This window comes from Desmodus rotundus, chromosome X (assembly GCF_022682495.2).
Source record: "Desmodus rotundus isolate HL8 chromosome X, HLdesRot8A.1, whole genome shotgun sequence".
Classification (NCBI taxonomy): Eukaryota; Metazoa; Chordata; class Mammalia; order Chiroptera; family Phyllostomidae; genus Desmodus; species Desmodus rotundus.
Window position 1 is genome coordinate 7684583 of NC_071400.1, and position 288358 is coordinate 7972940.

General features: G+C 42.9%; 5 protein-coding genes, 1 non-coding gene and 2 pseudogenes across 11 annotated transcripts; 5 read left to right on the plus strand and 3 right to left on the minus strand.

Annotated features, from left to right (window-relative positions):
* The first annotated feature begins 595 nt into the window (after positions 1–595).
* GDPD2 (glycerophosphodiester phosphodiesterase domain containing 2) lies at positions 596–13308 on the plus strand. Of its 3 annotated transcripts, XM_053917102.2 has the most exons (17): positions 596–1164; positions 1774–1905; positions 2656–2769; positions 3005–3108; positions 3422–3515; positions 3691–3750; positions 4221–4319; positions 4491–4584; positions 4721–4866; positions 4979–5061; positions 5171–5321; positions 9541–9762; positions 9971–10119; positions 11930–12077; positions 12205–12287; positions 12537–12565; positions 12651–13308. In XM_053917102.2, exons 2-17 carry the CDS (start codon positions 1867–1869, stop codon positions 12701–12703), a joined length of 1668 nt encoding a protein of 555 aa, XP_053773077.1. In that variant the 5' UTR covers positions 596–1164; positions 1774–1866; the 3' UTR covers positions 12704–13308. The 3 variants fall into 3 exon arrangements, with proteins under 3 accessions (XP_053773077.1, XP_053773078.1, XP_053773079.1); XM_053917103.2 differs by lacking the exon at positions 1774–1905 and having other exon boundaries at positions 596–1166; positions 2624–2769; XM_053917104.2 differs by lacking the exon at positions 1774–1905.
* An 11305-nt stretch (positions 13309–24613) lies between these two features.
* On the plus strand, positions 24614–79278 carry DLG3 (discs large MAGUK scaffold protein 3). 4 transcript variants are annotated; one of them, XM_053917108.2, is made up of 20 exons: positions 24614–24970; positions 28248–28298; positions 28720–28844; positions 29055–29224; positions 29533–29669; positions 29998–30142; positions 30729–30888; positions 32499–32655; positions 33082–33184; positions 52830–52944; positions 66912–67088; positions 67377–67452; positions 68275–68374; positions 71897–71938; positions 73227–73277; positions 73858–73959; positions 74518–74690; positions 75027–75136; positions 75439–75530; positions 76494–79278. In XM_053917108.2, the coding sequence occupies exons 1-20, from the start codon at positions 24614–24616 to the stop codon at positions 76598–76600; spliced, it is 2550 nt and encodes an 849-aa protein (XP_053773083.1). In that variant the 3' UTR covers positions 76601–79278. The 4 variants fall into 4 exon arrangements, with proteins under 4 accessions (XP_053773083.1, XP_024411080.3, XP_071076434.1 ...); XM_024555312.3 differs by lacking the exons at positions 24614–24970; positions 28248–28298; positions 28720–28844; ... (2 more) ...; positions 29998–30142; positions 30729–30888 and adding an exon at positions 31134–31587 and having other exon boundaries at positions 76494–78792; XM_071220333.1 differs by lacking the exons at positions 24614–24970; positions 28248–28298; positions 28720–28844; ... (3 more) ...; positions 30729–30888; positions 71897–71938 and adding an exon at positions 31374–31587 and having other exon boundaries at positions 76494–78793.
* Positions 79279–98000: 18722 nt separating this feature from the next.
* TEX11 (testis expressed 11) lies at positions 98001–222791 on the minus strand. Its single transcript, XM_053917416.1, has 33 exons — positions 222762–222791; positions 221342–221564; positions 220395–220456; positions 219459–219683; positions 216860–217082; positions 201251–201372; positions 196302–196386; positions 192076–192155; positions 190147–190227; positions 189935–190054; positions 182866–182946; positions 174152–174237; positions 160731–160785; positions 159256–159351; positions 154491–154572; positions 152531–152609; positions 145122–145273; positions 143004–143089; positions 139488–139625; positions 133759–133861; positions 130517–130641; positions 127729–127814; positions 125021–125080; positions 121574–121614; positions 120335–120421; positions 118731–118801; positions 117198–117319; positions 112190–112257; positions 107504–107653; positions 106168–106276; positions 105096–105216; positions 98944–99108; positions 98001–98078 (listed from the first exon to the last, which is right to left on the minus strand). Exons 1-33 carry the CDS (start codon positions 222789–222791, stop codon positions 98001–98003), a joined length of 3492 nt encoding a protein of 1163 aa, XP_053773391.1.
* LOC128780021 (cytochrome c-like) lies at positions 150536–151558 on the minus strand. The gene has a single exon (XM_053917605.2). It carries the CDS (start codon positions 151454–151456, stop codon positions 151139–151141), a length of 318 nt encoding a protein of 105 aa, XP_053773580.1. The 5' UTR covers positions 151457–151558; the 3' UTR covers positions 150536–151138.
* Positions 181236–181342, plus strand: LOC112300131 (U6 spliceosomal RNA). Its single transcript, XR_002974355.1, has one exon. It is a non-coding gene; the product is annotated as a U6 spliceosomal RNA (small nuclear RNA).
* Positions 207778–207890, plus strand: LOC112300140 (U6 spliceosomal RNA; annotated as a pseudogene).
* A 7834-nt stretch (positions 222792–230625) lies between the features above and the next one.
* Positions 230626–235972, minus strand: SLC7A3 (solute carrier family 7 member 3). Its single transcript, XM_024555261.3, has 12 exons — positions 235888–235972; positions 234492–234891; positions 234022–234180; positions 233654–233831; positions 233363–233475; positions 233007–233229; positions 232696–232835; positions 232492–232594; positions 232079–232245; positions 231710–231876; positions 231021–231129; positions 230626–230884 (listed from the first exon to the last, which is right to left on the minus strand). The coding sequence occupies exons 2-12, from the start codon at positions 234859–234861 to the stop codon at positions 230769–230771; spliced, it is 1845 nt and encodes a 614-aa protein (XP_024411029.1). The 5' UTR covers positions 234862–234891; positions 235888–235972; the 3' UTR covers positions 230626–230768.
* A 15624-nt stretch (positions 235973–251596) lies between these two features.
* LOC112300025 (small ribosomal subunit protein eS17-like) lies at positions 251597–260133 on the plus strand (annotated as a pseudogene).
* The last annotated feature ends 28225 nt before the right edge of the window (positions 260134–288358 follow it).

Below are 288358 nucleotides of genomic sequence, written 5' to 3' on the forward strand. Positions count from 1 at the left end.
GCTGTAAATGTTAGTTGTTTACTATCCTGTGGCCACCGACGTAAAAGGAATATGTGCCTCTGTTTTACTTTTTCTCTAACCTCAGCTATATCCCAGTTGGCTTTCTCCTTACCCCTTAAGCTACCACTGACGGAGTTCATGTAACCCTCCTTCCGTCTCTTCCTTTGATTTTCGTGTATAAAGTAGGCTGTAAAACTGCCGTTCTCCGGAGCATTTTCTCAATCCCTCGAGATCTTGCTTCCCAGCAATTGTCAGTTTGGCTCAAAGAAACTAATAAAAATTCTCTATAGGTTGGAATGTTTGTTATGTCAACAATGTGTTCATCTTTCAAAAGCCTGTGACCCTAACACCCTACATACACTCCTCAAATATTCTTGGAAGAAGACGTGAGATACTTTGGAGATAAGGCAGCTGAAATCCTGAGTGAGCATATCCGGGCTGGGGTGATGGAGGGGAAGAGGAGGATCCACAAGGTCCATGGGGACCCCTGGCCTAGAGACAGGGTGACCTGCTTATCCAGATTTCAGGAAGTAACTTGCATTTTTCTCTTCGCCATGTACTTTGCAGAAGTAGAAGTGGGCTCCCAAGAGGGAAGGGAGGCTGGTGAACCAAGGCTGTCCTCCCATGAAGCTTGACATCAAATGCTGGACTCCCTCACACACATGCACACCCCTTCCTAGGGGGCTGGCTGGGCCCCTTGTCCTCTGCCAAGCTGCAGAGTTGTGTGGTCACCTCCCCCAGCTTCCCTCCCTCCTGCCAGTGTGCCCTCAGCCCTCTCCTCCCTGAGCCAGGACAAAGCCCCGGCAGTGACTGAGTGGAGCAGGAGGAGGGACAGAGGGATGGGGAAGGCTGCACAAAGGAATTCCTCACCCCAAAGCCCCCTGACCGGCAGCAGCAGCGAGTAAAGAAGCAGATCTTCTCTCCCTCCTCCCTCCTCCCTCCCATCTTCCCACCCGGACTGGGCACAGGCCAGAGAGCAGCTGCAGGCCCTCAGAGGCCCACAGAGAGGTGGCACTGTCTGCCTCCTATAGGTGGCAACAGTAGCACCTGTTTGAGCGGCGGGGCTCAGCCAAGGACTGACAGTCGGAGGAGGCAGAGAACTCAGACAACTCGGAGAGGAGCCGGGAAGCCGTGCAGAGCAGAGAGCAGAGCTGCCGCTGAGAGGTGTGAGGGCCCCGGGGAGGCTGGGGGCCAAGGCGGGAGCAACGGGCGGGCGGACGGAGGCCGGCCCCAGCCCGCAGGGATTGGACAGCATCCTTGCTCAGCCCCTCTGACTGGGGTTCACAGGCTGCTCAGAACTGACCCCATCCTCCAGACAGCTCCTGGAAGCCAGTGACACTCCCACAGGCAGTGTCTGGGGTACAGGGGCAGGACCTGAGGGGAGACAGGACGTGCAGACGGAGCCCAGGGCAAGGCTACCACAGCCCAGCCCCAGGGTGGGCAGAGGCAGGGCCACCCTTTCGGGTACCGTTTTCCTGGGAGGGGGCTCAGGGAGCACACAGGTCTCCTTCCACAGGCCCAGGCCCCCTCCCATCCATGCCCTACCCGAACCTCCTTTCCCAAGGCAAGCATAGGGTAAGGAGGGCAGTTTTGGGAGCAGCCACACCCTCCGTCCTTTCAGGAGCCCAGTCATGGTGCACCCGCTAAGACTCCACAGCCTCAGGAGAGCCCCAATGACAAGGGGTGGTGTCGCATAGAACGCACACATTTGGGGTGTATTCAGGAGCTCATTTACACACCCAGAGTCATCAGCAAAGTCGTTTGTACTGCCAGCCACTAGTGCACATGCAGATACAACTGGTGACACAAATCACAGCCCCTCTTCTGGATGGTCAGCATCGCGCACCCAGCCTAGTTTGGGGATGAATGAGCCCGGTCAGTCTCAGCCTGACTCAAAAGCACAAGGTACAGGGATCGCCTGTCCTCAGGCAACCACACCACTCATACCTTTGCCCTGTATTTGTTGCACTTTCACCTTAGGGACCTCAGAGTGTGGGAAACCCTGAAAGGGGGGGCAGGTAGAGACTGGGTTCCTGGCTGGGGTGGAGGGATAGCTGGTCAGGAAGCAATGGGACTGGGGAAGAGGGCTCGGACTTGGCCACGTGTGTGCAGAGAGGAAAAGAACTGGAGTGACCCAGGCTGCCTGTTCCCCTATCTTCCTGTTATTGGCTGTGCCCCCTGCCTCCTGGAAGGTGGAGACCGAAGGTGGAGATCTTTCAGTCAGGGCTTTGTGAGGGGTGCAATCTGTATCCATGGCAACTGGCCAACTAGCTAGGCCTCCTCTTCGCCCCAGGTTGGAATGGTAACTCCTGCTTCAAGTTACTCTTGATCCCTGGGGTGGAAGCTTGGCCAGATGTGACTCAACTTGCTGAACTGAGTTTGCCCCACCCCAGGCAGTTTCTCCCAAGTCTCCACCCTGGGCGGGCAAGCCCTATATCCCCAGAGCTGAGATGCTGTTAATTAGCAGCAACTGGGTGTTCAGCCTACCGGCAAACAGGCTGGACTTCCCAGGTGTCCCACTGACTGAGCAGGTATCCAGATTAAAAGAAAGAAAGACTCTAGACAGTGTCTCCCAGGCTCCGCACGTACACTGGGAAGGAGGTTACAATCTGCCTTCTACCAGGGTCCCGGATGGTGGAGTATCCCCTCCCACAGGTCTGCACCATGGCCGAGTCCCCCGGCTGCTGCTCCACATGGACCCACTGCCTCCGCTGCCTGTATAGCTGCCACTGGAGGAAGTGTCCCAAAGAGAGGAGGAAGAGCAGCCAGGTGGAGTAGGGATGGGGAGGGTGGAAGTCAGAGGCTGGGGCCACTTAGAGGGGAGGTGTGCTCAGAAGCAGCTGGGGGCGGGGAAGGGGCTTTCTCTCCCCAGGAAGAAAACTCTCTGAAATATGGGAACAGAGTGTCCCCAGTGCCTGGCAGGAAGTCCCCTTGAGTTGCCATCTGTTGGGGACTGAGCTGGAAGTGGCAATCTGCTGTAAGCTTCTCTCTTGCCCCTTTACAGTGTGAATTTTTTTGGTTTGGTCTGCTCTTCCTTACCTTCCTCGTCTCCCTGGGCTGGCTGTACGTCGGGCTCATCCTCCTCAATGACCTGCACAACTTCAACGAGTGTGTCATGGATGCCACACCCCTGCCCCGCCCCCTCCCTCCCCCGCCCCTGCCTCAGCATACTTGTGAACCTACTCCCCACCCTGGGACCCCTGGGTGCTCAGGCACCCCCAGCCCTGCCCAGCTCTCCTGCTACTTAACCTCCTTAGACGACTCCTTCATGAAATTCCCCCCAGTCCTGCAGCTCCTGGCCCTGTGAAGCGCTGCCCCTTACTCCCTTCCCGTCCTCCATCTGGGTCCGCCCACCCCGACTCCCCTCAGACCACTGCGAACACCCCTTCCTGCACCCAGAGCCCTCTCTCCCCTCCCACAGATTCCTGTTTCGCCACTGGGGACACTGGATAGACTGGTCCCTGGCATTTATGCTTTTCGTCTCTCTACTGGTCACATATGCATCTCTGCTATTGGTGGGTTGGGGGTTGGGGGGTTGCTGGCCTAACCATCACCTCAGCTGTTCCTCCCTGCTCAGCTCTACCCTGTCCCACTGTGGGGAGGGGAGGAGGGAGGTGTTAGCCTGAGAAGCCTGCCTCAGTGACCCACCTCTCTTGGTGCCTCATTGCTCCCACCCCCCTGTGCCCCCAGCTCCTGGCTGTGTTGCTGTGGCTCTGTGGCCAGCCCCTCCATCTGCACTGTGTGCACAAGGTAGAGTGGGAATGGGAGCGAGCGGAAGAGGGGGCCCCTGGGCCCAGCACTTGGCTGGCTATTTGCCAAAGACCTCACCATTCTATCCCTGGTCTCGAACTCAGGATCTGAAGCCCATTAAATATTTGCTAAGTGACAGAAGGGCCCTGGCTTGTGTGGCTCAGCGGATTGAGTGACAGCCTGAGAATGGAAGGGTCTCCAGTTCGATTCCCAGTCAGGGCACATGCCCGGGTTGCAGGCCAGGTCCCCAGTAGAGGGCGCATGAGAGGCAACCACACATTGATGTTTCTCTCCCTCTCTTTCTCCCTCCCTTCCCCTCTCTAAAAATATAAATAAAACTTTAAAGAGAAGGACGGAAAGTGGAGGAGTCAGGGGACGGGAATGGCCCTGTTCTCATAGAGTGCAGGGCAGCCCAGGTGGCCATGAGCCGGGGATTGACACAGAAGGCCCCTTCATCCTGGGTCCCCCAGGTGCTGCTGCTCTTCATTATACTTCTCGTGGCTGCCGGCTTTGCAGTACTGGGTGTCCAATGGCAGGAGGAGTTGCTTAGCTTACATCTGTCACTACAGGTGAGTAGCCAGCTGATCTCCAGTGCCTGGGTGGGAGCCGTGGCCTGGGGTCAATCCCAGGACCTATCTGGCTCCCTGGTTCCCCAGGACTGCAAGTAGCTCTAAATTCCAAGAGTCAGGTCCTCCAAGGAGAAAGGAAGAAGAGCCCTCCTCACCAACTCTCACCCACAGGCCACAGCCCCATTCCTTCACATTGGAGCTGTTGCTTGCATTACCATCCTGGCCTGGCCTGTGGCGCATGCCTTCTACCGTATCCACCAAAGAGGTGCCAACTGCGCTCCCCTACACGCCCTCGCTGGCCACCCTCGCTTTGCCTTCCTGCTGCCCAATTTCCTGTGACTGCCCTCTGCTCTCGGCACCCCCCCAAACTACCTCCATAGCGTGTCCCCCATTCCCCACAGGTCACAAGATTGTGCTACTGTTCCTGTTTTTTGGAGTTGTCCTGGCCATTTACCTGTCCCCCCTGTGCATCTCCTCACCCTGTATCATGGAATCCAGACACTTATTGCCCAAGCCTGAGCTAATGGGGCACCGAGGGGCCCCCATGGTGAGTGTGGGGCAGAATGCTGGCAAGGCAGGGAGGGTCTGCAGCAGCCAGGCCTGTGGATTCCCAGTCCCCCACCCTTCCCAGAGTCCTCCTCAGCCATTCCCTTCCCCAGCTGGCCCCCGAGAACACCCTGATGTCCCTGAGGAAGACAGCTGAATGTGGAGCTACTGTGTTCGAGACCGATGTCATGGTCAGGTGAGGGGAGTTGAGGTGGGGGGTGGGGTTGCGGACAGGCACAGCAGGGGAGCTCCAGAAATGGGAGCAGCCCTAGAGCTTGGCCCGCTGACACCCCTTGTGCCCTCAGCTCTGATGGGGTCCCCTTCCTCATGCACGATGAGCGCCTGAGCAGAACCACAGACGTGGCGTCTGTGTTTCCAACCCGTGTCACAGCGCACAGCAGCGACTTCTCCTGGGCGGAACTGAAGAGACTCAATGCCGGAGCCTGGTTCCTGGAGGTGAGGACAGTATCTGTCCCGTCCGGGAACAGACAGCCACCTGCAGGGCCACTCAGGGCAGAGTTCCTTCATTGATAAGCACTTGCTGAGCCCTGTGCTGGGCAATAGGTATGCAGTCACCCCTCTGAGGCCACTCCCTTCTAGTAAATAAAAACGAGAGCTAGGGCAACAGGTTATCAGAGTATGAAACCCAGAGCGACGACAGTGTTGTTACTGCATAGAGACGTCACTGTTTGGCATGGTGGCTGTGGGCGACGGTCAAGTGAAGTTTCGCAGGAGAGGATGCCTAGGCGGCTTTTAAGACCGGACAAGGCAGGAGATGAGAATTCTGGTCAGAGGCAAGAGCGCGGCTGAAGCCCAGAAGGATGAAGAAGCATTTTCCAGGGGACACAAAAGTGGCTTGGCAGCACCCGGAGATAAAACTCAGGGGAGCAGGGGGAGGGGATCAGGGGGAGGGGAGCGGAGGCTTGGTCTTGGAAGGCGTCGAATGTCAGGCCCAGAAACGTGGACTTCAGTCCTGCAGGTGATGGAGTCCGTTACAAAGGGTACTTTATTTTGTCACTTCCTTTTGTCCTTGTGAAAACAGAAATCAGAGAAATAACCTAGAAATGGAAAAGTCTCTCAAATTCAACCCCCCCAATAGTCACTGTTAACAGTTGGCTTCATATTCCATATGTACATATGTTTACATACATACAGATATATGCACACACATGCATACTTTTCATTTTGCACAGATAGGAAGGACCACTTCACATATTCTTTTGCAAGTTTCTTTTTTTCTTTTTTATTGTACTTTTCCATTACCATTTATTCTCCGTATACCCCCTCCCCCCTGCAATCGCCACACTGCTGTCCATGTCCATGAGTCCTTTTTCCTTTCTGCTTGATCCCTCCACCCCCTGAGCCCCCCACTAGCTGTCATCTGCTCTCCATCTATGAGTGTGTCTCTATTTTTCTTGTTAGTTCAGTTTGTTCATTAGGTTCCACATATAAGTGAATCATATGGTATTTGTCTTTCTCTGACGGGCTTATTTCACTTAGCATAATGCTCTCCAGGTCCATTCACACTGTTGCAAAGGATAAGATTTACTACTTTTTTATGGCAAGTAGTATTTCATTGTGTAAATGGACCACAGCTTTTTTATCCACTCATCGACTGATGGGCACTGGGGCTGTTCCAGATATTGGCTACTGTAAATAACACTGCATTGAACATACAGGTGCATATATTCTTTCAAATTAATGTTTCAGGTTTCTCCACAGAAACTCCCAGAAGTGGACTCACTAAGTCATAAGGCAGTTCCATTTTTAATTTTCTGAGGTATCTCCATACTGCTTTCCACAGTGGCTGCACCAGTCTGCATTCCCACCAACAGTGCACAAGGGTTCCCCTTTTATTCACATCCTCACCAGCACTGATTGATTTGTTGTTTGTTGATTTATTGGTGTTAGCCATTCTAACAGGTATGAGGTGACATCTCATTGTGGTTTTAATTTGCATTTCTCTGATGATCAGTGACATTGAGCATCTTTTCACGTCTATTGGGCATCTGTATGTCCTCTTTGGAGAAGTGTCTATTCAGGCCCTTTGCCCATTTTTTAATTGGATTGGTTTTTCTTTGGTGTTGGGTTGTATAAGTCCTTTATAAATTTTGGATATTAAACCCTTATCAGATGTATCACTGGCAGATATGCCCTTCCACTCAGTGGGTTGGCTTTTCATTTTGTCGATGGTCTCCTTTGCTGTGTGAAAACTTTTTAGTTTGATGTAGTCCCATTTGTTTATTTTTCCCTTTATTTCCCTTGCCCAAAGTCACATATCAGAAAAAAATATTGCTATGAGAAATGTCCGAGATTTTACTGCCTGTGTTTTCTTCTAGGATTTTTATTGTTTTGAGTCTAATATTTATGTCTTTAATCCATTTTGAGTTTCTTCTTGCATAAGGTGTGAGAAGGTGGTCTCATTTCATTTTTTTTGCACGTATCTGTCCAATTTTCCCAGCACCATTCATTGACCATTTCCACCATTGTATGTTCTTGCCTCCTTTGTCCAATATTAATTGATCATAAAGGCATGGGTTTATTTCTGGGCTTTTTATTCTGTTCCATTGATCTGTATGTCTGTGTTTATGCCAGCACCAAGCTGTTTGGATTACTATGGGCTTATAGTACAGTTCGATTTCAGGTAGCGTGATTCCCCCAACTTTGTTCTTTCTCAAGATTGCTGTGGCTATTTGGGGTCTTTTTGGTTCCATATAAATTTTGTGAGTTTTTCTAAGTCTGTAAAACACACCATTGGAATCTTCATGGGAATTGCACTGGGTCTATAGACGGCTGTGGGTGGTATGGCCATTTTAGTGATGTTAATTCTTCCTGTCCGTCAGCACAGTATGTGCTTCCACTTGTTTTATCTTCTTCAGTTTCTTTCTTCAGTGTCTTACAATTTTCCAAGTATAGGTCTTTTACATTCTTGTTACTTATATACTTATATACTTATTCCTAGGTATTTTTATGCAATTGTAGATGAGAACGTTTGCTTAGTTTTCCTTTCTGGTAGTTCATTGTGGGTGTATTAAAATGCAATTAATTTCTGGATATTTATTTTGTACTCTGCTACCTTACTGAATTCATTGATCAGTTCTAATAGTTTTTGATGGAATCTTTAGGGTTCTCTATATACAGTATCATGTCATCTGCAAATAATGACAGTTTTAATCCCTCCTTTCCAATTTGGATGCCTTCTACTTCTTCTTCTTGTCTGATTGCTGTGGCTAGGACTTCCAGTACTATGTTGAATAAGGCAGGTGAAAGCAGACATCCCTGTCTTGTTCCTGATCTTAAGGGAAATGCATATAGTTTTTGCCCATTGAGTATGATGTTGGCTGTAGGTTTTTTATATATGGCCTTTATTAGGTTCTGGTATGTTCCCACTGTTTCCACTTTGCTGAGAGTTTTTGTAATAAATGGTTGCTGGATTTTATCAAATGTTCTTTCTGCATCTATTGATATGATCATGTGATTTTTATCCACATTTTTATGAGATGTATCATATTTATTGATATGTGGATATTGTACCAACCTTGAATCCCTGGAATAAATCCCACCTGATCAGGATGTATGATCTTTTTAATGCATTGCTGGATCCGGTTTGCTAATATTTTGTTGAGGATTTTAGCATCTCTGTTCATCAGGGATATTGGCCTCTAATTTTCTTTCTTTGTAGTGTCTTTATCTGGTTTTGGAATTAAGATAATGCTTGCCTCCTACAATGAGCTCAGGTCATTTTGAAAGATATTTTCACTGGATATTAAATTCAGTGTTGAGATTTTTTCCCCATAACTTTAGCATACGTTATACTCAAGCAGTCATACATAATTTTGACATGGAGGGGGGGGCGGGCAGGCAGTGCTCTTGTTGCTTCTCTGAAGAAATAGCTACTTGGAAGTCCTTTCTGTGACATTCCAGAGCGCTTCTTGTCCATGTCATCTCGCATCAGTCAGAGAGGAAATTTTCACCTGCCTTCCAGACAGGTCCTGTTATGTACAGTACTTCTAACACTACCCGGTACACAGTAAATACTTAATAAGTGTTAGATAGTTCACTCTTTCTAGGTCAGTGACTCTGAGGTAAGGTCATTTGTTGATTACAAGGGGAGGAGAGGAGAGTGGCCCAGGTTGGCATTGCCTCTAGAAGAAATGGGGGAGGGAGCAAATCAAGGACAAGTAAAAGGATGGTGAAGTGGCACTAGAGCGAAAAACAGGACTGCAGTGCCAGCAGTCCTCGTGGTGTGCTCTGCTGCCCCGCCCGGGGTGCAGGAGGCAGGCCATTGTAGAATTATATCAGAGTCTGGGATCTGCAGGACACGTAAAGTTGTTGAAGGTGCTGTGGGAGAGGAGTTCAGGCTGCGGAGGCGCCATGGGTAGGGGATGCAGGTGCAGCCAGAAAGCTCCTGATGGATTGGGAGGAAACCAAGGGATCAAGATCCCAGAGGACTCCGTGAGACTAAAGAGAAAGTGTAGTGGAAGAGAAGAAGTTAAGAAACTGGGCGGGTAGGAGGGTGGGGTCACAGATGAAGGTGTAGTTTGAGGAAAGAAAGACCCTGGCTCAGAGGCGGGCAGAAGCTGGACACCAAATTGGGGAATGAGTAAGATGGTGAGGATGGAGGAACGGCCTACAGGCTTCTTCTGGTCTTGAAATCATTTTCCTGCTCTTATAGAGGCCGCCCTTCTGGGCGGCCAAGAAGCTGTCGGGCCCTGATCGGAAAGAGGCTGAGAATCAGAGAGTACCAACATTGAAAGAGCTGTTGAAGGAAGTGGAAGCCCTCAATCTCTCCATTATGTTTGACTTGCGCCGCCCCCCACGGAACCACACATACTACGACACTTTTGTGAACCAGACATTGGAGACTGTGCTGGATTCAAGGGTGTCTCAAGCCATGGTGATGTTGCCAGGATCCCATGTGCCCTTCACCATCGCCTCCACCCGCCCCCTTCCCTAGGCCACAGTGGTAACCTTGAGCTGCCCCTGCCCCAGGGCCCTGCCCCAGTTTATGTACCCCATCCTGTGGTCAAACCTGTATGCTCTGCCCCTGGCCCTGGAATCCCCAGGCCTTCCCCAGCTTTATGCTCATCCTCCCTGAACCACAGGTCCTGTGGCTGCCGGATGAAGATCGGGCTATTGTCCAACAACGGGCACCCGGAATGCGCCAGGTATATGGACAGCAGGGAGTCAACACAACCAAGAGGCCCCTGTTTCTCAACCTCCCCTATCAAGACCTGCCACAGTTGGATATGAAGTGAGTACCAGAGGCAAGGAGCCATGGAGATCACATGTGGCTAATGGTGGGGAAGAGCGAATGCAGGGAGGGCAAAGACCATTCACTCATTCAGTCATACAGCATGTATTTATCACACACTTGCTATGCATCGGGCACTATTTATTGCAGGCTTTGGACATACAAGTAAAAGAGAAAGACCATAAACCACTGAACAAAATATACGCATACCGGGCACCGATAAGATGTCCAATGACATCTTGATGTGAAGATAAGATGTGGGGAGATGCAAATAGAGCAATTGGGGTTGGGGGTCAGGGGCTAGGGAGGGATCATATTAATAATAATGGTTAAAGAGGTGGTGTCTGAGCTGAGACCTGATGGGTCACGGGAGCAAATGACGAGAAGAGCTGCAGAAGGGCAGGAACAGCAGCCTGATGAGCATGGGGGAAGCGAGACTGGAAAGGTAGGCAGGGGCCAAATTGGGTAGGACCTTGTAGGCCATTTACCTTTCATGCTACACCAAAGAGATAGGTACAAGAGAGGACGGATGCAGGGGAGAGAGGTGAGAGTGTTGCAGATGTGACCTGGGCCCCAAAAGCTGACCCAGCCAGTAAATATGATGAACCTCAAAACATTCCACTGCCAAGATCTCTTCTGATGTTCTTGTGTTCAGACAGAAAAAAGTGTGGACCGAATGATAGCCCAGTTATCATAAGTATGTCAAGGACCTTTCCCCCATGTTGTCACCAAGGAGGGAGACATGACATTGGGTTTGGCCCTCACTTTAGTATTGTCCTGGTCAGCATTGACTGCTGATAACATTTTTATTTTTTTAAAGATTTTATATATTTATTTTTAGAGAGAGGGGAAGGGAAGGAGAAAGAGAGGGAGAGAAACATCAATGTGTGGTTGCCTCTCACACGCCCCCTACTGTCGCCCTGGCGCATAACACAGGCATGTGCCCTGACTGGGAATCAAATGGGCAACCTTTTGGTTTGCAGGCCGGTGCTCAGTCCACTGAGCCACACCAGCCAGGGCTGATCACGTTTTTAAAATATCTGAATTGATGAAACACTGATGACGAAATGAAGGCCCCAAGAGGTCTAAGCACTCTGAGATGACAGGCCAAATGTACTGAGACAAAATGCAACAGGGATAGATGTAAAGACCTATATTTGGGGTCCAAAAGAAGCTCAGTTGCACGAAGACAAGAGAAGAGACACTGGCATCAGCAGGAATGTGTGAAAAGACCAGGGCTTTGACTGAACAGTGTGTATAACGAGTCATCAGTGGCACATCACATTGCTGAAACTAACCTGGCCTGGGCTGCCTTCACCCAGGCCTGAAGGCACGAAGAGTTTGGCTCTCCTCAAAGCTTGGGCATGCCACCCAGATATCATGTGGAGCTGCAGACCCCGTACTTTGAAAGGAACATTGATAAACTGGAGGAAGATCAGATGAAAAGAGTTTATGTGGTGAAGGAAATGATAAGCCAGGTTCCAAGCCCCAAGCGAAGGAACCATGGCTGTTGGGCCTACAAAAGAGAAGACTCAGGGGGACATAGCCACGGATCCTCAGACTTCTGAAGGGCTGTCAGGGGACAAAGAGGAGAGACACATTTGGGTGGCCCGAGACAGCGAAGCTAAGAATCTCCCAAAAGACAGAGTTCAGCTCTGCAAAGAAAATCACCTTTGGTCAGGGGCTGCCAAGCAAAGGTGGAACGGAAAGCTCCTTGGCAGTGACACTGTACACTCGAGCCAGACAGGGGCTGCCTCCCACGCCTTGTGCTCCACGAGTCTGCATGTTCCCTGCTTCTTTTTCACCTTAGGGCGCTGCATGAGGATAATGTCTCGGTGAACCTATTTGTAGTGAACAAGCCCTGGCTCTTCTCCCTCCTCTGGTGTGCAGGGGTGAATTCGGTCACCACCAACGACTGCCAGCTGCTGCAGCAGATGCGTTACCCCATCTGGCTTATTGTAAGGGCTCTGAGAGTGTCACCCTTCCCTGCTTCCCCCTAACCCTGTCCCTCTCTTCATTACTTTTCCCCCATATACTACCTTTGGGGCTCTGGCCACTGACAGGGGCCTATTCTTGTTCCCATAGGCCCCTCAAACCTACCTAATGGTGTGGGTCCTCACCGATTGCATCTCCGCCCTGCTGATTTTGTGTCACTTCATCTTCTGTGGGTAAGTGCTTTGGGCCTCAGCTTTCTGGATCTTTATGCTCCCCAGGGGCCTGGTGATAGGACTGATTCAGACTCATATATGCTGCCTGGGGTTTGGGGTCAGCTGTGTTTGGTTCCTTTGAGATTCTTAGACTCTTCCTTGGACATCAAATTGGCTTGAAGCTGGGAAAAGCATTTTGGGGAAACTCAGGGTCAAAAAGTTGTGCCTGAACCTGGCTGAACTCACAATGGGAAGCTTCTCTCCCTGTAGGAGATGTGCGGAGAAGAGAGAGCGAACTGGTAAGAACTTTCTTCCCTCACCTCCTTCTTCTTGTCTGCTAGCCTTCCCCTTACTCATCCCCGCCATGCCCCCTCCCCTGTCCAGGCTTAGAAACAGCTGTGCTGCTCACCAAGATCAACAATGTCAGAAGGGAGTGAATGCCCTGCCCTATGCCCCCACCAGCTGTTTACATCTGCCACCAGCAAGGAAGGAAGCATGGCTGAGGTGGAGTGTTGGTAGTGTTGGGGAGAGGTGAACTTTGCCAACGGGAGGTTTTGAAGTATGGGCGCCCTCTGCCCAGATGGTGGACTTGCCCATGGAATATGCTCCCCTTCAGAATTTGACCTGAGGTGGTGGTGGAAGACAGTGAGTCATGAAAAATTTCTCCCAAAGTAAAATGTTGTAGAACAGAGGAGATTGCCAACATCATGTTTCAGACTTGTGTGCACGTGTTCATGTGTAGAAGGCACAGGGTGTGTCAAGGATGGGATAGCTTGGAACAGCGACTGAAGGAGAGGACGGAACGGCCTTCTCAGAGAACTGTGACATGATGAAGACACAGATCCCACTCCATTCACCAGCTCCCTCGACGCCTGCAATGCAGCAGCTTTGCTACCTAAAGGCTGGAGGCTAAAGAGCCCATCTAGCCATGTAGTTCTGTGTCTACAGGTGGCTTTTTTGCTGCGCACAGCCTTTCTCTTCAAGACTCGTTGGTTCCTGTTTCTTCTCAACCCCGTCTCTGAATAAATTTTATTTCCATTTGGCCACAGTCTCATCTTTTCAGCACTGGGACTGGGCGGAGGATGCATCCTCCACCTGGGGTTGTATGTGATGTGACAGTGAGGGGTCGACGTAGGGAAATACAAAGGTTGCAGGTGGGAGTAGGAACACCTGAGGCAACGAAGAGCTGTAAAAGGGAAGCTGGAGAGCCTTTGCCCAGGTTGCCCCAGGGCGCGCTGTGCAGAGTTGCTTTCTAGCTCCACCTTGTGGTCACCTGCCCCAAGAGGAGGGCCGCGTCGGTCATCCCCTTGACGTTTGCTGAATGACACCTGTTTCCCCTGCCAATTGGGAACCTGTGTCCTTGACTCCGGACACCGATGGCACGATCCAGTTTCCACAAGTTTTTGCTTCTCTGGGCTGCGCGCAGCGTCTGGTTCCCCGGCCTGCCTTTCCCTGGAGGAGCAAGTTTCCCAGTGTGGTCGCTACTCATGAGTGCCTGCGTTAAACAGTTCAGGCGACTAGCGCGGAGCTGGCGTAGAATAAGGAGTCTCGTAGAAGGGGGTGGGACGAAGGCAAAAAGGAGAACCGGAGGGGGATCGGAGGCTGACTTTTCACAATTGTTGTGCAGTCCCCCACTGCATAACATTCACCCAATTTCGTGTCTCCACACGAAGGCAAATCGAATTAAGGCTCTGGAGAGTTCAGGAAGTTCAGTTCCCCTTTCCTCCTCTCTCGCCAGACTGGGACCTGGGGCGGCACTAGCACGTGGGAACAAGCCCCTACTCGGTCGCAGGAAAGCCCCGGGAACTACAATTCCCAGGATGCCCTGGCCACTTCCGGTCTCTTGATTGAGATCGATGGAGGCGAGTTTGAATTTGTGTTCCCGCCCCCCTCCTGGGGGATCCCGCCCCTTCCCCCTCACCGCTCCGCCTCCCGGCACACACTTGCACATGCACCCGCGCACATGCACACACAGGCAGTCGTCCGTGCCAACATACCTGGCCTGCAGCTGGCGCGGTGGGCGGGGCTGGGCACGGCGTGCGGCGCGCCGACGGGCAGAGGCGTTCCGGAAGCGCGCCGGGGCTGTTGCGGGTCGGGTCTTCCCAGGGTCCACGCCTCCTGCTACCCGGCAGGTCTCTTTCACACGCTACCTTTCCGGACTGTATATTCTTAGTTTTGCGTGTTCCCGATCCTGCCCCACAGTCGGGCCGACTCACGGCCTCAGCTCTGGGGCGTCCAGGTACTGCCGGCTCTCACCTCTGAGCATGTACCTCCTCTCCCCATCCCGACTTTTCTGTCCCCTTCCAGTCGTCCAGCCTCACCGCCCTGCAGCCTCTTCTTCCCCTCGCCTTCTGATCTAACCCTGACTACCTCCAGGTCTCCAGCCTCCTCAACCGCCAGCTCCCAAGCTCTCAGCTGTATTCCTCCTACCCCAGCTTCTACAACCCCGACAGAATGCAGGACCCAGCTCCAACCCCTGACCCCTAGCCCCTAGCCTTGGGTACTCATCCCCGAGCCTGCCACTGCAAATCCTTACTATCTTCCTAGGAGGACTGGATAGCACACTTACGCTCTGTGAGACCCTGGACTGGAGACTGAAACGGACAAAAACTTGAGGGCAGAGAGACAGGGGGAGCAGCTCACTGGTGTTCAGGTTTAGTTGCTCTCAGTTATTTTTAGCTGCTGACTCACAACTTCTGGCATCTGGATTTGGGGCAACCAGACTGGACTAGGGGGCTATTAAGAGAGCTGAGGCACAGTCCCTACCCAGTTCAGTTTGGAAGCACACGGAGCCAGGAGCCTCCCCCTGCCATCATGCCCCGTGCAGGTGTAGTTGACTGGGGCAGTGGCTGGACCAGTACCTCTCTGGGTGCCAGTTTCTTAGCGTGATATCTCTACCTTGCAGCTCTTGAGGGAAAGCTCACCATGACACTCCTGGGCACAGCTCTCCACTAAACTTGCATGGTTTGGGCTCTACTGCAATGATGCTTCTGTTTTACCAGGTGAGAGTGAAGAAACGAGGCCGAGCGCGGCCTTGGCCTGCCTAGACCTACTCCTGAGCCAGATTGCTAGGTTGCTAGGAGAAAAAGCTCTGGATTTCAGAGGCTTTCTGGTCCTCAGAGGCTCTCACGAGGATAGGGTGTGCAGCATGGTCAGAACAGAGAGGGAGGGCACGGAGCCAGGAATTTGCTAGCGCCAAACCAGACACAGCAGTAGGAAGCCACCTAATTCTTTGTTGACCACCCTCGCATTCTTTTTGTTTTGTCCCTCTCTTATTAGGCTCTGTACCTGCTCACAGGGGTCAACAGGTCTCAGGATCTCTCTCTACTCTATAGAGAAAATGAATTCAGGAAAGCTAGTGAGAAACTTGTCTCCACCAAGGTGGGAATGATCCTTTATACAGGGTCCGGCAGAAGTAAGGCCTGCTTGAGTGTGGTTGGGAGGGTAATACTATGGGTGTAATAATTTATAGTTTTATTTTGAACATTTCACCTAAAATGTCCTATGATGTGCTTGAGTGTGATACTGTCATGTGACAGAATGACATGCTTATGATTTTGTAATCAAAGAGTTTGTAATAAAAAGGGGTGTTATTCATGCCAGACCCTGTATATTGGCATTCCTATGAGGCCTTTTTATTTTAATGAGCTACAGTAGCAGTTCCCTAATTTCTATATTGGGAATAGTGGGGAAATCTTGATACCTTACTGGACTAATCACCCCAATTTTTCCCACCTATGCTCAATTTGCTAGAATTCCCATAGACCAAGGATGCACACCCACAGCAATGCACCCTCCTTGCAAACCAGAAACTTCTGCATTCCGCACCCCCGGACTCTGGCTCCCAGGTGAAACCAGATGGCTTTGGGGCAAAGGTGATTGTTTCTGCACATACAAGGACTGCTGCCACCCAATGCAGAAATTCTTCACTCTACTTTGAAGGATAAGCCCAGGTATTCCGATGGCAGTGGGCTGTGCTGCCCCAACTCCATTAATATACTCAGGGCGCCAGAGAGACGGTGGATGGGATGAGAAATGGTCTCCCTCCTCCTCCCCAATCCCTTCCCGTACTCATCCATTGCCTCAGTCTGAGCAAGCCTTCCGGTTGCCTAGCAACCACAGTGCTTGCCAGGGCACGGACTTTCTTTCCACCTGTAGGGGGCGCCTGTCTTCCTGGGGCCTCAGGCTCAGCAATTGGGAAGGATTTTCAAGTGTCAAAGCATTTCAGGCCTCCCAATCCAGTCCAGTCTGAGTCTCAGAGCCTGGGGAGTGGGGAGAAGCTCACTATGAATCTCAAGGGATTTTACTCAGATTCATAAAAATAAAAAGATGAGAGAGAGAAAGAGAGAGAACCAGTCAATAGGGGTCGGAGGTGGGGAGGATAGTTTGACCCTCTCCATTCACTCCAAGCTCAGGAATGCTTATTGCTCAATCAGAGCAGTTCAGAGGGCCCAGGCTATATATAGGGGTTTTTTTCCTCTCCCCTGAACCATTTTTAGTCAGTAGAAAAAGAATCTAACAGTCTATATTGACAAACTGCTGAACGTAAAAAAGACTTTCAGTTCCAGGCTTACCAGTTTAGCCTAGACTTGGTCATGAAGGAAGATACTTATTCATTTGTTCATCCGACAGTAATAATTAACCCTAACCCACTGTGTACCGGGTGGTGTGTTAAGTGTTTTACATTTAATCCTTACAAAACCCTTATGATTATTTCCACTTCACAGATAAAGAAACTAGAGCTCAGAGAAGTACAGTAACATCCAAAGTCACACAACTGGTGACTAGGTTGGGACTCACTGAGACTATAGAAAACAAGACACCCTCTCTTTTCTTTGGCTAATGAACACCTCTTCGCCCTTCAGGGTCAAACTACAATATCGTGTCTTTTGCAAAATTTCCCTTACATCTTCCCCCCCACAAGTAGAGTTGATAAGTTGCTTTTCTGTACACCCCTCTGAGATAGCACTTTTCACGGGTATTGAAACAATTGGCTTCCATATTTCTTTTCTTTTTATAAGAGTTTATTTATTTATTTTTAGAGGGGAGGAGAGGGATAAAGAGAGGGAGAGAAACATCCATGTGTGGTCGCCTCTCACACGCCCCCTACTGGGGACCTGGCCAGCAACCCAGGCACATGCCCTGACTGGGAATCAAACTGCTACCCCTTGCTTCACAGGCCCTCAGTCAATCCACTGAGCCACACCAGCCAGGGCAGCCTCCGTATTTCTATTTCTCTAACTTTGAGCACCTCGGCAGCAGGGCCTGTTTACTATTCATCTTCACTTGGATGTCTAATAGACATCTCAAAATCAACATATCTAACTCTGAATACCTGCTCTTTTCTCCCAAAATGATCCCTCCTAAAGCTGTCCTCCTCTCAGTTGATGGTAATTTAATCTTTCCAGTTGCTCTGATGAAAAACCTTGGAGCCACACCTCATGTCCAATTCATCAGCAAATTCTGTTGACTCTCCCTTCAAAATACATCTAAAACTTGCCCTGCCCAGGTGGTTCAGTTGGTTGGAGCATAATCCTATGCACCAAAGGGTTGCGGGTTTGATCCCCTGTTGGGGCACATATGGGAAGCAACCAATCATTGTTTCTCTCTCATATTGATGTCTCTCTCTCTCTCTCTCTCAAATCAATTTTAAAAAGCATATCCTCAGGTGAAGATTAAATATATACAAGGTTTTTCCAGAAGGTATCCATCCATGTAATGTGAATAATTGAGACATTTATTGGAGAAGATACAAGAAACATTGTATAGAGGACAATGATGCCTCAGTCCCCTTCAAAGTAGGCACCTTGGGACCTCACACAGTTCTCCCAATCGCCATCACCTTCCTTGTATTTCCCTGAATCTCATCAACTGTCTGAAATCTCTTCCTTTTCAAAGGTGATTTTAGTTTTGAAAAAAGCCAGGGTGCCAAATCTGGGCTGTAGGGGGGCTGAGTCACCTGGGTGATTTGATGTTTTGCCAAAAAAGTGCACGAGACGTGATGCATGAGTGGGCGCGTTGTCGTGATGAAGCTGCCAATCACCACTTGCTCATAACTGCGGTCTTCTGAATCATCTGAATAGTTTCTGCGGAGGAATGTTCAAGCTTAACGCAAAACTTGATGCAGATTCATCGGTCTACTCAGTCACTTTGAATGCGACGGCCACACAGTACACATGCTCACTCAATGGCGTCTACCGCTCCCCCTAACTAGTACAGTGAAGTTGTCACTGTTCACACTTGTGCATTCCAGTCCACTCTCCTTGGCTGCCGGGTTACATCAATGTTGTGCAAGCCATTCTCATTATATTAACTATGGCTGGACTTTTTCTGCACAGACCTTGTGTGTATGTGTGTGTGCATGTACATATGCACACACACATGTGCAAAATGCACCCAGAATTCAACCACTTCTCATCACTCCCAGTGCTACCGTCATGATCCAAACCACCATCACCCATCGTCTGGATCACTGCAGTCGTCTCCCGACCGGTCTCACTGTTTCTGTCCTTGTCTGCTCTGGCCTATTATCCACAGAGAAGCCAGAGCAGTCCTGCTAAACCCAAGTCATACCACATCAGTTCTCTGCACAAAACCCTTCTGTGGCTCCCCATCCCTTTTAGAGTAAAGCCAAAATCCTTCCAATGACCCGCAGGCCCTACACAGTCTGGTCCCCTACTAAACCTCTGATCTCAGCTCCCAGTGCTCTCCCCCTCCCTCACTCTGTTCCAGCCACTTGGTCCTCCTTGCTGTTCCTTGGACAAGCCAGGTGCATTCCTTTCCCAGGACCTTTGCACTGGCTGTTCCCTGGCTAGGTTTACTCTTCAGCATGGCTCACTTCCTCATCTCCCTCAAGTCTTTGCTCAAATGTCACCTTGTCCGTGAGCCCTACTTTGATCAACCTATTTGAGATCACCTCTCTTCTAATTTCTACTTTACAGTAAGTACAGGGTATAGAGGAACAAGATAAATGACACCATGGCAGGGGGCGGGGAATAAAAAACCAATCCAGAATGTGGGATATTCTACAAAACAACTGATTTGTACCCTACAAAAAGTCAATGTCATTAATTAAAAGAAAAAATATGAGACTTCCAGTTCTGGACCCAGCTGGAGTAGACACACTTTTCCCTATCCCTCCTGCTAAAACCCGGCACACGACATGTGAAATAAGCATAAGTCTTTGAAAGAAGGAGAAAAGGGCAGACTGACTAGGAACTCCAGTGACCTGAACTCACAGTGGTCAGTTCCCTGGATTTTCTCGTTGCTTCATATATCTCATATATGCCAGAGAAGTGAGCAGCCTGGAAATGCCAGTGGGCACAGACCAAAAAAAAAAAAAAAAAAAAAAGCCTCAACAGCCTTGGCTGGTGTGGCTCAGTGGATTGTGCACCAGTCTCCAAACCAAAGGGCTGCTGATTCGATTCCTAGTCAATCACATGCCTGGGTTGCAGGCCAGGTTCCCCAGTACAGGGTGTGCAAGAGGCAACCACACACTGACATTTCTCTCCCTTTCTTTCTCCCTCCCCTCCCTTCTCTCTAAAAATAAATAAATAAATAAAATGTATATTTTTAAAAAGCTTCAACAAAAGCCTGCTCTCTCTAGCCTAAAGACCAGGAAATGGGCAGCATAGCTAGGCAATAACCATTCTACTGCAACCAAACATCAGAGAGAGAAAAAAAAAAACCCCTGCAGCCCCACCCACACCAGGAAAGGCCAAGTAGAAACCCAGACTTTTACTCTCATCAGGCTCCCCCACACACTCAGTGGGGTGGTGCCAGAGAAGGCTGAGTAGGGAGCCTGGGCTTCCACCCCCACAAGGTACAAGCATTCCCCTCCCCACCAGGTGGTGTCAGAGTGCCAGAGGAGGCCTAGTAGAGCAGAGTTCTTTTGTTCCTGCCTATCCCTTTTCCCCTCCCCACCCCACACCTCCACCACCCTCACCCCCACCCCCACCATGGTCAGTGGAAGTCCCCTGGAGATCGGGGAGGAGCCACTTCAACCTCTTCTGGACAGGGAGGTGTCAGTGGAGAGCTACACCTCCCTGCCCAGGAGGAAGGAGGAGCCTCCACTTGGAGTATCAACTGGTGCCAAGGGGGAAACATGAACTCTATGCCTACTGGGCAGTAACCAGGCAATGGCCCCTTCCACTGATGGCAACAGAGTGAGAAGCCTATCAGAAAACAAATGTTTAAAAAAGTTCCAGAGTCCCATAACATAATATCCAGAATTGTCTAGAATGCAATAAAAAAAATCACTTGTCATAACAGGAGCCAGTAGACTCTCAACTTGGATGAGAAATAATCAGCAGATGGCAACACTAAGATGATGGAGAGCTTTAAATGATCTGACAAGGATTCTCAAGCGGCCAACATTTAAAAAATGCTTCAAAAATTTTTTAAATGCTTCAATGAACAGTTACAAACAAGGTTGAAACAAGTGAAGAAAAAAATAGAAACTCTCAGCAAAGACACAAGAGATGTAATGAAAAATCAGATAGAAAGTTTAGAACAGAAGAATACAATAACCAAACTAAAAATTTCATTGGGTGGGCTCATCAGCAAGATGGACCAGGACAAAGGAAAGAATCAGTGAACTTGAAAATCGAACCTTAGAAATTACCCATTCTGAGCAACATCGGGAAAGCGGACTAAAACCAAAAATGAACAGAGCCTCAGGGACACGTGGGGCTTTCAGAAAAGACCTGGCATGTGTGTCGTCGGAATCCCAGGAGAAGAGAAAGCAGAAAAAGTTCTCAAGAAATAATGACTGAACATTTCCCAAATTTGGCAAAAGACAGAAGCCTACAGGTTCAAGAAGCTGAACAAATCCCAATCTGGATGAACTCAAAGAAGCCCATGCCAAGACACACTACAATCAAACAATTGAAAACAAGACAAAGAGAAAATCTCTAAAGCAGCAAGAAAGCCAAAACACCTTACGTACGGGGAAAAACAATTCCATGTCAGTGGATTTGTCACCAGAAACCATGGAAGCCAGAAGGAACTGGCACAACTTAGTTCAAGTGTTGAAAGAAAAGAGCTGCCGACCTTGAATGCTAGGGCCGGTGACCATATCCTTCAGAAATGAGAGGGAGATCAAGATACCGTGAGACAAAGGAAAGCTAAGAGAAGGTGTCGCCAGCAGACCTGCCCTAAGAAATAGTTAAAGGCAGTTCTCAAAACAGAAAGGAAATGATAAAAGAAGAAATCTTGGACCTTCAGGAAGGAAGAACTAATAGAATGAGGAAAGAGGTAAGTACGTAGACTGTTTCTCCTGTGGAGTTGTCTAACTTCTGTTTGATGGTGGAGGCACTGAGTATGACATCATCTGACGTGGAATTCACTGTATGTAGAAGAAACGTAACGGGACAGGGGCAGGGGACTTGAAGGGAGGCAAGGTTTCTATACTTCCCTCAACCTGATGAAGTGATGACATCACTACATCTTTGTGGTGACAAAACAGTCCTGTATCTTGACTGCAGTGATTGGTACAGGCATCTCCACACGTGGTAAAATGGCACAGGACCGAATGCTCGTTGTATCAGTGTCAATTTCCTGGTTTCCATACTGTACTCTAATTATGTACGATGTAATCATTGAGGGAAGCTGCATGAAGGGTACGCAGGCCCTCTCTGTACTACCTATTATTACGCAACTTCCTTGTAAATCTATCATTCTTTAAAAATAAAAAGGTTTAAAAAAAAAAGATTGGGGCTGTTCTAGATTAAAAGTGGCTAAAGACACAAATGCAGTGTGAGAACCGTGATTAGATTCTTGATGTTAAAAAATATAAAAGGCAGCCCTGGCTGGTGTGGCTCAGTGGACTGAGTGCCAGCCTGCAAACTGAGAGGTCGATGTTTCTATTCCCAGTTAGGGCACATGCTTGGGTTGCCGTTTTGGTCCCCAGTTGGGGGCGTGCGAGAGGCAACTGATGGATGTCTCTCTCACATATCAGATGTTTCTGTCCCTCTCTTTCTCCCTCCCTTCCCCTCTCTCTAAAAATAAAGAAATAAAATCTTTTAAAAAATGTATAAAAGGCAAATGGGGGAAAATTTGAATCCAGAACTGGTGGTATTAGGTGATATTAAATGGTACGAAATACTGTTAATTTTCTTTGGTTGTATAATAATTGTGGTTGTGTAGGAGGAGGTCTTCATTCCTACAAGATGTCTGCTGGAGTATTTAGAGAAGTGAAATGAAATCGGCAACTTCCATTTGCATGGTTCAGAAGAAAGTGGAGGTTGATTGATAGACCTAATATCACAAGACACTACCCGTTGTTGAGTCCATGAGGAAGATACATAGGTGCTCATTGTACTGCTCTTTCCACACATCTGTATGTTTGCAATTTTTCATTTTTAAAAAACATTGGAGAGGACATGGGGAGGATAGAGATGTGATTAAGCAAGTGTGGTAAAATGTTAATAGGAATCTAAGAGGCAATTGGGTGTTTGTCTCCTGTAAAATTCTTTCTGTTTTGCCGTATATTTGAACATTTTCATATTAAAAACACGTAAAAAAAAAACTCGAAGAAAAATGGTCCCAACCCACTGTCTCTCTAGCACTCCCAAATCTCCCTTTCTCTGCTCTACTTTTTCTTTTCTTTTTTCACAGCACTTATCATCATATGTAGCATGTAACTCATTTAGTTACTGTGCTAATTTTTGTCTGTGTCCTCTCACTAGAATGTAAGCTCCCCAAGGACAGGGATTTTTTGTGTGTGATTTTGTTTTGTTCTGTTTTCTGCTTTATCCCCATATCCTAGAACTGTGCCTGGCACATAGGAAGTGCTCAACAATCGTTTGCTGAATTAAGAATGAACTTCCGTATCTCTAGGACCTAGGTCAAGGTCACGCCCAGAGCAAGTGTGCAATGAATATCTGTTGAACTGAGAGCTAAGTTCTGCAGAACTTACAATAGGCCTGTTGTGCTAGAGCGGTTCAGAGCATGCACTCTGGAGGCAAATGGCCAGATCTTGCATCCTGATTCTGTCACTTTCAACTATGGGCCCCTAGCTATATTAACACCCCTGAGCCTCAATTTGTCATTGGTCAAATTAAGATAATCATAGCACCTCAGTAGGGTTTTTGTTTGCATGTGAAGGACTTAGGACTTTGTAAAGACTCACTAATTGGTAGCTAATGACAAAACAAAAAGATAGAGTCTTTCGGCCACGTCATCCTGCCTCCCTTCCCCAGCAGGCTGAGCCACGAGAGGCTAAGGAGATTCCCAAGTCCTTCAGACCCCCTCCCCTGGAATGCTTTCTCTGACTTCAGATCTCTTCTCGCTTTTCCTCCCGCCCTCGACTCGCTTTCCTCTTGGTGCCCTGAAGCTCTTTCCCCCATCAGAACTATGCAGAAGTTGGGTGGAGGAGACAGGCGTCTGAGAGCCAGGGACAAGAACTTTGAGCTTTCTTTTCCTCCTGTTCTAGGAGTAAGTCGCTCACCGGTAATGGAAGCAGATCTAGTGGGAGGTTGCGGGCATTTCAAGGCCTAGAGGTTGAGAGAACAATAGTCCCGAGGAGGAGGCACTGACAGGAGAGTGACCTCATAAGCTACCCTCTGCCCGGATCCCTGTTAGGAGACAGCACTTCCCCCAGCGTCCCTTCAGTCCGTTCTGCTCTGCCTCAAGTCTTTACTCCTGGTGGCCCCAGCTGTGAGCAAGCCCGGGGACCCATTGAGCATCTTCCTGCAACTCCCTCTTGGAAGTGGGGTGGGGTGGAGTGGGCGGAGGATGCGCTGAAATTGGGGATATTAGGACACGAGATCGGGGACTGAGCTCACCCGTGGCCCAAGTGCTCTGCCCCCGCCCTAGGGTTGGCGGCGCCCCGGATATGTGGGGAGCTGGGGCTGCGCCGGGGGGCGCCAATGCCTCTGTTCCTTTAAGGAGCCGCTGTTTAGCATTCCTGCCGCTGCCGCTGCCGCTGCCTGACTCTGCACGCTGATTGGCTGGAATCAACTGAGAAGAGAGCCAGGGAGAGATGCTCTCGACTCCACTCAGATCCATCCTGGGGACCAGTGCAGGAGCGGTCCTCGCAGCACCCAACCTCTACCCAGACTCCCGCTTCTTCTTTGCCGCTGGGCCTAGGCCCAGGAGCCACGACGGGCGACACGGAGCCGCCAGTACTGGAGGGGGAGCCGTGGGTGCGGGGCAGCGTGGGGGCAGAGGCCCCGGGACGCCCGCCCGGCCCCAGGCCCCGCTCCGCCCGGGCGCCCCCACGGGTGCCCCCCCCTTCCTGGTCCGAGCAGTGTGAGTGTGCCCGGGAGCCGGGCGGTGGCGGCGGCGGCGGTGGCGGCGTGGAAACCGGCGTCGGCTGGGGGGTCCGGGCCGCGGGGGGCAGTGCCATGCACAAGCACCAGCACTGCTGTAAGTGCCCCGAGTGCTACGAGGTGACCCGCCTGGCCGCCCTGCGGCGCCTCGAGCCTCCGGGCTACGGGGACTGGCAGGTGCCCGACCCCTACGGGCCAGGTGGGGGCAATGGAGCCAGCACGGCTTATGGGGGCTACAGCTCGCAGACCCTGCCTTCGCAGGCGGGGGCCACCCCAACCCCCCGCACCAAGGCCAAGCTCATCCCCACCGGCCGGGATGTGGGGCCAGTGCCCCCTAAGCCAGTCCCGGGGAAGAGCACCCCCAAACTCAACGGCAGCGGCCCCAACTGGTGGCCTGAGTGTACCTGTACCAACCGGGACTGGTATGAACAGGTATGGACCGGTGAGGGGGGGGGGGCGGTGGGGCAACCCGGAGTGATGCGGTGGCTGGGGAGTGGGGGCCTAGAGGCCTGGAGTGCAGCAGGGATTCCTGGGGTTCCAAGCCAGTGGACCCTAAGCTAAGCCCTAGCATTGCAGCTGGGCTGGGGAGACGGTGGGAAATGTGTGCTTCTCTGTGTGTGTCTGTTTGGGGGTCTCCATTTGGAGGGGATTGGGAGGAGCTGTGTGTGTCAGGAGTGGAGGTATGGCGGAGGGGCACATTTTCCTGCGTGGGGGAATCGGGTTTGTCTCGGTGCTAAGGTTTAGCAGTGTCTCTGTGTCTGGCAGGGGGCGGGAGGCTCTGCGGGGGCTGTATGTGGTGTGTGTCTCCACAGGAGGGGAGGAGGGGGCATGGTGCTCTGCGTAGGGGGGACATGTGTGTGTGTATGTATGTTGAGGTGTGTGGAGGAAGGCAGTGGAGCTCCCGTGAATCTGTGTAGAGCCCATGTGCCCAGCTCGCTGAGCCTCATCCCTCGATGCCGAGTCCCTCTCCGTCCCAGTCCCTTTGTGTGTGAATGTGCACATGGACGTGTGAGAACGTCTCTCTGAACGTGGAGGTGTTTCTGTAGATGAGACTGCAGGGATGGCTGTGTTCATCGGTGTGTGTGGCTATGTGTCTATGCGTGTGAGCATGTGGCTGCAAGTGTGTGCACACATGTGCCTGGGCGAGTGTGTGGTGTCCCTGCTGAGAGGTGCTTGACAGGCAAGGGAGGGGAGGGGGGGGAGGAAAGGGACACGTCCCAAGCAAGGCTGAGAGGCTGCTGAGAAGGATGGGCTCTTTTGTCCAAGCAGCTCTAAAGTGTGTGTGTGCTGGGGGTGGGAGGGTGGGGGGGACTGAAGCGAGCTTCCTCGCCCCAGAACAAGCATGGTGCCTGGAGCCAGGCAAGGGGCAGCTGCCCTGGTGCCAGGACTAGCCCTAGTGGGGCATGTCCCCTTGGGGACCCCCGGATGTGGGAGAACTTGGCCCCCCAGGCCTGACTTGGCACAGCTTGGGAACCCCTGGGTGCCGGGCACAACTCCGGCTTCCACTCCCAGCCTAAACTGCCAGCTTAGAAAATGGAAGGAGCATCTGTGGGAGAAGCAGCAAAATGGAGGCTGGGACGGCAGAGCCAGGTCCCTGGCACGCATGGCGGAGGGCCTGCCTGCTTATTTGGCTCTGCAGCCCCCAGGGTAGGGAGAGAGGAGGAGGTTTTGCTCTCGAGAGCAGGTGCTCACTGCCCCAAGCTAGTGACCATTCTGGCCGCCTCTGTCCTCCTCTGGGGATAGGAGGTACTCTCACTCAGAAGCAAAGGTGGGGACTTCCTGAGGAGAGAAGTCCTCGGTTCTGGCCTTCTGTCTGTTCACACTTACTCTTTCCTGTGTCCCTTGCCTTCTCCAGTGAGTCCACCTCTCTCCTTTTCCTCCAATCCTGGGGCCCTACCCTTGCAAACACTCTCTCGTGCTCATCTTGCTCACCTGGGAGATGGGTGACAATTGCAAGGCTGGGCCAGTTGGCCAAGGTTCCTTTGACGGGGGTGATCGCTGGGTGGCTCCTGGTGCTGGGAGCAGGGCCCCTGAGGGGGGCAGTGAAAGGGTGGACCAGTGGGAGCCGGAGCCTCTGGATCTCACTGGAGCGGGGCTTGAAGCAACGGCTTGTCACATGTCAGCACGCATGGCACCCCAGATGCATGCAAGAGCTAGCTGCACGGGTGTCCTTTTCCCTGTGTTTCTGTCGCATGGTACTTGAGGCAGCTGTGTTGGTTTGGGGACTCTAAAGAGCCACTGGTTCCTCCTGGGATCAGGGACCAGAGAGGGGCTGCAGCTGGAGTCCTCCCACCAACTGTCAGGGCTACAGGGCATGAAGTCCCGGGGCCAGGCCCAGAAAAGGTGAGGGCATGACTCGCCAGCCCTCTCCCCCTGTCCTCCTCTCTGCTTCTCAAAGCCAACGCTGTAGGGGGTGAAGGTGGGAGAGGGGAGCGGGGCAGGGCATGAGGAGGAGCTCCCAGCCTGGGTTCCCAGCTCCCCTCTTCAGAGGAGGAGACCAGGGCAAGGAAGGAATCAACACAGCCAGAGAAAGGTGGGGGAGGGGTGCCGGGTTACCTGCAGAGAAAGGCGAGAGGGCTCCGGTGTTTGGGGGGATGATGAGAGTGGGGGCCAGGAAGTAGGTGGTACTTGGCTGTCCAGAATGACATTTTCACTTGATGATGGCCACAAGTATGTCCTGTCTGGGAGGCCCCCTCTGTGGGCTGCTCAGATCAACCCTGTGTCTCTGTCCCCTGTCCTTGCGTCTCCTCCCATGGCTACTGCATGTTGGAGGCTGGGGATTCTGCTGCCAATCAGCCCATGGTCATCGGCTTCTCCCTCATGGGGAATCTTGTCCATTCTGCTTCTGACTCCTGGCCAGATTCTTCCCTGGCTCTTTCTGCCGGGAAACACAAAGGGTTCAGGATTAAACACCCCTTGGTAGAAAGTGCATTAGGACTTGGACTCCTGCTTATGCGAGGAATTGGGCTCCTGGGGACACAGGAGATGTAAGGTGTGGGTTCATGAGGTCCTCTGAAGGGGCAACTCTCCTTTTTCCCATGAGCTCCGCTGGGGAAGGGGGTGAGCGGCCAAAACATCAGTGGCCTTGGCAGCTTGCTTTAATCCAGAGTACCTGGAGATCCAGGTTCTAGCCCCTGCTCCGCCACTAACTCCCAGTGCACCCTTAAGCACAACCCGTGTCCTCTCTGGGCCTCAGTGTCACCGTCTGTCACATGAGGGAGGTTGGACAAGATGGTATCTGCTGTCTTTCTACCTCTTTCTTGGTGGGAGCCTGTGATCCCCACTATAGAGAGCTGTGGTTCAGAAGGGGAGCAGGTCCCTGTCCAGGTCCTAAGTGCCCCCACAGATGCTGGGTGTGATGTGCTTTATCTGACATCTTCAATTTCTGCCACCCCCTGCACCCCTCCTAGTGAACCACAAGGCCCCGGAGCCCAGCCTCTTGTTGTGTGCGCCACCGGCTGGCTCAGTCCCAAACCATTGATCTGGGCTTCATGAGCAGTTGGGTTTAGCCCTGATGTACCTGGAAGTGGGGAGGGGGGGCGGGGGGCACTTCTCAGGGTCAGCCTGTCCCCATCTGTGGCCAATAGGTGTCCTGGGGTCCATTTGGGCTCTCCTGGTCTGTGGGGGGTGGGGAGGAGCAGGTTGACTGGGGGCAGATGGCTGGGTGGGGGCAGGACGCACTGAAGGAATGGCCTGTGTCTTCCCCTAGGTGAATGGCAGTGATGGCATGTTCAAGTACGAGGAGATAGTACTTGAGCGGGTGAGTCTGCCAGCGGGGTGGAATGAAGGGGGAGGGGTGGGAGTGAGCCAGGAGAGGGGAGGGCCTTGAACCTCACTTTTAACAGTCAGAGGGGGACTCGCGTGGAGAGGATGGGGAGACAGTGGCCCTCAGAGGCTGCATCACTGCATCAATCAATCAACCACCTAACAAATATTAATTGACCTTGCTCACTGAAGCCTGGGGAATTGGGGAGGGGATGGCTTGGCTGAGGCTTCTACACCAAAATGATGAGCACAGGCTGGGAAGCCACCAGATTTCTGATGAATGTGCCCTGGTCTGTGCTGGTCTCTTCTGAGGCCTGGAGCATCTGCTCTAGGTGGTTGGGGGAGGTGGGGGCCAGGAGTCCTCCTTTGGGCTCTCTGAGTGAGCAGACTGTGCCCCTCTCCACTCCTTTCTGCAGGGCAATTCTGGCCTGGGCTTCAGCATCGCAGGTGGCATTGACAACCCCCATGTCCCCGATGACCCTGGCATCTTCATTACGAAGATCATCCCTGGTGGAGCAGCTGCCATGGATGGGAGGCTGGGGTGAGGTGGCCTGGAAGCAGGGCTGGGGGCGGCAGGGGCAGGATGGAGATGAGTGGAGGAGGGCCGCCCTGCAGGATGACCCTTCCATTCAATCTGAGAGGATGGGGGGGGAGAGGAGGAAGGGAGGGCTGGGGAGGGGAGCAGGAGGAAGCAGGGGAGGGGGTGGAGAGACGGTGGCGTGGTGTCATGCCTCTTGGGCTTCCCCCACAGGGTGAATGACTGTGTGCTGCGGGTGAATGAGGTGGACGTGTCGGAGGTGGTGCACAGCCGGGCTGTGGAGGCGCTGAAGGAGGCGGGCCCTGTGGTGCGGTTGGTGGTGCGGAGGCGACAGCCCCCACCGGAGACCATCATGGAGGTCAACCTGCTCAAAGGGCCCAAAGGTGCGGCCCTGTGGGTTCCTGTGCTCTGGCCAGAGGTCTCTGGTGTGCCCTGTAGGAGAGGGGAGGGAAGAGCCTTACTCCTTGCCTGACTCTCCATTCCAACTCACAGCCTTCTTTCTCCACCTCATGTCTCACCCTCACTGGCCCCTGGGATGGCAGTGTCATGTTTGTGATCCCTGGGGCGGGGGGTGGGGGGCGCTCCCTCCGGGCGAGTGTGTTGGCTGGGAGCGGGGGTGGGATTTGGGACTAACTGAGCACTCTAACTTCTCCTGTGGCCCTCTCCCCACTGCCTGCTGGCTCCCGCCCAGGCCTGGGTTTCAGCATTGCCGGGGGCATTGGCAACCAGCACATCCCAGGAGACAACAGCATCTACATCACCAAGATCATCGAGGGGGGTGCTGCTCAGAAGGATGGCCGCCTACAGATCGGGGACCGGCTGCTGGCGGTGAGACAGCCTTCACGGGGATGCCCAAACGGTTGCGTGGGGAGGAGGAGCTCCAGCAGCCTCTCACTACACCTGAACCTCACTTGGGAACTAGGCACTGTGGAGAAGGTTAAGAGTATCCTTGGAATTGGGTGTACCAGATGCCAGGGTCCTGGTTTTGTTCATGGCTGTGTGTCCCTCATGTGCCCTTCCCCTATCTCAGGCTTCTGTGCTCCTCACAGCACTATACTTGGGTCTCTGGGAGAGCGCCATTGAACTTCACTCTCAGGGGTCCCAGAGAGGCCCTGCCTTCTCCCAAGTGTTAGCCCGAAGGCCTCTCCTCTCCTAGGTGAACAACACCAATCTGCAGGATGTGAGGCACGAGGAAGCTGTGGCCTCACTGAAGAACACGTCTGATATGGTTTATCTGAAGGTGGCCAAGCCAGGCAGCCTTCACCTCAACGACATGTACGCACCCCCTGACTACGCCAGCAGTACGTACCCACATGCCCTGGGCCGAAGCCCCTGCCCCCTGGTTTCTGGAGGGGAAGAAGTTCACACCCCTTGTTCAGAGACAGAAAGAGCAGAGGACCAGTGCTCAGGAGAACTGACTGCAAACACAGCTCTGTCCCCTTATAGCTGGTGCCCTTGGACAAGTCCCTTTCACCTGTCTTTAGTTTCCTCTTTGGCAAAAAGGAGCTAATGCTGTATGCGCTGCCTTCCTCATAGGCCTGCTGCAAGGATCAAATGAGACCGGGGACGAGAAAGCCCTTGGAAAACTGTATTAGGCTACAGAGATGTGAGGGATTATTATTAGTCACACCTCCAGTCATGCCTTTCTTTGTAGACTGCCTAGACTTTAGCTCTTTCTAAGACTCACAGGAGTGAGCCCAGGATTCAGAAAGGGGCTGTGGAGGAGGCACCCTGGGGGGTGCGGTGGGGAGGAGAGGTCTGAGGAACCAGCACCCCTTGGTGCCGAGGTGCATCGAGGGGAAGGGGCCGTGGGCAGTCCTTGGGGAAGGGAGGAGGGTACCTACGTGGAGCTGTGTCTAAAACGTTCTCTCCCTTTCTCGATTTCAGCTTTTACTGCCTTGGCTGACAACCACATAAGCCATAATTCCAGCCTGGGTTATCTCGGGACTGTGGAGAGCAAGGTCAGCTACCCTGCTCCTCCTCAGGTTCCCCCAGCCCGCTACTCTCCTATTCCCAGGCACATGCTGGTTGAGGAGGACTTCACCAGGTGAGACCCCCACCCCCTATCTAGGGGTAGGGACGGGAGGGATCCGTTTCTGGCCGCCCCCAGGCTTGGTGTTGTATGGCAAAGAAGAGGAGAAGGCCCTCATCGCTCCCATTTTGGGGAGTCTGAGGCCCTCCGTCAGCCCTTGGGGCCCTCGGGAGAGAGAGAAGTGGCTGCAGGGACGAGTTCTACCATCAGGGGGAGTGCCAAGTGTGTGGCCCCGTTCCCAAGTGCCGAGAAAGGGTGGGGTGAAGTGTTTGGGGGGCTGAGGAGGTGGAGGCTGCGGGGGTCCTGCCCCGAGACAGTTGCCGCCCCCTCTGCCGCAATCATCCCGAATTACAGACGAAAGCCGTGCAGCCAGTGGGGTTGGCGGGACGGGGGGAGGCTGGCGGGCCGGGTGGCTTCGTAGGGACCGGCCCCGCCCCACTCTGGCGGCGGCTGCGGTGGAACTGGTCCGGCCTGCCGGGTTCCGGGGGACAGGTTTGCCGCGGGGTGGGGCCTGGTAGGCTGCTGGGCTAGCTGCAGAGGGGCCGGAAGGATAGGCGGGCGGGTTAGAGCCGCGGGAGCCATGGAGAGGGCACGCAAATTCTCCGGCTCCGGCTTGGCCCAGGGCTTCGGCTCGGCCTCGGCCTCGGCCTGGAGGAGGGCTTCGCAGAGGTGGGCCTGGCCGCTCCGCTCCCTACGACCTGGAGGGGATGCCAGGTAGGAGAGGAGGGCTTCCGGCAAGAGCATCTGGGGCCCAGGGAGGAAGTCTCAGGCCTAGACCCAGAGCAAGAAAGGAGGACGCTTGGACTTGGGGCTCTCTGATAAAAAGATGCTTAAAGTGAAGGCGGTGGGCCGCGAGAGTGTGCCGGGGGTCCTGGGGGAATGGATATACCTGAGTGGCTGTTGCCCTCACCTGCTGCCACTGTGACCATTTACTGAGGCATTTCTTACGCATGGTTAGTTGTAGTCCTGGTTCTCACGTTTGTTCCCTCCCTTCAGTTAGGCTCCTAAGCCTCTTTGGGGGACCCGAGAGTTATTTATCTCTGTCTCCCATATCACCTAGCAAGGGTGCATAGTAGTAGCTGGTGACCACATTTGTTGTTGGGGAAGGTAGGATGGGTCATAACAGGGGGGAGGGGGGAATTTTCAGACAGCAGAGGCGCAAGTGGAAAGTAACTGTGAACGTTTTGTGGATGCAGGGTACAGTCAACCCCAGGGTGATTCCGCTGCCCCTAACTAGTTCCCCTTTTGTGGCCCAGGCTCCATCACACCGGTTGGCAGGAGAGGAGAATCTGGGGAGGAAGAAGAGCAGTGAGTGGGCTCTGAGCTATGGCGTCCAGAGTGCAGGCTAGGGCTTTGCCGACCTGAGAGACTAGAGGACTATTCACTGGGAAGCTGACTCCAAGCTCTCAGGAATCCGGGAGGGAAGAGGAACTGAAACTTGGCACCTGGCAGAAAACAGCAGCCAAGCAGGTTCCAGGAGAGAAAGGGAGGAACAGGGTGTCATGCATAGGGACCTAAGTCCTTCTTCAGTGATATGGGAGGGACTTGTTCCAGGCTGGTCCTCATAGGGACGCCAGTTAGTATCCATTTTGTCCTGCCTGACCCTTTCACCGCTTTCCCACCAGAGAGCCCCGCAAGATCATCCTGCACAAAGGCTCCACAGGCCTGGGCTTCAACATCGTGGGAGGAGAGGATGGAGAAGGCATTTTTGTCTCCTTCATCCTGGCAGGAGGCCCAGCTGACCTGAGTGGGGAGCTGCGAAGGGGAGACCGGATTTTATCGGTGAGGAGACAAAGGCAAGGTGGGAGGATGGGAGTTGTGCCAGTCTAAAGGGAGGAGGGGAGAGGGACCCTGCTTTCTCCCAGGCCTGCTTCTTGAGACGGGGGAAGGGCTAACAGCTGGGGAAAACTTCTATTTTCTTTATGGGTGTCCTTAGTGAGGGACAGGGACCAAGATGAGACTTATCCTTAAGGAAGAAATGAATGTATCTTGGATCTTAATCCTGGTTGGCATTTGACCCTATTAAGATAATTATGCCACTAGAGATGCCATATCCTTTAGGTCCCCTCTTAGGGACAAGGATAGGATATTGAGAAAAGCGTCTGAGTGGGCTTAGGGATGGGGTATGCGTCTCTCTTTCCCAACTGCTAGGACAGAGGACTCCCTTTCTTGTTTTTGGGATGGCTCATAGCCCCTCTGTTTCAACAGGTGAATGGCGTCAACCTGAGGAATGCAACTCATGAGCAGGCTGCAGCTGCTCTGAAACGGGCTGGCCAGTCAGTCACCATTGTGGCCCAGTACAGACCTGAAGGTAGGAGAAGGTGGGGCGAAATGAGTTGAGTAGAGACTTATGCTAAGTGTTGGCTTTTGGCATCATAGGTAACAAAGCTACTTGACGGGGTCCCTTCTAGCCTAGTGCGGTAACCTCTTACTCTCTCAGTTTCCTTCTGGACAGGGGTAGGTTTGGGCAAGTACGGAGCATCTATTAAGACTGTATTCAGAGCCTGCTGATCAGGGTTGCAGTGCAGCAGAAGGCCAGTAGTGGGCAGCAGCCTACGGGAAGAAGCCCAGAGATTGGGGCAGCTGGAAAAAGGGGAGGGGGTTGGAAGAGGGGCGCAGAGGACTCAAAGGCGAAGACAAGGAACTGTGCGCCCTGGCAGAGGAGGATAGCTTGGTTAGAAGGATCTCAGAGAGACAAGATCCGACCTCTTAAAAGACATCTTGGGCCAAAGCTCTGTGACCCTCCACTTCCCTCCCTATATCAGGGTGACTATGAAAGTCCAACAAACGCGCCGAAAAGGTGATGCCAAGCCCTCGTGGTAAGGAATTGGGAGTGGATCCTCCTCCCCCTACAAGGGGCCTTCTTTGTGTTCTCAGGGAGCAGTCCCCAGGCAGGGGCGGGTGGGCGGGGCCGGTTATGCAAATAAAGGCATTTGATTGGCTGGGACCAGCAGAGGCCCAGGTGCCGAGGTGAGCAGCGGGCTAGCGCGCCCCAGTCAGCCGGCCGGCGGGGTGGCCATTGGCTGGCCGAGCGCGGCCTCCAACCGCACGCCCCGCCCCCTGACCCAGGCGGCGCCCGTCCTTTTTTTCCCCCCCTCGAGCGCCTCAGGCGTCTCCTCCTCCTCCCTGCTGTGTCCCTCCCCCCTCCTCGAGCGCGCCCCGCTTTGTGTCCGTGGTCTCCCGCGCTGGACGGAGGGGCGGCTGGAGGATCTGGCGCTTTCTCAGCAGTAGACCTGGACTCGGACCCAGCGCCAGGTGAGGTGGGGCGGACGGGGGGGGGGGGTCACATGCCCTCCCTGTCCGCCCGAGCCTCTCTGCGGTTCTGTTCTCAGACTAGACTCTCTTTCCCAACAGTGCGCCCCCCATTCTGCACTCTTCCCCAGCCCTTGCGGGCGCAGCCTGGAACCCCTCTTGGGGGTCCCTCCCGGACCCAGGGAGCGCCCCCCTCACCCGTTCCTGAGCACTGTCTGCGGCATCTCTTTGCCATCACCTCTCCTAGCCCACCAGCTCTGCCCCTTTCTCGCTCCAGGGCCTCGGGCCTCCCGCAGCAGCTCCCTAATCCCGAAGCTCAGAGGAATTTTCTAAAGCGCTCCTCCCCCAACACTCCTGAATCCACCAAACCTGGCTGCCTCTGGGAACACCCGAGACGGGCTTGGCCTCAACAGGGCCCCCCACTCCTGCTTTTGTTTGCTCCGACTTCTTTTGCCTCCCCCTCCTCTTTGTTAGCCCGCCCTTTGTCCCTTAGGGCTGCAAAGCCCGGGCTCTTCGGACACCTAGGCCCCGTGGGCCGGTTACTGTGGTGGAGGACGGGACCTCTCCCGGGCAGGTGCGCTGGTTCCGTGATGAGAAAAGGAGAGGCTGGGAGCCGTGAGGGATCTAAAGCGCCTACCTTTGTCCTTTCCGCCCTCCCCCCACTCTGGTTCAGTACCTCCATCCTAGAGCCTTGAAGGGAAAGAAGAGAGGGACTGACCCCCTCCTACACTAACCTTTCTGTCCGGGCAGAAGTGTGTGTGTGGGGGGGTAACTAATAGGAGAACTGGCTGGTTTGAGGTAATGGGACAGAGAGATGCAGGACACTCTGAGTCATTTCTCTCCTTGTTTGGTGTTCAGCTTAAAGACAAGAAACACACCTTAGGGTTATTGTTTTTATGATCCTTGCGTTTGCTGTTGGCTTCTTAAAGTAGAGCTAACCATCTGATTTTTATTAGCAACCAGTATTTATCCACTTTCATGCCCACAACTTTGATAATGCAGTTTCTGCAAAGAAAATGGTTTCTCTTGCATATTTGTGTGTGTGTGTGTAGGAGAATTTGATGTGTTTCGGTTTTGCTCTCTGATGTTGGGCACATGGAAACAATACTGTGAATTTCTCTGGTGGTAGGATGCTGGAAACTGGTGACTACATGTTTTGGTGAGTTTTATTGGGGGAATGCAACTGGTTTCCATACAAAGCTGCAAGTTGCCCAGGGTAAAAGGATTCCTGCAGTGTTGATTGCTCTCTGAGACTATTTTTGAGAAGTGGTTACTGTATGCTGAGGTGCTCTCTACCACTTGCTACACAAAGCCTTTCTTCTCTTATCATTTAGTTGGTGCTGTTAAAGCTCTGTCACCCCAATCTTTCTTCTTTCTTTGCTTTGATAAATCCAACAGGGTCCCAATGTGCAAAAGTTGGTTTTTTTCTTAATCTCATTGGAAAAACGGACCCTTGGAGACAGGTCCAGAGGGACTCAAGCATTGTGTGTAGGGCTCTGATAAACTGATAGTTTTTAAAAATATTGACTCCACGTTCATCATTTTATAAGGACATTAAATACTGTTCTTTGGAAGGTTGCATCACGTGGCCATTTACAAAATGAATAATGCAAATATATGTCTGTTGGCTAAAATGGCAGACACCGCCTGTTATTGCCTAAGTAAGTGTTCACTCTGTATTTTTTTTTTCACATGGAATGTGGGAACTGGAAGGGATTACGTGGTCCCACTCACTGTGCAAACTGGAACAGCAGCAGGAGAACAAGGACGTGACTTGCCTAAGGTCATGAAGGGAAGGTTGCCAAGGGTCAGCGATCGGTCTATTCCTGAGGTCCACCAGTTGGGACCAGTTGTGCTTGGGAATACCTGAGAGACCTAAGACCTAGTTAGACCAAAGGAACAAAGTGGGAAGGCACTGGGGAAGAGAGACTAGGCAAAGAGAGTGAGGGAAAGGAAGACATACGTGCAGGGAACGAGTAGTGTGGTCTCCGTGGTGTCCACTGAGGCACCATTGCCAAATCAGTGCAGTTTTTAGCTACATACCCTTTAGGGTGAGCGCTTTGAAAAATAGCTTTGACTGATGAGAAGAGTAAGAACAATCCTTCTCCCTTTTTATACAGCTTAATTGAGATATAATTCTTCCACCCTAAAATTCACCCATTTAGATGTACAACTCAGTGGCTTTGAGTGCATTCACAGAGTCGTGCATCCATGGTCACAGTCAATTTTAGAACATTTTCATTACTGCTCTCCTTTCAAGATGTAGAGACGGTGCACTTAGGGGCTGGCTGGCAGCTGGGTGGGAATGAATGCTCTAACCTATTTTGCTTCGTGTGGGTCAAACCCATAATGAAGATAGAAAATTGTGCCTGTCTATTTGAACTCTGTACTGTTCCTAGCATGGTACAAGTATTTTTATGATGAAGCTTTGGAAAACATTAAAGTAGAAGTACTAAGTGATAAACAGCGAGAGATACTGTTTAATAGTTTCACTCCTGATTGCTCCAAATTGTTGTGGACACAGCAATCTTACCTATTAGCTAAAAATAGCATGATGTTCTTGGGCATGTATAATCCTGCTTAAAATTCAAATTGAAAATTTAAACAAGTGGCTCTTGGCAAAGGCTCTCTCCCAATCTATTCGGAAATGAAAACTATTTTTCTGTGACTTGTGGAATTGCTCCTCCAAAGGGAAGGATGGGCTTTGTGTTAAAACTAGATCCTACATTTTCTCCTCTAGTTACTTCATGTCAGCCTCTGTTTCTAAACTGAGCTAGTGTTTTTCTGGAAAGCCCTTTTGTTTATAGGGTAGAACCTGAACCCCAAATCAGGAGGTGAGCCAGAAAATGGTCACAGAGGTAGCTAAACTTGGAATTGATCCTTTGTGACCAGTCTTTTCAACTGGAATGTAAACCCAGACAACCTGAGGGTACAGGGAGTGAGAGAGAATGCAAGTTTTCCATACTTACTTCTTTAAAGTGCCGAGTAGGCACACCTTCACCATGGAAACATCTTCAGGTAAGGCCTGGGAGTTAAAGATCAGTGTTCATAATAGCTTGAAAGCATAACAGGGATATTTTCCCCATAACATTTAAGTAACCTTTCCATGGAAGGTTTAACATGGAAGGGTGTAAACATAGCTGCTAACCTATCAGTGAGATCTTGGGAGCACAGAGGTGAAATTGATCAAGGTCAAGAGTCAAAGTCCTGAAGTGTCTGTTGCCATCCTAAGACAAGGCTAATGTAGGGAAGGAAGAAAATGAATTCCTGTTAACAGTGTTTCTGTTCGGAACAATTTGATGGAAGCTAGTATTGTATTTATCTTTGTGCCCCCAGCACGTAGTCCACAGCATGGCACGTGCTTGGTTGAATTGAAATACGGAGTAGCTCTAAGTTCCATGCAGCTTTCCAAGCATCTTCAGGATATCCCTGTGGGACAGGCTGCATTATCCCCATTTGAAAAAATATATATTTATTGATTTTGAGAGAGAGACAGAAATATGCATTCATTGGTTGAGTCCTGTATGTGCCCTGTCCGGGGATCGAACCCACAACCTTGGTGTATTGGGACTGCGCTCTAACCAACTGAGCTACCCCATCCAGGGCCCATTTTACAGGTGAGGATAATGAAGCTTGGAGAGGTCAAGAGACTTGCTCAAGGTCACACAATCAATAAGGGACAGAATCAAAATCTGAAGTCAGATTTCCTGAGAACTTCGGGTCCAGGGCTTTGGTCACTAAGTCACAACCACCGCTCACCACAGCAGAGGAGCTGTGAGCGTCCCCCTCTCCCCACGCAGACAGACCTGGGCACAGCAAAACATACTGCTCTGAGTCTCCTCAGGTGCCAGCAGCTGTTAGCCAATGGAGTAAATCAAGTCCCAAATGTCAGCTTTTTAGTCTGGATGGCCACAAACTCCTGCAACCAAAGGAGGAAGTAACGTGAGGAAAAGGGGCTGCTGGAAGTTCAAGGGAGACCCACCTCCCTCTCCTGCAAAAGAAAAGTGAATTTAGGAAGACTGCCACGGGATAATATTGTGGGAGGAACCCCAGAAGGAGCCAAAAATGGGAGTTGGTTGGCCTGACTTAATGGCAAATATGTGCAGGCTTAAGAATATTAATGCAGTAAGTAGGCATTTCGAATTTCTTCAAGTGAAATGGAGGTGTATTTGTCATTCTTTTTTTTATGACCTTACAATTCACTCATTAAAGGGGCAATTCAGTGGTGTTTAGGATGTTCACAGAACTGTGTGAGCACCCCTGCAATCAATTGTAGAACATTTTCACCAGCCCAGAAAGAAAGTCTGCACCATGTCACCGTCACCCACCCCCACCTCTCTCAGCACTAAGCAACCACTAATCTACTTCCTGTCTCTGTGGATTTGCCTATTCTGGGCATTTCATGTAATATACCGTGGTCTTCATGATAGGCTACTTTTACTTAACATAATGTTTTCAAGGTTCTTCCATGTTGTAGCACATATTAATACTTCATTTCTTTTTATACCTGAGTAATATTCTAGTATATGGATGCACCACACGTTGTCTATCCATCATCTGTCAGTTGATGGGCATTTGCCTTGTCTGTACTTTTTGGCTATTCTGTGTAATGCTCTTTATGAACATCTGTATGCAAGTTTCTACATGGACATTTGTTTTCATTTCTCCTGTGTGTGTGTGTGTGCGTGTGTGTGTGTATACTTGGATCATATGCCAAGGCCGTATTTAACTTTTTGAGAAATGCCCAGGCTGTTTTACATAGAAGCTGCACCATTTCACATTCCCACCAGCAGTGTGACGGTTCTGATTTGCCCGCATCCTCACCAGCCCTTGTTAGTGCCAACCTCTTTGATTGTAGCCCTCCTGCTGGGTGTGAAGTGATGCTGTGGTTTTCACTTGCATTTCCCTGATGTGTAAGATGTTGAGCACCTTTTATGTGCTTATTGTTATTGTTTTGCTTTGGTTGATCTCCTGATTGGATTCTCACGGTTTCCACATTGACTTGAGACCAGAGCGAGCCAACTATGTTATTACTCAGATGATTCGAGGGAACCAAGAGGGTAAGGGACCACGTTTCGCTGTTATCACTGTGCGGGAGGGGTTTAAGGGTTGGGTGTAGATAACTTCAGCCAGGAATGCTTACCTGATAAAAATGGGGTCACCACTTTTTAAATTTTTATTTAAAATTTTTTTGAAGATTTTATTATTTATGTTTAGAGAAAGGGGAAGGGAGAGAAACATCAATGTGTGGTTGCCTCTCACACACCCCCAACTGGGGACCTGGCCAGCAACCCAGGCACGTGCCCTGACTGGGAATTGAACTGGCGACGCTTTGCTTCACGGGCCAGCACTCAATCCACTGAACCACACCAGCCAGGGCACTACAATCAAATTTAGAACAGTTTTCTCACCCTAAAAAGAAGCCCTGTACCATTAGCAGTCACTCCCCATTTCCCCCCAACTCCTCCCCTGCCCTAGCCCCGGGCAACCACTAATCTTTCTGTTTCTATAAAGTTATCTTTTCTGGCTAGTTCATATAATGTGGTCTTTTGTGCCTGGCTTCTTAAGTTTAGCATAATATTTTTAAGATTCACCCATGTTGTAGCATGTGGCAGTACTTCTTTCCTTTTTAAGGCTGAATGATACTCCATGGTAGGGATGCACCACGTTTTGTTTAGTCATTCATCTGTTGATGGACCTGAGGGGTTTTTCCACCTTTTGACTAGTGTCGGTGGGAACATTCATGGGCAAGTTTTTGTGTGGTCCTATGTTTTCAATTCGTTTGGGTGTTATACCTAGGAGTGGAATTGCTGTAACTTAACAGTTTCAAGGAACTGCCAGGCTTTTTCCCAAAGTGGCTGTACCTTTTAGGCCCACCCTGTTTTGTAAACTTAGAAGAGAAAAAAATGTTAACCTTCTTAACATTTTTGCCTCCTGGGGCTGAACTTTGGCCTTTTCTGTCCTCCCTGTAGCCCAAGGCCATGGTAGCTGGAGTTGACAAAGCATTCTGAACCTAGCTTGTCAGGTGCTTTCTTTTCCTTGTTAGATGTTGCATGCTTTGAGGCAAAATCCTAGCAGCTCTTTTAATTTTAAAGATTTCCTGTATTTATTATCAGAGAGAGGGGAATAGAAGGAGAAAGACAGGGAGAGAAACATGGATGTGTGAGAGAAACATCAAACAGTTGCCTCTTGCACGGCACCCTGACCCGGGCAGGGCTTGCAACCCAGGCATGTACCCTGACCGGATATTGACTCGGTGACCTTTTACTTTGTGGGATGATGCCCAACCAGCTGAGCCACACCACTCAGGGCATTTTCTAGGAGCTTTGGTGTGTGCAAAACGTTGGTTCTCCTGATGCAGTAGAATGATTAGAATAATATATGGCAATGAGAACGAATTATTTCTTATGTAGTTATAGCTTTTTAGGATTTCTTTTTTCTTGACTATGTTGCTTGTTGAAATCTTTACCCTGATATTTACACCATTGCCTTGTTTAAAGCTCTAGACTTCTGTTCCACAATTTTGTGTTAGATAAGTAGAAGTGAGTTGTGAATACCGTTTATAAATTCCTGTTTGTACCTAGACTGTTATTGAATCACACAATCTTGAGCTAATAACAGTCTTGCTGTAATAGGGACTTTGTCCTCTCCTTTCCTGTGATAAGACTTTCTTCCTCTTGAAATGGACCTGTTTACTTTTCACTGAAATTGGGTATCTTAAAAAACCAAAGGTCCTAGATAGAGATTTGGGGATTTTTCCACTTGATGCAATTAAGTCACAAAAATTTTAATTTTATGTTAATCCTAGAAGAAGATTAACATAATTTGTATAAATGTGTCTGTTGGAGGTCTGGATATATTACATGTCCTTCACATTTTCAAAAAGGATACAGAGAATATTTGCAAATCCAGACTAGATTATTAAGAGTTGTTTTTACCCACTGATAAAAAGAAGTGGTAAGCACAGGAACCAGCATTGGTTCACCAAGGTCAAACAGGTCATGTGAGACTGGCCGGATTGCTTGATGGATGGGGTTACTGGACTGGTAGATCAGGGAAATATAGTAGATGTGGTACCCTTAGATTCCATTAAGGCCCTGCAAGGCTTCTTTGGTCTGCCCTTGGATCAGATGAGCAGGTGACAATAATGATAATACACTTAAGTGGATTGGTCTGTAACTGGTTGAAGGCTCAGTCCCGCGTGAAAATGCTGGATGAGCCAGGAGCAGTGTGGAGGGGAATTTCTAGGGTATGTGTACATTGGCCTTGTCCTTGGACCTGTCTTGTTCATTTTGCCTCCCCCCAGTTCTCTCAAATTGTTTATTTTTCCCTGGATACAAAAGTGTTACATTTAGATTTGTAGAAAATTGGAAAATACGGGAAAATGCAAAGTAAACAAAATTTCAAATCACCTGTAATCACCTCCAGAAATAAGTGCTGTGTGTGTGTATTTTCCTCCAAACTGTTGCAGCAGGTCGTATGCTGTATAATGTATCTCTTTCGAGACTGGGATCACTGTATTTAAAACAGTTTTATATCTTTTTTTAACTTAACATATGTCATGATTAAAGTGGGTTTTAATAATGAACTAACATTGCATCGTGTAACTATTCCTTTATTGGTAGACATTTAGGTATTCCCAAGTTTTGGTATCTTATAAATAACTCTTTGATGGATATTCTTATATGAGGCTTTTTGAGATTCGGGTTGTTTCCCCCGAATGAATCACTTGGAGTGGAATTATTGGGCCAAAGGGTATGACCGTGTCTAAGACTTTGGTATATTTTGTTAAATTGGTCTCCACCTCCCCCAACAGTGTATTTTAAGACCCTTGCTAACATACAGTATTATTTTTTTAAATCTTTGCATTTTTATGCGTAAAAGTGTTATTTAACTTATATTTCTCTTATTAATAATTGAATTGAACGTGTGTATATGTGTCATTCATTGGTCATTATGTCGTGAATTGCCTGATCGTGCCCTTTCCCCATTTCCCTGTTGAAGTGTGGTCATCAGTTCTAATTGATGTGTAAAAGCTTCCATGTAGTAGAATATTAATTCTGGATTACATATGTTGCAAAGATGTTTCCCAGTTTGTAGTTTGCTTTTTTTACTTTATGATTTTATGTTGTCAAATCTCCCAGTGTTTTCTTTGATGCATTTTGCCCCCACCCATAGGTTTGGAAGGGCCTGCCTTACCCTGGGAGCATATAAATATCCACCTTAGTTTTATTCTAGTTATTTATTTTTAATTTAATTTAATTTAATTTATTTATGTTTAGAGAGCGGGGAAGGGAAGGAGAAAGAAAGGGAGAGAAACATCCATGTGCGGTTGCCTCTCACACGCCCCCTACTGGGGACCCAGCCCGCAACCCAGGCATGTGCCCTGACTGGGAATCGAACCAGAGACCCTTTGGTTCACAGGCCAGTGCTCAATCCACTGAGCCACACCAGCCAGGGCTCTAGTTATTTAATGTTTTAGTTTTGCATTTAAAACTTTTACCTGCCTGGAGTTTATGATATAAGGTAGGATACGACTATACCTTAGTTTTGCTCCAAATGTTTAATGAATCACCTCAGTACTATTTATTAAATAATTCATTTCCCTACTGTTTCAAAGTGCCACCTTTATAACGCACACAGTGTGGATTCTATATTTCTTATTCTGGTCTGTAATATTTTACTCTGGGGTTATCAGTTACTGAAAAATGACTACAGATGTTTGGACAAATGACAAGGAGAGTTTCTCTAGGTCCCATTTCTAGGTCTCTAGGGGTTCCTTCCACAGAAACTTGACTCAAAAGAGATTCAATTGATACCCCAGTAATGAGTGTCAGAGAATGGGTGAGCCTGTTGGGGTGACTACTGGGAGTCTGGCCTTTCCTTTGATTTGATAAAATATAGACATTAGGTGCATTAACTCAAGTTAGCAAGCTTAGTCATAAGATGTTGTGTTTCAGTCACTATATTGCAGCACCTCCTTTTGGTGGAAGAGGTTGTTATGAACAACAGTACCCACTACGTTGAGAGCAGGGAAAGGTATAGTTCTGTCTTCATTCTCGTGTTAGTCTTAGGGTGGTTCTTAACATATACTTTGGCTTATGGGTTAAAGGAACTAAAGGCTTTGTGAGTCTTGCATGTGAATATGCTGAATGAAATTCCTTTGATATGGAGAAAAGGCCCTATTTGAGGCATTTACCCTGACCTGCTGGGTGATTCGGAATAGGTGAGAAGGACAACTTCTTCTTAGCTTGATATGAGATCAAAGCATTTTTCATTCTACTCAGTTCACAGCAGGTGGCTGAGTGTTCTGAAAGCTTTATATACAGGGTCCAGCACAAATAACACCCCCTTTTTATTACAAAACCTTTTATTACGAAATCATAAGCCTGGAATTCTATAACATAACAATATCACCCTCAAGCACACCGTATGACATTTTAGGTGAAATGTTCACATTAAAACTATAAATTATTACACCCATATATATTATTACCCTACCAACCACACTCACGCAGGCGTTAATTCTGCCGGACCCTGTACTATAGTCCTTCCACCCGGTAGTTCTTCCTACATGCTCACTAAGCTCTTAAAGAGACAGAAACATCCAGTCAACAGGAATAAACTGGAATCTCTTCTGACGTGCTAATCTGCCATGTCTTGTTTTCTGCTTCATTCTCAGTATTGGGGCGCTGTCCAGAATGCAGGCTGTGTATGGCTGAGGAAGCACGCTGTGACAGTGCAGGGACCAGAACAGTGACAGCCAGGTTTCTGTTCTGGGGTAGCTATAGCCCTAAACCCATTGTTCTAAAAATAGAGCTGAGATTATGTTTCTTCAAGCACTATTTGCTGCCCATATTCAGCCCTGCTTGTCACTTTTCTGCCCTCCCTTCGTCTAACTGTGTTAATGATTAAGGAAGTAGCAATATGTAGCTTTCAGATTTTTTGTTTGTTTGTTTTTGCCATTTATGCCCATTGATTGGGTACTTTTTGGGCCCAAAGAGTTTAGGATTATTTACAGATATGAAAATTTCCCTCTTCTAGATGATATTAAAAACTTAACCCAGTCCTAGGTTTGATACCCTATGGACCTCCTTGATCTGGTCATAAAATCATAATTACAGCAAAATTAGAAGGGGCCACAGAGATTGTCAGTTTTAGAGGTGTCAGTGTTTTTAAATAGTGGGCCCCATAATTGGAAACTAACCCAAGAGGGACGCTTCATATTGGGTTTTTTAAAAAGATTTTATTTATTTATTTTTGGAGAGAAGGGAAGGGAAAGACAAAGAGAGGGAGAGAAACATCAGTGTGTGGTTGCCTCTCACACGCCGCCTATTGGGGACCTGCCCCACAATCCAGGCATGTGCCCTGACTGGGAATCAAACCGGCAACCCTTTGCTTCGCAGGCAGCACTGAATCCACTGAACTACACCAGCCAGGGCCATATTGTTTTCATGGAGACAAGTTTGTGACTCCTAGAAATGGTGTGCTATCTGCTGTTTATATACATACCCATTTTTCTTTCATCTGCAACCATTTCTTTTGAAAACATGGGCTGTACTGTTGGGACAGATGCTTGTCATTCAGATGCATCCTGAGGGTTTGCACTCCAAAAACAGCGATGGAAACGTAAAACACAATTCATACTCATCAAAATCTGGGACTCTCTCACAAGGCTGTTGCTTCATTTGCTCCAGACTTCTGTGCATTGTCACAGTGGGTGATTGCTTTGAGCTCAGGGCAGCTCCGCAATGCCACATGAGGGCTACATGAGTCAGGGATTGGAATACCTGTACTTCTGTGAGAACAAACGAGCTTTTGGGCGGCTATTGACTTCTTTTGAGTTCATAAGCCAACCAAGACATGTGCTATTATTATTCAGGCCTGTCTTCCCTACTCAGTATTTATGTGGGGACTCAAGGTCTGGAAGTTACATTTCTCTTTTTTCCTTTAATTGCGTCTTCCCATTGTTCCTACCTGTCACAGTCTGTGTGTGAAGTCTGTCATCCAGTTGTCTCCCCAGCTTCGTTGTCATTTCCAAATTTATAGGCATGACTTTTATTTTGTAGCGTTTCCCTTTTATATCTTCATCCAAATCATTGCTAATCTATACTGCATACAGAATAAGTACTGTTTGTTGCTATCATTGGTGTCTTGTCTCTATAACATTTTCCTACCCATAATTCAATAGGGCCAAGTAAACTTTCTGCGCGTTGAGAACCTGAATCCCTTTCAGCTTTTCCAAATTAATGACACATGTCACATTTAGTTCTGAGGAGTCCATTTCTCTGCCATTAGGAAGGTACATGGATTTGAGAGCAAAGTCTTACAGGGGAAATGGATTTGGAGGGCTTGCATGAGTACCTAGTATTTATTAGTGAACATTGTAGTTTCAGGCCTGCTTGCTACTGTATTACGCTATGAAGTAGATCTTGAAACCTCTGACATGTCAGTGTTTTGCAGAAGCGGGTTGTGGTTTTTTTGTTGTTGTCGTTGGCCAGTTTTTAGCATTTTGGGGGTGGGTAGAAGGAGAAAGTTTTGGACTCTTTTTTTTCCTGACATTAGTTCCCGAGGAGCCAGAACTTGAGAATCACAGTGGCCAGGTTTGTCCTGCAGGATCTTTATGGCAATTACCAATTCAACAAAAGTTTATTGACTCAAGAGGGGTGCAGGTTGCCATGCTAAATTTTGAGAAGGAACCAAAAACCACATCAAGGAGCTTATAGTTTTGTGAAGGAAATGACATCACCACAAAGGCTGGGCACTAGATGTCAACATGGAGAGGCAGTGGACGGTCTGGAAACTATGTTAGACGAAGCATGATTAAGGAAGTAGCAATATTTAGCCTGTGGAAGAGAGAACTTATTTCGAGGACCGGATGGCCACTCTCTATTAGCCTGATACTATCCAGCCTTTTCCTGGTCTTCTAGGAAAAACCTCAGAAGTTGCTTTTGGTCCTTTCTCACCCTACATCCAATCAGATATAAAATTTTGTCTGTTTCTAGGTGCGACATATTTCTTGATTCTTGTCTCTTGTTTCTATTTTCAGTTGCCCCCCATACTATGTCAGGCATTTGAAGTCACTTTCTATAGCAGAATAGGCTCCTGGTCTCTGTTATCTTTACGTCTGCCCTCCATTCTCTGTAACATCCTCAGAATGATCTCCTCCCAAACCTAGTTCTAATTGTATCACTTTCCTGTTTAAACACTTCAGTGGTTCCCCTAGCTTGGTAAGAAAAGTTCTGTATCAAAGTCTTATAATCTGGCCCCCAACCTTCCATCACCTCCCTTCGCCCTGTTCACAGTTCACCTTCTGGTCAGTCTTATTCAGTAGTCTAGGAACCTGCTGCAGGCTTTCCTAGCTCTTTGACCTTCTTTAAACTGTTCCTTCATACTATTATGAAGCAGAGAACCCATTGTGTTTTATGCTGTTTTAGATACCAACATGAGGATCAAGTGGCAAAAGAGATGGCCCTCGACCCAAGAATTTTCTCGTGGTACCATTGTGTTGTCTAATAATTACAGAAGAGAGCTTCCCAACATCAGAAATACTGAGCAGAGGCTAGGGGGCTAGCTGGTTTGGATGCTGTAAAAGCAGGGGCTACTTATACTGGGGGCTGTAGGGCCTAGAGAAAAAGAGAGCCCTGACTGGTCTGGGTGGCTCATTATGTTGGGCATCATTCCCACAGACCAAAAGGTCGCCTGTTCGATTCCCAGTCAGGGCACATGCCTGGGTTGTGGGCCAGGTCCCAGTTTGGGGGCTGTGTGAGGGGCAACTCATCCAGGTTTCTCTCCCTCTCTTTCACGCTCCCTTCCCTTCTCTATAGAAATGGATAAATAAAATCTTTAAAAAAGAGAAAGCATGGTTCTCTGCAGTTAACAAATTGCTTCATAGCAATTGTCACAATTATAATTAAAACTGTAGTTAAAGAGTTGTTTGTTTCATGATTGTAATTTCTAAGAACTGTTTTGATTACCATCACACATCTAGCAGCCCTCACAGCACCTGGCACACAGTGAACTTCAGTAAATATTTGAGTAAATAAAGGAACGAATCAAACTTCCAGGAGGAAGAAAGAAAAGATGGTGAAGGACATAAAGGATGTTCAGTGTCAGGCAGGGGAGAACATTCCAGGAGAAGGAAATAACAGGTAAGAGCGAACAAGTTGTGTCCAAGGGTTCCGGCCACACTTGCTCCCAAGAGGATCTGAGTGACAGGACGACGGTTGTAGCAGTCTTTGAAAAATTTGCTAGAGATGTTAACCTAAATACATTAGTTGCTATTGAGTTATTATAGATACTTGGACAAGGGGGCTACAAGTTGAAGTTTTAGGAAGGCTTTTCAAATAAGAAGCTAGCCGTGGCAGGTGTGCCTCAGTGGATTGAGCGCCAGCCTGTGAATCAAAGGGTCGCTGGTTCGATTCCCAGTCAGGGCACTTGCCTGGGTTGCAGGCCAGGCCCCCAGTAGGGGGCGTGCAAGAGGCAACCAATTGATGTATCTCTCACACATTGATGTTTCTCTCCCTGTCTTTCTCCCCTAAATAAAATCTTTTAAAAAGAGAATCGAGGCTGTAGTGGAGTTTGCAGAGCCTGGAGGCAGACAACTCAAGCGATATAGCAGTGGTCCTGAGCAGAGATGACACAGTGTGACCTAGATCAGGGCAAGAGAGAAAATGAAGAGGCGAGATGAACAGTGAGGCAAGGAGATGAAAGTTAGAAATTGATGCACTGAGGAAGCAATTAGGATGAACTAGTGGTTGTACTCTGGGGAAAGTGGGGGTGGGAGGGGAGGTGTCCTTTACAGTAACAGGGAGGTTATCAAGTAGGGGGAGGCAGAGGGGTCAAGTGCAGAGGTAGCTATTTCTAGAGGAAAATGGAGTGTCACATAGGTGTTAGGATGAGACCTTTGAGCCTGCAGCTCCACCCACAGAAGGACCACCTTTTCTGCGATTCTGATTATACAGAGAGAACATTTGAGGCTCCTCTTTGTCTTTGTCTGTTCCAGAATACAATCTTGATTTTACTTTGGCACAACCAAAGGCTCATTGAAGTGTTTTTTCCCCCAAACAAAAGATCAATCTGTCCTCAAAGGCAAATTCCGCCTCCACTTCTTCAGAAACAGAAAAGCTACTTGAAACTTTAAAAGAGCACTTTATCCTCATTTCGAGTCATAAAAGTTTCAGGATGTTGGGGTTCAGTGTGGTACTGCCAATCAAAATTTTTCACACGAATGTAATTTCACCCTGCACTTTCACTTCTAGGAATCCATGCTACAGTAATACTCGGAAATAAATAGTGCAGCATTGATGGTAATATTGAAAAATTGTAAACAATTTAAATGTAAATCAGTCAGGATATGACTGAATAAATTATGGTCTATCCATAATATGGTATTCCATGCAGCTATTAAAAAGAATACCCCGGATAGTGTGGCTCAGTGGATTGAGCATGGGCCTGTGAACCAAAGGGTCACTGGTTCGATTCCCAGTGAGGGCACACGCCTGGGTTGTGGGCCAGGTCCCCAGTAGGGGTCACGTGAGAGGCAACCACACATTGATGTTTCTCTCCGTGTCTTTCTCCCTCCCTTCCCCTCTCTAAAAATAAATAAATAAAATATTTTTAAAAAAACAAAGAATGAGGTAGATCTCTATGTACTGACATGGATGGGTTTCCATGACATACCCATAGAGAATAGAAAAAAGGAGATGCATGTGACTGTGTAAGTCGTGAGTGTATGTATATAAACAATATATATGATTGACCCTTGAACAATGGATGGGTTAGGGATGCTTGACCCCAGGCTCTCAAATATCCACGTATAACTTGACTCTTGCCAAACTTAACTAATAGCCTGCTGTTGACTGGAGGCCTTCCTGATAACATAAACAGTCAATGAACACATATTTTGTGTGTCGTATGTATTATATACTGTTTTTTCAGTAAAGTAAACTAAAGAAAAGATTACAAAGAAATCATAAGGAAGAGAAAACGTTTACAGGATTTATTGAAAAACTATCTGTGCGTAAGTGGACCTGTGCAGTTCAAACCTATGTTGTTCAAGGGTCAGCTGCACCTGGAAAGATACATACTAAAAATCCTAACTGATGACTTGTGGGTGGTGGGATGGGGAAATGATACGGGACTGTCTAAAGAAAAAAGCTAAGGATTTGTAAAAATCACATGCTACTTTTATCATTTAAAAAACTGTAAACTCATCAGCTTTCTTTGCAGGCACATTGGACAGCAGCCTTTAGCACTTTCCTGTGGGATTTGCAATTGTATTGTCAATTTTTTCCTGTTCTTTTTCCTCTTTTTTTTTTGTTTTTTTCTTTTTGAATTATTTTTTTTGGGGGGGGGAGAGGGTATGCTACCCTCCTTTTGCTGTACTCTGCACACAATACTTATCTTTTCCCTGAACAAAACAAAACTCAATTTTTCTAAGCCAAGAAAAGCAGTTTCCAACCCTATTGGGCGTCAGAGTCACCGTATTTAATACAATGAAAGAAAACAGAACCACCTTGACGTTTGCTAAAAATGCAGATTCCTGAGCCTGCTCAGTGGGCCGTGAGTCAGTGTCTGGGGTGCAGTCCAAGATCTTTCAGAGGCACCCTCGGGGGTCAGTGAGAAACTGTGTGTTGGGGAAATGTTGACTGATCGCGCCCCCTCTTACTCTCAGTGTTTAGCAAAGGGAACAATGGCTGCGGTGACTCATCGTGGACATCTCTGTGGGTCACAAGTGGTTGCGTTCATCTGAATGGGAAAAATGAATAAAACACAGTGTAAGTAGAGTTGAGATTTTAGCAATGAGTGTTTCTTTGAAGTAGCATATTTGAAGTGGGCCCTTTGGGTTAGAGGCTAGTCTGGTGGGCTTTCTAAGCAATGACTTCCGAATAGTTGCATCACGGTCCCTTACAAGTGGGTGGGGGGAGGGACCTTGGCAAATTGGGAGGCCTTAGAATTCAGAAGCATTTTAACTGAAGCTTCTGTTCTTGGGTAATAGTTAGTGCCTGTAATATTAAGCTGAGGTACTATCTACCTTGAGACTATTCTAAACACTTTTTGTCTTAGAATTAGTTTTTTTTTTCTTTGTTATAAACAAAGTCTGTTAATCAGATGCCCACTGTGGGTTATTAACATCTCAAAAGGGTGTTTGAAAGACATATCCCAATTGCTCCCAGCAATTAACCTTGGTAAGAAAGTAAATGGGAATACTTCTTAACTACCTTTCCAAGTCTTCAGTGAAGCTGGCAGCCATCAGTTAAATAAACCATTGGGTTTATGAGTTTTGAGAAGTGTCGGCTTGGGCGCACTTTTGTAATTTGCTCCTCGTTTACCCAACAGCCATTTATTCAGAGGCTACTCTGTGCCTGGTGGGTGTTAGATAACTCTACAAAATAAAAGCCAGAGACCCGATGAGCATCTGGAACTCTAAGGGAACCATCTGAATGGGGAAAAATGAATAAAGTACAATTTAATGCACTCAAAAGCTTAGTAGCACTTAGAAAAACAGAAAGTGGATTCCTTAAAGCCCTATCCTTGTTCTCTTTCTGAGGTCTATTTTAAGTGGGCCCTCTGGCCCAGCATTATCAAGCTTGGATTAGGAGCTTTGAGGAAATGGTGGTTTGCTGGTTGTTTTTTTAAAGGTTTTTTAAGAAACGTAGTTACTAAGCAACTGCCATGACCTGCTGCTAAGTTGGAGTTCAGCAGCAACTCAGTTCCAAAGAAGGGAAATATATAAACAAGTTGTGAGAGGGGGAAAACCGGCTTAAGGACAGATTGGGTGTATTTTTTTTCTCTGGGTTCAATGCATATTTCTGCCTTTTCCTTATCTTCCCCAAGAAAGGGCTGCCTGGTCAGAAATCTCTTTGTCTCACCCGGCTCTTCCCTTAGCCCGTGAGTGCAAAGGAGGGCCAGAAAGGAGCAGACTAGAGAAGGCTGGGGTGGAGGGCCAAGTCCTGGGGTGGGGCCAGCGCCCAGGCCGGCTCTAGAGGTAGACAGCCCTGCTGCTGCGCTCTTGGACAGCGCAGGGCTTCTATGACAGATGGGTCACCACCTTCCCTTCCTTTAGATTTGGGACGCCTCGCTGATATCAATGTGTTGCCCTGTAACCCTCAGAACAGGGACATTGTCCAGCTGCTGTCTCGCTTTCCCCCCCTCAACATTTATTTAATGGGTGAGTCAGTGACTTAACTACTTCCTGTAGGATTTCAGGGCGGGGAGAAGGTCACGAGGACAAACCCCCATAACTCCAGTGCAGGATGAACTGAAGAGCACATGAATTGAACCAGTTCGCTTCCTTGGGACAGGAGTGAACAAAAAGAAACTTTGTTGAGAAGAGGTTCTTTCCATGCGTTAGAACCCCATTCCCTCCCCTGTCCGCTCTGTAGCATTTCCCTTCATACCCAGCTGAAGGTCAGGTTGCTTTGCTCAGGGAAGGGGAGTGTCAGGTGTTGGAACAGGTGTTTTGTTTTCTGCCGTAGACTCACACAAACTACATGGGGATGCTTCTTGCCAGCCCTCTATGGTGCGTGAAAATGCTTTTGTAGAATTCTTTTTCCCTGGAAATGTGTCTGTTTTTTTTTTTTTAAAAAGCACTTCCCCAACCTTCTATCCCCAGAATAAATCTTGGCTTCCTTTAACATCAGCTGGTCATAATGAAATAGGCCTGTTTTCTCCCATTTCCACAGCCTTTGCCTTAGATATATCCATTTAATGCGGCAATTATAGACCTGCAAAATGTTGTGTAATTGTGTGTGTGTCTGTGTTAAATGGGAATATTGTATTTTAAATGCACTAGGAGAATGTCACAGCAAAAGCAGCCCTATAAAAAGCCTTTTATAATAAAGTTATAATGGCTAGAGTCAATTTTCCTGTATCAGGTTTTCTTACATTTGGCGTACACCTACATTCCCCTTTACAGAGCGATAAGGTGGGTCAGGCTGCTGTGATGACATCACTGATCCTCAGAGCTGGGCAAGGATCCACGGTCCCACGGACCAGGTGATTTGGGAGGGGGCAGCTATTAGCAGATTTTGAGGTTTGACAGATTTATGTGTTAATGTATAATTGTTACTGCAGCCAAAGACCGTGTCTGTTCAGAGGGAAATCACTCAGGAGAGCTTTGTGATGTTCCTATCTGATTGTGAGGTTGGTTTGTTTTTTACCTTGGTCCAGGGTTCCAACCAAGGATCCCCGCTCCAAGAAGTCATCTAGAAACAAGTTGTCTTTCTTGCCCAACAGTAATATAATGGCCTCGGGTCCTTTCCAGCCTCCCCCACCCTGCGTCTCAAGGCCATCTGTTCTCTGCAATCCACTCTTTGGGAAATTCTCCTTTCCCATCTGCTCTCCTTGGGCCTTAGTGCCTGCTCTGAAGATTTATGAAGGCTGCACTGCAACCTCTTTCCACTTGTTACTTTTTTTCTTTCAGGATCAGTGACATTTCAAGGCAGGTAAAAGTCATTCCTATTTGATATGTCCAAATGTGACTCCTTTTTCAGGTGTGTTCTCTCCTTTTATGATGGTGGGGGGTGGAGGGAAGTCAGCCTGTCTCTGCTTGGAGGAGGGACTCTGCCTATCCAAGCAAAGATCAGCTCGGGCTGCTTTGAAGCCAGGTGTCCTCTGGCCCTTGGGCCACTGGCATGCAGGCTCAGTGCGGCTCCTTCGGCTTCATTCTTTCCCCGCCCTTTCCCTTGTCTTCCTGACAGAGTACAGTCGCTTTGAGTCGAAGATACATGACTTGCGAGAACAAATGATGAACAGCAGCATGAGCTCTGGGTCTGGGTCCCTCCGGACAAGCGAGAAGAGGTCCTTGTATGTCAGGTGAGTCCCGCTTCTGAGCCGTAGGTCCCACGCTGCCCAAGGGGAGCCCCGCGCCAGCCCAGCCCTTGTTTGTGTAGTGGGGTAGGGAGTGTGTACCGCCGGCACCACCGCAACACTGCACACGGCATGCTCGGGTTGTGTACTTTCTGGTCAGTAGCACCTCCTCCCTGTCGGGAGCTGGCTTCTTCCTTTCTGCTCATGAATGACTCAGTACGGGAACATTACATTTCGGTTTGCTCTAATCGGAAGAGACTGCTGGGTGATTGTTGCTAGTCAGCATTGAAATAGCACTTGAATGTTCAAAGTACATTGCTTGCAATGTATGATTTGAGGGGACAAGTTGGTACCCCTCTTTCGCATATGAATAATACACACCAGGCTTTGTATCCAAGCATATCAACTACCACTGTGTTCCGGTACAGGGTCTCTTTTAAGAGACCAAAGAATTGGCAGGTGGTTGCACATTTTGTAAAACATTGTGTTTGCTCCCTGCTGCCCTGGGCTGCTGTATCCGAATCATGGGACACGGGACAAGATGGTGGACGGTCCCCACCCAGGAAGCGTGGGTGGAGGGAATGGATATGTAGTTTTATGCGTGTACTCTTGCTGTGGAAAACTCTTCCAAGATATCCAAGGTCGAGCCTCTGACCCTTGAGGTGCATTATCATACTTTGTCAGGTCAAAGTACAAACCTCCTGGGGAGCTAAATGAACAGTATGGCCTCCCGGGAGAATTATAGTTTCCTTCTTCCCGCCTGGGCTTCTTGGAAAAACTCCAGTAATCGGCGTGAGCACGTTGTATCTCTGCAAGGTTAAAACCCTTAGAGAAACAGGTGGTGGGGTGACACCCCTGAGCTTGCTGCCTCCCTCCCTGTGTGTTTAATGCTTACTTGTGGGGTTGTATCAAACTCCCGGGTTACCCCTGGCCAGGTGGCTTGGTTGGAGCGCTGCCCTGTGCACCAGAAAGCTTGCAGGTTTGATTCCTGGTCAGGGCACATACCTGGGCCACGAGTTGGATCCCCAGTTCGGGTGCATATGGGAGGCAAACAATGAGTGTTTCTCTCTCACAATGATGTCTCTTTCTCTGTCTCTGTCTGTCTCCCTTCCCCTCTCTCCCTCTCTCTCCCGCCCTCCCGCCCTTCCTCTCTCCATATCCTTGGGAGAGGATTTAAAAAAAAAGAAAACTCTTGGGCTGAACTTTTCCTAGTGGCTGGGGGGTTAGGAGGGGACGTTGCATATGCTCGTTGCCTGGAAACATGACAACTGCTCTGTCCTTGGGGCTCGAAATGAAGATAGCCGACTGACAGAAAGGCTAATTGCAGCTCTTCTCGGGGCACTTGATTTGTTTTTCTGTAGTCGGTTGTCCCTGACCCTTCTGCCGGGAGTGGGGCTGAGGGATCCCAGCTTTACGCCCGAAGCCCGCTAAGCCCTTCATGGTCCTTTTCTAAAATAACCCCTCCACTCGAGTCCTGATGTTTTGGGAGCAGCTTTCTGTACATGTGTTGTACTCACTTCTTGCTCTGGTTTCTGTCACTAAAGCCTTAGACACTGGGACGCTGATGGGGAGAGTCAGCAATGTGCTGTGGCCTCAGGCTACAGGGTAATACTTCTGTGACTTGGTCGGGACTGTTCCGTTCCCGTGCTTCCGAGTCCCCGCAGACGTGGCACTCCAGTGCGCGTGGGAAGCTACTCTTTAGGCAAGACAGTTTCCTCGGAGAGCTTTATTTTTAGATTTCCCCTCTCCTCTCCGCCTCTCCTGGGCTAGAGCTCTCCCTGCCTGGGCAGGGGCACTGGGGTGTTAGCTCCCGACCTGGAAGACTTGGAACCCCCTTCTGTGGCCCCAGCCAGGAAAACATTTCCTTCAACTCTGGGGAGGAGGGTGGAGACGCATAATCTACCCTCACCCTTATCTCAGTCACATCTGTATCCTCTGCGCGAAGTAAATATGGTTTAGAATAGTGACCATTTGTGACTTAATTTAAAAAAATAACGTTTCCTGGCTGAAGGGGTGATCTGAGGTCCTTTGCTAAGCTAGCCCCTCTGCCAGAGCCTGGCTAGCTAGCTCTGTTTCCTCCTTGCGTGCCTATTTGGGGGACTTTCACTCTGCACTTGGTTCCCTTTCTTCCATGTGTAAACATATTCAACTTTCTTCCATTCTTAAAATGAAAAGAAAGACATTCCTTTCATACCAGTAGCCCCTCAAACTATCGTCTCGTCTCTCTTCTTCTGGCTCTCCACATTTGCCCAATTCGGTGCTAGGGAATACTAGTTCCTCGAGAGGTAGACAGTATTCAGTGAAAAAGCTCAGAAAGTTGGGCAATTGTAGGATTAAACAGGAAAATGGGGTTCTTCCCTGTGATTAATCTCCAGGATGGACTTCCTAGGCAGTATTTCCCCAAAAGATAGGAAGGAGCATAGGGGCCTTATTTGGAGAATCCCGTCTTAACGTGCAGGTTGGGCAATGTTGGAATCATCTGTACTTGCTGTTGCTATTTCGTCCAATCAGCTCTCTTTCAGCATCCGCCCTTGAGCTTGGTGCTGGTGGCTCCAAGCAGCTCCGGAGGAGCAGAGGCCTGAGTCTGCCAGGGAGCAGCGGTGACCTCTGAGTCGTCCAATTCAAGGTCTGGTTCACTGACTCTTTCCCATTGGTCTGACTTCTTCACCACATTTGTTTCCATGGATTACCTGCTTTTTTCATTCTTTTTTTTTTAAAAAAGATTGTATTTATTTATTTTTAGAGAGGGGAAGGGAGGGAGAAAGAGAAGGGACAAACATCAATGTGTGGTTGCCTGTTCTGTGCCCCCTACTGGGCACCTGGCCCACAACCCAGGCATGTGCCCGGACTGGGAATCAAACCAGTGACCCTTTGTTTTGCAGGCCTGAGCTCAATCCACTGAGCCACACCAGCCAGGCCTACCTGCTTTTTTTCTTTAAAGGCTACCTTCCTACCTCACTGACCATTCCTTAGCACATTTCATTAGCTCTGGTCCCTAAATGGCAACGTCAGTTATTTTCACAACTTCGAGTCCTGTCATTGTGTAAATGAGTCCCCTGATCTGTTTACTGGACTCCAGACCTGCAGCGCAGCGACTTGTGGGCCATGGGCCTGAAGCTGCCCTCCCAGTACAGTGTGTTCAAAACGGACCCCCCATACCGACTCTTCCTCACTTCCCTTACCTAAGTTAATTGCATCGCCTGATTATGCGGACAAGGGATTAGATTTATTCTGTCACCCAAGGCAGATCTCAGCTCCACAAGAGGAAGAAATTGCCAATGATTAAAGCTGTCTCAAAGTGGAATGGCCTGCTTCCGGAGATAGTACATTTTATCTTTTGTCACAGGAGGTGTGACAGAAGAGGCTGGGCGACCATCTGTCTAGGTGTCACAGACAGGGGTGAAGGTAAAGCAACAGTGTGGACGTGATCTGCCTGGAAGCTTTCAGTAGTTCCCCAGTGTCTTCCGGATGAAGGGCATGAACCTTTAGGGAAAATCAACTAGGCATCCGGACCGTTGTCATTCTCTTGAAATTGCTTTTTAAAATCCTCTCAATAAGGTTCCCAGGTAGACATGATTACTCTCATTTTGCAGATGAGAAAACCGAGACTCCAGTTAGAAAACCAAGAAGTTCCCAAATTGGAACTTGACCCTGGTCGGTCAGAGTCTGGGGCGAGGGGAGGGGGGGTTGTCTCAGCATTTCCCAAACCTGTGGATAGGACGTAGCTGTCATGCCAGTGAAAGGACACATCCCCGGGCCCCTCTGCTCGCCTCAGATTCACCAGGTTGGGCAGTGTGTGTTTTGAACAAGCTCCTCAGGACTGATCACCTGTGCGTCACCATAGACACATATTCATTTCACTTGAACTACTGAACATTACACTTGCTTCAGCTCCTCCTGTGCGGAAAGTTAAAGCCCAGCGCTACGAACGCGGCCAGGCTGTTGCGGGGCTGGGGCAGGTTCTGGGAGGCGGCAGCCGTGCTTTCTGCCCGCCAGCCTGCTTGCCATCTACACGGAAGACACTGAGCTGCAGCTGGTTAAAGTAAAGGAACCCTTTCCAGGTGGGGTTTTACCTCATTCTTTTTGCTGTTCTTTCCCTTTCTGACATTTTCCTTCCGCCTTCCCTTCCCCCGAGTCTCTGTCTTCCTCTGGTGTGCATGAGGTTGCAAAGCTGTTCTGAAGCAAACAACACCCTCTCACAGCTGCACCGAGGCTATAGCAGGTGAAGCCCTAGGGAGCTGCGCTGTACGAACCCCAGGGGAGACAGGATTTGGGGAGCAGGGAGCAGGAGGAAGAAGGAGAGATAACAGTGTTCACAAAAGGAACCTGGATATTCAAGTCACTACTGAGTTAATGGAAAGGCCTTCCCCACCCTCTTCCGTACTAGGATCATCCCTTAAATCGTATACGTGGTGGGGAGCAGAGCCCCTCTTTCTGCCAGTGTAGGGCTTTTGCTGTGCATGTCAGTTGGCCTTCCACATTGAAAAAGTCCACAGAAATATAGCTCTCTTGCCCTAGCCGGCGTGGTTCAGTGGATTGAGCACCAGCCTGCAAACCAGAGGGTTGCTGGTTCGATTCCCAGTCAAGGCACATGCCTGAGTTGCGGGCCAGGTCCCCAGTGGGTGGTACTCAAGAGGCAACCACACATTGGTGTTTCTCTCCCTCTCTTTCTCCCTCCCTTCCCTTCTATCTAAAAGTAAAGAAAAAAATCTTAAAAAAAAAAAAGAAATATAGCTCTCTTGAGCCTCTTGCTCGGCGTCAGGGTGGCTGGATGTTTAACTCGGGCCGTACTGATGTATGAGTAGTACAAGGACACAGGGTCGGTTAGGCTTCCAGGGACTTCTAAATTCTATACTCGTGTTTTATTTAATTTATCTATCAAATGAGTAAATGAAAGACCTTGTCCTCCAAAAGTTGCCAAGAGGCTGGGTAGTACAATTGTAGAAATAGCTTTTGAAGATCTGTTCTGGCCAGTCTGCCTGCATTCTTTGCAACCACAGGACAGCATCAGGCATTTGGGGAATCCTGGCGTCCCCGCTGGCCATCTGCCATCCCAGTCTTCTTCCCACTCTAGAAAGGAAATCATGTTGGGGCATCTGTAGTCTCGAGTCAAGAAACAATGTCAGAAATACTGGCTTGATCATCAAAGGCAGCTGGAGAATGCTGCTTCTTGTCAACAAGCAGACATGACTTGTGCAACCAGCCTGTGCTGAGCCCAGGGTGGTGCTCGGGGCGGGGGACCCTGACTCGGTGTTACTCATTAATGAGTTTCCATAGCGGATGAAAATGCCCACGAGGTAACATTGGCCGGCTTCACTATCTGATAGGATTTGGGGGTGACGGTGATATGCATCTGAAAAAACCCCAATTTGTAGAGTGTTCAGGGCTACCAGAGAATGGGGCAAGGTTTCCAGTATCAGTGATTCTGGAACTGCCTGTTGCCGGATCATTACCCCAAACGCCGGTCCTGGACCTGTGTTCCCAATCCCCTCAGCAGATGCAACAGGTAGGTGAACCTCAAATGGTCACACACAGTGGGGTATTTGGTCCTTGCATGCCTCTCTCACTGCAGAATTGCCCTCTGAGGCCGGAGACTTTGAGTAGACTAAGGGGAACAGTGTGTTTCCATGCTGTCTGTCTCCCCTCCCTCAGGGTGTGCCCAGGAGACGTGGTGTGCTTGCTGCCAGCTGCCCTTAGACCCCTTGTGAAGATCCACCATCTTGCATCTACCTGAGCAGTCAAGTGTGGACCTTTGGGTTGTTCTTCAGAAGCCACTGGAAACTTTTTACTCTCACACTGACATCAGGGGTTGATGAGTGATTGCCTACTTTATAGCTCTCTGCAGGCATTATATGGAGCAGGCAAGAGAGGAGCTGAACTTTCAAATAATATGTGCCCTTCATCTGTTGCTTTCTGTGTCAGGTTGCTCAGGCTGCTTTAACAAAATACTGGGTTGACCAAAAAGTCCATCATGGTTTTTCCGTAAAAGACTACATTTTTCGCTTTTACCAATAACTTGATTGATTTGGATATTTTGAGTATGTTGGCTATCTCCTGCTATTGGCTTCTAGTGGGTAGAGGCCAGGGGTTCTGCTAAACATCTTCCAATGCATAAGACAGCCCCACAGCAAAGAATTAATTGGCCAAAATGTCAATAGTACCAAGGAACTTTGCAAACCACTTTTGACACGTTCGATCAGTCACAGCACCTTCCCCATACGCTGCCCAAATCTTTTTTTGTGTTTCAGTTACGTTTTTACCTTTCTTGAAATAACAAAACATAATATGCTGAACATGTTGTGTATCTTCTTCCACCATCAATGTTAAAATGGCTGCACAAGAATACACCAATTTTGACAAGTATTTTTTAAACTGCACGCTGATATGACAGCTGTCACAATACAATCTAACAAAATTGTTTCAAATGAAGTTAAAGACAACTAAACGCTACTAGAGCTATCCTGCGGAAAAACATGTAAATGGATTTTTGACCAACCCAATACCACAAACTGAGTGGCTTAAACAACAGACATTTATTTCTCATGGTTTTGGAGGCTGGGAAGTCGAAAATCTAGGTGCTGGCAGATTCGGTGTTAGGTGAGGCCCCCACTTCCTGGCTTGTAGAAGGCCACCTTCCTGCTGTGTCTTCATCTGACCTTTACTGGATGTGTGTGTGTGAGCAGAGAGGCGGGTGGTGAGGGAGGCAAGAAGGGAGAAAAGGGGAGGGAGAGAGAAAGGAAAAGGGAGAAGAGAAGGAGAGAGAAGCTCTTATGTCTCTTCCTTTTCTCATCAGGAAATTAATCTCATCATGCTCCCTCCTGAGCTCATCTAAACCTAATCACCTCCAAAGGCCTCACCTGCTAATGTCATCCCGTTAAGGATTGGGGCTTCAGCATATGAATTTGGGGGGAACACAAATGTTCAGCCCATAACACTGACCAGAGGAAGAAAGCAATGTTTTCGCCCTGGCCTCATTCGCCATGTGGGAACATTCCACGTGGCCTCGGTCCTCAAAGGGCTTGCCCTTTGGCGATAAAATAGCAAAGATTTTAAAACTGCAAGAGCTAACTTGCAATAAATGTGAACTATAAAGGAAGGTCACTGCAAAATATGTAGTAGGAATTTGGAAGAAGGACATTTGGAGAGGGCAGGGTCGCAGAGAGAGGTGGGATTTGGTTTGGACCTCAGAGGGGCCTCTGAGGGCCTGAGGGGACAAGCGGAACCTCCCAGGCCAGACAGATGGCTGTCACAGGCAGAGAGCTGAGCACTGTACTGCTTGAGTGCAGCAGAAGCGGCCACTTGGCTTTCAAGGCTGAAGTGCTCTTGTTTACTTTGCTGAGAGAAACCTGCCCAACCAGTTTCTTGAGTAGTTGCCATTTGCTTGGTGTTCCTGCTCACTGAGACACCAGGCTGTGCCAGCTACTTGTGATTTCTCTGCATCTGGCATATCCACCCCTCACAATTCAGGATGGGAACTGCAGACACTTGGGCCTGGTACTCTGTTTACTTTCAGCCCATGATATTCCTGCTTTCCCATCGGGCAGTGAGGTCCCAGTTAAGAGGAAGATAAGGCTGGGGGTCCCTGAGCATGTGCATCATCCCCGTGAGTGTGCACACAGCTTGTAGGGGGTGCTGTTTGAAGGTCATCACTCAAAACATCTTGCAAGACCTTTGGCAACACTCCTTCAGAAGACAGGCGGCGGTATTTACAGCTGCCGTGCTGATCTTAGCTCAGGGCCTCCGACCTGCAGACCCTGGTGAGAGAAGTTAGCGTTTTTCTGGCCTAGCCACCATGTGTGAGAAGTGGCAGGAAAACTGAGGATGTGGCTCTCCCTGGCTTCATGGAGTTGCTTGGCCATATCCGGGGAGGAAGGTACTCAGGGTTGGAGGATAGTCTTTCACTTGGACCACTTACTATGATCTTAGGCTGTGCATGGTAATGATTCCTTAAGCTTTTTTTCTTTTTAAAGATTGTATTTAATTATTTTTAGAGAGAGGGGAAGGGAGGGAGAAAGAGGGGGAGACAAACATCCATGTGTGGTGCCTCTAGAACACCCCCACTGGGGACCTGGCCCACAACCCAGGCATGTGCCCTGACTGGGAATTGAACCGGTGACCCTTTGGTTTGCAGGCCGGTGCTCAATCCACTGAGCCACAACAGCCAGGGCTATTTCCATAGCTTTGTTCTCTCCAGACACAGGGTTCCCTCTGACCTAACCAGTCCTTAAGTTGGAGGTCCCCATGACACTCTTTTTATCTAGACTCAGCATAAGAGACTTCTGAGGCTTCTGGTCTCCCAACACCAGTGTGTCAAAAGGTCACACACGTGGGGTGGGGCCTCGGTAACAGGAGAACATTATCTTTAGGTGTCTAGAGACAAGTAGGTGCTGCCTCCTTCTCTTTTCCTGCTTACTCTCTTTTTGAGTCACAGGTTGAAAAGCTTGCTTGCTGTGTCATCTGGGCCTCATATGTAGGATTTCGGTTCCAGCGCAGTGATTGATTTAAAAGGAGCAGCAACTGTGGTATCTGCCTTGACTTTCTCTACTGCCTGCGCTCAGGATAAAAAGGGGTGGGCAGGAGGGTGTGTCCAAGTTGTGGAGAAAGGTGCTCCCTTATCCTCTCACCAGGCCTAACCTGAGGCATTTGTAGCCAGGTGCCAATTCCCTTCACTTCCTCAGGTTTCCAGGCTCTTCCTAAGAGACTCACTGCCAGGCAGCCACAGTTGAGCATGCTTCTTCAAGATCTTGTGTAGGTAGTCAATATTGTTTTCAAAATTTATTAAAGCTCAGTGTACTTTTCTGGGTTACATGAAATATGTGCCATTCAAAAGGTGGTTGGAGCCCTGGCTAGTGTGGCTCAGCGGGTTGAGCACCAGGCGGCAAACCAAAAGGTCACCAGTTCGATTCCTGGTCGGACCACATGCCTGGGTTGCACACCAGATCCCCACTTAGGGACATGTGACAGGCAATCAATTGATGTTTCCTCTCCCTCTTTCTCCCTCGCTTGCTCTCTAAAAAATAAATTGAATCTTTTTAAAAAGTTGGTTTGACTTTACTACCAGGCCTGTGCTCTTTTACTGGGTTACTTTCAATGTGAAAGTTTAGCCTGGCAATGATAAACAAAAGCTGACGCAATGAAGTCAGTCAAATGGGGCCCACTAAATGAATACCAGACTTCCTAGGGGCCGCAGGCTGGCCATCGGCAGGTTGTCCATAGGTGGCCCAGCTCGATACTCTCCCTAGTGCCCTGTGGCGCGGCCAGGTGCAGGCGTGGTTTGCCCTGGCCGCTTGTCCCTGCTCACGCTGTTTCCCTCTAGCCGGAAGGGCCTCTCCCCATCTCTGTCCTTTTGAGCCCTGAACCTTCACTGAGCCCCAATTCAAAAGTCAGCACCTCCTTACAGCGTCCCAAGGCTAGATAGATGTGCTTGATCTATGCTCCTGAATGCTTTTAGGCCTTGGTTTGTCCTGCCTTTGTGCCTCTCGCTACATGCTCAGTCAGATAGCACGCTCCACAAGGCTGGGAGTCTTTGCTCTGGCATCCATTGAACACAGTGCCCCATGCACAGTGGACTCAGTGAGCATTGAAATAATGGAAGATCCCTGGCTGGTGTGGCTCAGTGGATTGAGCGCTGGCCTTCGAACCAAAGAGTCGCTGGTTCAATTCCCAGTCAGGGCACATGCCTGGGTTGATTGCCAGGTCCCCAGTAGGGGCTGTACAAGAGGCAACCACACATGGATGTTTCTCTACCTCTCTGTCTCCCTCCTCCTCTGTCTAAGAATAAATAAATAATCTTTTTTAAAAAAAAATAATGGAAGAAAGGTATTTTCTACACATAGCCACGTGGAGCATTGGCTGTGTGTGTGTGTGTGTGTGTGTGTGTGTGTGTGATTATGACTGAGACCTCATGACATTTTTCTCAGATTTAAGAGCCCAGGTCTGAAAGTCATCTACCATCCAATTCTAGATGAGGCCCTGTGCACCTCTGTACCTGCTCTTCCTCATCTGTGAGGAAGTTTTCTAGCTTGTCAAACATTTCAGCAGGAAAAGAGACCAAGTGGATTTAGAGAGAATCCACATCACGGTTTAGGAAAAAAATCAAAATCGTGACAATGGAAGGGCTGCTGAGGGAATCGAGCACGCTTACCCTGAGAGAGAAGAGCTAGGGAAGACTCAGAGACATTGAATGCTAGAGCTGGAAAGAAACTTAAAAGAAGATCGAAGGATTTCCTTTACTAGGTAGGAAGTGGAACCAGGTGACCTCTGAGGCTCCGCTGCTCTGCGGAGCTCTGTTCCCACTTGCAGTTCTGATTGACAGAAAAGGAAACTCGTGTTAATTCATCTTTCATGTTCTTGACTAAGAATGATCTTATAGTTCGGTATTTTAAATAAAAATATCATACTGCTACCTCTTTACAGAATCACAGTGTAAAAAGCATTGTCAATTCTGTTGCTCAGGATTTTCCATTCACAAATTCGTCAGATAAAATCCAGGCACACTTGCGTACCACTTTTTATTGGCAAATTGCCTTTTTTGCCTTGTTTAGCAGGGAACTTCGAGCCACACTTGTTCCTCAACTGAAGCAAATGCTGCAAACCAGGGGCTTGGTATATCGATTTCCCCACTTTTTAAAAAGTGCCTAGAAGAATGCCTGGTCATATTGGATGCGCATAAATATTTGTTTAATTAATGAAGATCCTGAAGAGTAGAATACTGTATCACTGAACAGTGTGGTGACTGCCAGGGGAGGTGGGGGCAGGTGGAGGAGGGTCTTGGGGGGTAAATGGTGATGGAAGGAGACATGACTTGGGGTGGTGAACACACAGAACAGTGCACAGATGATGCGTTATAGCAGGGGTGTCAAACTCATTTTCACCGGGGGCCACATCAGCCTCCTAGTTGCCTTCAAAGGGCCGGATGTAACTTTAGGACTGTGTACATGTAACTACTCCTGAACAGTTAAGCGAGAGCTCGGCGCTGCCAGTGGGTAGAAATAAGGTGGAGGGCCGGATTATATAGAATTGTAAACATGAAACCTATGTAATCTTATTAACCAATGTCACCTCAGTAAATTCAATGAAAATTAATAAATTCAATGAAAAATAAAAAGATTTTTAAAATATTCTATAATGAGCTATTATTTAAATTTAACCTTTAGTGAAATTAATGCATATGAAGAGTTTAAAATCTCAAAAACTATAATAGCATACACACAAATATTAATCCCTTGCCTGTTCTACCCTTTTCTTTCTACACAAAGGTAACTGCTTTCAGATATTTTTTGCTGTAACAGAAAGAAATAGTAAATGACAATAGCCCTTTATGTGTTAAATAATGGAATTACAAAATAATAGGGACATAGAAATATAATAAAATAAAATTTAGGCATTTATTTTCACCAGGAAAGAAATAAAAAAAGCTTATAGGAAAGGAAAGGCAGCCATCTCTCGACACGATTTATATAATAATGTAAAATTAAGTATTCTCTCACCAAATAATGTGATACAACTAAAGTGGGAATACCAGGGACAAAGGGTGGGCGAGTGCTATAGAAAACCAACGTATAATGTCTAAGATGTAAAAAAAAAAAAAAAAAAAGGAATAGCAAGAAGAAATAGTTATTTAGAAATGTGTTAGAAAAGAAAAACAGCTACCAAATTGGAAAGCAGTTTCTTTTTGAATTTTCTTACATTTTTTTGAAAGTTGTAAAAGGAACACACACGCCTATGGTTAAAAACCAATCAAACAGCATCGTTCGCCATGGCATTCTTGTGGACTTGGATCGGCACTGATTTTTTTTTACTTAGCTCACATTATATATGTTTTAATATTGTGAGGTATCTAAAATTCATCTCGGACGTCAACTGGCATATTAGTTTTAATAAGAATTGCATTCCTAACATCTAGAAAATATGTCTCCATCGACTTTATGTTGTAAAGGTCAAAGGTCAAGTGTGGTTCTGCAGGGCGCTAAAATATACGGGGGTGCGGCAGAAGGAAGGCCTACGTGAGTGTGATTGGTAGGGTAATAATATGGGTGTAATAATTTAACTGGGATATTTCACCTAAAATGCCATATGGTGTGTTTGAGTGTAGTATTGCTGTGTTACAGAATTACATGCTTAAGATTTTATAATAAAGGATGTTCTCATAAAGAAGGGGGCGTTATTTGTGCCGCACCCTGTATATCGATTGCTCCCGTTGTCTTTTAAACTTGCAACCGGTAAAGTCTCCCTTCTAATCTCCTACAACCTCATCCCAATGTCTCCTAGTCATTTTCCCATCTTCCTTCTGTCCCCGCCCATGCTAACTTGTGCTTCAGCCCTGTTCTGTTCTTTTTCTCACTACCTTTTGTTTTAACCTTTGAAGCCCGTGATGTCGTTTAGTGTTTCTCGTTGTCACTTAGAATAAGTTGTTCACCAGGCTCCTCTTGGTGGAAACAACAAGCAGAACGCCTTCCTTGCTTCCAGGAACGCGGTCTCAAGTGCGGTGCCATTGTATCACACAGACCTGAGAGCGGGCCTCTCTCCTTCCTGCCTTGAGTAGGCACCTTGACAAGGGGGATGAAGGGCTTTTTTCAGAGTTTGGGTATTTTCATTTTTAAATAATCTTGCACTGGTTTCTTAAGGATCTGGTTTCAAGAAGTTTTAAAAGTCAATGGGTGTTTCACTCTGCACAGTTTTGCTACCTTTTCAAAATCTTATCTGGGCCTGCACAGGGGGAAATAGATTGTTTTCCTTGGCAGCTTCCAGCTGAGCCCCAGAGCGCCGTATTGCAGGTAGATGTCTTGGACTAGTTCTGGGAAATCTGCCTACTGTGCGTGCAAAGAAGACAGAGCCTGGGCTGCAAGTAGAAAAACACAAACTTCTCACTGAGCTCGCCCCTTTGTGGGGACCGCCTGTGAGGAGAGGTCTAGTGGGTGAGAAAAGTAGACACTCTCCTGCGGCCGCGTGAGTCCTCTGAGTGGGAGCTCGGGTTTAAAGACCCCACTTCAGAGCCGAAGTCAGTGGTGCATCATGAAGGATTGAGCTTGTAGCTTCACTTTAAATTTGCCTTCACATCCATACCCTCCCCTGCCGTCCCAGTACATGTGAGGTCAGATTCATGTTCCCAGGTCTTTATTGATGTACTGCTCCCCTACTCTCAGGTCTTCAGGGGCCTCCCCAGATTTGTCCGGGACCTTTATTTCCAACCTCATTTCCTGTGACTCCTGCTGCAACCAAGCTGATCACCTTTTTCTGAAGCCTGCATGATGTACCTCCCTCCCCACCTTCTCCCACCGTCCCCTTGGGCTCTGTCCTCTACATGTCTGATCATAGGACCCAGGTTCTGTCCCATGTGAGTTAGCCATGTTACATACATCAGATGACTCTTCCTCTGTGAGCCTGTTTCCGTGTATGTATGTACGAGACAGAGTGACAGACAGACTGAACTAGGAGACTTCTTCATGGGGTCTCGTCCAACGATATCATCATCATCATGCAGGTCACATCCAGCCTTTACTTTGTCCTTGGCTGCCCTGGGACACAGGGCCCTGTCTCTTTGATGTCACTACAGCATTGAATACGATGCTAGACCATTCATTGTTTGGGATTGTAGTTAACGTTTTTTGCATCCCGTCTTCAGCTGCTTTTTAGGGGATATGTTTGTAAACTGAGAAAGCCCCTTGGTAGAGCTCCTTTCTTTGCCTAGGATGTGGGTGAGGGAGAGGAATGTTGAGCACATTCTACTGCCCAGAAGCTGGGAAGAGATGGGAGTTGAGAAAGCTTCTCCCTTACACCCCTCAATGGCAGGATGAAATGTCTGTTTGCAAACAGGGTGTGTACTCGCATCGGCACTGACAAGAAAATTCCTTCTGGGCTGCTAGGAGGCCACTGCGCCTACGCTGACTCTTGGGTTGGCCATCCATTCAGCATGCCGATCTCCTGCCATTTAGGTTTGGGACCATCCCTTCATCTGTCACTGTGCGTTTCAGGGCCCTGTTTGATTATGACCGGACTCGCGACAGCTGCCTGCCAAGCCAGGGGCTCAGCTTCTCCTATGGCGACATTCTGCATGTCATCAATGCCTCTGATGATGAGTGGTGGCAGGCAAGGCTGGTGACCCCACATGGAGAAAGCGAGCAAATCGGTGTGATCCCCAGTAAGAAGAGGTGAGTTGCCATGATCACAAGAAAGGCCTTCCTCACCCTCTCCTTGGCACTGATTTCTTTTGTTCTTTTCCTTTCTTTTCTTTTCTTTTTTTTTTTTTTTGGTACCAATTATCCTGTAAAGTTGCTAGAGAGCAGGAGATATGCTTTATTGTTCATTTTTGGTGGAGAGTTGGGGCTCAGGACATGGTTATGACTCAATGAGCCAAAAAGTGGCTGCTGTGCCCACTGCAACCCACCACTGGGACTGTGCACGGGCAGTAATAGGACTTGTTTCTGACCCCAAAACAGGGTGGAAAAGAAAGAGCGAGCTCGATTGAAAACCGTGAAGTTCCACGCCAGGACGGGGATGATTGAGTCTAACAGGGTAAGTGGGGATCCCCAAGGAAGTCAGCCAGTCTGCGAAGAGGAGTCAGAAGCACGGAGTCTGTCTGGTGGATAAGAACTGGGGACCACAAAAGAATTCCTCTCTCTCTCAGAGGACTGGCCCTGGCCAGTCAGCACGCTGACTGTTTTTCTGAGGGCAGAGACAGGGCACTGAGCCTCTCTGACCAGTCAGTACTCCTGCCCACTGGGTAAACTGGCTGTTGAAGGTGTGGTGGTGTCGGACTGTCTGAAAGACTGACTGGCTCCAGGCACACGAAACCACAGTGGGTGTCTCCCTGGCCACAGACTCTGTCGGAGCTATAGGGACCCAGAACCGAATCTGGCCTTGCCATCTAGCCAGGGACGCCAGCCCCAGAGCTCGGACTGGCTGCCCTTCAGACCAAACGAGGCACGAAGTCTCTTGCCATTCACCCCTGTTCTCCCGTGAGCTTCACAGGCCGAAGAAGTTCTCCGGTGCAGTAGAGGGAAGAGAGACACGGAGTAGGTGACTCAGTGTCGATCAGTGGCACCTTAGGGCATGTGTCCAGGACGCTACAGTGACCCTTGTGCTTTAGGAAGTACCAGTGAGTGCTGTGAGTCCACATTAGGTAGAACCCTCTAACATCCCCACGACATTTTCCTATAAACATAATTTTCCTCTCACGTCAACTTTCATTTAATCTCATAGACTCCATTTGTGAAAAACGGTCTTTTATTTAGCTCACCATTGTCTCCATTTTAGTTTTTCTTGCATGCTTTAAAATCCATTGTTCTGTTTTTTTTTTCTTCTGTCCTTCCCCTCCATCTTCATGTTCTTTCACAGTCGATCAAAACGAAACGTAAAAAGAGTTTCCGCCTCTCTCGAAAGTTTCCATTTTACAAGAGCAAAGAAAACATGGCCCAGGAGAGCAGCATACAGGAACGTAAGTAGCAGCAGGGCACAGAGAGCAGACGGTGCACAGCCCCGCCCTCTTCCTCGTGGGCACCTCCCCTCAGGAGGAGCCTGGGCAAGCGCGCGTGCTGGTGCGTCTGTGTGTGCATGCGCGTGCTCGTCCTTGCTTGTTAGCAGATTCAGGGTAGAAATGGGTCTGCACACGGAGACGCCAGGCTTTTTGGCCAGCTCCTCACTCTGAAAGGACATTGGAGGCTCTGAGTGGAACGGGGTCCCGGGCCAGCCTGCCAGGAAGTCTTTGGCACTGGTGTCGGGAGTGCCAGGCTGAGCTCTGCTGTGCTGGTGACGAGCTGTTCTCGGCCATAGGGTCAAGGTTTGGAAAACTGGATTTAGAAGAGAACCAAGTCTAGGGACTCAGGGTTGCTCTCCTGGCTTCCTCCTCTTGTATTTTCTTTCCCTTAACTTCACTCATCTGTGTCAAGAAAAAAGCCCTTTCTTTGCGGGATGCCTGGAGTTCGGGCCCACTTCTCGAATCACGCTCACGTGCCTCTGCACACAGAATGTACACGTGGCTCTCATAGGTCCCACTTTCAGGATAAAATCCTTCCTCCTGACAGACTTGACACAGAACAGGAATTGCTCAGCATTGTCCAAATAAAGATACATTGGGAAATACAAAGCTACTTTGGCAGTAGAGGCCATATTGCTTTGAACCAGTTGAATCCTGGGAAGTAGTCACATGCTTCTGATGTTTATCGCTCTGACCTAACCTTAAACACCAGGTCAGGCTGGTGAAATAGTTCTCACGTGGCTCATGGTAAATGTCAACCTATTTTCTGCCTCACAAGGAGGGGTCTCAGGGTCCTGGGCTATTGGGACTGGCTGGAGACTGGCTGGTTCTGATAGGGAATGTTCTTTTTCCAGGCCAGCCTGACTCATGGGCATGGTACGTGTAGGTCATTGCCATCTGGGGTGCTCGCTAGTGGACACGAGAATGCCCCCACCCAGATGCACTTACGGCTCACCATCCTGGGCAGCGCAGTCAGGAGCACTAGGCGTAGCTAGTTCTCCTTGTGAGCAGCAGGAGACAGTCGCCACTGTTCACCAAATGAGTCCCAGAACCTCTGCGCTAAGCCCAGAAGGCTGCACTGCCAGGTGGCCCAGCCAGCAGGAGGAGGTTTGCCTGTTGGGCAAGAGCGGAAGCTGCCTAGTGCTTATCCTCTGGAAGCTGAGCTTGTCCCCTGTGGTCCACACAAGTCAGTCAGCCCCGCCTCAGGCTGCATGAAGCTCCCCCCCCCCCCCAAGGCTTTGGACAGAGCAGAGCAGTGTCGGGGAAAAGCTCCCTGGGGTGTTGACAGTTCTGCCTTCCTCCCTGCCTCACATGGGGCTTTATCCTTCCATGCACCCACGGAGGGAAATGGTGATTTCAGGGGCAAAACACAGACCTGTGCTCTGTAACTGCAAATTCAGTCAAAGCACGTGCTCCACGCCTTGCGAAGTCACCTGCCCTGTCCCCCCGTAGGCTGTACACCACCTCAGAAAGGCTGTATACTCAAGGCCCTCTGGAAGCCAGTTGGGCTGCATGAAGTCCACGTATCTGACCTGGGACGTTCTTTCTGTAGCGAAGTTCTTAACCTCACTGTAGCTGTAGGTCTTCATAGTATTTCATACTTCTGTCACTAATGCTCACCTGGCTCTGTATTCTTCCTTCCCCTGTCTTTTTTCTCTCTTTTTTCTGTTGTCCCCAACTCCCTCCCTCCCCTACCCCTCCCTCCCTCCCTCCCTCCTCCTTTGTCCTTGCTGTCTGTGAAATCAGGACTTCCCTGGGTTAAGTGACGATTATTATGGAGCAAAGAACCTGAGTAAGTCAAACTTACACACCATTAACTGTGTTTTTGGCATGAGTGGAAATGCTGGGGTTGGGGGTGTATGGGGCGTGGATGAGGGCAAAGGGGGCGGGGAGGGCTGTGTTTGTGGGAACTCTGATACCACAGCAGGAGGAAGTACGAGTGGCTACGAATGTCGTACTTTGGCTCTGGATCCCTGGTACCCTAATAAAAGCCTCTCATTGATGTCTGTGTTTTCCTTCTGTACCTTGACATGGTGGCTAGTCCGCCACGTGGCATCCCGCCTTATAAGCGAGGTGGGCAGAAAGTACTCCTCCAGGGTGACCGCTCAGCTCATCTCTAGATTATTGAGGTGAGGGGCACCCACTGGTTGGAGTCTTCTCCCAGTGACCCAACACTCAAGAATCGGGCTTCAGAATGACCTCTTTCAGTCTCGAACTAGGGGCAGGAGTACTGGGCAGCGCTTTACCCAGCATGCATCTGGGGTCTCCCCGCAGGTCTAGGGACCTCAGCAGACAAACACAGGCTCGTTTTCCACAGAGCACCTTGAAGGGGCTGTGCTTCAGCAGCATTTGTGGACCATTCTATGCAGGGCTTTAGCTTGGGAAAACCCAGGCTGACCTCTCCTCTCTGACAATCATCCCAGAGTGGAAAATGACGGGACCTAGATGATGGGGCCTTAGCGACCCCACTGCGCACAGAGGCACACACACACGTGGCTGCGCCAGGAAGCTTCTGTCAGCCCACGCTCCCCTTCAATAAGTACTAGAGGCATGAAGGTGAAGCCACTTCCTCGGGGGGGTTGCTCAGGAACCAGCCATGGGTGGTAACTCAGCCAGTCTTTCCTGGGGGGCCACAGCATATCACGGTCTGCAACGATGTCATCTTGGCTGAAACGAGCAGTGTGTCGCTCCATAGTCTGCTGTGTTCATGTTTCATCTTCATTCGCCTGTTGTCTGGGGAGTACTGGGTTCTGTTTGGGCCACACGGTGCCTGGTGCCTCCAGCCAGTGTGACTGCTCCGCCCAAGCCGAGGTGTGGGTGGGCTCCAAGGGTCTGAGACAGGTGGGGCTCTCCTGTCCTCCAAGTGTTGTTTGTTGTCTGTTCTGTGACACGTCAGTGTTCTGGTGGATGCGGGAGCACCCCCCTCACTGACGAGGCCACGTGGTCCTTCTACGTAGTGGAGGCAGCAGGAGGGCCGTGGGTCCCACCATTGTTGCCTAGTGACTGCTCAGCCTAGCCAGTGCTCAGCCTCATAGTTGCAGAGCACCCTGCCATTCTGTACTTCAGGGCCTCTGTCTGGGAGGGAAATTCAAGAGCAGCCCGGTCCCTGGACTTTTCTTTGCTACTGTCTCTGCTTTGCCTTTGCTATTGGTAGCCTTGGGAGATGCATTTTGAGAGGATTTGGAAGCCATCCAGTGTCAGTTTGGATTCAGATGAAGAGGAAGCTGGCCAAGAGTGGGAGGCTTGTAGTGTATAGAGAGGGACTTGGCGGACCAACAGGGCTCTGGGGACTAGGATGAGGTAGCCACCGGCTCAACAGTGGAGCTGTGCCTCCCGCATGGTGGCCTGGATGTGGCAGGTGTCCTGTGGCCTAATGTGGTGGACAGCTCAGTGTCTCGCTCCTGGAGCATCTTGAGTTTTGTGCCGCGTGTGACCTCTCAGTGGTGTGTTCTGAATTGGAGTTTCTTTCTTGTTGGCTTGCAGAGGGAGTGACATCCAACACCAGTGACAGCGAAAGCAGTTCCAGTAAGTGTGTGTCATTCTCCCCCATGTCATGTCGCTCCACCACGTGTCCCAGCCACCCTCATTCCAGCGTTGCACGGCTGCCGTCTCTGTGCGGAGGCTGGTGCTTCTTTCAGCCATGCACACGTTCAGAGCCTGGACATGCTGTGGCCATGGTCCTTCTGGGGTGCGGCTTAGGCTGTGGACTAAAGGAGAGTGGAAGCCCTGCAGTCCTGGCTGCAACCCAACTTAAAAGCCTCCCTGGGGCCCCAGGCAGAGTGAGCTGCCAGCAAGTACCTACGGGCATCATGGGTTGTAGGTGCTGTCAGTTCTACAGATTTCCTCAAAGACCAAACGAAAAATGGCTCCTGTGGATATTGTCCTGAACTGTCTTGCCAGGTCACCACGACCTTGTGGATTAAGGCTTGGTATCCTGAACTTTTAGCCGGGTTAAATGATCAGGTAACTGCCCCGCTTTCCCTCAGAGATCCCCTCACAGAGCCAGAGAAGCCACAGTGCAAATCCCATGAATTTGGGGGGCACTGGCCTTGTAAAGTCTGCCCGAAGTCTTCGGCTCGGCGGAAGCCTGTGAGCAGGCTTCCCAGGCTTGAGGCAAACATTGCCGGTTTCTCTGGCACTGCTGCCCCCCACTTTGGGACCTCCAGGCACCCAGCACCAAGTGGCTTGGCAACTGTTTTAGGAAAAGCCCATCACTGCTAAGATACATGGGGCTCTACCGGAAGAAGAGAGCAGGCCCAGGCATTGCTTTTAAATGGCACTGGGGACCTTAGTCCAGCTTTGTGCCACTTTTCTGGATGCTTCTTTCAGTGAAAGGGGGATGGGTAGACCCTTTAAAGGCCAACATGAGGCTGCAGCTCTAGGGACCTGCAGGTGCGTCCTGACTCCCCTGCCTGCAGACGAGGGGACACAGGTATTGTTACCCCGACCAGCTGAAGCTTCCCCGTGATTCACCAGAGGACGAGGGCAACTGAGCACCGCTGACTGTTCCCTATGAGAACAGTTCCTGAAAAGTTGGGGTGCTTTCTGGGGCAGGCTTTGTGATTTCTGGGTCACACCCCTTTGCTCAGCTGTGTTTCACCAAATGAGAGCGGTGCTGGCTCCAGTGCTGGGGCACTGAGGGCTTCCTGTGCATCTTGGCCAGCAGGAAGCGGGCCGGCCCACGAGGCAGGTGTGAGCAGGCATGACCTGCCTAGGCAGTTCCTGGCACAGGTGGGACTGAGGTGAATGTTGGAAGACCAGGACGCAGAGAGACAGATTAGAAAGTGCTAACATGTCTCCGTTTTTGTTGCAGAAGGACAAGAGGATGCTATTTTGTCATATGAGCCAGTGACTCGGCAAGAAAGTAAGCCCTTTTCTGAGAGTGTTGCCTTCCAGCCAATGTCGTGGTCATGGGGCTGAACACAGGGGTGACTATAGTGGCACAGAGATGAACACGGGGGAGCAGGATGGGGTGTGCCCCCCTCCCCCCGGTGCCTCATCCTCTTCCCCTTCTTTCTAGCGTTAGAGATGGGGCAGCTTCCCAGTGCGTGCCCCCTGTCCCGCCTGTGCTCGCTGGCAGGGCGCCTTCCAAAGCAGAGGGCAGATTTACAAGGGTGGCTGAGGGCGATTTCAGTGGCTGTGGCCGCTACTAAAAGGGAGGTGCTGGTTCTTCCTCTGAAAGAACCTTGCTCAGTTAGTTGCTGGTGCCCATGCAGAGATTTCTCCTGAATCTTCTGGAAGGGGAGGTGCTTCAGGTTTCAGATTTGCCTCAGGCTTAGATATTCTCAACGGAAAGGCTCTTTGATGCCTTTGTAGTTAAAAGCCTGCAAATGGCTGGTGGTGCCCCGCCCTGTCTGACTGATGGTTCAAGCCTTGGCAGCCTTGTGGGTAGAGCCAGCCACCACTGGGGGCCTCGCTCACTTCTCCATGCGCTCTCTCCACAGTTCACTATGCAAGGCCTGTGATCATCCTGGGCCCAATGAAGGACAGAGTCAACGATGACCTGATCTCAGAGTTCCCGCATAAATTTGGATCCTGTGTGCCACGTAAGAGCCCAGGAAGGCTTGGGCTGTGGGGTGTTGGTGCCCCGGGATTTGTTGTTCTGAGGTGTTCAGGGACAGGGTGTGGGGCCAGGTGGCAGGGTATGGTGGGAACAGGGTGCATCTCGTACCCTCAGAGACAGGAGGCCGCACTCGGTTCCCCCCGAAGCTGATGGAGTTGGGAGGGCTGAGACGTCAGAGCAGCCTGCTCGCTCCCTTGGAGATGTTTGAGCGCCGATGGTCAGGAGTGGTGGGACACGTGGGGGGCCCACCCATGTGGTGTTGGTGTGGCCCGCTGGACAGCCCGTTAGGTTCACCGTGTTCTGGGAACCCCCAACTCAGTGGTCCGGTTGGAGCTAAACCCAGTAGGCCCACCCCGTGTGTGAGACTTGAGGTGAGAGGACAGTAGGTGACACAGATACTTCCCAGCTGCTCTTTCCCCACTCACCTATCCATGGGAGTGGCCTGCCACCCAGGTGACAGAGGAGCAAGTGGGCTCTTTGGGCCCCGGCAGGTCACTGTCCTTGGGCCACACACACACAGCGGTTTCCTCTCTTCCTTCAGATACCACCCGGCCTCGGCGCGACAATGAGGTGGATGGGCAGGACTACCACTTCGTGGTGTCCCGAGAGCAAATGGAGAAGGACATTCAGGACAACAAGTTCATCGAGGCAGGCCAGTTCAATGACAATCTGTACGGGACCAGCATCCAGTCCGTGCGAGCAGTTGCAGAGAGGGTAAGGACAGCAGGTGGCCCCTGCCCGGGTTGTTCTGCACCCTCGGTGCTGCCAGCATGGGGCCTGCTGAGTGGCATTGCTGAGCAGCTGCGCAGCCCCTGCATGGAAGCGTCCGCCTGTCCTTTCCACACCCCTCACCGCAGAGGGTCACTCTCCTGAATAGGGACTTCTCTGCCTGGCCATTTCTGGGTACTAGGAACAAAATGTGGAGTCTGGGTACCTGTAGGGCAGAATCTTCCAGGCCTCTCTGGATTCTCCTCAGGGGCATGTGGGCACGTTGGGGTTGCCCCTGGGTGAGTGCTCGGGGTCGGCTTATGCAGGTTGTCGCTTTTTCAGGGCAAGCACTGCATCTTAGACGTTTCGGGCAACGCGATCAAGAGGCTGCAGCAATCCCAGCTTTACCCCATTGCCGTTTTCATCAAGCCCAAGTCCATTGAAGCACTTATGTAAGTTTTCGCTGAGGCTCGGACACCGCAAACTGGGAGAGGGCCCCGGACAGGAAAAACAGAAACCGGAGGGAGGGTGTGGGGCCAGCTCTGGCACCTGAGGGCTCGTGCTCTGAGCACCCCTACTTGTGGTGTGTTCCGGGGTGAGATGTCACACCTAGAAGGTTTGAGAAAGAAGCACAGCCATGGGCCATGCTGCTGCCAGGGGCCAGCAGTGCAGACAGCCATGGAGCCTGAAGTCATTCTTTATCTTCTCCAGACCCAGAGTGTCGTTTGGTACTATTCTATTCCGTCTTTGGCAGGGAAATGAACCGACGGCAGACATACGAACAAGCAAATAAGATCTACGACAAAGCCGTGAAGCTGGAGCAGGAATTTGGAGAGTACTTCACAGGTAAGGGCCCCAGCCACGGGGTGTGGGCACCTAGGACCAGCCAGCGCCTCTTGTCGCAGGGGCCCCCAAGGCATAGACACCACACACACAGTTACCAGGTGCTTTGGAGCTCATGCCTTTCCAAAGCCCCTTGTGGCCTGCAGCCTGCCACAGCTGTTTAGCCAGGTTACAGTACCAGCTGCCGTCACCCAGCCCTGTCTTACACCGCTTTGTTCTTTCTGTCTTCATGCACCCACTAGCGTGCAGGCCCCCTGCCTTCCGCCACCCCCCTCCCCACATCCAGGACTCGGCCTAGCACATGTTAGGTGCTGAGTAAGCAGGAGTTGCTGATGATGATTCCTCGGCATGGTGTTCAACTTGTCTGTAGGCATGTGTGACCACAGAGGTCAGTTCCTCAGGGGCTGGTGAGGTGACAGAGACACCAAAGTGACAGTGTAGACCCTAGCTGGCTTGCTACTAGGTTAACTGGGACAGAATCCATAAGTATCGCCTCAGCCCGTGGGTTTCGGAGCCTCCTTTCCCAGGAGCATGTGTGTCCTTGTGTGCCGGGTTGACCTCTGAGAGAGAGCAGATGTGACGGCCCCAGGAGCACCACCTCTTGCCAGAAATTCTGGCTTCCAGTTCTTTCTCTGGGTAACTGGGATTTCCCCAGCCTTCTGGTCACAGCTGCGAGCTGTGGCATCTAATGGGCACTCAGTCAAAGTCTTGGGAGCAACACATTTTCCTAAAACATTTCCCCTAAGTTGATACTTAGTCTCACTATCTCCGCACATTGACCTCAAGCCCTGGCTTGGAGTGGCTGCCAGTTGCCCTTGCTGCCCCGGGCTCACAGACTGTGCGGCCCAGTGACACCAGCCCCCCGCGGCCATGCGCACGCTGCGGGCAGGGCTCTGTGGTAGGCTTGCCGGGACAGGCCGGGCGCTGGGGACCACAGTAATAATTCTGTTTTTCTCTTCCCTTTAGCCATTGTACAGGGTGACTCACTGGAAGAGATTTATAACAAAATCAAACAAATCATTGAGGACCAGTCTGGGCACTACATTTGGGTCCCATCCCCTGAAAAACTCTGAAGAAGCCCCTCCGCCCTTCCTCTTGTGAACAGAAGAAATCAAGCCCCTGTTCCCTCCTCCCTCTTCATTCCTGTCCCCACGGGGAGAACAAATGACTACTGTTCTTACCCCCTTTTTTAGATATGTCAAAAAAAAATTGAGTTTTCTAGTCCTGTTCTGTTTTTTTAAATTTTCGTTTTGTTTGAGTTTTATTTGGGGGGGATGATGCCATCTCACTCATCACGTGACTGTGCCCACTCCTGCATGGACCTTTCCCAAGCACTAGCAAATCCATCAGAGTCATTGTTTCCATAACAGTCGAGCAGAAGCGAAGAGAAGAGAGGAGGACTGATGGACAGACAGACTCTGGACAGCTGCACAGCTTTGAAGGGAGCTCAGCGCAGCTCGCGACCAGGCGCTCCAGGCACCTCCGCCGATCTGTCCTGCTGTCGTGCAGCTCTGAACGGTGCGACGCCATGGCGACAGAAAGTATCTTATTTATATACAGATATATATATATATGTAATTTATCTAAAATATATAGAAATTATTATATATATATATTATACACTCTCATATAATATATATATATATCTCACACACCTTTGGACTAGAAAAATCTATGGAGACTTCATCAATGGTACTGTGTTAGAGAAATGCTTTAATTTTCATATTCCAATCAGATGGCATCTTATATCCCAACTGGTTGGGGAGGGATCGGAAGTGGCAGTAAGTGCTGAACCAAGGGCACCCGCACTTGGTCATTCTCTTGACAGCAGGGGTTTTCCCTGGAGGGGGCCAGCCGGAGGCCTGCAAGAAGGGGCTTTAGTGGGCGGGGAGGGGGGGGCGCTGCACACCTGACCCTGAAGCATTTGCTGCTGCGGCGGCGGCGCAGCCAGTGCCGTGTATGGAAAGAGAGAATGGCTAACGATGCTCCATATTAAATTACCTATTGTTTTATGCCACCTGATGTGTCTGCATGAGAGATTTCCTTTTTGTTCATTTTTAAGCTGCTGTTAAACCAAAACCATGTTGTGCTACTGTGTCAGCCTTTTCATTATTCCCAATTTTACTTTTACTATTTAACTGAATGCATAGAAGCCGGTTTGACAGTGTCCAAAAGGCTTGTGACGTTGTGGAGTTGCCAGGCCTTGTGATAGAGTAGGTGACCCAGTCAGGGACGGCGGCAGCGCAGGAAGTGGGGGCTGGTGAGCAGCGAGTGCAGCCCCAGGGCTCCGTATGGCAGTGTGGCCCTTTACCTGCCTGCCTGGGACATGGTAGGCTCAGCTGAGGCCCCTTCATGGGACCCACCGATAGGGATAGGGAGTCGCCTGCCTTTCAGTTGTGTGCTGGGACAGCAGGACAGCACTGGGATCCGCCAGCCCTCTTACAAGGAGTTTGATTTGGTTTTGTATGCAGCCACGTCCGTAGGCCCTACCCCAGCGGCCCCCTCAGCAACAGCTGGTAGCTTACAGCTTCTTCAAGGAGGACACAGACTCCCATGCCCTTCACCTGAGCGGTGAAGCCAAGACTTCCTCACTGGTGAGATGCAAAAGCTTGTTGCTCTTTCCCACAATGACATGGGGCTGGTTGTAATCAAGGGAGTTTTGCTTTGACCACAAATGCAGGCAACGGGTATGGCTCAGGCCCCACCCCACTGGGCTCCTTTGAAGCCACCGTGCCTCCGGCACTTCCACACAGGAGACGTGATGTGGAGTCATGACACGGCATAAAAAACTGCGGAAGTGCTCAGCCACTGAGGGTCGAGTGTGTTCTGTCCTGGGCACTGTGGTCTGAGCAGTGCGCACAACGCCCCGGTGCAGACACTTGGAGCGCTGCCCGCCAAATTGAGGAAGTCCAGCAGTGGTTCTCCCAGCGCAGTGAGGGCAGCTGTAGCTAGCGTGTGGGGCTGGGATGAGGGGAAAGAAAGGGCAGCAGCTTCCTCTGGGCGGTGTGCTGGATGGAAGGCAGCGAGGGGTGAAGTGATGGCAGCCGATCGGGACTGGTGAAGGGATGGGGGGTGAGCAGGGCGTGTGCATTTCGCTGATGCAAAGTGATATAAGTGGGAACGATGCTCGGCCCTCTACCCCTCCCAGGGAAGCAAAGCAAAGATTCAAAGTAAGCATGACACTAGTTGGTTTACCAGTGTTCCTTCCAAGGAGACATATATTTTTTAATAAACGATAGTTGCAATGAACTGTGGCTCAGAGACCTTCTTGAAGGAGATGGGAGGGGAAGGCTGGGGTCACGTCAGTGGGGAAATGTCACAGAGCTTTGGGGGCCCAAAGGCTCTCGGGTTAGTGAGCATCAGCTGACAGAGGTTCTAGACCCTTGTGGTCATAGCAGGTCCTTTATGAAAGTGATATACTCGGTCTTCCACCCCAGACCCCAAAACGCTGCTTTGAATAGCACCACCCAGGTCTGCGGAGGGGTCCCCGCATCCTTGGTGGTGAAATGCTTACATTTTCCCCAAAGGTACACAAGATAGGAGATGCCTGCTGCAGCAAAGAGGTTTGTTTGACAGAGCAACAGCCAAGTTAGCAGCAGAGAACTGAGTCAGGACTATGGCGAGGAAAAGCTGGTGTTCCTGGAAAGCATTGACCACTCAGGAGAAAATAGTGGGGTGAGCCTGGAGGAGGCTGCAGCATGCAGTATGGGGTGGCAGTCGCCCCTACAGGCTTCTAAAGAAAGGAGGTGTGCTCAGATCACATATTTATGACATGGTTGATGTCACTGCAACTTGTGGGGAGAAGCCCGAAGAAGTGCTGCCTAGCCCTGGCTGATGTAGCTAAGTAGATTGGGCTCAGGCCTGCGGAGCAAAGGGTCACTGGTTCAATTCCCAGTCAGGGCGCATGCCTGGGTTGTTGGCCAGGTCCCCAGTAGGGGGCATGTGAGAGGCAACAGCATGTTGATGTTTCTCTCTTTCTCCCTCCCTTCCCCTCTCTCTAAAAATAAAGTCTTTAAAAGAATTTTTTAAAAAGTGCTGTCTTAATTAAGGTCAAGAGCAGTAAATGAATGAGCAACCCCCACATGGGTGGGCTGGACCACACCAAGGACGATGAGCCTTACCAGGTTGTGGTGCTTTACAGTTTGCAGGGCACTTCCTTTCACATATTCTCCGTTTGCTGGAAGGCAGCCTGACTGAAGGGAGGCTCCCAAGTGCTCTCTGGGGTCGAGGGAAATTCTACTCCTGAGCGCAAAGGGGGCAGAGATCCGGCCCATAGCCACGCTATGTTGAGACTCCACACAGCTGCTGTCCCTCCTAGAGGCGGTGCAGCTGAAGGAAATCCAGCCCCCAGCAACTTGGAAACATCGAGGTGGGACACCTCCTGACCCTAAGCTCGGCTGTGACCTGATGGCTAGAGCCCCGTCCCCACCCGCGGTCAACACTGGGCTGTGTCCCAGTTCTGCTGCTGAGAACACAGCTCACAGCACCTTGGCTTCTTCATCTATAACGAACTTTGAACTAGTAATGAAACTCATAGGGTGATGCTTGTGACTATATAAAATATTTGTTCAGGTACAAATGACCAACTTTATCTTAAGGTGAAAGTACTTCTAGAAGTTAGCTAATAAAAGCAAAATCTTTAGCCCTGACTGGTGTGGCTCAGCTGGGTATTGTCCCGCAAACCGAAAGGTCACCGGTTCGATTCCCAGTCATGAAACGTACCTGGGTTGTGGGCCATGTCCCCATTAGGGGGCGCTTGAAAAGCAACCACATATTGATGTTTCTCTCCCTTCCCCTCTCTCTAAAAATAAAAAATAAATAAAATCTTTATTTTAAAGAACCAAAACCTTTACCCAAACACGTGTGGAAGTAGTGCTCAAGAATGAACGTAATAATGGCTGCAGAAGAAAGTGGGAGTTGAGCTGCAGGCCCAGGACGAGACTAGAGCAAAAAAGGGTGGGGTTGAAAAGGGACCTGGGCACAGGTGTCAGTACTAAAGGCCAATGGAGCCCTTTCCAATAGGGATGATGAACCACTAGAAGGCCAAGATGTGAGAAAACCTTGTAGAAATTAGCTGAGTGGGTATTCAGAGAGCCCTTAGGTTTCTCAAGACCCTTCGACAAAAGCACTGGCTTTACTCCGTGGCCGGGTTGCTCAGTTGTTTGGAGCGTTGTCCCGTACTCCAAAAGGTGGTGGGTTCAATTCCCGTTCAGGGCACACACCTGGGTTGCAGGTTTGTTTCCTGGTTGGAGCGCCTACAAGAGGCAACTGATCGATGTTTCTCTCTCCGTTTCTGGAATCAACAAATAAAAAAATAATTTAAAAAAAGAGTGCTGGGGTTAGCAGTGCACCTAGGTGCCTGGCGAACCAGCTGGGGCTTGGCAGTACTCAGTCAGCCTCAGTCTCCCCAAGTTTTCTCCTCTGTCCTTGTTCCCACATAGGATTTTATGGCCTCAATTCCATTAATCCTTTTTTATCCATTTGGTCAGTTCCTTGTCTCCTCTCAGCCATTTTATTATCACTGCAAATAACTTTCTGAAGCTCAAAATCCAATTTCCTCAAAAGCCTCTCTCTTCCCTCAACACTTCCTAGAAATAGCTGAACGGGCTGCTGTGCACTCAGTCCCGCCCCAGCGAACAGTGTGGGTGTGCGCGCCCGCCAGAGCACGGAAGGGCCTCAGCAGCGAACGGCAGCAGGGCTGGATCTGCAGGGCCGGGCCGAGTCAGCATGACACCCACCATGCTTTCTGCATTCGGCCTGGTGAACTAGCAGTGTATCCTAGCCCTTCAGCATCCCTGGCACTCTAACCAGAAGGATCCAGCACACTCCAAGGACCGGGTGATTTGAGGAGAACGATTCACACCTGCCGGCCTTCTGTAGCCTTCCTGTGCCACAATCATCCTGATTAGCCGACAGAACTTGCCATCTAAAGCACTGTCCCTCCCATGGGGCTCTGTTACCTACAGGAGAAAATCCTTATCCTGTCCTGCAACCTGTGGCTCAGTTTTTTGAGAGAAATGGGAAGGGAGGGACAAGGAGAGAAACATTCACTGGTTGCCTTTGCCTCTCCTACATGCTCCAACCAGGGGCCAAACTCACAACCCAGGCATGCGCCCTGACCGGGATTTGAACCAGTGACTTTTCACTTTGTGGGCCAACACCCAACCCATTGAGCCACAGCAGCCAGGGCTTCTTGCACCTCTTTTTCTGTACATAAAATGCCCTCGCCGCCACCCCATCTTGCTTACCTGGAAGACTCTTCTTAATATTTTAAGACTCAGTTCAAGAATTCCCCTTTCTACTCTGCCTTTGCTGAAGCAGCTCCTCTTCTTCCCTCCCATCTCTGGGTCTAAGTGGCAGTTCGGTTCTTTGTGCTCTATTAAACCATCGAAGAACATTTGTGCCCTGGCTGGCATAGCTCAGTGGACTGAGCACGGGCCTGCAAACCAAAGGGTCGCCAGTTCGATGCCCAGTCCAGGGGACATGCCTCGGTTGTGGGCCAGGTCCCCAGTAGGGGGCGTGTGGAAAGCAACCACCGATTGATGTTTCTCTCCCTCTCTCCTTCCCTTCCCCTCTCTCTAAAAATAAATAAAATCTTTTTTTTTAAAAAAAGAAGAACGTTTGTCATTGTAACATGCTTACCAGATTGACAGGCAATACTAAGTGCTTCATTCATTTTAATTCACTTGCCAAAACAGTTCTATGAGGTAGGTGTTCTTATCCTAATGGTCCAGCTGAAGAAACTGAGGCACAGGGGGGTTCCACGGCTAACAGCGGCTGTCCGTCAAACACAGGCTGTTTGCCTGCAGTAGCTGGGCTCCTAATGGCTACGCTGTGCTGCCTGTCACTTTCCACACTTGGAATGTTTCATTGCCGCCATCTCTTTACGTGTCTTCTCTTTGACTCCAGCCTTTAGCACAGTATCTGTCCCATAGTAGGTGCCCAGGAAAAGGGAAGGGATGCACTAGTCCTGGGCTCCAACTTGGACGGCAGAGATTGGACTAGATCCAAACCCGTGGCAAATACGACTTTTTTGTTGCTTTTCTGGAGAGCTTCCAGTCTGGAGTCCTCTGGGAGCTCACTCCATCAATGAGAACTCCTCATCCCCACCCACGTGCGCCCCTTTTGCTCATCCCCCTTCTTCTCACTCTGCTGTCTTCTCGCCAAGAACTGCTCTCTACCCACACTCACTGACCATCCGCCGTGTGTTTATTCAACACAAGTTCACTGACTGCCCACCGCTCTCGGGGCAGCCCCGCCCTCCCACGGATGGGTTCCCAGAGCCCTTTCTCAGCCTTAATGGCACAGACACATGAAAAGGCCACGTCCCCGCTCTCAGCTGTGACTTCTCTTTGGGCCACTTCCACTTTTCCTTGACTCCTTCCCTCCCTCTTCTCCCAGCTCCCAAGGCCGCCATTTTCCTAGTCGCCCTGCCCCAAACCTGATCTAATCTCTTGCCAGAACTTGTTGATTCTTTCTTTTAAAAAAAAATTTTTTTTATTGTTGTTCAGTTACAGTTGTCTGCATTTTCTCCCCATCCCTCCACCCCACCCCAGCCGAACCCACCTCCCTCCCCCGCCTCCACCCTCCCCCTTGGTTTTGTCCATGTGTCCTTTATAGTAGTTCCTGTAATCCCCTCTCCTCACTGCCCCCTCCTCACTCCCCCCTGGCTATTGTTAGATTGTTCTTAACTTCAATGTCTCTGGTTATATTTTGTTTGCTTTTTTCTTTCGTTGATTCTTTCTAATGGCTCTGCACTTTCCTCCTTTGTTTTCGTTATCACTGCTCCTACCCACGGCTGGGTGAGCACTGGGCATTGTGCTCGGTGCACTTTCAGTGAAGACGGGGTTGTTCTCCAGGACCTTACAGTCTAGTGGGGGTGGGGCAACAGACAAATAAAGGACTGATGACGTGGTTACACATTCTGCTACCAGCTGTGAAGGAAATAAATAGGAGGCAATGACAGAGGGTGACATAGTGAGAGGATCTGCTTGCAGAAGGGGCCCAGAGAAGGCTTCTGTGAGGAGGGGAACGTTCAGGATGAGACCTGGAAGCTCAGTGGGATCAGCCTGGTGTGGGGGCGGCATGGGCCCTGAGTTAGGGAAGGAGCGAACACCCTCTGCTGGCCCCAATCTTCTTTTCCGGACTCCTTGTCTTTTCAGCTCTGACCGCGGCCTCTGGCAGGAACATTGCAGGCCTCGTCGTCTCTGTGAGCCACTTCAAGCTCCAGCTCAAATGCCACTTTCCATGATGTCACTTGTCATTGCCTTCCCTTCTTGTGTGCCACTCCAGCAGGTCAGACTGCACTTTCTCTGTTCCTGTTTTCTTGCATGAACGCCCTTTGCCCAGAATGTACTTCTTGATCTAAAGGAAAACTTCTACAAGCCTGTGACTGCATCCAGGGCACCCTTGAATCCCTCAAAGCAGCTAATCATGCCACATGCTCAATAAGTGCTTGTTGAATGACCTTCCCCTTTCTGCATTTCACAGTGTTTTTTAAAAAGATTGTATTTATTTGTAGACAGCGGAAGGGAGGGAGAAAGAGAGGGAGAGAAACACCGACGTGTAGTTGCCTCTTACACACCCCCTACTGGGGATGTAGCCCACAACCCAGGCGTGTGCCCTGACTGGGAATTGAACCTTTGGTTTGCAGGCCAGCGCTCCATCCACTGAGCCACACCAGCTGGGGCTGGATTTCACAGTCTTAATCTAAATCACAAGGAACTTGAAAAAATAAATCTAAAACGTGAGGAACTCCCACAGAATGTCTAAGACCTCTTCTTTTGACGATAAAGCTGATGATAAAATAGAATTCTAAAGGACACGTGTGCTGTCGATGCCCCGCCCAAGACAGCTCATGCCTTTTGCAAACTTTCCGTTCAAGGCAACACATGGTGCCAATGACATAGAAAGCTTAAACTAAACACAGCTGTCAGAGAGCATGGCACGGGAGCATATGCAGTTGATACACAATGAAACATTACACGCACACAGGGGCTAGGTGTGTGCTGTGCGGGAGCACAGGATCCACAGGCCATGAGTGCACGAGGACAGCTGGGCAGACGAGTACGATTCTAGGAGAGTTTCTTTAAAAAACAGAAAATGCCCTGGCTGGCGTAGCTCAGTGGATTGAGCACTGGCCTGCAAACCGAAAGGTTACCAGTTCGATTCCCAGTCAGGGCCCATGCCTGGGTTGTGGGCCAGGTCCCCAGTTGGGGGGTGGGGGTGAGAGGCAACCACATATTAATGTTTCTCTCCCTGTCTTTCCCCTCCCTTCCCCTCTCTCTAAAAATAAATAAATAAAATCTTTTTAAAAAACCCAGAAAATGTTCTGATAGAAAAGGGTGCTGATCCTGATGACTTACATTTGATCAAAGACAGTGCTAGGGAAATACGGGAACGGACATGGCGAACATACCACCAGATGCTCTAAGAAGGAGGATTCAGCTGCAAATACTAGTTCCTGGTGATAGTTCCCAGCGAGAACTACTTGAGGTGACTGTAATGGCGGAGGGGCCACGGAAGGGCAGCCAGCAGTGGGGACGCAAACTAGGAAGTGGCAAGCTGTCCTGGCGCCCTGCAGGGCACGGTGTACCAGGTTTGTCCTCTTCTCAGAGCAATTGCTGGCTTTGTCTTTGTTAAGTGAAATTCAAGCTTTTTGACCTTCTCAAATTTTTCTTGAGGAAGTATAAAGGTTCCTGAAGTACCTCTCTATTCTGGTTCATCAGAGACATTGAGGTATTATTCTTAAGCAGAATAAAGGGGAAAATGGAAAAAAAAAAAGACAAAAGAAATCAGGAGGTAAAAAGATCCTTAAAAAGGTCAAAGGGGAAAGCCAGCCGCTGTTAAGTGCAGCTGCTGTTAAGCAATGTCAAAGGGGAGACAAAAAGGGCTCCTGCGCACGATGCCAGAATTCAGCCTGCTGGCGGTGACTGGGCGGTTGCAGAGAAGAAATAACAAGAAACAGGGAAGGTGAAAGGGAATAAAAACCAGGCTCATGGCCGTGATGAGTAGAATGGAGAACAACAGCAAAAATGGCAGAAAGCCCCGCATCTCTGCAGCCACCCCATAACAGGAACCTTTCCAGGGGAAATCCGGATCTCATGGAGAATGACAACATGAGGCAAGACTTTGCCCTGGCTGGTGTGACTCAGTGGGTTGGGTGTTGGCCTGCAAAGCAAAAGGTCACTGCCTCAAATACCGGTCAGGGCGCATGCCTGGGTTGTGGGTTTGGTCCCTGGTCAGGGCACATACGAGAGGTCACCAAGGGATGTTTTTCTCACACATTGATGTTTCTCTCCCTGTCTTTCTCCCTGCCTTCTCTTCTCTCTAAAAATAAATAAAATCTGAAAAAGAAAAAGAAAAAATATTTCAAAAAAAGACTTAGTGCATGCAGGAAGGAAACTCGCCTGGAGAACAAGAGCTGAATAATAACACTTTCTGAAAGCCCTTACTATACACGTCAGGCATCGCTCTCAGAGCTCTGCGTGTATTTACTCGTGTGCTCTTTACATCTTTGTGACTGTTGTTCCTAGCATTTCATAGATGAAGAAACCGAGGCAGGGAGAGGTTAAGTACCTTAGGTAACATTGGACAGCTCAGCGAAAGAGCAAATACTTGAATCCAGGCCATTTGGCTCCAGGGTGTATGTCACTGTGCAGCGCCGCCTCCCCTAGTCCTCCCTTCCCTTCAGGGGCATTTCTTTGCAGCCTGGCTTGTGCCGTCCGTGCTCTGCGCTCCGCGGAAACCGTGCTCGCAGCGTGGCTTCCAAGTCACCAGACTTGACACTTTCCCAGACGTCAGCCTCATCCACCTGTCGGCCACATGTGACACTGTTAGAACACTGCTTCACCGAGACTTGAAACCTGTGCGTCCTCTCAGATTGTGTCTCTACAATGATCCTCATTTTCACCATCACTGTTTTCACCGGTCTTATCTGAATTCAGTTTTTCATTATTTTCATTCATTCGACAAACACACACAGTATTCTCTGTGTCAGCCCCTGGGGATATAATAGTGAGCAAAGCAGATCTCTGCCCTTATGAAGCTGACTGATGAGGAAATAGTCATTAAACACATAATTACACAAACAAGTATATCTTTACAAACTGATATAAGTGTTGTTGATGAAAATGTGGGCCTTTATAAAAGGGTGAAATACAGAAATTATAATGGCCCCCAAATTACTCTTCGTTCCTCTAGACTCTCCCTTCTCTGATCCACCTTACCCACTGTTGTGCACAGTAAAGATCCTGGAGTCTGTCTTCTGACCTCACTACTCCCCACCTCAAATTCCTTCCATGCTTTACAGAATGAAGCAAAAAATTCTCAGCCAGATGTCTGAGATCCTCTGGAATCTGATTCCAATCAACTTTTGCCAGCTTCCCCGTCCCCCGGCCCCGCCCCGCTCCTTCCCTTCACGCGCTATCTGCAAATTGCCTGAACCATTCACTGTTCCTTGTCCTCAGAGACGGTGTGACTTTGAATTGCTTATTATTATTATTATTATTATTATTATTATTATTACTTGTGGTCTGGAATACCCTTTTCCTTGTCCTTTATGTTTTGATCCTATACACCATGAAAGTCCAACCCTCCCCACACAGCATCTCCGGATCCCCTGCTCTGGAATCTCAGCACTCCCCTCCCTTTTATAGCCTTCACATTCTATCTTTAATATTGCAAACACTCTAATACAATCCACGTAAATGTCACGTCTTTCTTTTTAGATTATAAGCTCATTGAGGATAGGATCTGGGTTAACGTTATTCATTGGCTGGATGGACAGACGAATGAACGAATGAATGAATGAACAAACGAATGGACGAATGAACACATGCATAGAGATGAATGGATGGTTGGTAGCTTCATCACTGACAACATGAAGGGGCCCTCAGTACGCAGACGTAATATGAATGCTTTGATCATGGATTTTCATGGCAGTTTAACAGAGAGCCGTGGGAAAGCTATCAAAACAAACAAAGGCTGCCCATTTCCACCTTCCTCCACCTCTTATTCTACCCGCTGTACCTCTGTAGGGATGATGGGCCTCATCCCAAGAGACATGAAAATCATCTCCAAGGACTGTGACTCTGTGGGCAGAAAATTGAAAGACTTGGGGGACCAGGTGGTGTTTTCTTCTTACAAAAAAAAAAAGCTGGTGGTGTGGAGCAGAAAGTAATGGGGAAGATGAAATGGTTGTCTATAGACACGGGATTTCTGAATAGATTTTGTTTGTCTGGACCATAGTTTAAAATCATGGATTGCTGGGATCTAGGCTAGGCACAGAGTTCTCTCTGATAACTGGGGAAAATGTGTTTACCCAGAGTCTTGCTGATCTGATAAAGAGAACTTTAAATTGGAGAGGGGAAAAATGCCCTGATAATATTATAAAATCAATTACTAAAGATGGGATCAGATATGCCAACAAGAATGGCCCTGGAAGAGATGCCCATTCAGTTATAGAATACATCTGGGGAAAGAGTCAGAAATAGAACTCATGGCCCTGGCTGGTGTGGCTCAGTGGATTGAGTGCTGGCCTGAGAACCAAAGGGTCGCCAGTTCTATCCCCAGCCAGTGCACACGCCTGGGTTGCGGGCCAGGTCCCTGCTAGGGGGCACGTGAGAGGCAACCACACGTGGATGTTTCTCTCCCTCTTTCTTCTTCCTTTCCCCTCTGTCTAAAAATAAATAAATAAAATCTTTTTAAAAACAGGAATAGAACTTACGGCTTAAGCTGTTTCTACATCAATGCACAGCACATGCATTGGGTTGAATCATACAAAATTGCCAATATTCAACTGTTTGGGTCCAAAAAAATGGCAACTTCACTTGGTTCAACCTAATACTATGAGGCAAATTGGAAATCTTAACTCAAGGTAATGAATTGGCCCAAGGGATCATTAAGACTGGGAGGAATGAAACTTAGAACTAGAATTTGGCATCAGGAAGAACACATAGTGAAGAAGAAAGATGCTCTTGAGACTGGGAGGGGATGTTGTACTATCTGATAGAAATGCACAAGTATGAGCACAGCGCCCTCCGCAGAGTTTTGGCGAAGTTGAAAGGAGAACGAAACAGGAGCGATGGAGTGCCGGGACATCACACAGCACCCCGCACAAGGCCAGAGATGGGCGGCGTATTCCTGACGCAGATCACGGAAGCTGGAGCGCAGGGAGGGGCTGACTCTATACAGGGCTGCTCTCAGTTTCATTTGCCTAAAAGCAGAATATTTAGAAATTCTTTACTTGTCTGGCTAACAGTATTACCCCTCAGAAAGTAAAGAAATCAACAAGAGGGACTGTTGGCTCTTTGTGACCTAATTCCAATCAATAGTGAAGAACAGATTGGTCAAGTGGAAACTTGAAGAGGCAGCATATTAGCTCAGAGTTTCTGAGAGCTTGAGGCCCTAGAGTTCAGGAAAGCGCACTTCAAACGGTCCAGAGAAAAGAAATGTAGCATGAGGACAAAGAAAGAGGAGGGGTTGAACAGATGTAGCTTTATTTTTTTATTTTTCAATTACGGTTTACATTTAATAGTATTTTGTACTGGTTTCAGGTGTACAGCATAGTGGTCAGACAATCATATACTTTACAAATTGTTCCTCCTCATAGTTCCAGTACCCACCTGGCACCATGCAGAGTTATTACAATATCATTGACTACATTCCCTCTGCTGTACTTTACATCCCCATGACTTATGTAACTGCCATTTGTACTTCTTAATCCCTTCATATGCAGCTTTAAATCATGGCTCTGCCATTTTCCAGCTGGGTGGCCATGTTTAAGTTACTTAAACTCTCTGAGCTTCACTTTCTCACAGAAATGACAAGGGAGGCGAGGAGAAGGAAAGAAGGGAGGGAGAGAGGAAAGAAGGAAAGAAGGAAGGAAGGAAGGAAGGGAGGAAGGAAGGGAGGGAAGGGCAGGGCAATAAATAGAATGACACCACCTACTCCGGGGTTTGTTAAGACAATTAGATGAGAGAGCACATGTGAATTGCTTAGCACTTAGTAGGTATGTATTAATTACTAGTTTTCTGCCCTGGCTGGTGTAGCTCAGTGGATTGAGTGCCAACCTGCGAACCAAAGGGTCATGGGTTTGATTCCGTCAGGGCACAGGCCTGGGTTGCAGATCAGATCCCCAGAAGGGGGCACGCGAGAGGCAACCACACATTGATGTTTCTCTCCCTTTCTTTCTCCCTCCCTTCCCCTCTCTCTAAAAATAAATAAATAAAATATTTTTTAAAGTTATTAGTTTTCTTGCACTTTGTACTTGGCCACCCTCCCAAAAGGGTTCAAAGGCTCATAGAAACTAAATTCTGAGCACAGAATTGTGAAGTGTTGTAATGAAGTAAAAGGAAAGGTATCTAAAGAAAGTGATGTAAATACACAGAAAGTTCTTTGATGACAAGACATTAAAAAGGTGGCAAGAAGGGCACCTGACCAAGGATGAATATAAAATAGTAACATGGAATGGCCAAAATCCTATCAGGAAGGCCTGACTCCAAATGAGCTAATTCTAGGAGTAAAAAATAGAGGCTTTCGGTTTTGTTTGCATCAAGAAACAAGGAAGTCGTAAAATCTGCATGTTGGGGCAGATAGATTTGTTTTAATTAAAATGAATGTTCAGCCCTGTCTGGTGTGGATCAGTGGATTAAGTGTCGGCCCGTGAACCAAAGGGTCGCCAGTTTAATTCCCAGGCAGAACACGTGCCTGGGTTGCAGGCCAGGTCCCTGGCAGGGGGTGTGTGAGAGGAAACCACACATTGATGTTTCTCTCCTTCTCTCCTTCCCTTACCCTCTGTAAAAATAAATAAATAAAATCTTTTAAAAAATTAGTTTTCAAACATAAGTGCATGTAAAAAGAACTCCAGTAGTACTATAGTATATAAAAGGAAAAATGAAATTATATAATTGTCAGACAATGAAGATACAGAGGACCCCTTTAATTCCTTACTTCGCTTTAGTCTTCTCTGCTATCAGACTGGAATGGGTCAAGCAGGCAAGATGGAGCTGAGGGTCATAGTAAATAAGAAGTTATAAGAAAGCATCAAAGTGCTTTCAATGATTTTGTCTCCTGACCCAAATTATATCTCCAGAAGTTGGGAGAAGCTGCAAATGAGGTCTCTGCACTGTTGTCTATAGCCTTTGGGGAACCACAGGGAATAAGAAAGATGCTGGAAGCCTAGAGAAAGACATATGCTCCTTTTTATTTATTTTTATTTGTTTTTCAAAAACATTTTATTTGTTTTTAAAAGATTTTATTTCATTTATTTATTTTAGAGAGAGGGGAAGGGAGGGAGAAAGAGAGGGGGAGAAACATCAATGTGTGGTTGCCTCTCACATGCCCCCTACTGGGGACCTGGCCCACAACCCAGGCATGTGCCCTGACTGGGAATCGAACCGCAATCCTTTGGTTCACAGGTGAGCACTCAATCCACTGAGCTACACCAGCCGGGACTATTTACTTATTTATAGAGATGGGGGAAGGGAGGGAGACAGAGAGGGAGAAAAACATCAATGTGAGAGAGAAACATCGATGAATTGCCTGTCATATGCACCCCAACTGGGGACCAAACCCACAACCCAGGCATGTGCCCTGAGGGGGAATCAAACCTGTGACCTTTTGTTTTGGAGAACAATGCCCAACCAGCTGAGCCACACCAGTCTGGGCCATATGTTCCTTTTTAAAGGGAATATGATAGGTATCACAAGGTTTAGACAGGTAGACCTCATCTTACTTACAGGGAAGCTTCCAGAATACACTATGGGATGAAATGATTTGCATGAGACCTAGAAGGGAAGTAGTGATCACAAAAGGTTTATAAAACCCTTTACCTAAGAATAGTTCAAGACAGCCTAAGCTCATTTTCGTTTGTGAAATAACCTGAGTAAATGTACCTGGGTAAAGCAGGGGAATGGCTTCCAGAAAGGTGTTGACAAAGTCAAGTGTGCCATCCTTGTGAAAAAGTTGGAAAACATAGATAGTGCAGTTACTGAATGGGTGAATGATCAGCCCCAACTCTGTTACATAAGGGATCAATGCTCAATTTGTCCACGTAGTGGTTTATTATTGTCACCACCACTCACATGTAAGCTTTTCAAAAGAGAGACTTTGTCCTCTATTTTGCTCACGACTTTATCCCCAGTGTGTATAAGTGTCCAGTACATAATAGAAAGCATTCAAGAATGTTCTGTTGCATGAATGAATGAATTTGGAGGTAGGACTTGGCACGTTACCAAGCTTTGTCTCACGCTTCTCCTATTCAATATGTTTTATCATTTATTTGGATAAAGACATTAGTTGGCATGCTGACCAAATATGCAGATAATGAGGGTCTGAGAGGGATAACAACATAATAGAGTCTATCAAGAAAGAGCAACGGTCAAGAGCAACTTAATGGTGATAAATGCACTTAGGTAAAAAAAAGATGGAGACATTCATCCAGACTGGTAGAAGGGGTGGAGACAGGCAGCTGGGGTGGAGAGGACTCGTGGCAAGGCGGTGGCTGGCAGAGCAGGCGGTCCCACATTTGCATGTGGATAAACTGGGAGGAAAAACTGGGGAGCAAGACAGACCGTGCAACCTGGGGTTCCAGTGCAGGGAAATAAAGTCTCAAAGCCTCTGATTGAAAACACCTGTGGGGGTTGAGGCTGCAGCAGGAGGAACTCCCAGCCTCACAGGAGAGGTCATTGGAGAGACCCACAGGGTCCTAGAATGTACACAAACCCACCCACCCGGGGCTCAGCACCAGAAGGGCCCAACTTGCTTGTGGGTAACGGAGGAAGTGACTGAAAACCAGCAGAGAGTGGAGCAAGCGGCATTGTTCCCTCTCAGACCCCTCCCCCACATACAGCATCACAATGCAGTGATGTGCATTGCTCCACCCTGGCAAATACTTAAGGCACTCTTATATGTAACAGGTGCGCCAAGACAAAAAAAATGGCGCAAATGAAAGAACAGATCAAAGCGCCAGAAAAAATACAACTAAACAATTAAGAAATAGCCAATTTATCAGATGCAGAGTTCAAAACACTGGTAATCACAATACTCACAGAATTGGTTGAGTATGGTCGCAAAAAAATAGAGGAAAAAGTGAAGGCTATGAAAAGTGAAATGAAGGGATCCAACAGTGGTAGGAAGGAAACTGGGACTCAGTAGACAGTTTGGAACAAGGAAGAAATAAGCATTCAACCAGAACAGAATGAAGAAACAAGAATTCAAAACAATGAGGAGAGGCTTAGGAACCTCCAGGACAACTTCAAATGTTCCAACATCTGAATCATAGGGGTGCCAGAAGGAGAAGAGAAAGAGCAAGAATTGAAAACTTATTTGAAAACATAATGAAGGAGAACTTCCCCAATCTGGCAAAGGAAATAGACTTTCAGAAAGTCCAGGAAGCCCAGAGAGTCCCAAAGAAGTTGGACTCAAAGAGGAACACACCAAGGCAATCATCATTAAGTTACCCAAGATTAAAGATAAAGAGAGAAACTTAAAAGCAGCAAGAGGAAAGGAGACAGTTACCTACAAAGGAGTTCCCATAAGGCTATCAGCTGATTTCTCTAAAGAAACCTTGAAGGGAAGAAGGGGCTGGGAAGAAGTATTTGAAGTCATGAAAGGCAAGGGCCATTGTTCTACCCAGCAAAGCTATCATTTAGAATGGAAGGGCAGATAAAGTGCTTCTCAGATAACGTCAAGTTAAAGGAGTTCATCATCACCAAGCCCTTATTATATGAAATGTTAAAGGGATTTATCTAAAAAAAGAAGATAAAAAATATGAACAGTAAAATGACAACAAACTCACAACTATCAACAACCTAACCTAAAAAAAAAAAACAAAAGCAAAAAATATTTTCAGGAACATGTATGAAGGACACATGGACAAAACCAAAGGGGGGGTAGGATCAAGAGTAGGAAGTGGGGATGGCTGGGGTGTGGGGGAGACATGAGGGGAAATGGAGACAACTGTAGTTGAACAATAAAAAAAACTAAGCAAACAACTAGAACAGGAACAGAACCACAGAAATGGAGATCACATGGAGGGTTATCAACAGGGGAGTGGGAGGGGGAGAGAGGGTGAAAAGGTGCAGAGAATAAGTAGCATAAATGGTAGGTAGAAAACAGACAGGGGGAGGGTAAGAATAGTATAGGAAACGTAGAAGCCACAGAAATTATATGTACGACCCATGGACATGAACTAAAGTGGGGGGATGTGGGTGGGAGGGAGGTGCATGGCAGAGGGGAATAAAGGGGAGAAAATGAGACAACTGTAATAGCATAATCAATAAAATATATTAAAATAATTAAAAAGAAATAAAAACAAAAGGCATAGGGTAGCTGAATGTATAAAAAACCAAGACCCATATTTATGTGAGACTTCTCAGAATGAAAGACACACACAGACTGAAAGGGATAGGAAAAGATATTTCATGCAAATGGAAATAAAAATAAATGATGGGTAGCAATACTTATATCACATGAAATAGACTTCAGAACAAAGCCTATATAGTACGAGACAAAGAAGGACATTACATAATGACAAAGGGATCAATCCAACAAGAGGATATAAGCCTTGTAAATATTTATGTACCCAACATAAGAGCACCTAAATATATAAAGCAAATCTTTCTAAAAATTTAAAAAATAATCTAATGTTAAAGCAAATCTTAAATGACATAAAGGGAGAGACTGACAATAATACAGAAGTAATAAAGGATTTTTAACACCCCATCGACATCGATAGATAGATTTTCCATACAGAAGATCAATGAGGAAACAGCAGCCCTAAATGACACAGCAGACCAGATAGATTTAATTGGTATTTTCAGAGCATTTCACCCCATAGCTACAGAATATACGAGGTCTGTCCACCAAGTCCAGCCATAGTTAATATAATGAGAACAGGTTGTGCAACATCGATGTAACCTGGCAGCCAAGGAGAGTGGAGTGGAATGCACATGTGTGAACAATGATGACTTTACTGTACTAGTCAGTAGGGGCGGTAGATGCCATTGAGTGAGCATGTGTACTGTGTGGCCATTGCATTCAAAATGACTAAGCAAGTAGAGCAACAGATGTGCATCAAATTTTGCATTAAGCTTGAAGAAACCTCTGCAGAAACTATTCAGATGATTCAGAAGGCTGCAGCTGTGGGCAACTGCTGATTGGCAGCTTCATCTCAACAACATGCCCACTCACGCATCATGTCTCATGCAGAGTTTGTTCTTTTTTTTTTAAAGATCTCTTGTATTTATTTTTGGAGAGGAGAGGAAGGGAAAAAGAAAGAAAAACATTGACATGTGAGACACGCCGGTCAGTTGCCTCTTGCACGCCCCAACCGGGTACCTGGCCTGCGCCCCTGGCATGTGCCCTGACCAAGAATCAAACTGGCAACCCTTCCATTACCAGGTTGGCACTGAATCCACTGAGCCACACTAGCCAAGGGCTCATGCAGTTTTTAAATATTAACATTTTTACAAAGGTTTTTATATACTTAGCTTTTTAGAGAGGGGAAGGGAGGGAGAAAAAGGAAACATCAGTGTGTGAGAGATACATTGATCAGTTGCCTCTCACCCCCAAGACTGGGAATCAAAGCAGTAACGTTTCAGTTTTCAGGCTGGCGCTCAATCCACTGACCCACAGCAGCAAGGGCCCCTGCAGAGCTTTTTCTTTTGGCAAAACATCAAATCACCAGGTGACTCAGCCCCCATACAGCCCAGATTTGGCACCTTGTGACTTCTGGCTTTTCCCCAAACTAAAATCACCTTTGAAAGGGAAGAGATGTCAGGCCTTCAATGAGATTCAGGAAAATACGACAGGACAGCTGATGGCGACTGGGAGAACTGTGTGAGGTCCCTAATTGTCTACTTTGAAGGGGACTGAGGCATCATTGTCCTATGTATAATGTTTCTTGTATCTTCTTCAATAACTGTCTCTATTTTTCATATTACATGTCTGGATACCTTCTGGACATATCTTGTGTATGTGTGTATATATGTATATATACATACATACATGTATTTCCTAGTTCTGTCCACTGAGAGGACCTAGACTCAATGGACTGTTGTAACGATGAGTATGCCTAGCACCCAGGCCTCGGGCACTACCTACCGTTTTGCATTAAAAGGATTCTAGTGCTGGGGCAGGGAAAATACATTTTTGGTTTTTTAAAGATTTTATTTATTTATTTTTAGAGAGGGGAAGGGAGGGAGAAAGAGAGGGAGATAAACGTCAATGTGTGGTTGCCTCTCAGGTGCCCCCAACTGGGGGCCTGGCCCACAACCCAGGCATGTGTCCTGGCTGGGAATCGAACCAGTGACCCTTTGGTTTGCAGTCCGGCACTCAACCCACTGAGCCTCACCAGTGAGGGTGGAAAATACATCTTATTGTGTCACAAGGGAAGAGTTCAAAGAATGAGGGGGACATGTCTAAATGATGTAGGAGTCAGCTTTGAGAAATAAAATAATGATAATAGTGGATAAGTCATTAAATAAAATAGAAATCCATGAGTCTGTACTGAAATATTTTAAAAACACGAATAATTAAGTGGGAGAGTAGAAATTGCTCTAGCTAGGGTGCCAACTAATAAATAAAAAGGGAATGATGGAAATCTGAGAGTCCACATTTAGCAACCCATCACAGTAAAAATTAATTCAGGCAAGAATCATGAATGGAGGCTAAAACTAGTGAGTGCAAGTGAAATAAGAAAACGGAATATTTGGTCTCAAATATGTTCCAGAAAGGAGTTCATATTTACTTGTCAATTAGTAGGTACGTGGCAGGCACTGTGCTCACTTGAATCCGTGATGGAGCAAATTGACCCCATGTGTCTGTTCATACGCCGCACTGAGAACGCACCGCTTCTGGGGTGTGCTTATCGAAAATGCATCAATTCAATCTAGTCATTGGGAAACATCGGACACATCCAAGTTGAGGTTCATGCTACAAAGTGGTTGGTTAGCCAGCCTGTGCTCTTCAAAAATACCAAGGTCATGAAGGATGAGGAAAGACTGAGGAACTGTTTTGTTTTGCAGCAGATGAGACATGACAACTAAATGCAACTTAGGAAGGCCTTTATTAGGACAACCAGTGAAATTTGAATGAGGTCTCCGGACGAGTGTAAATAAACCTGTATCGTTGTTTATTTCCTAACGTTGATGGTTGCACTGTGGTCACATGGAAGACTAGCCCCGGTTTTTTGGAAATAAACACTGAGATATTAAAGGGTAATGGAGCAAAATGAGTCCATTGGTGGTTCTGAAAGAAACACATAGAGAATGATAAAATGTTAACAATGAGGGAAGCTGGGGGAAGGATGGATGGCAATTTCCGGTGCTTACTTGCAACTTCTCTGTAAGTATGAAAGTATTTCAAAAATCAAGTATTTGAAGATGTTAATGCAAGTCGACTTGGGGGAAAGCCAATGGGACCTCACAGTACACTAGTGCAAGTCTGGACAGAGCGAGGCCCTGAACTGTGTGTGGGTGAAACCTCACTGGAACGTGGGGTTTGGCTCTCGGATGGTGAGGTGACTACGTCATACGAGGAACAGCTGAAGGGTCCGACTTCTATCTTCAGTTCTCCAAAGGGCATCTGGGGCAAGGAAGCAGACTTACTAGAGGGAGACCAATTTCCGTTCAATATGAGGAAGGGTTTTTTGCCAATGAGACAGGCAATAAGGTGGATTGAGCCATCTTCGGAGTTCTCTGTCATAGGACATGTTCTAACAGAGACTGGACAATCAATTCTCAAGAATGCCATGGAGACATTTCACAAATGCCATCAATGCTGGGCCCAGGGGCCACTAAGGTCTTTCCGATGAAAGCGTGTGGTTCTCTGTTGTCTTCAGGTATTGGGAATCGAGCACTTCTGGGATAAAATGCAACCTGTGTTGGACTGGGATGAACATTCTTTTTTGTTCACATGGGGCAAGAGTCTCCTAACTCTTTTTAAAAAATATTTTGTTTGTTTTGGGAGAGAAGGGAAGGGAGGGAGAGAGAGGGGGAGAGAAACATCGAATCAATCGGTTGCCTCCCACACGCCCCCAACTGGGGACCTGGCCTGCAACCCAGGCATGTGCCCTGACTGGGAATCGAACCAGCGACCTTTCGGTTCACAGGCCGACACTCAGTCCACTGAGCCACCCCAGCCAGCTGAGAGCCCCCTGACTCTTGCAGTTCTGTGGAACCACTGAGAGGACCAATGTGCAAGATCCTTTCCTGGACAATCATCTTGCTCTCCCATGGGTTACTTCCATATATAATTCTTAGCGCTTTGGAAAATGAGCTGGTCACACGGTAAGTTATTTCTGATGCTTTTATTCTACAACATGCAATTTAACTATATGAAACTAGGGCCTGAGAAAACAGATACAAAAACTGAAAACAAGTTTAACTATAATTGAAACATTGAATGTCTCAGGCCATGCTCCTCCTCCCAGCTGCTGTCACCCACTCCTCTGACTTCTTCCAGCAGTCCTCAGTTCTTCTTCATGAAATAGTGAGACCTTTTCTTTTTGCTCAGTGCTTGCACCAGCTCACTATACAGAACATGAACCTGGGAAACAGATTAGCAAATACACTTCTTCAGGAGAAAGGATATGTGGGAAAGCCTCCCCAACCCATGGTGATGGCATGGGAGTCTGACCTATACCTGAGCCACACTGGGGCGAAAATACAGTACTCTCTTGGGGAAGGGGGACCCCATCACACTAGGTCCATTTTCTAGGGACAGGCAGCTATCACATGGGAGAAGCTACCTAAAGCATAAATAATTCTTTTTAAAAAATATTTTATCTATTTATTTTTAGAGAGAGGGGAAGGGAGGGAGAAAGAGAGGAAGAGAAACATCAGTGTGCAGTTGCCTCCCACATGTCCCCAACTGGGGACCTGGCCCGCAACCCAGGCATGCGCCCTGAGTGGGAATTGAACCACCGACCCTTTAGTTCACAGGCCGGTGCTCAATCCACTGAGCCACACCAGCCAGGGTACATAAACGATCCTTTGCTTCTTTTGGTAACAAGACTTTTCTCCACCAAGCCTCTCCTGGTTAGCTTAATGGCCCAGAAGCCTGCAACTCAGAAGAGGTTCTGGAGAAAATACCTTTTCACACAGTCACAGAGGCCAGCACTTCCCTGTGTGCAGTGGCACCGACAGGGATGCATCTTTCCAGAGCTCACTCTGGGCATTCGTCTTAATTACACTGCATCCTCTGTCCCTAAGTTCCTGCCCGTTCTCCATCCTTCCTGGTTTTCACTCTAAGAAATTACTGTCTGCAGTCCCCTAACTCTTCCACCGAGAGGAACGAAGATCAAGATCCTTTTCCAGGCCAGGAAGGTAGCACCGAGGCCTTACTGAGAGCCCAGAAAGAAGCTGTCTGCCCTGGGTCATGCTGCCCCGTTTCTAGCCCTCTCCTTCCTTACCTGAGTTTCGTAAACTTTCTTGAGGGAGCCAAGGTAGTCAACAAAACGCAGCGACAGGCTACACCACTTTTCAGCAGATGGATAGTCTCCATTGCCGTACATGAATATTCCAGTATTCCAACACATGATCATCAGCCAGAGAACCTCCATTTCCGGGTAGCCTTCCTGAAATCCAAGAAAAAGTCATGATCACGGACTGTATGGGTGCTGCATCCTATTGTCAGGAAGTAATGGGCGCTCTGCTGATACCAAGGAGGGAGCCACAGCCTCCACAAGCAATCCTGTGCTCCTGGAGTGCAGGAAAAAGAGCACCTAGAAGCTTTGTCAGCTGTAGAATGGTCTGGATCAGACCTCATGAAGCGACATAAACCGAAGAAGCAATGAGGCCTTCTTGGGCTAAGTCCTGAGCAGGAGAGAAACCTGTGTCCTGTTTGGGGCTTCCCTTGCGCTGTCCTCAGTCAGTGGTCTCCCTAGTACCTTACCTCTGATTTTCACGGAAGGCTGTCAAGAGGTACTTCTATTGAATCTCTTAATTTCCTTGACCTGAATCAGTTTGTGTTTGGAATAGAAATTATACTAATCTTTATTTTTACTTTTTTTTAGAGAGAGGGAAACAGAGGGAGAGAGAGAAGAAGAGGAATATTCATGTGAGAGAGGAACATTGATGGGTTGCTCTCCTACACGCCCCAATGGATCCACAGCCCAGGCATGTGCCCTGACCAGGAATCAAACCTGTGACCTTTCACTTTCCAGGATGACGACCAACCCACTGAGCCATGCTGGTCAGGTTTTGATGTTTATTTTTTGAACAGAGAGAGACACAGACAGAAAGAGAGACAGAGACAGAGAAACAGAGAGATTTAAGGAACTGGTTCACACAATTGTGGGGGCTGGCAAGTTTGAAATTTGTAGGGTAGGCCAACAGGCTGGAAACTTAGGCAGGATTTCTATGTTACAATCTTTTTAAAAAAGATGTTATTTATTTGAGGGGAAGGGAGGGAGAAAGAGAGGGAGAAAAACATGGATGGGCTGCCTCTTGCATGCGGCCCAAGCAGGGACCAAACCTGCAACCCAAGCTCATAACATGATTGGGCGACCCTTCACCTCTAGGGATAACGCCCAGCCAATTGAGCCACACTGGTCAGGGCTCTATGTTACGGTCTTGAGGCAGATTTCCTTCTCCAGGAAGACTCAGTTCTTGCCCTTAAGGCAAAAATTGGTTAGGAGGGTAATCTGTTTTGCTTAATATCAACTGATTGTAATTTTTAAAAAGACTTTATTTATTTATTTTAGACACAGGGGAAGGGATAAAAGAGAAACATCAATGTGTGGTTTGCATCTCGTGCGCACCCTACTAGGGACCTGACCTGGCCCACAACCCAGGCATGTGCCCTGACTGGGAATCGAACTGGCGACTCTTTGGTTTGCAGGCCAGCGCTCAATCCACTGAGCCACAGCAGCCAGGGATGACTGCAATTTTTAATAAATATTAATCTTTGACAAAATCTACCTGGCTATGAACAAAGGATACATTTCTAATATGGTCTCTTTGCCTTATTAGTGTCTGTACTATGGCTGATCAAAAGACTTTATACTAGTGAAAAGGATTAGTCTAGGGAGCAACTTTCTCAGTTCTTGTGTAGGAGATGGACGCACAGGGAACGTCCATGTGCTCATTCCATGTTCAGGCCTTCATCTACACACGAGGTCGCAGGCCCCTGGAAGGGGAAATGCGATAGGCGACTTGGTGTCTCAGCTGTAATTCACTTGCTGGGACCTATAAAAAGTTCCTATGCAGAAAACACTATGAGAAGGAGGGCGCTAAGAGGGACAAGACAGAGCTCTTATCCTAAAGGACACTTAGCACCTTTGGGGAGGGAGACAAGACACCCACATGTGAAGAGGACTACACGAGGTGTGTGACTAAGGGCTAGTGAGAGCAACACAGGCATTAGGTGTTCCCGTTCAGTAAAAGGAATGAGCATTAGGCCAGCACGGTCAGAAGAGGTCTAGTTTCTCTGCTTGAAATGCCGCCCCCATACCTATCCACTTGGTAAACTTCTATTTTTTCTTCGAACTTACAAGCAGACTTAGTTACTCTTGTCTCTGTTCCCATAGCAAGTGTTACATTCTTCTAACACAACTTAGCAGGGTTTTTTTTTTTATCCTCACCTGAGGCCACGCTTTACTGATTTTAGAGAGAGGAAGGGAGGTAGAGAGAGAGGGAGAGAAACATCAATTGTGAGGGAGAAACATTGATCGGTTGTGGCCTCTCGTACGTGCCGCAACCAGGGTCAGAACCCACAACTGAGGTATATGCCCGGACCAGAAATTGAACCCGCAGCCTTTGGTGTACCGGATGATGCTCCAACCGGTCACACCAGCCAGGGCACAACTTATCAGGTTGTTTTGAAACTGTTTATATATTTATTTCCTGCAGACTATTGATCTCCTTGAGGCGCAGGAATTTTGCTTGTTCATCTTTGTATCCTGACAACCTAACACTGTGCCTGGCACATGACAGGGACACAGTAGCTGTTTGCTGAATGCATGCATCAATGAATGAACAAATGAATTGATAGCTAGTCAAACGCGACCTACTCGGTGAGGCTGTCCCTGACCCTCTGCCATTTATTATTCCCACCACTTTTTCCCTCTGGCCTCTGTTCACGGCACCACAGCACAACAGCACTTGTAACACTGTGCTGCCCGTCTCCTCCACTAGGCTGGGAGCTCCTTCACGGCACAGTGGCATCTACCTTTGTACACTCACAGGCTGGCACAATGTCCGACAATGCAATTTTAACAGAATGAATGAACGAATGACTGAACAAACAAACATGGTCTCTGCGTGAACAAGATCTAGATATACAGAGCTTGTAGGAAATGTCCAGAGCAGGCAAATAGAGATAGAAAGCAGATTGGTGCTTGCCAGGGGCTGGGGGAGGGGGTAATGGAGAATCACTACCAATGGTTATGGGGTTTTTGGGCTGATGAAAATGTTCTAGACTTAGACACTGGTGATAGTTGCTCAATTTTGTAAATGTACTGAATGCACTTGTATACTTTAAAATTGTGAATTTTATGGCATATGAATTCTGTTAATAAGAACTTCAAATATGTAGACGTACAGAGAAAGAGAAGGGCATTTCATATGGGTGGAACAGAATAAATTACAACTTGGACTGGGCCTGTGACTGAGCATTTCTCAGGGAGACTAATAGTTATTTGGTCTAAGCAGACAATTTACGTAGAGAAGCTAATGGGAAACAGGACTAGAAACGTAAGAGGGGGTGACCTCAGCATTTCTTAAATGCTTTTCCTCACAACATTAGCATTATGCAAAATGCTAACAGATGGTCATAAAAATAGGGTTCTTGAGTTAAATTATGTTTTGGAAATACTGCATTCTGTATATACCCCTTTGGAGCGTTGTAATGCACGTTAGTTCATGAAAAGTTTTGGGAAATATTACAGCAAAGAAATGACATAACTTTGTTTAATCCAGGGTATGTAGATTTTTACTAACATCTTGTATAACATAATTTGTGAAATATTGGGCTAGAATATAAGGAGTTTTGTACTATCAGACACAGATCTGGGAATTTCTTCTGCTGGTAATGAGAAGTCACTGAAACGTTATGAGAAGGTAAGAGATACGATGAAATTGAAGCATTGGCAATGGAAAAAATATAGTAACAATTATATATTAAAGAGAAAAAGTATAAATGCCCCCATGGACATGGAAAACAGGGTGGGGATTGACTGTGGGAGTGGAGGTTGGGTGGGGCAGGGAAGAGCAATGAGGGGAAATTGGGACAAACCTAATAGAACAACAATAAAAATATTTTTTAAATGAAAATACAAAATAACCCAAAACGCCAGGTGGTACTGCCATTCTGACCTAATCCATAGTATACTTATGTGTATTTACATTTACATATAAGTATACTATTTATATTTCATAAACCCAGGAAAACTTTGTAGTGTGTAATTTATTTACCCTAGAACTCATATCAGAAAGCATTATTCTATGTAACTTGTTTTTTAAGTATATTTTATTATGTTATTACAGTTGCCCCAATCTGCCCCCTATGCTCCCCTCCGCCTGGTACCCCTCTTCCCTCTGGCATTCCTTCCCCTCCTGGTTCATGTCCATGGTAGGCATATAAGTTTTTTGGCTTCTCCATTTCCTGTACTATTCTTAATGTCCCCCTGTCTATTCTATACCTACCAGTTATGCTTTTTAATCCCTGCACCTTTCCCCCCATCCTCCCTCTCCCTCCTCCCAGCTGGTAACTCTCCAAATGATCCCCATACCTATGATTCTGTTCCTGTTCTGGTTGTTCGCTTATTTATTTTTTTTTATTTAGTTGTTGATGGTTACGATTTTGTTGCCTTTTTAACTTTCATAGTTTTGATCTTCTTTTTGTTAAGTCCCTTTAATATTTCATGTAATAATGTCTTGGTGATGATGAACTCCTTTAGCTTTACCTTGTGTCTGGGAAGCACTTATCTACCCTCCCATTCTAAATGACAGCTTTGCTGGATAGAGAAATCTTGGATGTAGGTCCTTGCTCTCCATCACTTTGAATACTTCTTTCCAGCCCCTTCTTGCCTGTGAAGTTTCTTTTGAGAAATCAGCTGATAGTCCTTTGGAGGTAACTCTCTGCTTTTTTCTTGCTGCTTTTAAGATTCTGTCTTTATCTTTAACCTTTTGCATTTTAATTACGATGTGTCTTGGTGCCGTCCTCTTCACATCCAAATTGTTTGGGACTCTCTGTGCTTCCTGGACTTGTATGTCTACTTCCTTTGCCAGATTGGGGAAGTTTTCTTTCATTATTTTTTCAAGTAAGTGTTCGATTTCTTGCTCTTCCTCTTCTTATGGCATCCCTATGATTTGCATGTTGGCATGTTTGGAGATGTCCCAGAGTCTTCTTCTACTATCCTTGTATTTTTTAAAAATTCTTATATCTTCTTTCTGTTCTGGTTGAATGTTTATTTCTTCCTTATGTTCCAAATCATGGATTCGAATCCCGGCCTCCTTCTCTTACTGTTGGTTCCCTGTAGATTTTTCTTTATTTCACTTAGTGTGACCTTCATTTCTTCCCTTATGTTGTTGCCATACTCAGTGAGTTCTTTTGAGTATTCTCATCACCAGTGTTCTGAACTCTCCATCTGATAGGTTGGCTATCTCTGTTTCATTTAGTTCTTTTTGGGGGTTTTGTTCTATTCTTTCATTTAGGCCATATTTCTTTGTCTCCTCAATTTGGCAGCCTCCCTGTGTTTGCTTCTGTGTATTAGGTAGAGCTGCTGTGACTCCCTTAGTATTGTGGCCTATTGTAGAAAAGGCATCTGAAAATTATCTGGGGCGGAGTCTTAGGTAATCTCCAGGGTGGGGCAACCCGCTTCAGTGCTTTGTGGCTTTGTGGGGGGGGGGAGAGCTCGAAGAGGGGACTGTGCCCCTGCCTGGTTTCTGAGGGTTTTCCCGACACTTGCCCTGTTTCCAGTCACTTCATCCACTCCCTGTATGCGACTGGCACTCTTCCAGCTGTTGCCCTGGTGTTGAATCCCAGAGTAGGTGGGTTTTTGTCTGTTTTAAGACTGCGTGGGCCCTTTAAGTGGAGTTTCCTGAAAATCCAGCAGTTTCTTCCACTGCTCCAACCCATACTGGTTTTTACAGCCAGAAGTTACGGGGATTTATCTTCCTGGCACTGGAACTCTGGATTGTGTGGTCTGGCCTGGGGCTGGGATTGCTCACTCCCAAGGCATCCCTCCTAATTTTTATCCACCACACGTGAATGTGGCATCACCCACGCCCATTTCACCACCGCTGCCGACTCTCTATGCCACACCCCGTCTCCTCGCCTTTCCACCTGTCTCCATGTCTCCACCCCTCCTATCCGTCTGGGATGTTTGTGGCTTCTTTAAATCTTTAGTTGTTGGACTTCCATACAGTTTGATTTTCTAACAGTTCTGGGTGTTATTTGTTTTGAGATTTAGTTGTAATTCTTTTTGTGGATGTGCGAGAAGGCGAAGCATGTCTACCTATGCCTCCTTCTTGACCCTGTAGCCTCTATGTAATTTCTAATGCACAATACAGTTCAGATCCTTAAAATTAGCTGAAAGTGTAATATCACTGTTTGACTTACGGTGTGGCTAAGAAAGCTCAAAGTATCATCAAAAAAGCTCCAAAGTTCGTCCAGGGGACAGATTTCTTCCTTTGGCACCCCTTCCGGCACCAGCAGGTTAACCAACTTGCGCATGCAGTTGCTGAAATCAAAAAGAGAAAATTCATCCCATAAGGAAAGAAATCATTGGTTTCATGGCTAAGATAAGTAAAATCTGGACCTCATCCCAGACTAAGAGCTTCAAAACATGTCTGTTTTTCACCCAGTTTGATCTGGCCTCCAACCTTAGAAGACAGATTTCTGAAGCTATAAAAGGGGCTGACCAACCCTTTCTTTTATTATGGTTGTCCTTCACTTTTTTTTAGTTTGCTACACTATGGAGCTGCGACTGTTTACTATATTTTATGAGCTGGTTGAATCTATAAGCACTTTAAAGTATCTTGTTACATTTTCAAATAGGCAAGGGCACCGGATTAAAATTGGAAATAATTCCAGGAGAACCATCTCTCAAATCTCAGAAAAGGAAGACTTTAATGATATTTTCCAGAGAGAAATCACATATCATCTATTTTTTCCCCATTCCTAGGCATAGAAAACACAAAATCTCCAATAAATAACAGGTCATATTATGTATAGCACTTATTGGCCCTTAAAGAAAAGTACTTTAAAAAAAATCTGTGGCAAATATAGGAAAATGTTAACATTTCTTTAACTTTGGTGGGGGATGCATTGTTGTCTGTTATATTAATCTCTGTCTGCATTTGGCATATTTGGTAATGAAATGAAGAAAGGTACCCTGTAACTTTAGTATATATGTACTCACACAAAGAAGCAACTTTCTGTCTCTTTTTCTCCTTTGGGAAAACCAGACTCCTTGACTTGGCTAATTAAGTCTTGGCCAAGACTTAATAACACAACCCTGAACGTCCATAACACAACCCTGAATAGGGAGCTGTTCTGTAGGCATTTCAGCTCAGGAGTTACAGGAGTGCCCCAATCATTTTTTAAAATGGGCCAGTGGAGTATGATCGATGACTACTGCTTATTTGGCTATCAAAAGGCCTGCAAACAGTGCTGAATTACGATTACTAACCTGTATTTCAGAACATCCAGCGATTCCTTCTTTCTGTAGATGCATAAAGCCCGTTTCAAGGCATTTACAGCAATGGAAGGATAGTTGGCAGGCGCTTCCAATGCTAAAGCTACAGGAAGGGAAGAAAAAAGGCTGTGAATACAATAATCCTATCCATTACGGCTTCCATCCCAGGTACAACTTTCTTTGTCTAACAGAGAAACAAATTAACAAAAACATACAAACACACACACAAACTTTATAAAATGATGAGTCCGTGGTGGCTTTCAGAAATAGCTTCTACTTTCTGGACAGAGTAACATAGTAGGGTGTGCAGGTTATATCTTTTATTCAGCAAACATCACCAGAAAATTTATTGTTTCCCTGACCCTGCCCACAGTAATACAGGTGAAGCAATAAGCTCATGAACCACAGTCAAGGAGGGGCACACTAAGACAGAAACAGAAAGCAGATCAGTAAAAGGGCACTAATCAAAAGTGGATTTATACTACAATCTACTGTTTTTTGTGTGATACTGAAAACAGGAAACAGTTGACATGAGAGTGAGTGTCCAAGATAAAAGACCCTGAAACTTCCAGATGCATTTACCAGGCTTCTAGAATTGGAATTCCTTTATACAACGAGCAGTGGCAACCATCACACGTCCATAAAGAATATACCATCTGCCCCATGTCTCTAGGAATTCTGCCTTCAGAACACACAGGAAAGGCAAATGTGACTCTTATTTATTAGGAGCTACCTAATACTTTTATGAACCACACATGGGCTCCCAGGGAGGGTGAGAGATAGAAAGAGGAGATAATTAGGTCGTTCCTTGCAGTATATCCCTACAGAGGTTTTGGGCCCCCAAATACCACTTACGGCCCAACCAGAAATTTGGGAGTGGCAATTGTGTTAACAATATTACCAATATTTCTCAGTACACTTTAATAAATTGCTTCGATTCTAACACCTCTGATTAATGAAGCAGTCATTTATCATTTCTAGCTAGCTGAGCAGAACTAAGTTTGAGCACCCCCATTGAATAGTTACAGACCTCAATTCCCCACGTAGAATAAATATGAGCACCCCTTGTGAGCAATGCACTTAGCGAGGGTTTATAATAAGTATTGTACAACAAATATAAGTAATTATTCTTTATGATCCTAAGGAGCTTATAATCTTATATAAAGAAAAAGGTAAATGCTCAAATGATTATAATACAAAACGATCCAAGAATGCCATTAGAGAAAGAAAAGCAGAGTGCTATGAGGAAATGTAGAGAGAACAAAGAAATAAAAAATTAGTGCAATTTAAAGGGGTACTAGACCTCCAAAATCATAAATATAGCACTTACATGCAATTGTCTCTAGTGTTCTGCTTCCCAAATAAGGCAGTTCCCACACTGGCTGCAGGAAGCTGTCCAGTGATGGATCATTCATTTTGGCTTTAATTTCAAACTCGTACAGCAGAAGCAATTTCTCACACGGATCATTGGAGAAGTCCCCTGCAAAAGAGGCAAAAATGCATTTCATTATTCTCTCCTATTCTAATCTCTCTTCTGGGGAGATTCCCTTATTGAGGAAAATTAATTTTACTTATAATTTGAAGTTATTCCAACTACTGTGGACATATTTTTTACATTTTTAAGTTTATAAACTCATCAATCCTTTACACACCCTGTATTGCAATCATGAGCATTGCCCACATTTCCCAAAATTATTGCTGTGATATTCTTAAACAGCCTGAAAACATCCTGCTGTTTTCTAATTCAAATCCATTGTTTACCTGTCTCACTTTAATGAATGAAGTAACCAGAAGATACAGGGTTGTATAAACTAACTATGGTTTTATTTTAGCAAAGGAAAGTGTCTGAACTGTCCCATTTAGTCAGTCAACAATATTTCCTGGGTATCACCATGGACAGAATTTTGTATCAGGTGGCATGTACCATACTACGTAGGATGGTTTTCATTCACCCTGTTAGACTGAACTTTAAAAAAAAAGTGTTCAGGTCTAGCATATGTACAATAAGCGGAACGAGGTGCATTGATGTGAAACAGCCTGATAAATTTTTACATATGTTCCAATGCATACACCGCTACTCTGATCGTGATATAGAGCACCTCAAACCCTGTGTTTCTTTCCAGTCAATACTACCTTAGCAGAATTAACAACTATATTGACTTTTATCGCTACTGATTGTTATTGCCTGTTCTTGAACTTCGTTGCTAGTACATAGATATATTATTGCACTTAGCTTTAACAACTGAAAACCAATTAATGTCATACATCATATCAACACAACAAGCAGAAACTAAATGATGATGTCAATAGAGTCAAGAAAGCATCTGACAAAAATCCAACATCTTTTCCTGAGAAAAACAATGTTGTTCCTTGGTTCCTAGCACACAGCTCCTAAAATTCTTGTAATTCCCTGAATGATAGAAATGTTTTCTGTTCTAATGAGGTCACTCTGAGTGGGCTCCTGGATGGCTCCTGCATGAGGACTAGTCACCGCAAATATCAAACTGTGATTAGAAGCTTGGAGTTTTCAGCCCCACACCCCATTCTCTTAAGAAGAAAGAAGGGCTGCAAATAGAGTTAGTGATTTATCATGCCTATATGGTGAAGCCTCCACGAAAATACCACAAATACAGGGTTTGGAAAGTTTCTGGATTGGTGAACTCGTGGAGGTGCTGGGAGGGTGATGCCAGGAGAGGGCATGGAAACTCCATAGCCCTTCCCACAGACCTCGCCCTGTGCATCTCTTCCATCTGGACGTTCATCTGTATCCTTCATCACATCCTTTTACAATAAACTGGTAAACATAAGAAAATGCTTCCCTGAATTCTGTGGGCCACTCTAGCAAACTGATCGAACCCACAGCAAGAAGTGCTGGAACCTCCAATCTATAGCTGGTTGGTCAGAAGCCCAGGAGACAATGTGGACCTGCTACTGGCATCTGAAGTGGGAATGAACCCATGAACTGTGGGATCTAATGCTATCTTTGTGTAGACGGTGTCAGAATTGAGTTGAATTGTTGGGCACCCAGCTGGTGTTGCAGAGAATTGCTTGGTGTGGGAAAGAATTTCCACACATTTGGTGACCAGAAATGTCAGAAGCGAAGTGTTCTCCATGAAGGCAAAGGAGACACACAAGACAGACATAAGAGTAGAAAGAATACTTTTATGTTTTTCTTCTTTAGGTTTGATATAACCTAACAATAAAAAAGACAAACAACCCAATGAAATAGGGAAAGGGCTTGACAGACAAGTCCTTTTTTTCCAAAGAAGATACATAAATGACCAATACACACATGAAAAGATACTCAACATCATCAGTCATTAGGGACATGTAAGTGAAACCACGATAAAATATCACTTTATTCTCACTAGGATGGCTATAATCCAAAAGACAATTATGTGGCAAGTGGTGGCAAGGAGGTAGAGAAATGAGAACTCTCATTCAGTGCCTGTGGGAAAGTAAAATGGTGCAGCCGTTGTGGAAAAACAGTGCACATTTCTGCAATAAGTGAAATGTACAATTATCGTACAACCCAGTAATTCTATTCCTAGATATAGACCCCAAAAATTGAAAACAGGGACTCAAGCAGACACTTGTAAACCAATGTTCACAGCAGCATTATTCACAATAGCAAAAAGGTAGAAGCAGACCAAGTGTCTATCAACAGACAAATCAATAAGCAAAATGTGGCATATACAATGAAATATTATTCAGCCATAAAAAGGAATGAGGTGCTGATATGTTACAACACGGGTACACCTTGAGAACATTATGCTAAGTGAAATAAGCCAGTCACACAAGGACTAATATTGTGTGGTTCCACTTAAATGAAATATCTAGAAGAGGCAAAATCATAGAGACAAAAAAGTACATTAGAGGTTAACAGAGGCTGGGAGAAAGGGAATGAGAAGTTACTTTTTAAAAAACATTTCATTGCTGACACTATTACAGATGTCTCCATTTCCCGCCCCTGTTTGTCCACCTCTACCCAGGCCCCGCTGCCCCTTCCTGTGGCCATCCCCACACTACTGTCTGTGTCTGTGGGTCATTATGCATGTAAGTTCTTTGGCTCATCCCTTCCCCTTCTTTCACCCAGTCCCCACTCCCCTCTTCCCACTGAGATCTGTCAGTCTGTTCCATGTATTCATGCTCTGTTTTTGTTTTGTTCATCAGACTCCACATATAAGTGAGATCATATGGCATTGGTCTTTCACCACCTGGCTTACTTCACTTAGCATAATACTCTCCAGGTCCATCCATGCTGTGGCAAAAGGAAAGATTTTCTTCCTTTTTATGGCCGCGTAGTATTGTATTGTGTAAAAGTACCATAGCTTTTTTATCTACTCATCTACTAATGGGTACTTGGGCTATTTCCAGGTCCTGCCTATTGTAAATAAGGCTGCTGAAAGGGGTTAATCTCCAACATATATAAAGAACTTATACAACTCAACACCAGGAAAACAAACAATCCAATTAAAAAATGGGCAAAGGACCTGAATAGACACTCTCCAAAGAGGACATACAGAGGGCCAACAGACATATGAAAAGATGCTCAATGTCACTAATCATCACAGAGATACAGATTAAAACCACAATGAGATATCTCCTTACACCTGACAGAATGGCCATCATCAATAAATCAACAAACAACAAGTGTTGGCGAGGATGCGGAGAAAGGGGAACCCTAGTGCACTGTTGGTGGGAATGCAGACTGGTGAGGCCACTGTGGAAAACAGTATGGAATTTCCTCAGAAAACTAAAAATGGGACTGACTTTTGACCCAGTGATCTAATTTCTGTAAATTTATCCAAAGAAACCCAAAACATGAATTCAAAAGAATATATGCACCCCTATGCTGATTGCAGTGTTATTTATAACAGCTAAGATATGGAAGCAGCCCAAGTGCCCATCAGTAGATGAGTAGATGTAAAAGCGGTGGTACATTTACCCAATGGAATCCTACTTGGCTGTAAAAAAGCAGAAAATTTTATCCTTTGTGACAGCATGGATGAACCTGGGGAAAATTATGCTAGGAGAAATAAGCTAGTCCAAGAAAGATAAATACCATATGATTTCACTCATATGTGGAATTTACTGAACAAATGAACTAACAAACAAAATAGAGACAGACATAGAGCAAGCTGACAGCTCTGGATGGGGGCGGGGGCTGAAGGGATGGGGGACTGAGCAAAAAAGAAAAAGAACTCATGGACACGGACAACAGTGTGTTGACTGCAGTGGGAAGGGGTGGAGATGGAAGAGGGTGTAAGAGGGATAAATGGTAATGGAAAAAAATACAATAAAAATGAACTATTAAAAAAAAGAAAATGACAGACCAAAATTTAGGATTATTAGGAAACAAAATTTATCGACATTTAAAAAATAAAAACACTATGACCAAATAGGGTTTGTTCACTTAATCTTAGGACATCTATTATAATTCAAAATATTAATACTTAAAAAGAGAAAAAACATATGATTATAGAATCTGAAGAGACATGTAACTCATTATCTACTGATTTTTTAAAATTCTAACTAAAACAGGAACAGATGGACACAATATTAAAAAGTCTATCTAACCCTAAAAGCCAGTACCATCCTCAGTGAAGAAATAGGAACAAGCTACTATGTAACTTCCAAATGTTTACTACTATTTTGATCATTTCATAAGAAAATGTTAGCAGTATCTGATATCGGGATTGTGGTTTGGACAACTGTTTAGCCTATACTAGTCGGCATTAAAAGCTGATTAAATTAGACAATTAGAGCAATAATGTCATATATATTCAATACCATATTTGTATAAAAAGCAAAGTAAAAAATATTTTTACTCCAAGCAGTGTGCCAGGGAATCAAAATACAGACATACAGTGGGGAAAATTTAGTTCTAAAAGAATCATTTTGACTGTTTATCAAGTTCTGCAGTGGCACAAATTTTGGCTGATAAAAGACTAAGTTCTTCAGGTTTCAAACACCCTTTACACCTGCATTACCGAACTCCCAGTTCCCACTGTACCTTTTTGTCTCAGGACAGTCCAGACGTTTCTGCATTCGTGGACCTGCTCAAGTGCACGGTTCAGAAATCTGGCCTATTTGGCAAAAATGAACAAAAAATTAGTTTCAACTAAACAAAACTTTAACCATATTAAAAACAGTTAAAAATAAAATGATAGTTTAAACTCAACATTTTAGAATTTATATAGAAACATTAGCCTCTATTTGTACTTTTTCTTAATGTCCTAGGAAAATGAGGAGTCAGTAGAAAATCTGAGCATTGCCAATTTTTTTAATAATCTAGGACAGAAGAGAAGCACTTCCAGGATGGTGGTGTGAGGAGCTCCATGAAGCCCCACCCCAACAAAACAACCATAACTGAAAACTATAAAACACAATCATGTAAAACTTCAGGAAACTGGCCTAAGGGCATATAGCAACTCTTTTCCAAGAATCTACTAAGTCTCAGTAAGAACAGTGAGCACCTGTGGCAGTTTAGTCATGATGAACTTCCCCCCACCCCCCGCCCCCACCCTGGCTCAGTGTGATGTCAGTACTATTTTAAGTGGGTGTGGCCAAGAAGATGGGGATCCCTCTGTCCTCAGTCTCCACGCTAGGAATTCCCAGAAGGAGCATGCTGCCAGTACTTCTCATCTCCCTTCCCCAGGTCTGTATTGCAGAAGCTCTATTATAAAACAAATCCAACTGAGGGGCCTGGAGCTCTGTTCCTCTACCCAGTGCCCACTGCATACCAGGCATAGCGTACTGAGAATACTAGGTCTCAACTGCCCTTTACTGCAGCTTGCTTATAGGATAGGGTTTCCATGCTGGGGGAGGTAAGCCAAGAATGCCAGGGACTATGATGACTCCTGCCCGGCCTTCCACTCACAGAGCTGGACTGTCACTCTGATAGAAATGAGCCATTGTCCCTGCCTCCAGCAACAAAGTAAGAGGTACAGAGTTTCTGCTGAGGAGGCAGGGCAGGCCATTAGAAGAGTGAGCTTTATAGTTCTCCCTAAAAAGACTGACTTTAATTGGAACAGAGCATGGAAATGTTCAAGTCTAAGGGCACTATAAAAAACCCATGAAGATCTTAGTGTTGAACATTTAAGAGGTGGCTGATAGCTCAATAATATCAACAAGCAAAACAGTAGACCAGCTTGCAGTTTACAGAGAGAACCAGGGGAAGACAAAAAGCTAAGAAGATCCCTTCTTCTTCAATTTATGCTGTAGAGCATTTTCAAACACACACAGAGTTGGGACTAATATCTGGGCGCGCTACCAATGGAAGGCCATTTAGAAGCTTAACAGGCAGGTTAGGGAAAGAGATAGTGAAAAATATCCTTGCTAAAAACCACTTTCATCCCTTTGGGGAAGAGGGGTCAGGGCGACTCTGCAGGCACAGACTGTGCCCTCTGAGGAGTGATACAGCTGTGGGGAAAACAGACTGCATGGACTAGCTCAGCCGAGTCACTAAACAAGTTAACAAGCAAATATTAACGACAAGCCCCAGAGGGGAATCAGTGTTCAAAGATGCTCCAATATATCATCTAAAATGTCCAGTTTTCAACAAAAATGATGACATATGCAAAGAAACAGGAACATGTGACTCATATGCAGGAAAAACACCCAGGCAACAGGAACTTACTTTGAAAGGTGCAGATGTTGAACTTAGCAGACACAGATTTCAAAGAATCTATTTTATTTTTTTTTCCAAAGAATCTATTTGAAATATGTTCAAACAACTAAAGGAAATCACACAAAGAGAGAAGGGCTGATGACACTGCCTCAGCAAATGCACTGTCTCAGTAAAGAAGGCAAAGGGATAACACATTTAATGTGATTAAAGAAAATAACAGTAAGCAAGAATCTAATGTCCAGCAAAGCTATCTTTTCAGAACTAAAAGCAAAATAAGGGAATTCCCAGATAAACAAAAACTGACAGAATTTGTTCTTAGGAGAGCCATTTTTACCAAAAAACCTAAGAGAAGTTCTTCAGGCTGAAAGCAAGCGACATCAGATAGTTATTTAAATTAAAAAAAAAAAAGTCCAGGTGGAGTGGAGGGGTGGGGAGAAAATGCAGACAACTGTAATTGAACAACAATAAAAAAAATGTTTAAAAAAATAAAATTTAATTTAAAAAAGTCCACCATTAAAAGTAATTGTATAACTCTAAAAAACAATATAAAGATATATTTCTTCTGTCCTCTCTTAACTTGAATAAAACTATATATAGGATTTGATACCTAATAGATATCCATGGACTCCCCCCAACCCAAGAAGAATACGCATTCTGCTGAAGCGCACAGAGCACTTCCTTCAGGACAGACCATACGCTAGGCCACAACAGAAACTTCAAGTCAACTTAAAATATCTTAAAGTCTCGCAATGAGATAGTACTTCATACTCACTAGGATGACCATAATCTAAAGGACATAATAGCAAGTGGTGGCAGGGAGGCAGAGAAAGTGGAACCATCATTCATCGCTGGTGGGAATGTAAAATGGTGCAGCTGCTTCAGAAAATAGTCTGGTAGTTCCTCCAGTGATTAAACATGCAGTCACCACACGGCCGAGCAATTCCACTTCTAGGTATATATACTCAAGAGAAATGAAAACACATGTCCACACAAAATTTGGACATGTAGCATTATTCATAATATCTGAACACTGGAAAAACCTCAGTGTCCATCAATGAATGAACGGTCAAACAAACTGTGATGTATTCATACAATGGAATATTATTCAGCCATAAAAAAGAAATGAAGTATTGATCCAACCTACAACACGGAGAACCTAAAAAACATTACTGAAAAATTATAAAAGGAGCCAGTTATAAAAGACTATAAACAGTATGATGACATTTACATGAAATATCCAAAACGGGCAAACCTATCTATAGACAGAAAGTAGATGGTTGCTTATGGCTAGTGGTAGGGATGGAAAGTCACTGCTAATTGGTTAGGGATTTTTATAGTGAAGGGAAAGTTCTACAATTAGATTGTGTTGACAGTTGCACAACTCTGTCAATATTCTGAAAAAACATTAAATTGTATACTTCAAATGAGTGAATTATAAGGTATATGAATTTTACCACACTAAGTCTGTTAAAAAATATTCTAGGACAGGGGTCAGGATACTTTTCTGTAAAAGGCCACACAGTAAATATTTTAGGCTTTGCCAGCCACAGAAACTCTCACATATTTTTCTGTATTTTAATTTATAACCTTTTACAAATGTGAAAACCTTTCTTAACTGTCAGGGTATAGAAAAACAGTCCACAGGCCTGATTTGGCCAGTTAGCAGTAGTTTATCCACCCCTGCTCTAAGAAAAAAATGTGGTTACTTGATAAATTACAATTACTACACTTGTATATTTTTAAAAGCATCCTTCACTTCCCCTGACCTCATACTCAAGAGAGTAGAGACAATGTTGATAAGATTATGGAGGATATCTGTAGTCCTTCATCTTCCATTTATTTAAAAATATTCCAATGTATGAGGACTTAGAGAATGAGGAGCAGATGTATTTGTAGAATTCAACAAGTCCTCATTAGAGAGATAGAGCATCATTCTTAGGGACCGAATTTAGATGGTAAAAGGCAGAAGTGCATCTTCAATTACCTAAATGGATATCCTTTCAAAGGCAAAGAAAGTTATATAAGGGTTACTAAGTTAGAGAGTTCTTATGAAACATAAGGGTGTGTAAGAGAAAGAACAGGAAGAAAAAAGAATAGTTGTTAGAAACAAAGAAAATAATTAAGAACAGTACTTAAGAGTTTGTGAAATTGCTCTCAGGTCAATTTGGCCTCTATTCACTGAGATACAAAATTTAACAAAGTTAGGACTACTAGCTTAAAGGGAAAACTTTAAAAAAGTTAAAGGCACTATGCAAAAACAAGATGCTATAATTATTTTTTTGTAAGGCATAAAAATGTTATCGAAAATAAAATTACATTTGCCCTTGCTTATTAAGAAGCAAAAATGGTTGTTTTTTTTGTTTTGCTCTGGGGCATACAGATTCTTTTCTCTTTTTTTACAATGTAAAGATTTTTGAAAAGAGGACACTTTGCTCCTTACGGATGAGGACTTTGTCTTCTTGACCCCCTGGACTTAGCAGAGTGCTTGGTACTCATATGGTTTTTGAGCTGTACTCAGTAAGAGAAGAGAAAGGAAGGAAAATGCGTCAGCAGAGATCTGTGAGAGTTTGTTGCAGATCTGAAGAATCCTATGAAAAAAGAGATGAACAGAGGGAAGTGAATAACCAGCAAGAAGGATTTACATCAATTAGGAAAAAAGAAGAAGCTGGCAAATATTGGAAACTGGGAAGGTTTTTTTCCCCCTTGATAAGAGAAAAATGGTAGGTATCTAGACCTCAAAATCATACAAAAAATGCTAGTGGTCCAACTTGGAGACAATTTTCATAGCTTGAAAGGAAGGTAAGGAACTACAGGCAAACCGATACTCTGGTGTATGGGAGACTGAGATGTTGATGCCGGTATCTACCCAAGGAGGTAAAGTTTAAGAAGCTCAGAGTGGAATTCAGGCAAAGGTAGGAATTCTGTCTTTTTGTTAAAATTGAGTTAATGATAAAATATGTAAAGACGTGGGCCAAAGAAAGCAAATGCCACGTAAACAGGCCATGTAAATAATTTCAGATGGCTTATCAAAGCTGTGGAAGTAGACGAGTTCTTCCTTAGAAAATATGCAAAAGGAAACAAAAGAGAAAAAATTCCTATGGACCACAAATGATCACAGGGAGATGATGGAGACAGAGAATATTTAAAAATAGATTCAGAAAGAGTGGTCCATGGGAAGGGGCATTTTAGACATGCAATCTTTTTGAAAGAAGAGGCCAAGCCAAAGTAACCTTTTCTTAGGAAGGAATTACCCATTATAAACCTTTGAAAATCAAGATGCTTGCTGGAAGGGAGGAAAGAATTCTCTAAAGAGAATCAAAAGAACTGCACCAGGGAAGGCAAATGTACCAAATAGTGCACTGAGCTCTTTTGTCTTATTTGAAGGTTACACATTACCTGTTCAAAAGGTGTTGGAGCTCTTCTCGCTTGCTCCAGATCAACTGAAGTTGCCATCAGTAAACACGTTTTCTGTGCAATCAGAACTACTTCATCAGAAGGACAAAACAGGGACAGCTGATAAGAAATAACCAAAACATCAATGAATAGTGAGAATTCTGCCAGGTGAACACAAACAATCAGAATGAAAATCAGCAATATTCTGTCTGAATGAGAAAAGTCAGCTGGAAAAGCACATCTCCCCTTACAAATGATATAGACTATAACATTAATTTATGGTTTCAATTTTATATTACTTTCCATTGTTTTTTAAGCACCTTTCTAGAGATAAAATGCTTCATTTCTTCACAGTTTTCCTAGCCCTCTCCATGACAAGTAGTGTCATTCAGCCCTGTATTTCTGTCTAGTGATCTACTTCTTGGTTTATGTTGTAATTTCTAAGTCCCCCCCGCCCCCGCCACTGCCCCCGGCAAATAGATTTCCCCTTTGCACTGAATAGAGCCGAAATTACTACATATATTGTCATGGCTGAAAGAGACAATGCCAAATCTTGACAGGCACTAGATATAACCTCAGCATTAAAACCTGTTCTCTAGCTTTGGGGGAAAAAATATCCCTGCTTTGTATTTCTACATGGGATCCTATTCATGCTATCACAAATGTCAAAACGAAAAGTAATTTGTTTCACTTAATTAAAATTATACCTAAACTTCCAAAGACTATTTCTTAATCTTCCCAAATGTTTAGTGATTATAACCATCGCCATTATTGAAGTAATAGCATTTCAAGATCCCCAGTCTCTCTCGGTCTCAGGTTACTCGTATATGAGACGAGGCAGTGGTGCTAGATTATCTCTATAGTTCTTTTCAGTTTGAAAACTCTTACCCTTTCACCTACCTTACTATATCAAACTGTATTCTCCTGATTGTGTGAGCAGTATTCTTTAGCCCTTCTCCTTTTATTTCTCATGAATACTATACGGGTTTTCTTTCTGGCATTAACCTCTACATTGGAGGCTAACGACTATGTACAAATATTTATAATTACAAAACAAGCTCACAAATCTTTACACATAGAACCCGCTCTAGGAAAAATTATGAAGTAGGCCCAGGCTTCTTAGCATCCTTTTTACTCCCTGTTGTCTCCAGATACCTATTCTATATTCCTCTAGACTTACACCCATAAACCTTCCTAATGTTGATAACTGACAATTTTTTAGAGGATTCCCCCTCTTAAAGATAGTTACATATTAATATAGGCCTCTGGGAGACTGAAATTCCTTCAAAGGCAAGGAAGAGTAAGTCTCTTATGGTAGAACTTCAAGCTCTGTGACGGTTGTAAATGATGGAGAGACCGGTTTCATGTTCTTACATTATACCCGATAGGGTTCACATTCTCTCTAGGTCATTCCTGCTTAGGCACGTTTCAAAAGCTCCTACATTAAAAGCCAATCCCACTCTCTATTTAGCCATAATGGTGATATCCTTGTTGTGTTACATTCACGAGATTGTTATCAGAAGAGACTCACCTTGTAAGAAACCATGAAAAACTCTCTCATTATCACTGGCTCTTTATTGGACTGCACAGCCATATTCCAAGCTGAAAGTTAATGTGAAATAATATGGTTATGAAGATCTACTCTTTAATATGTACCATTATCAGGGTTAAAAAAAGCGAACTGCAGCTTTTAGAGAAATTTTTCCAGGTAAATTTAGAGACTTCTATTACTTCCAATCTTCAATTCTAGGCCAATGACCAATGGAGGTAGTGCTGCTTTCAGAAAAAATTGGAGGGCCCTCACTGATGTAGCTCAGTGGGATTGGGCCTGCAAACCAAAGGGTCACCAGTTCGATTCCCAGACAGGACACATGCCTGGGTTGTGGGCCAGGTCCCCAGTGCGGGGGGGGGGGGGGGGGGGGTGAGAGGCAGCCACACATTGTTTCTCTCCTTCTCTTTCTTTCTCCCTTCCCTTCTGTCTAAAAATAAATCAATAAAATCTTTTTAAAAATTGGAGGATATACAATAAATTCTTAGCACAAATCCATCTAAAAAAATGAGACTCATCAAGGAGCTCAGCAATTGGCATTGGTGAAAAGAAGTTAAAATTTAGCAAAGAACATGGTATACTACAATCAAGGGTTGAGGAGAGCTGCTGTAAGGTTTGACATCGTCCACAGAGCAGTGGACGCCCCCATTAGGCAACATTCAACATGATCTTCACCTTGAAATTTCAAAATGAAAATTCAGTAAAAAAAGTCTTGGAAAGTAACTTTTCAAACTTTCACAAAATGCAAGTCATTAAACCTTTATTTGCATAAGTTTCTCAGAAGCCAGATTGCTGTATTTATTCCCCTTTCTCCTACATTAGAGCCCCAGTAAACTCCATAAAGCAGAAAAAGGTCCATGTATAATTGGTTCACTTTGTGATATTGCTGCTGAATTGCTCCCGTTCACTTATCACTGTAGTAACTGCCTCCACAAAATTCATAATTGTACAGCTTGATGGATTTTCACAAAGTGAATATATATCCATGTAACCAATACTGATCAAGAACGATCTTGATCTTAACCAGAAACCCAGAAGCAACCCCATCAACCCCTTCGAAGTCCAACCCCCCTCAAGGGTAACCACTACCCTGAGTTCTAACATCATAAGTTAGTTTGGCCTGTTGTTATTTTTTTTTACCATATATAAACGGAATCATACAATATGTACTCAATGCCTGGCTTCTTTTGCTCAACATTATGTTTGTAAGATTCATCCATATTGTTGCATATAGTTTATTTTGATGAATCATGTTCAGAGATCAACTGGGCATTCTAGACCAAGTTTAGGAGCATAACCTTAGAGATGTGCAGTTATAATTCATCGTTTTATTTTTAGACCCATTTTTATAGAAAAAAAGGAAAATAATAACGATTGAGTACCTACAATGTTTCAGGTACATACAATGTTTCATTAATAATCCTGCGAAGTATATATAATTGTTCTCATCTTATAAATAATTAACCTGAGGTTAGGCAGGTTACCCTCGTACCCATAGATACAAATGAAAGAGCTAGAATTTGAATCCACGTCTGTTGACTCTACTACCCCACAATGTTGCCCACAGCCACAGAATTTTCTTTTACCTATTTTTCTAAACCAGTGAGCCTCGTTAATCCTTGCTGGTGTCATTGAAGTTCTTGTAACAGAAGCCTGGGTAAATTTCACGAGTGCTGCACGAAACAAGAAAATTTGATATGGAGGTCTTTTACTCTAGCAAAGTTGTTAATCCTGCTTTAAAAACAGTGGAACATGAGTTTGAATTTAGAGAGTTCTTTTTGTGTGTGCGCGTGCACAGTGGTGCACGCCAAAAGTAATTAAAGTGACAAAAAGCATTACCAAGCTCCAAGAAGCTGTTAATTCAAACTTTGAGGAATAAACACGTCTTTGGAAAGATTTATAATTTTAATTAAAGCAATCACTCACCACCTGAGGTAGAAAGATATGATTTACATGTGAGGAAATAAGGAATTGGAACAATCATATTTAGTGTACACAATAAAAACAAAGTTAGAAACGAGACTGAAGTGGAGACTGAGAATTGGAAGAGTATCGATAGGCTGGTATAATGTTTGCTGAGCTCCCACCGCAAGCACATTACAGAACCAAGAACACGATGGCATCAGAAAGCATTTACCACACACCCACACGCCCTTCTGAGAGACAAGGATACCAACCAGCAGAGTCATTCTCTTTTGAAAAGCTTTGGTTTCTAAACTACTTTGCCACAATGTAACATCTTGCTGACAGGTATTTGAGGTATAAAATTGAACTACTGCAATAAACAGAGTTTCGAAGAGGTGGAGTTAGTATGTTTTGGACATAAGGAAACAGGTGTGTGAGCCGCAGATGCGGGAAGACCTGTTAGGCAAAAGGGAGACACCACGTAAGAAAGCACGGAGCTGGAAAAGGAATGAGATGGAGCTAGAAGTGTAGCTTGAATGAAGGAGACAGAGGAATTATTAGTAGATAGGGGAGATAACAGACTTGGGTAGATGGAGGGATAGCTTCAAAATGACAATAAGCAACGTGAATTTGACTCAGAGGACATGAACACTAGCAGGGGAGGAAGGGAGGAAATGCTCTTCACACACATTGGAATAGAAACAGAGCTGAAATCACATTTGGAGATGAATGGTAGGGATGACAAACTTCTCTCTGCCTGTGAAAAAAGAAACCAAGGTAGACTGCTGTGCCCAGTGTTAACAGAAGCATGAAGCTTAACTCACACATGAAGTCTGAGTCAGTGTGCTCAACGCAGTTGGAGAATTTAACAGAGGATAGAGGCAAGGTGAAGGACTGAAAATGGCCAAGGAGATACTTACCTGTATTCAAGGCATTCAGAAGTCTATCAATTTCCCTTTGTCTAAAAAATAAAGAGAAGAGTATTTTCTTACTGTTCCAAGGCTCTACTATAGAAAAGTAACCACTATAAAGGACACATGGACAAAATAAGGGGGAGGGTGGAAGTGGGGGAGGGATGTGGGTTTGGCTGGGGTGGGGTGGAGGGATGGGGAGAAAAGCCACACAACTGTAATTGAATAACAATAAAAAATTAAAATAAAAAAAAAGAAAAGTAACACAACGAGACCCTATTTGTGCCTGAGAGCTGTGCAAAAGTGCAAGATTGTGAAGTTCACTGTTCAAGCCTCCAACACGTCATTTCAACACTATTTTCCCCACCACAGGCTCCTGTTCCTCATCCTCGGTGCCCTGGTGATTTTTCTCTCTTCTCCTACACCTACTTTCAGCAAAGAATTTCAATGACTGATAAGGTTTTACATGACAGGGCCACAGAATATAATAGTAGATAGTGATCTCTGTGATTTTCAAGTTTTTTTTGAAAAGGGGAAATTAAAACCCTTGTTTCAAATAAAACCTTATAAAAGTCTAATATACCAGAAAAGACCAAAGCATAGCCAGCTCTGGTTGATCCAGTGGTGGATGGAGGCCTAGAGCCTCAGCTTCCTGAAAGTCCCTGAGTCCGTGCCCTGGAATTCCCAGGGTTCTAAAGAATCTAGTTTAAAAACCACTTATCTCATCCAGAGAAAACAGACCTGAAAATGGGGGGATGATGTGTCCAAGGTCATAAAAATAACGACAATATCAACACTAGTACCCAGGTCTCTTGACCCTTAGTCAAGCTTCTTTAAGGGGTATATAATTTTTAACAGAGGGAAACATTCCACGTAAACAAAGGAATGAATATGGAAGTATTGGCAAACTCAATGAAGATAGGTTAGAGGAAGCGGGGTAGGGCATCCTATAAGACTGGCTTCACCAGAAGAAGGTCTAGTATTATATAATAAATACTGCTCTTCAAGAATGGTAGCAGCTTTTTCAGGGATAAAAATTAGAATTCTGGTTTACATAAAGTAACTTCTTCCAGTAAATTTTATTAATTTGAATTACTGCTGAGCTAGTTACTTTCTTTCCTATTTAATTCAGTGACCATATAAAAAATAATCTAGGAAGGGTCCATTAATGAAAATAAATAATGCAAATAAGTATGAGGCTATGAAAAGGGGACGTGTGGTTTATTTAAGAGACAGTGCTCCTAAAATTTTAGCACACAAATTTGTTAATACTTTGGTAGATATTGCTAATTAAAAAAACAGGATTTTTAGAAGAGAAAGAAACTTTAGTAATTATACAGTCCAGCTTTTCATTATTTAACAGATGAAGAAAATGCAGCTTAGAGAAGTTAAATAAGTTGCTATTGCCTAAGGTAAACCAGAAGTTAGTGAAACAGCTGAACCTAGAATTCAATTCTCTGTCTCTTCCTATTGAATTAGGCTTTAAAAAAAGTTAGTATAATCAATTTGTTAAATCAGGTCCTGACCTCTACCTGAAATCACTGCTAGCAAATGTTCTTTCTTACTATATTTTTTGAAAGCAATAAGGGTATAAAGTCTTCCACAATTTAAGTTTATCATTAATTCAGACAGGATCCCTTTCCTTTTCCCCATCTCCAAACTGGTTTCGATCAGTGGGATTTGACAGTATGCTCCAATTACATGGGCGATGAAGCATCTTGTAAGTCTAGTGATAAAGATCTTCTTTTAAAGAAGCAATATTCAGTAATTTAAATAAATCAAGTGGCTATTATGTGTCAAATACTACCTAAGGTTCCAGGTAAATACAAATATTCCTAGCCCTCAGCTCTTACCATCTAGTAACTATCAAGGTTTAGTCTCTCAGTTTCCTTTTTTATTTTTTAACTTTTAAAATTGAATTTACTAAGTGACATTGGTTAATACAATTATATAGGTTTCATGTTTACAATTCTATAATATATCATCTGTATATTGTATTGTGTGCTTACCGCCCCAAGTCAAGTTCCCATTCCCTCCATCACTATTAATCTCCTAAGACCGCCTTCTACCTCCCCTCACCCCCCTTTCCACCTCACCTCACCCCCCTTTCCCTCTGGTCGTCACAATACTGCTATGTCTATGAGTGGTTTTTTTTTTTTTTTTTTTGCTTAATCCCTTCACCTTTTCACCCAGCCCCCAACTCCCCTCCCCTCTGACAGCTGTTAGTCTGTTCTCTGTATCTATGAGTCTGTTTCTATTTTGTCTGTTAGCTCATTTTGTTCATTTTTTTTTTGCATAAAATTTCAAAGATATTTATATGTGAACATACATGTGAATTCCCATGTACCCATCATTCAGCTTCAATAATTATTAACTCATCATCAATCTTACTTCAATGATATGCTCCACCCACTCCTTCCCCTCCCATATTATTTTGAAGCAAATTCCAGACATCACATCATTTCATCCATAAATATTTTAGGATATGTCTCTAACAGCCAAGGATTTTTTTAAAAAGAAATATAACCACAAAACCATTATATGCCTAAAAATTAATAATTTCTCAATATAGTAAAATATTTGGTCATTATTCAAATTTCCAATTGTCTCAATATCTTTTTTTGTTGTTGACTGAGTTGCCTTGTAATGGATTCACAGGGCTTATAAAGAGGTAAAACTTATCATACATGCTTGGGTAAAATTTGTGTTATGAAAAAAGTTGTCGCCAATGCAATATTATCTCAGTCACAGATATTTCCCAAAAAATTTAGCTGAAAAAATACTGTCTCCAGGTACAAATGTATAAAGCAAAGCAGAGTAGAGGTACACAAAAAGCAGAGTTTTGTCCCCAATCAAGGCCTTGAATAGAATTTTCTTTCAAATCACTAGGATGTAGTGAATTTTGTGAATGGAAAATATCAGTGACCCAATTCTTCCACAAACTATTAATTTCTTAATATCTTATGCCATGGAAACTATGAGCAGAGAGGTATTTGAATACTCTCAGCTGAGCTGATACAGAATCAGGATCAGAATGAACAAGCCGACAAGGTTCTATGTCTCTGTGGGAAAGTAAGGGATATATCAATATTTAAGTCTCCTCTTAAGAAAGAAAGAAACAGATGCAATATTATAATGAAATCATAGCTGACATTGTTGAGGGCTTAGTGAGTGCCTGGTAGTCCTAAGTGTTTTACATGTATTTACTCATCCAGCCATCACAGCAACCACACAGAGTAGGCACTATTACTATTCCCTCCGTACGGACAGGGAAACAAGCCCAGGTCTCACATCTAATACGTGGCAGAGCCAGGATATAAGGCCAGAGGACTAGCCCCAGAACCTGTATAGACCTTACCCACTGTACTATACCTCTCTCAATATAAAGTTTCTATTGAAAGCTGCTACTATGATTTTTCTAGTGATGAATACATCGCTTCTCTTGAAAGAACTTACTTGTTTTCAGTCGATTCCTCAACGTCAGTAACTTTTGGAATAATAAGACGGCACAAGCACCTGTATGATAAAGTAATACGCAGTGATACTTAGGAAGAGACATGTGAAAGAATACACACCAAATTATTAACCTTGATTACTCCAGGGGGCAGAAAGGAGATTAATTCTATTTTATTTATGGGTCTTTGTATTGTGTTTAATGGTTGTAATGAAAATACACCAATTTGTAATTTTGGAAGAGTAAATTAAATAAAATAATTTAAAAACACAAGTGATGTTTATGACAAATTCTCAAATTCTTCCCAGGGTGTATCATTGTCCCAAATCACCTCCTAGAACATCAAGTATCGTATACAAACAAGTGTGCATGTGTTTTTCTTCCCATAAAGGAACCCGGAACTGGCATTTGGGTTCCACATAAACGAGGATGACTATTCTTTGAACGAATCTGGCAGCATAATGATACATGGACAAAAAAGGTCAGTTTGTAAAGTTTCAAACCCTAAGAATCTTTTTAAAAAGCTTTTATTTATTTTTAGAGAGAGGGGAAGGGAGGGAGAAAGAGAGGGAGAGAAACAGCAATGTGGGAGAAATACTGATCAGTTGCTTCTCCCAGGCCCCCAACTGAGGACCTGGTGCGCAACACAGGCATGTGCCCTGACCAGGAATCGAACCGGTGTCCTTTTGGTTTGCAGGTGGGTACTCAGTCCACTGAGCCACACCAACCAGGGCCAAACCCTAAAAATCTTTCAAAAATATCATCTATCCTGAATGATTTTAGATATTTATCTGACTGAAGGCATGCAAGTATCTAAAGACTCCTTCTGCTCCTTGTATTTCTGGGACTCCATTTCCCTTTGGCAGTGTGGCCTCAAGCAGCCCTTCTGGTTTCCAATTTTTCCCACTGGCATATTCTCAGTCACATCATTTTCCTAACCTCACTTTCCTCTGCCTCACTATTGTAGAAGTTCCCTTTTGATAAACCATTTTCCCTCATAAAGAGAGAAGGGGGAAAATCAGGTTTAACAGTTATCTTTTTTTAAATTCTCACCCAAGGACATCTTTTCATTGCTTTTAGAGAAAGAGAGGCTCAGAGGTAGAGATAGAGATTGATAGAGAGAGAGAAACATATCTAGGTTGAAACCCCAACCTTGGTATGTTCCCTGACCAGGAATCGAACCTGCAACGTTTCAGTGTATGAGACAACACTCTAATCAACTAAGTCACACCGGCCAGGGCTCTTTTTATTTTTAAATTAAGCATCCCTATGAAATTTCCAATGGTATTTTTTTTACAGGAATAGAAAACAAATCCTAAAATTTCTATGGAACTACAAAAGACCCCAAGTAGCCAAAGCAATCGTGAGAAACAGCAAAGCTGAAGGGATCACTCATCCTGACTTAAAGTTACATTACAAAGCTATAGTAATCAGCATGGTACTGGCAGAAAAATAGTCATATAGACCAAGGTAATAAAATAAGAGAGTCCAGAAATAAGTCTATGTATATACAATGAGCTAATATTGGACAAGGGAACCAAGAATACTCAATAGACGAAAGACAGTTTGGTGTTGGGGAAACTGGATATTCACATGCAAAAGAAAAGGAAACTGGGCCCCATATCTTGTATTACTCACAAAAAATTAACTTGAAATGGACTAAAGACTTAAATATAAGACCTGAAACCACAAAACTCCTAGAAGAAAATACAGGAAAAGAGTCCCTTGACAATGATTTTTTCGATATGATACCCAAAGCATAAACAACAAAAGCAAAAATTAATAAGTGGGACTACATCAAACTAAAAAGCTTCTATACAGCAAAAAAGAAAAAAATTATCAACAAAATGAAAATGCAACCTATAGAATGGGAGAAAATATTTGCAAACCATGTATCTGATAAGGGTAAATATCCAAAATATATAAGAAACTTATATGCCTCGACTGGTGTGGCTCAGTGGGTTAGGCATCATCCCGCAAACCAAAAGGTCACTGGTTCGATTCCCAGTCAGGGAACATGCCTGGGTTGCAGGCCAGGTCCCCAATTGGGGGCGTGCAAGAGGCAACTGATTGATTGATGTTTCTCTCGCACATCGATGTTTCTTTCCCTCTCTCCCCTCTCTCTAAAAATAAATAAATTTTTAAATAAAGAAACTCATATGACTCAATAGCAAAACAAAGGCACAAGAACCCAACCAATCTGATTTTAAAATGGGTAAAGGACCTGAACAGACATTTTTCCAAAGAAGACATACAGATGGCCGAATGGTACATGAAAAGATGCTCAACATCACTCATCATCAGGAAAATGCAAATCCAAACCACAGTGAGGTATCACCTCACATCTGTCAGAATGGCTATCATAAAAAACATAAGAGATAAGTGTTTGTGAGGATGTGGAAAAAGGGGAACTTCTACACTGTTAGTGGGATTATAAATTGGTACAGCCACTATGGTAAATATAAGGAGATTTCTCAAAAATTAAAAATATAACTACCACGTGAGCCAGCAGTCCCCACTTCTGGGTATATATCCGAAGGAAAGGCAATCACTGCCTTGAAGAGGTATCTGCGGCCTCACGTTCACTGCAGCGGTACTCACAATAGTCAAGATATGAAAACCACCTAAGTGTCTGGATGAACGGATGAAGAAAATGTGGTATGCACACACGCAGGAAATCCTTCCTATCCATAGGATATGAATTACTTACTTTACAGCTGTCAAGACTTGTTCTGGGTCTTCTGAACATATAGCTAAGTATTCCAAAGCTTTTTCTCCCACATCTTGTTGTCCATTCTAAAAAGGACAAAATAGAATATGTTAAATTACATCTCAAAGTGATACTTACAAAATGTTGTCTATATTCCTGCCCATTAAGGACAAGAAAAAAATATCAATTTGTTCATTTTGTATTCTCAAAAGAGGTCCTGCAAGATGGTAGAATGAAGATACAGTTCATTCACAGAAGCAGAAGAGGTTCATATTGGTGTCAGAAACCCACTCCTCCCTACGCAGAAACACTAAGAGCACTGCCAACCTTGCTGTACTTGATACCTTACCTTAGGGTCTCTGTACTGGCTTTTGCCTCTGCCTAGAATACTCTGCCTTCACTGCGCATCACTGTACATTTGCGAGGCTAACTCCCTCACCAATTTCAAGTCTTTGCACAAATGTCATCTTCTCAATGAGACCTACCCTCACTACCCTATTTAAAATAACTCACACCAATCCAGCCCGTTCTCACTCCTGATCCTTTTTATTCTGCTCTATTTTTGTATGACCCAATAACTTCTAACATACCATACAAATTTACTTATTTATTATCTGCTTTCTTTCTGCTTGAATGCAAGCTCCAAGAAAGCCTATCACTGTTTCAATTACTTAGTTATCCCAAGACACTAGAACAGTGCCTGGCACGTAGGAGCTACTCAACAAATATTGGCCAAGTGATTGATATTCTCACTAGCATTTCAAATGCCATTTATAAAGCAACTGTAGTGAGTGAAAACTGGGTACTACACTTATTCCTTTGTGGGTATATATTCAATTTCTTCGGTTTGGTCACCCATCCTCTAATTCAACTACTTTTAGGTATTTTTTTCTGATTTTTTCCTCTTCACTAAAGCCATTTTCCTTTTCAGAAGTACAGTTCCACAATTCTGCTTTCCATATCAAATACAAATTTGTAAACCTTCATTTAAAAAGGTATTTGCCTTTGACTTCCCCGCTACCAAATTTCTCTCATTTCCTCCTCTTTACCATCCTACACAAACTTATCCTGCATCTGCCAAATATTTCTCCTCCTCTAAGAGTTCTGTTACCCTATTTATTAACATTAAGACATAGATCATTCAAACTGTATTTAGTAACTACTATGGGCAAGATATTGGTGCTAAAAATATGGTCCTCAAAGATTTCACAAGTCAATTTGGATAGACGAGCCATGCATTAGCAATATAAGGCCGTAACTAGCATACATGTTACAAATTACTGAAATTCAGAATAGGAAGACAACACAAAGATGGAATTGATTTGGGAAGTCTCCACAGTGGAGGGAAACCTTAGGTTGGGCTTTGAAAAATAAGCAAGGCTATTTGGGCTATTTAAATAAGCAAGAACACCTTTAAAAAGATGTTATAAACAAGACATGTAAAAAGGAATGTGATTGGCCTGTTTGAGAGACACTATGTTTGGTTGGAGTGATACAGGGCTTATGTCTCCACCATCCTAGCTCTTGTGGCTAATGTAATGGTAGCTTATATTACTATGATGTACAGATGTAGATGTGAACAAAACCAACCCCATCTTTATGTCCCAGATTTCATTTGAAATTTCATGCTGTGACCTTTGACCAACCTTATGCTTTCTTGGTCTATGCCTAGAAAGCATATCAAAGCCTTCTAATTGATGATTATCTGTATTCCTTAAAACATAGCCATAAATGTTGTTATAACAGCCAGAATGGCATCAACTGAGATAAATATCAAAGTGGCAATAGTATCAATTATAAGCAATCATCTATCACAAGACAACTAGGAGGTATGATCCCTGGCACAACTGCATTCTTTGTCCCTTTGTTCTATCAGTCATTAGCACCAAAGTTATACTATAAAACTGTAACAGGGGCCTGGTAGTGGAGAATAATCCGTGCACAATAGCTGGGTCATCTGTTCCACTCTGACCCAATCTTCCCATGAGTAAATTGCTTTATAATAAATTCTGTTATATTGTATGGAGTTGCCTGCTTCATTTTTCGGTCTTAAGATACCTTCTCATTCACCCCAGCACTGAACATATGATGACGACGTAGGGAAGTAACATGAGATAAAGTGGAAGAAATAGCTGCTGTGGCCAGGATGTGCATGTGTTAATAATAACAGAAATACTATATTTGTAGACCAAGCTTCAAATCACATTTTTAGCTACCTTCTCAGTTAATCTCCACAATTCTATAGGTAGGTATTACCTTTATTTTACAAATGATGAAATTAAGAATCTAGTCCATCATTGGGTCTAAGAGCTCCACAGTTGCTATGATGCTTTTCCTAATCCTATATATTACTAAGACTAGAATTCTGCAAGTGAAAAACAGGGTACAAATACTTATTACTTCTGAAGTAAAAGTGCTTTGTAGTCAAGAACTGAAGAGGTCCATGGAAATTTAAACTGGTTTTATTTTTTCAAGTTGATGAGAAAGATAAATTTCTTAATAGATAACCACGGTATTTGTTTGCATGGCACAGCATTTTAAATTGGGTGTTTCTTTCTAAACGTAATGCTTTGTTATATTTATTTTTTCTGTAGTCTTAAGCACAAATCTGTTACCTCATTTAGAGTATAAAGAAATGAAGAGAAATAAAACAATTCTGCAGTCAAGCTTGGTATGAAACTATGAGACAAAATAGTAAAAGGAGTAAGCACAGGTCTCTCTTGTGCCTAAATTATCTCTCAAAATGAAAAATAGGTAAAAATTTCATAAATGGATACATAAGAGTTACCTCTAGAGCAAACTGGGAAGCTAAGCCTAAAACCTTGCCAGGTAGATGAACATCTGTAAATAAGTCCTTCTCTCCTAGATCGTCAGCCATTAATGCATTCTTGAAAGCGGTAAGTGCTTGCACAGCTGAAAAACAAGGAAACAATTCAAAACGTGAGACATTCTTATAAAAGATAATAGTTATCAATGGTTAATTATATGACAATGACTTTGAAACACATTTTATGAGCACTAATATCTTTAAAATATTAATTTTCATAGTCATCTAAATTGCTAAACTTTCAAGGAGGACTGAAATGTCAGAAAAATGCCCAACTGAACAATTCACCTCTGTTAGTTTATCCTATAGATGTATATGCAAAAGCAAGCAAAAACATACAAATACGTGCATCCAGCAATATTTATAAGAGTAAACTATGGAAACAACCTAAATTCCACCAACAATGGATAGGCTAATACATTTTGGTATATCCATAAAATGGAATATAATACAGAATGAAGTAAAATAAATGAATGATAGTATTATATTCCATTATGTCTTAAATGTAGACTATGATAAGTCAAATATATGTAGTAAAAACAGCATGGATGGACCTGGAGACTACTATGCTAAGTGAAATAAGCCAGTCAGTGAACCATGATCTCACTAATATGTAGAATTTAATGAACAAAATAAACTAATGAACAGAGACTTCTGGACAAGATGGAGGTGTAAGTAGACACACTGTGCCCCCTCACATAACCAAATTAAGGAAAACAACAAATTTAAAAACAAAAAACAACCAAAATTGACAGAAAATCAAACTGTATGGAAGTCCGAAAACCAAGGAGCTAAAGAAAAAACATTCATCCAGACCGGTAGGAAGGGTGGAGAGGACTCAGGGCAAGGTGGTGGCTGGTGGACCTGGGAGGGCAAGGCAGCGGCTAGCAGACTAGGTGGTCTCACATTTGCCTGCGGATAAACCGGGAGGAACAACTGGGGAGCAAGACAGACCGCACAACCCGAGGTTCCAGCGCTGGGAAATAAAGCCTCAAACCTCTGACTGAAAACACCTGTGAGGGTTGACATGGCAGGAGAAACTCCCAGCCTCACAGGAGAGTTCGTTGGAGAGACCCATGGGGTCCTAAAACATACACAAACCCATCCACCTGGGAATCAGCACCAGAAGGGCACACTTTGCTTGTGGGTACAAGAGGAAGAGACTGAAAGCCGGCAGAGAGTGGAGCAAGCAGCACTGTTCCCTCTTGGACCGCCCCCCCCCAGCATCACAGTGCAGAGACATGGGTTGCCCGGCCCTAATGGATACCTAAGGCTCCACCCCTTACTATGTAACAGGTGCGCTGAGACAAAAAAAAATGGCCCAAATGAAAGAACAGATCAAAGCTAAAGAAAAAATACCACTAAGCGACAAAGAGATAGCCAACCTATCAGATGCAGAGTTCAAAACACTGGTAATCAGGAAGCTCACAGAATTGGTTGAGTATGGTCACAAAATAGAGGATAAATGAAAAGTGAAATAAAGGAAAATGCACAGGGAACCAACAGTGACTGGACGGGAACTGGGACTCAGATCAACAGTTTGGAACGGAAGGAAGAAATAAACATTCAACCAGAACAGAATGAAGAAACAAGAATTCAGAAATATGAGGACAGGCTTAGGAACTTCTGGGACAACTTTAAACGTTCCAACATCCAAATCATAGGGCTGGCAGAAGGAGAAGAGGAAGACCAAGAAATTGAAAACTTATTTGAACAAATAATGAAGGAGAACTTCTCCAATCTGGCAAAGGAAATAGACTTCCAGGAAGTCCAGGAAGCTCAGAGTCCCAAAGAAGTTGGACCCAAGGAGGAACACACCTAGGCACATCATAATTACATTACCCAAGATGAAAGATAAGGAGAGAATCTTCAAAGCAGCAAGAGAAAAGGACACAGTTACTTACAAAGGAGTTCCCATTAGACTATCTGCTGATTTCTCAAAAGAAACCTTGCAGGCAAGAAGGGGCTGGAAAGAAGTATTTGAAGTCATGAAAGGCAAGGCCTACATCCAAGATGACTCTATCCAGCAAAGCCATCATTTAGAATGCAAGGGCAGATAAAGTGTTTCCCAGATAAGGTCAAGTTAAAGGAGTTCATCATCACCAAGCCCTTATTATATGAAATGTTAAAGGGACTTATCTAAGAAAAACAAAATCAAAAGTACAAACAGAAAAATGATAAAAAATCACAACTATTTTCAAAATTTTTCAAGTTCTTTTATGCTTCAACATATTACATCAAATAAAGCAAATGCCCATAAGTGTCTAATGAAAAAAAACACCAGTGATGGACATGACACCAATATTAACCCTGTTAAAGCATTGACTTCAATTTGCTACTGCTTAATTAATATACAGGTATCATTACTATTCTAGACAATTTCTTTTTCAGTGTAGAATAAAGTCATCTTCCTCACTCTTGTGGATTGAGCAATGGAGTTCCAATGCACATAATAGGTAATCATAAATAGTTACTTGATTGAATTAGTGTAAATTCTGTTTGGATTCAGGTTTCTCAACTTATTAACTTGTGCCCTCCACAAAGAGCAACCAGATTGGAGCTCACGCTGCTCCAGGATATGCTCAGCTACTCTGAGAACCAAACAAGAATAATACGTCACAGCATATCCTAACCAAGTCAAGATACATGTGTTTGCAAGCACACGGGCTAGGAAACTATGCTTATCTTAATGGAAAAGACAGAGCACTAATGGGATGAGATTCATGTGAGTAATTCCAACACTGTCAACTTTATGGAAACTCCTTTTCAAAGCTTGACATCTCACCAATCATTTCCCAAATAAATGAAAACAGTCCAAAGGCACCCTGGAGACTTCCTTTCAATAAAGACAATTTTAAACTGACAGATGTTTGCAGTATACTCTCCCTTTCCCCCACAGCTTTGTAAACTTAATTTTTGAATAGGACGGTCCAAATAACATAACATGCAAAAAAGTGTACCATGACAAGACTTTCTACCCTATTTTTGTCCCACACCTGCCTAGATCCTACTGTACTTTTTTTTATTCTTATGTAACTGTTCATAGTCTCATTTTGCATGGTTGTATTATCTTTATGTAGAAAAGCTAGAATATATATATTTCATTGTCTTGCAAACAACGTTTTTTTCCTATTATGGTCAAAGAGGATTATTTGTATTCTTTGTGTTAACAGTCAAATGCATCTCATAAATAACATTTATACCTGAGTCACAGTTGCCTTCCAGGATTGCAACCTTGAATACATAAAACTGAGTGAAAATATTCCCAGGATCAAGTTTTTCAGCTTCTGCCATTGCTCCTTTAGCCTGAAAAAAAAAAAATGTTGGGTCTCTTTTAAAAAAGCTTTAAGGAAGATCTTACTGTATTTTGCTAATATTATTAACATAATCACAGTGGCTAACATATATTCATAATGAAAAGACATGAATGTAAGAAAAGCCTTTAAAGAACTATTTTCTTAAAATGCTAAAGACACAGTGAGTTCTGCTTCTGAAAACAGGGTGCATTATATATGTCAGACCAACCCTCCTACTGAAAACAACCAAACATGTTGGTTAACAGGTTTTTAATTCCAAAAGCAACTGACAATATATGTAAATTTATTACCAAGCAAAATCTAAGAAAAAGTGAGTTCTCAGAGAAATAAGAAGAGAATTAAAGCCACTTTTTTTTCTGGTGGTAAATGCAGGAAAATGTTAACTTTAGCTTTACTGGACCTCACTAGGTCAGGGAAATAGACATCAAAGCCCAAGCGTTATAATCTTAGGCTAAGAGCAAACCAGAAGGAAACACACTCCACCAACTCCATGCTCCCCATGGGACTGCCAAAAAGTTACCTTGGCTGTGAGAAGAATACAGCAAAATACTTGCGGAGACCCAATCCCTGAGATATAAGACTAACAGGCTCTGTATTTACTTACAGCCCCAAATGACATTATACGGGAGGCCAAGAGACCTCAAGCTATAAATTTGGTTAACATTGGTCTCAAACACCTGAAGAAGCAAGTGTAAATGCTGTATGGAAGAAGACACCTTCATCTTAGGCTTCAAACTATTTCTGTAAATATTTTTTTCAAGAATCATGATTAGAAAACATTAAAAGAATCAAGCACACTACAAAACAAGGCACCATAGGTGAGAATCAGCAGAAACAACAAATAGCAGAAATAGATTCTCAAGATGCAGATACCAGAATTATTGAAAACTGCCTATGAAATATCAACGGTTTCAGGTTTATAGAAATAAAATATGTACAAGTAGGTTGATAATCAATAGTACACACTGATACGGTTATAGGGATTTCCCCCCACTGGTATCCATTCTGATTTGTTGCCTGTACCATATCCTTTGTTAAACACTTTGAATATCACAGAAGATTGTAGGAAACAAATTATAAAATGTGACCTTGTTGATCTGAAAAAAAGAACTACTTGAACAGTACAATAACCCAAATGGAAACATGCCATAAGAGAACAGATGACAAAAAGAAGTAAAACAAAGTTAAGAAGACATGAAAATTATGTATATTTCACCACAGTGAGCCCTGGCTGGTGTGGCTCCGTGGATTAGACCTGACATATGAATGAATATAGGGGGAGAAGAAGGAATGCATGAATCTAAGATTTCAGTCATAGAGAGCCACGTATATATTGACAGACAGTAGAGGAGTGAATGTGGGCTTTCAGACAGATCAGGGTCAGAAATATAGACTTGGGAATGAAGAGCTGAAGCTAAGAAAACATTTGAAGTATTACTGAAAGGAGAGAGTACCAAAGAAGGAAAAAAGGGGACCAGAGAACAAATTCACTCAACAAATTTTTATTGAAAACTTACCAGGTACCAAGCATGGTCGTGGATATTAGGGATAAAATGGTGAACGAGATGAACATTACCTGCCGTCACCCAACGTTTATTTAGTGAAAAGGGAATAACCAGTAACAGAAATAGAAAAGGAATAGTCAAAGCAATAGGATTAAGAGAAGATGTCATAGAAGTCAAAGAGAAAGTTTCCAGAAGAAAGAAGCAGTTGACAGGGTTACACTGTTTTGTGCAAGGAGGGCTGAGAAAAGGTCATCAGACCTGATCATTAAAAGGCCGCTGGTGATCTTCATAAGAGCAGCTTATAGAATCATAGATGCAAAAATCACCAGGAGGGGAATTGGTAGTGAGGCCAAAAGCTTAGTCATCCTGTGTCTTCTTTCTCTCCTATCCTACGTCTGGTTATGTCAGAATTCTGTCGACTTTACTTTTTTAATCTATCTAGAATCTGACCACTTCTCACCATCCACACTTCTTCCACCCTGGTCCACAACACCACCATCTCTTGCCTAGATTATTTCAATGGCCTCCTAACTGGTCTCCCTGCTTCCACCCTTGCAGTCTGTTCAACACAGAGGCCAGAGTGAACTTACTGAAACACAAGTCACATCATGTCACCCACTCTGCCCAAGCCTCCCAATGGCTCCCCAGTGCACTTACAGCTAGTAACACTACTTCCCTGTTCATATCTCTGACCTTCCCTAACATTCCCACACTACTGCTATCTTTGCTGTTCCTCAGGAATAGTCCTATCTTTGCATTCACTATTCCCTCTGTCTGGAATCTTTTCTTTTCACATATCCATATAGTCAGATTCCTCATTTCTTTAGGTCTCTACTAAAAAAAAACATCTTCTTACTCAGTTCTTCCCGGGCCACCCTACTTAAAATTTCTACCCTTCAGCCCTCTTCTAAAACATTTAATAACATTTTTTCCTGCTTAGTTTTTGCCTTTGGGCCACATCAGCCTTGCAGTTGCTTTCAAAGGGCCAAATGGAATTTTAGGACTGTATCAATGTAACTACTCCTTAACTAGGGGCAAGGAGCTCTACATTCGGCCCTTTGAAGGCAACCACGAGGCTGATGTGGCCCCCGGTGAAAATGAGTTTGACACCGCTGTAGTAGAGTATAAACCCATGGGTGCAGGAGTTTTGTCTATTTTGTTCATTACTATAGTCCCAATGCCTAGGGGCTATAGTAGTACTTAACATGTGGTAGATAGTCAATAAATATTTTTAAATGAATGATTACTGAAAAAATATAGGTAGTAATTTTAGGTTAGAAAGTTTGGTGATAAAAGAAAGGATAAAGAGAGAGCTACAATTTGAAGACCATGACCAGGTTGAAGAAGTCCTCAAAAAAAAAAATTGTAGTTACAGGGGAAAAAACAGTAAACAAAGAAAGTTTAAAGAACTAGGGTTGAGATTTGTAGAGAAGGTCCCCAGAAAAAGTTACTGCTTTCTCAGAGATTTTTTGGGAGAATAAAGGATAAGTAAAGAGGAGAAAAGTTGAAGTTCATGTCCCAGGCTACAAACTCAGGAAATTTCAAGGTAAGGTTTTCTGGTAAAAGGAAGGTTAAGGCATGGGGGCTTAAGAACAAAAAAAATGTTTTGGAATCACCTTTGCAAGGAATATGGTAGTCAATAAAAATGAGTTTTATTGAGTGCCTAGCTCAAAATCCATGAAATTTTAGCATATCCAGTAAACATGGCTGCATAAATTTTCTGAGCAATGTTAAGTAGCTCAAGGGAAAAAGTGAAAAAACAGCAATGAAAATTAACAAGGTGGGATCAGTAAAACATAATGAATTGTGTGATTTTTTTTTCACCTTTCTATCTGCCCTAGTACATAGGAAGAGTATTCCTTACATACGGAGGGTATCAAATCAACATCAATTAAGTTCAAGAAAGGAAGAATGAAATGGAGAAAAATACACGAACAGTAATCAGCAAGAGTACTCTGAACACATTCAAAACAACCTTTGGCTTCAACACCAATCTGGCCTTAAATGGAATAATCACACACTAAATACGTACCATTAGGACCTGCCTCATTTCCTGCTTTCCTCACTATTAGCAGCATTTGAACTTCCAATTATAGAGTCAGGTCTATACTAGGCTCTAGGACCAAACTTGACATTAGTTTAAGATTTAAGAAGCACTGCTTTAAGACTTGGAAGACTGTATCTAGTTCTTCTGGTAATTCATCCCAGCCTGGCTCCCTATGTCTGAGCTCCACTCTTAAGAATAGCCTCGAATTCCAGTTTGGAGCTCTACCTTCTCTTTCTCATCTATCTATCTATACAAACCCCCAATGCCCCAAAGATTTGAATCCTGCCTCTGAGTCCAAATCTCTATGATTGAAGACCTATTCCCTGCTGATATGCTTATGTGATGCCAATGACCTGTGTTTCTAACTTATTATACTTCCAGTACTTAGATTTCCTCATTACCATGATCTGCTTCTCTGCCCATTAGGATAACCTGATGCCAGCTGCTTAGCTGAGTTGAAGGCAACTATATCTTGTTCATCTCTGTACATTCAAAGACAAGCACAGTGCCTCATACTGTGTTCTTTCCACCTTGTCGACCTGAGTAGATATCCTTCTTTGGCCTGCAGAAGGTGCATGCATCCCTGCAACTGGCCTCTCTAGCTCCAGATCCAGGTCCTTCCCAATCTGCCAGGCCAACATAAAGCATGGGAGTCACAAAGCTTTCAGTAAGTAGTAGGCAACTATCTTTCTGAAATAGTTAATGATATCTTGTGCAGACATAGTGAATTAGGTAACAAAATCTGTATCATAACCTTCTTTTCAGGTCTTTAAGTAAACAGTAGTCAACTATCTTTATGAAACAGTTAAACGCTAGCCTGTGCAGAACTATGATGAATTGCATTAAATTTCTACGTCTCTTCCAGGACTATAAACTTATAACATATAAACTAAATGGTATACATTCTTTTGAGAGACAATCTGAAGTATTTAGTCAGATAAACAACCCTTCAAAGTAAACAAATCTTCAAAGAAAATGTCTGGAATTGCAACCCTTAATCACATATCTTCTCCTAAACTTGTCATTAAACTTGAAAGGCAACAAAACCATGATATTTCATCTGGGTCCACACTTATCCTTCCTTTGCCTTGCCTTTTCATGAGCCAATACCCCCCCCCATGTGCATACTATACAATACCAAAAGGAAGAAATGTCCCAGTTGCTTTGGGAAGTATGAATGGTTCTATCCTTAAATAAGTTTTTATCTTTTACCATTTAGGATGGTAAAAGATAAAATCTTATTTAGAATCTTTTACCATTTAGATTTTTTGTCCTGATAAAAAAAATCAATTTCTGAACATTTTCTAGGGCAGATGGAAAGGCGAGAGATAACCCAGAAAGCATAAGAATGACCATCTCATCCAAGTATTTGTTCTCATTGAATCCTTGTCAAAAAAAATGTATACCTTAAAATGTAGTATACTTCAAAGGAAAATACTGCAGATAGTTAGTAGCAGATAACTTTGTTCAGGAGTTCCAATGATATATTATTTTTCCAGAACAGGGTGCAGAAAGTAAAGAGTAAATAGTGGAATTAATGTTCTTCCAAATTCTATCTCCTTTTGGGAATTCCACTAATGAACGTGTAGAGTGTGCAAATCAGGAAAATGTCAATTTGACTTTGTCCTGTATGATGGAACTCTCAGATACCCTGACCTAACAGCAAAGAAGTGACACCACTGTATCTATCTCTCTGCCACTGAGCATGACAATATTTGTAGCCTTTGAAAAATAGATGATCTTTTGATCCCGCTTATAAGTGATAGCATATGGTACTTGTCTTTCTCTGACTGGCTTATTTCACTTAGCACAATACTCTCCAAACAAAGTGGAGACAGACTCATGGACATAAAGAACAGACTGACAGGTGTCAGAGGAGAGGGGGGTTGGGGGCTGGGTGAGAAGGCTAAAGAGATTAAGCAAAGAAAAAATAATAAATATGTTAATGTAGCCTAACTTCTGGAAAATACATAGACATTTAACTCATTCTTGCAAAAAAAGAAAAGAAAGAAAGAAAGAAAGAAAGAAAAGAAAAGAAAAGAAAATGAGATAAATCAAAAGACCTTTTCAACTTGTTTTATATGCAGGTAACAGGAAGCTATGTTCCTCTTCAGCTTAGCAAATTCCTCATCCATTTGACCCGATTCATAGATTCTCAAGGAATAATTGTACCAGGTTAGGGCCTCAAGATAATCTTGGATCTAAAGTTTAAAAAGAAATAACAAAATCACACAGATATCTCTACATTTGGCTCTAATTATTTCCAAGTTACCTCTAGAAACAAACAGAAAAATGGTATTGTTTTCTTTCTTTCTTTTAATGGAAGAACCTATGAAACTTCTATCCTTTATTTTTAAAATACTTTTATTTTTTATTTTTATTGTTGACACTATTACAGATGTCCCCAATCCCCACCCCGCTGCTTTGCCCAGGTCCACCCAGCCCCCGCCCCCCTTCCTCTGGCCGTCCCCACACTGCTGTGTCTGTGGGTCATGCGTATCTGTTCTTTGGCTGATCCCTTCTTCTTCTTTCATCCAGTCCCCCTCCCCTCTGACAGCTCTCAGTCTGTTCCATGGACTGTCCATCCCTCTGCTTCTATTTTGTTCATCAGTTTATTTTGTTCATTAGATTCCACATATAAGTGACATCATATGGTACTTGTCTTTCTCTGACTGGCTGGCGTGGCTCAATCCACTGAGCCGCACCAGCGTGGGCTGTCTTTACTTTTGAGGCACTTTAAAATTTTCAATGATAACAAGCTAATGGGAAAAATCTAATAGAAATAACCTGGATGACTTTTTTACGCTAAGAAAATTCAGGTTGCTCGTGCACACCAAGGTAAGATAGAGTGAGTCTCTTGTAAATGTGAAACAAGAAGCTTCACATTTTTCAGGGAATACAGGCGTCATTAGGATCTAAAAGGAATAAGACACTCTTCAACCAGAAACAACTGTGCTGAGCAAGCACAACTGTGCCTTTGACTCTTTAGAATTAAGATTACATTCTACCCTGGCTGTTGGAAGTGGGAGTTTAAAAATTATTCTGCAAGACTGGAAAATGAGGGAATAGAAAAAGACTCAATAGGAGAAGGAATTCTGAAGTACTTTTTTCATCAACTCAGTAAGGAAATACAGCCCCTCTAAAAGAAAAACAAGAATACTATTCTATTTTGCAGTAGCTAACCTTAAGGTATAAGGCAAGACATTTTGATATACATATACATTGTGAAATGTTCACCCACAATCAAGCTAATTAACATATTCATCATCTCACCTAGTTACCTTTTTTTTTTTGTGGTGAAAACACAAGATTTACTCCCTGAGCAAACTTCAATTATGTTAATACATTACATAACTACAGATGACATACATTATATTAGGTCTCTGAAAAGTTTTCATGTAATAACTTTAACGTTTGTATTCTTGGACCAATATATCCCCAATTTCTCCAACCACCAAACCCTGGTAACCACTATTCTACACTCTGTTTCTATGAGTTTGACTCTTGAAAATTCCACGTAGACCTGCGATCATGCAGTATCTGTCTTCCTGTGTCTGGCTTACTTCACTTAGCATGTCTTCCAGGTTCATTCATTTGTTGTCACAAATGGCAGGTGTTCCTGCAGATTATTTGGGGTAGTATGGTCATTTTAACAACATTAACTTTTCCAATCCATTAACATGGGATATCTTTCCACTTTTTGTGCCTTCTTTAGCTTCTCTCATCAATGGCAATAATTTTCATTGTACAGATATTTTATCTTCTGGGTTAAGTTTATTCCTAAATGGTTGTTTTAGATACTATTATAAATGGGATTGTTTACTTAGTTTCTTTTTTGGATAGTTCGCTGTTAGCATATAAAAATACAACTGACTTCTGCATGTTGATTTTGTATCCTATAACTTGACTGAATTTGTAGTCTGCTCTGACAGGTTTTTGGTGGCATCTTAAGGTGTTTTATATATACAATCATGTCATCTGCAAACAGAGACAATTCTGTTACTGCTTCCTTTCCAATCGGGATGCCTAATTGCTCTGGTTAGAACGCTCAGTACTTTTGTTGACTAGAAGGGTGAGAAAAAGCATCCTTGTCTTGTTCTCGATCTTTCAGCACAAGTTTTTAGCTTTTTACCATTGACTATGATGTTTTCATTCCACGTTGTCCCAATCAGTACTCTGCTAAGCACTGGAGGAGGATTGCGGATTGCTGATTACCAGGGTTCTCTTTCTGTGCTATGCTCTCCCCTCTGCAATTCTGTTCTATGAGCTTTAGCTGCTTCAGTCTCCCAGACTCTCAGCGCCATCTCCTCAAATTAGAAAGCCTGCCAGAATCCATTTCAGTTCCTCTTCCTATACTACAGCCTGGAAACTCAAGGTAGAAAGCTGCACAACTACAGTGCTCACCTTGTTCGTTTCCTATCTCCCAGAGATCACTCTGTTGTCGGATAGCCAATGTCTTAAAAACCTTTCTTTTCAAATTGGGGGGTGGGTGTTTAGGCAAAGACACAAATCTGGTCTCTGTTACTTCATGATTGGAAGTGGAAATCCAATATAAGTTTTTAAAAACAGTACATCCCTTTTTCCACACACACACAAATGCGCACAAAGATTAGAAGGAAATATATGAATATTTTATAAGTGATTAGATTACAAATAACTATACTTTAAAAAAACTTATCTGTCATTTTAAATTTTTCTATTATAAACCTGGATTGGTTTGGAAAGAGAAAATATATTACTACTTTTTTGTATCTTTTTAATTGTACCACAAATTTTGGAAGGTTTTCTTTGGAGCAGTTTTAGATTCACAGCAAAATTGAGAGGAATGTACAGAGATTTGCTATGAACCCCCTGCCCCTACACATGCACAGCCTCTCCCACTATCAAAATCCTCCACTGGAGCAGTACATTTGAACTTAAACTGACACATCACAATCACCCAAAGTTGCTAGTTTTCATCAGGGTTCACACCTGGTGTTGCATTTTCTATAGAGTTAGACAAATGGGTAATGACATGTATCTGCCATTATAATATCATTCAAAGTATTTTCACTGCCCTAAAAATACTGTGCTTTACACCACAATTTTTAAAGGGAATAAAGCCCCCTTGAAGTTTCTCATTCCTCATGTTAAAATAAATTACTTTCGTATAGTTTAACATCCATGGTGTCATTTCCCTACATTGTAAATCCTCAATGGGGACGAATCATGTGTTAGTATTTAAAAAATTCTTGTCTGTAAAGTACAGTATTAGGAAATGGGGTAGCCAAAGAACTTATATGCATGACCCATGGACATGAACGATGGTGGGAGGATTGCCTGAGGGAGTGGAGGGGGCTGGGTAGAGAGGGGGCAAAGGGAGAAAATTGGGACAACTGTAATAGCATAATCAATAAAATATAATTTATAAAAACATAAAATAAATTCTTGTCTAATGCCCATTAACACTCTACATTATGAATATTTAATAAAGAGATTATTAAAGTATTTGATGCTCTATGATTTTTATAGTCGACACACTGTTTTCTTTGTTGGGGTTGAGAGAGAATATAAAGAATAAAAAGACATTATTCCCAAACCTGAAAATAATGGGAACCTTTCTTCCACAGGATGTTGTGTAAATAGCCTACTATTTCTGTTGGCAATTTTATTCCTGTTTGCTGACCTGAAAAAAGAAAAAAAAAACCCTCAAGATCTAGAAGCAAGAATCAAGATATATTACATTAAATAAGACAGCTAACTACATTCAGAACCTATAATATTTAAGTAATGGCTACAAACACAATCACATTCAGACAGCCTGTCATCATCAATTTTAGGTTTACTAGCAAAATTGATTATACGATACAGTCAGAGTTTGGTGGAATTACAGTGATTCACTGATCAATCTGTGATAGTTTTCCAGCCTAGTCTCTCTTTAACGTATTTCCCACGTTCCAAATTTGATCATCATCTGGTGCCTTAATGTTATTGTGAATGAACAGGCAGCAATGCTAGAAATCATTACTAAGAGATGTTTATTATGTACTAACCAGATCAGATCAAGTTCACAAGAAAGGCCAATTACACCTTAAAGCCTCTGTAGAATATGTTAGGACAATCTTTACACATAAACTTTATTACTTGAAATTGTAACTTGTGTCTGATTGTTTCTGGTCTAGACATTTACAGAGTTCAAATATATTAGCACACACTAAGGAAAAGTTTAGAACAATAATATAATTCTATACCCATTTCTCTTTCACCCCTTTGGCACTACGAATTTCCACAAAGACTTGATTAGGAGACTGAGAGTTTCCGACTCTCAAGCCTAGTCAGCAGATGTAGTTTGTTCCAGAATTTAGTTAAAAATACACACAGGAGAGAAAAAAGCTACTTAATGTATTTACTTTAAAATGTTATAATATTTTGAGAGTATAAGTATATAATCAGATATCACAATGAAACTAAGATTCCCTAACTATAATCTGAGGAAAGGAATTATTCTGGATAATCAAGTTTTCTAGTTGACTATTTAATTAAACATAAAACATTTTTATTTTAAAAAGTCTAAATCATTTCATTAAGTTCTTAATTTTTCTAAAAATATGCTTTATGAATTACATATTTTCTAAATATACTTTCTAGTTTCCTGAAGCACATTTTGACCTTTGCTTAACCATTCAAAGTCAACAACACTAACAATTACTGCATTTTATTGTACTATTAATAAATCACAGTGATGCCTTTGGCAATTATTGAGTATAGTACAGATTATTATATATTTTTAATGCTTGAAACTTTTAAATAAAATTTGTAGAGTTTTTCTTCTTACCTCGTTGTCAGGTTAGCTGTATATTTCCCTGCATGCCCTTTCACTCTTTTTAATATACTACCTTTAAAATTCTAAGGGTTGAAAAAAACAGATGACCAAGCTTATTAAATTGTGTCCACGGACATGGACAATGGTGTGGGGATTGACTGTGGGAGTGGGGGGTGGGCTGGGCAGAGGAGGGGAAAGGGGGAAAAATTGGGACAACTGTAATAGAACAATAAAAAATTAAAAAAAAAACATTTAGTGACTGTATCTCTATATATTTGCAGAGTTGGAAGAGATTTCGGTGAGAATTTTCTAAGAAAGGGATCATACTATCTGTGCTCTTCAGGATAGTGTTCTACAGAGAGGTGGGGGGTAGGGGATGCTCAAATTTGGTTTTACATCTGTGCTTTAACCAGAGCAACTCCAGAGTATTTTATGTGAGACAAGGTTCACATAAGATTGCATCACAAAAGGATGCTGCTGCTAAAAAAAAAATTTAAAAAACGGGAATTGTAGTTCACAACCTTCGTTTCATTGTTGGAAAAAAACAAGATCCATTGATACTATTGACTTGCCCAAAACCACACAGCAAATTTGAGATCAAACTGGAAACATGAAATTAGGTTTCTAACATCACGATTTTCCACCATACATGAGTTTTAAGTTCAAAGGTTTGGTTTTGTCGATGCTTTGTTATTTTTGCTGATTGTCTTATTCTAGCTTGCCAAACAAGGAGAATCTGGATAGGTGAGGTGTTATAGTTAAAGGTTATTAGGGAGAATAAAGAGGAGTGAGAAAAAGGAAAAAAAAAGTCTGTTGACCTGAGTATTTTGCTACTGTTCCTTGGAATTATATGCATATTAACACCTTCTAAAACATCTGTAGAAATCCCACTGACCTATAATGATTTGTTCAATCTTCTCCTTGGCAAGTGCTTCTTCCTTCTTTTGTAAAAGTATTTGAATTTGGAACAGTAAAGCTTTTCCAACATTTTCCGATGACTTAAAATGCTCACAGATCATCTTCAGAAAATCAAACCCAACTGATTCTCTGTTCAATGAAACAAAATTATAAGTGGTGTGAATAGAATAGCTAGTTTTTAAATCAGGGGGACTAAAGTTTATTTGAGTGCAAGCAAAAGAGGCAAGATAAAATTATAGTTGAGATTAGGTAATATCACTAAATGCCTAAATAAGCCTATTTGTCAAAATGAACCTTTTAATTCAATTTCTCTTTAATTTTATTAAGCCACAAATATTTTCTTTTCATGAACACCCATAGCCAGATAATCATCTCTTTCCTAATGTCTTATTTGTTTTTTTTCACCAAAACTGATGCTACTTTATAAAAACTGCTTCATGAGCTCCAGTAAAGACATATGAACTAACATTAGAAATTCACCAGTCACTATGTGATGAGAACTTTGAGAGTCTACTCTCTTAGCAACTTTCAAATACACCATACAGCTGTGTTAATTATAGTCACCATGTTGTCACTACACCTCTAGTAATTTTTATTTATTTATCTTGTAACTGGAAGTTTGTACCTTTTGACCATCTTCTCGAGTCATTAGGAAAAGAAAATTAAGGAAACAATTCACTTAAAATGGTATCAAAAGTATTTAACCAAGGAGCTGAAGGACTTTAGTAAAAACTGTAAGACATTTCTCAACAAAATTAAAGAAGACATAAATAAATGGAAAGACATTTCATTCCACACTCATGGATTGGAAGACTTAAAATTATTAAGATGCCAATACTACAAAAAGTGATCTACAGATTTCATGAAATCCTTATCAAAATCCCAATGATGTTTTCTGCAAAAATAGAAAAGTTCATCCTAAAATTTACATGGAATCTCAAGGGACGCTGAATAGCTAAAACGGTTCTGAAAAAGAACAAAGCTGGATGACTCACACTACCTGATTCCAAAACTTACTATAAAGGCATAGGAATCAAAACAATGTGGTACTAGCACAAAGAAAGGCATACAGGGCAGTGACTAGAGAACCCACACGTAAACTTTTGCGTATACAGTGGAATGATTTTCGACAAGGATATCAAAACCTTCAATGGGAAAAGACAGTCTTCTCCACAAATAATGCTAGGAAAACAAGATATCACACACAAAAGAATGAAGTTGAACTTCTACCTTTACAGCATATGTAAAAAAACTAATTCAACGTGATCCATAACCCAAACCTAAGACCTAAAACTATAAAACACCTAGAAGAAAAAGGGGGGAATCTTCTTGACATTAGACTTGGCAATGATTTCTTAGATGTGACACCCAAAGAACAGAAAACAAAAGAAAAAATACATAAACTGGATTTTCTGAAAAAAATTTAAATGTGCATCAGAAGATGCCATCAAAAAAGTAAAAAGGCAATCCACAATATTGGATAAAATAGTTGTAAATCATATATATGATAAGGGACTAATATCCAGGATACATAGAGAACCACATTAACTCAGCAACAATAAGGCAAATAATTCGATTTAAAAATGGGCAGAGGACTTGAATAGACATTTCCTCAAACGAGCTATACAAATGGCCAAAACTCACATGAAAAGATGGCCAACATCACTAGTCATTAGGGAAATACATATCAAAACTACATGTGATACCACCTCACACCCATTAGGATATAAAATTTTTTTAAAGACACAGAAAACAGCAAGAGTTGGCAAAGACACGGAGAAACTGGAACCTTTGTGCCCTGTTGGTAAGAATGTAAAATGGTACATCCACTGTGAAAACAGTAGGACAGTTCCTCAAATAATACAATTATTATGGTATCTAGCCAGTCCGCTTCTAGGTATTTACCCACCACAACTGAAAGCAGGTTCGCCATAAGCAATAGAAGGAAAAAGCAAACAAAATATAACCAGAGACAATGAAGTTAAGAACAATGTAACAATAGCAAGGGCGGGGGTGGGGGGTGGGGGCGGGGACAGTGGGTAGAGGGGATTACAGGAACTACTATAAAGGACACATGAACAAATCCAAGGGGGAGGGTGGAGAGGGGGGAGGGAAGTGGGTTCACCTGGGGTGGGGTGAAGGGATGGGGGAAAAGGCATACAAATGTAATTAAATAACAATAAATAAATTTAAAAAAAAAATAAATAAATATAAAAAAAAAAAAAAGAAAGAAAGCAGGTTCGCAAAGAGACTTCTTTACACCCAGTTTATAGCAGCATTATTAACAATAGCTAAAATTTGTGTGTTTTATCTTCCATCAGTGGTTGAATGGATAAGCAATATGTGGTATATACATACAATGGAATGTTCTTCAGCCTTTAAAAGGAAGGAAATTCTGACACATGCTACAACATGGATAAACCTTGAAAACATCATGCTAAGTGAAATAAGCCAGTCACAAAAACACAAGTGTTATGATTCCACTTATATGAGGTACCTAGAGTAGTCAAATTCGTAGAGGCAGAAAGCAGAATGGTAGTTGCCAGGGCTGGAAGAAGGGGGAGATAGGGAGTTATTGTATAATGGGTACCCAGTTTCAGAAGTGGATTGTGGTGATGTTTTCTGAATATGAATGTACTTAATACCACTGGAGTATATACTTAATGGCGAAGACGGCAAATTTTATGGTGTGTATTTTACCACCAAAAAAACCTGAAAAGAAGTTTTAATGGAAAACAGGCATGCACATTTATTGATATATTATCTGTGGCTGCTTTTGCACTGTAACGGCAGAGCTGAAGAATTGTGACAGAAACTGTGCAGCCCCCAAACCTAAAATATATACTATCACCCTGGCTGGTGTGGCTCAGTGGATTCAGCACCAGCCTGTGAACCAAAGGGTCACTGGTTTGATTCCCAGTCAGGGCACATGCCCGGGTTCTGGGCCAGGTCCCCAGTAGGGGGCGTGCGAGAGGCAACCACACATTGATGTTTCTCTCCCTTTCTCCCTTCCTTCCCCTCTGTCTAAAAATAAATAAACAATATCTTTAAAAAATAAAATACATACTATCTTGTCCTTTAAGAAAGTTTGTCACTGTGAATGAGATGAAGACAGGTGGCAGGCCTACAAAGTCTGAAGATGAGATGAACTAAAAAGAGTAGTTAACACATTGCATGATAGACCTGAAATTCACAAAGATCAGAACATCTGAAAAAATAAGCTGTAAAGTTAGGTTGAAACTTAATAGCTTAAAAATATGTGTGAGATAATCAAAAACATATATTGGTCTCTACCCCCCAGATCCTGGCACAGAGCTCCTAAAAGCCTTGTAAATTCCAAAGTGATAAGAGCACTAGGAGCATCTTTTTCCCTACTGAGGTGACTCTGGGTGGGCTCCTGGGTGGAGGCTAGTCACCAGAAAGACCAAGATATAACCGGAAACTGGGAATTTTCAACTCCACCCCCACATCCTCCAGAGAGAAGAGAAGGACTGGAAATGGCATTAACCATTGCTCATGCCTATGTAAGGAAGCCTCCATAAATACCAATAGTGTGGGGGTCAAAGAACTTCCAGGCTAGTGAACACATTCATACTTAGAGGACTACACACCCCAACTCCATAAGGACAGAAGTTCCTGCATTTGGAACCCTCCCAGACCTCGCCCTATGTATGTCTTCATCTGGCTGTTCACGTGAATCCTTTATCATGTTCTTTAATGAACTGGGAAATGTGTTTCCCTAAGTTCTGTGAGCCACTCTAGCTAATTACTGGAACCCAAGCAGGGGGTTGTTGGAAACTCTGACCTTTAGCCAGTAGGCCAGAAACCTGGGTTTGTGACTGGTGTCTGAAGTATGTTGGGGGTGGGGAGACACTCTTGTGGGACTGAGCTCTTAGCCTGTGGAATCTGACATTATATCCATGTAGACAGTGTCAGAATAGAGTCAAATTGTAGAATACCCAGTTGGTGTCCCAGAGAATTGCTTGGTATGGGCCAAAACCTCCACACATTTAGTGACCAGAAATGAAATGTTTTGTGTAAGTAGTCAAGGAGACTCACAGGGAAAAAATAGGTATATAGGAGAAAAACACACAGTAGGGAAGAACTAGGTTTTTCCCTACTGTGTAATATGTATAAATATGTAGAGATTACTAGAAATATGTATAAATTCTATGTGAGGAAGAATTTTGTATTCCAGCTTTGTAAAAATATAATAAATGAAAATCTTGTCTTGCATGGGTATTCCAGAAGAGGCTGAGTGACTTTTCACCCAAGAAGCCATGTACAAGTAGGAGACTGGTCTAGAACAATGGCTGGCAAGCTATAGCCTGCAGACCTAATTCAACCAGCCATCTGTTTTTATAAATAAAGCCACTTTCATTCATTTAGAGATTGTTTACAGTGACTTCCACATTACAACAACAGATTAAGTAGGTGTGACAAGCTTCGTGGCTTACTGAGCCTAAAATACAATATTTACTGCCTGGCCCTTTACAGAAAATGTTTACTGATCCTTGGTCTAAAATAGTGGCTTTCAGGCTGGTCCAACGGTAGTGGGTTATCAGAACTCAACTGAAGTTAGTGTCACTAAAACAGTGGCTTTCAGAACTATCTGGAGATCTAGTAAGAATACAGAGACCTGGGCTTGCCGGAGTAAGGTAGAGCCTGGCCTCTCTATTTTTATCAGGTTCCTTAGTGATTATATTTTTAATGGCTTTTTTGAGGTATAATCCACATATCATATAATTCATCCATTTAAAGTATACAATTCGTTGATTTTTAGTATATTCACAGAGTTATGCAACCACCACCCAATCAATTTTAGAACATTTCTATCACACCAAAAAGAACCCCTAACCCCATTAGCAGTCACTCCCCATTTCCCGCAATCTCTCACAGCCCTAGGCAAGCACTAATCTATTTTGTTTCTATATAAATGCACCTATTCTAAAAATATCATATAAGTGAAATGATATAATATAGGGTCTTCGTAGCTGGCTTCTTCCACTTAGCATAATGTTTTTAAGGTTCGTCCATGTTACAGCGGTATCCAACCTGCGGCCTGCAGGCCACCTGTGGCTCAGGATGGCTATGAATGTGGCCCAGCACAAAATTTTTTTTTTTTTTTTTTATCTGTGACTTTGTTTTTAATTATCCTAAGGCTTATAATCACATAATTTACAATTTTGTGATCTATTCTCCTCTACTTTAATCCTTTCAGTGAGTTGGCAAAAGCACCATTATCAATCGCACATATGTAGTAACTCTACAGTCATTTTTGAACAGCTGTTCAAGACAATCCTGAATTATAACTTAGTCTGACTTAAAGAATTCAAAGTTTGCTACTTTATCTTGTCAAAGCATCTGACCTTATAGATCATCTATAAAATGTGAGAAGTGGTAAATATTCTTTATTTGATATTATACACAAACCACACTAAAATGCCTTTCATTAAGTCAAAGGCAACAGTTCAGATACAGGATGTTTTAATTAAATTGGCGTAGTTAGGACCAAAAAGATAAAATGGACACTGCCAGCTTTTCTTCAGCCCTTGCCTTTAACAGGCTAATGAACACAATCTGAAACACGAGTGAGTCCTGCTTTTCTAATAAACAGTGAAGGGATTTTCTCAGTATTTAAAATGTTTATATAACCAGTTACATAAATCTAAATAAAAAACCAATCTCCTACAGGTTTTGAGACAGCATTCACCATCTCTGTGAAAAGGTGAATATTACAAACCAAGTCCAATCATATTTTTAGAAGGGGAAAAAATAGTGATAGCAGTTGCTGAACCAAAATTACCATCAAAGTTCAAAAAGCTGATCATATTCATTTAACCACAAGCCAGTATTATCTAAATCACAACTGCCCAAAAGAAATGCTCTATCAGCCATTCATGATCTGAAGTCTGGTGTATGAGATCAATTTAAATATGGTAGACATAAAAAAAGTCACGAGACATTTGTAATAAATAAGGCAGTGGCCAACTATTACTCATTAGTAGCTTTTTTGAGATAAGCTATCAAATCTGCCCTTTCTGAACTCTTCTTAATGCCAGCGAAGATCATTTTTGTTCCAGGGATGTACTTCTTGGGGTTCTCCAAATACTCCATCAGTGTAGCCTCTCCCCAGGTGATCCCTTTATTCTTGTTGGCATCCGTGTAGGAAAATCCAGGGGCCTGACCCGTCTTTCCCCCAAACAGACCATGGAGATTTGGCCCAGTCTTGTGCTTGCCTCCCTTTTCCACAGTATGGCACTGGGCACACTTCTGAACAAAAATCTTCTTGCCTTTCTCAACATCACCCATTTTAAAATCGCTCTTTCGTCCCACGAAACACAGAAGTTCCCGCTCGCAAGCCGGACGTCCCGCTCTCTAATTCCAAGGACACGCTGGTCTACGCCTAAGTACCGGTGTCCAAAATTTTAAATTTACTTCAAACATTGTGAGACTTTTTTTGTGATTACCTGTTGAAATGTATTTAATGTGTGGCCCAAGGTAACTCTTCTTCCAATGTGGCCCAGAGACGCCAGAAGGTTGGACACCCCCGTGAGTACTCTGTTTATTTTTATTGCCAAGTAATATTCCATGGTATGGATAAACTGTATGTCGTTTATCTATTCATCAGTTAATAGAAATTTTGGTTGATTCCACATTTTAGTATTAAGAATAATGTTGGTAAGAGTCATGTGGTAAGTAACTCTCTATTTAACTTATTGATGAACTAACAGACTGTTTCCAAAGCCACTGCACCATTTTACATTCCCACCAGCAGTGTATGAGGGTTCCAATTTCCCCACATCCTTGCTAGTATCTGTTATTACCCGTCCTGTTGATTCTAGCCATCCTAGCAGGTGCGAAGTGGTTCTCGTTGTGGTTTTGACTTGCATTTCCCTGATGGCTAATGATGTTGAGCATCTTTTGAAGTGCTTACTTCCCAGAAATTCTGATGCAGACTGATGTTTGAGAAGCATTAAGAGGTCTGTAAGTACTTTAAGGTCCCTTTTGACATTAATGATCCCATAAAGATAGTGTCGGGAGAGGTGTATCACTTGAGGACCATACTTTGCTCACGCCTTCCTGTTCCACCTGACACTGCCCTGCAGGTTAACCTCGTCTAACTCCTGTTTGATAAAGCCATGACTATCTTATTCTTTTTTCATTTTGTTTTTTAAACATGTAAAATGAATTTTAAAATTACCTGACCCTTAAGTGTTTAAAGCAACCAAACAGTTCCATTTTCTAATTTGATCAGCACAGTGGGAAATATTGTGCTCTGTGGATATGGACGGAGATAGACAGACAGACAGACATGGATTCAATACGTGTACGTGGAAACCTGAGAAACATGTTAGTCTTTAAGGAAAATCAATTCTTCTGTACCTTTCACGATCCATGAGCAGTTTAACAATGTTCAGGCAGAAGTCTAAAGACATGTCAAGCTGCAGTATGCTTCTGACAGCTAACAAGAGAAAAAATAATCATGTCACTTTCATTTTGGAGCAAGCTTAGCTATTTTCAATAATTTTTCTCTGTTCAAAATCTACTTTCTAAATGTCTTGCCTAAAAATTTATCAAAATCTTTTTATGACATAAAAAATACAATGCTAGAGAGTGCGATAAAACAGTCACCCTTAAATAGGTGACAAAGTAACCTGGTACCATCCTTTTGAAAAGCAATTTGGCAATGCTATATGCTAAGAACACAGTGGTTAAAAGCTTGGGATATGAAATCAGAAAAACCTGTATTTGAAACCACTTGTAGCCCGTATAGCCATAAGCAAGTTACTTAAATTTTTCTGTACCCTAGTTTTGTTATCTGTAAAATGGGGACTATATCACTCATCTATTGGGGGGACTGAGAGGGTTACATGAGATTATATATGTAAATTACACAGCAAAGCACCTAGCACTTAGTGAGCATTCCATAAGTGACAGCTGCTATTATTATTATTATTCCCTGTACCTCAGAAATTATATTTCTAAAAACTCATCTGGAATAAATATAGTAAAATGTTTATGACCAAAGATATTAAAAGCAGTGTAGATTATAACAAAAGGAAATATATCGAGTGCACACTATAGGGCCAGGAACTGTGGCGCTGGCCAGCAGCAGACAAAACACAAAATCTCTGCTGTCGAGGCACTTATATTCCAGTAAATGGTGGACGATAGATATTTTGAGTATTTACCAAAAACATCCTTAATGGGTATGTGCTATCTTTTCACAATTTAAAGAACTGTATGTATTTTAATTTTTTTTCTCTACAATAAAAGAATATCAGTGAAATTCTAATGCCGGCACTTAGGTTGCCTATTCTAAGAATAAAGTACTTTCACTAGCAAAGAAAGGAATAAAGAGAACAAAAAATCCAAGTTTCGTTCATTCTCTCAATGCAGCAAAGTAAAAGATAATTTTATTATTTTAAACTATGGAAAACTTCGAGTCAGGGAAGCCTCCTAATTTGTAATCTGACATTGCAACTTCATTACTCTGAATATTAACAATATTTAGATTGAGTTAAGTAAAACAATCTGGGAATAAAGAATAATTTCACTTTAAACTCGGCTTCTTATATACATTTTGATAAAAACTGTAATGGGGAAATCTAGCCCAAAATGAATCAACCTCACACCAGGTAACTCCAATAATCTCTCTGGTGTTTCCACATTGCACTAGTTTGAGTAAGTCTATTCCTTTAACTGGTTAGTTGGTTTGTTTATTCCCCTGGTGTAAAAAAAGTGGAGTTGTGCTCCTCATTGCTAATATTTTTAAACCTTTGCATACTGAGATGATAACCTAGAGATGATAACAACCTAGAGATGCAGTATCCTCTGTACATTTCAGCTTCTGAGGTCTCTTAGTGACTAGGTAAGATTCAAGACTTCACAGAAAGTTTCAGCAGTACTAAATTATCACTAAATTTAAGAGTTACACACATCCAAATTTGATTATTGTCCTACTTATTGCAAATTGTTACAATAAGTAGGTTGTAATTGTTGTCATAAGTAGGTTCAGTGACCCAACTGGGGATTGAACCCACAACCTAGGTATGTGACCTGCTTGGGGATCGAACCCGCAACCTTTTAGGGTACAGGATGATACTCCAACCAACTGAGCTACCTGGCCAGGGCCTGATAGCTTTTATTCAGTTTTTTTTACTACCTATTAAATTTGCTATTATTTTCTCCTTTCTCTTTTTCTTCCTGAATAACAATCTTCTCCCTTTCTTATGTACTCAACTTCCTTTTCGGTCACCATCGAATTATACTACAAAAGATGTCATGTTCAACAAATTGGTGGTTAAATTTCAAAATTGCACTTCACACACAGAGACGATACCTTCAATGAGTTCTTCATTAGCTATTTCGCTCTTCAGGAGGATTTTGATCTTCAAGTAAATCCCAGCTGAGTTTAAATGTTCCTATTTTAAACAGAGAAATCACGATTATTTTAAAACTGTGGAATGTAAAAGACAATTTTGAAGTAATTGCCTGTTTTACTCAACCACAGCAGGATGACTCATGATCAAAGGAAATCAAAATTACAAAAGATCAGGTCATAACATCCAGTCTATCCCTGAGGACATTTTCTGATATTTTATTCAATCTAAATGAAATGAAACAAGAAAAAGAACATGTAAACATTTCCACTGAGTGGCAAGCATTTAAATGGCAAGGTCAATACTTAAAACGGTGTGAATATAAGGCCATATTCTTGTCTTGGTAAGCAAAACCTTAAACATCAATTAGAATTGGGTTTGTTTTTGAGATTTTAATAACGGCTACCATACTCTGAAAACAATGGTTGAAAAAAACAGAAAACATATTGTCTTTCCTATAGGATATGCCTGTCATATTTACTATTCATAACAATGTACTCTGAATGGTTTTTCCAAGTCCTGTTAGCTGGCCTTAAGCCATCTGTGATCTCTAGCCTGGTTCCACTTTTGCCTGACAGGGTACATCTTTAAACAGCTGGCTAAGATTAAAAGTGCAGTGTAGATCCACAGAACTTTTCTTTCTACAAAGCCAATTATCCTCTACATGAACATTGTACTCATTAAATCCAAACTCTGAAAATGATTATAGCTATTCATGTATGAGATGTCTTAAGAATGGAAAGTTAGAGAAAGTAAACACTGGTATTAAAAGGTTTTGCAAATACAGATGACATTAATACAAAGAATAAACTAAGGTTGCAAATGTTAATCTATTCCATTACTACTATTCCAATGGGCACGTTGAAATACGTCTTAGGCTCAATTCCCATTTACCTTCGGAGATGTACAGGTCTTCCAGACCTTGGAAAGCAGGATCTGTTTTCCTTCAGTCTATGATACTCCCACAAGTTAATATTATGTTTTTCTCTTTTATCTCATTATCAAACAACTCCAGAGAATGGACCGTACTTGGTTTTTATTGTATCACCTATTCACTTCCATACATTCACACTGTATTGTCTACCCTTACTGTGTCTTGAAACTAAGCTTTCAAAATGCATGACTAAGTACCTGTTAAATCCATCAGCTTTCTCCCTACCATCAATCTCCTTGTCCTATCTGTTAACTTTTTCTCACTATTGTTTCTCACTCTTCTTCCTTAGATTTTTGTTTGCTTTTTTTTCTTTTTGTCAAATAGTTATTGGAAGAGTGGATCCAGGTATAACAAATTTTCAAGGCAAGTGCTGTGAATGTTGTTTTGCAGATGAGGAACCTGAGGCCCACATGGAGTAACTCACCCATAGACACACAGCTGCTAAGCGCTAGCGATGAAATTTGAATTTGGGTCTCTCTGACTCTAAAAACCATAATCAGCCGCCTCCCTTGAAGCTGTTTCTACCCTTGACTTACCCATCACTATACTGTTTGGTTCTCCTGCAGTCTCTAAAGAAAACTTTTCCATGTTTTAGTGTGAAGTGTATCACAAACACACACAATTATAGAAAATATGTATGTATAATTTACAGAATAATGATAAAACAAACACCCATGCTATTCGCCACCTAAGTTAAGAAACACAACACTATCAGCACATTAGAGGCCTCCAATCTACACTTGCCCATTTGCATCCTCCTCACTTCCCCACACAGGTAAACACCACCTTGAATATTGTGCAGTAATTTCCTTGCTCTTCTTTATATACTCAATATATTGTCTAGTTTTGTCTGCATTGGAACTTCATTCAAACAGAATCATAATGTACACAAATGCTTCTGTGACTTGCCTCTTTCATTCAGTATCATGACTTTAAGATTCATTTGTGTTGATGCATGAAACTAGTTACTTGTTTTCATTACTCTGTAATGTGGTCCTCAAAGTATATTCCCTTCATCTACATCACCTGGAAACCTGTTAGATGTGCAGACCTCACCGATCCTACTGAATCAACAGTGTGGTGATTGCTGGGGGAGTGGGGTACGAGGGGACTAAAAGATAATGTAAAAAAATACAATAAAGATTAAATAAAATTTAAAAAAGAAACTCTGGAGGTGGGGCCCAACAAGTAAAGTGTGTGTGTGGTTCTAGAAAAATGTGTAAAAACATTATTATTGATTTGAATTATGAAAAGTTTCCATTTCAACATAAATTCCAATACCTGTTCAGTAAGGTAATAAGGAAACTGTTTTAACAGGCACTCTAGTTAATACTTATGAATGCTAAAGTTTGCAAATGACTATTCTGTACTGTTCCATTGTATGACAACTTATCTACTGGGTCTACTTTGGACACATGAGTTACTTTCAACCCAATTGCTATTATGAACAATCCTGGCCTCAGCTTCATGTACATTTCTCCTAGTATTCAGTATATTTAATTGCCTTATTGAGTAAAACATATTGATTCTAACTGAATCTCTTTAAATGGTCATGGGCCTGACGACCAATGTTCTGTGTCGGGGAGTGTAGGGGTATATATGTATGTACGCATGCATGTTTATATGAGCATGAGCTGAAAGAAAACCACTGGTGTTGGTGTTTTCAGGTTCTGTCCAATTTACTCTGCTTAAGAAGGCAAGATAGTGTTCATAACATTAATTTGAAATATTTCCAATAACAAAGAAAAAAAACCAGTTTTGGACACATGGAAGGCTAAGTTTCAGTGATCTGGAAAGTTTCCATTTATATGTGACAGCTGCTCAGCCTTTTCCCCAGATACTATGGTAATAACCTGGAGTTCTATCTCTCTGCAAATGAATTTCTGAATTTTATATTGTCTGAGAAAGAAAAGAGAAAGGAACCTTAGGGGGAGCTCCTTGGTGAGACACATAGGACCTTCACCAACCAGCTCCAAGTCTGCTTTTTGGCCTCCCTCCCTCTGACTGCCTTCCTCTGGGTGTCACCTGGGAGCCTATTACAAATACAGGATGTCAGGCCCCAAGATGCTGAGTCAGAATCTGCACATGAACAATATTCCCAAAGCACACTGAGGTGTGAGAAGTGTTGCTCAAGTCTAGACCATGACCAGGGACCAAATACACAGCTCTTTATAATTTTAAGAAAAATCTGCCCTTTGAACAGGCCCAAGGTGGACCCTCCTTATACTGAACTCAATGCTGCAGTGAATAGTGCTCAGAAAAAAGCAAATTCATTCATTCATTCAATTAATATTAGGATGAATCATATTAAATTGCCGTTCTGTAGGTCACAGATGATTAATATTGTCCTTTGCATATGGTCTAGCTCATAATATTTATTGAGCTCCTCTTATGTGCCAGGCACAATGCCAAGTATTGGGGATGTAGCAGTGGGTAAAACCAGCCTTGGTTGCTGCCCTCATTGGGTTTACAGTCTACCAGGAGACATGGTCATTAATTTTCTTAAAAATCCACACAAACGGATATAAAATCACAACTGTGGTAATAGCTACAAGGTGGAGTCCCTGGTGCATGGGCTGTCCTTGAGCTAATGAATTACGGGGCAGGCGGTGTTCAGAAGAGCATCCTGAGGAAGTGTGGCCAGAACTGCATTCTGAAGGGTGGGGGTGGGGAATGAGGAGCGTGCCCACTCGGGGGGATGAGAATTCCAGGTAGAGGGCACAGCAGGTGCCAAGGCCTCCTGTAAAGGATTTCATGGAGGGTAGAGACCCCCCTGACTGCAGGACCCAGCTGGCCAGGTCTGGAGTCTCTCCTCTCTCAAATAATCTTGCCAGCAAGGCAGCTGAGTTTGCCCACAGCAGCTCCCCAGGGTTTCTGCTTCTCCTGCAGCCTCTGTGTTTAAGAAGCCTGCCAGTGCCTTCTCTTTCCCACAGGAAGAGACTGGCTGGTTACTGTTTAATGGTCCTGCTAGTCCAATCTACTCACTTCACATTTGTGTGCTCTGCTTTTGATCTTTCTTGTCCAAATAACTTTTGGTGGCCTTGGAGAATTTGTTTCAATTCCCCAACTGCCTGTGATGATCTCTCTTGCTGCTAAGTCTTTGCACATGCTGTTCCCTCTGCTTGGAACACCACACGGGCAGACTCCCCCCACCCTCCACCCCAAATACCTAGCTTACTCCTACTCACTGCCAGCACCCATCCAGGAAGTCTTCTTTATCTGCCCCCCCAAATTTGATGCTGCTCCCACAACCACCTACAATAAAGCATTCATCGTCCCCCTTAGCACCAAGTCTGATTTTCCCCATCAATGGTCTCCAACATTCAGCTCAGGGCACAGGAGGTGTTCAATATTCACTTGTTGAATGAATAAATGAAATATTATATTTAACCTGACTCACAGTAGTGGTCCACACTGTGGGTTGGCTTATTCAACTATTATTCCCTCCTTCCTTCTTTCTTCTTTGCCTGCCTTCACTCTCATGGTGTTGGTTTTTAAACTAAATTCCATTATATGCCTATTTGATCATTATTTCCTTCTTTATCCTAAAAACTCACAGCAGACAGAAAAGGCTTTGTTTCATACAAAAGCCTTTTTTCAAAATATCTGTTGTCAATGAGGTATATTTTATTTCTCCTTTCTGTGCTGTAAAAAAGATTGTTACAATCCGTTGTTTAAAAAAAAAAAAACCTAGGGATACTAAAACAAGTGTCTAAACTGGATTTCAAAATGTGAATCAAAGCTTTAAAAAGTTCACAAATCTAATATTCAAAAGTAAAAACATCGTATACCTTGTTTGCTAGGTTTATAGCGGTGAGAGCCTTATCATAATTATCTCCGCCTTCCCAGTCCAAATAAACAATGGCCAGCAAGCGTAGAATTTTAGCCTATAATTAAAAATATATTTTTAAAAAGCACACAGCTAAGGGCTAAACTGCAATACAACACCTGATTAGCACTTCCACAGTGACAGTCATCCTTCTCCAATGTAAGCCATCATTTCCTTAAGTAACCACATAGTCTCCGGACATGTCTCCTCATTATGCTACCCACACCAAACACTGTCTAAGGGTTTTATAGTAATAGCTTATTCTAATTCAATATAGTTATATTAATCTAATTATTTTCTTAACAGTGTTTTAGCATTAAAGTGCTTTATCATCTCCACTTTACAAATAAAGGAAACTAAGGCTAAGTCACAGAAATATTTAATTTAATCATCTTACCACCTACTGCATAGGTAGCATTGTATTAAGTCTGTATAAAGAGATAAATCCATAAGAAGACATAATCCCTTTCTCAGATTTTATAGCTTGGTTGAGAACAACCAATCGCACCAAGGCACACACCACCGTTTCAGTAGGGACAGATATACTTTCCTAGGGAGAAGATTTCTCCCAACTCGGCTAAGTTTTCAAATTAATAATGCATTGCTGAATTAAGTCAGTTTTTCCAGCCAGTTCTACATTGATAAGGGGAGTAACTCTATACAGTGTGAACATATTTAACTACAAATTCACATTTTGAAAGAAGGAGCCCTATTTCAATGAAGAATCTGCCTCTAAGTATAATAAGTACAGTAGGACAAAGCAAAGGTGATGTTCTGACATTTAAAATATATATGTTTTAAGCACATTAAGGCTCTGTGAAACTAGAAAAATGACATTTAGGGTGTCATATCTTTGAGTTTTTTTTATTCAATAACTAATATGGATCAAATAAAATGTATATATGTACTTAATATCATCACTATTATTGTGGAATGACTGTCAACTTATAAATCACTGAACCACACCAGCCAGGGTGGTATTCAGTCACAGTTTGATTGATATACTATGACGGTAAGAAGCAGAAATGGATACTCAAAATATTCCATTTTGTTGTAGCATGTATTAAATTAGTTTTACATCAAATTTGTTTACATATCACATTTTGCTTGATTAAATATTAAAATTAACTCCCATACCAAGCACGTTCTATCTGTGTGGCTAGGGGAAAACCCAGAATTTTTTAATAAGCAATAATAAAAGCTGAAATTTACATAGCCAAGCCTTGTTTAAGCACTTTACATATATTAACTAATGGGTGCAGGAATCTCCCCTCCAGGTATTGGTATATCAATTTTACAGAAACTAATGTAATGAGATATTAAATGATGTACCCATACATAATCTATTCACAACTGGGGAGGTAGATTACTATAATTTTATAATAATATAAACTGTATTTCTTCTACTAATTCTGCAATACATGACATGATTCTTACCACCATTTCGGGTGCAATGGAAACTGTATCCGTCCTCGTAATATCATAGCTTTGGCTAGTCATCAAAAAAAGGAAAAGAATATATATTAATTTCAGGTTATTTTTTTCAAGATTATATATTACTAAGTAGACATGGTATAATTATACTTTAGTCCAACTATTTTGCACTACAAGAGATTATTAGACAATGAACACATGAAAATCAATTTTATAAAGCATTATTTTCTAACTACAAAAACCCATATTTATGAAATAAATCAATGCTATAATTATATTAGTGTTCTTTTCCATTTGGATATAGAGAGAGAGAGCAATATATGTATATATTACATTGAACTAGTTTACCTATGTATACAAGCTCTTAATGGGCATATTTTAAAGTCTAAGAAATAGAAATATATTTTAAAATAAAACAAATATAGCATTTTCATGAAAACAAATGCTTAGCAATATTTATTAAGCTTCACAACACCCTTGTGAAGCACTATTAGTTCCATTTTGTAGCTGAAAGAACCAATTTAGCAGTTAAGCAATTTCTAATATTTCCTGGATTGATATTGAAAATGAGAATGAGGGGATGGGGAGTAGAGAAATTTGACTTTCAGTTTTCTGCTTTAATTACCAAACCATGTTATCTATGGGACATGCTGATAACCACAAATAATATATTAATATGAGCATCAGGGTTTCAAAACCTAAAACTTAAAAAACACAAAACAAAGATCACTCACCATAAAACTGATATTCCAAGGGAGGATATCAATAAAATTTTGTTAAACTGAATTAAATTGAAGACATTACTTTGAAATATTCCTTTTTGAAAACTGTAAAAAGACCCAGAACTACCAAACCGAGTGTTCCCCTTGCTAACAAGGATACTATAACGCTGGCCTAGTCACTGTAAGTCTACCTCATAGATGTCTCTTTTGGTACATTAAGCCTTCTACATCCAGTTTTTTAAATAACCAATGAGGATGGAACATTTGTAATGGTGGTATATGGAGTTCTCAGACCCTCTCCCCAATGAAACAACCACTTTCCTGGGGAAATAGTTAAAATAAATGACCATTTAAAGTCTCTGGAAATTGTCTTAAGGGTCTATAGCAAATGAAAAAATATTTATCCAAAACAACTAAATCTCAAAACAGTTCGAGTCTGTGGTATTTGAGCTCCTGTCTCCTCTCCTATCTGCAAGTGCTGCTCTCCAAACCAGCTCCATGTGAGAGAAGCTAGGCAGATGAGTGCTGTAAAGAAGGTGGGAATTCACTCTTCCTCCAGCTCCTAGACTCCTAGGTTATGGTTTCACCTTGGGAGGGGCCACAATGAAAGAACTGGATCTTTCTCCACACAATTCTCATTCTTAGGGTAAGGGCTCTACCTCAAGTGTAACAGATTAGTAACACTAGACCCTAATTGCCTTCACCCAGGCTGGCTCAAGGGGCAGAGCTTCCATGCCTGGAGGGCATGCTAATAAGATGTGGGGCAATCATCTCCTCAGTATCTACTCAAAAAGCGGGGGGTGTCACTCCAGAACCATGCCGTTTCCAGCCCCCAACTCCAGTAGTGTGGCACAGGGGTTCTTCCCAGGGGGAAAGCATGCAATAAAGTGGAAAAGTTCAGCATCTCTGCATGAAGGGACTGACTTTATTTAGAACGCAGGAGGAGATGTTCCTGCCTAAGGGGCATTGTCAAAAACAATGGAGATCTTGGTGGTGAGTAATAAAGAGAGGAAGAGTAGCTCCACGATGGTAGTGGCAACAAGCGCAATGAAAAATAAACACAAGTTTGACAGAGAGATGGCCAACAACAATCCTGGGGTCACGTTAGTCCCTGAGGATACAGAACGTTATGTACACGTGCTTGGCTACACCCACTCAGGAGTAATCAGAGGGTGGTCTGAGGAAGACTAAAAAGCATTATTCAAGAAATACACAGATCCATCAGCAAAGAGCCAAGGGCCGGAATGGCTCAAATGGCTCCAGGAGAACCTCTTACAATATAGTAACTAAAAATTAAGGTATTCTGATCCAGGGGTGATAGTATGAACCCAAAGGAAAAAATGATTCATTTGATGTACCTCAAGAAGGAATTAATCTGCTGAGATGGACTCTACATGGTCAACCAAGGGCCCAAACGCTCTAAATAACAAGAGCCTAGTGGCCATTAGCAAATACTAATTAGTTTCCATTAGCAAATGGCCACTAATGACAGGGGCTTCTGGTGTATCTGTATTCCTGGAAGAACCTCAGACTGAAATCTCAGCTTCCGGCACTATGCCCAAGTGTTTACAACGTCTGACTCAACATACACAAAAACAGAAGTGGGGCCAAAACGTTTTTCATTAAATTTATTGGGGTGACACTGGTTCACAAAACCACACAAGTTTTGAGTGTACAAGTCAACAAAACATCATCTGCACACTGCATCATGCGCCCATCGCCCCAAGCAAAGTCTCTCTCTGTCCCCTGGGTGAGAAGTTTTGCTATAAAAGAGGACCTCCCCTTTATCTTGATGGAACACAATTTAAGTTGCTACCTGAATCTGTGTCTCCCAGGCAGCAGCCCCCTTTTTGCTCAAATAAATGCCTTTTATTCTCTATTATAGTCTAAAATTAATGTTGGTTTACAAAGGTAAGGAAGCCGAGGTTAAAAAAGCAAGTCACACTTTTGGTTTTAGGTTCCACCTGTAAGGAGAGCTTAGAAGTTACTACCCCATTCTAACAACAAGTAAAAAGCTGAAGAGACTAAAAAACCAACTTCTCTTGGATCCAGAAGAGAAGGGAAGACACAAGGTAAGCCACTACCCTCTAGACTGGAGAGCGAACAGGCAAACACAAGAAGTTGTGGCTTACCACAGGAGAGACCGAAAAGCAGAAACTGCCATGGGAACCGGTGCTGGAACAGGAGATGGTGAACTATGAAATCGACAGACTGCTGAAAGCTCAGTGTGGACAAGTCTGAGAGTTAAAAACTCCAGGGGAACAGAGCCATAGAGGGGAACCCACAATACTGTCAGGTTGACCTACAGGAGCTCAACCAGATTCCCACAGAAAAATATTCCCTGGGACCTTGGCAGGAGGAGGCTAAAAGAAACTATGTTGAAATGCCCCAGGAGCATTCTTCATCTTAGCAACGTCTGCCCTGACGGGAACCCAGTTAACCAGAGCCTCTCCTCTTGAGGTATTTGTCAGAGCCTAACTGACCTGGGGAAGAGAAATACTCACCCCCGCCCTACTCTAGCCATTCTGTACCACCTAAGAGGGGAGAAAAAAAACTGAGAAACACTTGTGAAGTTCATAGTTCAAAGGCATAGGTTCACCAAAAAAACTGAGAAATATTCATAGGACTACAGAACGCTTCCAAACCTAACCACCACTTTACTAAATGCCTATGTACAAGTTACTTTTACTCAGTGCATCATCTTCACCTATAAAGAAAAATTACAAGACGCAACAAAAGGCACCCCCCCCCCAAAACCCCACAATTTGAAGAGACAGAGCAAGCGTCAGCACCAGACATGGCAGAGACGTTGAGATTATCAGGCTGGGAATATAAAATAGCTCTAGTTAACATTATAAGGGCTCTAATGCATAAAGTAGACAGATGGGCAACGTAAACAAAGAGATGGAAATCCTAAGAAAGAACCAAAAAAAAAAAAAAAAAAGAAAGAAAGAAATGCTAGAGATTTAAAAAAGCACTGTAACAGACACGGGGAATGTCTCTCATGGGCTTTTTAATAAACTGGACATGGCTGAGGAAACAATCTATGAGCCGGAGACTATATCAGCAGCATCCTTGAAAAGCAAAGAAAACAAAGACTAAAAAGGTGAACAGAATAGCCAAGAACTGTGGAACAAGTATCCAAAGGTATAAAATAAGTGGAATGGAAAAAGTGAGAAAGGAACAGAAGAAATACTTGAAAGAATGACTCAGAATGCCACCCCCCAAATGAATGTCCAATACCAAACCATACATGCAAGAAACTTAGGGAACACAAAGCAGGATAAATACCAATTAACTACAGCTAGGCATATCATTTTCAAATGATAGAAAATCAACGATGAATGAAAAAATCCTGAAGCAAGCCAGAGTGGGGGTGGGGGGAAGTTACCAATAAAGGTGCCAATAATTCAATTCAACACTTCAGAAACCATGCAAGAAGAGAGTGCAGTGAAATATTTAAAGTGTTAACAGAAAAATATCACCAACCTAAAATTCTGTACTTGGTGAAAATATTCAAAAGTAAAGAAATAAAGACTTTCTCCTTTTGAGGGAATTTGTTTCCAGTAGACCAGCCTTACAAAAAAAGTTCTTTAGAGGAAAGAAAATAACAGAGGTCGGAAACTCAGATATACTTCAAGTAAGCCAGAGCGCAGAAGTGGTGCCCTGGCCAGGTGGCTCAGCTGGTTGGAGCGTCATCTGTACACCGAAAAGAGGTTGCAGGTTCAATTCCAGATCAGAGCACACACCCAGGTTGTGGGTACAATCTCCAGTCAGGGCTCATATGGGAGGCAACAGATTGGTGTCTGTCTGTCTGTCTGTCTGTCTCTCTCTTCCTCTCTCTCTAAAATCAATAAATGTATCCTCAACCTTCCACCTTAGGAAAATGAAAGAGCACACCAAACAAAGTGAGCACAGAGGGAAAGAATCATGAAGATTACAGTGGAAATAAATGAAGTAGATAACTGGACAACTAGAGAGAAAATCAAGAAAACCAAAAGTTGGTGTTTTGAAAGATACAACAAACTGATGGACCTTTAGCTAGATTGACCAAGAAAGGAAGACTGAAATTACTGAACTCAGGAATCAAAGAGGGGCCATCACAGCTAACATTTGGGAAAAGACTATTCCTGAAACACTGGAGATCTAGTGCCACAGCTAGGTGCCCTCGTATAAATCTCTTAATCTCTCTCCATTTCCATTTCCTTATCTGTACAAAATGAAGTGGATGTGTTATCAGTCATTTTCATACTATAAAGCAGGAGAGTCATTTTTTTTTCAAGCAAGATCTTACAAGGACACACAACACAGGAAATTGAAAAAAGCCTAACTTCTCTGCAGCAAGATGGGGATCTTAGAGAATCGTGGGTAAGTCTTCTCGTCCTTTAAAGGAGACTCTGAAGCTCTTCTGGCAAAAACCTAGGGTATCACACATACTCTGGTTTCTCTTCAGATCATATAAATCTTTTGCCTTTTACAAAAACCTAAGGTGTCACAGAACATAGGTTCTAAATTACTGAACTGGATGATCTGTAAGGATTCTTGTCATTCTAAAGTGTTATTTATAGTAAATTAACGGATTAAAATTGCCATTATACAATTCATTCTATTTCCACAAGATGGTGCTAATACTTTCATTTTCCATTAAAACAGGTGTTACATATGATCATTTTACACTTAATAACTTTATTATAGACTATGATTAGATAATACCCTTAATTATTCCGAGCACTATTATGTGACTTATGTTATCATCATTACAAGCCTGCGACATAGATAACAGACATCCCAGAACGTAGTAGTAGTTGAGGTGAGTGACACAAACCCACACAGTTGACTAGTGACAGATTTTCTACTACTAGCTCTGTAATCTTTCCCTAAATCTCACGGCCTGTGAATAATATGGCCAAATTCTCAAGGGAACAGAAGGGAAAATAAAGGAATGAACATTAAGTAACATTAAAACAGACATAAACTTCCCTTGGGCCCATGTATTGAATGATTAATATTTGTGCACATAAATACATTTATAGTTATTATTTCCTTTATTTGTTATTAGAAGACATCTGGGGATATACACTGTCCGGCACAAATAACGCCCCTTTTTAATTACAAAATCATAAGCATGTGATTCTGTAACATAACAATATCACACTCAAGCACACCATATGGCATTTTAGGTGACATGTTCAAATTAAAACTATAAACTATTACACCCATATTACTACCCTGCCAACCACACTCAAGCAGGCGTTACTTCTGATGGACCGTGTATATTCCTATATAACCCTAGTAAAGGCTAAACATTGATAAATAAAAAAATCTCATAAATACTCCCCTTATTGTAAACATAATAGCCATTTTTAAATCCAGCATGGAAATTACATAACCTGGTTCACTAAGTGCTATGAATTTAGAAAACTGAAGTGTAATTTTTGCTGAATTCTTCTCTTCTGATTCCATGAGAGATATAAAAAGTTTTATGGAAGCAGGAAAGAGACACACTTCTCTTCCATTTGAGGATACTACATCCACAGTCAAAATTATTCCCACCTAATAGAAAGCAATTCACATTAGCTACCAACTGAGAAAGGTTTAAATTAGTTTTAGAGAAATTAAAAATAATGTTAGAAAGGAAGCTCAAAAATTACTCTTCCTCTAACAGGCTGCCAGCCAATCCAATTATTTATTCACATCCAAAATACCTAGCAATACTAAGTTTAGGTTGTTATTTCTTTTAAGATAACATAAACTGTAACCATGGTCTCAAAAAGATGCTGAAGAAATCACGCTTTCTTTGGATCCTGAGAAAAGAAAGGCAGCGCAGAGACCTCACACAAGGGGTTGAGAAATACTCTCATTTTTGTTAAACTACAAAAAGCTCTCATTTTCAGGAATTTATAAGCACTCAGTCTCTGACATGCAGGTTAAAGAAGTAGGGTCATTTCAATTTCATTTATTAAGATCAATGTTAGATTATTTTTTACAGAACACCTTCAGGGTTTCATCCAACTCTCCAGGACTTTGTCCAATTCAAGTATCTTCTAGCCTTTTCCCACTCGAGCTCATTGTCTCTAACATAATGAGAGATTACAAACTTGAGATTTTACTATGTATACTCTTTGGCTTGGCTTTGTTCCATTAATCTTCTTTATTTACAGTTCATTTTTTAAAAATCCTCACTCCTTAAACCCTCCAAATACATTGCAATGATCCTCATGTTTTCCTTGTCATTTAATATATGGAAAGAGCTTTTAAAAATGGTTTTTGAAAGAAAAATAAAGAACATAAAGCAACCTGTTCATACTGAGCATTTATGAGTGTGGGGTTACGGAGAACTTTCCCTTTCCATATTCTGTACTTTTGTGATATTTAAATTTTTTTGAATGGCATATGTAATTTCTCTAATCAGCAAAGAAGTTTTAAACAGTATTTTTACTATGCCCATGGGTATTGCCCTTTCATTTTGAATGGTCTCCCCTAAATTTAATTTGTCATAATTAGAAAATAGATCTTCTTACAGCAAAAGGAAAAAAGTAAGCCTTCTGAGTGTTTATCAGCCAGTAGCTCCAGCTGAGTGAATTACAAAGAACTACTAGAAACTTTTAAAAAGTCATCGATGATTAAGAATAAAACTAAGGTTTGGGATTGGGCCACTTTCTTCCCAGGGGAAAAATGTGTAAAATCTTTGCAGTAAATCAGTGTAACCCCAAAGCCATTGGAGTTGCACTTACTGGTATTTGTTTGGTTTACAGTGCTTCTTGTAGAACACTAATTAGTTACAGTGCAATTTCTGTACACCTTCTCTAAAAAGCCAAGGTCAGCATAACATCTGTTCAAATTGTTAGATAAGACTTTAAAAGATAAGCACCAAATTTAAATTCCACCAGGGCAAAACTGAGAGGTCCCTAATAAATCTCCTAGTCTGTGGAAGACAATTCTGTATCAAGTCTCTTCCCATTTACTTCTTCTTGCCTTCTGCCAAGAGCAAACAGAGGAGCTCAATATAGCAAGAATCACAAATGAGAAGGAATAGGAGAAAAAAATACATTATATTAAACAAAAATCCTCTTCAACACATTTCCAAAGCTGGCATTCTGATTTCAAAGATCTGAAATTCTATATTTATAGAGTTCTAACTGGATTTGTCACTAAATACATCAAGGCAGGTACCTTCATGCCCACAGTAAAGTGAGCTGAAGGACTCCCAACTTTCATTCATAAGTACAGGGGCCTTCTCTTAATCTGTGACATCTCTAATAAGGGGCCATGGTTAAGAAAGTGTGGCAAAAGGCAAGGAGAGCAGCAGCTGTTCTTGAACTTTTCTTGGACAGGGAAGAGACAGAAACTGAGAAAAATCCCAAACTGAGATTTGTTAACAAACACAGTGGGGAAAAAAAAGAGCTTTTTCAACAATACTCACTATCGCCCCTTATGCGAGGCTTTTATTTCAACAGAATTCTAAACTACAACAGCAATTTTCATATCTTATCATTAGTGTAAAAACAGGGTTTTTCCTCTTAGACTGAATGGGTATTTCCAAATTGTATATAACCTCTAGCTTAAGATATTCACTGTTCTCAAAAGAGTTAAGCCTATAGAAAGTACACTCACTTTGCATAGCCTCCTTCTGGTATAAAATTCACAGAGAAGGGTGCTTAATTAGCAGCTATTCATTCCTGCTTGTATCGCCAACTGCTCTCAACAGTTTCTCAACACATGGATAATTAAAGCATGATGAAAAAATTGTCCCAAAGATTAGTAGTATATCATAGAAGATGGGGGTGATAGTCCTTATGATAGTTTTACTTGGGAACTCGACAAGTAATTCATGTTTGACTGGACTGTGATAAATTTTAGAACAAACTAGTGAACTAACCACATGAGTATAACTTCCAGTAAATAGCAAACATATTACCTAGAGCAGTTTCTATTTTCCCATTCACGTTACTGAATACTCTACAATACATGCATCACAGTATTTAAGCTCCAAAATCATTCTAATATGGAGGTATCACAATATTCACAATTTACACACTGATGTCATAGATGATTAGGTTTTAACTGGAAGTTGATCTAATACTAGAAAAGCTATCCGTTTGCTACATTCCTATTATTAAGAATATTGATAATTGAGACTTCTGGCCAAGATGGACGTGTAGGTAGATACACTTTGCCTCCTCGCACAACCAAAAGAAGGACAACAAAATATTTAAAAACAAAAAACAACCATAACTGACAGAAAATCAAACTGTATGGAAGTCTGACAACCCAGGAGTTAAAGAAGAAACATTCATTCAGACTAGTAGGAGGGGCAGAGACAGCAGCTGGGGCAGAGAAGACTCGTGGCAAGGCAGGGGCTGGAGGACCGGGTGGTCCCACATCTACATGCGGATAAACCAGGAGGAACAACTGGGGAGCAAGACAGACTGTACAACCCAGGGTTTCAGTACAGGGAAATAAAGCCTCAAACCTCTGAAAAAACCTGTGGGGGTTGCGGGGGTGGTATAAACTCCCAGCCTCGTGGGAGAGTTTGTTGGAGAGACCCACAGGGTCCTAGAATGTACACAAACCCACCCACCTGGGAATCAGCACCAAAAGGGCCCAATTTCCTTTTGGGTAGCAGAGGAAGTGACTGAAAGCTGGCAGAGAGCTGAGAGAGCAGTATTGTTACCTCTTGAACCCCTCCCCCACAGACAGCACCACAATAGCCACGTAGGTTGCCCTGCCCTGGTGAATACCTAAGGCTCCACCCCTTACTATGTAACAGGTGCACTGAGACAAAGAAATATGGCCCAAATGAAAGAACAGATCAAAGCTCCAAAAATAGAACTAAGCAATGAAGAGATACCCAACCTCGAACATGCAGAGTTCAAAACACTGGTAATCAGGATGCTCACAGAAATGGTTCGGTATGGTCACAAAACAGAGGAAAAAGTGAAGGCCTTGCAAAGTGAAATAAAGAAAAACATGCAAGGAACCAGCAGTGAAGGGAAGGAAACCAGGACTCAAATCAATGATTTGGAGCAGAAGGAAGAAATAAACATTCAACCAGAACAGAATGAAGAAACAAGAATTCAAAAATATGAGGACAGGCTTAGGAGCCTCTGTGACAACTTTAAACATTCCAACATCTGAATCATAGGGCTGCCAGAAGGAGAAGAACTAGAGCAAGAAATTGAAAACTTATTTGAAAAAATAATGGAGAACGTCCCCAATCTAGTGAAGCAAATAGACTTCCAGGATGTCCAGAAAGCCCAGAGTCCCAAAGAAGCTGGACTCAAGGAAGCACACACCAAGGCACATCATAATTACATTACCCAAGATGAAAGATAAGGAGAGAATCTTCAAAGCAGCAAGAGAAAAGGAGACAGTTACCTACAAAGGAGTTCCCATTAGACTATCAGCTGATTTCTCCAAAGAAACCGTGCAGGCAAGAAGGGGCTGGAAAGAAGTATTCCAAGTCATGAAAGGCAAGGACCTCCACCCAAGATGACTCTATCCAGCAAAGCTTTCATTTAGAATGGAAGGGCAGATAAAGTGCTTCCTAGATAAGGTCAAGTTAAAGGAGCTCAGCATCACCAAGCCCTTATTATATGAAATGTAAAAGGGACTTATCTAAGAAAAAGAAGATGATCAAAAATATGAACAGTAAGCCCTGGCTGGTGTGGCTCAATGGATTGAGCACAGGCCTGTGAACAAAGGGTCGCCGGTTTGATTCCCGGTCAGGGCACATGCCTGGGTTGCAGGTCAGGTCCCCAGTGGGGGGACGCAAGAGAGATAACCACACATTGATGTTTGTCTCCCTCTCTTTCTCCTTCCCTTCTCTCTCTCTAATAATAAATAAATAAAATCTTTTTAAAAAATCTTGAATAAAAAAAGAAAGGTGACAGATTTAAAAATATATATGAACAGTAAAATGACAACAAATTCACAATTGTCAACAACTGAACCTGAAAAACAAAAACAAACTAAGCAAACAACTAGAACAGGAACAGAGTCACAGAAATGGAGATCACATGGAGGGTTATCAGCGGGGAGAGGGAGGAGGGAATCAGGGAAAGGTACAGGGAATAAGAAGCATAATTGGTAGGTACAGAATAGACAGGGGGAGGGTAAGAATAGTATAGGAAATGGAGAAGCCAAAGAACTTATACGTACGACCCATGGATATGAACTAAGGGGCAGGAATGCAGGTGGGAGGGGGTGTGCAGGGCAGAGGGGAATAAAGGGGAGAAAAATGGGACAACTGTAATAGCATAATCAATAAAATATACTTCTAAAAATTATATTAATAATCATTTTGACTTTCTAAAGCACATTAAAATATAATTGTCTCAACGTATTTGAAAATAATTCACCAACTTATTTTTATATCTCAAAAAAATGTGGAAGAAATAATCAGGCGAAGAAATTAAAATTGTATGTAATAACTAGGGCTAGAACTCAAGTGCTGCCTGTGTTCCCCGAGCCCATTCTAGTGACAAGAACACAAAATACTCACACAGAGAGGGGACTGGAGGTTGCCAGAGGGGAGGTGGTTTGGGGCCCTTGGTGAAAGAGGTGAAGAAATTAAGAACTACAAATTGGTAGTTACAAAACAGTCCCAGGGATGTAAAGTACAGCACAGGGAATATAATCAGCAATACTGTGATAACTATGTATTATGGTGCAAGTTACGCACTGGAAATATTGAGCGGAACACTATGTAAAGTATGATTGTCTAACCACTAAGCTGTACACCTGGAACCAATACAAAATCAAAATGAAAGGAAAAGAAAAAACACAAGAGACTCAAAATAATGTGGTGCTCTATAATGATTTTGATGAAAATATGACTGCAGGTCAAATTATATTTTTAAAAATACACCCACTATATATATAGTAAAAATTTGATGTAGTTAGCTTACGGTACGGATGTCAGTCATATCCTATCACTGTCATCTTTTCTTTCTGTAAGGTTTCCTAAAAAACGATGCCAGGTAAGAAGGGAGGGACAGGGCAGGGGAGCGCAACAGGGAAAAAGGTGGGACAACTGTAAGTGAGCAACAATAAAAAATAAGGAGTCAACAATCCATGGTATAGGTGAAAATAACCTACACGCCACCTCAAGCCTCAGCCTACTCTTATGACCAGTTCCCAGAGAACAGTCTCCCTCATTCTTAGCATAAACTTCAAGTTCATCTCCATTATCTTAAGCCATCTATGGTACCAACAGGCTGCTTTTATCCTTCCCATTCCTATCTTCTTGGCATACTAGTGTTTTGATAAGTGTGTGCCAGAAACTTTGTGAGGGCACTACCCTTAAATCCTGCCAAAGCCTGACAAACAGAACTCGCTGATCATTTACTTTTTAAAAAGGAGACTGACAGTGACCGGGGGGAGGGGGAGGGAAATAAGGGTGGAAAGAAGGGGAAGGCACTAGTCGAAGAACATGTATGAGTGACCCATGGACATGGACAACAGGGTGGGAACTGACTGTGGGAGCAGGGGTGGGCTGGGCGGAGGAGGGCAAAGGGGGAAAAATTGGGACAACTATAATAGAATAACAAAAAAAGATGTTTCTTTAAAGGAAACCTGTTGTAAAACCTATGTTAAACTACTTAGCTCCTTTGGTATATTTTAAGTAATTCAACTTATAAAAATGTGATTGATAAAAATTTCAGGTATATTGCACTTGCGTGAAGTATTCTAAATTAAGCCAAGTATAGCCCTTATAACTGCGTAAGTCTGTTCTGTCAACCACGATCTACATTCATTACCATCCCGCACCAGTTTCAGATGTACAACAAAGTGGAAGCATAGTTCTTTACAGAGTTTGATCAATCTTTGAGCTCTAAAGTCTTTTACGTAAATAAGTTATTTGAATAAATAGTTTCTTAGAGATATATGTGCCTACGAGTACTGTAATCTTAATGACCATCTTTGTATTTATTTCATTAATGGCAAATATAAGTTCCACAATAGTTAAACTAATCATGGAGGTACGTATCCAAGCAACCAGAAATAACCCTGTACTAAGAAAAATATTTGGTGAATTCATTTGATATATTTTACTCTGTGATCCCCTGATATTCATAGCACCTTATGTAGCATCTCCAAAAGAATACATTTTTACATGAAATTATGTAAATGGAAATAAATGAGCATTTACTGTGTGTCAGAATCTGTGCTGTGCCCAGGTATTGAGTAAAAGACAGAGTTTGTGCATATAGCTGATACATTTTTGCACGATTCCCTTGATATCTCCATAGTCAACACAACAGTACAAACTTTAGCACAGTACTGAGCATACAGTCTGTGCTAAATATATACTTACTTGACTGATATTAAAACACCAAAATTCATTAAAAACTAATAATTTTAGTTGATTCCACTCTTGCCCACTGCTCCCACCCTTATATTGTGGGATTAGCAGAGAGTTATATGTCCCAAAGCCAAAAAAAAAAAAAAAATCCATATTCTTGATGAAGATACAAAGGAAAATGGGAAGAGAGCGTGCTCTTATGTTATATTATAAGACATTTTTCTGTCACTGGCAACATGTAATAAAAATAAACAATACATGTTAAAGGAGTGAATACATTTAGTATGCTGGCTTTTAAAGTCAGAGAATGTTTAAACTGCCAAAGTACCATAGAGTATGTATTAACTAAACTTTATGATACTATTCTTGAAGTTACATTTTTTTGGTTATATTACCTGAGCCAGAAACAACTTTCTTCATATTTATGCACCATGTGGGATTCTACTCCAAAGTTGTAACAGAGAACAAGAAGATAGTTGACCTGCAACGAAAAAAACCATATATCAGATTCATGATTTCCTTAACATTAAAATATCTATAGAGCCCTGACTGGTGTGGCTTCGTGGGTTGGATGTTGTCCTGCAAACTGAAAATAGCTGGTTCAACTCCTGGTCAGGGTACATGCGGGGGCTGCAGGCCAGGTCCCCGGTTGGGGGCACATGTGAGTGGCAACCGATCAATGTTTCTCTCACACATCAATGTTTCTTCCCCTCTCTTTCTCCTTCCCTTCCTCACTCTCTAAAAATAAATAAATAAAATCTTTTAAAAAATGTCTATAGAGATCATACTGGGCTTCTGGCAAAGACGGCGGCAAAGGTAAATGCAGTACTTGCATCCTTCTACAACCATATCAAAATTACAATTTACCTGCAGAACAACCATCATGCAGAATCACCTGAAATCTAGCTGAACAGAAGTCCTGCACGAAAGAAGCCACACTGAAACTGGTGGGTGGGGCGGTCATGAATAGGCTGGTCCCACAGCCACGTGTGACAGTTAAAAATTGGTAGAAATATCTTGGCTGCTGAGGCCCTCCTAGAGGAGGGAGGCATCCCAGCCCCACTGCAGGCCCCCGTGACCAGCGTCCCAATGCCAGGAAGAGAACTCCCCATATCTTCTGGCTGTGAAAACCAGTGGGGATTCCTTTGCTTATTCCTCCCCCCAAAGAGCCAGCAGGCAGGCACACTACCTGCATCTCCATCAAGCTGGCTAACACTGTTCACACAGCCCTAGTGATTCCCTGACATCTCGCCCCACTCAACTTCCAGGCCCTCCCAAGCCATTTCCAGTGGCTGTTCCATACAAACAGCCTGTATTGGCTCATGCTGCAGACTTTCCTAACATCTCTCAAAGGTCCAAAACCCCAAACAACAGCATCTGGCCTCAGTGTCACCCATACTTCTTGCTAAGCAGCCCCAAGCCCAGCACTAGTGGCACCCAGCTTTGGTTCGCAGCTTGGCTTCTCCTGGGCACCTCCAAGTCCAGCACAAGCGGCAGCCTTCTGCATATCACTCTGTAGATCATGCCAGGTTGCTCCAGGCAGGGCACAGGTGGCGGCTGATCTTGGTCTGCACCACCTGAGAGATGCCAGAGCCAGCACGCCTGGTAGACAGTTTCAGACCATGCCAGAGAACCACCAAACCACCCCATCAGCGACACAATCAAGGGAAAAACTCAGTGTGCACCAGAGTCTCACTGAAGGATCCTGCTCCCTGGGGTCAACACCTGCACAGCAGCTGCAGTCAGGGCCAGTCCTTGCAACTGACTGATGGTGGGGGGCAAATCCCTCCTATTGACATGCCAATGGTAATTAAGGCTCAACTACAAGAGGAGTATGCACGTAGCCCACATGGAGAAATGCACCTGGAATGCCGGTTTGGATGACTAAGGAGTCTGTGCCACTGGGCCCTACAGGACACCTACTATATATATGGCCACTCTGTCAAGACTGGGAGAAATAGCAGCTCCACCTAATACATAGAAACAAGCACATGGACGCTGCCAACATGAGAAGACAAAGAAACACATCCCAAATAAAATAACACAACAAAACTCCAGAAAAAGAACTAAATGAAATGGAGACAAGAAATCTACCAGATGCAGAGTTCAAAACACTAGTTATAAGGATGCTCAGTGAACTTAAGGGAAGAGTAGAGGAACTTAGAACTGTAACAAAGAGACAGAAGATATAAAAATGGAGATAGAAAACATAAAAAAGTCAGAAATAAAGAATACAATAACTGAAATGAAGAATACATTACAGGGAATCAACAGTAGGGTAGATGAGCAGAGGATCAAATCAGCAATTTGGAAACTAAGGAAGCAGAAAACACCCCAGCACAACAGCAAAAAGAAAAAAGAACCTAAAAACTGAGGATAGTTTAAGGAGCCTCTGGGAAAGCTTCAAGAATACCAACGTTTGTATCATGGCGGTGCCAAAAGGCGAAGAGAAAGAGCAAGAAATTGAAAACTTATTTGAGAAAAAAAATAATGAAAAATTTCCCCAACCTGGTGAAGGAAATAGACATGCAAGTCCAGGAAGCTCAGAGAGTCCCAAACAAGCTGGACCCAAAGAGGCCTACACCAATACACGTCATAATTAAAATGCCAAAAGTTAAAAGACAAAGAGAGAATCTTAAAAGCAGCAAGAGAAATGCAGTTAGTTACCTACCAGGGCGTGCCCATAAGACTGTCAGCTGATTTCTCAACAGAAACTTTGCAGGCTAGAAGGGACTGGCAGGAAGTATTCAAAGTGATGAAAAGCAGGGACCTACAGCCAAGATGGCTCTACCCAGCAAAGCTATCATTTAAAACAGAAGGATAAAGAACTGCCCAGACAAGAAAAAGCTAAAGGAATTTATCGCCACCAAACCAGTATTACAATAAATGTGAAAGGATCATCTTTAAGAAGAAGGAAAAAAGAATAAAAATATGAATAATAAGCCCTAGCCAGGTGGTTCAGTTTGTTGAAGCATCATCCCATACACCAAAAGGTTGTGGGTTTGATCCCCAGTCAGGGCACATACCTAGGTTGCAGGATTGATCCCTGGTCAGGATGCATACAGAAGGCATCTAATTGGTGTTTCTCTCTCACATCAATGTTTTTTTTCTCTCTCTCTCCTGCCTTCCCTTTCTCCCTGCCTCCCCTCTCTCTCTCTCTCACCTTTCCTGTCTTTCGAAAATCAATAAACATATCCTCAGGTGAGGATTTAAAAATATATGAATAATAAAATGGTAATAAATACATTATCAATCAAGAAAAATTACTTGAGAGGCAACTGGATTAAATGCTCCAATCAAAAGACAAACAGCAAGTGAATGGATAAGAAAACAAGACCCTCACATATGCAGTCTACAGGAGACTCACTTCAGATCCAAAGACACAGACTGAAAGTGAAGGCATGGGAAAAGATATTCATGAAAACGAAAAAGAAGCTGGGGTAGCAATAATACTCATACCAGACAAAACAGACTTTAAAATATAAGCTATAACAAGAGACAATGAAGGCCCCAGCAATTCCACTTGTGGGCATTTATCTGAAGAGAACCCGAAAGCACTATATGGAAAACACATATGCATCCCTATGTTCATTGCAGCACTGTTTACAATAGCCAAGATATGGAAGCAACCAAAGTGTCCACCCATAGATGAATGGATAAAGAAGTAGTGTACTGGGGAACATGACTCAGTCATAAAAAAGAACGAAATCTTGCCATCTGCAACAACATGGATGGACCTAGAGGGTATTTTGCTGAGTGAAATAAGTCAGACAGAGGAAGACAAATGCCATATAATTTCACTTATATGTGGAATCAAAAAACAACATATACAAACAAGCAGACCAGAAACTGATTCATAAATACAGAGAACATTTTGACAGTTGCCAGATGGGAGCAGGCTTGGGGGGGTGGGGAGAAATAGGTGAAAGGATTGAGAAGTACAGATTGGCAGTTACAGAATAGTCATGGGGATGTCAAGTACGGCATAGGGAATACAGTCAGTAATATTGTAATAACTATATATGGTGTCAGATGGGTACTAGATTTACCAGGGTGATTGCCTCGTAAGTTATATAAATGTCTAATCACCGGGTTGTACTCCTGAAACTAATATAATATTGTGCATCAACTGTAATGGAAAAATAAAAAAAATTAATTAAAAAAGATGAGATCATACGGGATTAGGGTGGCCCCAAGTCCCATTACTGGTGTCTTTATTAATAAAGCCATGTGACATGACATCTACAAAGCATCTGGTAAAGAAAAGAGAAGCCAAAAAAAAGTCACACGGAGACACTCAGACACACAGGGGAGATCGCCTTGTAAAGACGGAGGCAGAGATTGGAGTGACGCATCTGCAAACCAAGGAATGCCAAAGATTGCCCGGATGCTGGAAGAGGCAAAGAATAATTCTTTCCTAGAGCCATTAGAGGGTGCGTGGCCCTGAGGACACCTTGACTTCAGCCTGCAAGCCTCCAGAACTGAGAGAGAATAAATGTCTATTTTTTTAAGCAGAAAGAAATCCAGTATGGCTACATAATTAGTGTGCCCAATTATAATGGCAGTTCAGTCTTTAAGACCTACTTCAAGTGCTCTGTACATCACAATAACCCATTCTTCCTTATCAAACTGTCTCAATTTATTTAAAGAGGAGCTACAAAATATTCAGGATGGGACATTAGTTATGTATGAAAAAGTAATATGATATATTACTAATACACTGAAAGGTCCTTTAATAACAGGAACTGGAAAAATCTAATCATTTCCCAGCAAAAGGACAGGCTAAAATGCTTCTTAGGTTGTCAGATTCCGAATCTGACAACCTAAGAAAAAGGCTTTAGATTAGTGAGTATATTCAAAGCCAAAAAAGTTCACCTTGAGAGGAAAAAATGATTTTTTCCCCAAATTAAGACAACTTCAAAAAATTCTAAAGCTCTGAAATGTGTCTGAACGACTTCTTTAGTCATAACACTTATTTAAAAAGAATTAGTTTAATGGACCCTCTTTAACAACAAAATTTTCTTTACATAAATTACCATTGAGATAAAACTAGGAATAAGCATGAGAATGATGCCACAGGGAAATACTCTTTAATGAGTTAATCAGTATCTCAGTCTCTGCCTCGATGCCGTATCTTCCAGAGTTTTCATCTGTCAAAATACTGGCAAATGGTATAAGAGAAAAAAAATTTAATTCTAATAATTTATCCAAATATCCCCTTCAGGAACCATCTATCCAGAATCTGATCACACCCATATAAAGGAGTCCTTTGTAAGTGTTACCTCAGTGAGACCACAGAAGCAGATTGCCACTTAGGATTCGGAATTCTGAGGCCAGTTATTCATGACTAATATGTAAAGACCTGTCTTACTTCAAAAAAAGGTTCCCCTTTGAACTACGATACACTCAGACGTCCAGTATGTATAACTGAGCACATCAGACCTATGGTATATTTAAATCTAAAATAAAGGACAGTCTTGGTAATGTATGTCTGCCAAAAATCCAGAAGTACTTAAACGCATTCTTGGCATTTCAGTGGAAAGAGCTTAACTCATTATATGCCCCAGAACCCATAGGTTCACACAGGGACACACCAATTATGTAGTTATACTGGAATTATGCAGCCACCACCCACTTGCTGCAGAGAGGCCTGCAACTAATTGTACAGAGGAAAATGGAAAATAAAGCTTTTGATGAACATTTAAGTGTACTGCATTTTTATTCAATTTCCTCACTATTTGTCTCTGCCCTCAGAATCCCTGCAAGTGTACTTACCTTCAATGCTACTTCCTAGGGTAGAAAACGATACACAATAATAAACTTATGAGAACCTACAAAATCCTAAAATACGTTTCAAGAGACCCACGACGTATTTTTAATGTAATGACAAAAATAATCTTTTGACTACCAATACTCCCCACTCACTCATTCATTTATACATTCAATAATAAATATTTACTAAGCATTTTCTAACTATTAGGCATCAGAGATACATCAGTAAACAAAACAAAACTCTGTCCTCGTGAAACATCTCTAATGGGGTATGAAGTAACTAAGATTCATAAAAATACCTCTTTCAAAAATATGCTCCTAGTCTTCTATAGAGTGCTAACATCTCATTTTGCGAGCAATATACAATGGAAATAAAAATACAAAGGTAGATCTCTAAGTCTACTGTATATTGGTTTTTACTAATGCATTATGGGATCCCTGGGACCCATGGGATCTCTAGAACCTCCCACTACTGCTGCATCTCCAAGCCCAGAAATTTCAGCTCCAACTGAATGCCTACTTTGCAATGTCAAAATGAGATTATACAGAAGATTGATCATTAACTTTCCACTCTGTTACAAGGCTTTTTATTTTTAATTAACTAGATAACTTCATTTTCAGCAAATTATTTTGTAAATTGGGTTTTTAAAATTCAGTAAAAACCAACCTGCTATTATTTTTCCAGTCCCAAACTCTAAACTATTTTTTGTGTGATTTTGTTGTCTTTTAAGCATTTATAGGTTCAATTATAATAGTGTAGTAATAATTGAATGATAATTGCCTGGCTTTCTCCCGTAATGGCTTTAAGACATTTACCTTCTAATCCCTCCATTATTCAGCCTTCTCTAATTCTCAGATTGTCTCAGTAATAATCAACAATAGGCCACTAGTTATTTCTCCTGATACTCTAAAATACAATTTTCAAAACACTTTATTTGCCTCTGAACAGTAAGCATTACCTCTGCCTTCAAGTCACACCTTACAGTAATTCCTAATCTAGTCTTGGGACAGGAAGGAGGTCTCAGGGAAAAAAAAGAGCTGGTTTAACTTAACTAATTAATTCCTTTTAAAACACAGTGTTAGGCCCTGGCCGGGCAGCTCGGTTGGTTCGAGTGCCGTCCCATACGCCAAGGCTGCAGATCTGATCCCTGGTCAGGGCACATACAAGAAGCAACCAATGAATGCATAAGTGGGTAGAACAACAAAATCCATGTCTCTCCCTCTCTCTGTAAAAAAACCCCACTTCTTAGCTTTTCTCCAACCTTTACCTGATCATTTCCTTTCATTATCAGATTTCCTGTCCTAGATTTTCAGGTCCCTTGTCTAAACCTTAAGCACATAAAAAAAAAAAAGAACAAAGAAAACACCCTAAATACTTTCACTGACCTTTAGAATTAAAATGCCTTTGCTAACAGTTTAGTCCTATCAACCAAATAAAATAACTATTAACTCTCTGGACTTAAAGGTCTTTCCCTAGTAGCCCCACCTTGATGAAGGCATAATTACTCTTCTGTTGTATATTCTATGTTCTCTAATGCATCTCTTTCTTCTCTCTGTACATTTCTTTTTCCCTTCATCAGCTCTAACACTGCACAAGATATGAGAAGTTTTCTTTCCCTACACACCATCTAAGACTCTCCTGTCATATCTTTCAATACACAATTCAACGTCTATTAACTCTACAAAGCATATGAAAATCGTTCTCTGGTGCTCGCTTCGGCAGCACATATACTAAAATTGGAACGATACAGAGAAGATTAGCATGGCCCCTGCGCAAGGATGACACGCAAATTCGTGAAGCGTTCCATATTTTTAAATTAAAAAAAAAAAAAAAAGAATGCAAGACATTCCAAAAAAAGAAAATCGTTCTCTGTCCTCTAGTAATTTATGATGTGAAATAGCGACAGAGTGAAAAGAGACAGTAAAAACACACAAGTGCAAACAATCTAAGAAATCATACAGATAAAATTATTAGAATTAGTAAGAGAACTCAGAAAAGTTACTGGATATGAAATAAGCATTTATGAGAACGGCATCCTTATACATCAACGACAAAAAAATTGAAAAATATAATCTTTAAGCCCTGGCTGGGTGGCTCAGTTGGTTGGAGCACCATCCTGTGCACTAAAAAGGTTGCGAGTTCGATCCCCAGTCAGGACATATACCTAGGCTGTGGGTTTTTATATATGTTAAAAATATATATAATCTTTTGACTTAAAAATATCTGTACTGAAGGAGATGTTTTTTATTGATTTTAGAGAGAGAGGAAAGGAGAAAGAGAGAGAAAGAAATATCACTCGGTTGCCTCCCACATGTGCCCCAACTGGGGACATGTGGTCTATAGGAGCTACTATAAAGGACACAAGGACAAAATCAAGGGGGAGGGTAGAGATGGGGGAGGGAGGTGGGTTCAGCTGGGGTGGGGTGGAGGGATGGGGAGAAAAGGCATACAACTGTAATTGAATAACAATAAAAATTTTAAAAAAAGAATACAGCAGAAATAAATGAAATAAGGGGGAAGGAGTATAAGGGGAGTAAATAGTAATGAAAATAATACAATAAAGATTTGTGAAAAAAAAAGAAATAACCCATATTTATTTTTAAACACCCTTTCTAATATAAGAAGGACCCCCCCCAAAACCGGAATTGTCTTCTAGAGGGTGGGCCCCTTGTAGTACAGGCTTCCCCAACTAGGTGAGTGTTCTAGGGACCCATTTGTATCAGTGTACCAACTGGTGGTGTTGTGAGAGGCTGTGTTCGGCTTCAGTGAATTTTTTGGAAGACTCAACACGTTTGCCCACTTCATGATGGGTGATTTACAAGCACACCTGCCCACACTGCTGAGTGTTCAGCAGTTTTTTCCCCAAAACAACATGACCCCCATGTCCCACCCTCCCTATTCACCCAGTCTTGACCCAAGCAACTTTTTTTGGCTCCCCAGATGAAAAAAGTCCTCAGAGGGAAACATTTTGCCGATGTGGAAGAGGTGAAACAAAAAACAGCAGAAGCACTAAAAGGCATCAAAATTGATGAGTTCAAAAACTGTTTTGAGCAGAGGAAAAAATGTCTCAATAGGTGTATTGCATCAGATGGAGAGTACTTTGAAGGTGACTGAAGTTTAAACATGTAAGAATGAATATACAACTTTTTATAAATAAATTCCAGTTTTGCGGGGGTCCTCTCTTATACAACAAATGAAGCAAAATATTTCAAAGATCAGCTAAATAGAACTGATTTCAATATAATCTCTAAAGGGTTGCACAAAATAGCGATAATGCTTCCTAAAAGTTGGCATATTTTCAAACTCTTCAAGAATAAATGCAGAAACTTCACTCACCATTTGAGGGACTCTCATCAACATATCTTTACAACGCAGTATACATGCAGACGCTCTTGGAAAATCCCCTTGAATAATTGCCTGGGAAAGTGAAAAATGTCAATAATTAGTTCAAATGAAATAACAAGCTATTTGTCTACCAGTCAATTTTAACATATTTTAACTGTTATTTAAAAGTCTTAATTTGTTTTCTAATTCTTTAGTCTAGGTAAACATAATAACTGGCTCAAAATACAGAGAAATAAGAGGCAAGAATCTTGGGGAACACGAAATTGACACTGAATGACTGGAAGTCATTTACTTTTTGTGGAAATGTCAAAATTGGTGTACAACTCTCTATTATGATGATACAGTGCCACGTCTAACAGATACTTCCTGGGATTGAATAGGTCTTCTATTTAGAGGAATTTTTAATGTTAAATAGCAGTCTTTTGTCCTACAACAGGCTCACGATAACCTCACAGTCTAAATTAAATTGCTCTGAATGTCTGCTATTACCAGAGAGGCAGTTTAGTACAACCTAATCTTGCAGCCCGAAGAGTTACTCTGATATTTATTATGCATAGCCTTGAACCTTGTGCTCTCATGGCTTCAATTTCCTCATCTATAAAATGAGGACACCGTACTAGCTTCTCTCTAAATTCTTTCAACATTTTTGTAATTTTCAGTGCACTAGTCTTGCACCTCTTCTGTGAAATGTATTTGTAAGTATAATTTCTAAATAAAAAATTATCCCTATTTTCAAATGACATGATCTTGTATATAAAATATTCCAAGAAGTCCACAAAACTCGAATAAAAAAGTTTAACCATGTTACAGGGTACAATATACAAAAATCTATTGGATGTCTATCCACTAGCGATGAGTAAACCAAAAAATGATATTAAGAACTTAATTCCACTTAAATTAGCATCAAAAAACCCCCAAAATAATTGGGAATAAATTTAACAAAAGAACTGTTAGGGCTTGTACACAGACAAAAAACTGTTGGAAGAAATTAAAGAAGACCTAAATAAATGGAAACACATTCCACGTGCACAAATCAGAAGACTTAATACTCTTAAGATGGCAATACTTCCTAAGTTGTACTACAGATTCAATACAATTGCCATCAAAATTCTAGATGGCTTTTCTTGCAGAAATTGATTTGCTGATCTTAAAATTCACGTGGAAATTCAAGGGACATAGAATAGGCAAAACCATTTTGAAAAGAACAAGGATGCAGGGCTCATACTTTCCTATTTCAAAACTCACTACAAAGCTAGAGTAATCAAACTTGCGGTACTAACACATAGATCAATAGAACAGAATAGAGAGCCCAGAAATAAACCCACACCTTTAGAGTCAATATTTGACAGAGGAAGCAAGCACATACAATGGGCTAAAGATAGTTTATTCAATAAATGGTGATGGGAAAATTGGACAGATACGTGCAGAAAAATGAAACTAGACCACCTTCTTACACCACAGACAAGAATAACTTCAAAATGGATTAAAGACTTAAATATTAGACCCCAAACCACAAAAATCCTAGAAGAAAACACAGGCAGTAAAATCTCGGACATTGCTTGTAGCAATATTTATCTGATAGATCTCCCCAGGCAAAGTAACAAAAGAAAAAACAAACAAATGGGACTACGTCAAACTAAAAAGGTCTTGCACAGCAAAGGAGACCAACAAAATAAAAAGACAACCCACTGAGTGGGAGAACATATTCACCAATACATCTGATAAAGGGTTAATACCCAAAATTCATAAAGAACTTACAAAACTCAACACCAAAAATAACAAACAACCTAATTTTAAAATGGGCAGAGGACCTGATTACGTACTTCTCCAAAGAGGACATACAGATGGCCAGTAGATACATGAAAAAATGCTCCATGTCACTGTGTGGAATTCACATAGTGGAATTCACAATAGGAAATTTTATGTCCACACAAAAAATCCTATGTGCAAATGTTCATGCCAACTCTATTTGCAATAGGCAAAAACTTCAAACAACCCCAATTCTTTCAACAGTGAATGGCTAAACAAACTGTGGGAAATCTATACCACTATAGAATATTACTTACAAATAAAGAACAAACTATTGATATGCAAAACTTGGGTGACTGTGAAAGGAACTATGCCACGTTAAAAAGGCTAATACCAAAAGGTTACATACATTACATTTATATAACATTCCGAAGCGACAAAATTTAGAGGTGGAGAATAGGCTGTTGGTTGCCTGGTATTGGGGCTGGGGGATGTGTGTAACTACAATGGGAAGGCACAAGGGATCTTTTTGGCGGGGGAACTGTTCTGTATCTGATGGTGGTGGTTACATGAATCTATCCAGGTGATAAAAGTGCATAGAACTATAAAAACACACATAAGGTCGTGTAAAACTGGTGAAATATGAAAAAGGTTTAGGGATTGTACCGATGTCAATTTACTAGTTTGACAATGCACTATATTTATACAAGATGTTACCACTGAGGAGAACCGGGCAACAGGTACACCAGAATTCTCTTTACTATTTTTGCAACTTCCTGTGAATCTCAGTTTTTCAGACCGAAAAGTTGTTAAAAATCACATTAGTTAATATCACCGTTGCTTTTATCATAAAAGTTTAAGTATCTAGATGCTGTCGAGTTCATGGGGGAGGTACGAGTTTTCCCAAGTTCTAATTGTTACTTAAAAATTAAATTTTATTGCTGACAAGAAATACTGTCAGTGCTTTCCTTGACGTCACATTCTCACTTCATTCATTTTTATGAAAATGTCTGCTAGATACCCAAGTCTGAATGGACAAATTTACCTGTCATTCTTTCCAGTAAAAATGGTATTCTGTGAAAACAGAAGTAGGTAATTCAGCTCACAAGTCAAACAATCACATAGGGGCCTTTCCTGAAGACGGCCGTCGGACTTTGCTATGCCGAAGTGCTCTCTTCCCTTTTCTTTATGTAGAATATTAAAACAATATGTACTCAAATGTCAACATTTTAATAAAATCAATTACTTTTACTAAATCACAAAGGGCATTTTTAAGTTAAAACTGGTGTTCTTTTTACTGTAAGTGTGTAGCGGTGAAGAACACAATGACTACTAGGAGAGGGTGTGCCACTGTCCTGGTTCATGTTAAAAGTGCCAGAAGTTTTACCTACCATTGCTTTTGCACCCCCAGTACAAATGCCAACATAGCACAAAAAAAAAAAGGCAAATAATGTCTTAGAATTATTAGGAAAATAGTTTTGACCTCACAGTGACAACATGAATGGACCAGGAGAACACTAATTTCTTCAATTGCTTCACCATCACTGAGCCTTTAAACTCCTACAGGCTGTCTTCCAATTTTATCTTGCTACTAAAACTGATTTGTATGGCCACTATCATCTTCATAAATGCCAGTTCCAATAGCCCTTTCTTGCACCTCATTTTCCTTTATTTCTCTGAAACACTGGCCACCGCTGATCATCCCATTTTCCTTGAAATGTTTTTCTCTTCTCACTGTTCTAGTCCTCCTTCGTCTCTCATATGTCATCTTGTCCTTCTTGTTTGCTCTACTTTTTACTATACCCTCCCCAACGTGTAACTGCAGAATGAATCAGCTTTCCTATTATCCTCCCTTTCCTGCCTCCAAGGACAGAGTGATTCAGACCTTCTCCCGGAGTGTAAATGCTTACTTGCTTCCGTTACAATTTCTTCCACATCTACTCCCTTCCTTCCCATTGTTATTGCTACTGCTGTAGTCCAGGCTCTCATTACTTCACGCTTATACCATGCCTCCAATCTGTTCACTTTTTCCACCCATCCTAAGCACTACAGCCAGATTACTCTTCGATTTGTGCCACCTTACCTTTCCCCAAAACCTTCAACCACCCCAAGGCCTTTAGGAAAACAGAAAAGTATTTTTTTTTCCAAGAGGTATATTTGAGCTTCTCAACTTGGCCCAACTTATTTCTCCAAACTTAGTCCTTGTACAAATGCCTTCCTTCAAATAAACTGGTCATTCAACATTCCTTAAGTAAGACATGCATACTCCTGCCTATACAACTTTGCTCCTGCTCAAGCCCTTGCTCTGCCTGGAATACCCCGTGCCCCTTCTCTACTTTTCTGAATCTGTTCCTTCCTCCAAAGTCCAAATCATGTCCTAATCATTTTTATGTGTCTTCCCCTACCAAACCAGTCCACAATAATCTCCTTCCCTTTTCTATACTCTTATAGCACTTGTCTAAAGCAGTGCCTCCCAATATTTCATATCTTGTACGCTGCTATCACTCTTTTTGGGGGGGTGGGGACCAGGATGTTACAGAGACATAATAGGAGAGCAGATTCTGCCCTGGTTGGTGTGGCTCAGTAGATTGAGCGCTGGCCTGTGAACCACACAGTTGCCACTTAGATTCCCAGTCAGAGCACATGCCTGGGTTGTGGGCCAGGTCCCCAGTGGGGGGCGTGCGAGAGGCAACCACACATTGATGTTTCTCTCCCTCGCTTTTTCCTTCCCTTCCCCTCTCTCTAAAAATAAATACATAAAATCTTTTTTAAAAAATTAAAAATATTGAAGGAATTAAACAAAACCTAAATAAATTAGAAGCCATCCCATATTCATAAATCAAAATACTTAACATTTTTATGATAGGAAAACTCTTCAAACTGACCAATAGATTCAGCACTATTCCTATCAATATTCCAGCTGGCTTCTTCGCATAAATTGACAGGCTTATCCTAAAATTCATTCAGAAATGTAAGTGACCCAAAATAGTCAAAATAATCATGAAAGCTCTGGCTGATGTGGTTCAGTGGATTGAGTGCCAGCCTGTAAACCGAAAGGTCGTCAGTTTGATTCCTAGTCAGGATATGTGCCTGGGTTGCAGGCCAGGTTGGTCGCATGTGAGAAGCAACCAATTGATGTTTCTCTCCCTCTCTCTCCCACTCTCTTCCCTCTTTCTAAAAGTAAGTAAATAAATAAAATTCAAAAATCAATAGTGCAAAAAAATAATCATGAAAAATAACAAAGTTGGAGAACTCACACTCTCTGATTTCAAAACTTACTACACAGCTACTAAAATCAACATGTGAAGTACTGGCATAAGATCAAAATGGAATAGAATCAAGAGTCAAGATAAACTTACATTTAGGATAAATTGATTTTTGACAAGGGTACCAAGGCCATTCAATGGGAAAAGAATGGTCTTTTCAATAAATGGTGCTGAGACAACTGGATAACCACAAGCAAAAGAATGAAGTGGGACCCCCACCTCACACCATACCTGAAGATTATCTTGAAATTGATCATAGACCTATAAATGTAAGTGCTGAAACTATAAAATTCTCAGATATGGAGAAACTGGAGCCTTCGTATACTACTGGTGGAAGAGTAAAATGGTACAGCCACTGTGGAAAACAGTCGTAAAGTTTCATAAAAAGTTAAACACAGAGTTATTGTGTTATTCAGCAATTCTACTCCTGGGTATGTATCTAAGAGAGCAACGAAAACATATATACACAAAAATTTGAAGGAATTTTTGAACGTACATGAATGTTCACAGTAGAGTTATTCACAATCGCTCAAAATTGAAAACAACCCAAATGTTCATCAGTGGATGAATAGGTAAACAAAACGTAGTATAACCATATAGTGGAACATTATTTGGTAATAAGAAGATGAAATACTGATAAATGTTACAACATGGATTAACCTTGGAAACATGCTAAGTGGAAGAAGCTAATCACAAAAGAGTACTTATTGTATGATTTCATTTATATGAAATGTCCAGAAGAGGTAAATCTATAGAGACAGAAATTAGATTAGTGATTGCAGGACTGGTAATAGATAGGGGGGTGCATTTTGGGGTAACAAAAACCCTTCAATCTTAGATTGTGACAAAGACTGCATAATTCTGCGAAAATACCAAATCCATTCAATTGTACATTCTGAATGTGTGAATTGTATAGTATATGAATTGTATCTCAATAAATACGTTAAAAATAAAATGACAGGATTATACTAGATGATATTTAAGGTCTCTTTCATTTCTAGAATTACATAATTACAGAGCACAAACTCATCCTGGCTCATATTTTGTCAACTGAAAATGCACACCTAACTGATGGTAACGAAAGGAGGGAACCAGAAGCCAAACAGATGGTAAAGTACAACTTTGCACACTGATACCGGCAGACTTTAGTATTTTTTTTATTAATTTTTGTTGTTCAATTACAGTTGTGTGCCTTTTCTCCCCATCCCTCCACCCCACCCCAGTTGAACCCCCCCTCCCTTCCCCACCTCGACCCTCCCCCTTGATTTGGTCCATGTGTCCTTTATAGTAGCTCCTGTAATCCCCTCTCCTCACTGTCCCCACTCCACTCCCCCCTGGCTATTGTTAGATTGTTCTTAACTTCAATGTCTCTGGTTATATTTTGTTTGCTTTTTTCTTCTGTTGATTATGTTCCAGTTAAAGTATTTTTTAAAGATTTTAATTATTTCTTAGAGTGAGACAAAAGGAGGTAGAAAGGAAGAGAAACGTCGATGTGCTAGAGTAACACGGATCAGTTGCCTCTCGCATGCCAGCGACTAGGGACCTGGCCCGCAACCCAGGCACATGCCCAGAACCAGGAATCAAACCTTTCGGTTTGCAGTCCGGCACTCACTCACTGAGCCACACTGGCCAGGGTGATAGCAGCAGACTTTTCAAAAACATCAGCAAAAAAACCCCAGAACAATCACAAATGAGAAGGCTCTTATTAGGCACATATTTTAGGCACACTCTGGATGTAAAAGAGTCACAGAGTTGGGTGTTTCAAGTAGAGGCTACTGGCATAAATAAATGATAAATATACATTCAGTGGTTAAAAGGATGTTTAGTTATATATCAGTCTTTCCAACCTCATCCACCCTGACATAGATACCAATCGTCATCAGTAATGTTACCTACAGATACAAAACAGACACAAAAAAGGTCAAATATATTCTTATGAAAGGCCAATGACACCTCACCTTCTTCTAATAGGTTACACATCATCACTTTTTCATTTACATATGCAAAATGCCACACTGTGAGGCCATGGAGACTATGATACTTACTGACTCTGCTTGGTAAGAAAGCACTTTGAAAAGATCCTTCTCCACAGCACACTTCTGCATAGGCTCTGAGGTCTCAGTAGGACAAGTTTCTATTAATCTGGCATAAAATTGCTCCAGACCCTGAAAAATAAAACCACAATATTATGTAGTAATGAGAAACACCACAACTGTTATTAATAATTGCTATGGCTTAAAAATCAGTGGTAACTTACATTTATGGCAACTTCAAAAAACGTATCAGCAAGAACACCGTTTCCAGCATCTACCCATTCTTTTCCTGTTTTCATATTCATCTGGAAGAGAGAAATTAGAAAAATTTTTTATCTTTTATTTTTTTAAAGAAAACTTTTTAAGTCACACCTTCTCCGGACTTGCTGAGGAGGGTACTGGAGAAAATATTTAATTTTCTGTCCATATTCAGTAGTGTAATCCACAGAAAACAAAAAGGCAACAATCAGCATTTATTAGTTTCGTGTTCTGCTTTGAACTCTGTAATTTAAGAGAAATGGTCTTAAGAAGCAATAATAAAAAACTAACAGACTTGAAAACACATCTTCAAAGGAAATATTAAAAGAAAATATTGAGGTAATTTAGATAGGAAAATTCTGAAAAATGAATGCCTCACATACTTGAAGAAAGTTGAAGGATGCTAAATGAAAGAAAAGAATCAAGACTGTCTTTCCTGTAAAAGTATATTTCAGAGTAACCACATAGTTGAAGAGGAGAAGTTTCTCTCTATTTCAGTTAATAAAAAAAAGATATACAGAATTCAGAATATGCAAACCCTTACAGAAATAATGGATCTGGGAACAGAAATTATCAAAGGGCACTAAGACAAGAAAGAAGGGAGAAGCAGACAATTAGTGTTTTCTGTATACCATACGGTCTATGAATTATTCTTGACAAAATTGAACCTGAATCAGATCAAGTTTCTAAATCTACCAGTACAGGAAAAACAGGATGTAGAGGACTATATTATATAATGCTGAGGATGCAGTCATCAGAATACAGAATTTAGGAAACTCTATAAACAACTTGGTTTCTTCAATAAATACATTCAAATAAATTCATTTGAATTTATAATACAAATAAATTTATACAAATAAATTCAACAGATTTTTTAAGGCAGGGAGAAAGATGTAGATTTTTACAAAAGAGCCCTGCCTGGTGTAACTCAGTGGATTGAGCACTGGCCTGCGAACCAAAGGGTTGCCGGTTGGATTCCCAGTCAGGGCACATGCCTGGGTTGCTTGGGGCCAGGTCCCCAATGGGGGGACACAAGAGAGGCAACCACACATTGATGTTACTCTCCTTCTCTTTCTCCTTCCCTTCCCCTCTATCTAAAAAGTAAATAAATAAAATCTTTTTAAAACATAAAATAATAAATAGATAAAGGAGAGCTATTAATAAAATCTATGGTGTGGACTTTCTTTAATCCTGATTCTAAGAAACAAAGTGGACGTGGGGAGGAGAGGGCAGGCAGGGCAGGAGATACTGGATGCTTATAATTTCAGAAAATCTCTGTTCAATTTTATTAGGTGTGACAATGGGTATTGGGTTGGTTTGAATAAAAAAGAAACCTTGTCTTTTGGAGACATATGTTGAAATATTTATGGATGAAATGATGTATTTTGGACTTGTTTCAAAATAATCCGTGGGGGTTTGTTGTTGTAGGAGATATAGAAGAAACAAAAGCGGTTATGTACGGATGATTCCTCTAGTTCAATAATGAATGAGTAAATGGGTGGACCAATCAATTTTGTGTATACATTTGATATTTCCAATAAAATATTGTTTTAAAACACTGGAAAAATACTTTCCACTGAAAATACATACTGCCTCTAAGGAGCAAAATAGAGGGTAGGGAGGAATGGATCAGAAAACTAAGACTTTTCATTACTTTCATTACTTTTCACAAATCCTGAATTATAAGTTCAATATTTAGTCCACTGAATCACTCTAATAACAACGATGGCACTGCTTAGACCTTTCATTTTAATACACAGAATTATCCTAAAAGGAACATGGATACACTAAAGTCTATAACCCCCTTCCAGGTTCACCCTAACTTCAGCCACCTTCGCAGGGGTAGAGACTATCACATTGCATCTGCACGGTGACCTCACTTAATTAGGACTTACCAAAATCTGTCTGTGGATAACTTCCTGCGGAGCATTTGCACCTCCGCACATGCTCATCATCTTGCAAGCCACATGCCGTACTGCAAAACAGTAATTAGACACCCGTGAACACAAAGCATTCATTCTCCTCTTATCTAAACCGACAAAGAGAAAGGAGATGTGAAGTGAAACAAGTACTGTTGTTAAAAAAAAAAAAAGAAGAAGAATTTTAAAGGCTTTTAAAAAATCAGTTATCAAAAGTAAATGATCTGAAATTTATCAGAGAAATCACTTGCTTAAGGCTCTACTCAGACAGTGACTGAATTTTCAAAGTTTAATTTCTGTACGTCTTAAGCCCAGAGACTCACTGAAAATACCTGGTTCCATATGATGCTCTTATGTGTTAGGGCAGCAAAATAATCCTAAGTGGAACTGGAATCTAAAGCTATTCACCATGTGACAAAATTTCTAAACAACAGGGTAATTGTGGATTATTCTCTAAAACTGAAACTTTCTAAATATATTCTTTACTGTAGATGACGTAAAAGTTCTTAAAATATAATTTAGAAAATACAGATATCTTCATGATACAGTTCATTTCCCCTGAAAATAGGAAAGTCTGGATAACTGTAACCTCCTTATTTGTGTAGTTTCTTTTACCATAAAACAAAATCAATTTGTTAAAGGATGCCTTCACATATAACTGAATTAGCTGTCTTGATGTTAGGTCTCAGCAGCCACACTACCTATGCTAAAATCATTTTTAATTCATATTCAGTTGAAAAGAGATTTGCCAGCTGAAATTACAGGGTAACTGAAATAGAAAGATTGTTTTATTATCCATCATGAAATGTAAAATCTATTCATCCCTTAACAAAGTTAATTTATTTCTGAAAAAAATCTTTCATTATAATAACTAATGATCATATTTACAGTCTTGCATTTCCAGTTTTTAAAATGTTGCCTTTATTTTTTCCAAAGTTCACTAATTCTTCAGTATTCTTAAGAACGCTGATCTCTTCATTATTTTCCATCTCCCAAGATACCGGCAGCACCTCCCTCTCAATGTATTCCTCTCTACGTTCAAACACATCCATCTCCATTCCTTGAAAAAAAAATGTGCTTCAAGCTTCCATCCCATTTCTCCTCCTCCTTTCATTGCCAAGCTTCTTGAATTGAATGTTCTATCTACTACCTCTATTTTCTTGCTACTCACTCATCTCCTTAAGCCCCTGCAATGTTTTTGCAGCTGTACCACTTTGCTTAAAACTGCACTCCCCAAGATCACCTTGCCTGACTTCACAAGCAACATTTCACAGTGATCATAACCCTTCTGAAAAATACTACTTCCTTGACCTCACAGCTTTGAGCGGTGTCCCTCTGTGGGAAATGTCTTAGCCTAAGAACTTTGCTCCCATGCCCACATTCTTGATCCAGCTCTTTATGGTTATCGCCAACCAGCCTCCAGCCAAAGGCAGCTAAAGCTGAGACAGAATGCTCCTTCAGTATAAAGATGTGTTCTTCATTGCTGTTGCTCTATCCTTGTTCCCAGCCCATTCTTGGCCCCTCTATATTATAAACATCTTGGATAGGTGCCTGCCGATTGACTCCTTACATCTGCCTTACTCTGCTCCATCAGTGCCCACAGATTGACATTTGAATTGACTTGAGACAACACGATGTGAATTTGTGAATTCTTTGTTTTTCTTGTTCATTGACCCATTCCTTCCCAGATCCTCAAGTATAATGTGTGCCCGGCAGTTTTGTTCTGGAGTCTTACCTTGTCCCTTTTACCTACTGCCTCCCATAACAGGGTAAGACAACCCAGTCAGAACCATGTATTCAATAAATGGGCAGTGAGTCTCCTCTAGAGAATGGGTAGTGAGAATGTTTTGACTATCTTTTGGTCTCCTACCCTTGTTCTTTTTCTTCCCAGACTTGGAAGACTCAAGGTTAAAAATCTCACTACTCTGTTCTCTCAACACCATTGGTTCTGAAAATTTGGCAGGCATGAGAATTCCTGATAATTTTTTTCAAATTACAGATATACCCAGGTTTCATCCTAAACCTATTAAGTCAAAACCACCAATGGCAGGGCCTAGGCGTGTGTCGGTAAATAAGCTCCACAGGTGATCTTTATTTATGCCAATAGTTAGGAACTGTTGCTCTTCCCTGGCCTGGTAGCTCAGTTGGTTAGCACCATCCCAATACACCAAGTTTGCAGGTTCAATTCCTGGTCAGGGCGCATACAAGAATTAACCAATGAATGCACAAATAAGTGGAACAACAAATGGATATCTCATGCACTCTCTCTCTCTCTCTTTAAAAATCAATTTAAGCCCTGGCTTGTGTGGCTCAGTGGATTGAGCAGCAGCCTGGGAATCAACGGGTTGCTGGTTCGATTCCCAGTCAGGGCACATGCCTGGGTTGCAGGCCAGGTCCCCGGTGAGGGGTGAGTGAGAGGCAACCACACGTTGCTGTTTCTCTCCCTCTCTTTCTCCCTCCCTTCCCCACTTTCTCAAAATAAGTAAATAAAATCTTTTTAAAAAATCAATTTAAAAAAAGAACTGTTGCTCTTTATTTTCTCCCTCAGATAATTCAACTACACCTGTGGCTTCAATAATCACCTCCATGTGAATAACTACCAAATCTACAGGCAGCCTGACCTTTCTCAGATCTCCAACCTTATTGCAACCTTAAACGCAACACATCTAAATTGAAAATTCTGGCTTTCCTCTATTCTGGCTTTCCTCTTTCTTGTCCTTGTTCCATAAGGCTTCCCAGTAATACAAATGGTAGTCTATAAATCTTGATGACTTTTTTCATCATATAACATAAACCAGGCACACTGAATTTGTTTTTAAGGAGACAAAAATATCTTGCAACATAATATTTTTGAAATGAAACTCTTTTAAATCAGAGGCTTCCTGCACTACATCCTGTTTTCCACTGTATCCTAAAAGTACCATGTATATACATACACATGTGTGTGTGTGTGTGTGCATGTGTGTATACCCAAATATCTGATTAAGAACTGCAACACGCACAGAGTCAGTACACTGGGACAGGTCCTAGGCCTACAGCTCCCACTTTATCTACCAAATCCCTACTATGTGACAGGCAGTGAAAAACAGCCACAGCAACATTGCTTAATATGCAGAATGGTGGGAGTTTAGAATTAATGCCTTTTGATATCACAGTTCACCTGTGTAAAAAGTTTCTCCACGGATAAATTTCTAACTCTTCCCTCCCCATAACTACAGGATCTAAGGCTCCTAGGAGCAATGATCTGAACATTTATCTGAGTTAAAGAGGTAGAAATTGTTCTCTGAAAACATCCTAATAGAGGAGTGGACTAATGAGTAAGTATATAATTGACTTTATTAACCACTAATTACCCTACACCTATACTCAAGTTGTATACAGTCTGGTTTATATTCCAAAAGCTAAATACTTGGTAATAAACTCTATTTGTCACATACTGATAAAATTTGTCTTTATAAAGTAAACCAGTCCAGAGATTCCCCTTTTGGGTTCTTCCCTCAATGTATCCTTTATAATTGGGCAATATAATTTCCAAAACTGCATTAACTGTCACTATCCTTGCTGGTAATCAGCGCCTGTGAGCACATTAGACCCTGCCCATTTAGCTTAAGCACCAGAACTTCGCCAGTGAACCACATTTAATGCACCCAAGCAGACGAGTTTGGTTTTCAGTTTTTGTCTTCTTGTTGCTCTTGTTGTTTGCTCTCACAGGTAGAAAACAATTCGCCTAGTGTCTCTCAGTAACTCAGTCCAATGTTCATCAACCAACCTCAGGAGGAAACTAACCATTACAGAGTTTTCCATCTAAATCCCTCACATAGCAACATTTTCCTTTCTATTTTTAATGGAGAGAGGAAACTACTATTTGATGGTACTTCAGAATCCAGATCATATCTTCTCCAGCGTGTCTTTTAACACTTCCTCAGGTTCTCATTTTCCCACCCTTTAATCATCTTTGTTGTTCACCACCAGACGATTTCTTGCAGTAGTGCTTTTAAACTTTTATTAATATGGAGCTAATTTCTGAAAAATCATAAAACCAAGGAAGGATCTTTGCTTGAGAAACCTCTGTTTATGGGTTGTTTCGCTTAGTCGTCTTTTAACAAATTTCCATCTAAGAACTGGTCAAAATTTTATTTAAACTGCAGGAACACAATCTGATAAAAATACTCCTCACAATGAGTCACAAAATATATACGTACATTTAGCTCTCTGCTCTCCAGTTACGTCCAAACCGGCTTTCTTGGAAATCGCCCAGTTCCACAGGTTTACTGCCATTTCTTCAACCTAGACGAGAGAAACATTTTCTTAGCCAGTCAAAATACTGTTCACCTCCAATATTTTTTTTCTTGCATGTTTTATGCTTATGTGACTACTGTGATTCATTTATAGGCCCCTCATAATCTAATCAAATTCTGCCTTTCCCCTCCAAATTTACCCACTGTTACAGTAATTGTCTCACTGTCCCATGAACACAACTTGTTCATTCCTATTTATTCACTTCTATTCATGCCATTGACTTCACCTGATATAACTCCCTCCATTCTCTTTACATAACTCGAATCCACTTCAGTCTCACCAAGAATATATGTGATGCTTTCAGCCAACCACTATAGTTTATGTTGATCTCTCTCTTCCTTGAATTCCTATATTCATTGAGTTTCACATAATTAAACAATTAATTATACTATTTTGTATCATTTATTCTTTATTTTAGTTGTTAGTCTTATTTCCAAACCAGGATCCTTGATATCAAAGATCCTGTCTTACCCCTAGCTGGGTGACTCAGTTGGTCAGAGCATCATGCCGTACACCAGAGGTTGTAAGTTCAAGCCTCAGTCAGGGCACATACCTACGTTGCGGGTTTGACCCCCAGCCAGGGTGCATACAACAGGCAACCAATCGATGTTCTCTCACATTGATGTTTCTCTCTCTGTCTCTCTCCTTTCCCCTCTCTCTAAAATCAATAAATATATCCTTGGTGAAGATTTTTTTTAAAAAAGATTATGACTTACGCAGCACTTTTAGTACCTACTAAAGTGCTAAATAAAGATACATACTTACGACTTCCAATTAAGATGGTAGTGCAGATAAACATAGTACTCGTCTCTTTCCCAATCACATCAAAATTGCAACTAGACTATAGAACAAACATCATTAAGAACTGCATGAAATCGAGCTGAATGGAAGGCCTACAACTATGGAATTTAAAAGAAGCAAAACACACACAGACTGGTAGGAGGGGCAGAGATGTGGAATGGGCTGGTCCCACATCCATGTGTGGAGCTTAAAAATCAAAAGGGAAATCCCAGCTGCGGAGGTGCCCCCTGAGGAGCAAGAGGTCCTAGGTACATACCAGGCCGTCCAGCCCAAGGTTCCAGTACCGGGAAGAGAAAAGTCCCCATAACTTCTGGCTGTAAAAACTAGCGGGCATTGAGCATGACGAAGATGGAGGCTTCAGGAGTCCGAGGCAATTCCTCTTAAAGGGCTGGCATGGACTTACATGGAGTCACTCCCTCTGAACTACAGCACAAGGGGAGCAGCTTGAAAGGCAGCAAAGACATATGGGGAAGAACTGAATTATTTGGCATGAGGGTGAGAGCTGGAGGAGCAGCTTGCTACAAGACATTAAGTGCCGGCAAAAGTCATTGTTCCTTTACTGAGCCCTCCCCTCACACAGCCAGCAGGTGCCCTACCTGAGACTCACTCAACCTGGCTCACACTGTTTGCTCCACCCTGGTGACTCCCTGGGGCCATGCTCCATGCAAATTGCAGGCCCTCCCAAGCTGTTTCCAGTGGCTTTTCTATACTAATGGCTTCTGTTAGCTCATGCTTCAGATTTTCCTAAATTCTCTCAAAGAAGTAGCATCTAGCCTCAGCAAGCCCTGTACCTTTCACTCAGTGGCCCCAGGCCTGGCACTATGGGCAGACAGCTTTGGTTCACAGCTTGGCCTCACCCGGGCACCTCCAAACCCAGCACAGGTAGCAGCCATCTGCTTATCGTTTGGTAGATTTATGCCAGGTGGCCCCGGGCAGAACTCAGGTGGTGGCTGACCTTGACCTGCACCTCCTTGGAGGCCCCAGAGCCAGGGCACCCAGTGGATAGCTTTAGACCACATCAAAACACTACCACCCAACCACCTCACAAACGACACACTCAAGGGACTAACTCAGCGGGTGCCAGAGCCCTGCTGAAATAAGTCCTCCTCTGTGGGGTGGGCTCCTGCAAAGCTGCTCCTCCATGGCAGTCAGAGGTTGGTGGTCAGTGGTCACAGCCAGTCCTGGCAGTTGACTGGCCTGGGTAAATAACCTCCCATTGACCTGCCAATAGCAATCAAGTTTCAACAACAAGAGGAGGGAGTATTCAGCCCACACGATGGATGCACCTCAAGTACCCAGCCTGGGTGATAGGGGAGGCTGTGCCACTGGACCCTACAGGACACCTACTACATTAGGCCACACAACCAAGACATGGAGTCAAAGCAGCTCTACTTAATACACAGAAACAAACACAGGGAGGCTGCCAAAATGAGGAGACAAAGCAACATGGCTCAAATGAAAGAACAGATCAAAACTCCAGAAAAAGAGCTAAACGAAATGGAGATGAGCAATCTATCAGATGCAGAGTTCAAAACACCAGGTGTGAGGATGCCCAAGGAACTTAGTGAGGACCTCAGGGGCATAAAAAAGATCCAATCAGAAACAAAGGATACACTAATTGAAATAAAGAACAATTTATAGGGAAACAACAGTAGAGCAGATGAAGCGAAGAATCAAATCAATGATTTGGAACATAAGGAAGAAAAAACAACCAATCAAACAAGAAGAAGAAAAGAGAATCCAAAAAAACAAGGATAGGGTAAACAGCCTCGGGGACAACTTCAAGTGTTGCACCATTCACATCATATGGGTGCCGGAAGGAGAAGAGAAAGAGCAAGAAATTGGAAACCTATTTGAAAGAATAATGACAGAGAAGTTCCCTAATTTGGGAACTAGACAGAAGGAAATAGACATGTAAGTACAGGAAGCACAGAGGGTCCCATACAAGTTGGACCCAAAGAGGCCCACACCAAGAATTATCATAATTAAAATGCCAAAGGTTAAAGATAAAGAGAGAATCTTAAAAGCAACAAGAGACAAGAAGTTAGTTACCTACAGGGGAGTTCCCATAAGACCATTAGCTGATTTCTCAACAGAAACTTTGCAGATGAGAAGGGATTGGCAAGAAGTATTCAAAGTCCTGAAAAGCAGGAACCTCCATCCAAGATGACTCTATCCAGCAAAGCTTTCATTTAGAATGGAAGGGCAGATAAAGACCTTCCCAGATAAGGTCAAGTTAAAGGAGTTCATCATCACCAAACCATTATTATATGAAATGTTAAAGGGACTTATTTAAGAAAAAGATCAAAACTATGAACAATAAATTGGCAGTAAGTACATATCTATCAACAATTGAATCTAAAAAGGAAGCAAGAACAGAGACAGAATCATGGATACAGAAAGCATTTTGATGGCTGCCAGATGGAATGGGGGTATGAGGGAATGGGTGAAGAGGTGAGGGGATTAAGAACCACAAATAAGTAATAATTAACAGAATAGCCATGGAGATGTAAAGTACAGTATAGGAAACAGAGTAGCCAAAGAACTTATACGTATGACTCATGGACATGATCAGTGGTGATGGGATTGCCTGAGGGAGGGGGCTTACTGGGTAGAGGGGCAAAGGGAGAAATATTAGGACAACTGTAATAGTATACTCAGTAAAATATAATTAAAAGAAAAAAAGTAATGAAGTACATGCCCTGGCTGGTGTTACTCAGTGAGTTGGGCATCAACCCGCAAACCAATAGGTGGCCAGTTCGATTCCCAGCCAGGGCACATGCCTGGGTTGCAGCGCAGGTCCCCAGTTAGGGATGTACAAAAGGTAACTGATCAGATCAATGTTTCTCTCACACATCGATGTTTTTCTCCCTCTCTTTATCCCTCCCTTCTCCTTTCTCTAAAAGTAAATTTTAAAAATATTTTTTAAAAAGTAATGAAGGATAGATACATGCTATAACATTGAAGAACCTTGAAAACGTGGTAAGTGAAATAATTCAGTCACAAAAGACTACATATTGTATTGCTCCATTTATAGAAAATGTCCTGATCAGACAAACCCATAGACACACATTGTAGATTAGAGGTTGTCTAGGGCTGGGAAGGGGAGGAAATGGAGGGTGTCTCTGAACAGGTGCAAGATTTCTTTTGGAGACGATGAAAAGGTTCTAAAATTCATTATGGTGATGGGTACACAACTCTGTGAAATACTAAAAATCACTGAACTGTACACTTGAAATGGGTCAATTATATGGCTTGTGACTACATCTAAATAAATCTATTATATGTAAAAAGAGAAAGAGATATTTAGAATACACTTTACTCTCCCCTTTCCACATGTGCAATCACCAAAATGGAAGAACTGGCCCAAGGTAAACATTCCCAAAAGTGTCCCAGAACCTCAAGACAATTTCCAAATTAAGACAGGCCCTCATGTAAACACCATAAAAAATATCCCCAACAAAACACCCCTGAACACTTATATTCAACTGAGTTCCTGACTACCAGGTAGTTTATTACTGTACTGCAAAGGTAAGGAAAAGAGAACTATTATTTAGTGACTAAGTGCTATGTAGCCAGGACCTTAAATATGTTATTTTGTTTACTATTCACAACACTGGGAGGTGGGTTTTATTATTCTCCTTTAATGGATGAGAAAACTGAAGCCTGGAGAGGCTACACATTAAATGTTAAACTTGAGCACATATTTTTCCATTGGTTTCTAAAGCTATTTTCCCTCGATTTCTTTGTATTTAGCAAGAATCATTTTTACTTAATACTTTAATTTAAAGATCATCAAAAGCTATTAAACAAAATTATTTTTTCAAAATTTTTAAATATTTTATTTACTTACTTTTAGAGAGAAGGGAAGGGAGGGAGAGAGAGGGAGAGAAATATCAATGTGTGAGAGATACATCCACTGGTTGCCTATCACACGCCCCCAACTGAGGACCTGGCCCCCAACCCAGCCATGTGCCCTGACTGGGATGCCGGCGCTCAATCCACTGAGCTACACTAGCCAGGGCTCAAACAAAATTATTCTCATACCAACCTGAGCATCACCTATTTCAGCCATTGATTTTCTGTTGATATTTCCTATGTCCATGTAGAGTTTGTCAATTGCTTCAGGTATGCCAGGTGAATTATCTCTTTCGACCAGGGTTTGGACAGTTTCTGAAATAACAATGAATGGTAAAAGTGCTGTGAGTTATCACCACTGGCAAAAAGTAGCAAATCACTTTAAAATCTGTCCCTAGATATTTGGTCAAATGAATACAACATGAAGAAACTGTGAATGATCCTTCGAGTAAAACCAAACTAAAGAAAAAGTTTCTTTTAGCTAAAGGTAGAGTATAATTTTTAAATAAGATTTATAATCCCTGGGAGTCATTTGTTTACAGCAATCATTACTTTCATCCTCAAGAAATAAAATGCATTAACTTCACAAATAGTAATGTTATTATAGGTTATCTTAAAACAATAAAATAGAAATAAATAATGTCTGCAAAACTAGAAAATGTAGAAATTCTGAAGGGAGAGTTAGATACGTGCCCTGTAAAACTCAAATACTTATTAACATTTGCAAGCATTAGGTGGACATGGCTAACTTATCCTGTCTCTGAAGTCTTGACCTAATGCTGTGGAAAAAAAATGACATGTCCAATTAGTGACAACATTAGCCAGTTACTGAATCTATTCAAATGATGTCACCCTTTTCTAAACAGTCTGAGCTCGACACTCTATAGTGCTGAATCTTATGCAGACATGGAATTCCTTAAATGCAAGCTTGATATAGAATTATAATTGATACCTTTCATATTATCAAAATTGAAGGTTTTCCAAACTCATGTAACAGAAGTGTTCAGTGTAATTTTTGAAACATATCTGAGCATCAACTAACAAAATGTTAATATTCATAAATTCATGAAAATACTATAAGAGCAACTTCCGAAAGATATTTTAAGCTATTTAACCTGCTAGAATTAACAATAAATCTGCTAAGTGAAAATATGTCAGTTAAACATCAAAAAATAGATTCACATAAAGATTTCACAAAACAAATTATGTTCAAATATACTCAAAAATGTTTTACACCTCATGGAATCTTTATTACCCATGAGCATCAGTATTAGGGAAAACATACCACAAACAATTTATACACCTCAAGTGATAAGATATATACAAAAGGAAAAATCTCTAGCTTCCTTACTCCCATAACTTTGTGAAAAGACACACTATATCTTGACTCTTCTAAGATTAGGTAAGCAGTAGGCTCAAAGGGTTACAGCCCTTGTTCAGAACACAGGATGGGGCAAAAAGTAGGCTTACAGTTGTTCTTCTAAAAAATAATACAATAATTAATAAATAATACAGGAATAAATTGTGTTTCACATACTCACAACTATAAACTTACTTTTGCCCCACCCTGTATTGATAACAGAATTAAGAAAATTTCAAATGGGGAAAATATTTATAAATCATCTGCCTGGTAAGGGGATAATATCCAAAGTATGCAAAGTATGTAATATCCAAAGTATGTAAAGGACTCATACAACTCAATAGCAATATTTTTAAAAATCCATTTTAAAAAATGAGCAGAGGATCTCTCTAGACATTTTTCCAAAGAAGAAATACGGAAGGCCAACAGGTACATGAAAGGATGCTCAACATTACTACTCATCAGAGAAATGCAAATCAAAACAACAAGATCTCACCTCACACTGGTTAGAATGACTATTACCAGAAAGACAAGAAATAACACAGATGTGGGAGAGAATGTGGAGCAAAGGGAACCCTTGTGCACTGTTGATGAGTACAGCCACTATGGAAAACAGTGTGGAACTTCCTCAAAAAATTAAGAATAGAGCTACATATGACCCAGCAACTCCTCTTCTGGGTATCTACCTAAAAGTTTTGAAAACATTTATTCATATAGATGCACCCCTATGTTCATTGCAGCATTATCCATGGTGGCCAAGAAGACATGGAATCAACCTAAGTGCCCTTCGACTGGATAAAGAAGATGTGTATACTCCTTCTATATGTAATGGAATACTACTCAGACATAAGAAAATATGAAATAGTTTCATTTGTGACAACACGGATGGCTTTTAAGACTATTGTGCTAAACAAAATAAGTCAAATGGAAAAGGACAAGAACCATATGATTTCACTGATATGGAGGACATAAAAGTGAAAGCAACGAATTAACAAACAAAACAAGGAAACTCATAGATACGGACAAAAGGATGGTAGTTACCAAAGGGGTAGGGGAATGGGGAGAGGATGAAGAGCGTAAAGGGGGCCAAATATATGGTAACAGAAGGAGGCTATACTTTGAGTGGTGAGCACACAGTGGAATATACACCTGTTATATTACAAGATTGTACGCTTGAAATTTATATCATGTACTAACCAATGTCACCCCAATAAATTTAATTTAATTACAAAAGAAATGTGGTGAATATATACAATGGGATATTTTTCAGCCATAAAAAAAAAGAATGAAATCTTGCCATTTGTGACAATATGATGGACCTTGAGGGTTTATGCTAGTGAAATGAGTCAGAGAAAGACAAATACCGTCTGATCTCAATTATATGTGAAATCTTAAAACAAGTAAACAAACACCAAGCTCAGAGAGACAGAGAACAGATTGATTGTAGCCGGGGCCAGGGTCAGGTGATATACAAAATGGGTGAAGGGAGTCAAAAGTACAAGCTTCCAGGAATAAAATAATTCATGGGATGTAATGTACAAAATGACAACTATAGTTAATACTGTACTGCATATTTGAAAGTTGCTAAGAGAGTAAATCTTAAAAGTTCTCATTGCAAGAAAAAAAACCTTGGTAACTATGTATGGTGATGGATGTTAACTAGACTTGGTATGGTGATCATTTCATAAAATATACAAATATCAAATCATTATGCTGTGCACCTGAAAGTGATGTAATGTTGCATGTCAATTACACCTCAATTTAAAAAAATTAGGAAAGCTTTGAAATGTTTTTTGAAACCCAACTATTGTTTTAAAAAAAGGTGTCTTAAAATGGTTTTGAAAAGAAAATATATATATAAATGTTTAATTTGAGTTGCTTCAAAAAATTCCAAAAATAGTTTAGTAGAATACCAATTATAAGTTGTGGTCACATGGTATATGAGACTGAAGACATTAATTTTGATTTGTGCATGTTCTCTTAGTGTTTAATATAATTCATTCTTTGTCAAAATAATTCCAGGACTTTCAAAACATATTTTCAATGTCATTTACTTGAGCAATTTGATTGACAGCAGCTGAGGCAATGACAGCTCTGCAGATCTTTAAGGTAAAATGCAGTCAGCAAAGCTGGGTAACTAGTACAGATCACATAGCTAAATGGCTGAGTTACACTATGCAGGAGATTTGTTTCTGGCAGAAGCTAAGAAAGGAGCTTCTATAAATACAGCCTATTCTTGAGATTTGAAGATAACATGCTATATTAAGGTTGTATCAAGCAAGGTTGTACATCCTGAAAGAAAATGATTAAATCATCTTCCTGGCTACTGAAATGAACTATGATTTACAACATGATTTCAGTTAATATAATTTAAATGAGATTCATCCTAGTTAAAACGGGAGGTGGGGGGGGGGCAGTCACACCATTAAGACAACTGTGTTAATACCAATTAATTGTGATTAGGCAGACAGCATTGCACATACAATATTAATGAAAAATAAACATTTTCCCTGTCCTTCAGAAGTAAGCTTCTGCTACAACATGGCAAAAAAAATCTATCAACAGTCCTGCCAAGTCTCTCCCTGTGACTTCCATCAGCTCAACCAGTCATTTCAAAGGCCAAAGCAGCTCAAAGACCTACCAGGGTCATTCAAGATTTGACTTCCAGTCACAACAATTATCTGCAACTTCCTCAGTGAGAAAAGAACCAAAAAATGACAATAAAATTAACATTTGCATAGTGGTTTATACTCTCAAAGCTTTTCATATGCATCCTCATTTAATCATCAATCTACTCTGGAAGGTAGATATTTTTATTTTATAAGATGTGGAAACTGATATTTAACAAAGTGTAGTGACTTCTCAAAGGTGACACAAAGAAAGTAGCAACTAGGACTTGAATTCAGGCTTTCTCATTTGAAACTTAACTATGCAATAGGGAAGAACCTAGAACAAGTGACATGCAACAGTTGAAGCTAAAAACGAAATAAATGAACAAAATGAACAGAAATAGACTCATAAATATAGAGAATGGCCCTGGCTGGGGTAGCTCAGTGGATTGAGCGCGGGCCTGCAAACCAAAGAGTCACCGGTTCCATTCCCAGTCAGGGCACATGCCTGGGTTTCTGGCCAGGTCCCCAGTTTAGGGTGAGCAACCACACATTGATGTGTCTCTCCTTCTCTTTCTCCTTCCCTTCCCCTCTCTCTTAAAATAAATAAATAAAATCTTTTTAAAAATTCTAAAAAAAATTACAGAGAATATTTTGATGGTCGCCAGATGGGAGGGGGTGGTACAGTTGGGTGAAAAAGTTGAAAAGATTAATAGGTACAAATTGGTAGTAATAGAATAGGCATGGAGATGTAAAGTACAGTATAGGGAATACAGTCAATAATATTCTAATAACTATGTAAGGTATCAGATGGGTGTGAGATTTATTGGGATGATCACTTAAATTATATAATGCCTAATCATTGGGGTATACACGTGAATCTAATATAATATTGTATGTCAAATATAACCAAAAAGTAAAAATAATTTAAGAGATTTTAGAAAATAATAAAAAATAAAATAAAGCATCAATAAGTTCATTATCTTGCCCAAGATCAAAGCTATTGGTAGCACAGCAGGAATAGAATTCAAGACAACTGCATTCTTTTTGTTCTGGCTAGTGTCTACATTTCTCCTTATAAAAGGTAATTCAACAAACAGTTTTTAAGATTTTATTTATTTATTTTTAGATAGAGGGGAAGGGAAGGAGAAAAGAGGAGAGAAACATCAATGTGTGGTTGCGTCTCACGAGCCCCCTACTGGAGATCTGGCCCACAACCCAGGCGTGTGCTCTGACTGGAAATGGAATTGGTGACCTTTCAGTTTGCAGGCCCACGCTCAATCCACTGAGACACACCAGTCAGGGCCTCAACACACATTTATTTGATGCCTGCTATCAGGCAGATACAGGGAATCTTGCTAGGAATGCTAAGATAAGTGAGGCAGTCTATGCCATCTAGTGGACCACACAGTTCAGGAAATTAACTTTTAAAAACTTGCAATATAATGTAGTCATTGCTATGAATACAAGATGCTACAGGAATATAAAGGAAGAATTGAGTAATTCTTCCCATTTGAGACTTGGGATAAAGGGATAACGGGATAGGCTTCACGGTCCTATTTGAGGTGGATCTTGAAGGATAAGGTAGAGATTTGCCAAGCAACATACCAGAGGGAAAAAGCAGAGAGGTGTGGAAAAGCACAGCAGGTTCAAATAACCATAACTAGTTATGTATGGCTGGAGAAAAGGGTAAAGGAAGGTTACGGGAAAACAGCATTAGAAAGGTACATAGAGGTCAGAGCTTGAAATATATTGTATGATATACTATGAAGGTTAAATTCAGTTAGTTATTCCACCTCTTTATTTCATAAACTGTATTATAGCTACCTAATATGTGCATACCGGGTGACCCCACCAAGTATCTCAATGAGATTTCTGCACAAACCATACAGAAACTCTGCTATGATTCTGAACTATGTGGCCCCCTCTTGGGACATTTCCTGATAACTCTGCTATTCTTAATCTGAGGATCCCATTATGGCATTTAAAGGCATGGGAAAAAATAGTTCAGGGAGGCTTCCAAATAAATAAAGTTCTTTGAGATTCAATGAAAGTCTATTATCTTTCTTTTTTTTTTAAATCTCACCCGAGGACACTTCTTCATTGCTTTTTTAGAGAGCGGAAAGAAGAGAGGAAGGGAGAATGAGATAGATAGATGTGAGACAGAAGCATTGATTGGTTGCCTCCTCTGCCCACTATGTGTGAGCACTGCTGATCCTACCCTCGGACCCGGGAATCACATGCACCAGGACAGGAGACTAAGCCCACAACTCAGGCATGTGCCCTGACCAGGAATTGAACGTGCAACTTTTTGGTTATGGGACCACACTCCAACCAACTGAGCCACACCTGCCAGGGCTGAAAATCTATTATCTTGAGTTTTCCTACTAAAGGTTTTAGTCTAGATTTGCAGTTTAACATGGCTATGTGTAGCTATTTAGCACCTCAGTATGGTTAGTCCAAATTGAGATGTGCTATCATTGTAATATACCAGATTTCGAAGATTTAGTATGAAAAAAAGCATGTAAAATATCTCAGTAATTTTTAATAACCATAATAGCTTGTATTATAACTCAAAATATCAGTAATTTTATATAATGATTATGTGTTGAAATGGTATTTTTGATATGTGGGGCTAAAAATGTAATATTAAAATTATTATAATTGTTATTATTATAAAAAATAATTGCATCTGTTTCTCTTTAGTTTTAAAATGTGGCTATTAGAAATTATTTATAAATTATAGTTCTGGTGCTCACTTAGGCAGCACATATACTAAAATTGGGACAATACAGAAATTACAGAAATTAGCATGGGCCCTGCGCAGTGATGACATACAAATTCGTGAAGCATTCTGTTTGTTTGTATTAAGAACACTTTAGCCCTGGCTGGTATGGCTCAGTCAATTGAGCAACAGTCTGCAAACTTAAACGTTGCCGGTTCGATTCTCGGTCAGGGCACAAACCTGCGTTGCAGGCCAGGTCCCCAGTGGGGGCCATGTGAGAGGCAACCACACATTGATATTTCTCTCCCTCTCTTTCTCCCTCCTATCCCCTCTCTCTAAAAATAAGTAAATAAAATCTTTAAAGAAAAAAGAAAGTATAAACTTGAGTATTTTGATAGACCATAAGAGTATTTATATAATAGCAAATACAAAGATATTAGAAATCTAGAAAAAGGAGAGTTATCTCCAAATTAACCATAGGAAAGGGGATTCCAAAGCTTAATAAACTGTTGCCATATTTTAAGAAGAAATAACCCTCATGTTGAGAAGGAAAACTGGGCTAAATTATCTTGGTATGAAAGTTTTTTTAATTTAAAAAAATTTATTCCTTTTGGAGAAAGAGAATAATGGAGAGAAAGAAACACAGATTTGTTTTCCACTCATTTATGCATTCTTAATTGATTCCTATATATGCCCTGACCAGGAATCAAACCTGCAACCCTTAGCTTATTGGAGATACTCCAACCAACTGAGCTACCCAGGCAGGGGAGTGTGAATATTCTGTTAACACCACTCAACTGTTTGCTATTCCCTTGTTAAGTCACCTTCTATTATGGATGGTTCCCGGTGCTTGCCAAGATGAGAAACTTTTTTCTGAATCAGGAGAGACACTTTTAGGAAACCTTCCAGCACGGTTGTTATTGTTTCGTAAGTTAAGAATTTGGGCCTTTCAAAACCTGTCCTCCAGGAAAGAATACCCTAGACAGTCTGTTGAAACCTGGTTACAAAGACACTTTACATTTCAGCAAATCCACTTCTAGGTCCAAGAAAAATGAAAACCTAAGTCATTTAAAAAAACATATACATGAATATTCATAGCAACTTTATTCATGATAGCCAAAAATGTCCATCAACTGATAAATGGAGAAATTGTGATATATTCATTCAGCGGAACACTACTCAGCAAAATAAAGGAATTAACTACTCTTATGCAATCATATGGATGACTCTCAAAATAATTATGCTTAGTGAAAGACACTGTAGAAAAAAAGAGTATATACGGTAATGTTTCATTTATAAACTCATCTGCAGTGATAGAAATAAGAACAGTGAATGCCTGGGGTGAAATGTGAAGTATAGATTGACCACAAAGGGGCATGATGGAATTTTCTGGGATGGGAAATGTTCTGTTTTGTTTTTTTTTTTATCAGCATGGTGGTCATACAGGTTACATTTGTTCCCCCCTCAAAACAAGGTGTCAACCTGCACACTTAAATGTGTGTATTTTATTATATGTGTAAATTATACCTCAATAAAGTTGATTTCTAAGAAGGAGGGAAAGAAGGGGAAAGAAAAAGTACTATAGATCTGAAATCCTAGAGGTTGCAGGTCAGGAGCAAGATAGCACAGTGTGATATCAAACTTTGTTCAACATCAGGAAGGAAGCCTCAAAGGTAAATAGCAGAGCCCTGACCAGTGTGACTCAGTTGGTTGGGCGTTGTCCTGAAAAGCAAAAGGTCACCAGTTCAATCTCTGGACTAGTCAGGGCGTGTACCAGAGACAGATAATCGACGTTTCTCTCCCTCTCTTCCTCTCTCCCTTCCCCTCTGTAAAAAATATAAGTAAATAAAGTCTTTTTTATAAAAAGAGATTTGTCCCCTTTGCCCACCTTCACCCATTTTCCTCACCCCTGCTGCAAAAATCCTGTAACTATGTGAGGTAATGGATGTGTTCATTAACATTCTTGTAGTAATCACTTTACAATATATAAATATATAAAATCACTACACCATATACCTTAAACTTACAGAGTATTATATGTCAATTATATCTCAAGAAAGCTGGGGGTGGGTGAACAGGAGAGTTGGTAATGGAAGTGCATATACATAGAACCCTAAGAGCCTTTCAAAGAGATAAACCAGACCCCTGGCTGGTGTGGCTCAGTGGATTGAGCACCGGCCTGCAAACCAAAGGGTCGCTGGTTTGATTCCTAGTCAGGGCACAAGCCTGGGTTAGGGGCTGGGTCCCCAGCTGGGGGTGCACAAGAGGCAACCACACATTAGTGTTTCTCTCCTTCTCTTTCTCCCTCCCTTCCCCTCTCTAAAAATAAATAAATAAAATCTTAAAAAAAAAAACAGGTTGAGCAAGCATACCCAAACATGCTGCTTAAAGGATTGATGCCAATCTAAGGTGAGGTTTTTAATGGCATAACATTCTGTCCTTAACTGTCTTATCAATGATGTGGATGAAAAAGCTGAGAGAGAACAAAGATGATATAACCAGGAACAAAAGTTAAATCTCTAGTTGCAGCAATGGGATTAATGTAATAAAAAATCTTAGTCCTGCATTTAAGTCTTCAAAACTAACTGCATCAATATGTAGCTTAACAGCAGAATGTATTTTGTAAAAATGAGAGTGTTTTAGAAGCAAAATAGTCAAAATAAGTCATCAGTGTGGTGTGACTGCCCTCTTCCAAAAATTTCAATCTTAGCTACATCATTATCTAAAGAAAATGATGATCACTCCCAAATCTAAAGAGAAAGGTTATTTTGTGATGATCATAACAAACCTAGAGAACTGTGTTCTGTTCTGGGTACCACACTTTAAGGAATAACATGAAAAAAAAGAGCATGTTTGGAGAACAGCACACAAAATGATGAGGTGACTAGAAACCATGTAATATGAGGAACGGGTAAGCAAACTGAGAATGGTTCATTTGCAGAAGAGACTTTCCAGGAGACGTATCTTCAAATAGTTGAAAAGCTGACATGCAGAAAAAGAGCTACACTTATTTAGCCCCAATGGGTATAACTGAAACAAATTTCTACTCCTTCTTGCCCATGAAACTGATTGGAATTTTTGGTACAAGAAGATGGACGTTATGTCAATTCTCCCTATGAAGAAAAAAAAAAATGAGCTAGGGCCATCACATGGGCCTTTTGTGGTCCATTTTTACAAAACTTGACTGAAGGTTACAAAAAAGAAAACAAAACTCAATACAAAAAAGAAAACTCAAATGGCCAACCTATGAAAATACACCCAACTTCACCCTGGCCGGTGTGGCTCAGTGGTTACAGGGGCGCTGTCCTGTAACCAAAGGTTGCCTGATTCCCAGTCAGGGCCTGTATGATCCTGTCTGGCACATACTGGAGGGAACCCATCGATGTTTTTCTCTTACATCAATGTTTCTCTCCTCTCCTTTCTCTCTAAAAGCAATGAAAAAAATCCTTGGATGAGGATTAAAAAAATTTAGTAAGAAAATATACCCAACTTCAATAGTTATCAGGGAAATAGAAATTAAAACAACACCCATGTAAGATGATAACATCAGGGAAAATAAAACTGGCTGGAGGGTATATGTGAATTCTGTACTATCTTTGAAACTTTTCTGTAAATCTAAAATTATTCCAAAATAAAATGTTAATTAAAAACAATGACACCTTTCACATCTGCAAAACTTCTTAAGTGTGACCATACCAAATATTAGCAAGATTATGGGGAAAAGAAAAAGGGAGAATAGAAGTTGTTAAAAATACTTTGGACAGCATTTTGGCAATATTTATAAAATGAAAGACGCTGATAGCTTTTGACCCGGCACTTCCACATTCAGCAGTTCAACCTAAATGTGTGATAGAGTAGCCACTAGCCACATAGATGTGACCACTGAGCACTTGAACTGTGGCAAGTCCAAAATGAGATGTGCTTGGAGTATAAAATACATAGCAGACTTCAATAACAATAAAATTTTTTTTTAATGTTGTACCAAAGAATGTAAACTCTCGCATTAATAACTTTTATGTTAATTACATGCTTACCTGATAAGATTTTGGATATACTAAACTAAATAATCCATATTACTAAAATTAACTTCATCGGATTAACCTTTTTAACGTGGTTACTATGAAATATAAAATTGTGTTTGCACTTTGTTTCATTGGACAGCACTGAACTAGAGCCTCAGCCCCCAGTGCTCAAGAAATAAATCAACCTAGGGGGTTATAACCAGAATTTTTTAACTAAAAAAAAGGCATAAAATAGAAAATATGGTAGGACACTGCATGTAATACAGGTAAAACTGTTTCATTAAACTTTTGATGCATTGTATTTCCTTGCCATGGGTGGTGGTCAAAACTATTTGAAAGCTCCCACTAAATTCTCTGAAGCACAGTGTTCATTGTTGTTATCTATAACGGCAACTACTTAAAACATTCACACATCCAATAAGAGAAATTGAATAAATGATTTGTGGTACACTTCTATTCAATGTAATGGTACTAATCAGCAGTGGAAATAAATGAATTAGAGCTAAAATATCCATATGGGTAAATATCCAAAACATAATGCTGAGCGAAAAAAGACAAATCACAGGGGGGAAAAGTCACATAAAATGATACAATTTATGTAAAACTTTAAAAGATGAAAAACTAATATATGTAATCTTTCAGTTCTTTCAAACATGAAAAATCTGAAATCCATGGCAAACTGTTAAGATTCAACAAAACTTAGTGATAGGTATACTGGTGATCATTATATTATTCTATATACTTGTCTGTGTTTCAAATATTTATATAAATACAAGGTCTCAAATACCATATACTCAAAATTCATAATCTCTATTCTATGTTTATATCTTTAAGATATTATATCCTAAATTAAAATTTAAAGCAGGTGGTAGGGGGCTTTGTTTTTGTTGTTTTAAAATGACAACCACTGCTCTGATGGGCATGGCTCAATTGGTCAAGCATTGTCCAGCGGAGCAAAAGGTCCCAGGTTCATTCCTGGTCAGGGCACACGGCCTGGGTTGCCGGGCCAGTCCAGTTGGGATGCATGGGAGAGGCAACCTATCGGTGTATCTCTAACAGGTCCACATTTTTCTCCCTCTCTCTCTCTCCCTTCCCCTCTTTTTAAGAATAAAAATAAATAAAATCTTAAAAAAAAACATTGACCTAAACTTTTGAAAATCATAGATCTGTAACCACCCTAGATACGACATAGTTCCTTTTTATAAATATCATAAATTCTCCCATATCTGGCACAGCTGAGGAATCTGGTGTTGTGATTACTCAAATTGCTTTTGTTTATTAAGAATTCCCATAGATATGTTACAAGGATTACCAATTTTCAAAAGAATAAAGATACAATAAAATGTACTTAAACGTAAAACTACACAGGATATAATTTATTTTTCACTAATATTTATGGAAAGGCCCAGGATCTTGCAGTAAGTTTTTAATGTACTTCTAATGCAGCAATTTCTATTTCAGATTAAAACAATGTTATTTTGCATGCCATAAAAACCTTGAGAAAACAAGCTATGAATTGCAAATTATGTTTCCTTATCCTAGTTTATAAAAGGGTTCCAGTGTCTTAAACATCTACATTGTGTTTCTGGTACATTAATGAGAAAAGGTGGAGCTATGGCTACTGCAAAGAGATGAAGTTCAGAAAAAAAAATACATTTAGAAGATCTTCGGTAAGGCAGCAAATAGTTTGACATTTTCTATACTACCGTGTAAAGGTACATACCTCTAAAATCCAAGAAACGAAAATCCGTTTTGTCCATTTTTCAATCTCTGGATCACGCCTATGAAGTAATAAAATACTTTAATATTGGATCCTTTATACTCCTGGTTCTCAATAAATTTTTTACTCAAACTTTTCCAGTTACTTGCTATTCAAAGGAAAAAAAGCCGAGGAAATTTAAAATCTCAGAAAAAGTAGTTAATAGGAGATGGGAACAGGCTGTCTAGCAAGCTGAGCCCTGCTTGGAGAAATTCTCATCAAATTATAGCATAATCTGCCCAGCAAAGCAGACAATCAGGGCTCATGGTACACAGTGATTGGTCTGGCTGGTGCTCATTGCTACATTGTAATTTGTTCCAAATCCCAGGCCAGACGTTTAAAGCGTCCAATCACGCACGTTTCTCCAGCCTGCGCGCCCAAATCTCCCGCTCAAGCAGACTCACTTAGCACTCTTTCAGCTTCCCGCCATCCAAAGGTCACCAACGGCTCCTGAAAAGACACTGACTGTACCGCCCCGACAAAATTTAGGTGCTTAATATACAAACTACCAGAACTATTACCTCCAGATTTCAGTGGCCCCCAAAAGGGCCACACACATTTTAAAAAGACTGTATTTATTTCCATGACAACGTGGATCACTTGGGTGAGCTTCATCCGTCCAGAAGACCGAAAGGTGGCCGGACCGACCCTGCTTGGACCACTTGCTAGAGACAACCTAACCGTGTTTCTCTTATTCATCGATATTTTTAACCCTATTTTCCTTCTTTAATTTCACGTTACAATAAACAAATAAAATCTTTTGCTGTCTTCTCAACCACTGATGTTCTGAATTTTGTACCCGTTGTAAAAAGATTTTATTTATTTTTAGAGACAACCGTAGGAATAAAGAAACAGAGGGGGAGAAACAATAATGGCTCCCTCTAGCAAAATCCCCCACCGTGGACGGAACCCGCTACCCAGACATATTCACAGACTGGGAATCGAACAGGCGGACTTTTGCTTTACCGGACGGCGCCCCAACCACTGACCCACACCAGTCGACGCCTCCTGTCTTACCTAAGTAAAAAAAAATAATAAATTAAAAAAAAATAAAAATAACAACACGCTGTCTTTGGCCATTTTCCTTCACCTGATAGTGAGTCACCTACAGCAGTTTCCCAGGTCAAAAGCATTGCCTCGGAGCGACTCTAAAAAGTGATAATCTAATGGACACATCTCAGACTACGTAAAAACCACCCGACTCGCGCTCACCGGTACCGGACCCTCCTCTACACTTCTTACTTTAGTAAATCACTCACCGCCGCACAGGCTGCGGGTCAAGGAATCCTCTCCAAATGTCCACAGCACGCGCAGCGACCCGGGAATCCTCCTGGATACCGCGATCACGGCCTGCCTAGATGCTTGGAAAGCTCCCCCCCACCCCGCCCCCCCCCCCCCCCCCGCCCTGTGCAGTGACGTCGATCAAATGCCACGCCCACTCGCCCTCTACCCTCTGCCGCTCCCGCTAAAACTTGGCGCGCGTTTATGCGCAGTTCAGGCCTTAAATCCTGGGAATGCGGTGCAGAGGGTCAGGGTGACAATCACTCAGAGTAAGGAACTATGGCGCTTAATACAGTTACAGGGGCAAGATTGCAGGTGGCCAGGGTAACAGGACAGAAGGCAGCAGGCTTTCAAAAGAGAGAAAATAGACGGAGGAATGGACGGAAAGGAAATGGAGGGAGGAAAAGGTATAAGCAATGTTGCCCACTGGTCATTCGCGAGTGGCAAGGTTCAGCCCTGGCTGGTGTGGCTCAGTGGGTTGGTTGTCCTCCCGAAAGTAAACGGTTGTGGGTTCCTTTCCGGTCAGCCTACAAGCCTGCTTTGCGGTTTGGTCCGGTTGGGAGCGTATAGGCAGGCCACCGACCGATATTTCTCTCGAATATCGAGGTTTCTCTCCCTCTCTTTCTCCCTCCCTTCCCCTCTCTCTCATATAAATAAACAAAATCTTTTAAAAGAAAACCAATAGAATAACAATAAAAAATAAATTAAAAAAAAAAGAAAACCAATAAAGCATCATCTGCACACTGCATCGGGCTCCTATCACCCCAAGAACACCCTCTTTCTGTCCCCATTGCCCAATTCCACCTATTCCCACTCCCTTTCCTCTGGCCATCACCACACTCTGGTCTGGTCTCCATGTGTCTCATAACTTTTTTAATTATATATATATATATATATTTGTGTGTCCTTTCACCTTGCTTCATCCAGTCTTTTAAGCCTTAGGCACTTCAGTCAAGCCCTAGGTGGAGATGACTAACAGGATGAAGACGAGAGATTGTACCTTCAGTTCTGAGAACCAACAGAGTTCCCTCCTGACCCTGAGGGTCTCAGAGACAGTCACTATTTATCATGGGAAAGACAGGGTTTCTAAACATAATTTCTCTTCCCTCTTCAAAATATTTTGCACCTCTTTTGCATACTACAGTGAAGAAAAAAGGAAAAACAGAGAAAGTCCTGCTATTAACCCCTCTTCTTTTGCACCCAACTTATGTTACTCATTTCTCCTGGGAAGGGGCAATGCAGAACCCCATGGTTGCCTCACACTCCATGCACCACACACTGTGTGATCTGGTGCTAGCTCCTGAAGAGTCTCAGCAGATCTATGTCCTCATCTGTAAAATGGGAATAAAAGTAGTGCTAGGCTTCTGGTTCAATGGAATACTGCACATAAAGCGTCGAGAACCGTGGCTACGTGCAGCAGATACTTAACAAACGTTAGTTCCCATGATCTTTTCCTGGTTGGCAAACTCAGATAACCCAGCTTCCATCGGTCCCTCCCAGGACCTTTGGTTCGTGGATGAACAGATGAATGAACCGGGCAATAATTAAAGATTTACTTGTTTTCATTTCACTTTTTTTAGGGAGAAGATAAGAGAGGGAGAAGATGAGAGAGGGAGAAAACGAGGGAGAGAAACATCGACGTGGGAGAGAAACACTAACGACTGCCTCTCGCAAAATACCCGACAATGGATAGAGCCCACAACCCAGGCATGTGCCCAGACTGGGAATCCAACAGGAGGACTTTTGCTTTATGGGACGGCGCCCCACCCACTGACCCACACCAGTCGGAGCCTCCTGTCTTACCTAAGTAAAAAAAAAAAAAAAAAAAAAAAAAAAAAAAAAAAAAAACCACGCTGTCTTTGGCCATTTTCCTTCACCTGATAGTGAGTCACCTACAGCAGTTTCCCAGGTCAAAAGCATTGCCTCGGAGCGACTCTAAAAAGTGATAATCTAATGGACACATCTCAGACTACGTAAAAACCACCCGACTCGCGCTCACCGGTACCGGACCCTCCTCTACACTTCTTACTTTAGTAAATCACTCACCGCCGCACAGGCTGCGGTCAAGGAATCCTCTCCAAATGTCCACAGCGCGCGCAACGACCCGGGAATCCTCCTGGATACCAGGGATCACAGCGCGCCCAGACGCTTGGAAAGCTCCTCCCCCGGTGCACTGACGTCGATCAAATGCCACGCCCACTCGCCCTCTACCCTCTGCCGCTCCCGCTAAAACTTGGCGCGCGTTTATGCGCAGTTCAGGCCTTAAATCCTGGGAATGCGGTGCAGAGGGTCAGGGTGAGAATCACTCAGAGTAAGGAACTATGGCGCTTAATATAGTTACAGGGGCAAGATTGCAGGTGGCCAGGGTAACAGGACAGAAGGCAGCAGGCTTTCAAAAGAGAGAAAATAGACGGAGGAATGGACGGAAAGGAAATGGAGGGAGGAAAAGGTATAAGCAATGTTGCCCACTGGTCATTTGCGAGTGGCAAGGTTCAGCCCTGGCTGGTGTGGCTCAGTGGGTTGGTTGTCGTCCCGAAACTAAAAGGTTGTGGGTTCCTTTCCGGTCAGCCTACAAGCCTGCTTTGCGGTTTGGTCCGGTTGGGAGCGTATAGGCAGGCCACCGACCGATTATTTCTCTCGAATATCGAGGTTTCTCTCCCTCTCTTTCTCCCTCCCTTCCCCTCTCTCTAAAAATAAGGAAATAAAACCTTTTTTGAAAGGGTATCAAAGTTCGGAAATATCAGAAGTTAAGGAAAGAGAAGAAAACCAAGTCCAAGACTATTTGTTCTGCCCTGCCCTTGCCAAATCTATAGGAAACTAACGACTCTTGGACAGGCTCACAGTAAGGGTAGGAGTCACACCCATTCCCAGACTAATGGCTTCCGGGATGGGAAAGAAATACGTAAGTCAACATGTCTGTAGCTAAACCTGTGGGTGATACTTGAAGCCAAGGACGGGGCCTGTACTGAAATCTCCACTCAGATGAGTGTTAAGGCACGATGTCTCCAAATTTGGAGAATGACCACTAATCAAATGATTAACAAGTCTTCCCACTTCTTCCCTCACAAACCCCCTTTTTTATTGAAAGTATTGGGCTGACACTGGTTTGCAAAACCAGACAGGTTTTAAGTAATAAACCCAATAAGCATCATCTGCACACTGCATCGTGCTCCCATCGCTCCAAGCAAACTGTCTTTGTGTCCCCATTGCCCAATTCCACCTACCCCGCCCCCCCTTTCCTCTGGCCGTCACCACACTCTTGCGTCTGTCTATGTGTCTCATACATTTATTTTATTTTATTTTTTACTTATCCCTTCAGCTTGTTTCCTCTAGTCTTTTAAGCCTTAGGCACCTCGGTCAAGCTGTATATGAAAATGGCTAACAGGATGAAGAAGAGAGACTGTGCCCTGGCTGTGTTGCTCAGTGGATTGAGCACTGGCTTGTGAACCAAAATGTCCCGCTGGACTGCCAGGATTGCAGGCACATGCTTGGGTTAGGGCACATGCCTGGGTTGCAGGCCAGGTCCCACCACGGCGCGTGAGAGGTAACCACACATACGTGTTTCTCTCCCTCTTTCTCCCTCCATTCCCTTCTGTCTGAAATAAATAAAATCTTAAAAAAAAAAAAAAAAAAAGAAGAGAGGTTGTACCTTCAGTTCTGGGAATTAACAGAGTTCCCTCCGGACCCGGAGAGTCTCAGAGACAGTCACTATTTATCATGGGAAAGACAGGGTTTCTAAACATAATTTCTCTTCCCTCTTCAAAATATTTTGCACCTCTTTTGCATAATACAGTGAAGAAAAAAGGAAAAACAGAGAAAGTCCTGCTATTAACCCCTCTTCTTTTGCACCCAACTTATGTTACTCATTTCTACTGGGAAGGGGCAATGCAGAACCCCATGGTTGCCTAACACTCCATGCACCACATACTGTGTGATCCAATGCTAGCTCCTGAAGAGTCTCAGCAGATCTATGTCCTCATCTGTAAAATGGGAATAAAAGTAGTGCTAGGCTTCTGGTTCAATGGAATACTGCACATAAAGCGTCCAGAACCGTGGCTGATGTGCAGCAGATACTCAACAAACGTTAGTTCCCATGATCTTTTCCTGGTTGGCAAACTCAGATAACCCAGCTTCCATCGTCCCTCCCAGGAACTTTGGTTCGTGGAATGAACAGATGAATGAACCTGAAAATAATTAAAGATTTATTTCTTTCCATTTTACTTTTTTTAGAGAAAAAGAGAAGGGAGGGAGAACCCGAGGGAAACAACAACGTGGGAGAGAAACACTAATGGCTCCCTCTTGCAAAAAACCCGACCATGCACGGAATCCGCAACCCAGGCATGTGCCCAGACTGCGAAATCAATAGGTGGACTTTGAGTTTGCGAGACAGCGCCCAATCCACTGAGCCACACCAGTCCGAGTCACATGTCTTATCTAAGTAAAAAAAACCCACCCTGTCTTCGGCCATCTTCCTTCGCCTGAGAGTGGGTCACCTACAGTAGTTTCCCAGTTCAAAAGCATTGCCTCAGGAACTCTAAAAAGTAATAATCTAATGGACATATCTCAGACTACGTAAAAACCACCCGACTCGCGCTCACCGGTACCGGACCTTCCTCTACACTTCTTACTTTACTAAATCACTCACCGCCGCACCGGCCGCGGTCACCGAAGTTCTCCGCCAAATGTCAACAGCGCGTGCAACGACCCTGGAATCGTCCTGGATACCAGGGATCACAGCGCGCCCAGACGCTTGGAAAGCTCCTCCCCCGGTGCACTGACGTCGATCAAATGCCACGCCCACTCGCCCTCTACCCTCTGCCGCTCCCGCTAAAACTTGGCGCGCGTTTATGCGCAGTTCAGGCCTTAAATCCTGGGAATGCGGTGCAGAGGGTCAGGGTGAGAATCACTCAGAGTAAGGAACTATGGCGCTTAATACAGTTACAGGGGCAAGATTGCAGGTGGCCAGGGTAACAGGACAGAAGGCAGCAGGCTTTCAAAAGAGAGAAAATAGACGGAGGAATGGACGGAAAGGAAATGGAGGGAGGAAAAGGTATAAGCAATGTTGCCCACTGGTCATTCGCGAGTGGCAAGGTTCAGCCCTGGCTGGTGTGGCTCAGTGGGTTGGTTGTCCTCCCGAAAGTAAACGGTTGTGGGTTCCTTTCCGGTCAGCCTACAAGCCTGCTTTGCGGTTTGGTCCGGTTGGGAGCGTATAGGCAGGCCACCGACCGATATTTCTCTCGAATATCGAGGTTTCTCTCCCTCTCTTTCTCCCTCCCTTCCCCTCTCTCTCATATAAATAAACAAAATCTTTTAAAAGAAAACCAATAGAATAACAATAAAAAATAAATTAAAAAAAAAAGAAAACCAATAAAGCATCATCTGCACACTGCATCGGGCTCCTATCACCCCCAAGAACACCCTCTTTCTGTCCCCACTGCCCAATTCTACCTACCGCTACTCCCTTTCCTCTGGCCGTCATACCACACTCTGGTCTCTTTCTATGTCTCATATATATTTTTAATTTTATTTTTTTCCCTTATCCCTTCATCTTGTTTCATCCAGTCTTTTAAGCCTTAGGCACCTCAGTCAAGCCGTAGGTGGAGATGACTAACAAGATGAAGAAGAGAGATTGTACCTTCAGTTCTGGGAACCAACAGAGTTCTCAGAGAGTCAGTTCTCAGAAATAGTCACTATTAATCATGGAAAAGACGGGGTTTCTAAACATAATTCCTCTTCCTCAATATATGGAGCAATGGAGAAGCCCATGGTTGCCTGACACTCCATGCACCACATATTGTGTGATCCGGTGCTAGCTCCTGAAGAGTCTCAGCAGATCTATGTCCTCATCTGTAAAATGGGAATAAAAGTAGTGCTAGGCTTCTGGTTCAATGGAATACTGCACATAAAGCGTCTAGGACCGTGGCCGATGTGCAGCAGATACTCAACAAACGTTAGTTCCCATGATCTTTTCCTGGTGGGCAAACTCAGATAACCCAGCTTCCATCGTCCCTCCCAGGAACTTTGGTTCGTGGATGAACAGATAAATGAACCGGGTAATAATTAAAGATTTACTTGTTTTCATTTCACTTTTTTTAGGGAGAAGATAAGAGAGGGAGAAAACGAGGGAGAGAAACACTAATGACTGCCTCTTGCAAAATACCCGACAATGGATAGAGCCCACAACCCAGGCATGGGCCCAGACTGGGAATTGAACAGGCGGACTTTCGCTTTACGGGACGGCGCCCCACCCACTGACCCACACCAGTCGGAGCCTCCTGTCTTACCTAAGTAAAAAAAAAAAAAAAAAAAAAAAAAAAAACAACAAAAAAAAAACGCTGTCTTTGGCCATTTTCCTTCACCTGATAGTGAGTCACCTACAGCAGTTTCCCAGGTCAAAAGCATTGCCTCGGAGCGACTCTAAAAAGTGATAATCTAATGGACACATCTCAGGCTACGTAAAAACCACCCGACTCGCGCTCACCGGTACCGGACCCTCCTCTACACTTCTTACTTTAGTAAATCACTCACCGCCGCACAGGCTGTGGTCAAGGAATCCTCTCCAAATGTCCACAGCGCGCGCAACGACCCGGGAATCCTCCTGGATACCAGGGATCACAGCGCGCCCAGACGCTTGGAAAGCTCCTCCCCCGGTGCACTGACGTCGATCAAATGCCACGCCCACTCGCCCTCTACCCTTTGCTGCTCCCGCTAAAACTTGGCGCGCGTTTTTGCACAGTTCAGGCCTTAAATCCTGGGAATGCGGTGCAGAGGGTCAGGGTGAGAATCACTCAGAGTAAGGAACTATGGCGCTTAATACAGTTACAGGGGCAAGATTGCAGGTGGCCAGGGTAACAGGACAGAAGGCAGCAGGCTTTCAAAAGAGAGAAAATAGACGGAGGAAAATGGACGGAAAGGAAATGGAGGGAGGAAAAGGTATAAGCAATGTTGCCCACTGGTCATTTGCGAGTGGCAAGGTTCAGCCCTGGCTGGTGTGGCTCAGTGGGTTGGTTGTCCTCCCGAAAGTAAACGGTTGTGGGTTCCTTTCCGGTCAGCCTACAAGCCTGCTTTGCGGTTTGGTCCGGTTGGGAGCGTATAGGCAGGCCACCGACCGATATTTCTCTCGAATATCGAGGTTTCTCTCCCTCTCTTTCTCCCTCCCTTCCCCTCTCTCTAAAAATAAGGAAATGAAACCTTTTTATGAAAGAGTAGCAAAGTTCAGAAATATCAGAAGTTATGGAGAGAGAAGAAAACCAAGTCCAAGACTATTTGTTCTGCCCTGCCCTTGCCAAATCTATAGGAAACTAACGACTCTTGGACAGGCTCACAGTAAGGGTAGGAGTCACACCCATTCCCAGACTAATGGCTTCAGGGATGGGAAAGAAATATGTAAGTCAACATGTCTATAACTAAACCTCTGGGTGATAATTGCAACCAAGGAACGGGCCTGTACTGAAATCTCCACTCAGATGAGTGTTAAGGCTCGATGTCTCCAAATTTGGAGAATGACCACTAATGAAATGATTAACAAGCCTTTCTACTTCCCTCACAAACCCCCTTTTTTTATTGAAAGTATTGGGCTGACACTGGTTTGCAAAACCAGACAGGTTTTAAGTAATAAACCCAATAAGCATCATCTGCACACTGCATCGTGCTCCCATCGCCCCAAGCAAACTCTCTTTGTGTCCCCATTGCCCAATTCCACCTACCCTGACCCCCCTTTCCTCTGGCTGTCACCACACTCTTGTCTGTGTCTATGTGTCTTTTCTTTTCTTTTTTTTTTTTAATTTGTCTAATACCTTCACCTTGTTTCATCCAGTCTTTTAAGCCTTAGGCACCTTGGCTAAAATGTGCCCTGACCGGTAATCACACTGCTCACCTTTCAGATTGGGAAATGAATTCCAAACAAGTGATCCATACCAGTCAGGGGAGGGCATTCATTAGACCTCACTTTCAAGCCAGCATGGTCCTTTTCATGCATCTTAGAGGTCTAGTGATTAATAATGTCTGTAGTAGAATGGATATTATATTATCCAAGATTATAATAGTCAGGCAGGAATGAAATGACTCTATTGATTAATGCTGATTTTAAATGTCACTCCAAAGTCAGGGTTACTGAGTCAACACCACTACATTGAGAAGTCCACTGAATAAATGAAAATATGCAGAAAAGGTGAAAACCCTAATGTTGTATGGATATTAGCGATGTTTTTGTTTTTTATCTAGATGCCCTCCCTAAATGTTACTAGTAAGTGAGAATAAAGGAGACCAGAAAAAAAAGTAAAAGAGGAGAGAAGATGAAAGACGATAAGAAGCAGGTGCGTATCGAGGAGGATATGCAAGAATGACTAGTACAATGCCATTAAGTGGCACTCGACATGCTGGAGATTATTTCCCCTTACCTTCACATAAACTACAAATGTTCTGCTCCTTCCCTTTAACAAATTGATGCAGAAATGGTAAAATACATAGTACATAAGGCAGGCGAACAGCTTGGACTCTAATGAGAGCTTATCATGACTCTCATTAATAGAATGGATTAAAAGAGAGTAAGCAACCAAGAATGCAGATTAGTTAATAAGGTAGCATTACACCTTGTTAAAAGAAGAAAAACACTTTCAGAATAAATATGTAATTAGAGTCAGGAAATTTCTAAAAAATGAAAGTAATAATGGAGTCAGGAAGAGGGGCCTATTCTACCAGATTTTAAAACCAGCATAAATAAAATTGTATGGTAATAAGGCAGATAAATGGAACAAAATAGAGTCCAGAATCAGACCCAAATATATATACAAATGATTCCAATTAGTGGGCCAAAGAATTATTCCAGAAAAAGTGCTGAAACAACTGGATAGCCATTATAAGAAATAAAACTAGATCGCTGCCTCACTTTATACACAAAAATGAATTCTGGATTAATGAAAGATTAAATTGAATCATAAAATTTCTAAAAGAAAATGTGGGCGAATATTTTATAAACACAATGACAAGATTTAAACCTGATCTAAAAACCAGAATCAAAAAGGAAAAATAGTAAGTTTCACAACACAAAAATTAAAATCTTCTGAATGGCAATATAAGCACGGTTGAAAGACAAACCACAGGCTAGACAAAGATCTTTTCAACATATGTAACGGATAAAGAGTTGACATATGTAACATAAAAAGAGCTCTTAAAATTAAAAGGACAGAGACAAATGCTCTAACAAATAAATCTGCAAAAGACTTATCAGACAATTTACACAGGAAGAAATATAAATAGCCAATAAACACATGAAAAGATATTCAACCTCACTAGTTATCAAAGAAATGCAAATTACACCACGGTAAATGTTTTTTCATTTATCAGATTGGCAAAGGTTAAAAGATTAACAAAACCTCAAATTGGCAAGACACACAAAGCAGGCACTCTTGTGCACTGTTAGTGGGTAGGAGTACCCATTATTGCGACTTTTCTGGAGGGCAGTTTGGCAATATGTAATCAAAGGTGTGTACCCTGTTACCCAACAATTCCTTTTCTAAGAACTTTCCTAAAGAAGAAATTGGAAAAATTTGCAAAGATCGGTTAACAGAAGCGTTCACCGAAGCACTGTAATCCACTTCAATGCTCACCTAGTTAAATGTGCACTAGTTATACAATTAGGATACATTGGTAACATATAGTGGAATACTTATGCAGCCTTTAAAAACTTTGCTGTGAAAACAATCTAAAGGTATGAAACTTAGGGAAATGCCTATATTCAACCATTGGGTTTTAAAAGGAAAAAAAGTTAGCAACTATTCCAAAAGATGTCATTATATAGATTTGAGTGATTTTTAAAAACTCTTAGAATCATTTCCACCTGGGTATGAATGGTGAGTGACGCAAATGGCTACAGGGACCAACTAATCCCACCAATATCCAAATTCTAAAAAAAAAGGAAGAAAGAAAAAGACAGCATACAATTGTGTTAAATTACATGCATATTTGAACAAAAATGGCTGGAAAAGTATTTACTAAAATGGTAACAAATGTTTATCTTTAAGTAGTGGGATTTGAGAGAATCTTTACTTTTTTCTTTATATTTTTCAGTTTTTCAATTTCCTACAATGAACACATTTTTATCATTAGGGGGGAAAAAAGAGCTCTTTTCATTTTTAAAACATCCACAGGAAGAGGAGGGATTTTTTTTATCTGATGGGCATTTGTTTCTGCAATAAAGTATGAGGCAAAGTCAACAGCAGAGAGTAGGAGGGAAGAGATTTGGAGAACGTGAATAAGGAGTTGCTCCTGAGAGCAGAGGAATCTGAGAAAAAAGGACTTCACGCAGTGTTGAGGGTCTAGTGGAGGCTGACGATCTTTGGTTAACCCGCTCAGCTGTGTGACTGCCTGCACCAACCCTGAACCCACAGGTCCAAGTGTGGAGATGTCTGGATTCCTCCGGTTTGGGGGACAGTAGTACTCTGGAGAATTGCCTACAGAAGTGAGGGTATTTGCAAGAGAGGTCATGGTAATAAGTTCAGGAATTAAAGTGGGAAAGTGAGCCAGCAAAGATTGGGGGAAAATGACAGAAAGAGAGAAAATGTATGTGGAAGGGGGAAGAGTGAATTGGAGGATTCACGAGGTCTAGAAATTGTGGCTGTGGGATTACTTAAGCAAGTGAGCTTGGGGAAGCTTGGGAAGTCGTAGACAGAGAACTTGAATTAGGGATTTCAGACATGTACATTCTTACAAGACCTAGAGTGTAACCATGTAACTAAGTAGGTGAGGTGTAATTAATCGAACTAAGTCACAGAACCACTCTCTCCTTCACATATTATAACACTCTCAGCCACACACCTCTTGCCTGTCAGTTGCAGGCTCTGGAATTAGTGGCCTTCAGGACTCTGATTGGAATCTACCTTTCCTGCCTTTTTTTTCCACTTCACCCCTTCCAAGTCCTAGGCTCTAGGCAAACTTAATGATAAACTTTCCCATTTTCTTGCCTTTGCGCACAAGGCCCCCTCTTCCTGAAATGCTCTCCCCCCATTTCTGAAATTACGCATTTTACCTATCCTTTAGGCCTAGCTTAAAAGCCTCAACCTCCATGAAAGACTTCCCAGAAGTCCCTTGTGATTCTTATAGTACTTCATGCGTACCTCTTAGAACACACTATTTCCTACTTTGTCTTTATATTTGGGTCAATTTTATTTGACCCCTTGAGATTAAGATTAGGGCATGTCTAAAGCAATTTTCTACTCCATCTTCAAGCATAGCACCCTATAGAGATTATTCATTGTGTTAAATGTCTATGTTTCCAAAGTGTGGTATATATAATTATTTTGGGTGGCTCACAGCCAAACATTTAACAGTTGGATATTTCTTTTAATGTGTAGTAGGAAAATACTTTGTTTTCCATTTATTTTTAGTAAAATGTTTTCTCTTTAAATTAATTCATTTGCCCAGGCTGGTGTGACTCAGTGGGTTAAGCACCAGCCTGTGAATTGAAAGATCACCAGTTCGATTCCCAGTCAGGGCACATGCCTGGGTTGAGCCAGGTCCCCATTTGGGAGTGTGCGAGAAGCAACCAATTGATGTATCTCTCGCACATCGATGTTTCCCTCCTCATTCTGCCTTCCCTTCTCTCCAAAAAATAAATAAAATAAAATAAGCGCATGTAAACCCTGGCTGGTGTCACTCAGTGGATTGAGTATGGGCTTGCGAACCAAAACGTTGCCAGTTTGGTTCCCAGTCAGGGCACATGCCTGGGTTGCAGGCCAGGTCCCCCACAGGGAGTGTGTGAGAGGCAGCCACACATCGATGTTTCTGTCCCTCTCTTTCTCCTTCCCTTCCCCTGTCTCTATAAATAAATAAAAAATTTATATTAAGTGCATTTAAGCTAAACAAAAAAAATTTTAAAAATAGTACAGGAATTACACAGAGAATTCATGAAGGTGATATTAACCTGTCTGGGGCCTGGCAAGCACTGAACTAAAAGAAAAAAAGACTAGAGAAACAAATCTATAGAACTCTCTCCTTCACAAATGGTTTAAACAGTAATACCAGGATTTATCCACTCTCCTTTGATAATCCTCTTTAAGCATATAAATACAATAACTGCCCAGCTTTAAAAACAAAAAACCCTCCCTCAACTTCCTCCAGCTGTTGTCCTGAAATGCTCGCCTAAAGTCCATGTCCACTTCCTCACCCTCTACTCAACCCACTCCAATATGGCTCCCGCCCCCACCATCTGACCAAAACTGCTCTTGAAATGATCCATTACCTACTGACAAAACCAATGAGCCCTTTTCTGTCCTATCTTATGTAACCTGGCTCTCCAGGCAGCACTGGGCATTGTTGACTGTATCTGAAGTTGTTTCCTCCCTGGACTTCCACGTCAGTCTCTTCACTCATTCCCTCTCCACCTCCTGCACTGAGTCCTCCTTCTCTATCCCTTAAATATTCCCCCAATATTTTACTGTTGTGATTATAAAAGGAGTGAAAAAATTGGTTTGTACCCGGTTAAAAAAAAAACTGAAAAGGTACAGAAATCAGACGTTAATGATTTGTCTTTTTTCCAGAAAAAAAAGTGAATACATCTTCTTTTGTTCTTCCACACAAATGTTTTGTACCTTGAGGTTTTGATTTCATTTTGTTGTTTCTAGTTAAGTGTGTCTTTCAGATCTTTACATATTACCTCTTGGCATATATTAAGCCCATTTAGTTTTTTAAAAAGCTGTATAAATATTCCAATGAATTAATGTATTGTAACTTATTTAACTACTTCCTTGATGATGTCCGTTCGGTAGCTTCCAAGTTTTATGTAATTATAACGTCGCAGTAGATACCGATATTGAGACTTTTTTAAAAAGATTTTATTCATTTTTAGGGAGGGGAAGGAAGAGAGGGAGAGAAACATCAATGTGTGATTGCCTTGCTTGCCCCTTACCAGGGACCTTGGCCTGCAACCCAGGCATGTGCTCTGACTGGGAATCAAACCAGCGACCCTTTGGTTCCCAGTACAGCGCTCAATCCACTGAACCGCACCAGCCAGGACCCAATATTGAGATTTTTTTCCCCAAAAAAGTCCTATAAATGGAATTGTCAGATCAAAAGTAATGTTTTTAATTCTTGGATCATCAAATTACTCTCCACAAGTTACCAGAATGTGTATCCCCATCATGCATAAGCCTGCTTGTTCACCCTCACTTTTGCCCATGCCTAGTCTTTGAAATTTGTTTTGCCAGTCTGTAAAGAACTGAGATCTCATGGATCTTCTGACTTGCATTTCTTTAATGTGTGAGGCGGAGTATTTTTCTTACATTTGTTGGTGTTTCATATTCTTTTCCTGAAAACTATTTACATCCTTTACCCTTTTTCTATCAGATATTCATCTCTTTCTTGCTGATTTGTGAGTGTTCTTTGTATAAAAGAAATTATATAGTAGCTCCTATAGACCCCTCTCCCCTGCTGGGGTGGGGTGGAGGGAAGGGGAGAAAATGCAGACAGTTGTAACTGAATAAAAATAAATTTTTTAAAAGAAGAAATTATATAATTTGTGATAGTTTTTGATTTGCCCCAAGGCAGGCTTTAGGCTCTCACACAGCTTCTATCACATACATATATGTCATCTGAGTTGACTCCCAAACCTAACTCTAGCCCAGATCTGTAGACCAGTTCCAAGTTCCAATTGGTGATTATATATCTTCACCAATTATGAAGCTAAACTCATGTGTGTTTATGAAGTCAGCATATCTGGAACTAAATTCATCTTTCCCCAAGTACGCTCTTCCTGCCCAGGCTGCTCAGTGGATTGAGCGCAGGTCTGCAAACCAAAGGGTGGCCGTTTGATTTCCAATCAGGGCACATGCCTGGGTTGCAGGCCAGGTCCCCAGTAGGGGGCGCGCGAGAGGCAGCCACACATTGATGTTTCTCTTTTCTCTCCCTTTCTCACTCCTTTTCCCGCCCTCTAAAAATAAAAAATCTTTTTTAAAAAAAGTTACAAATATGCTCTTCTTCTTATGCTCTCTATCTTGGCTAATAATTTGATCACCCACCCAGAAATCTTCTAAATCATCCATTTCTTTCTTACTGTGTACATCCAACTGACCCAAAACCCTGAAATACTTTGCCCAAATGACTGCAGTGCCCTCCTAACTAAGGACTACTGGGTAATGTCGCACTATGGTTCAAGGGCATGAGCTGCAGCCAGATAGAAACTAGGTTTGTATCCTGGCCCTGACCATTCCATGTTATGTGACCTAGAACATATTTCTTACCCCACAACCTGTTCCATTGACTGTAAAAGATAATTATCATGACATCATGCTTCAGTGCCCAATTATCATGCTTCACAGGGTTATTGCAAGAACTAAGTGAGATTACATATACAATATTGGGCTTATAATACTCAATAAATGGTAGCTATTATTTCACTGCTCTAGCTTCCCCCACTCTTTCAATCCATCCTCTCTGCATGCAGCCAGGCTAAGAAATCCAACCATCCCTTTGCTTGGAATCCTTCAGTGACTCCTCCCTTCACTCTACACACACACACACACACACACACACACACACACACACACACCTTTTCAAAATAATTCCTTCGTAAGGTATACAAGGCCATTCACACGGTGTGTTATTGTTCACCACAACCTGTATGTGCTACCCTTCAGCCACATTAAGCTATATGCTATATCCTCAAATACAATGATGTTTAAAAATATCCTCACCCGAGGTTATGTTCCAATTGATTTTAGAAACATTAATGTGAAAGAGAAATATTGGATTGGTTACCTCTCATACTAGTCCTGAGGGATTGAACCCACAACCTAGGTCTGTGCCCTGAGACCGGGGATTGAACCAGCAACCTTTTGGTGTATGGGACTATGCTCCAACCGCGACACCCAACTAGGGTATACAATGTGCTTTTTCACACTTCCATGGTTTGGGGCACACTTTTCACTGACAGAGAAGCCCTCCCCTTGGTCTACTTCATAAATGCGGATTCAAGAGTCAGCTCAAGCATGTCCTTTGTGCTTCTGCAGCACTCAGCACTTATCTCTGCCCTGGTATAAATCATACTGTCTCCTGCTTGTTTCTCACACTAGACTGACTTCCCTGAGGCCAGAGGTATTTTATTCACCCTCCTATTCCCAGCACCCAGCACGGGACACCGAGTTATTTTGTCCCTAGTTATTTTGTAGGAGCGTGGTGTGTTTGTTGAATAGAACAAGTGTTTGGTCTGGGCAGAGCTCTGACCTCTCTGTTCCCTTACTACTTCTGTAGCAATCAGCGTCTATACACATACACAATCCTTTACCAACCCCTACCCATTGTCCACTTCCCCCAGCGGTGCCAAACCCCCAGCCAAAATTTCCCTTGCTCAGGCAGGTACAGGAGCCTGGGACTGGTCCAACTAGAAGGGATAGGACAGAAGACAGTGGTCTCCCCGTGGGCCCTGACAAATGCCAATACTGCCATCAGAGTCCACCCCAAATCCCGGAGACGAGTGTTGCTCTGTTATTTACTCGGAACCTTACCTTTGGTATAGCAAGGGGAAAACACATGTCAAGGTCATTCCTTTAGTGTGACTAGACTGGATGGCAGCTTACACCACTCTCTTCAAACCCTGATCCAACAAGAAACACATGTGGCACAACAGATACTTATGTGGTGACTGGAGCAAAGAAAGTACGCTCATCTGGAGCTTTCCACACTGAAAGACAGGCTTCCCATCATCTCTAGCAAGCAAAAAAAAACAAGACATAATTTCTTTTCCTAGATCCTTTTAATATTCTTGAAAAGCCAATAAGCAGCTACAGATGCGATTAAAAAGTAGACAAGTTACAAAAAGGAGAAGAGAGAAACAGCAAAGACACACCCTTCACTCTACAAAGCAGAGCTCTATTAGTGTTCCCCCACCAACACCCCATTGGAGGCCTAGCTCCCCCGTGGTCAGGAGTTCCCTCCATTATTATGTGGGAACACCAGACAGCATTCAGGTACCGCTGAGATCAAAGTCTACAGTTCGGGTCCTAGACTTGAGTGGGGGCTCGTCACTCTTAATCTGTTCCAGGCTGTGCTGGATTCCATAGCCGAAGTAGATAGCAAACCCTAGTGCGGAAAGGCAACCGTGAGGTGAGGAAACAGTGACCTGTAAAGGCTTAATAAGTACCCTGTATGAGACCAAGAGGAAAAGGAGTTGGGATGGAATACCCAAGAGGCCTACTTTTCCCAAGTGGATACCTACCAATCAGCATCCAGACTCCAAATCGGGCCCAGGTGCCAGCTGTCATCTGCATCATGAGGTAAATGTTCACAAAGATGCTCATCAGTGGGAGAAGAGGCAAAGCAGGTACCTGGGAACAAAGCAAAATATATATATATATTTTTTAGACACCACAGGGTGACCTAGAAAGAGATCTCTAACCTACTCAGGCCAGGAGTGGGAGAGTCCAACTCCTACTCAACTGTGTATTTCAGTGCCCACTCATTTAGTGCACCTCACACGGGGTTGTAAGAATACTCAGAATTTGCCCTGGCTGGTGTGGCTCAGTGGATTTAGTGCCAGTCTGTGAACCAAAGTCGCTGGGTTGATTCCCAGTCAGGACACAAGTCTGCGTTGTGCATCAGGTCCCCAGCAGGGGGCGTTCGAGAGGCAACCACACCTGGATGTTTCTCTTCCTCTCTTCCTCTCCTCCCTTACCCTCTCTAAAAATAAATAAAATGTTTTAAAAAAAGAAAACTCAGAATTTGAGAAAATGGAACTGGAAAGGAACTAAGGAGGGTCAGAGAAGAAGTCTTTGCTCTAGGTATCTCCTGTAGCTTTCCTTTCTTGCCCAATTAAAGAATGTCTACGAACCGTATTAGACTGCAAGGTACCTAAAGCCTATTTTCTTTCAAGATGGGTTGGTAGGGGTAAAGAGAGAGGTTATTTACCTTAAAGTGAAGGGGAGTGGAGCTCTGTGGTTGTCTCCAGATGACCCCAGTGATGCCAATAACGAGCAGCAGCAGCAGCACAACTGCTGCGATCCACACCGGATCTCCAGATGACAGCGGAATTGACCAATGGGCCAGCACCAGGCAAAGGACACTCAGCAACATAGCTTCAAGAGTCAAGGCGAGAAACATCAAAACCAACTCTTGAGAGTAACAGATGAAGACGTTAGGCACCCCATTCCAAGGTGAGTCACCCTCTGTCTCTACTTGTTTCTCAGCCACCAAATGCCACACACTCTTCTCCCTACATCATGCTGACCCTAGCCGCCGCCCACCCCCCACCCCCCCGAGAAAAATCCCACTGCTCACCAAGCAGTGAGGAACAAACATAGACAACTTGGCCCGAGAGTGGAGTGGGGGTGGAGTGGTGTGGACAAAATAGTGCCTCTAAGGTCAGCTTTTGGATTTCATTCGTCGTCTCCTCCTGCAACTCCATTTCATCTTCCTCAATCCTCGTCTCCTGGCCAGGCTGATACCTGAGGCAAGGGAAAGAAGGGCAGATCTCGATCATTTTAAGATCTCTCAGGCAGCTTAACCTTCCCAGTCACCATGAAGGGCAGAAGGTCTTTCTGGCAGGGGTGGGGGGGGGGGATCTCCATATTATTCCTCAAGGAGAGTCAGGGTGATGAAAGCAGAGGAGGAAGGAGGAGGAGCAGATCCCCGTCATTGCCCCTTCAAGACTAAGAACCCCAATCTCAGTATGCGGAGGAAGGGAATCTCACCTGAGAATGAGAACACAAATAGACACCAGGGAGTAAGCAAGCAGGGTCCCAATTGACATGAGGTCCACAAGATCAGCAAGCTCAAAGAGGAATGCCATTAATGCTGAAATAGATGGGCAGAAACCAAAAACATGAGGAAAGGGGAAGAGCAAACTTAAGGGAGTTGGTGAAACAACTAGGGGAAAGACAAAAACAATTTTTCACCTGCAACAATGCCAGAGACCACAGTGGCTACGATGGGAGTGCGTGTGCCGCTGTGGATCCGGGCAAGGAAACGGAACAGGAGGCCATCTTCCGCCATTGCGTAGATCACCCGAGGCATGGGAAACATAGAGCCCAAGAGGCTGGGGAGAAGAATGTCCAGAGCAGCTTGAGTTGGTGCCATCTCTCTCCCCAAGCCTGTGAGGTTAAGGACTCTCCACCTTCTCCTCACGGCCCTTTTAAAGGGTATTCTGTAGTACTGAATGCTATAACCTGAAACTGACAGCAGAGGACGACATACGTTTGACACTGACCTGGTAGAAAGAGCACAGAGGGATCCAATAGCCACAACATAGCGGGCAGGGGCCCATCCAACATGGAGAAATGCCTCAGGCAAGGGACTCTCAGGTTGAAGCTGATAGTAAGGCATCATTAGCGTGAGCGCTGAAGAAACACCAAAATATGCCAAAAAGCAGACGGACAGGGAGATCACAATGCCCAGGGGGATGGAACGCTCGGGATTCTTGGCCTCTTCCCCTGCAGGAAGGGGCACAATGTTCTGAGAATCAGTAAAGCAGGCTCACTCCCCCACCTCCCCCAATCTGCAGGCAGCCTGAGCACACACTGTGCCCCAGCCCCAGCCCAAGACAGAAGGGAATGGCCCTGTTACCAGTGGTAGCAATACAGTCGAAACCAACAAATGCATAAAAACAGGTAGCTGCTCCACGGAGAATCCCCTCCATGCCGAAAGGCACAAATCCTCCAAAGCCCAAAGGGCCCAAGCTAAAGTAGAAGAAAGGATGGAAAATGTAAGGGTGTCCAGCCAACTCTGTACCTTTTCCCTGATGCCAAACCACTCAGGTCTGCAAGGCCTAGGCTCCCATTCCTCCCACTCACAACCCAGAATCCCTTAGCATGGATGCCCCCACCTCTGCATCTCCTGAGGGTGAAATATCCTAACCTGCGAGTAGCATTGAGTCCATGCAGAGTCAATTCGTAGTCCTCTTCTGTGAGCTTCCAGTTATGCAGGTCCCCCTTAATGAAGCCAGAGATGATGACGAAACCAAGAACCAAAAGGTTCACCACTGTAAACACTTTGGTAACGAAGGCCGACTCACTAGCCCCCAGAGCCAGCAATCCTGTGGGAAAGAAGCATTCAGAATTTCTCTAAGAAAGTCCTCAGTCCATGCTTTGTTCCCTCCTCTCCAGGTGCAGACTGCTCCTTCCCAGCTTCTCTTTTTTCAGACCATTTTCACCTCTGCCAAGCCCCTCTCAGGCCTAGTCCCTCCTAGCCCCACCCCCACCATTATCGCCTTCCATGGCCCTCACCAGTAAGCAACAACACAAGGCCCAAAGCAAAGAAGTCTGGATACTCTGCGAGGACATGGGGGAAATTCAGTGAGATGCTCCCGTGCAGGATCTGAGAGATGCGGTTCCCAATCAGGTTGTCGAAAGCTAAGCTCCAGGCCCGGGCCACACTGGCGGTACCTGGTGGAACAGAGAGAAACATGAGGTCAAGTTTTCTCCCCTCTCTCCTCCCCCCCCATAGCATTCCCACAAGAATCCCTGCTGTTTTCACCTGCACTTACTGTTTAAAAACCAAAACTAGTCAATCTAAGAAAAACAGGTGAAAGGTAAGTAGAACGCACAATTTCTCCACACCTTGAACCCTCCCAGCCCACTAGTAAACACACACATTTAGGGTATTCCTGTGAGTGACTTCGCCATTCCACCCAGATTTCCTGACTTGCAAGTCCCTTCATTGGCTGTGCAGTTTCCTCCCTGCCCCAACATCTCACCGATGACATAGGAGAGGATGAGGTTCCAGCCAGTGGTGAAGGCCCAGAGTTCACCCACAGTGACATAGCTGTAGAGATATGCAGAACCAGACCGGGGAACCCGGGCACCAAACTCTGCATAGCACAGCCCAGCCAACACAGAAGATAGAGCGGCCACCAAAAAGCAGATCACAATGGATGGTCCTGCTTTATCTTTGGCCACCTCGCCAGCCAGGACATACACGCCTGCACCCAATGTGCTGCCCACACCCAGGGCCACTAAATCCAGAGTGCTCAGGCATCTGGAAAGGCGAGTCTCAGCCATGTCTGGCTCCAGTGTACGTCTGCGTGCCAGCTTATGACCAAATCTGCGAAGTTTCTGCAATGGCATTCTAGCTGGGATTGAAGAGGATGCTAGGATCTGGTGAAAAACAAGACAAAAGCTCTTAAGTAGGGCTCAATGTCCCCAGGCTCTAGGAATGAATTACAATAGCCACTCCGCCAAGCACAGGTGCTATGGGGGTGGGGGGTGGGGAGGAGGCTATCGAAGAAACAAAGGCAAGTCACTTCTTTACCCTCAGTTTCTTCCCACACAGGTGGAATAATAATACCTCACAGGTCTGTGGAAGGGCTAATTTCAGAAAAGGCATATGAAAGCCCCTTATACTAAGTACAGTGGCCTGGAACCTTGTAGATGCTCGTCAACATTAGCCTCTTCTTTCTCTGGTGGGGAAACTACAGGGTTTATCCTAGACCTCAACCCAGGAACCATGGAGCTCAATATGTCTGTCTCCTGGCCTGTAGATTCTTGGGAATTAAACAGACCTTGACTCAGGAGGGACAGCAACTCAGGGAAGAAGCTCAATACCTACGATCCTTCTCTGTGCTCGCCCCTAGGGCCACTCAATAGGTGTGGTTCCTACACAGCCCGGAGGCGGAGGAAATGACCTGGGCTGCATATCAAAAGTGAGCAGAGCCTCAATCCATCCCTCCTTACCAAGCCCACACCGCGGAACTGCGTGGCCATGGATCAGGGGAGTAAGCAAATGTTCCCCCATTTCCTCCCTCCCGGCTAGGCTGACCAGCAAGCATCAACAGTGGGGCGGGGCTTCCACATCTAAAGACTTGGAGATGCGCCTCGAGAGGGGGCCATGGGTAGCCCGAAATTGCCCACGCCAGACAGAAGGGGCTCCGCGCTAGACACCCCGACTCAGCTCCCAGATTCTTATGCCCCCATCTAGAAACGGTCTGGGGCTGAGGTGGAGATGGGAGCCTTCGCTCCCGGGGCCGGGGTCTCGCCAGCAACAGGTCACGGCCGCGTTGATGCAACTGCAAGCCATGGTTGCAGAGAATCCTAGGCATGCCTGGACCCTCGCCATCCCCCTCCGACGCACGTGTCGGCCCCCCCAAGGCTTACCAGGGAGCGGTTAGTCTTGGGTCGGCTTCAGCGAGGCGGAGTTAAGCCGAGTTGGTTTGGAGATGCCGAGTTCGCTCGCTCAGGCTTCAAAGCTGCTGCTTGGGGTCGTCGCGCGCCAAGCGCCCCTTATATACACCCAGAGGCGGGGCCGGTAACGTCATGGAATCCCGCCCCCAACCCTCCTCCATACACACAACACACACACACACAAACACGCACGCACACACACTCCTCCGCTATGCAAAAGGGATTGCGTGGGGCCTGAGACTGTTTCCCACTTGCAAACAGCAAGACCAGCGTGGCCAGGAGCGAGAAATGGAGGAGGGCAGCCTTTCCTCCTCGCTTACCTACAAGCAGGATAATGAGAGGCTTCCAGGGCAGAGACCACCTGGGGTTTTTTACCTTTGTGCCTTGATAGTCGGAATCAGTGATTGGAGGGGTGGGGGAGGGGAAACAACACCGCAGTCTCCAACTCTCCCTCCCTTCGTCTTCCTTAGCTCTAGTTTCTACACGAGGTTCCCGCACCCCTAAAATCTTTTCCAAGGACCGGATTATGAACAGCCATCTGATGCCGACCCCTCAGCTCTCACTCTCAACTGTAGGTGTTTCTCTTTTTAATTTATTATTAATGTATAGTTGACATACAATATGTGGGTGTTTTTAATAGTCAGCAAGAGAGTGGAAGATGATGTCTTCAACCACCACCTGTATGCATAACTAATCCTATCTAGGTTTCCAGGCCCCAGTCTCGCCATAGTGTGTCTATCTCCAGGTACCTCTAAAATATTAAACTCTTAAATGTGAAATTCTGGCTATTAAAATATTGGAGGAAGGAGAGAACCCATTTAATTCCATTTTACTGATGAGTAAGCTGAGGCTTACAGGTATAACTTGCTTGATATCACACTACAAAAATTTGTTCACCACCTCACTAATGAAACCTGGCGGAGTCTGCCTCGGGAAGGTGCCCTACCTCATTCAAATGCAGGAGAAGAGGAGGTGTGGCCACAGGCAAAGCCAAACAGGCAGAAGCACCAGCATAGAGACAGGCCCTTTTAAGCTAGGAGTTTCTGGAACACAGAAGAGGAGCTGAAGAATCAAAAAAATAATCACACCTCGTGTCAAACCCATAATCCCATCCAGCCCAATCAGTTCTTAGTCATAATGGAGCCACAAGTGAAGGAGTGCTTCTCCCCCAGCAAAACATCTCAGGGGGTAAGGATAGACCCGAGTATCCTTGTTTCCTTTAAATAATCCATTATGGAGCGGGGAGGGGATATGAGGGGGAAAGGGGGAAGGGATTTCAGGAACAAGTACAAAGGACACATGGACAAAACCAAGGAGGGGTGGAAATAGGGTGGGGATGGCTGGGGTGGGCAGGAGTGGTGGGGGAAAAGGCAGATAACTGTAGTTGAGCAACAATAAAATAAAAAATAAAGATAATAATCCATTATGAATATGTCACCCATGAAATTGACCCAAAATCTAAATCATCTTCAAATTAATTGGTATTTTCAGCTACCTACAACTCCATTTTGGCATTCCTCAAATATTTATTGAGCACTGACTCTGTGTCTAACAGCTGGTGTAGCAGTGAAGAGACTCCAAAGGAAACATAAAATAAAATCCTTGCCCTCCGAGTCTTAAAAATCTAGCTAGGGCAAGAAAACACACAGAGTATCATTGAAAATAGTATTACCGGCACAGAGTGGTTAGGAGTGCAGTGTTTGGAGTTCCACCTAGGTTAAATTCCTGGCTCAGCCACTGTGGCCTGGAGCAAATTTTATGACATCTCTGAGCTTCAGTTTCTGGATATAATAGACACATTTCACAAGGTTGTTGTGATGCTTGATAAGATTATGAAGTCAATTTTTCCTGCCTGGTGCATGGGAAGTATTCAAGAACAACTTTGCTCATATTCAGAATAATAGATTTGTATACATGATGAGGATGTGGTTGCTTAAAGTAGGTGATGGACTCAATTATGACATTAATTGACAAATTGAATTCTTTGTTTTTATTATCAAATAACTTAGCTGTAATGCAAACTTGCAGAAAAGTAACCCATAATTCCTAACAAACCAACTATGTGTTTTTGCGTGTTTTGTTATGGTCTTTGTCTATATATATGTATATACAGGGGTTGGCAAAAGTAGGTCTACAGTTGCAGTACAAATACATAATACAATTATTGATAAATAACGCAAGAATCAACTCTGTGTTTTGCATACTCACAACTGCAAATCTAGTTTTAATTTTAAAGTATATATTAAATTATCATATAATTGTACATTCTCCTCTTTTCATGATCAAATATTTTCTCAAATGACTACTAGAATGTATGAAAGATAAAAAAAAATGGTTGTTCAGTTTAAAAATGTGAATGTTGCTCTGGTGTATGTGGCTCAGTGAGTGGAGGCATCGTCCCATACACTGAAAGGTCTCAGCTTTGATTCCCGGTCAGGGCATGAACCTAGACTGCGGGTTCAATGCCCCGTCAGGGAGCCTATGACAGGCAACAAATAGATGTTTCTCTCTCACATGGATGTCTCTCTCTCCCCTTCCTCTCTTACTAAAAGCAATAAAAAAAAATGTCCTCAGATGTGGAGTAAATAAATAAGTGTTTAATCATTCTGCAAAAATAAAACCAGTACAACAACTGTGTATGAACAATCAAAAAATAAAAATAAAATCATCTATACGTTCATACTGATAATTTTAAAAGGCGAGGAAAGCTGCTCTCTATAAAAGAATGCCAGCTAATAAATCTACAAGAAATGCTAGAATTAGAAAATCACCATCTCGTACTCACCAAAATAATAACTGATTCAGATAAGGATAATCAATAGATAAAGTGTTGGGAAACAGGATATTCACACGATCTCAAACTACCCACCCCCCCATTACATATTAATTACAAAGGGAAAGGATCTTGTATTAGTTTTCTATTTTTGCATAACAAATTACTACAAACTTGGCTTAAAGCACCGCAAATTTATTATTACACAGTTGATATGGGCCAGACGTGTGGCATGGCTGGATTCTTTGCTTAGGGTCTCATGGAGATAAAATAAAAGTATCTGCATTCCTTCTCATTTATTTTTTGTAATTTTTTTATTGATTGGAGAGAGAGAGAGAGAGAGAGAGAAACATCAATTTGTTGCTCCACTTATTTATGCATTCAAGGGTTGATTCCTGTATGTGCCCTGATGGGGAATCTAACCCACAACCTTGGTGTATCTGGGGCAATGCCCTAACCAATTGAGCTACCCGACCAGGGCTGCATTTCTTTTTATATGCTCTGGGGAAGAACCCACTTCCAAACTAATTCAAGTTGTTGTCAGAATTTAGTTCCATGCAGTTGGACGACTGAGGTCCCCATTTCCTTAACACGTGGTCTCCTCCATCTCCAAGCCACAGTGCATCAAATCCTTCTCCCACTTTGACTCTCTGTGACTCCCCCTCTAATACTTTTTAGGGCTCATGTGACCACATTGGACTCACTGAGATAATCTAAGACAATCTTCCTGTTTTAAAAATTGGTAAATTTCATTATATCTGCAAAGTCCTTTATGCCATGTAATGTAACACATTCATAGGGAGAGAAGGGTGTAGGGATGAAAATTCTGCCTAAAACATAACATTTACAGTAAAGAGATCCGGGAGGAACCACTTTAGCCAAATGACCAAATTTGGTGTCACAAATAATGGCACAAACTGACATTATGTGCTCTAGTTGTGATATAGTATAGTAAGAAGTACATATTATCCGTGACATATTTTTGTCAAAAATGTTTAACCTAGATCTAGTCAGGAGGAAATAATCAGAAAAATCCAGATTGTGAGACATCCTACAAGACAAATGACAACTAGACAGAAATCTGCAAATGTCTTGAAAGACCAAAGAAAAAAAATTTAGGAGAAGTATTTTAGATTAATGGAGACTAAAGAGGCATGGCATTATAAAGTGCATAGTCCTCAATTGGAACTTTGAAATTAAAAAAAAAAACAGCTATAAAGGACATTATTGGGGATATTGAGGAAATTTGAATGTGTTAGATGATAATACAATGTGGACCACCCACATTGTATCAGTATTAATTTCTTGTGCGTGATAATGGTATTGAGATTATATAGGAGAATGTCCATGTTCTTAGCAGATACATGCTGAGTATTTAGGGGTGAAGAGTCAGGAACTCACAAATTGCTCAGCATAAATAATGTGTGTGCGAGTAGAGAGACAGAAAGCAAACGTGGCAAATGCTGGCAATTGGCAAATCTAAGTGAACATATATGGGTATTCATTACACTACTCGAATTATCCATAGGTTTGAATTTTTTAATGAAATGTTTAATAATGATCACCCTTTTGAGGATGTAAAGTAAAGCACAGGAAATAGAGTCAATAATATTGTAATAACTATGGATGGTGCCAGGCGGGTACTCGAAATATTGGGGGGACCATTTTGTGAAGTACATGATTGTTTAACTGCTATGCTGTACATGTAAAACTAATATAAAATAATGTCGAATGCAAACTGTAATTGAAAAACAAATTTTTTTAGCTCTGGCTGGTGTGGCTCAGTGGATTGAGCGTGAGCCTGTGAACGAAAGAGTCGCTGGTTCAATTCCCAGTCAGGGCACATGCCTGGTTGTGGGCCAGGTCCCCAGCTGGGGGTGTGTGAGAGGCAACCACACATTGATGTTTCTCTCTCTCCCTTCCCCTCCCTCTAAAAATAAATAAGTAAAATCTTAAAAAAATACAAAACCATTTTTTTAATCACAAAAAATCATCATTGTTTTATAGATGATATTTCACTTTTTCTAAATCACTAATTCATTTGGAATTCACTTTGGCATATGAAATATGATCTATATTACATGTGTATATAATGGGTATATAGAAATGGGTATTATATGACATTATATATATTATATCAATATATGGCATATTTAATATATAAATAATTTGAACCCTCAGAATAAAATTAGTCAGCCTCATAAAATGTATTAGTCACTCTTTTCTTGACTGATGATGCCTACTCTATCATATAGTAAATTCTTAAATATACTAGCATATAGCTCTGGATTTTCTATTTTTCAATGAATTTATATCCACTTTTATGTCAGCACATTAAATTTAGTTTTAATTTAAAAATTATAAAAGCAAAACATGTTCACGAAAAAGTCAAAGTCCACTTCCACCCAGTGTGATACCCCGCTGTTAAATGTCTCCTGCTTTCTTCCAGATCCCATGCCTATACGAGAAAAAATATGCATAATATAAACACATACATCTTTTTAAAAAGATTTTTATTTATTTATTTTTAGAGGGAGGGCAAGGGAGAAAGAAAGAGAGGGAGGGAAACATCGATCGGCTGCCTGTTGTATGTGCCCAGGGGACTGAACCCACAAGCCAGGCAAGTGTCTCGTCTGGGAATGGAACCAAGGACCCCTCTCCTGCCTCGTGGGACAACGCCCAACCAGCTAAGCCACACTGGTTAGGGCAATACATATATCTTTTTAAAAATACAAATATGTCAACATTACACTTTTTTTCTTCTTTTTACTTTTTTTATTAAAATATATTTTGGACTTCTTTCCAGATCAGTACCGTGGACCCCCATTCATTCTTTCAAATGGCCGGTAGTGTTCCACAGAATGGATGGCGCGTAATTTCACCAGTGTCCTATTTAAGCACCTTTATGCAGTTTCTAGTTTAATTTCCCAGCACATTTAAAAGCATAGGTGCTTTACCATATTTTAACATTTGTTAAGGCAAGACTTGCTCCTTTTACAAAGTACTCTAAGCAGTTTATTTTTCAAAGTGGAAGTTATTTTCCAGTCACTTCTGTTATGATGTTTGTTTTGAAAATGAGAATTGGTTCCAAAGCAATGGATACATCAGGCAACAATTAGAGCAGAATGGAGATTTTACCTTTGCTTACGTACAATTTTATCTACGGGAGACAGTAAACAAATGGGGAAAACTGCACCCATTTAAACCAAGCCAAGCAGCTATACACCTCACAAACACGTGCACACACTGCAAACAGCTACCAGCTACATCAGCTCACCGAGTGTGTTATGAGTCACACCCATCCACATCTGGTGTTACAACTTTAGTGATATTCTCACCACCACTTTACAACAATTCACAAGCTAAAGCCATTCCATGCCCACTTCCACAAGCAAACTTTAGGTCTTTTGCAAGATAAAATGTCCTATTTATTGTAGTACTCATGTATTTCTTTTCATTTAACACGTGTAAAACTGTGATCACGCTTTTTATTAACATCCTATCTTTTTCTTGTCACTAAGAGAGATTTTTAGTGTTGGGCCTCTGCAATAGTTTGATTCATAGGAAATATATAGTCATTCAAATAACAAATATATATATGTATTTGGTCTACCATAATTCCTTGCTCAAAGCTTGCAAAATCCTTGGAATTTCTTAAGACTTGAGTGATAAAGGTGTCTTTTGTTATGTTAACAATGTGACAGTTGGAAGCGCCTAAGCTCGGGGGCTGACTGCCAGTGGAGCCCGCCTCATGATTAAAGGATCGAAACTTCCAGTACCATCCCCCACCTCCTCTGGTGAGAGGAGATGGGCTAGAGTTTGAATCAATCCACCAATGGGCAATGTTTTAATCAATTATGACTTTGTAATGAAGCTTCCGTAAAAAAAAAAAAAAATTTAAAAAGGACAGGCTGCAGAGAGCTTCAGGGCTGGTGAACACGTGGAGATGGGGGGAGAGTGGTACCCGGAGAGGGTGTGGAAGCTCTGCATCCCATCCCACGCACCTTGCCCTATGTATCTCTTCTATCTGACTGTCCCTGAATTAGCCTTTTTGACAGCAAACCGGGGATCTAACCCATTTCTTGGAATTTTGTGAGCCCCTCTAGCAAATTAACCAAAAGCAAGGAGGGAGTTTTGGGGAACTTCTGTTTATAATGAGTTGGTCAGAAGTGCAGGTGCCAACCCATATTACTAATTGGCATTCTGAGTTGCAGGGGGTCGTTGGAACCTCTAATCTATACCCCTTGGTGAGAAGCACAGTTGAGAAGAGCCTGGGCTTGACACGTGTCTGAAGCGTATGGGGGTGGGGTGGGGGGAAGGGCAGCCTTGTAGGACTGAGCCCTTAACCTGTGGGACCTGATGCTATCTCCAAGTAGATAGGGTCAACGTCCAAATCTGTAGAGAATCTCATATGAGCCGCACAGAGGAGACACCTGGAAGCAAGATCTCAACAGATTGAGATAAATGCTTCCTAGAACAACAGCTTGCAGTTCTTTTTATATATTTGAAATTAAGGGAAGGTAAGGAAGGTTACACGAAGGTGGGAGAAGGTAAGGTGGGGATCGAATTACAGGTTAGTTAACATTTTGTGCTTTCCTGAGGGTGTTTGCTTTAGAAGGAGGGGTTTGAAAGGGGGCATTTCAAAAGCATGTTAACTGAGATGCACAGAAACAATGGAAGGGGCTTGCTTAAGGCAAAGAAAAGCCTTTCAGAAAAGAAGTTATATTCATGGGGTATGACTACCCACCCTAACCTTCACAGGGAGGAATTTACATTCAGATCACCCTGTGACGTCACTTTCCATAAAACCCCCTTTTTTTCTGTCCACAACAGTGTCACATTGAACTGAGTTCTTGGACACCCTGCTGGTGACCAAGCCTGATTTGATGGTGTGCGAACTCCCAATCAAGTCGGAACTGAATCTCAAAACACAGTTTAGCCCCTAACCCCATATTACACATAAGCCATGTGGCTTTTATTGCACAATTTTGCATAGCTGGGTGATTTTTAGAAATGCATATGTTGCTTATAGCAAAAATAACAGTATTGAGTTGCAAGAAAAATTTTGTTGAGGTTCTGAAGAGAATCACAATCAATTAATTCATTTAAACATGTGGACAAAAAGGGGGTTCTGTGGAAAGTATCTTCACAGGGTGAACTGATCATAAATTCCTAACTGGGCAGGTCAGGGTGAGTAGCCATGCCCAAGGCCTATAACTTCTTTATTGAAAAGGCTTCACACCATCCCTGTCCAACGTTCTTGTGCATCTAGGTTAACATACCTTTCAAATGCCAGAAGTAATACTCTTGGTAAGGGGTAATAATCCACAAGAAAAGCACATCATCTTGTTAGCTATCCTGGAATCCAATCCCTGCCTTGCTTTCTCCCATCTCCACGTAATCTTAAATGAATAGAGAAGCTGCAAAACTGTTATTCTCTGGAGCATTTGAGATCTTGCTTCCTGGCATGTAGGTTTGGCGCAAATGAACACTTATAAAAGTTTTCTGCAGCTTTGGACATTTCTTAGGTCAACAAAAACTAATATTGTTTTTTTAAAAGATTTTATTTAGTTAGTTTTAGAGAGAGGGGAAGGGTGGGAGAAAGAGAGGCAGAGAAAAATAAGATCTGTCGCCTCTTGCATGCACCTAACCTGGGACTTGGCCCACAGCCCAGGCGTGTGCCCTGACTGGGTATCGAACTGGTGACCTTTAGGCTTGTGGGACAACGCCCAACCCACTGAGCCACACTGGTCAGGACAAAACTTAATATTCTTAATATTTTATTTTTCTATCCACAAACAGAAGATGTCTATTAAGGGCTTTTTATATTTCTCAATTAAGTTTTGGAATTTTTCACAGGTCATAGATATCTCTCATTGAGTTTATTTAAAATTGTTTCTTACTATCATGCATAGGAAATCCTTTATTGTATTTTTAATTGGTTATTTATGGTATATAAGATTGCTACTGATTTTTGTATATTTCCCTTATCTGGGAAATACTTAGGCATATGACCACCTCGTCTGCAAGTAATATTTTTATCTCTTTTCAAATATTTTATTTATTTATTATTTCTTTATTTTAAATTATTAATTTATTTATTTTTAGAGAGGGGAAGGGAGGAAGAAGGAGAGAAACATAAATGTGTGGCTGCCTCTCATGCTCCCCACACTGGGGACCTGGCCTGCACCCAGGCATGTGCCCTAGACTGGGAATTGAACCAGTGACCCTTTGGTTCACAGGCCAGCACTCAACCAGCACTCAATCCACTGAGCCACACCAGCCAGGGCTATTTATTTATTTATTTTTAGAGAGGGGAAGGGAAGGAGAAAGAGGGAGAGAAACATCCATGTGTGGCTGACTTGTGCACATCCCTTACTGGGAACCTGGCCCACAACCCAGGTATGTGCCCTGACTGGGAATCGAACCAGAGACCCTTTGGTTCGCAGGCTGGAGCTCAATCCACTGAGCCACACCAGCCAGGGCTCTTTTCAAATACTGATTTTCTTATTTCTGTATCAAATCTTATTTCACTAGCCAGAACACCCGAGACCATATTAAATAATAACGGCAACCACAGGCATCCTTATTTTATTTTCAATTTAAAAGGGACTAAGTATGGTGACTATGGTTTGGGATTCTTTTTACAACATTAAGAAAATGTCCTATTTCTATTTTTAAAAACTCTTTTATTAGAAATGTATGTTACAACACTGTTCCACGTAAGCTGTTGTATTTTCAATTCTCTTTTGTCTGTCATTACGTCAACCACCACATTCCAAACCTCTGGCTTTGCCCATGCTGTGTCTCTTATCTGGAATGCCCATCCTTTCCCAGCTTCAAATGCCGACTCTTATTTTAAGACTGTATTACACAGCTTTATTACAAGGGACAGAAATCTTATAAAACTAGTATAAGCAAAAAAAAAAAGGGGGGGGGAATATTTTGGTTCATATAACTGGGAAGTGCAAGAAAAGATCTCACTTTAAGAGCCAAGTTCAAACAATGTCATCAGAGCTATGTCTCTGCAGGCCCTGTTTCTCTGTGCTTATCTGCCGCCACAGGTTCTCCTCATGTGACAACTTGTGAGAATATGTGTGTGCATATGTGTGTGTGTATATATAATATCCTTACAACTGTGATCCAAGAAAGACCCTCGAGACCCCAGTGTCTTTGTCCATATATCAATTTCTCTTTTCAATTTTTAAAAAAGATTTTATGTATTTATTTTTAGAGAAAGGGGAAGGGAGGGAGAAAGAGAGGGAGAGAAACATCAATGTGTGGTTGCCTCTCGAGTGCCCCCAACTGGGGACCTGGCCCTGTCCTGACTGGGAATGAAACGTGTGACCCTTTGGTTCACAGGCTGGTGCTCAATCCACTGAGCCACATGAGCCAGGGCCATATAGCAATTTCATATGATGACTCTGTCTGTCCCTACTTAAGACCTGTCCACCCCAGGGTTAGGGAGTACCATGAATGGTCAAGCATGGGTTATGTGCCCACCTCTGCACTCAGGGGTAGAGTGAAACTCTTATGGACCATCCGCAGAGAACTGTATATGACAGAGAGGGGCAGGTATCCACAGGTCAGAGCAGGCAGGTGTCTGCTGTTACAGAGTGAACCTCTTTTCTCTTTCTGTCTCCTCATTACTCTAGGAAGAAAATAGAATAACCTGACACTCAGAGAAGGTACTAAGAATATATGGCTCAGGTTGTCCTGGGTCCCCATTTACGAAGCCACCCTGCTTGCAGAGAGGGTGCAGTCTAATTTGCACTCTGTGAGGGTCACATAGGTTGCTCAACTGGATTCAGTCTCTCTAATCCGGGGTAGAGGGTATTTAAAAGGCTCACTTGGCCCCAAAGCTAAAACTATGTCCACTCAACAGCTTCATCAGTAAGAATGCTGATATTTTGATCTCCATTTCCTTACCTCCTATGCCTTATTTCTGAATTGGTTAGAAACTATGAAGAGGGAAAAGCCAACTTGTGTATTGACTCCTTAAAACCTAAACATGCACCACCAAGTCCAGTCTCAAATATCACTTCAGTGAAGCCTTCCTCCTATTCCTCAGATAGTGTTAATCTCTTGTTCTTCTGTTTATACATGTAACACAGTACTTCTTACATAAAAGAACATTCATATTCGCATTTTTCTGTTTCCCTCACTAGGCAGGCCTTCTCAAACATAGAGACTATTTTATTCCTCTTCTAACCCCAGCTCTTAGTAGTTTGCTAAGTTGCTGATCTTTATGAGGAAAAAAAAGCTCAGTCTTAGTTCCATTATTTCTAGTTTTCTCATAGAACACCAACTTTCTGGTAACCTCAGACATTATAATACGATGAAGTGAATTTGTTTTCTTTACATCGGTTACATTCCAGATGTGAGGATTAGCCCTGGTCCCCTCCATTGGCTCTGAGAATTACTCTGTGCTCTTCCTTATATTAGGAAAGATATTCAGGTTTCCTTGATAAAAACTTGAGGGATGGCCTTGTCTCATAATTAATATACAATACTTCATCTTGAATCTACTCCTAACTCTTGGGGGTTCACTGTCCCACAGCAGGAACTAAGCACGGGTATAGATTTGAGAAAGAGGAGGAGCTGGCAACAATCTCTCGCCGTGTGAAGTGTATGTAGCCTGTTGCACTTGTGACTCAGGTGCTCAGGCTCCAGTACTTTATGCTCTGAGAGAGTCTCGGTGACACTGTGATTTATAAGAAGAAAAATATATATTTGATCTTCATTCTGTCTCTGGCACAGAGCTTCAAAAATTCTTGGTATTTCCTAAGTGATGAGAGCGATAAAGGTGTCTTTGTTATGTTAATGAGGTGACTTTTGGCTGTCACCTAAGCATGGGGGTTGGCTGCCAGGAGAAGCAACCGTGTGTTTAGAAGGTTGGAATTTTCAGTCGTACCCCTTGACTTATGGGGAGAGGAAGGGGCTGAGGGTGAAAGGTAAATCAGTCAGAAACAGCCAATAATTTAATCAATGCCACCTATATACTGAAGCCACCATAAAAAACCCAAAACAACAGGTTTTGAAGAGATTTCAGGTTAGTGAACACGTGGAGATTTTGGGGGAAGCAGCACACTCGGCGGGGGGCATGGGAGCTCCATCCCTTATCATGCCTCGTGCATCTTTTCCATCTGGCTATCCCTGAGTTACAGCCTTTTATAATAAACCAGTGATCTAGTAAGTAAAATGTTTCTCTGAGTTCTGTAATCCACTCTAGCAAATTAATTGAACTCAAGCAGAGGGCTGTCGGAACCTCCAGTCTAAGGCTGGCAGGTCAGAAGCACGAGTGAGTCCCTGGACTTGGAATCAGTGTGTGAAATGGCGTAGCGGGGCAGTCTTGTATGACTGAGCCCGTGAGATCTGATGCCGTCTCCAGACAGATAGTGTCACAGTGGTGTTGAACAGCTGGTGTCCAAGAATTGCTTGGTGATGTGGGGACAATCCCACACACATTGTAATCGGGTGCAGAATATGGAACTACATGTACCTGTCAAGCACAGCTAGATCAGGGAAGGGGCAACTGTAAATTTCAATGGACATAAGAAGGTCTATGATTTATGCTCATAACTCTATTCCTAAGTGAGAAAATATGGCCAAAACTCACCTTAAAGGGGGCTTGAATTTTTCATGGAGACCTCAATCATATTTTCCTTAGACATCTGCTGCTTAAGTCTTCTGAAGCATTTCCTGTTATTGAACACCTTTTCTTCTTTTTAAAAGATTTGATTTATTTATTTTTAGAGAGAGAGGAAGGGAGAAAGAAAGAAGGAGAGAGAAACATCAGTGTGTGGTTGCCTCTCATGTGCCCCCCACTGGGGACCTGGCCTGCAACCCGGGCACGTGCCCTGACTGGGAATCGAAACAGTGACCCTTTGGTTTGCAGGCCAGCGCTCAATCCACTGAGCCACACCAGTCAGGGCTGATCACCTCTTCTTTAATTTTATTCATACAACAAAAGGAATTACTGAGCTTCTATTACATGTCAGGCACTGTGCTAAGATGTGAAAAGTCAGGGTCCCTGTCTTCAAGTTCACAGTCCAGTGGGGAAGACAAGCATGTGAGGAGATAATAAAGATGCACTGTAATAAATGCTTTTAGATCTCGAAAGAAAGAACAATTTACAGTGTAGTAGGGAAAAAGGGCAGGGGAAAACCATCCAAGAAAAACCTGCTGAGAGATGAAACCTGTCAAGTAATCTACATACTAGGACATTGATTCCAAACTAAGAAGGTAAGATTTTTTTTCTTTTTTTTTTAAATTTTTATTGTTATTCAATTACAGTTGTACGCCTTTTCTCCCCATCCCTCCACCCCACCCCAGTAAGATTTTTTTTTTAAGATTTTATTTATTTATTTTTAGAGATAGGGGAAAGGAAGGAGAAAGAGAGGGAGAGAAACATCTGTGTGTGGTTGCCTCTTCTGGGTCCCCTATCGGGGACCAGGCCCGCAACCCAGGCATGTGCCCTAGACTGGGAATCGAACCAGAGACCCTTTGGTTCACAGCCCGCACTCAATCTACTGAGCTACACCAGCCAGGGCATAAGGTAAGATTTTTTATAAAGATTTTATTTATTTATTTTTAGAGAGAGGGGAAGTGAGGGAGAAAGAGAGGGAGAGAAACATCAATGTGTGGTTGCCTGTCACATGTCCCCTACTGGGGACCTGGCCCACAACCCAGGCATGTGCCCTGACTGGGAATCGAACCAATAACTCTGGTTCGCAGGCAGGAGCTCAATCCAGTAAGCCACACCAGCCTGGGCAGAAGGTAAGATTTAATGGCAATATATATTTTGAAAGTCATATATTCAGCCCTGACTGGTGTTGCTCAGTGTGTTGGGTGTTGTCCTGAAAACCAAAAGGTTTCCAGTTCGATTCCCTGTCAGAGCACATGCCTGGGTTGTAAGCCAGAGCCAGGTCCCCGGTTGGGGGCGTGCAAGAGGCAACCGATCAATGTTTCTCTCACTCTCTTTCTCCCTCCCTTCTCCTTTCTCTAAAAATAAATAAGTAAAATCTTTTTTAAAAAGTCATTTATTCAGTTTAAAAAGCTGATCTCAAAGGGATAATACGGACTAAACTAACTTGAAATGATATGAAGTACATCTGGAAGTATTCTATTCACTGATAACAAGTGTTAAATGGGTCAACAATTGAAGTGTATTAGTTTTCTATGGCTGTGTAACAAATTACCACAAGTTTAGCAACTTAAAACAATTCCATTTATTACCTCACAGTTTCTGGGGGTCAGAAGTCCCAGCACATATTAGCTAGGTCCTCTGCTTGGGATCTCACCAGGCTAAAATCAAAGTAAAGGCCAGGGTTGGTGTCTCACCGGGAGTTTGGAATGCTCTTCCAAGGTCGCATACTTGTTGGCACAGTTCAGTTTTCCAGTTGCAGGACAGAGACTTAGCTCCTAAGAGGCCATCAGCAGCTCCCTGCCATGTGGTCCTCTACACAGGCAGTTTATTGCATAGTAGTTTGCTTCTTCACGGCTAGCAGGAGAGTTTCTCTTGTCACAGACTGTTGAGATACAGTCTTATATCACCTAACGTAATCATGAGAGTAATACACCATTACCTTTCCTATAGACTATGGATTACAAGCAAGTCACAGATTCTACTAGTACTCAAGGAAGGAATTGTATAGGGTGTGATAAATTGGGGGTCATCTTAGGGTATTTCTACCACAGCAAGACAGTTGCTAAATATGATAAGAGCAGTAGAGTATCCATATTGTTTGTTCAAACAATGTTTCAGGTGACCTACAACGGGCAAGGAACTATGTTAGGCATACAAAGGCGATACAAAGATAAAGAAAACATGCTATCCTTGAGGATAAACAGGTAGCTATCTAGAAAGAAGTAAGTTGGATTCATAGATGAGTTGGATCTTACACCAAAATAAATTTCATGTGGATAAAAAATTAAATGTAAAACTGAAACCATAATTAATTGTACTAGGAAGAATAATGGAATTTTTTATTATCTCAGAGTAGGGAGGTGTGATGCCATTCTAAGTATGACTCAAACTTAGAAGTCATATAAGAAAACATTGATAAATTTGGCCACATAAAAAATAAATTCTAGCCCTGGCTGGTGTAGCTCAGTGGATTGAGCACAGGCCTGTGAACAAAGGGTCACAGTTTGATTCCCAGTCAGGGCACATGCCTGGGTTGTGGGCCAGGTCCCCAGCAAGGGGCACGTGAGAGGCAACCACACATTGATGTTTCTCTCCCTCTCTTTCTTCCTCCCTTCCCCTCTCTCTAAGTAAATAAATAAATAAATAGGGAAAAAAAAATAAATTCTAGCCCTGGCTGGTGTGGCTCACTGGATTGAGCTCTGGCCTGCAAACCAAAGGGTCACCAGTTCGATTCCCAGTCAGGGCGCGTGCCTGAGTTACAGGCCAAGTCCCCAGTGGGGGGCACATGAGAGGCAACCACACACTGACGTTTCTTTCCCTCTCTTTCTCCCTCCCTTCCCCTCTGTCTAAAAATAATAAATGGTCTTTAAAAAAATAAATTCTAAATCACAAAATCCAAAATAAATCAATAAATAAAATCACAGAATTCATATGGCAAAGGTCAATTTTACTAATTTTACTAATAAAGAACACCTACAATTCAACAAGAAAAAGACCATCATCCCAATGTTAAAATGAATGAAAGATATAAATAGAGAAGAGGAAAGGATGCTCATAAGCATATGAATGGTTCTTAATTTCACTCATAGCATGAAAACTATTAATTAAAATTACATTTAAAATCATTATAGAGTCGTATACTTGAACCTTATACATTGGTACCTCGGCACTCATCGTCAACTCACTCTGGAAATTGTGATAAGTGCTGAAACTGACAAGTCCCGAGCAAGCACTGAGCGTTGAAATGTTTGCTTGTCAAAATGCAACGAGTACAGGGTTGGGCAAGTTATGAAGTTGACAAGTACCAAGGTAGGACTGCATATGGTATTAACCAATGTCACCCCAATAAATTTAATAAAAAAGAAAAATAATTCAAAGTTATGGCCTCAGAATTATGTACTGAAGTAAATATCTTTATTTTAGTTATTTATTGATTTAGTGCAAAATGTTTCAATCAAAAATTCAAGAGCCCCGATCTTTTTAGCAGTGATCAATAGAAAATGCTGAAAAGTCTGTCTGAACTTACTGCTCTTTTTTTTTTCCACTTTCACCAATAACTTTATTGATTTGTAATTTTGAATATGTTGGCTATCTCCCATATGGTATAACATTGATTTTTTTAAAATTTTTATTGTTATTCAATTACAGCTGTATGCCCTTTCTCCCTATCCCTCCACCCCACCCCAGCTGAACCCACCTCCCTCCCCCACCTCCACCCTCCCCCTTGATTTTGTCCATGTGTCCTTTATACTAGTTCCTGTACTTACTGCTCTTTTTTAAAAAAGAAATATTGTAAAAATTTTTTATCTTTCAATTACAGTTGACATTCACTATTCGTTTCAAGTGTATAGTATAGTGGTTAGACATTTATATAACTTACAAATAATCCCCCCAATAAGTCTAGTACCTCACATAGTTATTACAATATTATTTTTAAAAAGATTTTATTTATTCATTTCTAGACAGAAGGAAAGGGAGGGAGAAAGACAGGGAGAGAAACATTGATGTGTGAGAGAAACATCAACTGGTTGCTTTTCTCATGCCCTCAGCTGGGGACTTGGCCCACAACCCAGGCATGTGCCCTGACTGGGAATCTAACCAGCATCCCTTCAGTTTGCAGGCCAGTGCTCAACCCACTGAGTCACACTGGTAAGGGCTCATGTCAATCATTTCTGACCTATAAAGTTTCTGTTGAGAAATCAGCTGACAGTCTTATGGAAGCTCCCTTGTAAATAACTAACTGCTTTCGTCTTGCTGCCATTTAAGATTCTCTCTTTGTTATACCCTTTGACATTTTAATTATGACGTGTCTTGGTGCGGGCCTCTTTGAGTTGGTCTGTGGTTCCTAGATTTGTATGACTATTTCCCTTGCCAAGTACAGAAGTTTCCAGTCTTTATTTTTTAAAAATAAGTTTTCAGTTATTTTCTCTCTTCTCCTTCTGGTATCCCTATGATTTGAATGTTATTATGTTTGATGTTGTCCCAGAGGTCCCTCAAACTATCTTCATTTATTGATTCTTCTTTCTTTTTGCTGTTCTGATTGGGTGTTTTCTGCTTCCTTGTCTTCCACATCACTGATTTGATCCACTGCTTCATCTAATCTGCTATTGATTCCATCTAGTGTATTCTTCATTTCAGTTACTATATACTTCATTTCTGTCTGGTTCTTTTTATGGTCTCTATTTCCTTTTTGATGTTCCTATCTCTTTGCTGAAGTTCTCACTGAGTTCACCCATTCTTCCTTAAAGTTCATTGAGCCTCCTTGTAACTAGTGTTTTGAACTCTGCATCTGGTAGATTGCTTGCCTCCATTGTGTTTAGTTCTTTTTCTGGAGTTTTGTCCTATTTTTGCATTTAGACACGTTTATTTGTTCCCTCATTTTGGCTGCTTCCGTATATTTCTTTCTCTATATTGGGTAGATTTTCTAGGTCTCCCAGTCTTGGCTGGGTGGCCTTCTGTAGTAGGTGTCCTGTGGGGGCTAGTGGTACAGTCTCCTGGGTCACCTGAGCTGGGTGCTCCAGGTGTGCCCTTGTGTGGGTTGTGTGTGCCCTCCTGTTGTTATTGAGCCTGGACTGCTGTTGGCATGTCAGTGAGTGGGACTGACCCCAGGGTGACTGGCTGTGGAGACTGACCAGGACAGCAGTGGATGAGCCATTGTGCAGGGACCGACCCCACGAAGCAGGGTTCACTTTAGTGGGGCTCTGTTACAGACTGCCAAGTCCACCTTCTGGGTGTATTATTTGTGGTGCTAATTGAGTGGTGGTCTGGTGTAGAATAACGTAATCTCCCAGGTGTGTTGGTTCAGGAGCCTCTTGGGAGGGGCTCTGGTGCAGGCCCAGGGCAGCCGCCCTCTTTGCCTGTCCCAGGGCCACCTGGTAGGAGTGATTGCTTCATAGCCGCCTGTGCCAGGCTTGCAACCACTTAGCAAGAGGTAAGGTCAGTTGCTACTTGTTTGGATTTTGTGGACCTTTGAGAGTTTTTAGAAAGGTCCACAGCATGGTCTGAGTCTGGCTGCGTGTGAGGAACAGCCACTGAGAGAGGTTTGTGCTGGTGTGCAGGTTGGGTGGGGCAGGGCTCAGTGAATTACCGGGGCGAGTGCTATTAGCCAAATTTACAGAGAGCTCAGATATGGTGCCTGCCAGTACTTCTGTCCAGGTGAGAGCTGCCTCCCCAGTCCTGGCCCTGAAGCCAGACAATTCCATTCCTTCCTGTATGTCCTTGTCACTTTTCAGGTGGCTGTCCCTTTGCTGGAGCCTAGGGCAAATATTTGTGAACAAGTGAGTCTGTGCTTGGGTCTTTAAGAGGTTGCCTGTCTGGGTCCACAGCAGCCCTCCACCTCACCCCGACAGGATCCCCACTGATTTTCACAGCCAGATATTGTGGGGGACTCCTCTTCCCAGCACTGGGAGCCTGGACTGGCGGGCCTGGTGTGTGGGTGGGACCCCTTGCTCCTCAGGGGGACCTCCATAGCCAAGATATTCCTTCCAATACTTAACTGCCACATGTGGGTGTGGGACCAGCCTGTTCTGTGCCTCTGCCCCTCCTACCAGTCTTGATATGGCTCCTTCTTTATATCCTTAGTTACAGAAGTTCTGTTCAGCTAGTCTTCATGTAATTCCCAAGGGTGCTTGTTCTATCATTTAGTTCTAATTTTGACGTGACTGTGGGAGGGGGTGCACACAGCCTTTACCTACACCACCGTTGTGACCGAAAGCTCACTATGTCTTTAAAGTGAAAAAACAAATCATGACAAATTTGTAAAAATTATTTTTCATGTAATAAGGTTAGCAAAGTACAACAATTTTTATACTCTTATGGCCAGAGTACAAATAAATAGGTGCTTCCTTATATTACTGTTAGAAACCCTCAATAGAAAGCAACTTGGCAATATGAAGCAAAGATAGTTATATTCATATTATTCTAATGATTCATATTTATCTTACAGATATACTAGCATATATAATGGGTTATTAATTATAGCACCATTTTTAAAGGTAAAGTATTGAAAATAACCTAGCCCTGGCTGCTGTGGCTCAGTGGATTGAGTGCTGGCCTGCGAACCAAAGGGTCACCAGTTCAATTCCCAGTCAGGGCACATGCCTGGGTTGTGGGCCAGGTCTCCAGTTGGGGGTGTGTGAGAGGCAACCAGTTGATGTTTCTCTCCCTCTCTTTTTCCCTCCCTTCCCCTCTGTCTAAAAATAAATAAAATCTTTAAAAATATATATAAATAAATAAATAAAATAACCTAAATGTCAATCAGTATGGAACCAGTTGAATAAACTGTGGTCCTTCCAGTGGAACACGAGGTAGTTACATAAAAGATGAAAGAGGTTTCATTTCCAAATAGCAGTGTGGGGAGTTCTGCAGATACATTCCCAAATGAAACACCTATACCTGGTGAAATTCTTTTTTAAACACACAACCATTTAAACTCTCAGGAAATTCTCCTAAGGGCATAGAACAAAGCTTTAAAAAACATTCATTCAAGATCATCTAAATCGGTAGAACCAGTATGAGCCCGTGACACTTGAGCAACAGCCCACAACCTCCCCCCACCCCCGTTCAGCATGACTGAAGCTCCACTCCTGGCACATATGGCCGAGAACACAGGACATTCTCTTCTCTCAGTTGCCAAAGTTTATTGTGTTTCCCAGGATGGGGCAGGCCTCCAGCATTTCTCAACACCACTTGCTCTAGCAGCAGAAGCTGAATTCCTGGTGATTGAGAACAAGAGACTGAGGGCTCCCTTCTTCTAGCCAGCCCACAGCCATAGAAAGGACGCTCTACTCAAGGGGTAGCAGAAAAAAGATACTGCAGCCCTGAAGGCCCTTGCCCAGCTAACTTGTAGAACATAGATTTCACACTGGCAGGCCAAGAAGACCAAAGGCTTCCAGACCTTTCTGGTGCTTTACTCATAAAACAGGGATTTTACTCAAAAAGCCACTGTCCTCACCCCAATTTCCAGAGTAGAGGCTCAGAGTTAGCATAGGAGGAGAGGCAGTCTTCAAGAACTATAAAAAATCCAGTCAACATTATACTTAATGGTGAAAAAACTGAATGCTTTCCATCTGTGGTCGGGAATAAGACAAGGATGTTTATCCTTGCCATTTCTATCCGGCATTGGAAATTTGAGCTAGAACAATTAAACAAGGAAAGGAAATAAGTTGCACCCAGATTGAAAAGGAAGAACTAAATGATCTCTACCTGCAGATAACATGATCTTGCACGTAAAAAATTCTAACAACCAATTCTAAAAACTCACAACCTGAAGAACTAATAAGAGGTTCAGCCAGGTTACAGGATACAAAATCAGTACACAAAAATCAATTGTATTTCTATACAGGAGCAATAAACAAACTGAAAGTAAAATTTTTTTTATTTTTCAAGTACAGTTGTCTCCATTTTCCCCCCACTCCGGCCACAACCACCTCCCTCCCCTGATCCCACCCCCTCTAGGTTTTGTCCATGTGTCCTTTATAGTTGTTCCTGAAAACCCTTCTCCCTTCACCCCCCATTATCTCCTCCCCCCTCCCCTCTGGTTACTATCAGTTTGTTCTTTATTTCAATGTCTCTGGTTGTAGTTTGCTTGCTTGTCTGTTTTGTTGATTAGATTCCACTTAAAGGTGAGATCATATGGTATTTGTCTTTCACCACCTGGCTTATTTCATTTAGCATAATGCTGTCCAGTTCCATCCATGCTGTTGCAAAGGGTAGGAGCTCTTCCTTTCTTTCTGCTGCATAGTATTCCATTGTGTAAATGTACCACAGGTTTTTTTTTTTTTTTGATACATTCATTTACTGATGGGCATTTAGGTTGCTTCCAGCACTTGGCTATTGTAAATTGTGCTGCTATGAACATTGGGGTGCATAGGTTCTTTTGAATTGGTGTTTCAGGATTCTTAGGGTATAATCCCAGCAGTGGAATTGCCAGGTTAAAAGGCAGTTCCATTTTTAGTTTTCTGAAGAAATTCCATACTGTTTTCCACAGTGACTACACCAGTCCGCATTCCCACCAACAGTGCACTAGGGTTCCCTTTTCTCCACGTCCTCTCCAACACTTGTTGTTTGTTGATTTGGTTATGATGGCCATTTTCACCGGTGTGAAGTGGTATCTCATTGTGGTTTTAATTTGCATCTCTCTGATGGCTAGTGACATTGAGCATCTTTTCATATGTCTCTGCGCCCTCTGTAGTCCTCCTTGGACAAATGTCTGCTCATGCAAAAAAATGAAACTCAATCACCAACTTACACCATACACAAAAATAAATTCAAGGTGGATAAAAGACTTAAATATAAGTCGTAACAACATAAAAGTCCTAGAGGATAACATAAGCAGGAAAATCTCAGATATTCCATGCAGCAGTATTTTAACCGATATGCCCCCTAGAGCAAGGGACATAAAGGAAAGAATAAACGAATGGGATCTCATCAAAATAAAAGCTTCTGCATGGCTAAAGAAACCAGCATTACAATGAAAAGAGAACTAACTATATGGGAAAATGGTATATTTGCCAATGATACCTCAGACAAGGGCCTGATCTCCAAAATATATAAAGAACTCACATGACTCCACTTCAGGAAGACAAACAACCCAATTAAAAAATGGGCAAAGGACTTGAAAGTACATTTTTTAAAAAATTGTATTTATAACAACACAGAAAATAAAATATTTAGGAATACATTCATCAAAAGAGGTGCAAAACTTATACTCTGTGAACTACAAAATATTTTTGAAAATTATTAAAACAGGTCTAAGAAATGGATAGATATTCTATGTTTATGAATCAGATGGAATAAAATTGAGAGTCCAGAAATATGTGTAAAGCTTTACATTTATGGTCAGTTGATTTTTGGCAAGGGTGCTAAGATCATTCAGTGAGACAGAATAATCTCTTCAACAGATTGTGGTGGAACACCTAGATATTCTAATGTAAAATACTGACTTTGGACTCCTACCTGTCACTGTGTACAAATTTAACTTGAAATAGATCAAAGACCTATGTGTGAGCACTAACAATATAAAACTCTCATAAGAAAACACAGGTGTAGGTGAGGCGGCAGACCACGTGTGCAGGGCTGGCTGAATGGGAAACTGGGACTCAGAGCTGACTGTGGAATATGGTGGGGGTTGCCTTGGCAGGGGAAACTCCCAGTCTCACACGAGAGTTCGAGAGTTCATTGGAAAGTGGGGCTAGAGCCAAGCAAGCAAGCTGCACTGTTCCCTGTCTGGCCCCTCCCTCACACGCAGCAAAGAGGGTTGCCCTGGCCTGGCGAACACCTAAGGCCTTGCCACCTAATTACATAACAGATGCACTGAGACAAAGAAATATGGTCAAAATGAAAGAACAGATCAAAACTCCAGAAAAAGAGCTAAGCGATAAGGAACCAACCTATTTGATGCAGAGTTGAAAACACTGGTAATCAGGATGCTCACAGAACTGATTGAGCTCGGTCATAAAATGAAGGAACAAACGAAGGATACCCAAGTGAAATAAAGGAAAATATTCAGGGAACCAACAGTGAAGGGAAGGAAACCAGGACTCAAATCAATGATTTGGAATAAAAGGAAGAAATAAATAAACATCCAACTGGAACAAAGTGAAGAAACAAGAATTCAAAAAAATGAGGAGAGGCTTAGGAACCTCTGAGACAACTTTAAATGTTCCAACATCTGAATTACATGGGTGCCAGAAGGAGAAGAACTAGAGCAAGAAATTGAAAACTCATTTGAATGAATAATGAAGGAAAACTTCCCAAATCTGGTGAAGGAAATAGACTTCCAAGAAGTCCAGGAAGCTAAGAGTCCCAAAGAAACTGCACCCAAGGAAGCACACACCAAGGCACCTCATCATTACATTACCTAAGATGAAAGATAAGAGAATCCTAAAAGCAGCAAGAGGAAAGGAGAGAGTTGCCTACAAAGGAGTTCCCATAAGACTATCAGCTGATTTCTCAAAAGAAACCTTGCAGGCAAGAAGGAGCTGGAGAGAAGTATTTGAAATCATGAAAGGCAAGGACCTCCATCCAAGATTACTGTATCCAGCAAAGCTATCATTTAGAATGGAAGGGCAGATAAAGTGCTTCTCAGATAAGGCCAAGTTAAAGGAGTTCATCATCACCAAGCCCTTTTTATATGAAATGTTAAAGGGACTTATCTAAAAAATTGAAGAAGATCAAAAACTATGAACAGTAAAATGACAACAAACTCACAACTATCAATGATTGAACCTAAAAAAACCCAACAACAATGAAAACAAATACTAAGCCAACAACTAGAACAGGAACAGAATCACAGAAATGGAGATCACATGGAGGGTTATCAGTGGGGAGGGGGGTGGGGGAGAATGGGGAAAAAGGTACAGGGAATAAGAAGCATAATTGGCAGGCATAAAACAGACAGGGAGATATTAAGAATGGTATGGAAACAGAGAAGTCAAAGAACTTACATGTACAACCCATGGACATGAACTAAGGGGGGGAATGCTGGACAGTTAGGGGATATAGGGCAGAGGGGAGATAATAGGGGAAAATTGAGCCGTGTCTGGTGTGGCTGAATGGATTGAGCTCTGCCCTGCAAACCAAAGCGTTGCCAGTTCTATTCCCAGTCAGGGCACATGCCTGGGTTGCGGGTCAGGTTCCCAGTAAGGGGCGCACGAGAGGCAACCACACATTGATGTTTCTCTTCCTCTCTTTCTCCCTCCCTTCCCCTCTGTCTAAAAATAAATACATATAATCTTTTTTAAAATGGGGGGGATTGGGAAAACAGTAATAGCATAATCAATAAAATATACTTAAAAAAACAGAAAACATAGGTATAAATATTCATGACCTTGCATTTGGCAATGGATTCTTAGATGTCACACCAAAAGCATGAGCAACAGATTTAGCAAGAAGAGATGAATCAGCTGTTTTACTAGAGACTCACCAAGATGGGGTGATTTGCACCAAGACGGTGAAGAAGGCGGCCCGGGTCGTCACCGAGAAGTACTACACACGCCTGGGCAAAGTACTACACACACCAACAAGCACATGTGTGAAGAGATCGCCATTATCTCCAGCAAGAAGCTGCGTAGCAAGATAGCAGGCTGTTTCACACATCTGATGAAGTGGATTCAGAGAGGCCCCTTCAAGTTGCAGGAAGAGGAGAAAGAGAGGAGAGATAATTATGTTCCTGAGGTCTCAGCCCTGATCAGGAGATCTCTGCAGTTATTCCTGACACTTTGGCAGCCTGTCCGACCCACTGGTCACTCAGCCTACAGCTGGGATGAATTTCAGAACACCATGTGGAGCCATTTGAATCTTTCTGCTGTGCTGTAATATTTTCAATAAACCATGGGCAGCCTTTAAAAAAAGAATAGATAAGCCAGACTTCATCAAAATTAAAAACTTCTTCAAATGATACCATCAAAAATGAAAAGACAATCTATAGAATAGGGGTAAATATTTCCAAGTCATTTATCTGATAAAATGAATATATAAAGTACTCTTATAATCCAGTAATAAAAATAATAGTCTCGAGGATGACTATTATTAAAAAACATGACTAGAAAATAACTCGTATTGGAAAGAATATGGGGAAATTGGAACACTTGCACACTGCTGGTGGGAATGTAAAGTGGTGCAGCCACTGTGGAAAAACAATCTGGAGGCCCTGGCTGGTGTGGCTCAGTGGATTAGGTGCCGGCTTGAGAACCAAAGGGTCGCTGGTTCAATACCTAGTCAGGGTACATGCCTGGGTTTCAGGCTGGTTGGGGACGTGTAAGACGGATTCAATTGATATATCTCTTGCTTATTGATGTTTCTCTCCCTCTCTTTCTCCCTCCCTTCCCCTCTCTCTGAAAATCAATAAAACCTTTTAAAAATGAATTACTATATGACCCTAAATCTATACCTAGATGTATACCCAAGAGAAATAAAAACATGTATCCATGAGAAAGTTGTACACAAATGTTCAAATATTGATAGCAGCATTAGTCCTAATAGCCAAAAATAGAAACAACCCAAATTTCCATTAATTGATGAATAAATAAAATGTGGCACGTCCATACAAATATTATTTATCAATATAAAGAAATGAAGTAGTGATATATGTCACATGAACCTTGAAAACTGTGTACTAAGTATAAGAAACGTGTCACAAAAGTCGTGTGATTTCATTCATATGAAATATCCAGAGGAAGCAAATCTATAAATACAGAAAGTAGATTTGTGGATGCCAGGGGCTGAGAGGGTTGAGAGAAAATGGAGAATAACTGCTAATGGGTACAGTGTTTCTTTTATTATTGATTTTAGAGAGGGGAAGGGAGACAGAGAGGGGGAGAGAGAGAGAGACGTTGATTTGTTATTCCACTTACTTATTTGGTTGCTTCTTTATTTTAAGATTTCATTTATTTATTTATAGACAGAGAGGAAAGGAGGGAGAAAGAGAGGGAAAGAAACATCAATGTGTGGTTGCCTTTCGCATGCCCCCTACTGGGGAACCAGGTCTGCAACCCAGGCATGTGCCCTGATTGGGAATTGAATCAATGACCATTTGGTTCGCAGTCCAGTGCTCAGTCCACTGAGCCACACCAGCCACCAGCCAGGGCCATATCAGGATGATACTCTAAGCAACTGAGCCACCTGGCCAAGTCCACTGCTTCTTTTCAAGGTAATAAAAAATGTTTTAAATTGATTGTTGTAAGGTTTTTACAACTCTGTTAATATAAAAAACCCCATTTACTCGTATGCTTTAAATAGGTAAATTATAAGATATATGAATTATAGTTCAATAAAGCTGTTATTTTATTTTTTAAAGATTTTATTTATTTTTAGAGAGGGGAAGGGAGGGAGAAAGAGGAGAGGAACATCTATGTGTGGTTGCCTCTCGTGCGCCCCATGTGAGGGACCTGGCCCACAACCCAGCCATGTGCGCCAACTGGGAATCGAACTGGTGACCCTTTGGTTCACAGGCCGGCACTCAATCCACTGAGCCACACCAGTCAAGACTAAAGCTGTTATTTTAAAGATGCAAGTGAAATTCTTTTTTTTTTTTTTTTTTAATGAGGGATTCTTCAGGTATGGAGATACATTTCTATACATCTCCAATAGATAGGTGATACTTAGATAGAAGGAAGGAAGGGGGGAAGAAAGAAAGAAAGGAAGGAAGGAAGGAAGGAAGGAAGGAAGGAAGGAAGGAAGGGAGAAGGGAGGGAGGGAGGGAGGGAGGAAGGAAGGAAGGAAGGAAGGAAAAAAGAAAAAAAGAAAGAAAGAGAAAAGAAAAGAAAAAAAGAAGGAAGGAAAGGAGAGATATATATAGATAGATCTCCTATGTATATTGTTAAGTGAATAAAAATACAAGGTGGCGGGTAAAATCACACAGTTTGTCTAAGAAAGAAGAAATTTTATATACACACACAATTGCACATCTATATCTATATATCTATATCTATATCTATATCTATGTATAGATTTCCTCAACCAGGGTTTAGAAATTAATGTTCTATGGAAAGTTATTTATGAGATTATTTTCTCAGTTCTCCCAAGAATTGCACATAATTATGCCACCCAGATGCATGGGTGATCGGTTCATTCATTACATTCGATGGATGCGTTAGGGCATTCGGGCTGGGCTGTAAAAAGATACACGAGTAACTGAAAACCCTGGTTACCATTGGAATTGGGATGGGAGGGAAATTTTTCCTGGCGTGCCCTTTTGTAACTTTTGAATTTTGAACTAAAAAGGAAATATTAGTAAAAAATTTAAATGATGTTTAGCTATGAAAAAAGGAAGAAAATAAATTTAACTAAAGCCGGGTGAGAAATTAATGAAGTACACTTTTTTCTCACAAAGCACTGGATACTACAGTATGCTTACTAGCTGAGAGTGAGAATCTGTGATGGAGATAGAATGGTTGAAGAAATAAAAAAGAGAAGAAACAATAGTGGCCTCTCCAGGACCCTGTAGCGATGGGAGGATATAGGAGGACTCTGAGTACTGGAGGAAAGATGAGCTTTTCACGTTTGGAGGGAAACAGGAAAGGCTGGACAGAAATTTAAGTTGAAGTAGAGAAGCTGATGTTTGGCTCAGTTTTCTTTAAGAAGGGAAGGCAAGGACGTCTTCAGAATGGGAGGGAACAGGGACAAAGTCGGCAACCTGAGAAGAGAGGTGAGGTAAGTTTGAAGCAGCAGGTATGGGGAATGGGAACAAAAGCTGCCTAGTGGCAGAAAAGGGACTGTTGGGTCATTGCAGTTCAACTGGATTTCATTGGGGGCGACCTGAATCTCACTCGGCGCATGGAAGGATAGTCACCGCCAACTACAGTGTAAATTCAGGTCTAGGCGACTAGAAGTTTTCTGGAGACCTTATCACATGATGGCCGGCTGAAGAAACTAAAACCATTGAACTTAAACTGAATCTAAAAAGGGACACACGAAAAAGGAGCCACAGATAATAGGTCAAATATGTGATTGTTTGCCATCTAAAAGAGCGCGGAATTAAGAAATCTTCTAGTTCTAAGATTCTGAGATTTTCTCCTTATTATTGTGATTTTCCCAAATAGACTATTAGCATTTGCTGATTGGTGAACGAATCTGCATAAGGACTGAAAACGGAGCACCGCTGGAGCGCCGGCGGGCGAACGCAGTGGATAAGGAATGAACGGGAGGGGAGGGAAGGGAGAAAGTAGATCTGAAGGGCATGGTGCTAATATCTAATGCCATATTTGATTGATGCAAACATGCACATTTCTCCATGTTTTTAAGACTTCTGAAATCAGGACGCATCTTACTCATCGGGACTGCAACCTCACAACTGCTGCTGGCCGCCAGCGGTGGTGATGTAGCTGTCATTGCCTGACACCTTGTGGTGAGATCGGGAATGCGCACTTGCAGAACGGTTGTCGGCAACTTGGAAGAAAATCCTGGATTATAATACTACACTCCCTCCCCAGAAATACTGCATCGCCAATCGCTCAATGACAAAGACAGTAATAGTATGTGTCAAATCTGGAACGGGTTGACTGAGCCAAAAGGTAATTCGGAAGAATCAGATTCTAAATCTAAAGATATTTTAGCAATACCTTAACCAATTTATTTCCATTCAGTGTCCTTTGTAAAGTATGCATGACTGATAGAACACAAAAACCCATTTCTAAATAGGTCTAAAAGAATATTCTCCATAGTGATAAAGTATAAATTCTAAAAGCTAAAATAATGTTGTTTTATAATTGAATGGGCAATATTTTGTTCTTAGTGGTGCATAAAATAAGGGTGTGTCTTATAGTCAGTGATGTTGCAGATTAGATGAAATACAGTAATTCTACATGTGAACAGTACCTATTAGAGTCCCATATATTAGGTACAAAACATGTTCACCTACTGGGCATTAACTGATGTATTCATTCATTTATTCAACAAATACTTGCTTAGAGTTTACGACATGCCAGTATAGGGTGCTGGGTGTACGATGGTAAATAGTCTTCACTCTCATTGAGCTTAATTACTAGATTAGACAGCAGTTCCAAAACTGGCCCCTTAAAATTAATTCCTCAAGATATTCCAGACAAAAATTAGTTCTGTGGTCAGATTAGTTTGAGAAATATTGCATACTAAAATCATTTCATCACAATTTACACGATCCCACTAAAGCTTTAAAAAATCCTGTGGTAAAGCAGCTTGCTTGATTTGTGTCACTCTGCATATTCCAAACTTATAAATGGTGTAAAAAAATACACAGAGTCACAATTGTGATACTTAATACAAAAAGAATTCTTACAAACCGATTGGAAAAACCCCAAACAATATGGGCAAAGGACATCAACGGGCGATTCACAGAAGAAATTACATCTAAAAAATGCTCCCCCTCACTCACATTTAAGAAATACAAGCTAAAACAATGAGAGGGCAGACTTCTGTCCATCTGACTGGCAGAGACGGAAAAAAGATTAATGATAGTGTTATGAAGATTTAGGGAACAAGATGCTCCCATTTACTGCTGGAGTGGGAAGTGAGTCAATGTTTTAAGAGTACAATATGGCAACAGCTACCAATTTTGCTTCTATTAAAATACTTGCACAGGTGCCCAAAGATGTATGTACAAAAGCTGTCCGCTGCAGCATTGTTTAAATAGTGAGAAACTGGGAAGAACCCAAATGTCCACCAATTGGGCATTTAATAAACTACATTACATCCACACAAAGGTCTACGGTGAAGTCATTATAAAGATAAGAGAGTTCTCATTGAGGATGTCTGACTGAAGATATGTGCTTATCTCCCTCCCTTTTGACATCCCATTAAAATGGTAATACAGAAATAAGCCCTTAACAGTGAAGAAAATGGGTTTAACAAATGTCTGGAAGATTGGAAATATGTCAACTGATGAAACAGAATGGGACTAACCAATATACCTGGCAGAATCTCAGAAAGGCTCCCATTTTAGAGCTGGCAAGTATTCAAGGTCAAAATAAGAAGGGAGTCTGAAAACGGGGGGGGGGGTGTAAATTGAAGGCCTGTCTATGAAACCAACGCCCCCATTAGCTCTGCATGATTCCCCCACCCATGATCTCCATACTCCACATAATTAACTCAAACTTTACTGAGTTAAGAAAAGAAACAGCCCTGGCTGGTGTGGCTCAGTGGATTGAATGCTGGCCTGCGAACCAAAGGGTCTCCGGCTTGATTCCCAGTTCAGGGCACATGCCTGGGCTGCAGCCTGGTCCCCAGTTGGTCGGGGTATGTGCGGTAGGCAACCGATCCTGATGGATGTTTCCCTCCCTCTCTTTTTCCCTCTCTTCCCCCTCTCTAAGAATGAATAAATAAAACCTTTTTAAAATAAACAAAGAAATAGAGAAAATTCTAAATGCTTGCACAAGGAAAAAGTAGGTTACCCATAAAGAAACACAAATCAGGTGGGTCATTAGCAATACTGGATGCTAGAATAACACTAATATTCTGCGAAAAAATGATTCTGAACCTAGAATTTAAAACCTAGTCAAATCACCAATCAACTATGAGTACAAAAAAGATATTTTCAGAAATGCAAGAACTCAAAATAATACCTCCTGCACAGCCTTACTCAGTATGTCACTTGGAGATACGCTCCAACAAAACCAGGGTAAATCCCAGAAAGAAAAAGACATGGCGAACAAGAAGCAGCAGACTTAACTCATGAATCCAGTGACAAAAAACCCCTCCAGGATTAAAACTGTAAAGTAGGTCTGGAAAGCAGTCAGTCCAATTTAGAAAAAGAAACCAGGGTGCTACAGAAAGAATGTCTTTGAGAAGAAAGAAAGAGGTTCCAAATGATGGATAGATTAAGAAGCTGGAACATATTAATGATTTGACTAAGTCATTATTATAAAATACAAAAGGCAATTGGAAACCCCAGCAAGAGCAAACAAAAACTATATAGGAAAATAACGACAGGAATATGAAGCAAGATTTCCATTCCTGGTTCTATGGTGGGCCAAGGATCTGAACCAGCTCTCCCACAGGGAAAAAAAAAAAAAACACTTAAAAGACTGGATAAAAACATGCCCTGGCTGGTGTGACTCAGTGGATTGCGTGCCGGCCTGTGAACCAAAAGGTCGCTGGTTCGATTCCCAGTCAGGGCACATGCCTGGGTTGCAGGGCAGGTCCCCAGTAGGAGGTGCATGAGAAGCAACCACACATTGATGTTTCTTTCCCTCTCTTTCTCCTTCCCTTCCTATCTCTAAAAATAAATAAATAAAAATATTTTTTAAAAAGGCTCGATAAAACATAAAACACCTATTAAAAGCATTAAAGAACTGCTAAGATAGTAAGAAATTGTTACGACAAAATAAAAGGGAACCTATAAAGACATGTGGTGTGCTGAAGCTGCCTTTGCGCTGGGAATATTGGCAAAACCTGGTGACCTTCAGTTAAAATATCTGTAGACTCGAGGTGGAGAGTACAAAAAAAAAGGCCCTTTTTCTGTATCCCTGGGTTTTAGCTGGGTTCTGAAAGGACTACAACCTCAAATAAGGACAAACGAGAAAGTAATCTCACCACACCCCACTTCCCTAGCTCCAGGGGACTGAAGGAAAGGTTGTTTTGGCTGCTTTGAACAGAGTAGAGGGGAGAACCATGCCCCTGAGAAACTGAACCATCAATCACTTGGTCCTTGCTCAAATTTACAGCTCAAATATACGCCATCTAGTGGTCAAAAAAAAACTTGACTTAAATGCCTAGCAGAAGGAAACAAACTCAGAAAGAATGCACTTTTACCTAAAGCCTCAAAAAATTCGCACAGATAATTTTCTAAGGAAAATGAGCAGCTCACTGCCAAAAATACTTCAACATACTTCTCTCTCACCAGAATGATTATTTTAAAAAATATTTGAAAATACCAATTTTCGACAAGGATGTGGAACAATCTGAAACTCTGATAATTACTAACGGCAATAAATGTAAATTGGTACAACCGCTTTGGGAAACTATTTACCAATATCTAATAAAGACACATTTACTCCATGACCAGCAATTCCAGTCCTAGGTAAACATTCAACAGAAATTAGTGCATATAACCATCAGAAGCCATGTACAAGAATATTCATACCATCTTTATTTGTAAGAGTCAAACATTAAAATATGGCCCCAATGTCCATCCACAGGAGAATAAGTGAATAAATAGTGGCATATACTCAGCATTAAAAGGGAACAAACTTTTTAAAAAGAGTTTGTTTATTTATTTTTAGAGAAAGGGGAAGGGAAGGAGAGAGGGAGAGAAACATCAATGTGTGGTTGCCTCTCACAGGCCCCCTTACGGGGGACCTGGCCTGCAACCCAGGCATGTGCCCTGACTGGGAACTGAACCAGCGACCCTTTGGTTCACAGGGCAGCACTCAGTCCACTGAGCCTCACCAGCCAAGGAAAAAGGGAATAAAGTTTTGATACTGGCAACAACATGAATGAATCTCAAAAACTATGCTAAGGAAAAGAATGTAGACAGAAAAAAGTTTATTCATTTATCAAAACTCTTTAAACTGTACATGTAAAATAGGTACATTTTAAAAAGATGATTAAGCCCTGGCTGGTGTGGCTGGCTCAGTTGGTCAGAGCATCATCCAGTACATCAAAAGGTTAGGGGTTCGATTTCTGGCCAGGGAATGTATAGGAGGCAACCAATCAATGTTTCTTTCACATCAATGTTTTTCCCTCTCTTCCTTCCTCTCTCTCTAAAATCAATAAACATATTTTTAAAATATGATTAAAACTGGTTTTAAAGCCTGTAAAAATGAGAAACACAATAATTACAATAAAAATTCAATGGCCAAGATGATTCTTGGAAGGCGGTCAGGTGGCATAGCTTTTTAATACTCCACCCCCACAAATTCCTCTATAAAAACCAAGAAAATAGGATAGAAAAGCCAAAGGCCCATGGATAATATCTGCAACAAAACTAGGTATCAAGATATGCCCTGGCTGGTGTGGCTCCATGGATTGAACACTGGCCTGCAAAGCAAAGGGTCATTGGTTGGATTCCCAGTCAGGGCACGTGTCTGGGTTGTGGGCCAGGTCCCCAGTGGGTGGCACAAGAGGCAACCACATATTGATGTTTTTCTCCCTCTCATTCTCCCTCCCTTCCCCTCTCTCTAAAAATAAATCAATAAAATCTTTATAAAAAAAGCTATCTTCATGAACCCTAAAACATGAAGAAGCAAATTACCAATGGGTAGAAGACATGAGTAATATCAATAACTGTATAAAAGGAAGCAGAGGGGTTCGCCCAAGTGCTCACAGGCATGGTGGAGGCGCTGGCAACACTGGAGCGGCGTGGGCTCCATGGACACTATGAGACTCAAGGCGGTGGCCTCTAGCTCCAGAGGTGCTGGATCACATCTGTCACTGTCCTATGGAACATCCCCAGAGGCCACTGCCACCAAGCAGCCAAAGAGCCTCACACCATGGAGACCTTCAATCTGGTACCTGGAGGTGCTCAGTGGACCAGAACTGGAAGCCTGGATGTGACTTCAGAGGCCCCTTGACTGTGGGTATGTTTGTATGTGTCTGTCATTACAGCTTGAACCTGGGGGTGACCAACAAACTTCTAGGTCACAGGGGGCCTCTGGGTTTCTGCGTGCTGTGAGACTTTAGTTACTCATTTGAAAGTGTCAAGACTATCTGCACAGTCCTGGGATGGGGGGTGGGGAGTGCCGGCCAGTTTTGCTGTGCAAGCCACGGCACACTTCCACAACAATAAATCCAATGCAGAGGATGAAAAGCACAAGGAAGAAACTCAGCCCTCCGACCTTCAGTGCCAGGAGGCCAGTGGAAAATGGCCCAGGAGGAACAGGCAGAGAGACCAGCTGACACACCCGGGACAGATCTGGAGGACACAGTGGCCTCAGTGGTAAGGGTCTGCTCCCACACAGTGACTTTCCAGTATGGGGGGGTTGCTGAGTGCTCCTCATCCAAATAAACGGGGTCTCCCTCCCACACCAGACCTGCCTCATATGCGCTCTTGGGGACAGATGTGTCAGGACACTTGGGTGCACAGGGGTGGGGGTTGATGACTGTCTCTGGCCAGCATTCCACTCATAGCAAAAACTCAACTCTCACTTTTCCTTCTCCTGGTGACTTTTTTTCAGGACACTCATGCCTACCTTTGAGAAAGGATTCTCGGGCTGAGAGAAGGTTTGTGTCAATATGGATTTCAGGTAGGGCCAACTTTCAAAGCACATTCAGCCCAGTCACAGAGCCGAGCAAATGACCAATTACTCCAATAGAGAAATGACCCATCCATGCCTGTCATTTAATGTGAGACTCATTATTTAGCTATTTCTGCTTTACTAAAACGAGGGTTGATGTGTTCGCTTAGTATCATTCTGAAAAACAAAAACAAAACAAAACACTAATTCTTGTAAAAATAATAGAAATAAAAAGATATGGATTTTTAGGGGACAGTTATGGATAAAATGTACATTAGGGTGTCTAAGGGCTGTGGATATGAACAGAGAGAAGAATGTTAAGTTGGAGACTGCTTTGGTCTTGTTATGTGACTAAACACTGTTTTTAATCTAAGTATCTAATGTAAAATTATTTTCACTTTTTTAATATTTGGATGACCAAATGAGTGTATTACTCAAGGTTTTTTTTTTTTCACTTAACTATCTTACATGCAGTGTCTTCCTGCATACCATACATTATATAATTTTTGACTTTTTAAAAAGATTTTATTTATTTTTTTTAGAGAGGGGCAGGGAGGGAGAAGGAGAGCAAGAGAAACATCAATGTGTGGTTGCCTCTCATGCGCCCCCTACTGGGGACCTGGCCCACACCCCAGGCATGTGCCCTGACTGGGAATCGAACAGGCAGCCCTTCGGTTTGCGGACTGGCCCTCAACCCACTGAGCCACATCGGCTAGGGCTATAAGTTTTGACTTGAATTAAATATTATGAAAGGAAAAAAAAAAAGTAAGCACAGGGAAGCAATGGGTCATCTGACACACCAGAGAATCCACAAATAGCCAAAGTTATTCACTGAGAAATTCAAAGGGCCAATTTGAGGACAGCAGCTAAAAGCGGGAGAGGTTTTACATATTCCAGCAGTAGACCAGAGGTAAGATGTAAAGGAGACAGAACAATCTGAGCTTGGGGCAGCATGAGCCCCATGAAATCTCAAAACTAACCAGCTAATGCTCCTTTCCAGGACAAAGTCCCACAGTGAACAGAAACTCCTGGAGCAGAATCCAAACCAGGCAGTGCAGCAAGAGAAGGTCCAGGTCAAAGTAGGTGAGGGCAGCAGACCAGGATATGGTTTTTAAAATTTTATACAAATGCAACAGAAGAGGGAGCTCAAAAGCCATAAAATTGGAAAACCTACTCTAAATCCACATTACTAAAATTAAAAAAAAAACTTATGTAAAAATTAGCAACAGAAAAGTATCCAGGGTACATTTATTATAATGAAAAAGAGAACAAGGATAACATTTCTTGACAATGAAAGCATGAACAAAATATAATACTACAAAACATGAAAATTATAACCTACTATTATAAAACAAGTAAAAAGACATTAAAAAAGAAAGATAAGAGCCCTGGTTGGTGTGGCTCAGTGGATTGAGTGCCAGCCTGCTAACCAAAAGGGTAGCCAACTCAAGCCAAGGAGAGAGGCCTCAGAAGGAATCATACTGACTTTCTAGAACAGAGGATACAAACTATTATCAACACGTAATCATTCAGGAAGATTGCTCTCATGATGCCTTGCTGAGGAATGGACTAGAGAATAAATTTTCGAAAGCCAAAATAACTAGAAAGACATTGACATAAGGACCGGTAGTGAGCATTAGACAAACATGAGCACACACACTAACTTGTAGAACTAAGCATCGACGGTGGTTCTAACTAAGAGAGTACAGTGTACCGTTGCTACTGGAGGGAGAAATGGAGAGGGGATATGCAAAATACACTTTTTGGTATTTGTAATCATGCTGGGGGAGGCATTATCCCTTTTCTGAGACAGCTGTGCCTGTCAATGGGATAAAGCAAATGAGTCATGACGTGGTATTCTAATTCTACTGGGTTGGCCAACAAATCCGTTTAGATTTTTCTGTAAAATAAAAGACAGATTTTTCATTTCCAGCAATAACTTTCTTGATTTGGATATTTGGAGTATATCGGCTCTCTCCCACATTCTGTAATGTTGACTGTTCTCAGTTAATGTCTCAATTTGATAGCTATCAACTTCAACTGGTCCCCCCGACCGTGGAGCATCGTCCAATGAGAACTCTCCGATACAAAACTTCACAAATCACTTCTGACACATTTCATCATTCACAGCACCTACTCCATATACTACACAAATCTTTTTTTTTTTTTTTGCATTTCAGCTGCATTTTTATCTTTCCTGAAATAATAAAGCATAATATGCTAAAATGTTCCATATTTTCTTCCATCTTCAATATTAAAATGGCTACAAAAACTAGGCAATTTTGATAAATTTTTAAAACTGCACACTGATAGGACAGCTGTCACAATACAATCTAATAATATTATTTTGAATGAACTTGAAGACAACTAAGTGCTACTAGCGCCATCTTCTGGGGGAAAGGTGAACTTTTTGGTGAACCCAATATCATCCTCTCTTTTTTGGAACCATGATTTCAAGTATAAAAGAAAGGAGATTCAGATGTAGGATAGAAGTTTAGGAAAACTCTGTAGGGTGAATGGATGTACCAGTAACCATGGGCATTGCTAGCATCCAAACCGTTGTCTTGAAATGCCATTTCCCATTAAAAAGAATCCAGGGGTTTTTGGAAAAGTGGCTGATTCCAGGTCTGGGGAAGGAAATGTACAAGATGAGTGTGAAATATGAAATGTGTTCAAATCCATGAGTGAATAAGGATTCGATCTCTGTTAAAAAATAAATAAAACTATACATATTAGAACTATGCAAAGGGCGAATGAAATTATACATCAAAGAGTTGACAGTTTATGTTTTGGGACTAGGATTATGGAGCATTTTTCTTTCAAAGTCGCAACTTTCTAGATTGTTTAGAATTAAATAAGTGTATGTTAATTTTGGACTTAGCAAAAATGGTGATTAAAAAAATCAAAAGGAGAGCCCTGGTTGGTGTGACTCAGTGGATTGCGCGCCAGCCTGTGAACTAAAGGGTCGCCAGTATGATTCCTAGTCAGGGCACATGCCTGGGTTACAGGCCAGGTCCCCAGTAGAGGGCGTGCGGGAGTCTATCACACGTTGATGTTTCTCTCCCTCTCCTTCTCCCTCTCTTGCCTTCTCCCTAAAAATAAATACACAAAATCTTTAAAATACCGAGAAGAGAAAGAACTGTGTTAATAGCATAGTTCTCACGAGTAAGTTTATAAAATGAGGCATTCTCACTGACTGAATCAAAATGGAGCAATGACTAACCCTAGACTTTGCTAAATGATCAGGATAAAGTTTCCTAAACTGACTGTGAGACTGCTTTTGAATTACTGCTCAAAACTCATAGTGTTGAATAGCTAGCAGGCTGTTGTTAGTAATAAAACTTCACGAATCTCCACACACGGTTCAGTACATCAGAAAAAGAAAAGTGGAAGCATGTTTTAAGGTGACCCATTTTCTTGCCCTCTGCTTTGCTGGGGTGCAAGGATCAGAGGGGAAGAAGGCTGCCCAGAGGGATCACTCTGATCTTTCACCATTGAACCTGCAGGCCGTGAATCTGCAGTGTGGCTGGCAGAGGAGCACGCCAACTCTCAGGCCCCCACCCAGTCCCACTGGAGCAGAATCTCTGGGGGACAGGGTCCAGCCATGCGTGTTTCAGGAAAGCCGTCTAGGCAGGGTTGCCAGATAAAACACGGGATGGTCCAGTTACATTTGAATTTCAGACACATAACCAGTACTTGTTAGTATAAGTGTGTGCAATATTGGGACGTACATTCAAATTCAAGTTTCACTGGGCATCTGGGGTGGGGGGTTCTCTGTTTTTCGCTGATCGGGTTTTTTGATTTATTGCATTTTTCCTGAACCTGGCGACCTGCCGTCCAAGTGACCCTGATCTAAGCTAAAGTTCGTAAACAACGGGCTTGAAGTTGAGAGGATGGCGCCTGGATGGGGATAGATCTGACTGCGCACCGGTTTAAGCTATGGATGGAATCCCACAGATATGACTGGCATCTCCATAGGACAAAGGAGACTAAGAGGGGTGAGCCAAAGAGCCTAAGGGTGTAGAGTAAAGTTTCGTAGCAGAAAGAGCCTGCGTTTTACCAGGAACTTCAAGCACCCTGTGTGACCACTGCTCTAGTGCCCGTGGGGTACTGTTCTGTGAGACCCGACGCCGTGGTTCTAAACCAGGGCTAATTCCCACCCCCCGCCATGGCTGGAGACATTCTGGTCGTCACAACATGGTGGGCTACCGGGAAGGTGTGCTACTGAGTGGAATCCCGAGGTACTGGGAAAGGTGGTACAGAGCACAAGGCAGTCTCCCTCACCCGCACAACCAGGAATTATCTATCTGCAAACATCAAGTTCCGAGACTGAGAAACCCTGCTGGAAAGCACGTCATTTCGGAGAAGGGGCTTCTCTCTTCACCACAGCCTCACCCTTAACCCTCAACCTGTGACCGTGTTCTAGAAGGAGGCCTTTACACTGTGTTACAGATTTTATGTGTAAACATTTCCTAAGTCTGCACTTGGCTAAGCTACGAAATTCTCCAGGCTTTTGTATCCTAACCTGTACAATTTGGGTAAGATTTTTTACCTCCTATGGTTATTGCAGGGAGTTTTAAACAAATTCTTGCTTTAAAATGTTACTTACTTATTTATTAGGAGGAGGGGAAGAGAGGGAAAGGAAGGTCGATCCCTTGCCTCTTATACCTGGGACCACACTCCCATCCCAGGCATGTGCCCTCACCGGGAACCAAACTGGTGACTCTTCGCTTTGTGGGACGATGCCCAACCAAGTCAGTCACACCAGCCAGGGCTCTTGCAGGGGTTCAATGAAGTAATTTCACAGTTTACATGCAAACATTTATTGAGCCCCTATACTCCTCTGTCTGCTGCTTAAATGCTGCATTTGCAGGGGTTCTGTTCAGCTCTTCTTTCACTTCACACCATTGTCAAGAATGATCCCATTTCTACGTAGATTCCACGCAGATGATGCTGCCTATCATCTCTAAGCTGTGAGCTCCCATGCTGCCATTCCCTGACTCTAACTGTCCTTGGAACTAAGGCTCATATGTTGAGGTGCCTACTAGGTGGGTCATCTAGACGCTGCTACATGTCCCAAACTGAACAAGTTCTGAATTCAGTTCCAAACAAGGTGATCTACAGAAGAAATTCAGGTTGCCACAAACATATGAAAAGAAGCCCAAACTCATGTAGCCACCAGGAAAACGCAACGTTTCTCATACAGATTGGCAAGAATTAATGAGAAGGATAACATCCAGTACTGGTGAAGATTAGGGTAAAGAGGCACTTTGGTACAATGCTCATACAAGTATGACTTGTTAGCCCTGGCTGGTGTAGCTCAGTGCATTGAGTGCTGGCCTGTGAACCCGGGGGTCACAGGTTCAATTCCCAGTCAGGGCACACGCCTGGGTTGTGGGCCAGGTCCCCGGTTGGGGAGTGCATGAGAGAGTCAAGCACACATTGATGTTTCTCTTCCTCTCTTATAAATAAAAAGAAAACTCAAAATTTATACTGGTAGGGCTACAGAAAGAATTGGAAATAAAAGCAATATCTGGTATGAATTCTAAACCAGAAGTAGCAGAGGAGCAAATAAACTCAACATATAATGGATGTCTTAAGAGAAACAGAAAATGGGAGGAAAGAATTTGGATTTCAGAAAAAAATGATAAGGTGGGTAAGGAAAATCCAATTTACATAGAAGAAAACCAAAGCAAGGGAACAGAACAAATAAGAAAGACTATAAGAAAGTTGTCTTGAAATAACGTTTTTAAAAAAAGACTTGAGCCCTGTCTGGGGTGGCTCAGGGGATTGAGCGCTGGCCTGCAATCCAAAGAGCTGCTGGTTCGATTCCCAGTCAGGGCACATACCTGGGTTGCAGGCAAGGTCCTCAGCTGTGGATGCACAAGAGGCAACCACACATGGATGTTTCTCTCCCTCTCTTTCTCCTTCCCTTCTCTTCTCACTGAAAATAAATAAATAAAATCTTTAAAGAGAAAAGAAACATTTAAGGCAACTTTTTGTAACTGAGAAAATCAACCCCAAATGACCATATCATAATAAAATTACTGGACATTAAAGAAAGGATATTATGTATCCAGGCAAAAACAAGAAGGGAAAGAAAATCAGCCATCCATCCAATATATATTGACAGTAATGGTTTCCGCCAGAAGATTATAAACATTTTCAAAATCCACAAAGAAAGATGTTAGCCAAAGATTTTATATCCAGCCAAACTGACTGGTATGGGCTGAAATGTGTTCCCTCCCACCAGATTCATATGCTGAAGCCCTAACGCCCAGTACCTCAGAATGTGACCATATTAAAATACTGGGCCTTTAAAAGGTGATGATGTTAACTGAGGCCAGTAGGACGAGCCAGAATCCAAGGTGATGGATGTCCTTATAACATAAAATTTGGGTACATGGAGAGATACCAGGAATGTCCACGCACATAGAAATCACTACACGAGGACAGAGTCAGTGAGGAGGTGACCATTGGCAAGCCAAGGACAGAGGCCTCAGAAGGAATCATACTGACCTTCTAGAACAGAGGATACAAACTACTATCAACGTGTAATCATTCAGGAAGATTGTTCTCATGATGCCTTGCTGAGGAATGGACTAGAGAATAAATTTTCAAAAGCCAAAATAACTAGAAAGACATTGACATAAGGACCGGTAGTGAGCATTAGATAAACATGAGCACACACAGTAACTCGTAGAACTAAGCATCGACGGTGGTTCTAACTAAGAGAGTACAGTGTACCGTTGCTACTGGAGGGAGAAATGGAGAGGGGATATGCAAAATACACTTTTTGGTATTTGTAATCATGCTGGGGGAGGCATTATCCCTTTTCTGAGACAGCTGTGCCTGTCAATGGGATAAAGCAAATGAGTCATGACGTGGTATTCTAATTCTACTGGGTTGGCCAACAAATCCGTTTAGATTTTTCTGTAAAATAAAAGACAGATTTTTCATTTCCAGCAATAACTTTCTTGATTTGGATATTTGGAGTATATCGGCTCTCTCCCACATTCTGTAATGTTGACTGTTCTCAGTTAATGTCTCAATTTGATAGCTATCAACTTCAACTGGTCCCCCCGACCGTGGAGCATCGTCCAATGAGAACTCTCCGATACAAAACTTCACAAATCACTTCTGACACATTTCATCATTCACAGCACCTACTCCATATACTACACAAATCTTTTTTTTTTTTTTTTGCATTTCAGCTGCATTTTTATCTTTCCTGAAATAATAAAGCATAATATGCTAAAATGTTCCATATTTTCTTCCATCTTCAATATTAAAATGGCTACAAAAACTAGGCAATTTTGATAAATTTTTAAAACTGCACACTGATAGGACAGCTGTCACAATACAATCTAATAATATTATTTTGAATGAACTTGAAGACAACTAAGTGCTACTAGCGCCATCTTCTGGGGGAAAGGTGAACTTTTTGGTGAACCCAATATCATCCTCTCTTTTTTGGAACCATGATTTCAAGTATAAAAGAAAGGAGATTCAGATGTAGGATAGAAGTTTAGGAAAACTCTGTAGGCTGAATGGATGTACCAGTAACCATGGGCATTGCTAGCATCCAAACCGTTGTCTTGAAATGCCATTTCCCATTAAAAAGAATCCAGGGGTTTTTGGAAAAGTGGCTGATTCCAGGTCTGGGGAAGGAAATGTACAAGATGAGTGTGAAATATGAAATGTGTTCAAATCCATGAGTGAATAAGGATTCGATCTCTGTTAAAAAATAAATAAAACTATACATATTAGGACTATGCAAAGGGCGAATGAAATTATACATCAAAGAGTTGACAGTTTATGTTTTGGGACTAGGATTATGGAGCATTTTTCTTTCAAAGTCGCAACTTTCTAGATTGTTTAGAATTAAATAAGTGTATGTTAATTTTGGACTTAGCAAAAATGGTGATTAAAAAAATCAAAAGGAGAGCCCTGGTTGGTGTGACTCAGTGGATTGCGCGCCAGCCTGTGAACTAAAGGGTCGCCAGTATGATTCCTAGTCAGGGCACATGCCTGGGTTACAGGCCAGGTCCCCAGTAGAGGGCGTGCGGGAGTCTATCACACGTTGATGTTTCTCTCCCTCTCCTTCTCCCTCTCTTGCCTTCTCCCTAAAAATAAATACACAAAATCTTTAAAATACCGAGAAGAGAAAGAACTGTGTTAATAGCATAGTTCTCACGAGTAAGTTTATAAAATGAGGCATTCTCACTGACTGAATCAAAATGGAGCAATGACTAACCCTAGACTTTGCTAAATGATCAGGATAAAGTTTCCTAAACTGACTGTGAGACTGCTTTTGAATTACTGCTCAAAACTCATAGTGTTGAATAGCTAGCAGGCTGTTGTTAGTAATAAAACTTCACGAATCTCCACACACGGTTCAGTACATCAGAAAAAGAAAAGTGGAAGCATGTTTTAAGGTGACCCATTTTCTTGCCCTCTGCTTTGCTGGGGTGCAAGGATCAGAGGGGAAGAAGGCTGCCCAGAGGGATCACTCTGATCTTTCACCATTGAACCTGCAGGCCGTGAATCTGCAGTGTGGCTGGCAGAGGAGCACGCCAACTCTCAGGCCCCCACCCAGTCCCACTGGAGCAGAATCTCTGGGGGACAGGGTCCAGCCATGCGTGTTTCAGGAAAGCCGTCTAGGCAGGGTTGCCAGATAAAACACGGGATGGTCCAGTTACATTTGAATTTCAGACACATAACCAGTACTTGTTAGTATAAGTGTGTGCAATATTGGGACGTACATTCAAATTCAAGTTTCACTGGGCATCTGGGGTGGGGGGTTCTCTGTTTTTCGCTGATCGGGTTTTTTGATTTATTGCATTTTTCCTGAACCTGGCGACCTGCCGTCCAAGTGACCCTGATCTAAGCTAAAGTTCGTAAACAACGGGCTTGAAGTTGAGAGGATGGCGCCTGGATGGGGATAGATCTGACTGCGCACCGGTTTAAGCTATGGATGGAATCCCACAGATATGACTGGCATCTCCATAGGACAAAGGAGACTAAGAGGGGTGAGCCAAAGAGCCTAAGGGTGTAGAGTAAAGTTTCGTAGCAGAAAGAGCCTGCGTTTTACCAGGAACTTCAAGCACCCTGTGTGACCACTGCTCTAGTGCCCGTGGGGTACTGTTCTGTGAGACCCGACGCCGTGGTTCTAAACCAGGGCTAATTCCCACCCCCCGCCATGGCTGGAGACATTCTGGTCGTCACAACATGGTGGGCTACCGGGAAGGTGTGCTACTGAGTGGAATCCCGAGGTACTGGGAAAGGTGGTACAGAGCACAAGGCAGTCTCCCTCACCCGCACAACCAGGAATTATCTATCTGCAAACATCAAGTTCCGAGACTGAGAAACCCTGCTGGAAAGCACGTCATTTCGGAGAAGGGGCTTCTCTCTTCACCACAGCCTCACCCTTAACCCTCAACCTGTGACCGTGTTCTAGAAGGAGGCCTTTACACTGTGTTACAGATTTTATGTGTAAACATTTCCTAAGTCTGCACTTGGCTAAGCTACGAAATTCTCCAGGCTTTTGTATCCTAACCTGTACAATTTGGGTAAGATTTTTTACCTCCTATGGTTATTGCAGGGAGTTTTAAACAAATTCTTGCTTTAAAATGTTACTTACTTATTTATTAGGAGGAGGGGAAGAGAGGGAAAGGAAGGTCGATCCCTTGCCTCTTATACCTGGGACCACACTCCCATCCCAGGCATGTGCCCTCACCGGGAACCAAACTGGTGACTCTTCGCTTTGTGGGACGATGCCCAACCAAGTCAGTCACACCAGCCAGGGCTCTTGCAGGGGTTCAATGAAGTAATTTCACAGTTTACATGCAAACGTTTATTGAGCCCCTATACTCCTCTGTCTGCTGCTTAAATGCTGCATTTGCAGGGGTTCTGTTCAGCTCTTCTTTCACTTCACACCATTGTCAAGAATGATCCCATTTCTACGTAGATTCCACGCAGATGATGCTGCCTATCATCTCTAAGCTGTGAGCTCCCATGCTGCCATTCCCTGACTCTAACTGTCCTTGGAACTAAGGCTCATATGTTGAGGTGCCTACTAGGTGGGTCATCTAGACGCTGCTACATGTCCCAAACTGAACAAGTTCTGAATTCAGTTCCAAACAAGGTGATCTACAGAAGAAATTCAGGTTGCCACAAACATATGAAAAGAAGCCCAAACTCATGTAGCCACCAGGAAAACGCAACGTTTCTCATACAGATTGGCAAGAATTAATGAGAAGGATAACATCCAGTACTGGTGAAGATTAGGGTAAAGAGGCACTTTGGTACAATGCTCATACAAGTATGACTTGTTAGCCCTGGCTGGTGTAGCTCAGTGCATTGAGTGCTGGCCTGTGAACCCGGGGGTCACAGGTTCAATTCCCAGTCAGGGCACACGCCTGGGTTGTGGGCCAGGTCCCCGGTTGGGGAGTGCATGAGAGAGTCAAGCACACATTGATGTTTCTCTTCCTCTCTTATAAATAAAAAGAAAACTCAAAATTTATACTGGTAGGGCTACAGAAAGAATTGGAAATAAAAGCAATATCTGGTATGAATTCTAAACCAGAAGTAGCAGAGGAGCAAATAAACTCAACATATAATGGATGTCTTAAGAGAAACAGAAAATGGGAGGAAAGAATTTGGATTTCAGAAAAAAATGATAAGGTGGGTAAGGAAAATCCAATTTACATAGAAGAAAACCAAAGCAAGGGAACAGAACAAATAAGAAAGACTATAAGAAAGTTGTCTTGAAATAACGTTTTTAAAAAAAGACTTGAGCCCTGTCTGGGGTGGCTCAGGGGATTGAGCGCTGGCCTGCAATCCAAAGAGCTGCTGGTTCGATTCCCAGTCAGGGCACATACCTGGGTTGCAGGCAAGGTCCTCAGCTGTGGATGCACAAGAGGCAACCACACATGGATGTTTCTCTCCCTCTCTTTCTCCTTCCCTTCTCTTCTCACTGAAAATAAATAAATAAAATCTTTAAAGAGAAAAGAAACATTTAAGGCAACTTTTTGTAACTGAGAAAATCAACCCCAAATGACCATATCATAATAAAATTACTGGACATTAAAGAAAGGATATTATGTATCCAGGCAAAAACAAGAAGGGAAAGAAAATCAGCCATCCATCCAATATATATTGACAGTAATGGTTTCCGCCAGAAGATTATAAACATTTTCAAAATCCACAAAGAAAGATGTTAGCCAAAGATTTTATATCCAGCCAAACTGACTGGTATGGGCTGAAATGTGTTCCCTCCCACCAGATTCATATGCTGAAGCCCTAACGCCCAGTACCTCAGAATGTGACCATATTAAAATACTGGGCCTTTAAAAGGTGATGATGTTAACTGAGGCCAGTAGGACGAGCCAGAATCCAAGGTGATGGATGTCCTTATAACATAAAATTTGGGTACATGGAGAGATACCAGGAATGTCCACGCACATAGAAATCACTACACGAGGACAGAGTCAGTGAGGAGGTGACCATTGGCAAGCCAAGGACAGAGGCCTCAGAAGGAATCATACTGACCTTCTAGAACAGAGGATACAAACTACTATCAACGTGTAATCATTCAGGAAGATTGTTCTCATGATGCCTTGCTGAGGAATGGACTAGAGAATAAATTTTCAAAAGCCAAAATAACTAGAAAGACATTGACATAAGGACCGGTAGTGAGCATTAGATAAACATGAGCACACACAGTAACTCGTAGAACTAAGCATCGACGGTGGTTCTAACTAAGAGAGTACAGTGTACCGTTGCTACTGGAGGGAGAAATGGAGAGGGGATATGCAAAATACACTTTTTGGTATTTGTAATCATGCTGGGGGAGGCATTATCCCTTTTCTGAGACAGCTGTGCCTGTCAATGGGATAAAGCAAATGAGTCATGACGTGGTATTCTAATTCTACTGGGTTGGCCAACAAATCCGTTTAGATTTTTCTGTAAAATAAAAGACAGATTTTTCATTTCCAGCAATAACTTTCTTGATTTGGATATTTGGAGTATATCGGCTCTCTCCCACATTCTGTAATGTTGACTGTTCTCAGTTAATGTCTCAATTTGATAGCTATCAACTTCAACTGGTCCCCCCGACCGTGGAGCATCGTCCAATGAGAACTCTCCGATACAAAACTTCACAAATCACTTCTGACACATTTCATCATTCACAGCACCTACTCCATATACTACACAAATCTTTTTTTTTTTTTTTTTGCATTTCAGCTGCATTTTTATCTTTCCTGAAATAATAAAGCATAATATGCTAAAATGTTCCATATTTTCTTCCATCTTCAATATTAAAATGGCTACAAAAACTAGGCAATTTTGATAAATTTTTAAAACTGCACACTGATAGGACAGCTGTCACAATACAATCTAATAATATTATTTTGAATGAACTTGAAGACAACTAAGTGCTACTAGCGCCATCTTCTGGGGGAAAGGTGAACTTTTTGGTGAACCCAATATCATCCTCTCTTTTTTGGAACCATGATTTCAAGTATAAAAGAAAGGAGATTCAGATGTAGGATAGAAGTTTAGGAAAACTCTGTAGGGTGAATGGATGTACCAGTAACCATGGGCATTGCTAGCATCCAAACCGTTGTCTTGAAATGCCATTTCCCATTAAAAAGAATCCAGGGGTTTTTGGAAAAGTGGCTGATTCCAGGTCTGGGGAAGGAAATGTACAAGATGAGTGTGAAATATGAAATGTGTTCAAATCCATGAGTGAATAAGGATTCGATCTCTGTTAAAAAATAAATAAAACTATACATATTAGAACTATGCAAAGGGCGAATGAAATTATACATCAAAGAGTTGACAGTTTATGTTTTGGGACTAGGATTATGGAGCATTTTTCTTTCAAAGTCGCAACTTTCTAGATTGTTTAGAATTAAATAAGTGTATGTTAATTTTGGACTTAGCAAAAATGGTGATTAAAAAAATCAAAAGGAGAGCCCTGGTTGGTGTGACTCAGTGGATTGCGCGCCAGCCTGTGAACTAAAGGGTCGCCCGTATGATTCCTAGTCAGGGCACATGCCTGGGTTACAGGCCAGGTCCCCAGTAGAGGGCGTGCGGGAGTCTATCACACGTTGATGTTTCTCTCCCTCTCCTTCTCCCTCTCTTGCCTTCTCCCTAAAAATAAATACACAAAATCTTTAAAATACCGAGAAGAGAAAGAACTGTGTTAATAGCATAGTTCTCACGAGTAAGTTTATAAAATGAGGCATTCTCACTGACTGAATCAAAATGGAGCAATGACTAACCCTAGACTTTGCTAAATGATCAGGATAAAGTTTCCTAAACTGACTGTGAGACTGCTTTTGAATTACTGCTCAAAACTCATAGTGTTGAATAGCTAGCAGGCTGTTGTTAGTAATAAAACTTCACGAATCTCCACACACGGTTCAGTACATCAGAAAAAGAAAAGTGGAAGCATGTTTTAAGGTGACCCATTTTCTTGCCCTCTGCTTTGCTGGGGTGCAAGGATCAGAGGGGAAGAAGGCTGCCCAGAGGGATCACTCTGATCTTTCACCATTGAACCTGCAGGCCGTGAATCTGCAGTGTGGCTGGCAGAGGAGCACGCCAACTCTCAGGCCCCCACCCAGTCCCACTGGAGCAGAATCTCTGGGGGACAGGGTCCAGCCATGCGTGTTTCAGGAAAGCCGTCTAGGCAGGGTTGCCAGATAAAACACGGGATGGTCCAGTTACATTTGAATTTCAGACACATAACCAGTACTTGTTAGTATAAGTGTGTGCAATATTGGGACGTACATTCAAATTCAAGTTTCACTGGGCATCTGGGGTGGGGGGTTCTCTGTTTTTCGCTGATCGGGTTTTTTGATTTATTGCATTTTTCCTGAACCTGGCGACCTGCCGTCCAAGTGACCCTGATCTAAGCTAAAGTTCGTAAACAACGGGCTTGAAGTTGAGAGGATGGCGCCTGGATGGGGATAGATCTGACTGCGCACCGGTTTAAGCTATGGATGGAATCCCACAGATATGACTGGCATCTCCATAGGACAAAGGAGACTAAGAGGGGTGAGCCAAAGAGCCTAAGGGTGTAGAGTAAAGTTTCGTAGCAGAAAGAGCCTGCGTTTTACCAGGAACTTCAAGCACCCTGTGTGACCACTGCTCTAGTGCCCGTGGGGTACTGTTCTGTGAGACCCGACGCCGTGGTTCTAAACCAGGGCTAATTCCCACCCCCCGCCATGGCTGGAGACATTCTGGTCGTCACAACATGGTGGGCTACCGGGAAGGTGTGCTACTGAGTGGAATCCCGAGGTACTGGGAAAGGTGGTACAGAGCACAAGGCAGTCTCCCTCACCCGCACAACCAGGAATTATCTATCTGCAAACATCAAGTTCCGAGACTGAGAAACCCTGCTGGAAAGCACGTCATTTCGGAGAAGGGGCTTCTCTCTTCACCACAGCCTCACCCTTAACCCTCAACCTGTGACCGTGTTCTAGAAGGAGGCCTTTACACTGTGTTACAGATTTTATGTGTAAACATTTCCTAAGTCTGCACTTGGCTAAGCTACGAAATTCTCCAGGCTTTTGTATCCTAACCTGTACAATTTGGGTAAGATTTTTTACCTCCTATGGTTATTGCAGGGAGTTTTAAACAAATTCTTGCTTTAAAATGTTACTTACTTATTTATTAGGAGGAGGGGAAGAGAGGGAAAGGAAGGTCGATCCCTTGCCTCTTATACCTGGGACCACACTCCCATCCCAGGCATGTGCCCTCACCGGGAACCAAACTGGTGACTCTTCGCTTTGTGGGACGATGCCCAACCAAGTCAGTCACACCAGCCAGGGCTCTTGCAGGGGTTCAATGAAGTAATTTCACAGTTTACATGCAAACATTTATTGAGCCCCTATACTCCTCTGTCTGCTGCTTAAATGCTGCATTTGCAGGGGTTCTGTTCAGCTCTTCTTTCACTTCACACCATTGTCAAGAATGATCCCATTTCTACGTAGATTCCACGCAGATGATGCTGCCTATCATCTCTAAGCTGTGAGCTCCCATGCTGCCATTCCCTGACTCTAACTGTCCTTGGAACTAAGGCTCATATGTTGAGGTGCCTACTAGGTGGGTCATCTAGACGCTGCTACATGTCCCAAACTGAACAAGTTCTGAATTCAGTTCCAAACAAGGTGATCTACAGAAGAAATTCAGGTTGCCACAAACATATGAAAAGAAGCCCAAACTCATGTAGCCACCAGGAAAACGCAACGTTTCTCATACAGATTGGCAAGAATTAATGAGAAGGATAACATCCAGTACTGGTGAAGATTAGGGTAAAGAGGCACTTTGGTACAATGCTCATACAAGTATGACTTGTTAGCCCTGGCTGGTGTAGCTCAGTGCATTGAGTGCTGGCCTGTGAACCCGGGGGTCACAGGTTCAATTCCCAGTCAGGGCACACGCCTGGGTTGTGGGCCAGGTCCCCGGTTGGGGAGTGCATGAGAGAGTCAAGCACACATTGATGTTTCTCTTCCTCTCTTATAAATAAAAAGAAAACTCAAAATTTATACTGGTAGGGCTACAGAAAGAATTGGAAATAAAAGCAATATCTGGTATGAATTCTAAACCAGAAGTAGCAGAGGAGCAAATAAACTCAACATATAATGGATGTCTTAAGAGAAACAGAAAATGGGAGGAAAGAATTTGGATTTCAGAAAAAAATGATAAGGTGGGTAAGGAAAATCCAATTTACATAGAAGAAAACCAAAGCAAGGGAACAGAACAAATAAGAAAGACTATAAGAAAGTTGTCTTGAAATAACGTTTTTAAAAAAAGACTTGAGCCCTGTCTGGGGTGGCTCAGGGGATTGAGCGCTGGCCTGCAATCCAAAGAGCTGCTGGTTCGATTCCCAGTCAGGGCACATACCTGGGTTGCAGGCAAGGTCCTCAGCTGTGGATGCACAAGAGGCAACCACACATGGATGTTTCTCTCCCTCTCTTTCTCCTTCCCTTCTCTTCTCACTGAAAATAAATAAATAAAATCTTTAAAGAGAAAAGAAACATTTAAGGCAACTTTTTGTAACTGAGAAAATCAACCCCAAATGACCATATCATAATAAAATTACTGGACATTAAAGAAAGGATATTATGTATCCAGGCAAAAACAAGAAGGGAAAGAAAATCAGCCATCCATCCAATATATATTGACAGTAATGGTTTCCGCCAGAAGATTATAAACATTTTCAAAATCCACAAAGAAAGATGTTAGCCAAAGATTTTATATCCAGCCAAACTGACTGGTATGGGCTGAAATGTGTTCCCTCCCACCAGATTCATATGCTGAAGCCCTAACGCCCAGTACCTCAGAATGTGACCATATTAAAATACTGGGCCTTTAAAAGGTGATGATGTTAACTGAGGCCAGTAGGACGAGCCAGAATCCAAGGTGATGGATGTCCTTATAACATAAAATTTGGGTACATGGAGAGATACCAGGAATGTCCACGCACATAGAAATCACTACACGAGGACAGAGTCAGTGAGGAGGTGACCATTGGCAAGCCAAGGACAGAGGCCTCAGAAGGAATCATACTGACCTTCTAGAACAGAGGATACAAACTACTATCAACGTGTAATCATTCAGGAAGATTGTTCTCATGATGCCTTGCTGAGGAATGGACTAGAGAATAAATTTTCAAAAGCCAAAATAACTAGAAAGACATTGACATAAGGACCGGTAGTGAGCATTAGATAAACATGAGCACACACAGTAACTCGTAGAACTAAGCATCGACGGTGGTTCTAACTAAGAGAGTACAGTGTACCGTTGCTACTGGAGGGAGAAATGGAGAGGGGATATGCAAAATACACTTTTTGGTATTTGTAATCATGCTGGGGGAGGCATTATCCCTTTTCTGAGACAGCTGTGCCTGTCAATGGGATAAAGCAAATGAGTCATGACGTGGTATTCTAATTCTACTGGGTTGGCCAACAAATCCGTTTAGATTTTTCTGTAAAATAAAAGACAGATTTTTCATTTCCAGCAATAACTTTCTTGATTTGGATATTTGGAGTATATCGGCTCTCTCCCACATTCTGTAATGTTGACTGTTCTCAGTTAATGTCTCAATTTGATAGCTATCAACTTCAACTGGTCCCCCCGACCGTGGAGCATCGTCCAATGAGAACTCTCCGATACAAAACTTCACAAATCACTTCTGACACATTTCATCATTCACAGCACCTACTCCATATACTACACAAATCTTTTTTTTTTTTTTTTTGCATTTCAGCTGCATTTTTATCTTTCCTGAAATAATAAAGCATAATATGCTAAAATGTTCCATATTTTCTTCCATCTTCAATATTAAAATGGCTACAAAAACTAGGCAATTTTGATAAATTTTTAAAACTGCACACTGATAGGACAGCTGTCACAATACAATCTAATAATATTATTTTGAATGAACTTGAAGACAACTAAGTGCTACTAGCGCCATCTTCTGGGGGAAAGGTGAACTTTTTGGTGAACCCAATATCATCCTCTCTTTTTTGGAACCATGATTTCAAGTATAAAAGAAAGGAGATTCAGATGTAGGATAGAAGTTTAGGAAAACTCTGTAGGGTGAATGGATGTACCAGTAACCATGGGCATTGCTAGCATCCAAACCGTTGTCTTGAAATGCCATTTCCCATTAAAAAGAATCCAGGGGTTTTTGGAAAAGTGGCTGATTCCAGGTCTGGGGAAGGAAATGTACAAGATGAGTGTGAAATATGAAATGTGTTCAAATCCATGAGTGAATAAGGATTCGATCTCTGTTAAAAAATAAATAAAACTATACATATTAGAACTATGCAAAGGGCGAATGAAATTATACATCAAAGAGTTGACAGTTTATGTTTTGGGACTAGGATTATGGAGCATTTTTCTTTCAAAGTCGCAACTTTCTAGATTGTTTAGAATTAAATAAGTGTATGTTAATTTTGGACTTAGCAAAAATGGTGATTAAAAAAATCAAAAGGAGAGCCCTGGTTGGTGTGACTCAGTGGATTGCGCGCCAGCCTGTGAACTAAAGGGTCGCCCGTATGATTCCTAGTCAGGGCACATGCCTGGGTTACAGGCCAGGTCCCCAGTAGAGGGCGTGCGGGAGTCTATCACACGTTGATGTTTCTCTCCCTCTCCTTCTCCCTCTCTTGCCTTCTCCCTAAAAATAAATACACAAAATCTTTAAAATACCGAGAAGAGAAAGAACTGTGTTAATAGCATAGTTCTCACGAGTAAGTTTATAAAATGAGGCATTCTCACTGACTGAATCAAAATGGAGCAATGACTAACCCTAGACTTTGCTAAATGATCAGGATAAAGTTTCCTAAACTGACTGTGAGACTGCTTTTGAATTACTGCTCAAAACTCATAGTGTTGAATAGCTAGCAGGCTGTTGTTAGTAATAAAACTTCACGAATCTCCACACACGGTTCAGTACATCAGAAAAAGAAAAGTGGAAGCATGTTTTAAGGTGACCCATTTTCTTGCCCTCTGCTTTGCTGGGGTGCAAGGATCAGAGGGGAAGAAGGCTGCCCAGAGGGATCACTCTGATCTTTCACCATTGAACCTGCAGGCCGTGAATCTGCAGTGTGGCTGGCAGAGGAGCACGCCAACTCTCAGGCCCCCACCCAGTCCCACTGGAGCAGAATCTCTGGGGGACAGGGTCCAGCCATGCGTGTTTCAGGAAAGCCGTCTAGGCAGGGTTGCCAGATAAAACACGGGATGGTCCAGTTACATTTGAATTTCAGACACATAACCAGTACTTGTTAGTATAAGTGTGTGCAATATTGGGACGTACATTCAAATTCAAGTTTCACTGGGCATCTGGGGTGGGGG

Coding starts and splice junctions, on each gene's coding strand:
- GDPD2 (XM_053917102.2), top strand. CDS start 1,867: ATGAGCCCGGTCAGTCTCAGCCTGACTCAAAAGCACAAG. Junction 3,751..4,220: donor ATCTGCACTGTGTGCACAAG/GTAGAGTGGGAA, acceptor TGGGTCCCCCAG/GTGCTGCTGCTCTTCATTAT. Junction 9,763..9,970: donor CAAGGGTGTCTCAAGCCATG/GTGATGTTGCCA, acceptor CCTGAACCACAG/GTCCTGTGGCTGCCGGATGA.
- DLG3 (XM_053917108.2), top strand. CDS start 24,614: ATGCACAAGCACCAGCACTGCTGTAAGTGCCCCGAGTGCTACGAGGTG. Junction 33,185..52,829: donor GGCCCAGTACAGACCTGAAG/GTAGGAGAAGGT, acceptor TCTTCCTGACAG/AGTACAGTCGCTTTGAGTCG. Junction 73,960..74,517: donor ATTTGGATCCTGTGTGCCAC/GTAAGAGCCCAG, acceptor CTCTTCCTTCAG/ATACCACCCGGCCTCGGCGC.
- LOC128780021 (XM_053917605.2), bottom strand. CDS start 151,456: ATGGGTGATGTTGAGAAAGGCAAGAAGATTTTTGTTCAGAAGTGTGCC.
- TEX11 (XM_053917416.1), bottom strand. CDS start 222,791: ATGCATGAAAAGGACCATGCTGGCTTGAAA. Junction 192,156..196,301: donor TGGAGAGCAGAGAGCTAAAT/GTACGTATATAT, acceptor ACTGTTTTGCAG/TACGGCATGTGGCTTGCAAG. Junction 130,642..133,758: donor GGAAGGCAACTGTGACTCAG/GTATAAATGTTA, acceptor CTTGTTTTTCAG/CTGTGCAAGCACTTACCGCT.
- SLC7A3 (XM_024555261.3), bottom strand. CDS start 234,861: ATGCCATTGCAGAAACTTCGCAGATTTGGTCATAAGCTGGCACGCAGA. Junction 233,832..234,021: donor CCTTGTGTTGTTGCTTACTG/GTGAGGGCCATG, acceptor TCTTTCCCACAG/GATTGCTGGCTCTGGGGGCT. Junction 232,836..233,006: donor CTCTGTGCTCTTTCTACCAG/GTCAGTGTCAAA, acceptor TCTTCTCCCCAG/CCTCTTGGGCTCTATGTTTC.